Source organism: Dendrobates tinctorius, unplaced genomic scaffold, assembly GCF_039654945.1.
Source record: "Dendrobates tinctorius isolate UK_male_01 unplaced genomic scaffold, ASM3965494v1 ptg000163l, whole genome shotgun sequence".
NCBI lineage: Eukaryota > Metazoa > Chordata > Amphibia > Anura > Dendrobatidae > Dendrobates > Dendrobates tinctorius.
In genome coordinates this window covers 14,685,502-14,973,859 of record NW_027361830.1, presented here as the reverse complement: position 1 = coordinate 14,973,859, position 288,358 = coordinate 14,685,502, and the positions used below count along the sequence as shown (strand labels likewise).

Genomic DNA, 288,358 nt, shown 5'->3' with positions numbered 1-288,358 from the left:
GAAAAATGAACACACCAGCAGACCTGGATACAGTTGCCAACCACTAATTTAGTCTGTAAGAGGAATGGCAAAGTCTTTGGAGATCCAGGCCTTGTTCATTTTCAGAAAAGTCAGCCGGTCAACATTATCGGAAGATAGTCGCGTGCGACGGTCTGTTAGTACACCACCTGCGGCACTAAAGACACGTTCCGATAATACACTGGCAGCAGGGCAAGCCAGCACCTCCAATGCATACTGGCTAAGCTCTGGCCATGTATCCAGCTTAGAGACCCAAAACTTGAAGGGGGAAGAGCCATCTGGGAGTACAGCGACAGGGCAAGACATGTAGTCTGACACCATCTGACGGAAGCGTTGCCTCCTGCTGACTCGAGGCGTCGCTGATGGTGTAGACAATTGTGGTGGACACACAAAACTTTGCCACATTTGGGCCATAGTGGTCTTGCCTTGTGCTGCGGCACTGCCTCTGCTCCCTCTTTGTGCAGAGTTTCCTCCACTGCCTCGACGCACAGAGCTGCTTTGTAAAGCACTAGCAACAATGCTGTCGGGTGGAATGGAAAACATTATGGACTGCACCAGTGACTCTTCGTACTCCCGCATTTTACGCTCCCGGTTCAACGTTGGTATGAGCCTTTGTACGCTGTCCCGGTAGCGAGGATCTAGGAGGGTGTACACCCAATAATCAGCCGAGACGAGAATGTGGGCGATGCGGCGGTCGTTTCTCAGGCACTGCAGCATGAAATCAACCATGTGCTGCAGACTCCCAACTGCCAAAGAACCGCTGTCCCCTGTTTGAGGCGTGACCTCGACCTGCTCTGCATCACCCCACCCTCGCTGTACATACTGAGTAGAGGTTTGTGTACCTCCCTCCTCTGGAGAGATGTCTTCCTCCTCCATCGACTCCTCCTCATCCTCCTCACAAAGTGTCCCCTGCCTAGGCCTTTGTGAGGAAACACGTAGCGCAGACTGTCCAGAAGCAGATGGCATTTGGGACTCCTCATCCTCCACCTCTTCTGAAACCTCATCCCTTAGTGCTTGCAGTGTTTGTTGAAGCAGGCAGATAAGGGGGACAGTCATGCTGACTAGTGCATCATCTGCACTCGCCATCCGCGTGGATTCATCGAAGGCACGCAAAACGAGGCAGATGTCCTTCATAGAGGCCCACTCAATGGTGCTGAAGTGTGAACGGCGCACAGTGCGACTTGTTTGCGCCTGATGCAGCTGGTACTCCATGACTGCTGCCTGCTGCTCACACAACCGCTCCAACATATGTAACGTTGAATTCCACCGGGTGGGTAGGTCACATATGATGCGATGTTCCGGAAGGCCAAATCGTCGCTGCAGAGCAGCGAGGCGCGATCTTGCCGTGCTGGAACGTCGCAAGTGAGCGCACTCTATGCGGACCTTGTGTAACAGTGCATCAAGATCCGGATAGTCCCTCAGAAAGCTCTGCACGACCAAGTTAAGAACATGTGCCAGACATGGGATGTGTGTGAGGTTGCCTAGGCCAAGAGCTGCCACCAGATTTCGGCCATTGTCACACACTACCAAGCCCGGCTGGAGATTCGCTGGCCCAAACCACACATCGCTCTCCAGCTTGATAGCATTCCAGAGCTCCTGCGCTGTGTGGCTTCGATTCCCCAAAGAAATTAATTTGAGTACAGCCTGTTGACGTTTGGCCACGGCTGTGCTCATATCGGTCGTAACAGGCTCCTGCTCTGCTGTTTCTGAGGAACTTGAGTAGGAGGAGGAGTCTATGTGTACAGACTGGAGTCCTGCAATCCGTGGCGTTGGAAGAACACGTACAGCGCCACTCTCCAGATCCGTACCCGGCTCCACAACATTGACCCAGTGGGCAGTGAGGGAAAGGTATCGTCCCTGTCCATGGTTACTGGTCCACGCATCGGTGGTCAGGTGGACCTTGCTACTAACGGCGTTTAGTAGCGCATGTTTTATTTTGCCCTCAACATGTTTCTGCAGGGCAGGGACGGCTCGCCTGCTGAAATAAAAGCGGCTGGGCACGTTGTATTGGGGGACTGCCAATGCCATTAAGTCCCGGAAGGTGTCAGTGTCCACCAGCCTGAATGACAGCATTTCAACTGCCAGAAGTTTGGCAATGCCAGCATTCAGAGACTGTGCTCGGGGATGGTTTGCCGAGTAAGGGCGCCTTTTATCCCATGCCTGTGCTACCGATGGCTGTGATGGATGGGAACGTGCTGTTATGGGTGGAATCTGACAGGGTCTCCGGACAACAGTGGCAGAGGTTCTTCCTTGGCGATCCTGTGAGGAAGCCGAACCAGCAGTGTGTGAGCTGGAGGAAGAGGGCCCAACACGAACTGAAGAGGTGGTAGGTGGTGCTGTACGTTGGCCTACGTCTTCAGGGTGTCTCTGCAACTCCAACTCGTGCTTGGTGCGCACATGTTTCCACATATTTGTGGTATTGAGGTTGCTGACATTTCTCCCTCTTTTGACTCTCTGATGACACAGCTTGCATTTGACAAAGCAAATGTCATCTGCAACTGTGTCAAAAAAGGACCACGCACTGCAACTCTTGTGAGCGCCCGGTTTGCCTTTGGAAGGAGGAATGCTCCTAACGGGTGCCGAAGTGGAGGGTACAGGCAACCAAGTCTTCCCCCTCCCTCTGCCTCCTGTTTTGGCCGGTAGGGGAATCTCTTCCTCAGAGCTGCTACCACCACCTTCCTGTTGCTCACGCCATGATGGGTCAAGGACCTCATCATCTTCCCTCCCCTCTTCAAACAGCTGCTTCTCCGGGGTTGTCTCGCCAGCACCGTACGCACCAGAAAGTGGCAACTGAGTCTCGTCATCATCTGATGCGTACTGAGGTGTGCTGACCATAGGCACTGGCCCACTCGCCTCTTCAGATTCAGAGGGACAAAGAAGTTGCGCATCACTGCATACTCCCTCTTCTTCACATTCAGGAATGCTGCTTGGCTGGCCCCCTCTTTCCAAGCCAACAGATTCCGAGAACAGAAGTAGAGACTGTGATGGCTCCTGTCCATGTCTCTCTGACTGCCTGGGCACTTTGGCAGGTGGTGAAGAGACAGATGGTTGCTCTTCGGTGCTCTGACCCTGAGAGGATGCGGAAGTAATTGAAGTCGATGCGTTAGCTGCCATCCATCCGACAACGGCTTCAATTTGTTCCTCCCGCAGCAGTGGGGTACGTTGAGGTCCTACAAAGCTGCGCATAAAGGACTGTTGCCTGCTAAAACTGGGGGATGCTGATCCACTGGTGCCCGCAGCAGGCCCAGAATCCCCACGTCCTCTACCTGTAGAATCCCCACGTCCTCTCCCTGCAGAATCCCCACGTCCTCTCCCTGCTGAAACTCCATGCCCATGCCCACGCCCCCGCGCCTTACTCCCTGCCTTCTTCATCTTGCAAGACTGCTTAAGATAGGCAAAAAAGTACAAAGGGGGGCCTTAGTGTGCTTATTCCTGAACAGCTGGTTACAGGTACAAGAAACACTAATTTTATGAAGTGTGTGTGTGTGGACTAGACTTTAATAGGAGCTGATGTGGCCTACACAAGTTCAAAATGTAGTGTTTGGTGAACTTTTTATGTGGTTTCTTTGTTTGAAACAAACTCAAAGTATGAGAACAAAGAATTGAAACTGATAGTATCACCAACTTTTTGGAGCTATTACAATGCAGGCAGGTAACCTACAATGCAAAAGATGAGGCTCCCAAAAAATTGGGTAATACTAATCTGGCTGCGCCGGCAGGGCACAAGCCAGAAAAAAAGGCTCCTCTATCTACTCCTATATAGTGTTTGCAACCAACCAATGTTGATGGATACGGATGGATGCACACTAATAGGAGAAGAAAAAATGAGCTGCACTCAAAGACAAATATGTGTGAGGCAGTGACGCACGTTGAGCGTCCTACAACCAGACGTAGCTGCAGGACACTCTACTCAGCGTGAGCTGCACTCACACACAGTCAGAGACCTCTCAGACAGCCGTCAACAGTGCAGCTAAGTGGGCACTGGCACTGACAGGCTGCAGAAAGGCTCCGCTGTGTACTCCTATATAGTGTTTGCAACCACCGTAGATGGAGACGGATGGATGCACACTAATAGAAGAAAAAATGAGCTGCACTCAAATAAAAATATGTGTGAGGCAGTGACGCACGCTGAGCGTCCTACAGCCAGACGTAGCTGCAGGACACACTACTCAGCGTGAGCTGCACTCACACACAGTCAGAGACCTCTCAGACAGCCGTGAACAGTGCAGCAAAGTGGACACTAGCACTGAAAGGCTGCAGAAAGGCTCCGCTGTCTACTACTAGTGTTTGCAACCAACGTATATGGATACGGATGGAAGCACACTAGATTGAAATTATTTAAAAAATGCAGCTCAAAAAATAAAAGATGTATGAGGCAGCAGTGATCACACTGGGTGGCCTACAGCCTGACGTGGCTGCAGGACCCACTCCACAGCGTGAGCTGCACTCACACAGCCCTTGCAGACAGCTGTGAACACTGCTGCTAGGGCAAAGAACGCTACAGTGGTGGTTTATGTAGCCTGGGTAAAGCACTAGATGTTTGGTGGAATCGCTATTTCTAACTGTCCCTCACAGTCTTCAACAGCAGCCTGTCCCTAACTGAATTCACAGCAGAGTGACCAGAAATGGCGGCTGCGGTGGCTTTTATAGTGCATCATGACATCATTTCGGCAGCCAATCACAGCCATGCCAATAGTTAACATGCCTACATGCCTAACAGGATGTGCCCACACTTCGGAGGATTCCCATTGGCTTAATCAAAGCAAGCAGGCTCATAGCATGATGGTAACTTCCTATTCCGATTCCGATCCCGGAATCCGATATGAAAAAAGTATCGGAATTAAGTATCGGAATTCCGATACCGCTAATATCGGCCGATACCCGATACTTGCGGTATCGGAATGCTCAACACGACCCAAGACGACTTTTTGAAACCTTAAACTCCCTCCTGAAACCTAAAGTACAGGCCCCCATCACCAACTTCAGCGGTGAGGATCTGGCCACTTATTTCCTAGAAAAAATCAACCACATACATCAGGATATCTCAGCCCTATCTCCTCAGTGCCTGGATCCCCTTCCCTGCCGCACCTCAAGCTCACTAGACATCTTTGAGCCTGTTTCAGAAGAAGAAGTTTCCAAGCTCCTCGCTTCTGCTCGGGCCTACAACCTGCAAGAGTGACCCTATTCCTTCACAGCTCCTGCAGTCTCTCTCACCAGTGGTCACCACTCACCTGACTAAAATATTTAACCTCTCTCTTTCTTCAGGTATATTTCCCTCCTCATTTAAACATGCCATCATAACCCCTTTACTTAAAAAGCCATCCCTGGACCAGAACTGCACTGCTAACTACAGACCTGTCTCTAACCTTCCCTTCATCTCTAAACTCCTGGAACGCCTGGTCCACTCCCGTCTAATCCGCTATCTCTCGGATAACTCTCTTCTCGACCCCTTACAATCTGGTTTCCGCTCTTTACACTCTACTGAAACTGCCCTCACTAAAGTCTCTAATGATTTAATAACAGCTAAATCGAAAGGTCATTGCTCCCTGCTGATTCTACTGGATCTCTCTGCCGCATTTGACACTGTGGATCACCAGCTCCTCCTCACTATGCTCCGCTCTATAGGCCTCAAGGACACAGCCCTCTCCTGGTTCTCCTCCTACCTCTCTGACCACTCCTTCACTGTATCTTTTTCCGGCTCCTCTTCCTCTTCTTGTCCCCTTACTATCGGGGTCCCGCAGGGCTCAGTCCTAGGCCCCCTCCTCTTCTCTTTATACACTGCCCCTATTGGACAAACAATCAGCAGATTTGGGTTCCAGTATCATCTCTATGCTGATGACACCCAATTATACACTTCTTCCCCTGACATCACCCCTACCCTAATTCAAAATACCAAGGATTGTCTGTCTGCTGTCTCTAGCATCATGTCCTCCCTCTATCTGAAACTAAATCTCTCTAAAACTGAACTTCTTGTGTTTCTCCCCTCTACTAACCTCACTCTACCTAACATCGAAATAACCCTGGAGGGTTCAACCATAACTCCCAAGCAGCATGCCCGCTGTCTTGGGGTCATATTCGACACTGAACTTTCCTTTACTCCGTACATCCGATCACTCAGTCGCTCTTGTCACCTGCATCTTAAAAACATCTCCATAATCCGACCTTTTCTCACCTTTGAAACTGCTAAGACTCTTACTGTCGCTCTTATTCATTCTCGTCTGGACTACTGCAACTCTCTTCTGATCGATCTCCCTCTTACCAAACTTTCTCCTCTCCAATCCATCTTGAATGCGGCAGGCAGGGTCATATTTCTGTCCAGCCGCTTCACCGATGCCTCCATCTTGTGCCAGTCATTACACTGGCTACCTATTCGCTACAGGGTCCAGTATAAACTCATCTCTCTCACCCACAAAGCTCTCCACTGTTCTGCACCGCCTTATATCTCCTCTCTCGTCTCTGTCTATCGCCCTACACGTGCCCTCCGTTCTACAAATGACCTAAGACTAACATCCCCCGTAATCCGAACCTCGCACCTCCATCTCCAAGACTTCTCTCGTGCTGCTCCAGCTCTCTGGAATGCACTTCCCCAGACGATCAGACTGATACCTAGCCCTGACCTATTCAAGCGCGCTTTGAAAACCCATCTCTTCAAACAAGCCTACCACATCAACTACTCAGCAAGCTAACTTTGCCCTGTTCCCTCCTTCCAAATATTATTCTGAATCTGCACCCTACTATTCATCTGTCTCCACACCCTTCATGCACATGATAACTGCATTTGATACTTGTCTATTGCACTTAAACACACGGGCTGATGACCGGATCATGCAGCTTTATATGAAAATCCCTATTATAATTGCCAGACCTGAATTAACAAGCATTTCTCACCTACTGTGTCCCCCCATTTCCTTGTAGATTGTAAGCTTGCGAGCAGGGACCTCACTCCTAATGTCACTGTTTGAATTGTCTTAACTTGTATTGAATTTATTGTCTGTACATGTCCCCGCTTAATTGTAAAGTGCTGCGGAATATGTTGGCGCTATATAAATAAAAATTATTATTATTATTATTGTTCTTGTCACAGTCCTTGGTACAAACAGTTCATTGGAGAGATCTCTGTATTTCCCTCTGATATACTTGTACATATATATTAAGTCTCCCCTAAGTCTTCTCTTTTCTAGAGTAAATAGACCTAATTTTGATAACCTTTCTGGGTATTGTAGTGAACCAACTCCATTTATCATTTTAGTAGCCCGCCTTTGAACCCTTTCAAGTTCAGTAATGTCTTTCTTGATCACCGGCATCCAAAATGGCACACAATACTCTTGTGTGGTCTGACGAGTGATTTGTACAGAGGGAGAATTATGTTTTCATCTCGTGTCCCCAGACCTCAAAAAAGGACAATATATAACTCCATATAGTATTATGCTCCATATATAATCAGGCCCATTTATAATGCTACGGTATATGTTGGGCTCCATGGATGCTGCTCCAGTGTATGCTGTGCTGTTGTGAATTCATTTTCCCCTTCGTCACTGAGGTCTGGTGAACTCCCTATTCTGGTAAAGGAAGGTAATGAGCCTGATTATCAGGCACCTGAGCCTAATGATGATGACTGGCTGAGTGGAGTCACGGACTGGATATAAGGCTGCCGACGCCCTTCTGCCCTGCGGGTGATTTCTCTGTGGACTTCTAGGAGACCAGTCTGATTCCTGCTCCTCTAAAGCTAAGTTTTCTGCTTTGCCCTTTAGCATTTGTGTTTTGTTTTTGTTTGCCTTGCTTTTCTGGATTCTGCCATTCCTTGCTGGGGTGAGCTGAATCTCCTTTTGCCTGTTGCTCTGTCTTCAGAATATTCCTGAGTACTGACATAGTCTTTTTGAAGCCTAGCGTCTTCAGGGCCTTTTTCACTGTCAGTCTGATGGCTCTTATTTTCATAGGGTTTTTCATGGATTGCAGACAGCAGCCTTCCTGTCCTTTCCTACCTAGTTAGCTTGGGCCCCGTCTTTGCTCAGTCTATCTTTCTGTCTGTGTTGGTGTTCTTTCCTCTTGCTTCACCGCCAATATATGTTGGGGGCTGCCTTTTGCTTTGGGGTCTGCTCTGGGGCAGTTTAGATTTCCCTTTCTGTCTTTAGGCTATATAGTCCTCCGGCTGTGATCGAGGGGTCTAGGGCATCGTAGGAACCCCCCACGGCTACTGCTAGTTGTGTTGATAGGTTCAGGGGTCTGCAATCCGATAGCTGCCAACTTCTCTGGTTTTCTGGACTTAGCTAGCATTTCTGTTTTTGCCTCCTACGGTGACTCATTCATAACAGAATCACCCGCCATACCGCAGATCCTAGGGTACTCAATAGCAGGAAAGAATTGTGTTTAAAAAAAAAAAAGTGTGTATATTATTTCCTCTATATCTCTGAGGCCATAGGGGGAATTTTTTTTTTCTCTCAATGGAGATAAAGCAATTGTCTGATCGTGTGGAGCAGCTCGCTGCGGATGTGCGGGGAATTTCCGCCTACCTTGCTCGTTCGCATGCTATTGAACCAAAGATCCCTACACCTGATGTATTTTTTGGGGTTCGATCTAAATTTTTGAGTTTCAAAAATAATTGTAAATTATTTTTTGCCTTGAAGCCTAACTCGTCAGGGAGCTCCGCGCAGCAGGTTAAAATTGTCATCTCTTTGCTGCGTGGCGATCCCCAGGATTGGGCGTTTTCTTTGAAACCAGATGATCCTATTCTGACTAATGTGAACGCATTCTTTCAAGCCTTGGGGTTCCTGTATGACGAACCTAATGCTATTGATCAGGCTGAAAAGACCCTGTTGGCATTGAACCAGGGTCGAGATTCTGCAGAGTTGTACTGTCAAAAGTTCCAAAAGTGGGCGGTCCTTACTACCTGGAATGACAATGCCTTGGCTGCTCTCTTTCGGAAGGGTTTGTCAGAAGCCGTAAAAGATACTATGGTGGGATTTCCTGTTCCCTCTGGTCTGGACGATTCTATGTCATTAGCCATTCAGGTTGATCGGCGTTTACGTGAACTCAGGATTGCACGAGAGGTGTTGCCACCGGTTGAACAGACGTCTAAACCTATGCAATGTGATAGAGTTTTGTCTAGGGCACAACGTCTGGAGTTCAGAAGGCGTAATAAGCTGTGTTTTTTCTGTGGAGATGCCTCGCATATTATTTCTGTTTGTCCTAAACGAGAGAAACGCTTTGCACACATGTTTTCTGTTGGTGGTGTTCAACCTAAGTTTCTTCTGGCAATTACTCTGATCTGCTCCCTGTCCACATTTTCCGCCAAGGCTTTTGTGGATTCGGGAGCAGCGCTAAAACTAATGGACTTGGATTTTGCTAAACGTTGTGGATTTCCGATGACACCTCTGCAGACGCCTATCCCTTTGAGGGGGATTGATGCTACTCCTTTGGCGAAAAATAAACCTCAGTGTTGGACCCAGGTGGTCATGCGGGTCGCCCCAGACTATCAAGAAAATTGCAGATTTTTGGTGTTGCATGGTCTGCATGATGCCGTTGTTCTGGGGTTTCCCTGGTTGCAAATTCATAATCCAGTTTTGGATTGGAAATCTGTGTCTGTGGTGAGTTGGGGCTGTCGGTGTGCGTTTAGTGAGGCTCCGTTTTTTTCCACCTCTCCTCAGTCGCATGATGTTCCTGACTATTTGGCGGACTTTTATGATGTATTTAGTGAGAATGAGGCTGCATCTTTGCCTCCTCATAGGAGTTATGACTGTGCAATTGAACTGAGCCCGGGGTGTAAATTTCCCAAGGGTCGGCTCTTCAATTTATCTGTACCCGAGCACGAGGCTATGCGATCCTATATTAAGGAGGCGTTGGAGAAGGGTCATATTAGACCATCCTCTTCACCCTTAGGTGCCGGGTTTTTTTTTGTGGCCAAAAAGGATGGTTCTTTAAGGCCTTGTATTGATTATCGTGCCCTCAACAAAATTAGTATTAAATATCAGTATCCGTTACCCCTGATTTCGGATCTATTCTCTAGAGTTAGAGGTGCTTGCTGGTTTACCAAGCTTGACCTCAGGGGGGCGTATAATCTTATCCGCATTAAGCATGGGGATGAATGGAAGACGGCGTTTAATACTCCAGAGGGACATTTTGAGTACCTAGTGATGCCTTTTGGGCTCACTAATGCCCCTTCTGTCTTCCAGTGCTTCATGAACGATATTTTCCGAGACTTTGTCGATAAATTTTTGATTATCTATCTGGATGATATTTTGATCTTCTCCAAGGATTGGGATTCTCATGTGGAGCATATTCGGACTGTGTTCCGGATCTTGAGGGAGAATTCCCTGTATGTCAAAGGATCGAAATGCCTTTTTGGAGTACAGAGGATTTCATTTTTGGGATTTATTTTGTCTCCGTCAACTATTGAAATGGACCCGGCCAAGGTACAGGCCATTTATGATTGGGTTCAGCCCACTTCTTTGAAGGCCCTCCAGAAGTTTTTGGGTTTTGCTAATTTTTATCGGAAATTTATATCAAAATTTTCTAGTATTGCCAAGCCATTGACTGATCTGACTAAGAAGGGTGCTGATGTGTTGAATTGGTCTCCGGAGGCTGTTGCTTCCTTTCAGGAGCTGAAGCGAAGATTTACCTCCGCCCCGGTTTTGCGGCAACCTGATGTCTCACTCCCGTTCCAGGTAGAGGTGGATGCTTCTGAGATTGGTGCAGGAGCTGTTTTGTCCCAAAAGGATCCTGTAACATCTAAAATGAATCCCTGTGCTTTCTTTTCCCGAAAGTTCTCTCCATCTGAACGTAACTATGATGTGGGGAATCGGGAACTGTTGGCCATGAAATGGGCATTTGAGGAGTGGAGACATTGGTTGGAGGGAGCTAAACATCAAGTTGTGGTCCTCACTGACCACAAGAATTTGATTTACCTAGAGTCGGCTAAACGCTTGAACCCTAGACAGGCTAGGTGGGCCTTGTTTTTTACACGTTTTGATTTTGTGGTCTCTTTTCTTCCTGGAACTAAGAATGTCAAGGCAGACGCCCTCTCTAGGAGCTTCTTTGCTGATTCTCCTGTGGTGACTAAGCCTGCTACCATCTTAGGCGAAGGGGTAGTTCTTTCTGCCATCTCGCCCGATTTGAGACTTGCTCTGCAAGAGTTCCAGGAGGACAAACCTGAGCGTTGTCCCAGTGGAAAGTTGTATGTTCCTGGCCAGTGGAAGAAGAGAGTGATGTCTGAAGTTCATTGCTCTGCATTGGCTGGTCATCCAGGTATTTTTGGTACTAGAGATCTGGTGAGTCGCTCTTTTTGGTGGCCCACCTTGTCTCATGATGTCAGGAATTTTGTGCAGTCCTGTGGGACTTGCTCCCGGTCTAAATCTTGTTCTCGCTCTAGTGGGTTGTTGATGCCTTTGCCGGTCCCCAGGAGGCCATGGACCCATATTTCAATGGATTTCATCTCTGATATGCCGGTCTCTCAAAGAATGACTGTTATTTGGGTGATTTGTTATAGGTTCTCTAAGATGGTTCATCTTCCTCTGCCGTCTTCCTCTGAGTTGTGCCCCTGTTTTTGCAACAGGTGGTTCGCTTGCACGGGATTCCTGAGAACATTGTATCTGACAGAGGAGTTCAGTTTGTGTCTAGATTTTGGAGGACTTTCTGTTCCAAGCTGGGAATTCAGTTGTCCTTCTCCTCTGCTTTTCACCCTCAGACAAATGGACAGACAGAGAGAACAAACCAGACCTTGGAGTCGTATTTGAGATGTTTTATTTCCGCTGATCAGGATGATTGGGTTTCATTTTTGCCCTTGGCCGAATTTGCTTTAAATAATAGAGCTAGTTCTGCCACTTTGATGTCACCTTTTTTTTTGTAACTTTGGGTTTCATCCTCGATTTTCTTCAGGGCAGGTGGAGCCTTCTGCCTGCCCAGGTGTTGACACTGTGGTGGAGAGAATGCACCAGATCTGGGACCAAGTGGTGGATAAGTTATCTCTCTCCCAGGAAAAGGCCCAGCGGTTTTCCAATCGACATAGGACCATTGGTCTCCAGTTTAAGATTGGTGATATGGTGTGGTTATCATCAAAAAATATTGCTATGAAGGTGGCTTCTCCTAAGTTTAAGCCTAGATTTATTGGACCTTACAAGATTTTGGAGATTATTAATCCGGTCTCTTTTCGTTTGGCTCTTCCAGTCACATTTAAAATCCATAATGTGTTCCATAAGTCCTTGTTGAAGAGGTTTGTTGAATCAGTTGTTCCTGGGGTGGCACCTCCGGACCCTGTATTGGTTGAAGGTAACATGGAATATGAGGTAGAGAAAATACTGGATTCCCGTCTGGCTAGACGGAGACTCCAGTATTTGGTTAAGTGGAAGGGTTATGGTCAGGAGGATAATTACTGGGTCTCTGCCTCTGATATTCATGCCAAAAGATTGGTGCGTGCCTTTCATCGGGCTCACCCTGATCGCCCTGGTGGCGTGGTTGAGGGTTCGGTGACCCCTCCTCAAGGGGGAGGTGCTGTTGTGAGTTCATTTTCCCCTTCGTCACTGAGGTCTGGTGAACTCCCTATTCTGGTAAAGGAAGGTAATGAGCCTGATTATCAGGCACCTGAGCCTAATGAAGATGACTGGCTGAGTGGAGTCACGGACTGGATATAAGGCTGCCGACGCCCTTCTGCCCTGCGGGTGATTTCTCTGTGGACTTCTAGGAGACCAGTCTGATTCCTGCTCCTCTAAAGCTAAGTTTTCTGCTTTGCCCTTCAGCATTTGTGTTTTGTTTTTGTTTGCCTTGCTTTTCTGGATTCTGCCATTCCCTGCTGGGGTGAGCTGAATCTCCTTTTGCCTGTTGCTCTGTCTTCAGAATATTCCTGAGTACTGACATAGTCTTTTTGAAGCCTAGCGTCTTCAGGGCCTTTTTCACTGTCAGTCTGTTGGCTCTTATTTTCATAGGGTTTTTCACGGATTGCAGACAGCAGCCTTCCTGTCCTTTCCTATCTAGTTAGCTTGGGCCCCGTCTTTGCTCAGTCTATCTTTCTGTCTGTGTTGGTGTTCTTTCCTCTTGCTTCACTGTCATTATATGTTGGGGGCTGCCTTTTGCTTTGGGGTCTGCTCTGTGGCAGTTTAGATTTCCCTTTCTGTCTTTAGGCTATATAGTCCTCCGGCTGTGATCGAGGGGTCTAGGGCATCGTAGGAACCCCCCACGGCTACTGCTAGTTGTGTTGATAGGTTCAGGGGTCTGCAATCCGATAGCTGCCAACTTCTCTGGTTTTCTGGACTTAGCTAGCATTTCTGTTTTTGCCTCCTACGGTGACTCATTCAAAACAATGTGCCCAAATAATACTCCATATATAATAAGGCCCATTTACAATGCTACGGTATATGATGTGCTCCATGGATGCTTCTCCAGTGTATGATGTGCCCAAATAATGCTCCATACATAATAAGGCCCATTAATTATGCTATGGTATATGTTGGACTCCATGGATGCAGCTCCAGTGTATGATGTTCCCAAATAATGCTCCATATACCGTATATACTCGAATATAAGTCGAGATTTTCAGCCCAAAAAATTGGGCTGAAAGTCCCCCTCTCGTCTTATATTCGAGTCATATACAAAGGGGGTCGGAGGGGGCGGATGTGTCAGGTCATACTTACCCGTCCTGACGCTGTGTCTTGAGCCCCCAGCTTCTCCCCGTGCTCTCTCTTCCTGCCTTCAGCGGTCACGTGGTGCCGCTCATTAAAACTCATGAATATGAATAGCGATACTCACCTGTCCTGCGTCCATGGCTGCTTGCTGCTGTCTGTCATCGGTCAGTGACTTCAGAAAGCAGAGGGTGCGGTGACGTGGTTAGTGCGTGCCGCGCCCCCTGCAGTCTGAACGTCACTGACTGATGACGTGGCAGATAGCGGTGAGCAGCCATGGACGCAGGACAGGTGAGAATCTGACACCCAGCGACGGAGAGGTGAGTATGTCATTTTTTTTATTTTTACATGCAGCAGCAACAGCATGGGGGCAGCATATGGGGGAACAATCTATGGAGCTTCTTATGGGGGCAGCATATGGGGGAACAATCTATGGAGCTTCTTATGGGGTCAGCATATGAGGGAACAATCTATGGAGCTTCTTATGGGGGCAGCATATGGGGGAACAATCTATGGAGCTTCTTATGGGGGCAGCATATGGGGGAATAATCTATGGAGCTTCTTATGGGGGAAGCATATGGGGGAATAATCTATGGAGCATTTCCCACCCTAGACTTATACTCGAGTCAATAAGTTCTCCCAGTTTTTTGTGGCAAAATTAGGGAGGTCAACTTATACTCGGGTCGACTTATACTCGAGTATATACGGTACTTTATAATGAGGCCCATTTACAATGCTACGGTATATAATGTGCTCCATGGATGCTGCTCCAGTGTATGATGTGCCCAAATAATGCTCCATATATAATAAGGCCCATTTATTATGCTACGGTACATGATGGGCTCCATGGATGCTGCTTTTTTTTTTTTTTTTACATTATTCCTTTGTTGAATTATTCATTACTACATTGCACAGGGTGGGGGGGAGGGGTATAACACTCACCACGATGGGATGCGCTTTGTGAGCGTACGCTTGCAAGGCGGTCACGAGACCTGTACCGCAGATCTGCCAATTTTTTTCTTATCTGGGTGGTGGATCGATGAATCCTAAACCGTGTTGCCAGCCTCGCTTTATCCTGCACAGCACAGCTTGTTTGTGCAAGAGCGGGTGCTCATATTGTTCGGCGAGGACCCCAGCTATTAGAGAATGCTAATGCATTGACTAAAGACTCACCTTCTTTCTTATGACGCAATTGCATCCTGAAATTGATGCTTCTTCAATTATTCGTCAGAGGTAATAAAATTAACTATATATGTATGCATACCTGTATGTAAAAGTTTGAATGTGTATATGGGGGTTTGTGTATATATGTTCGTTTCTATATATTTGTTTGTATTGGAATTTGTATGCTAATATGTATGTATGTATTTTTCAGTATACTATTGTGCCTAAATTGGTTTTTGAAACAAAAAAAAAGGAAACATTGAGAAACCAAGGTTTTGAAATAGAAAAAAAACAAGTTCATTATCCAAAGCATAAGAAAACTGTTAAAATTCTGAATACAAACAAAATTATCCATAACCGTTAAAAACACATAATATTATAAAAAAAAATGGTGAAAATTGAAAGAAATGTGAACTTTATCATGAGTAGTCCGCTATAAGTTCTGGTTCTGCCAATTAACAGCACCGGGACCATTAAAATAGGCACAGTAATTGTCTCTGCAGGTCTTTGCATCCTGTGTGTTTCTTCCGGGTCCCAAAGGTCGAAGGCCAGCAATTGCATGTTCGGTTGCCCGCCATTCGCCTAGCTGAACTTCTTCGCTCTGGTTCACAGAGTCCACAAAGCCAGGAGGACAGTATGAAATTGAATCCCGGTGGCAAAGGAAATTGTGAAGCACACAGCAGGTTAAAACAACAGAGTCAATAGAGCCGAGTTTTAGGTTAATGGGTGTGTGCAAAACCCGAAAGCGATTTGCCATTATTCCAAAGGCATTCTCCACAACACGACGTGCCTTTGATAAACGGTAATTATAAATTCTCCATTCCGGTGTGAGAGTTTTTTGAGGGAAAGGCTTTATAAGATTGGGATGAAGCGGGAAGGCCTCATCGCCAATGAAAACAAAGTTCATGTTTCCTCTTGTGTTTGCGTTGGATGGCAGGTGAAGTTCGGAGTTATACAAACGCTCTCCAAAATATGTGTTCTCCAAAACCCCACCATCAGAAACCCTTCTATTCATTCCAACATCAACATAAATAAACTCGTTGTTGGCGCTTACAAGGGCCATCAGTATGATGCTGAAATAGCCCTTGTAGTTGTAGAAATATGACCCACTGTTAGGTGGTTGAGTTATACGGACATGTTTTCTGTCCAAAGCCCCACCACAGTTTGGGAACTGCCACAACTGATCAAAATCGTTGGCGATCTTGCTCCATTCCGCCTCCGTTGTGGGAAACTCCATGTAGGTCCGAAGACAACTGTCATGGTATGCCTAGGTTACTTTAGGCTAAAACCCCGGGACCCCTGCGGTGTCCCTCAGACTAGGGAAAACCCTGTCTGTCCCTCAACCCAGGGTTTACACTGAAGGTGTGCCTGCCTGGGCCTCCACCCTGTCCCTGTCTCCTGTCCAGCCCTAAGCTGAACCCACCACCCTCCACCCAGTGAGGGGACCAGACACCAGACCCACAAATAAGTATGGACAGGGGTAAAAGAAACACCACACCGTTAATACACAAGGGAATACAATAATGTGCAAGGGCAACCAAATATATATATATATATATATATATATATATATATATAACAGATAGGAGAAAGAACAACTGAGAGATATACTGCACCAGATATCAGACGCTCCAAAACCACCACTGCTGACCGGTATTGCTGGCACTAGGCAAAAGCTATAGTCGGCGATGCCCATAGTCAGGACAGACTATTTAAAGACCAAGGGCGTGGCCCAGCCCTCAGCCAGCATGACAACCTGGTTAACCCTATCCCGACTGGAACAGAATACCCAACAAAGTCCCTGAGCATACTGTAGTGGAATAGGGTATTACAGCTGTCTGCCGGACACCCTGGTGTGAACAGTGTCCGACATGACAATACTGTAGTGGAATAGGGTATTACCGCTGTCTGCCGGACACCCTGGTGTGAACAGTGTCCGACATGACAACAACTAAAAATCACCTTACACGTTTCTGGAATCAGTACGCTCAGCAGTGGCCTTGAAATGGCAGAAGAAAAATGCAAATCTTGTAAGGAGCATCCGGTGGCCAGGTAGCATAGCGTGACTGCCAATCTCTCATCTGCTGGGATGGCAGCACGCATCACTGTATCCTTGCGTTCGATAAGTGGTGTAATTTTGTCCAGTAAAAATGAGAATGAATCCTCAGACATCTGCAGATAATTTCTGAAATTGTGCAGATTTTTTTTCCTGAAGCTCTTTCACCAACTGCATGTGGGACAATTCGGACCTCCTCTGCAGCCAATCTCTTGTCCACATGCAACGCTTTCTTTTGGAACGCCTCTCCTGCATCCAAGATTCTTCTTGCCGCCGATGTTCCTCAACAAGTAATGCAGCAACCACGACAGCACACTCTGTATTATTCATGATGGTGCAAACTGAAACAAACAAAAAAAAAATACATTAGATGTTGTGTTGGGGGTTGGGTGTGCGCATACAAGACCACCTAAAATGGCTGACCAGGTATTAAACATATGCACAGACAAAGAAACCACACCCTCCCTCCAAAAAGAGCTATGACAGCAGATAATTGGTAACTTTTCTATAAATTTGTTAAAATGGAAACGCAGTTGAGACCACAAATGATACCTACTGTGATCAGGAGAACCGTTGATGAATTCGAAATTAGTGTTGTTTCACAGCAAGAGAACGCTAGTTCTGTGACTAGCAAGAAGGTGCAAACTGTAAAAAACAAAAAAGGTACAAAAGTTGTTTTGTTGGGGGTTGGGTGCGTGCACACAAGACCACCTAAAATGGCAGACAAGACATATTAAACATACGCACAGACAAAGAAACCACACCCTCCCTCCGACAAAATCAATGAAAGCAGACAATTGGTAAATGTTCTATAAAGTTGTAAAAAAGGAAACGCTCTTGAGACCCCAAATGATACCTACTAAGATCAGGAGATCCGTTGATGAATTGATATAGCAGTGTGGAATTGCAGCCAGAGAAACGCTATTTCGATGTGTGACCAGCAAGAAGGGACAAAGAACACAAACGCTGCTATGCTGCATTCTTCACGGGGTCAGGAACAAAAAAGGAAAGCGCCACTGTGCTACATTCTTTAAGGGCAAGGGCGCCAATCAGAATGCAGTAGTGGCCACCAATCAGAGCTGAGTGGCGCGGAAAAGGCACCGCTTAAACACGCCTATTCTTTCTCGTTTCAAGTCGCTATCGAGGTCGTTGGTTTGGTGTCAAACAGAACGATGCATGCTACTCAGCAGGGCCTCAAGGATCAAAAAAATGTCCAGACTTTTCTGAAACGACCAGCGATCACACAGCGGGGGCCTGGTCTACATGTCACACGTAGCGATATCGCTTGTAAGGTCGCTGTTGCGTCACAAAACTTGTGACTCAGCAGCGATCTCGCTGTGTGTGACGGAGCCTTTACAGATTTTACAATTACATCTATGACATATATGTTTACAATTATCTGATTGTCCCCTCTTTTAACATTTCATTCTTCAACTCACTTCACCCTCCAGCAGGTACGCTGGTGGGAAAACCACTACAGGTACATGGGTGAATGGGTAAACACCAGGGAGCTCTTTGAACCTGTTTGTGCCCTGACTGTCCATGGTAGATGTTCTGAGATCACAGATACATAAGAAGTGACCATTAGCTTTGATACCCATTTGTCAAGTTATTACATAGTACTGTATTTATTTATTTATTTTACTCATTTATATAGCGCCGTTAATTCCACAGCGCTCTACAGACATTATCATCACTGTCCCTGATGGGACAGCAGCACCCTCCAGCAGGTACGCTGGTGGGAAACCCACTACAGGTAAATGGGTGAATGGGTAAACACCAGGGAGCGCTTTGAACCTGTTTGTGCCCTGACTGTCCATCGTAGATGTTCTGAGATCACAGATACATAAGAAGTGACCTTTAGCTTTGATACCCATTTGTCAATTTATTACATAGTATTTATTTATTTTTTTACTCATTTATATGGTGCCATTAATTCCACAGCGCTCTACAGACATTATCATCACTGTCCCGATGGGGCTCACAATCTAAATTCCCTATCAGTATGTCTTTGGAATGTGGGAGGAAACCAGAGAACCCAGAGGAAACCTACGCAAAAACAGGGAGAACATACAAACTCCTTGCAGATGTTGTCCTTGGTGGGATTTGAACCCAGGACCCCAGCGCTGCAGTGCTAACCACCGAGCCACCATATCATAAAGGCTCCCTAATCTCATGGAGAATTTTGATGACTTTTTATTATTATCCAGTAAGCAATTGTTAAATAAAGGTTATACAGTAGCTCCAAAAAGGTCACAGTTTAATTTTATCTCACCAACTTATAAAAAATCTGAATTAAAACAACTTGTTTTACACTTTGGTAAAAAGTGTACATAAGTTCATTCAAAAGGAATCTCTTTTGGGGTTTTATTATTTTGACAATCACCCTTGATTACAAGTGGTAAAATAAGCAACCTACAACATGTCAGAGAGTGCAACACGTACTAAGAACATGCGCAAAATATAGTCAAAAAGCTCCAATATTAGCAATGATGTATTGCTACTTGTCACTTGTATCATAGACTATATATATGTTAAGTTTCTGGGGTTTTTTTATAATATCGCTCATGGAGTGAATGTATGTGCATAGAATTTCCATTTGATTTATGACTCATTTCTCTGGTTGCTAAGATGTGAACTATATTTCTACATACAGTTTTTGAGATTTAAGACACATGAATCTATCACAGCATTTTTCTTAAATGTGTCATATCTTCCTATATGTAAAATATTTAAAGGAAAGATAAAAGTTAAAAAAAATACAAAATAATTAAAAATTTTTAGAAATAACTGGGTCATTTATCATCTAGGCAGGTGATAATAAACTGGTTGATCATAGTGAAAATTAAAAGGGAACTCCATAAATATTTTTTATTAAAAGGCTGCAGCAATATTGCTGATTATTATACCTCATACCACTCATCATGCACGTAAAGTGAAGAATATAAATGCCTGAAAATCTAACATACTAGAATACATATCTTGTACATATAGATCTTAATTATAGTCATGGGCAAGTGGTTGTGCACTATATTCTCCTCCCTTTTCATTACAGTAATGTTAACTGGGCGTAATGCAGATAATATTGTTTAAAAAGGTCTAAGCGATTATAGAGTAGAGGGGATTTATGAGCTTGTAGTGTAATCTACATGATGGTCACATTCTGCCTCGGGCTTTATTATTCAGGAAGAAAGGATTACAAGATATTTGCCAAAAGCATCCATGTAGGTAACATCACTAGTATTCTTGCCTCAGGCGTTCTTCCTTCTTTCCAGGTCATTGCTAGCATGTTGAAGAAAAACCAATTCATAATCAAGCCCAAATCACTTTTTCCACTCCACTGTGATTACCAGCCAGTAGAAAGGCTTCAGGATATTTTGGTAAGCCTATCAAGCAGCTCATTACCTCTCGTTCTACTGCACCATGAGATCATTTTACCACAAACAAACTATATTCCCAAGCAGAATTTCCATTTTAACAAATGTGACCCCTAATCTTCTACAGAAGGAAGCCAAGATTGGTCGTTTCATGCTAATGGATTCTATAGAAAAATTAGGGCGAGCCCCAAAGCTAAATTTTCTGTTAGTATTGCCTTTGTTAGAATTCAGTCGATATCTACGAACTCTGTACATTGTACAAAGAACATAAGTGTACATATAAAACAAAGTACATTGAGTGCACATTGATGGAATGTTGTAAATGGGTTCTGGATCTTATTTTCTAACTAACCAACACATCTCCAAATTGCATAAAACACAAGAATATTGAATTCATGTAACAGGTATTTGCTTCATGTGTTAAAGAGATTTTCCATGAATAGGTTTCTTCAAGAAGCACACCTCCCATCAAAGTTTTATCCTCTTAATATATTGCAGTCATCATATATATATTATACCCAGCTATTTTTTCACTTTTCTCTACTCCATGTAGAAACAGAATGTCTGTTGTCTCTGCATTTGTCATTCCCATCTTCAACTCCTGTCCCAGCTGCTCCCTCCTCCCCCTGCCAGAGACTTTTGCAGGGACTGACAAGTCATGCAGGGAAAATTGACCTCCTGTTTCTACATAGAGCTTAGAAAGATTCACTTTGTCTATTTTTAACCGCGTGATGGTAGAAAAACTGTAGGGGACAAAAAGGGCATAAGACCATCTGGTGATACCCTTTTGGGTGAAATGGAAAGTAAAAGGAAGGTGCTCACCTGAGCAGGGTGTGTGTATGCACAACTTCTATGAATACCTGAAAATTTCAGCTGTTGATACCTCGTGACTGGGGGATGATCTCCACCAGGATAGTTGACCAATTTGAATGATTATATCAATATAAGGCTGCGCTGCTATAATGAAGAATTCTTAGACTGAAAATAAAATTAATAAATGAAGAAAATCACCGCGCTATACTGAGATATAAAGGAATCCGGTTACCGGATACTCACTTAGAGGTGTGAGAAGGATCTCGTTGTCAGAGATGTTTCTCGATGTCAGAGATTTTTGACGCTGTTTGGGAATCCATTTACATAAAAAAGCTGCTGGATACATAATATAGGATTAGGTTTGAATTAACCTATGAATATAATTGCAAGCAACTAGGTTGAACTTATAGGACTCACTTGAGTTTGCCTAGTCCAATTAAGGGTCCTGCTGTAAATATAACCGGTGCCGAAGCGGCCAGACTTGATGTGCATGCAACAGGACCCTTATATTCCTTTATATCTCTGTATAGCGCAGTGATTTTCTTTATTTTTCAGCTTAACCCTTTTTTAGCAGGCACCGACACAGAGCCTGTTTATCACCAGCCTCATCTGGGATTATCCGTCCCTTTCCTTCTCCAAGTGGACTAGCGCCACTGTGTTAATTACAAATAATGAAAATAAAATTAAAAAGTAGCACTGAAAACAGAGAGGCTTCAATTAGAGCTAATTCTAGCTGTTTCTTCTGCCTGAAGCAATAATTGAAATGGTGGAACTCTCTGCAGTGCAATGCAAACCAGCAGTGAATAAACGCTATTCTGGCATTTCTTTTTTATTTTTACTGTTACCGCATTTATTTATGGTAAAAATGGACTGTAATCATAATTCTCCAGGTCAATGTGATTACAGAAAAAACAAAAATGTAAAAGCAAAAGAAAAAAAGAAAAAATTTGGGAGTTTGTGTCACCATTTTTTGAGACCAGTAACATCTTTATCTATTCACGGAGCTGTGTGAGCTTTTGTTTTTTTCATATGGTGATGTTTTTATTTAAACCAATTTGAAGTACCTACAACATTCTGATCACTTTCTATTGCACTTATTTTAGGGAGGTTTGTGGCATTTCAGTTTCTTTCTTTTTACTACATGGGTTAATAGAGTTTAATAATTTTAATGGGCCAGACTTTTAAAGATGCAGGAATACCAAATTATTATTATTTATTATTATTATAGCACCATTTTTTCCATGGCACTTTACCTGAGAAAAAGGGTATACATAACAAAAAACAAGTATAATAATCATGAACAAAATGAGTCATCAACTGCTACAGGAGGAGAGATGGCCCTACCCGCGAGGGCTCACAATCTACAAGGTATGGGTGAGGAAACTGTAAGTAATGTTAGAGCTGGTTGTGCAACGGTTAGGTGGAAAGAGGGATACTGCAGGTTGTAGGCTTGTCAAAATAGGTAGGTCTTCAGGTTCCTTTTGAAGGTTTCCATGGTAGGTGATAGTCTGATAGGTTGGGATAGAGAGTTCCAGAGTAGGGGGGATATGCAGGAAAAATCTTGTATGCGATTGTGGAAAGAGATGAGAGGGGAGTAGAGAAGGAGATCTTATGAGGCTGCATGCAGGTAAATGCCTGGATACTAGGTCACAGATGTATGGAGGAGACAGGTTGAGGATTGCCCTGTATGCCAAAGTTAGGGTTTTGAACTGAATCTCTGGGAAATGGGGAGCCAGTGACGGGATTGACAGAGAGGAGAGGCTGGGAAATAGCAAGGGGATTGGTGGATTAGTCGAGCATCAAAGTTTAGGAAAGATTGGAGCGGTGCGACAGATGTTAGAGCAGGAGATGATGAAGGCATGCACTAGTGTTTTTGCAGAGTCATGGTTGAGGAGTGTGCAGATCTGGGAGATATTTTTGAGTTGGAGTCAGCAGAAAGTGGAAAGGTCTTGGATATGTTGTTTGAAGGAGAAATCCGCTTCAAAGGTTACCCGAGGCAGCGAGCCTGCAGGACTGGGGAATGTAGGCAGCCATTGACTTTGATGAATAGGTCTGTTGGGTCGTTGATTGAGATGGTGGAAAGATGATGAATTCTGTTTAATCTTTGTTAAGTTTTAGAACTCTAGCACAGAAGAAAGATGAAAGATTTTACAGACACTGTGGTATTCTGGTTAGTAAGGAGGTGATGTCGGGTCCAGAGAGGTCGATCTGTGTGTCATCAGCATAGAGGAGATACTGAAAGATGTGGGACTCTATGAACTATTCCAAGCCGAAGGTGTAGATGGAGAACAGAGTTGCAAGAACTGAACCTTGGGGGACAATAACAGATAGGGGGCGAGGTGAAAAGGTGGTGTGTGTGAGTAGGAGATGCTGAATATCCGGTCTCTTAGGTATGAGGAGATCCAAGATAGGGCCATGTCTGTGATGCCCAAAGATGACAGAATTTGTAGTAAGAGGGAATGGTCCACTGTGTCAAAGGCAGACTACAGGTCCAGAACAGGAGGACAGAGTGGTGTCGCTTGGATTTGGCAGTTAGTAGGTTGTTGGTGACATTAGTCAGGGCAGTTTCAGTGGAATGGTGTGTTCAGAAGCCAGGTTGTATGCAGTCAAAAAGGGAGTGGGAGAAGAGGTGGGAGGACAGTTCAAAATGGATGTGTTGTTCCAGTAGATATGAGGCATAAGGTAGAAGTGATATCGGGCGATAGCCAAACAGAAAGGATCAGTCAAGGGAGGTCTTTTTGAGGATGGGTGTGATTGAGACATGTTTGAAGCATGAGGGGAAGACACCAGTTGTTAATGATTGTTAGTGATAGGTTGAAGAGATGGGGTAGGGTTGGGATGAAGGCCGTGGTGAGGTTTGGACAGGATTGGGTTAAGTTTACAGGTGGTGAGATGTGATTTGGAGAGTAAAGAGGAAAGTTTATTTTTTGTAATAGTGGAAAAGCTGGTTTTGGAGGAGGAGGGCTGTGTAGTTATGAGGAGGGAAAGTAGGCCAAAGCTTCCTCTGATATTATTGATCTGCTTGAAAATGAGGCAAAGTCTTCAGCTTAGATGAGAGTGAGCAGGCTCTGGGGGACAGAGGAGAGAATTGAATTGAAAGTGTTGAATAGCTGTTTAGGATTGTGAGACAGGGATGATATGAGAAATAAGAAGTATGTGTGTTTTGCTGCAGTAAGTTTGGACTTGAAAGTAATGAGGGAATGTTTGAATGTGATGAAGTGCTCATTGGAGCAGGATCTTTTTCACCTCTGCTCAGCAATCTGGATGCCAGACTCAGTTTTTCAGTCAGGCTGGTGTGCCAAGCTTTCCTGTTGAATGTGAAAGCTTTGGTTTGTGTGAGTGGGGCTACCGATTTGAGTGCTGCAGCTGTTGTGGTGTTATTTAAAGCGACAGCAGCATCTGCATTGTGTTAGGAACTTATGTCTGTAAGAGGGAGAAGGAATGCAAAAGTGAGTGTAGGTCAAAGTGTTTGAGATTTCTGTGAGGGTGTGCAAGTTTGTGAAGTGGGTATTGTGCACCTGGAGAGGAGAGGGAAGAGAATGTAAATAGGTTGTGGTCAGAAAGAGGGAGAGATGAGCTTAGATAGGGAACAGTGGGGGATGAATATGAGGTCCAGTCTTTGGCATATTTGTGAGTGGATGTGGAAGACCATTGAGCAATGCTAAAGGAGGAAGTGAGATATAGAAGCTTAGAGACAGCTGAGTGGGATGTGTGAATGGGGATGTTGAAGTCACCCATGATGATAGTGGGGACGTCAGCAGAAATGATAGCCAGGTAGTGAAGTGGTCAAAGAAGATGATGGCTGACCCTGCGGGGCGGTAAATGACAGCCAGTTGGAGGTTGGAGGGGTACACACACAGAGCACCTTAAAAAGGGGAGAGTATCAGAGGGTGGCAGGGGGATTTGGGTGAAGGAGCAGCAATCTGACAGGAGAAAAACAACTCCCCCGCCATGCATGCTGCTGGGGCAGGGGGTATGGGATAGGTGGAATCCACCATACAAAAGTGCAGGTGGAGAAGCAGCAGACTTGTTGCTCACAATATATATGCTAACAAAAGCAGTCAGGTGTGAAACATGGGGAGGAGGCCTTAACTCATCTTCTTGTTCAGTTAATCAAGCTGAGCCCAATGAAGGATATTGCAGTCAGAGTAAACAAATGGGTCATAAGGAAAAGTGGGACGGGGTAGCATCATACCAGGGGTGAGTAGCAAAGACAAAATAATATCAGGGTTTGCAAAAGCTGGATTGTTGCAGAGTCACACATACCTGTAGGAAGAGGAGATAAATGGTCATGTTGTTTAGAGAGCAATGGTGGAAGATAACCAGGTGCATTCCATATACATCACATTAAATTCTGGTCTAATACAGGGCTGCACACTTAAGTGATACAGTTATGTCATGCACTGTGCAGACTACATCATGCAGACTTGTGGCTCACAATATATTTGCTAGCAAATGCATTCAAGTGTGAAACATGGGGAGGAGGCCTGGACTCATCTTTTTGATCAGTTAATGAAGCTGGGCCAGATGTAGGATATTGCAGCCAGCGTAAACAAATGGGTTGTGAAAAAAAGCGAGGAGGGGTAGCAACATACCAAGGGTCAGCAGCAAAGACAAAATAATATCAGGGTGTAACAATTATATGGGTGCTACGGAAACTGATTGCGTGGGATAATATGACACTGAGACCAAAGTTGATGCAGATAAGTATATTTAACAAGTGTAACAAAACTAACAGGGCACTCCCTGCAATTGTAACGAAAACACAGCTCAATATAGAAATGTCCAGAGGAACTGAAGAGTGGGGCACGACCACTAATGTAACCAGTCCAACAGTAACATAAAGTTTTCTGTGGATAACCACACAGAGTCCCCTACCTTGAACACAAGTGCAGGCCTCCAAAACCAGCAGATCTTTTATATCTCTCCTGTGCAGTAGATATTGATTCCTTCAAGGTTTCCAGATTCCTTCTCATTGCCGCCAACCTTTCATGAACTGCAGGCACCGGTGCATCGATCGGGGATCTGGGAAAAATACTGGGATGATAATCAAGGTTGGCAAAGAAGGATGTTACCTTAGTAGATGAACTCTGAGAGTTGTTGTAACAAAATTCTGCTAGCGAAAACAACTCCAACCAATCATCCTGCGAATGGCTGATATAGCATCAAAGATACTATTCCAGAGTCTGATTAGTCCGCTTTGTCTGCCCATTAGTCTGAGGATGATATACAGAAGATAGACAAACATTAGCACTAAGCGCAGAACAGAATCCCTTCCAGAACCTGGACATAAACTGCACTCCCTGATCGGAGATGATTTTGTCTGGATCTCCATGCAGCGAAAACACATTCTGAGCCACCAGATCTACCGTCTCCTTGGCAGAGGGTAGACCAGAACAAGGGATGAAGTGGGCAGCTATAGTAAGGTGATCTATTACCACTAGATAGAATTCTTTCCCCCAAAGGTGGGCAATTCTACAATAAAGTCCATCAAAATAGACCTCCAATGGCGAGAGGGGATGGGTAGTGGTTGTAGCAATCCAGTAGGTGATACACATGGTCTTGGATGGGGTCCCAGGTACAGAATCCATCCTCTTTTCGATTATGTGACCCTGGGTGATATGAAATGACAAAATTAGATTGGTTCAAAAATAGACTCCAACGAGCCTGCCGTGGAGAAAGACATCTAGCAGATCTAAGAAATTCCAGATTGCGATGATCCGTGAGCACAATAACTTGTTGTGCTGCCCCCTGCAGATGGTGCCTCCATTCCTTAAATCAGTGATAATGGCTTAGAAGCTCTATATCTCCTACATCATCCCACATCATAGTTCTTCTCTGCAGCGGAAAGTCTACAAAAAAAAAGCACATGGATGTAACAGACCCTTGTCTCCCATTCTTCGTGAGAGAGGATGAGAGGATGGCCCCCAGAGCACGATCTGAAGCGTCCACTTCCATGATGAAAGGATGTGCTGGGTTAGGGTGAATCAGTACAGATGTAGAAGTAAACCAGGACTTAAGACAATCAAAGGCTTCCTGAGCCTGTGAGGACCACAAGAAAGTATTTTCCTTCTTGGTTAGCTGTGCAATGGGTCGAACAATCTCAAAGAAATTACAAATAAATCGTCTATAAAAATTTGTGAATCCAATGAAATGCTGTACCTCCTTGACATTTTTAAGCGCAGGCCAATCAAGAATAGCCTGGATCTTACTTGCCTCCATGTTAAGCCCCTGTGGCGAGATGGCATACCCCAGAAATTGAATCTCTGTGTGATGGAATTCACATTTCTCAGGCTTAATGTAGAGATGATTCTCTTTCAGACGTCTCTGGTCAGTTTTAACATACTACTGATGTTCCTGCAATGAATCAGAAAAAATCAAAATATGGTCTAGATAGATCACGACAAAATGGTCTAAAGGATCTCTAAAAATATCATTAGCCAGATGTTGGAAGGTTGCCGGAACATTGCAAAGACAGAAAGGCATCACCAAGTATTCAAAATGTCCATACCGACATTTAAATGCAGTCTCCAGAGCGGTTCCAAATCAAATTATACGCTCCTCGAAGATCCAACTTAGAGAAGACTTTAGCATGTCATACTCTTTCCAGCAGTTCAGGAATCAATGGTAAAGGATAGCGATTCTGGGTGGTTACCTTATTGAGCTCCCGATAATCAATACAAGGTCTAAGGCTACTTTCACACATCAGGTTTTCGGCGTCAGTCGCGATCCGGCGTCGTGCCGGAACGCCGGATCCGGCAAATGTTTCGTAAAACCGGATGTGACGGATCCGGTTTTCTGGCGGATCCGTCTTTTTCTGGACAGACAAAACCGGATCCGTCTCATCCGGTTCATCCGTTTTTCTATCCGTTTTTCGACGGATTACGCCGGATCCGGTTTTTAAAATTGACCCTTGTGGCCTTCCGAACGGGATTGGCTACTGGAAAACTATATATAGCATGTTCCTACAGCCCTTCTTTGACAGGTTGTAGAGGAGAAAGTGCAGGTTGGAGAGAAGAGCAAGTTACTGGCGAAGATGGATGTTGTCATTGGAAATATTTTGAAGAATTTGGCGGATTTTACAGCGGAGGCAAATCGTTTGAGGGTGATTGTTCTGGAGAAGGAGAGAGCGAGACAGCAGCGCATCAGGCATCGTAGACGACGTTTGTGGATCCACCCCATCACAGCCAAGAGAATGACGCGTGGGGTCTATTCTACACTATGCATGGACCTTCGACGAAACCCGGATAAATTTTTTGGATATGTTAGGATGAAAATGGAGAATTTTGATTACTTGGTGGAGCGCATTGCACACCTCATAAGAAAAGCGGACACCTATTGCCGCTTCTCTGTTTCACCCGCAGAGCGTCTGATGGTGACTTTAAGGTAAGCCACATTTATTGGATATGATCGCATCAGAGCACACTTTCACTGCAATCTTGTTGGTGGTAATTTGTATCTCCAAGTGTTATAGGTCAGTTTTGGTATGTAATGCTGTGATTTAAAACTAATTTATTGTTTTTTAATTCCCCACAGATTTCTTGCAACTGGAGAATCCCTTTCGTCACTGCATTTCCAGTACAGACTCGGGATTTCCACCATATCTGGAATTGTGAAGTACACATGCCGTGCACTGTGGGACTCCTTAGCTGAAGAGTTTTTACCAGAGCCCACAACAGAGAGGTGGATTGAAATTGCTGACAAGTTTCAACAGATATGTCAGTTTCCAAACTGCTTGGGCGCTGTGGACGGGAAACATATCCGCATTGTAAAGCCAGCTGGATCGGGATCGGAATATTTCAATTACAAGAAATATTTTTTAATTGTCCTCATGGCCATCGCTGACGCGGAATACAAATTTATTGCGGTTGATATTGGGGCCTATGGCCGCTCCAATGACTCTCAAGTTTTCAAACTGTCTGCCATGGGGCGTAAACTGTATGGAAACACCTTCCAGTTCCCACCACCTAGACCGCTGCCGCAAACATCTGGTCCACCTATGCCATTTGTCTGTGTAGGGGATGAAGCCTTCCAGCTGTCAGAACACCTTTTGAAACCGTACTCTAGCAGAGGATTGACAAGACCAAAACGCATTTTTAATTACCGCCTCACAAGAGCAAGAAGAATGGTTGAATGTACCTTTGGTATTCTGACAGCCAAATGGCGGGTCCTATTGACTGCGATCAACCTCAAGACAGAAACTGTGGACGAGGTGATCAAAGCGTGCGTGGTACTCCACAATTTTGTTATCTGCAAGGAACCCATTTCCATTGAGGACACCTCTGAAGAAACCACCTTGCAAGATTACCATGACATTACCACTAGAAGTTCTGTGACGGTTTCAGTAATGAGGGACAATTTTGCACTATACTTTATGTCACCTCAAGGCAGAGTACACTGGCAGGATGACAGAGTGTGAAAGATTTGTGCCCTAACCAAACTTGTGTACCTTCTGTACCAACAGTATATACCTTTGCCAACCAAAGTTGGCTATCTTGTCATGGTCTCTATTTTTAGCTTTAGCCCACAGGTGTGTACCTGGTTGTGTTTTATGCAAAGTATTTCACCTTTTAACAAAAGTTGTGTACATTGTTAGGAAATCACCAACAATAAACACAACTTTTTAGGTGAAATACTTTGCTTCAAACACAACCAGGAACACAACTGTGGCAAAAAGCTAAAATTTACCCACAGTTATATACCTAGTTTTGAATACCATTTCACCTTTTAAATACCCTGTATTTAACCTTTTTCGCCGCAGAAAGAAATGACAGACAACCAGTGTAAAATAATTTAACTTTTATTGAAAAATGTTTTTTTTAGTAAACTTTTTTAAAATTTTAATAAACTTGTTTAATAAAACTTTGAAACTATAAAACTGAAACCATAAAACTGGTCATTTTTATTTAAATACACACATTATAATTCTGTGTAGTGTGTGGTGGAAATACTGCTGTAGGGGCTGCGGGACACTTCGACACTGGGAGTGTGGAGAGAGGACTGGGATCGTGGTGGGGAAGGAACAGTTAGAGGTGAAGGTGTGGAAAAAACTACAGAATGGGTGGACATGTGGGAAGCAGAAGAGGTGGTGGGTGGTGGAGTGGAGGGTTGGGCAGGGACTGTAGGAGCAGATGATGTTGATGGCAAGTTGTATGGGGAAGGAGTTTGGTACGGGGCAGGTTGCTGGAAGTGGGGAGATGTCTGGTACGGCGCAGGTTGCTGGAAGTGGGGAGATGTCTGGTACGGGGCAGGTTGCTGGAAGTGGGGAGATGTCTGGTACTGGGGAGGTTGCTGGTACTGGGGAGTTTGCAGGTACTGTGGAGTTTGCTGGTACTGGTGAGGTTGCTGGTGCTGGGGAGGTTGCTGGTGCTGGGGAGGTGGATGGTGCTGGGGAGGTGGATGGTGCTGGGGAGGTGGATGGTGCTGGGGAGGTGGATGGTGCTGGGGAGGTGGATGGTATGTAATAGGAGGGGGAGGATGGAAAGTGGCTGGAGGTGGATGGTATGTAATAGGAGGGGGAGGATGGAAAGTGGCTGGAGGGGGTGTAGATGTAATAGGAGGGGGAGGATGGAAAGTGGCTGGAGGGGGTGTAGATGTAATAGGAGGGGGAGGATGGAAAGTGGCTGGAGGGGGTGCAGGTGGAGGAACTACTGTGGTGGGAGGAGGAGGAGGTTGGGAGGTAACTTGCTGGAGAGCAGCGTGGCATGAATGCATTACATGCATCTGCTGGGCAGGAGAGAGCGTTTCCATGCGCTCCACAACAGACCTGAAAAAGGTGTGGTTTGGCGAAGATCTTGCTTCTGAATGCATGGTTTGCAGAAGTGTCTTCACCTCCAGAATGCTGGAGTTGATCTGCTGATAGCCTGCGGAGATTTGCTCTGACAAGACTTTTAGACAGTTCTGGAAAGATGCATTCAGATGCAAGAACTCTGGCGCATAAGTCTTTTCCTGACCCCTCTGCCGCTGCCGCCCAGTACCCGCAGGTGTACTAGAGGTGGCAGGGGCAGAAGGGTGGGGTAAAGGGAAAGCGATCTCCTCACCAGCAGCTTCATGTAATGTAGGCGGCCACGATGCTCCTGTGCTGGTGGATGGGACAGATGGGTCGAATGTGTGGGAAGGCTGGGAAGGTGCAGATGTACCGGGGCGGTCGAAGTGTCCCTCGGTGCCGGTCTCCTCAGGGATCGCCTCAGAAGGGTCCAATCGTGCCAGCTCCCGAGTGCTGCTCACCGTGCTGTGGAATAAAGAGAAAAAAAAACAATTAAAATACTGACATGGTATGGCCCTGGCTGAAAAAAAAATTTACATATAACATTTTTTTTCACATGTGGTGTGTAATATTTACCTTCTGGTGACCATTGTTTCCCGGAGGAACGACAGGGCTTCTGCGTACTTGTACTTGCTCCTGCGTCCTCCAGATCCACTCGGGGCCCACATCTCTTTATTGAACTCCTTCTTGAAACGATCTCTCACAGACCGCCACCGATTCACAATTCTGTTCCCTGAAACGAGAAAGGAGTGGTTAGTATACAACATCAGTGTTTCCCAAACTCCAGTCCTCATGGTCCCCAGGGGTCATGTTTTCAGGATTTCCATAGTAAATAGAAATCCTGAACACATGATCCGTGGGGACCACGAGGACTGGAGTTCGGGAAACACTGGTTTACATCAAGTAACCGGTACTGTATATACTTACGCTCTTTAATCTGGGCCCGAGCTTCGAGGTCCTCCCAGCGGCCCACAAGGAGCGAACAGATTTCCTCCCAGAGTCGTCGGGTAACGATCAGGTCAGCGTGGCGGCGGTCAGCCATATTCCAGAGCGGCTCCCTTTCTCTGACGAGATCGATGAGGCGGTCCACATCAATCCCTCCATCCTCACCGTCAGAGTCGGGAGCACGCTGTGAAGGCTGTTAAAGAAAAAGACAAAAATAACATAATTAGGCTGGTTTCACATTTGCGTTTTTTAGCGCTGGAAAAAAACGCTAACCTGCGCATGCGTTTTTTCCCCTATCTTTAACATGGGTGCGCATACTTGCGCGCTTGTAAGCGCATGTATGCGATTTTCATGCGCTGCGTTTTTTTGGGGTGTGCGATTGGATTTTCCAGACGCATCATGTTGCATTTTTTGGCCCTGCAAAAAAGCGCATGCGCACATATGCGCAAGTTTTGCGCTAAAAAGGGCCATTATAGCCTATGGATGCACATATGTGCGCACTGGCATGCTCATGTAAGCGTTTTTTTGCATATGCGTTTTTTTTTTTTAACCATGGAATTTAGGGGTTTGAGTTAGAGTTAGGGTTAGTTAAGGGGGTTTAGGGTTAGGGTTAGGGTCAGGGTCAGGGTTAGGGTTGGGTTTTGGGTCAGGGTTAGGGTTTAGTATGGTTTGGTTAAGGGTTAGGGTCAGGGTTAGGGTCAGGATTAGGGTTAAGTATGGTTTTGTTAAGGGTTAGGGTCAGGGTTAGGGTTAGGGTTAGGGTTAGGGTCAGGGTTAGGGTTAGGGTTAGGGTCAGGGTTAGGGTTAGGGTCAGGGTTAGGGTTAAGTATGGTTTTGTTAAGGATTAGGGTCAGGGTTAGGGTCAGGATTAGGGTTAAGTATGGTTTTGTTAAGGGTTAGGGTCAGGGTTAGGGTTAGGGTTAGGGTTAGGGTCAGGGTTAGGGTTAGGGTTAGGGTCAGGGTTAGGGTTAGGGTCAGGGTTAGGGTTAAGTATGGTTTTGTTAAGGATTAGGGTCAGGGTTAGGGTCAGGATTAGGGTTAAGTATGGTTTTGTTAAGGGTTAGGGTCAGGGTTAGGGTTAGGGTTAGGGTTAGGGTTAGGGTCAGGGTTAGGGTTAGGGTTAGGGTTAGGGTTAGGGTCAGGGTCAGGGTTAAGTATGGTTTTGTTAAGGGTTAGGGTCAGGGTTAGGGTTAGGGTTAGGGTCAGGGTTAGGGTTAGGGTTAGGGTTAGGGTCAGGGTTAGGGTCAGGGTTAGGGTTAGGGTCAGGGTTAGGGTTAGGGTTAGGGTTAGTTAGGGTTTAGGGTTTGGGTTAGGGTTAAGTATGATTTGGTTAAGGGTTAGGGTCAGGGTTAGGGTTAGGGTTAGGGTCAGGGTTAGGGTTAGGGTTAGGGTCAGGGTTAAAGTCATGGTTTGGGTAGTGTGAGGGGCCACCTAAAAATGTTGGAAAAAAACGCAAACGCGGTAAAAACGCGCTAAAAACGCATACAAACGCATAAAAACGCTGCGTTTTTTTCATGCATGCTCATAAAAATGCTTGAAAAAAACGCAGCAGTTGTATGCTTATGTATGCGTTTTTTCAATGCGTTTTTTTGCGGGAAAAACGCGCTGCAAAAAAAAGCAAGTGTGAAACTAGCCTTAGCCTCCACAAAAGAAATGAAATAAAAAGTGCAAAAAAACAAAGCAAAAATATTTATACTTACACGCTGGTGACCGCCGCGTTGCTGTCGCCGACGACCCTGGGAGGCACTGCGAGGACCTCTTGGCCAAGCACCAGATTGGGAAGACTAGAGAAGAAAACAAAAAATGTTATGTCTTTGGATGTAGGCATTTGTTTGCTGTGTGTGGTCTGCAGAACATTGTTTTCTATGTGTTGTGTGTAGTGTGATGTTGTGTTTCTGCGTTTGATGCAAAAAACTTACCAATTGTGAGCCCACTCCAGGTGTCTGTCCACCCCTTCCTTCTTCTTCTGGGAGCTCCTCTTCATCTTGTGATTCCTGTTTTGAAATAAAAGGCAATGAATAGACATATATTACAGAGAAGATGGATTTTGGAAATAAAAACTTACCGTCAAACGCTGACGATGCTAGGGAGGGATCCCAGAAGATGATGTGCTGTCTTCCTGGTGGCCACACTCCATGCCTGTGGGTGGTGTTCCAGCTGCTGCCATTGCTGCTGCTGCTGCTGCATCTATTGGGCGGCTGTTGAATAAAGAGAAACAAAGGGCCAATGAATATCTTGATATTCAATAGCCCTAGTTTGGAGGAATGGGTTATTTGATAATTACCGTCTCTCATCTGCTGCTGGCCTCCCCTCCTCAGCATGTTCTATTTGCTGCTCCATTTGGGGTGGTGGTGGTGCGGATGGTGCTGCAGTGGTCTCCTGCATTCTCCTGCGCCTGGTTGCTGTCTTGGGTGGCATGTTGGGTGTGGCTGTGGGTCCCACTGTCTTGCTTTTATATATGTCTTGTGGGCAGAGCTACTGAGCATGCTCAGACCAAAAAACCGGATCCGGCCGCCGGATCCGGCTTTCGCCGGATACGGCGCATTGCGGCGCTCATAGGCTTTCATTGTGTAAAAAAGCCGGACGCGCCAGATCCGGCGTGTCCGGCTTTTTCGCCGGAGACAAAAAACGTTACAGTCACCGTTTTTTCCAGACGCCGGATCGCGACACGTTGCCGGATCCGGCAAAAACCGGATGAAACGCATGGCCATCCAGCGCGATCAGGCGCAAATGCAAGTCAATGGGGGGGAAACCGGATCCGGCATTGCATTTCGCCGGATCCGGTTTCTGTCAAAAGCGCCGGATCGTGCCTGACGGCGAAAACCTGATGTGTGAAAGAGGCCTAAGAGTTCCATCCTTCTTTTTAGCAAAAAAGATGGGTGCTCCTGCCGGTGATGAGGAGGGGCGAATGAAACCCTTAGCCAAATTCTCATTAATATATTCCTTCAAAGCCTGCAGCTCAAGAGCTGCAAGTGGGTAGACATTCTTGAATGGAATAGCTGCCTGAGGAAACAGTTGAATGGGACAATCATAAGGTCTGCGAGGAGGAACCTGGTCTGCCATTTTCTTCTCATAAATATCCAAAAATTCATTATTAGTGATGAGCGTTACTCGCCCGAGTATCACGGTGCTGGGTGTACTCGGTGAGCACCGAGCATTTCCGGGATTACTTGGCGGGAACTCAGGTCTCCACCCAGCATTTTTGGCAGTCTTTAGAGACCCAATCACCATGCAGGGATTGTTTGCCAGGCACTGATATGCCGCATCCATCAGGGGTATAAGAGACCGGACGCTGCCCTGCTCGACGCATTCAGCTCTGTATATAAATAGTGTAGGGAAAGCTGCTGCCGAGATAGGGTCAGATTTGGGGATGTATTAGTTAGTGTGGGGTATACCACCATAAAGTACTCAAATCCAGCTAAACCAACAGTCCTTCTAAGGACTAATTCCGGAGTATATAAGTTGCAGTGTTAGGTAGGCAGGGGATTGTACGTCACTCAGTGCAAGGCCTGCAGGCACTGTATATGTATATATAGATATCATTGCATACATCACCAGGGTCCAGTCCCTTACTGTCTGCTGCGGCTGCTACCTATAGGATATATTGACTGTATATACCTAGGCTTAAATTCAATTTTTTTTGCTGTCTGTCACTCTAGTTATATACAGCACTATTTTGCCTTTTTTTAAAAAAACAGGCCACATATTTGTCAGTGTGGTATCTCCATGACAGCTCATATACAGTATCTGCGTGCTCCAAGTTTGGCCATTTTAAGCCGGTATTCCAGTGTTTTCCTGTGTGTCACTCTAGTTATATACAGCAGCACTATTTAGCATAATAAAGAAAAAAATATAGGCCACATATTTGTCAGTGTGGTATCTCCGAGCCAGCTCATATATCTGCGTCCTCTAAGTTTGGGCATTTTTAGGCCGGTATTCCGTTTTTTTGCTGTCTGTCATTCTAATTACATACAGCATAATTTTGTATTTTCTAAAAAAAACAGGTCACATATTTGTCAGTGTGGTATCTCTGTGCCAGGCCTCATATATCTGCTTTGTCCAAGTTTGATCATTTTAGGCCGGTATTCCAGTGTTTTCCTGTGTGTCACTGTAGTTATATACAGAACTATTCAGCATAAAAAAATACAGGCCACATATTTGTCAGTGTGGTATCTCCGTGACAGCTCATATACAGTATCTGCGTGCTACAAGTTTGGTCATTTAGGCTGGTATTCCAGTGTTTTCCTGTGTGTCACTGTAGTTATATACAGCACTATTTAGCATAAAAAAGAAAAAAATACAGGCCACATATTTGGCAGTGTGGTATCTCCATAACAGGCCTCATTTATCTGTGCAAAAATTTGTCCATTTTAGGCCTACATATTCTAGTGTTTTTACAATCTATTACCGTACTTATTGACACAAATTTGATAAGCAAAATAACATTATTATCAACAGTCCAGATAGGTTAAAGTGTGGTCTTCCCGCACACGTATCACATACAAGTTCGATCCCAATTCAGCCATTTGTAGTGAACGTGTATAATATTCTAGTCCATTTACAATGGGCAAGGCATGTGGCAAGGGATGGGGCAGTGGGCGTGATGGTGATGGTGCATGCCGAGGCCATGGGCAAGCTGAAATTGGGCCATCAAAAACACCCATATCTTCCCGCTGGACCTTAGTGTCCGAAATCCTAGGGGACTGCAGCAAGACAGCACTATTGAAGCCTGAGCAGTGTGAAAAGGTTGTTGGTTTGATAGCGGATAATACTTCCAGTTACCTATCCATCACCACCAGCACCCTGTCTTCCACACGGTTAAGTCAGAGTAGCCATGAATCTGGACCATATATTCCTCACCCTGATCCTCCTTCCTCCCACCTCACACCATGCAGAGTGCCCTGAGACAACTGATCCCGCATTCGGACACTCCGAAGAGCTGTTCAGTTTTCCATTTGAAGATTCGTGCATCTCGCCTGGTCCACTTGAAGCGGGCCAAGATGAGATTCCATGTAGCGATGCACAAATATTTGAGCAGCCATGGTCACAAGAGGTGGACGATGATGAGACACAATTGCCGGAAAGTCAGGAGGAGGACCAGGGTGCGGATGTGGAAGATGAGGTGGTGGATGATATAGTAACTGACCCAACCTGGCAGGAGGACATGCAGAGCAAGGACAGCAGCACACAGGGGGAGGGAGGCGTAGCACCCCTTCAGGCAGGAAGCAGTGTGGTGGCTGCAGACGGAAGGCGGGCAACCGTTCCCCATAACACCAACATGACGGAAGTTGCCAGTTCAACTGGTAGGTCTTTCCGAGGCTGGTTATTTTTTAAAGACGCTGCCGGTAGTCCCAAACGGGCCATTTTCAACACCTGTCATGCCAGCATCAGCAGGGCTATCAAAACTACCAGCTGTCATGATCCATCCTTGGATCTGTGACAGATCTTCATTCTCACATATAAACATTTCCTTTCAGGCCATCGGGGGTTAATATCAGTTTTTCCCCCAGTGGCCGCTGGTGTAATTACATTGCTAGTGAGTTTGCTGATGCAGGTGGTGACCACTCCCACCTTCCTTTAAAAGGACACCTGATGCATCAGCTGACTGTTGGTTTTACAGGTTCTTTTGGATACCATCCGTGCTGAAGACAGGAGGTTGCCCTTGCAGTGGTACTTCAGCTGAATGCTGTTATCTGGTGCCTTACTCTGCTGTGCGGTGCATTGCAGCAGAGAAAGCTAGGTGTGGTTCTAGTTACCCTGTTCCTTTTTGCTGTCTGTCTATCCTTACCTTGTGTTGTATTAGTGCAGCGGTGGGACCAGTGTCCGCACTTGCCAATTCCCTACTTAGAAATAGGTGCAGGGCAAGGAAGGGCTAAGATATCCTGCTAAGCGACGGTTTGAAAGAAGCCATATAATGATGTAAGGATAGACCAGGTCACATCCTCAGGAGAGTGCAGGAGGTGTCCATTTCCCTGTTCCCTATTGCAGGGCCCACCATTGTAATTGTGTTCCCGGTGTTTCAAGCCAATCCTCTTTCCATGGTGCGTGCAAAGATACCTCCTGCCCTGCACCTGCCATTGCCCACAGTCAAATAGCACCATCATCAAGCATGTCCACGTCCATGTCTCAGTGCAACCTTCAGTTGTCCCTACCCCAGTCATTGGAACGTAAGTGGAAATATGCAGCCAACGCCCCACACCACAGTACTAAATTCTCACATTTCTCATCTGCTTGCGCTTGAAATGTTGCCTTTTAGGCTCATGGAGACGGAAGCTTTCCGCAACCTGATGGTGGCGGCCGTCTAAAGGTACTCGGTCCCCAGTCGCCACTATTTCTCCCACTGTGCTGTCCCGGCATTACACAAGCACATGTCCCACGACATTACCTGTGTCCTCAACAATTCAGTTACTGGGAAAGTACACCTAACCATGGACACGTGCACAAGTGCTCGTGGCCAGAGATGGTACATCTCGCTGACGGCACACTGCGTTAACATAGTTTAAGCCGGGACCCAGTCAGACCTTGGGATGGAACACGTCCTCCCGACGCCAAGGATTGCGGGCCCTGCGTCAATCACAATTGCCCCCACTGTGTACAGCTCCTGCACCTCCTCCTCTTCAGCCTCCATCTCCGAAATAAGCACATCAGTCACAAGCTGGAAGCACTGCAGCACTGCCAAAGCTAAGCGGCAACAGGCTGTGCTGAAGCTAATTTGCTTAGGTGACAAACCGCACGATGCTGAAGAGTTGTTGACAGCTCTGAAAGAGCAGGCAGATGTGTGGCTGACACCGCTGAATCTCCAGCCAGGCATGGTTGTGTTTGACAATGGCAGGAACCTGGTGGTGGCTCTGAGGCGAGGCAAACTGACACACATACCATCCCTGGCCCATGTGCTTAACCTCGTTGTTCAACGTTTTCTAAAAAGCAACCCGGAGCTGCCAGATCTGCTGGTGAAAGTACGTCGCCTATGTGCCCATTTTAGAAAGTCAGCTACAGCGTCAGCCGCCCTTGCCATGCTTCAGCAGCGATTGCAGATTCCAGCTCACAGACTGGTGTGCGATGTCCCCACACATTGGAACTCTACACTGCATGTGTTGGAAAGGATTTGTGAGCAGAATAGGGCAGTTGTTGAATACCAGCATCAACAAGGCCATCGTTATTCATGTTTGACTACACACATAAGACCTCAGGAGTGGACATGGATGTCAGCTATATGTAACATCCTCCAAAACTTTGAGGAGTCCACCAAGATGGTGAGCAGCGATGATGCCATAGTTAGCATCACCATCCCGCTCATCTGCATTCTGAAAAGTTCTCTGCTCACAATGAAAGAGGATGCATTGCAGGTGGAGCACGAGGACATGGAGTAAGGAACCATACAGGGTGATTACATACAACCCAGCCTCATGTCATCCCAACGTGGATTGGTTGACAATGAGGAAGAGGAGGAGGAGAAAGAACAGGAGCTACTTTCATGCGCTATAGACGGTACTACAGCTACAACTGTTATACCGTCTGTTCAGTGTGGATGGCCTGAGGAAAAGAGGAAGAAGAAGAGGAGGACACCTTGGTCAGTCATCCTGTTGGAGAGGACACGGAAGGCTTGCCTGTTACCAGTCTGGCACGCATGGCTGACTTTATGTTGTGCTGCCATTCCTGTGACCCTCGTTGTTGCGAATTCCCTGGCTCAGACTTCTGAGCCAAAGCTCCCCCCTGCTCCCTCCGGTGGTTACTGGAGATAGTGGAGCTAGCCAGATTGACAGAGGCCTGCCACCTGATGATGATGATGATGATTGGAGATCTGGGGTTACTGATTGGAGTATTTAAGTTTGCAGACTTCCTGCAATCTCTGCTGGTGATTGCTTAACTGTGCATTCAGAGGTCTGATGTCTCCTGCCCTGATCCTGCATTTGTTCAGCTAAGTGGTTCATTTGCTAATCCTTTGCATCTGATCTGGTTTTTGTCTCTTTCTGTTTGTTGTGCGGGTTCAGCTTGCTCCTTTGGTGGTTGTGTTGGACCACCGCTCCATATGTTACAGCCTGTGTCAGTTTGTTCAGCCCCCTGTTATATTAGTCTCTTTTGCTTTGCTCCCAGTTTATACCGGAGTGCTCAAATAGTGGGGGCGAAGTCGTGTGACTTCAGTGTTTTTTTGTACATCAGATGTGTTGGATTTTTCAGGGTTTTTGCGTGATTGCAGACAGTGTCTTTCCTTTCCTGTCCTGTCTAGTCAGTTTGGGCCCCATCGTTTGCTCAGTATATTTTTCTGCCTGCGTTTGTGTTTCATCTTGTCTCAACGGCAATATATGTTTGGGGGCTATCTATTCCTTTTGGGGTCTGCTCCGGGGCAGTTTAGATTTCACCTTTCTTGCTTTAGGCTTAGTTAGCTCTCCGGCTGTGCCGAGGCCTCTAGGGCATCGTGGGTACCCTCCATGGCTACTGCTAGTTGTGTGGATAGGATCTGGGGTCTGCAATCCGCTTAGTTACCAGCCTCTATGGTTTTCCGGTGGCTTAGCCTGTTTTTGTCATCCTCCTCAGTGACCCATTCATAACAGAATCACCAGCCCTACTGTAGACTCTAGGGTACTCAAAGAAGGAGAGAATTGTAAAAAGTAAAAAAAGTCAGAATTTTTTTGTGTGTGTTTTTTCCTCTTTTTCTCTGGGGCCGTAGGAGGATTTTTTGTCTAAATGGAGACTAAGCAATTGTCCGATTGTGTTGAGCTGCTCGCTGCTGAATTTCTGCCTATCTCGCTCAATCATCTTCTGTTGAACCAAAAATCCCTACTTCTGATGTGTTTTCTGGGGATCGGTCTAAATGTTTGAATTATAAGAATAACTGTAAACTATTTTTTGCTTTGAAACCTAACTCATCGGGGAGCTCTGTGCCAGGATTGGGCTTTTTCTTTGACACCCGGAGATCCTATTCTGGCTAGTGTGGATGCGTTTTTTCAAGTCCTGGGGTTGTTGTATGATGAACCTAATGCTATTGATCAAGCTGAGAAAACCTTATTGGCATAGAACCAGGGTCAGGATTCTGCAGAGTTATATTGTCAAAAATTCAGAAAGTGGGCGGTCCTTACTAAATGGAATGATGATGCCCTAGCAGCTCTCTTTCGGAAGGGTCTGGCAGAAACCGTAAAAGATGTTATGGTGGGATTTCCTGTCCCCTCTGGTCTTGACGACTATGTCATTGGCCATTCAAATTGATCAGCGTTTACGTGAACTTAAAACTACATGAGAAGCGGTGCCGCCTTTCGAACGAACTTCTGAACCCATGCGATGTGATTGGGTTTTGTCTAGGGCACAACGTTGGGAGTTTAGCAGGCGTAATAAGTTGTGATTTTTTTTGTGGGGATGCCTCTCATACTATTTCTGTCTGCCCTAAATGAGAAAAATGTTTTGCTCACGCACTTGTGGTGGGCAGTGTACAGCCTAAGTTCCTTTTGGCGATTACCTTGATCTGCTCCTTGTCTACATTTTCCGCTAAGGCTTTTGTTGATTCAGGAGCAGCTCTGAATCTGATGGATTTTGACTTTGCCAAGCGTTGTGGTTTTCCCATGATACCCTTTCGGCCGCCTATCCCTTTGAGGGGTATTGATGCTACTCCTTTGGCGGAGAATAAACCCCAGTTTTGGACCCAGGTGATAATGCGGGTCGCTCCGGACCACCAAGAGAATTGTACATTTTTGGTATTGCACAATTTGCATGATACTATTGTTTTGGCTTTTTCTTGGTTGCAAACCCATAATCCTGTTTTGGATTGGAAATCTGTGTCTGTGATGAGTTGGGGTTGTCAGTGTGTTCTTAGTGACACTCCTGTTTTCTCCACCTCTCTCCAGTCTCATGATAGTCCTGACTATTTGGCTGATTTTTCTGATGTCTTTAGTGAGAGTAAGTCTGCGTCTTTGCCTCCTCATAGGAGTTATGACTATGCAATTGAGTTAATGCCCGGGTGTAAATTTCCCAATGGTCGGCTTTTCAACTTATCGGTACCTGAACATGATGCTATGCGATCTTATATCAAGGAGTCGTTGGAGAAGGGTCAAATCAGACCATTCTCTTCACCTTTAGGCGCTGGGTATTTTTTTTGTGGCCAAGAAAGATCGTTCATTAAGGCCATGTGTTGACTATCGTTCCCTTAACAAAATCACTGTTAAATATCAGTACCCGTTACCCCTGATTTCTGATTTATTTTCCAGAGTTAAAAGTGCTTGTTGGTTTACCAAACTTGACCTCAGGGGGCGAATAATCTTATTCGCATCAGGCATGGGGATGAATGGAAGACGGCGTTTAAAACCCCGGAGGGACATTTTGAGTACCTGGTGATGCCTTTTGGGCTCACTAATGCCCCTTCCGTCTTCCAATCTTTTATGAACGATATTTTCTGTGGATAAGTTTTTGATCATTTATCTGGATGATATTTTGATTTTTTCTAGTGATTGGGATTCACATGTGGAACCTGTCCGGACTGGGTTCCGGATTTTGAGGGAAAATACTCTGTATGTTAAGGGATCGAAGTGCCTCTTTGGTGTACAGAGGATTTCGTTTTTGGGATTCATTTTGTCCCCGCCTGCTATTGAAATGGACCCAGCCAAGGTACAGGCCATTTATGATTGGGTTCAGCCAACTTCTTTGAAGGCTCTCCAGAAGTTTTTGGGTTTTGCTAATTTTTACCGTAAATGTATAAGTAATTTTTCTGGTATTGTTAAACCACTGTGTAACGATCAACGTGTGACTGGACACAGCGCCTCCAGCAGAGCGAATTTATGGCACACGTGACCCTGGATACATCGCCTCCAGCCAGGCGAATTTAAATAATAATGGGATGTGCAGCCGGATACACCGCCTCCAGCTGGCGAATTTAAGAAGTACACGTAAAACTGGATACCCCGCCTCCAGCTGGCGAATTTAAATAATAAGGGTAAACACCAGGGAACAATTACAGTGGTGGGCCCTGCACTAGGGAATGGGGACGTGGAGACCTCCTGCACTCCGCTGAGCCAGTGATCCTGCACTCCTCAAAAGTCCCTATGCCGGTCCCGCACCGGGCGCCGATCGGGAATCTAGAAACCCTGACTCGCTCTGCACCTAGTCCCTCACTAGGGAATTGCTCGGTGCGGAAACTAATCCCACCACTGTACTAGAACACACATAAGGAAAGTCACAAACAGGGATAAAGAAACACTTAGCTCTCTCTGTGCTAATGCTCCAGCACAGAGTCCAGCAACCGAATGGAGCCTTCCAACTGAATAGCTGCCACCAAGCTCTGACAGAGCAGCAAGGAAATCCCTTCTGTGACTCCTTCCACAACAGTGTAAAGAACTTTCTCCATCTCCTTCCTCCACCAAGGTTGGTTGCAAAAGAACAACTATCACCAACACTGATTGCAACACCTGACACTCTTTTATAGCGGAGCCAGAGCAATCACACCTGCTTTATTAATCATGTGCACTTTAACTAAAGTGTAATACCACTAACCACCACCGGGGTAACTTAGACCAAACGACACCACGTGTAATGACCCTAATGGCCACCGGGGGCAAAAACTCCCTTTGGCACACAGCCAAGGAAAAAAAAGTTCACTATATACATTAACTCTGTCAGATCAAACTCAAATCATGACAGTATCCTCCCCTTAATGAGGGGCCTCTGGACCCTCAAGACCGCTCCTCATAAGGAAACACCCTACAGCGGGGATGCCCAGATCCAGAGTTTAACACCCCCACTACCTGAACCTCAGGTTTATGACAAACGAGTACCGTTGGTATTGGCAATGTATGTTCTGGAGATACCACACATCTCCGAAGCGCCGACCTGGGGAATGTGTTGTGTATGTGTATGTTTGGTATGAGCTGGTAAGACTCCACAATACACTTCCACTGGATGTTTTTTGGTGGCCACCCATACATGCTCATTCACACACAGGTCCGGACCTGAACGTTTATTGCCACTCGTTCATTTGTCACCACTTGGAGAGCTCTTTCTGGAATTGACAACAGAGGCATCCCCCTGTGTCACCACACTCACACCCCCGCACTTCACCATGGGGTACACCACCCTCCAACTCTTTCCACCACGAGGTCTGTGCCTCACAGGGTTGGCTAGCGGCGAGGGCTGAGACTTGCCCCTACTCTCCTGCAGCACATCCGCTGCTCTCACTGAAGAGGAAGGGGTCCGTTGAAGAGAGACGGCAGAGACAGTAGTCCCTAGGCAGCAGCCCTCACACGACTGCCCCCAGTTGACTACTTCCCTCGCTCGCCAATCTATCACCGGGTTGTGTTTTTTCAGCCAAGGGAGGCCTAAAACGATAGGTACTGACATTCCCTCCAAGACGTAGCATGACAAGGACTCCTCATGATATCCTATACGCAGATGGATGTTTTCTACGACTTGGCTCCCCTGGCTCAGTGGAACAGAGTTAATGTCCTGGACGCTTATAGGTTGGGCCAGCGTTCTACACTTCAGGCCATGAGTCAGGACAAAGCGAGCATCCACCAGACTGACTCCTGCTCCGCTGTCCAGAAGCACCGGTACCACCTCCGGTACCCCGCCAGCCAACACTTCTGCTGACATGATACCTTGGGAGGGCAAAATGGAGGAAATGTACACTCCCTGGTCGTCTCCCTCCAAACGACCAGGGGTATGCGGCTTCTGAGATGAGACAGATAATTTAGCGCGCAATGGGCAAGCCTTAAGGACATGACCAGACTGCCCACAGAAAAAACATGCCGACATCACTCCCGGAACCGTAGGCAGGCCTGAACACAACGCCACACCTCCTACTTGCATAGGTTCGTCCGGAGACTTGGCACTCACTGGGCAGGATCCCATGAAATGGCCCGGCTTCCCACAGGAAAAGCATACCCCCCACCACGGCGAACTGCAGGCAACCCCATTTTTGTACCAACAACACCGGGCTGCTTGGGTTCCACCAACCGCACTGGTGGGTCCTCCCCCCTGGAGAGGACTACAGGGGGCACATTTTGTGTATGTCTTTCCCTAAGGTGTCTATCCACCCGGATGGCAAGGGACATGGCGGCCTCCAGCGACCTGGGGGTGGCGTACTGCGCCAGAGTGTCCTGCAACTTTGGAGACAGACCCTGCACAAATTGACTCCTAAGCGCAGGGTCATTCCACTGAGTGTCAGTGGCCCACCTCCTAAACTCTGAGCAGTACTCCTCAGCAACCCGGGCTCCCTGTTTACACCTACGGAGTCGGGATTCCGCCAGAGAGACGCCATCAGGATCCCCATACACAAGCGCCAAAGCCGCAAAAAACTCGTCCACGGACTCTAAAGATGGTGAATCGTCTGACAGGGAGAAGGCCCAGAATTGGGGATACCCCTTCAGAAGGGACATAATGATTCCCACCCGTTGCTCTTCACTCCCTGATGAATGGGGACGCAACCTGAAATATAATTTGCAGGCTTGCTGAAATACCAAGAATTGATCTCTCCCTCCAGAAAACCGGTCCGGGAGAGATATCTTGGGTTCTGGCTGAGCCTGTGCTTGAATCAAACCACCAAAGCCCACCAACAGCTGCAGTTGCTGCACCATCTCACCACGCACGCAGCCCCCTAATCTCTTCAGTAAAGGTCTGCAGTACCTGGGTAAAGGTTTGCATTAGGTCCATGGCTCAGCAGAAAAAAAAGTTTTATGGTCGGTGATAATGTAACGATCAAGGTGTGACTGGACACAGCGCCTCCAGCAGGGTGAATTTATGGCACACGTGACCCTGGATACACCACCTCCAGCCAGGCGAATTTAGATAATAATGGGATGTGCAGCCGGATACACCGCCTCCAGCTGGCGAATTTAAGAAGTACACGTAAAACTGGATACCCTGCCTCCAGCTGGCGAATTTAAATAATAAAGGTAAACACCAGGGAACAATTACAGTGGTGGGCCCTGCACTAGGGAATGGGGACGTGAAGACCTACTGCACTCCCCTGAGCCAGTGACCCTGCACTCCTCAACAGTCCCTATGCCGGTCCCGCACCGGGCGCCGATCGGGAACCTAGAAACCCTGACTCGCCCTGCACCTAGTCCCTCACCAGGGAATTGGTCAGTGCGGAAACTAATCCCACCACTGTACTAGAACACACATAAGGAAAGTCACAAACAGGGATAAAGAAACACTTAGCTCTCTCTGTGCTAATGCTCCAGCACAGAGTCCAGCAACCGAATGGAGCCTTCCACCTGAATAGCTGCCACCAAGCTCTGACAGAGCAGCAAGGAAATCCCTTCTGTGACTCCTTCCACAACAGTGTAAAGAACTTTCTCCAGCTCCTTCCTCCACCAAGGTTGGTTGCAAAAGAACAACTATCACCAACACTAATTGCAACACCTGACACTCTTTTATAGCAGAGCCAGAGCAATCACACCTGCTTTATTAATCATGTGCACTTTAGCTAAAGTGTAATACCACTAACCACCACCGGGGTAACTTAGACCAAACGACACCACGTGTAATGACCCTAATGGCCACCGGGGGCAAAAACTCCCTTTGGCACACAGCCAAGGAAAAAAAAGTTCACTATATACATTAACTCTGTCAGATCAAACTCAAATCATGACAGTACCCTCCCCTTAATGAGGGGCCTCTGGACCCTCAAGACCGCTCCTCATTAGGGAACACCGTACAGCGGGGGTCAGATCAAACTCAGATCGTGACAGTACCTTCCCCTTAATGAGGGGCCTCTGGACCCTCAAGACCGCTCCTCATTAGGGAACACCCTACAGCGGGGATGCCCAGATCCAGAGTTTAACACCCCCACTACCTGAACCTCAGGTTTATGACAAACGAGTACCGTTGGTATTGGCAATGTATGTTCTGGAGATACCACACATCTCCGAAGCGCTGACCTGGGGAATGTGTTGTGTATGTGTATGTTTGGTATGAGCTGGTAAGACTCCACAATACACTTCCACTGGATGTTTTTTGGTGGCCACCCATACATGCTCGTTCACACACAGGTCCGGACCTGAACGTTTATTGCCACTCGTTCATTTGTCACCACTTGGAGAGCTCTTTCTGGAATTGACAACAGAGGCATCCCCCTGTGTCACCACACTCACACCCCCGCACTTCACCATGGGGTACACCACCCTCCAACTCTTTCCACCATGAGGTCTGTGCCTCACAGGGTTGGCTAGCGGCGAGGGCTGAGACTTGCCCCTTCTCTCCTGCAGCACATCCGCTGCTCTCACTGAAGAGGAAGGGGTCCGTTGAAGAGAGACGGCAGAGACAGTAGTCCCTAGGCAGCGGCCCTCACACGACTGCCCCCAGTTGACTACTTCCCTCGCTCGCCAATCTATCACCGGGTTGTGTTTTTTCAGCCAAGGGAAGCCTAAAACGATAGGTACTGACATTCCCTCCAAGACGTAGCATGACAAGGACTCCTCATGATGTCCTATACGCAAATGGATGTTTTCTACGACTTGGCTCCCCTGGCTCAGTGGAACAGAGTTAATGGCCTGGACGCTTATAGGTTGGGCCAGCGTTCTACACTTCAGGCCATGAGTCAGGACAAAGCGAGCATCCACCAGACTGACTCCTGCTCCGCTGTCCAGAAGCACCGGTACCACCTCCGGTACCCCGCCAGCCAACACTTCTGCTGACATGATACCTTGGGAGGGCAAAATGGAGGAAATGTACACTCCCTGGTTGTCTCCCTCCAAACGACCAGGGGTATGCGGCTTCTGAGATGAGACAGATAATTTGGCGTGCAATGGGCAAGCCTTAAGGACATGACCAGTCTGCCCACAGAAAAAACATGCCGACACCACTCCCTGAACCGTAGGCAGGCCTGAACACAACGCCACACCTCCTACTTGCATAGGTTCGTCCGGAGACTTGGCACGCACTGGGCAGGCTCCCATGAAATGGCCCGGCTTCCCACAGGAAAAGCATACCCCCCACCACGGCGAACTGCAGGCAACCCCATTTTTGTACCAACAACACCGGGCTGCTTGGGTTCCACCAACTGCACTGGTGGGTCCTCCCCCCTGGAGAGGACTACAGGGGGCACATTTTGTGTATGTCTTTCCCTAAGGTGTCTATCCACCCAGATGGCAAGGGACATGGCGGCCTCCAGCGACCTGGGGGTGGCGTACTGCACCAGAGTGTCCTGCAACTTTGGAGACAGACCCTGCACAAATTGACTCCTAAGCGCAGGGTCATTCCACTGAGTGTCAGTGGCCCACCTCCTAAACTCTGAGCAGTACTCCTCAGCAACCCGGGCTCCCTGTTTACACCTACGGAGTCGGGATTCCGCCAGAGAGACGCCATCAGGATCCCCATACACAAGCGCCAAAGCCGCAAAAAACTCGTCCACGGACTCTAAAGATGGTGAATCGTCTGACAGGGTGAAGCCCCAGAATTGGGGATCCCCCTTCAGAAGGGACATAATGATTCCCACCCGTTGCTCTTCACTCCCTGATGAATGGGGACGCAACCTGAAATATAATTTGCAGGCTTGCTGAAATACCAAGAATTGATCTCTCCCTCCAGAAAACCGGTCCGGGAGAGATATCTTGGGTTCTGGCTGAGCCTGTGCTTGAATCAAACCACCAAAGCCCACCAACAGCTGCAGTTGCTGCACCATCTCACCACGCACGCAGCCCCCTAATCTCTTCAGTAAAGGTCTGCAGTACCTGGGTAAAGGTTTGCATTAGGTCCATGGCTCAGCAGAAAAAAAAGTTTTATGGTTGGTGATAATGTAACGATCAAGGTGTGACTGGACACAGCGCCTCCAGCAGGGTGAATTTATGGCACACGTGACCCTGGATACACCGCCTCCAGCCAGGCAAATTTAAATAATAATGGGATGTGCAGCCGGATACACCGCCTCCAGCTGGCGAATTTAAGAAGTACACGTAAAACTGGATACCCTGCCTCCAGCTGGCGAATTTAAATAATAAAGGTAAACACCAGGGAACAATTACAGTGGTGGGCCCTGCACTAGGGAATGGGGACGTGAAGACCTACTGCACTCCCCTGAGCCAGTGACCCTGCACTCCTCAACAGTCCCTATGCCGGTCCCGCACCGGGCGCCGATCGGGAACCTAGAAACCCTGACTCGCCCTGCACCTAGTCCCTCACTAGGGAATTGGTCAGTGCGGAAACTAATCCCACCACTGTACTAGAACACACATAAGGAAAGTCACAAACAGGGATAAAGAAACACTTAGCTCTCTCTGTGCTAATGCTCCAGCACAGAGTCCAGCAACCGAATGGAGCCTTCCACCTGAATAGCTGCCACCAAGCTCTGACAGAGCAGCAAGGAAATCCCTTCTGTGACTCCTTCCACAACAGTGTAAAGAACTCTCTCCAGCTCCTTCCTCCACCAAGGTTGGTTGCAAAAGAACAACTATCACCAACACTAATTGCAACACCTGACACTCTTTTATAGCAGAGCCAGAGCAATCACACCTGCTTTATTAATCATGTGCACTTTAACTAAAGTGTAATACCAATAACCACCACCGGGTAACTTAGACCAAACGACACCACGTGTAATTACCCTAAAGGCCACCGGGGGCAAAAACTCCCTTTGGCACACAGCCAAGGAAAAAAAGTTCACTATATACATTAACTCTGTCAGATCAAACTCAGATCATGACACACTGACGGATTTGACCAAAAAGGGCGCCGATGTAGCGAATTGGCTTGGCATTTCAGGAGCTTAAACGGAGATTCACTTGTGCTTCGGTTCTACAGCAACCTGATGTCTCACTCCTATTTCAGGTGGAGATTGGAGTTGAGCGAAACGGGTCGAAAAATTTCAAAAGTCGCCGACTTTTGGCAAAGTCGGGTTTCATGAAACGAAACCCGACCCTAGGATGAGGTCGGCCACGAGGTCGGCGACTTACGCGCCAAAGTCGCGTTTCAAAAGTTTGTTTTGCGCTCTTTTTCAGCCAATCAGGATCCACGGACACTGTGGGCAATGTGATGACATAGGCAGGGGTCACCACCATCTTTCAGAAGGGCATGCAAGTGATTGGCTTGCTTTGGTGGGCGTCACAGGGGGTATAAAAGGGCGTGCACGCCGACCGCCATCTTACTTCTGCCGATCTCAGTATAGGGAGAGGTTGCTGCTGATTCTGTAGGGAGAGCATTAGGCAGGGAAGAAGACAAAAAAACTGCTTCTGCTGCTAGCGATTTGGCCTGCACAACACACCAGTCACTGTGTGTGCAGTGCAAGGGGAGGCTATATAGTGGTGTATCAGTGGTGTTGGTTGTTGGGCTGCCTTCTAAGGCTTCCTGACATTCCTGCATTGCTGTTTACCCACTGCTCCACAAACTGCTTTTTTAAAAGCAATCCCAATTTTTTTTTTTTGTCCTGCTGAGAAGAAAAAAAAAACTGCTTCTGCTGCTAGCGATTTGGCCTGTACAACACACCAGTCACTGTGTGTGCAGTGCAAGGGGAGGCTATATAGTGGTGTATCAGTGGTGTTGGTTGTTGGGCTGCCTTCTAAGGCTTCCTGACATTCCTGCATTGCTGTTTACCCACTGCTCTGCAAACTGCTTTTTTAAAAGCATTCCCATTTTTTTTTTTGTCCTGCTGAGAAGAAAAAAAAACTGCTTCTGCTGCTAGCGATTTGGCCTGCACAACACACCAGTCACTGTGTGTGCAGTGCAATGGGAGGCTATATTGTGGTGTATCAGTGCTGTTGGTTGTTGGGCTGCCTTTTAAGGCTTCCTGACAGGCTGGCATTGCTGTTTACCCACTGCTCTGCAAACTGCTTTTTTAAAAGCAATCCAATCTCCCTTATCCTCTAGTCACTTTTGTCACAGCTGTGCCATCGAGCCTGTGACATAGCGCTCAGATATCAGTGGGCCTCACACAATCCAACAGTGTCCAGTGTCCACAAGTGTGTGCAGAAATTCAAAATCTCCTTTATCCTCTAGTCACTTTTGTCACAGCTGTGCCATCGAGCCTGTCACATAGCGCTCAGATATTCATTGGGCCTCACACAATCCAAAAGTGTCCAGTGTCCACAAGTGTGTGCAGAAATTCAAAATCTCCCTTATCCTCTCGTCACTTTTGTCACAGCTGTGCCATCGAGCCTGTCACATAGCGCTCAGATATCAGTGGGCCTCACACAATCCCAAAGTGTCCAGTGTCCACAAGTGTGTGCAGAAATTCAAAATCTCCCTTATCCTCTCGTCACTTTTGTCACAGCTGTGCCATCGAGCCTGTGACATAGCGCTCAGATATCAGTGGGCCTCACACAATCCAAAAGTGTCCAGTGTCCACAAGTGTGTGCAGAAATTCAAAATCTCCCTTATCCTCTAGTCACTTTGGTCACAGCTGTGCCATCGAGCCTGTCACATAGCGCTCAGATATCAGTGGGCCTCACACAATCCAAAAGTGTCCAGTGTCCACAAGTGTCTGCAGAAATTCAAAATCTCCCTTATCCTCTAGTCACTTTGGTCACAGCTGTGCCATCGAGCCTGTCACATAGCGCTCAGATATTCATTGGGCCTCACACAATCCAAAAGTGTCCAGTGTCCAAAAGTGTGTGCAGAAATTCAAAATCTCCCTTATCCTCTCGTCACTTTTGTCACAGCTGTACCATCGAGCCTGTGACATAGCGCTCAGATATCAGTGGGCCTCACACAATCCAAAAGTGTCCAGTGTCCACAAGTGTGTGCAGAAATTCAAAATCTCCCTTATCCTCTAGTCACTTTGGTCACAGCTGTGCCATCGAGCCTGTCACATAGCGCTCAGATATCAGTGGGCCTCACACAATCCAAAAGTGTCCAGTGTCCACAAGTGTCTGCAGAAATTCAAAATCTCCCTTATCCTCTCGTCACTTTTGTCACAGCTGTGCCATCGAGCCTGTCACATAGCGCTCAGATATTCATTGGGCTTCACACAATCCAAAAGTGTCCAGTGTCCACAAGTGTGTGCAGAAATTCAAAATCTCCTTTATCCTCTAGTCACTTTGGTCACAGCTGTGCCATCGAGCCTGTCACATAGCGCTCAGATATTCATTGGGCCTCACACAATCCAAAAGTGTCCAGTGTCCACAAGTGTGTGCAGAAATTCAAAATCTCCCTTATCCTCTCGTCACTTTTGTCACAGCTGTGCCATCGAGCCTGTGACATAGCGCTCAGATATCAGTGGGCCTCACACAATCCAAAAGTGTCCAGTGTCCACAAGTGTCTGCAGAAATTCAAAATCTCCCTTATCCTCTCGTCACTTTTGTCACAGCTGTGCCATCGAGCCTGTCACATAGCGCTCAGATATCAGTGGGCCTCACACAATCCAAAAGTGTCCAGTGTCCACAAGTGTCTGCAGAAATTCAAAATCTCCCTTATCCTCTCGTCACTTTTGTCACAGCTGTGCCATCGAGCCTGTGACATAGCGCTCAGATATCAGTGGGCCTCACACAATCCAAAAGTGTCCAGTGTCCACAAGTGTCTGCAGAAATTCAAAATCTCCCCTGTCCTATAGACACCTTGTACCTTGTTTTACATTACTATATAGTTTGTTGGATTTTGTCTACATTTCTACCAAAAATGAGGAAGGCTGGTGGAAGAGGCCGTGGAATTGGGCGGGGGTTGGCAGCTGGTAATGATGGTGTTGGTGGTGGATCTGATGGTAGTGGCAAGAGCAAAATAGGACCGAATGCAGGAGGTGTTGAGCCTGCGTCATCATCTGGCTACATAAGGCCTCGAACGCTTAGTTTTCTAGGAGTTGGCAAACCGCTTTTAAAGCCAGAGCATCAGGAAAAAGTTTTGTCTTACGTTGCTGACTCAGCCTCCAGCTCTATCGCCTCCTCTTCTTCAGTTGTAAAAAGTAAAAGCACTGAGTCGTCACTGGAGGCTCATGTTCATGAACCACACCTTTCCTTGTGTCCTTCACCCCAACCAAGATTGAAGGATGACGCAGGCCATACTACTGATTACTCCATGGAGCTGTTTTCACATACCATGCCTGGATTATCAAGTCAAATGGTGAATTACCCAGGCCAAGATGAATCTGACATGGAGTGCACTGATGCACAGCCGCTGATGGATGATTCTGCTGGTACATTCACTCAGAGCACTACATTGTCCTCGCAGTGTACAGAGCCAGATTCTGACCCTGATGAGACTCAGGTGCCCCTTCCCGCACACTATACCACCATACACGGTGACACAGAGGAAGGTGCACATGACATAGAAGAGGAGGTGATGGATGACCCAGTTGTTGACCCAGATTGGCATCCATTGGGGGAAGAGGGTGCTGCTTCCAATAGCTCAGATGAGGAGCATTAACAGCAGACATCGACATCGCAACAGCTGTTATCTGGCAGGCCCGGAGCACTCCAAAGACAGGTTCCAAACATCAAAAGAGTTGCTGGACAGCTTGTCCAGAGGGTCAAAAGATCACAGCGTGCTAGGCCGCAAAATGTCTGCCAAAGTAGGAAGAGTGCAGTGTGGCACTTTTTTGACCAAAATCCTCATGATCAGGCCAAGGTTATCTGTAAGAAGTGCGCAAAGACCTTTAGCCGAGGGAAAAATCTGAAAATTTGAATACCAGTTGCATGCTTAGACATTTAACCAGCATGCACTTGCAAGCGTGGACACAACACCAAACCTCAAGTGCCACATGTGCAACTGATCACAACGAAGGTAGTCAGCAACGCTACATTGTTTCCCCCACTGTAAGCCCACCGGTTAGCACAGCAGCAAATGTTGAGGTGTCGTTGCAAGGCCACAGCAGTCAGGGAATCCCACTGTTATATCAACGAAAGACTGATTCTAGGCCATCAGAAAGAACACCAACTCCATCACCATCATCAACCCTCTCTCAGTCCGCCCTGTCCACCGCTACTTCCACCATATGCAGCTCTCAAGTCCAGCTCACCCTCCCAGACACTATGAGTAGGTCAAGAAAGTACTCAGTCTCTCATCCGCGTACACTGGGTTTGAACGCCCACATTGCCAAACTAATCTCGTTTGAGATGATGCCCTTTCGGTTGGTGGAAAGCACAGCTTTCCGCGAACTCATGGCCTATGCAGTACCACGCTATGACCTACCCAGTCGCCACTTCTTCTCTCGCAAAGCCATCCCAGCCCTCCACCATCATGTGAAAGACCGCATTGTCCATGCACTCAAGCAGTCAGTGAGCGGAAAGGTGCACCTCACAACTGATGCATGGTCCAGTCGGCATGGCCAGGGCCGTTACGTGTCCATCACTGCGCACTGGGTTAATGTGGTGGATGCAGGGTCCACAGGGGACAGCGGTGGTGGGACAGTGCTGCCTAGCCCACGGTATAGGAAACAGTTGGCTGTAGGCGTTCGACCCTCCTCCTCCTCCTCCTCCAGAAGCGAAAGCTCGTCCACAGAGCGCAGTCGTACGAGCACTCCATCTGCAGCTGCCACTGTTGCACACGATGTGTCCCCCTATCGAGCAGCTAGTGGAAAGCGTCAGCAGGCTGTGTTGCAGATGATGTGTTTGGGCAACAGACACACCGCCGAGGTGCTGGCCGAATACTTGAAGCGACAAACTGAGTCATGGCTGGGCAGTGTACATCTTGAGGCAGGCAAGATAGTTAGTGATAACTGCCGTAATTTTGTGGCAGCCATAGCCCTTTCAAAACTCAGCCATATACCTTGCTTGGCTCACACCTTGAACCTGGTGGTGCAGTGCTTCCTCAAAAATTATCCGGAGTTAACAGCCCTGCTCCAGAAGGTGCGAAGACTGTGCGCGCACATCCGCCGGTCGCCTGTACACTCCGTTCGTATGCAGAAGCTGCAGCGATTGCTCCACCTTCCCAACCACCGCCTCATTATCGACATTGCAACAAGGTGGAACTCCACCCTGCACATGGTGGAGCAGCTGTGCGAGCAGAGGCAGGCCATAATGCATTTGTGGGAGGATACACGGCCAGGCACTTTGAGAGCAGACATGGAGTTGACAGGTGTGCAGTGGTCGAAGCTGAAAGACCTCTGTAAAGTCCTTCAGTGTTTTGAGGAATGCACACGGCTGGTAAGCGCAGACGACGCCATCCTAAGCATGAGCATCCCACTTATGCATCTGCTCATGCAAACTCTGACGCACCTTAAGGAGCAGGCGTCTGCAGCCAATGTTGATGAGGAGGAAGAGGAGGAGGGAATCCTTGATGACATTCAGCCATTGTCTGCTCAGGGACCTCTCCTGGACGAGGTGGAGGAAGAAGAGGAGGAGGATGATGATGGGGATGATTACTTAGGGGAGGAGGATGCATCTCGTGGGGCAAGTGAAAATGTTGGCGTGGCAAGGTCTGGTACAGGGTTTGTGCGTGACTGGAGGGATGTGGATTTGCCAGAAAGTGCTCCTCCACCCAGCACTCGCAGTGCATCATTGACACCGGGAACATTGGCCCACATGTCAGATTATGCCTTGCAGATCCTAAAAAGGGACCCACGCATTGCCAAAATGATGAATGATGACGACTACTGGTTGGCCAGCATCCTGGATCCACGCTATAAAGGCAAATTACAAAACATCATGCCACAGGAGAACCTTGACCTAATATTGGCTAATAAACAAGCAACTCTGGTAAATCGGTTGCTTGAGGCATTCCCAGCACACAGCAGCGGTGATGGTTCTCACACGAGCCGTACGGGCCGGGGGCAGCTTGGCAGAGGTGTTTGTGGTGCACACAGCAGAAGTGGCGTTGGAGACAGGGGTTTCATGACAATGTTGTGGACTGATTTTTCAAATACCGCTCACACAACTGGTAATACTGCATCGATGGAAAGTGACAGGAGACAGCAGTTGTCAACTATGGTTACAAACTACTTTTCCTCCCATATCGATGTTCTCCCACACAGGTCATTCCCCTTTGACTATTGGGCCGCTAAACTGGACACCTGGCCTGAATTGGCCCAATATGGCTTACAGGAGCCCGCTTGCCCAGCTGCAAGTGTGCTATCGGAAAGAGTCTTCAGTGCAGCTGGATCAATCCTGACAGAAAAAAGGACCCGTCTGTCAACCCAAAATGTGGATGATCTAACATTCATTAAAATGAACCATGCATGGGTTTCCAAGGATTTTGTCCCACCTTCCTCTGATGACACATAGGGTGACAGAAAAATGGCTTGCTTTGGTCCACCTCTTCCTGGGACTTCACCTATTTCGCCTTTTGCATCAGCTGAATGTCCAACATCAACATATGCCACTTTCTAAAACTCCCTAACTGTGCTGCCTCCCCCCCCATGGCCGGGGTCACCACCTAGCGCACGACACCGTGCGAGTGCCGTTGCCCTGGACAGGTGGGTAGGCCGACTCTTGGGTGCGGGCACTGGCACAGGGTCCCTCATAGTGCAATCAAGTGTCTCTGACGGTGGTGGTGCACACCCGCCATCAGACACACCGCCGTACTATGAGGGGCCCAGTGCCAGTACCGACGCCCACGAGTGGGCCCCCCTTGCTTGGGCAGGGCCCCAGCATTTACAATCTTTACCTCTCCCTGCTCCTCCGCTGTGTAATCTGGGCCGTCAAATCCATACTGGGCCTGACACCGTCTGAGCCTGCCTCCTGATGTACAGACATATATTTTGAATGTTTACGTTATCCATACATGTTATCCGGGGATACGGTACCCTTTCTAACCTTTGTGCAATCACGTGCAATCCATACTGGGCCTAACACCGTCTGAGCCTGCCTCCTGATGTATAGACATATATTTTGAATGTGTACGCTATCCATACATGTTATCCAGGGATACGGTACCCTTTCTAACCTTTGTGCAATCACGTGCAATCCATACTGGGCCTAACACCGTCTGAGCCTGCCTCCTGATGTACAGACATATATTTTGAATGTGTACGCTATCCATACATGTTATCTGGGGATACGGTACCCTTTCTAACCTTTGTGCAATCACGTGCAATCCATACTGGTCCTCACACCGTCTGAGCCTGCCTCCTGATGTATAGACATATATTTTGAATGTGTACGCTATCCATACATGTTATCCGGGGATACGGTACCCTTTCTAACCTTTGTGCAATCACGTGCAATCCATACTGGGCCTAACACCATCTGAGCCTGCCTCCTGATGTACAGACATATATTTTGAATGTGTACGCTATCCATACATGTTATCCGAGGATACGGTACCCTTTCTAACCTTTGTGCAATCACGTGCAATCCATACTGGGCCTAACACCGTCTGAGCCTGCCTCCTGATGTACAGACATATATTTTGAATGTGTACGCTATCCATACATGTTATCCGGGGATACGGTACCCTTTCTAACCTTTGTGCAATCACGTGCAATCCATACTGGGCCTAACACCGTCTGAGCCTGCCTCCTGATGTATAGACATATATTTTGAATGTGTACGCTATCCATACATGTTATCCGGGGATACGGTACCCTTTCTAACCTTTGTGCAATCACGTGCAATCCATACTGGGCCTAACACCGTCTGAGCCTGCCTCCTGATGTACAGACATATATTTTGAATGTGTACGCTATCCATACATGTTATCCGGGGATATGGTACCCTTTCTAACCTTTGTGCAATCACGTGCAATCCATACTGGGCGTGAGAATGGCTTGCGAGCTGTTAAGCAAGCTACAGCACCTGTGGTTTGCACACGTAAGTTTTTCATTTTTTCAGGAATGACGGTTAGGCCTAATTCCGGAACTGCGGTTGACCTGCACTTACTGGGAAATCATTGTTCGCGGGTAATAATTGTCATCAGTGATCCCCATCACTAACGTTGTTCAGCGGGTTATCTGCACCTGTAAGCGACAAACGCTGGCCTTTTCAGTTTAGCGCACATGCAGCCACGGACATGTAATGGCATGACACACCAGTTATTGGCCAATCTCATGTGCCAGAGCCTCACGTGTCCCTCTAGTAAGCCGGACTCGGACCGCGGGGCATGACGGAGTCTTGTTCGTTAACGGAATTAAGCTTGCAATGTGTGCATCTGTTCTGTAGCTGGCATGGTTGAGGTTTCCCAGGTGGAGTCGAATTTAACCGTAGGCTCCACTCCTGGTGGTGCCCTTCTGGACATTCCTTTAAGGTTCAGCTTTGCAACCATACTGCCCACGTAAAACAAACACTTTGCCTTCATGAACGCTGTTTGGAGGGTCATGACTCGTGGGAATAACGCCGCCCAATCAGTTAACCTGCTAGAGAGATCCTTCGTTGCTCCCAAGCATGACATCACACTCCCTAGGAAGAAGGTAATGCCACTGTGGCGACCGTACTCCTGGGGGCGACACAAGTGCACTGATGCCCAGCCACTGCTCGATGAATCTGCTGGTACATTGACCCAGACCACTACATTCCCCTCGCACGCTACTCGGCCTGAATCTGACCCTGATGAAACTCAGGTTACCCTTCCCATATACAGTTCCATCTTACACGGTGACAAAGAGGAAGCTGCAGATGAAAGTGCAGTTTCGTCCCACCCGCCATCAGACACACCACCGTACTATCAGGGGCCCTGTGCCAGTGCCGTCGCCAACGAGTGGGCCCCCCCCTGCTTGCTCAGGATCACAGCACTTGCAAAGTTGAAATACTGTGCAGTGAGATGGAAGATGGGGACGACGAGGAGTCCAGACAAGTACAGGGATTCCCTAGCGAGGAGACTTATTTGATTGTTTTCAATGTTGGGACAGCAATTTTTGGGGAGCACTATACTCTGGAGAATGATAGATGGTGCCCACCATACACTGGAACATTCCAAAGGTGGACATCAGACACTGGAGCAGCATTTACAGGGCCCATTATACACTAGAGCAGTAGAAATGGGGCCCATTATGTTTGGAGCATTATTTGGGCCCATAAGACAGTGGTGCTTCATCCATGGGGACCAACATATACTGTAGCATTATGTGGAGCTCATCATATACTGTTTCAAACATTATATGGGACCAATGATTCTGTATGGAGAAATAGATGGGCCTCGTCATGAGATGTAAAAAGTGAAGTATTTTTCATTGTACTATACCGCTATTTCTCTGCCGTATCGGAGCATGATGAGTTGTGGTATGTGTTAAAGGGGCGCTCTTTCGCCCAGGGCACATGAAAACCTGGAGCCAGCCCTACCCCCCCACAACTTTAGCCAAATAACCCCCATTTTTCAGTGCGTAACTTGTATTATGAAGTTAATTAAGGTTGACAAGCTTAAGTAAGAAGAATTGATGCTTTTGGCATTCAAATGGGCACTGTAGGTGTGTTTCCTGTCCTCCTCTCACTGCCGACTTTTATTCCCCATTGACTTACATTGGGTTTCGTGTTTCGGGACGACCCCGACTTTTCCCTATAATCGGACGATCTTGCTCGACCCGACTTTTGGAAAAGTCGGGTTTCACGAAACGAAACTCGACCCTAAAAAACCAAAAGTCGCTCAACTCTAGTGGAGATAGATGCTTCTGAGATTGGTGTAGGAGCCGTTTTGTCCCAAAGAGATCCGGTAACTTCTAAGATCAATCCCTGTGCCTTCTTTTCTCGAAAATTTTCCCCATCTGAACATAACTATGACGTGGGGAATTGGGAATTGTTGGCCATGAAATGGGCATTTGAAGAGTGTAGACATTGGTTGGAGGGAGCTAGACATCAAGTTGTGGTCCTCACCGACCACAAGAATTTGATTTATCTTGAATCAGCCAAACGCTTGAATCCTAGACAGGCTAGGTGGGCCTTGTTTTTCACACGTTTTGATTTTGTGGTCTCCTTTCTTCTGGGAACTAAGAATGTTAAGGCGGTCGCCCTTTCCAGGAGTTTCTTTGCGGATTCTCTTGATATGACTGAGCCTACTACCATTCTAAATGAGGGTGTAGTTCTTTCCGCCATCTCTCCTGATTTGAGACATGCCCTGGAGGAATTTCAGGAGGATAAACCTGAATGATGCCCTATGGGAAAATTGTATGTTCCTGACCAGTGGAGGAAAAGAGTAATGTCTGAAATTCATTGCTCCACGTTGGCTGGTCATCCAGGTATCTTTGGTACCAGAGATTTGGTGAGTCGGTCTTTTTGGTGGCCTGCCTTATCTCGTGATGTCAGGAATTTTGTGCAGTCCTGTGGGACTTGTTCTCGGTCCAAGCCCTGTTCTCGTGCTAGTGGTTTGTTGATGCCCCTGCCAGTGTCCAGGAGGCCGTGGACCCATATCTCAATGGATTTTATCTCTGATCTCCCTGTCTGTCAGAGAATGACTGTTATTTGGGTGATCTGTGATAGATTTTCTAAGATGGTCCATCTTGTACCACTCCCAAAGTTGCCATCTTCTTCTGAGTTGGTGCTCGTGTTTTTACAACAGGTGGTTCGGTTGCATGGGATTCCTGAGAACATTGTGTCGGACAGAGGAGTCAAGTTTGTTTCCAGATTTTGGTGAGCTTTTTGTTCCAAACTGGCAATTCAGTTGTCTTTCTCCTCTGCATTTCATCCTCAGACCAATGGGCAGACTGAGAGAACAATCCAGACTTTGGAGTCCTATTTGAGATGTTTCATATCTGCTGATTAGGATGATTGGGTCTCATTTTTGCCAATGGCCAAATTCGCTCTAAACAATAGGGCTAGTTTTGCCACTTTGATGTCTCCTTTCTTTTGTAACTTTGGGTTTCATCCTCGATTTTCTTCGGGGCAGGTGGAAGCTTCTGCCTGCCCAGGTGTGCATTCTGTGGTAGAGAGAATGCAGCAGATTTGGGACCAAGTAGTGGATAAGTTGTCCCACTCTCAGGAAAAGGCCCAATGGTTTTCCAATCGGCATAGGACCATTGGTCCCTGGTTTAAAGTGGGTGATATGGGTTGGTTGTCCTCAAAAAATATTCCCATGAGGGTTGCATCTCCAAAATTCAAGCCAAGGTTTATTGGACCTTATAAGATTCTGGAAATCCTTAACCCCGTTTCTTTCCGTTTGGCTCTTCCAGTTACATTTAAGATTCGTAACGTTTTTCATAAATCTTTGTTGAAAAGATTTGTAGAGCCAGTGGTTCCCATGGGGGCGCCCCCTGACCCTGTACTGGTTGAGGGTAATTTGGAGTATGAGGTAGAGAAGATATTGGATTCTCATCTGGCTAGACAGAGACTTCAGTACTTGGTCAAGTGCAAGGGTTATGGCCAGGAGGATAATTCTTGGGTCTCTGCTGCTGACATCCATGCCAAGAGATTGATTTGTGCCTTTCACCGGGCCCATCCTGATCGGCCTGGTGGCCTGGATGAGGGTTCGGTGACCCCTCCTCAAAGGGGGGGGTACTGTTGTGAATTCCCTGCCTAAGCTCCCCCTGCTCCCTCCAGTGGTTACTGGAGGTAATGAAGCTGGCCAGATTGACACCTGATGATGATGATGATGATGATGATGATTGGAGATCTGGGGTTACTGATTGGAGTATTTAAGTTTGCAGACTTCCTGCAATCCCTGCTGGTGATTGCTTTCCTGTGCATTCAGAGGTCTGATGTCTCCTGCCCTGATCCTGCATTTGTTCAGCTAAGTGGTTCATTTGCTAATCCTTTGCATCTGATCTGGTTTTTGTCGCTCTCTGCTTGTTGTGCAGGTTCAGCTTGCTCCTTTAGGGGCTGTGCTGGACCACCGCTCCATATGTTACAGCCTGTGTCAGTTTGTTCAATTCCCTGTTATATTGGTCTCTTTTGCTTTGCTCCCAGTTCATACTGGAGTGCTGATATAGTGGGGGCGAAGTCGTGTGACTTAAGTGTTTTTTTGTACATCAGACGTGTTGGATTTTTCAGGGTTTTTGCGTGATTGCAGACAGTGTCTTTCCTTTCCTGTCCTGTCTAGTCAGTTTGGGCCCCATCGTTTGCTCAGTATATTTTTCTGCCTGCGTTTGTGTTTCATCTTGTCTCACCGACAATATATGTTTGGGGGCTATCTATTCCTTTTGGGGTCTGCTCCAGGGTAGTTTAGATTTCACCTTTCTTGCTTTAGGCTTAGTTAGCTCTCCAGCTGTGCCGAGGCGTCTAGGGCATCGTAGGTATGCTCCACGGCTACTATTGGTTGTGTGGATAGGATCGGGGGTCTGCAATCCGCTTAGTTACCAGCCTCTCTGGTTTTCTTGTGGCTTAGCCTGTTTTTGCCATCCTCCTCGGTGACCCAATCATAACACCTCGTATTGTAAAAATATTGGGTAACAGTCATTACTGGGCAGTGACTTTTAGACCCACGCTACAAGGAGAATTTTTAATCTCTTGTTCCAGAGGCAGACAGGTCTACTAAAATGGTTCAGTACCAGAGGGCCATTGTTGCAGAATAATTAAAAAAATTCCAATCCCAAAACACTGGTGGCAGACACAACAGTTCGCTGGACAACCGAGGAGGACAGGCGAGAGAAACACAACTCCAATCCAGCAGGGGAAAACTGGCAAAGTTCTGGGACAGTTTTCTCAGACCCTCCAATCGCCCTGGCCCTGAGGTGCGGGGTAATGACACAGGGAATGCAATGTTTTAGAAGATGCTGAGGGAGTACCTTGCTGACTGTACCAATGTCCTCCGTGATACCTCTGTGCCTTTTAATTATTGGGTATCCAAGCTGGACACGTGGCATGAACTGGCTCTCTATGCCTTGGAGGTCCTGGCCTGCCCTGCCGCTAGTGTTTTGTCAGAGCGTGATTTTAGTGCCGCTGGTGGAATTATCACAGATAAGCACATTCGCCTGTCATCAGAAAATACAGAAAGTACACTCAAACTCCCAATACAACTATGGGCATTTAGTAACTAATAAGTATACAAATCAATACTCCAAGTGGACTTATACCCTTTCATTTACCGATAAAGTCTCAAAGACTGTAATGTATACTCCAAAACAAAACCAATTAAAAAGAAAAAATGGAGTTCCATACACAAAAATAAATTTTAAAAAGTAATTTTTATTACATCAAAAAAGTTTCATAAATATGAAAAACACACAGTGGTATGTCACATATAACCCTAGTATTTTTAACATGGTATGGTGCTTGAGTGCCCGGGATCCATGTACCACCCCTGACGCGCGTTTTGCTTTAGCTTTCTCAAGCACCATACTAATTGGTAAGCACTAGAGCACTTTGTTTCTGAGCACTTATTTTTTTTCTTTTCATTGGCGTTCATGGTCATAATTTAGGGCAGGTCCATTTGTATGAAAAGTGCCAATATAATTACACTAATATATGGTCATATTGATGGCAAGAGGGATTTAATAATAAAAATTTATATGATGCTGGATATGTGATTTTATGCAGTTCACTTGATTTTTTGTGCATTTTTACAATACTTGCTTGGTGTGTGCCCCGGATCCATTTTAAAAATACTAGGGTTATATGTGACATACCATTGTGTGTTTTTCATATTTATGAAACTTTTCTGATGTATTAAAAATTACTTTTTAAAATTTATTTTTGTGTATAGAACTCAATTTTTTTCTTTTTAATTGGAAAATACAGACACTGTGTAAAAATGAACAAGGGATGGATTGGGCCAGACTTCTCGACACCACCAAATGAGGACAGCGAAAACATAACCTCCAATGTAGTGTCTTTTTGAGAGATGTATTCCCATGCACCTCTTCACACCCATTCCTGATTTTGGCTATTTGGTGTCCTCCTCCTCCTTCTCCTCATCCTCACCATCCACCACCACTCGAACACCAAGGTGAACTTATTCCGTCGTGCTCCAGCCACTTTATTTTTTGGCAAGGTTGTTACGATGCCCATCACCAAATTTAAAAAATATGAACCCCCCCCCAACGGGAAATGTTTTTCAGCCCATACACTTAGTGTATAAGTGTATGGGCATTACAAGTATAGGAGACCCGTTCCTTTACATTGGGCCTATTTATTAATGAAGCCTTCCTCCACATCTCATCATCCACTGCCACTACATTACTAGGGTTAACGTGTTCCGTGCTGCTACAGCCAGTGTTGATTTCTTAACAAGGGTGGGTGGTTATGCTGGGCGTAAAATTCTTGTTCTGAAAAAGGTTGAGGTGTACCTCACAGGGGAAAATGTTTGCCAGCAAATACACTTAGTGTATGGACATTACAAGTCTAGGAGACCCGATCCTTTGTAATGGGACATTTTTTTATGAGGCCCTCCTCCATGTTTATTCCAGGGGGGGATTGGGGTTATTGGGGTGCATATGACTTGTTAGCAGGGCAGGCCTTGCAGTCAATGAATAAGAAAAGAGTATGGGAGTGCAAAATGAATAATGTGAAGTGGATTTTCCTGTGCCCATCCAGTACCTGGGTTCAAAGGCTTATTGGGGTGCATATGACTTGGTATCAGAGCAGGCCTTGCAGTCAATGAATAAGAAAAGAGTTTGGGAGTACAACATGAATAATGTGAATTTAGGAGAAAAAAGGGAGCAAACGAATCCAAGTAGTATAAAAATATCAAAATCCTTTATTAAATGCGAGCACAGACAATATATATATATATATACACTCACTGGCCACTTTATTAGGTACACCTGTCCAACTGTGTGTTAAGACTTAATTTCTAATCAGCCAATCACATGGCGGCAACTCAGTGCATTTAGGCATGTAGACATGGTCAAGACAATCTCCTGCAGTTCAAACCGAGCATCAGTATGGGGAAGAAAGGTGATTTGAGTGCCTTTGAACGTGGCATGATTGTTGGTGCCAGAAGGGCTGGTCTGAGTATTTCAGAAACTGCTGATCTACTGGGATTTTCACGCACAACCATCTCTAGGGTTTACAGAGAATGGTCCGAAAAAGAAAAAAAATCCAGTGAGCGGCAGTTCTGTGGCCGGAAATGCCTTGTTGATGCCAGAGGTCAGAGGAGAATGGGCATACTGGTTCGAGCTGATAGAAAGGCAACAGTGACTCAAATTGCCACCCGTTACAACCAAGGTAGGCAGAAGAGCATCTCTGAACGCACAGTGCGTCGAACTTTGAGGCAGATGGGCTACAGCAGCAGAAGACCACACTGGGTACCACTCCTCTCAGCTAAGAACAGGAAACTGAGGCTACAATTTGCACAAGCTCATCGAAATTGGACAGTAGAAGATTGGAAAAACGTTGCCTGGTCTGATGAGTCTCGATTTCTGCTGCGACATTCGGATGGTAGGGTCAGAATTTGGCGTAAACAACATGAAAGCATGGATCCATCCTGCCTTGTATCAACGGTTCAGGCTGGTGGTGGTGGTGTCATGGTGTGGGGAATTTTTTCTTGGCACTCTTTGGGCCCCTTGGTACCAATTGAGCATCGTTGCAACGCCACAGCCTACCTGAGTATTGTTGCTGACCATGTCCATCCCTTTATGACCACAATGTACCCAACATCTGATGGCTACTTTCAGCAGGATAATGCGCCATGTCATAAAGCTCGAATCATCTCAGATTGGTTTCTTGAACATGACAATGAGTTCACTGTACTCAAATGGCCTCCTCAGTCACCAGATCTCAATCCAATAGAGCATCTTTGGGATGTGGTGGAACGGGAGATTCGCATCAGGGATGTGCAGCCGACAAATCTGCGCCAACTGTGTGATGCCATCATGTCAATATGGTCCAAAATCTCTGAGGAATGCTTCCAGCACCTTGTTGAATCTCTGCCACGAAGAATTGAGGCAGTTCTGAAGGCAAAAGGGGGTCCAACCCGTTACTAGCATGGTGTACCTAATAAAGTGGCCAGTGAGTGTATATATATATATATATAAATAACCAGCAAAGTTGCAGATAAAAAATAGACACCAATATTAAGAAGGCAGGTAAAAAAAAAAAAAAGACTGCACCTGTATATAACATTAGCCAGGATAGTTTGTAAAATATGCTGACACAAGAGCTGTTACAAATGCCAAATAATCGCCATATAGGCTGGACAAAATATCCTCAGGGCAAGCAGCCGATGTGTAATCAGGGTTAACGTGTTCCGTGCTGGATCTCCTTGAGAAAGCGCCTCAATAATTAATAATTTTGACTTAGATAAAAGTCATTAACCCGGAAAGGATGTTCCTTAACATATTTCCCAGCAACATCCATTTTGGTTTCGTTTTTGTAGGTTTTTGGGTGCACCTGTAAAAAGGGCATGAAACTCTGACAACATTGTTTTGAACTGTGACCTAGAAGTGAGAAATGCTTCCAGGTGCGGTTGCCAAGATATTCCCTTGTCATTTTAGCAGTGTTTCCATCAATTTCTGATGTTTTTAGACCTTGAAAGGACCCCCGGGGGGATCGGGGTAAAAATGCTCGGGTCTCACATAGACTTACATTGGGCTCGTTGTTCTGTCCGAGTACCCGAGTATTCCAATTTCCTCGACCCGAGCAATGAAAACCCAAGCATTTTAGTGCTTGCTCATCACTATTCATTATAAATAGATGGTAATAAAGATACCTTAATGGTACTTTCCGTGTCCTGAGGAGTTGTCTGGGCTTGTTACTGGTGTTTCTTTTGATGGGAAAGTGATCTCCTTAGTCTCCCAGTTGATGACAGGACTTTGCAACTGCAGCCATAGAATTCCTAAAATTAAAGGGAAATGTGGTGAGGAGATCAACATAAAAGGATAGCATTTCCTGATGATCGGGTTCAATGGAGACTTCCAGAGGTACAGTTTTCTGATCTACTGGTCCAGAAACTAGAGAGGAACCATCCACCATTTCCAAAGTTACCGGGTTGGCTTTCTGCTGAGTCTGAATGCCATGTTCCTTGGCAAAGGTTCAATCCATAAAATTACATTCTGCCCCTGAATCCACCATAGCTGCACAGGGAATCCATTGTCCCGACAACCGGATCTTAATGGGAAGGGAGCATTGTGTCTCTTTATCCCTCTGTGTTTAGAAGAGGCAGTCACAGAAAGAGAATGAAAGATGGCATTCACAGAAAAACTAGACTCCGATGTAACAGATTCAGCATCCTGATTCTCAAATACCCCTACCGTGGCCAGTATCTTGTGAGGCCACTTGGGACAGTTGATAAGGTAGTGATTTGACTAACCGAAGTAAAAACACAGACTTTCCCGAAAATGATGCCCTCTGCACTCGTTACTGTCTCGCCACTGAAAAGCATCCACCTAAATGGGAACTGGTTCAGCCTCCCAAGAGGATTTTTCTGTATGCTTTTTAGGAGACAAGGAAGAGTTACAGACATGATTAGAGGCTGCAAATCTCAACAGTCTACGGTCAGTAATTTGTACATCAATGTATACACAATTTTGTATAAAAGCGTCTAACTCTTGTGGAGCATTTGCATGAGCTAACTCGTCTTTCATTGCATTAGAGAATCCCTTCTTAAAAATGGGTAATTGGGTGTAACAGTCCCAAATCGTATCCACAGCCAGCCGTCTAAACTCAGTAGCGCATTCAATGGCAGAACGCTTACCCTGACGTAAAGATAGCAAGGCAGTCTCAGCTGTAGTGCGACGATTAGGGTCATCAAACATCACAGACATTGCAGCAAGAAAATTGTCAAGGTTATTCAAATGAGGGTCATGAGTCTCCATAAGCAGATTTGCTCAGGAATTAAGTAGCATGATTATACATGAAACCTTGGATCGATCGGTAAGAAAGAGGACAGCATGCACATCAAAATACAAAAGGTATTGATTAACAAACCCACAAAACTTGCAGCGATCTCTACTGAGCCTAAATGATGGTAAATTGGGAGGACTAGTTGGCAGTAGTTGCCCCGGGGGTGGAGGCACCCATGCTGTTATCTGATTGCTTAAATCCTGAAGCGCCTGTCCAAAATAGGCCTCCCAGTTAGCAACCTTGTTTTGCAGAGCCTCTATATCCCCCTGTAAAGAGAGGATCATTAAGAACAACTTATCCAACTTTATCTCAGTTGACATTATCCCAGCAGATTCCTTACTAGCCTGAGTATCCTGTAACAATTATATGGGCACTGCGAAATCTTATTGCGTGGGATAATATGACACCGAGACCAAAGTTGAGGCAAATAAGTATATTTAAGAAGTGTAACAAAACTAACAGGGCACTTCTTGCAATAGTAAAGAAAGAAAACACAGCACAATATGGAATGATGCAAGTAAAGCAAAACTAACAGAGCACTTTCTGCAATTGTAAAGAAAACACAGTTCAATGTCGAAATGTCCAGAGTAACTGAAAAGCGGGGCGTGACTGCTAATATAACCAGTCCAACTGTAATATAATGCAGGTGTGTACAAGGCACTAAACGTAGGAGTCCAGCAAAAAGGATGTTAGTAAACACATCACATGTAATGAGGCAGTCCAGCAATATTAAGAATGAGCATGCACATGGCACTAAAGTCTCGAAGTCCAGCAATCATAAAGGTGAGAATGCACTCGGCACTTAAACATGGAAGTCCAGCTTAATACACGAGTGGCCTTAACAAGAGAAGGTCACTATGTGTACCTTTTGGGCTATAAGTCCCGCACAAGTCCCACACAGAAGCCCACGCAAACACAGACAGGCCACAGCACTTCCAGGGATGAATAGCTCCAACCAGAAGTTCAGACAGTATTTAAGCACAGAGAAAAAACAAATATCCTAAAATAAAAAAGTAAAAAATAAATTGCAAAAATTGCATGAAGGTAGTAATAATAATAAGGGTATTTAGTAAACATAATTTTGATCAAAAGAATGTACAAGCCATCCCGCCATGTCAAGGCAACCCTCTTTTTTATTTTAGGATATTTGTTTTTTGTTTTTGGTTTTCTCTGTGTAAAGGTCATGTGCTTATATGCATTTACATTTTGCATACACATTAATTTACTTTTTCAGCTCAGATCTAGTTTCTCAAGTAGTTAAGCACAGACCGCATCAAGAAGATGCCCAGAGGACTGTAGGCAGCAGAATGAGGAGAGGCAGCGCACCGAGTAATGAGCAGCAGCAGCAGGAAGTCCACAGCAGAACAGCAGGAGCTCAGGAGCCAACAGCAACAAAATACTCAGGCAAAGAGGAGCACACAACCTGGACTTAAATAATCAGGACAGACAGGAAGCTCCATGGCAGGGCGAGATACAAGACTTAATCTTGGATCAGGACAAGCAGGCAAAAAGCAAAGTCCGGAATCATTACACAGGGTTTGGAAAAGCTGGATTGTTGCAGAGTCACACATTCCAGGGGTTAAGAGCAAAGACAAAATAATATCAGGATTTGTAAAAACTAGGTTGGTGAAGAGTTACACATACCAGGGTCGAGTAGCAGAGACAAAATAATATCAAGGTTTGGAAAAGCTGGATTATTGCAAACATACCTCCGGCAAGAGGAGATAAATAGGGACATTATTTGGCCAAATTTTGTGCTAAGCGTCTCGTGTATTTTTCATGTGTTTTTCGCAATATTCAAAAGCCATTTTTGCTATTCACATTTCATAGATTTTACATTGACATGCTTTAACACGATTGAATGCAACCATTTTTGTTTATTTTACATGTAAGTAGCTGTTTTTTGGTATCCACCTATTCAGATTAGTTCTTGATGTGTAAGTCAGCTTTCTGTTATTTATATACTGTATATATACATACAGTAAAGGAAATAATTATTTGATTCTTTGCTGATTTTGTAAGTTTGCCACTGACAAGGATATGAACAGTCTAGAATTTTTAAGGGTAGGTTAATTTTCGTAGCTGAGTCTTCCAGCAAGACAATGACACAAAACATACAGCTAAGGCAACAAAGGAGTGGCTTAAAAAGAAGCATATTAAGGTCATGGAATGGCCTAGCCAGTGGGAGTTGAAGCTCCGAGTTGTCCAGCGACAGCCTCAAAATCTTAATGATTTAGAGATGATCTGCAGAGAGGAGAGGACCAAAATTCCTCCTGACATGTGCACAAACCTCATCATCAACTACAAAAAACGTTTGACTACTGTGCTTGCCAACAAGGGTTTTGCCACTAAGTATTAAGTCTTGTTTGCCCGAAGGATCAAATACTTATTTCTCACTGCAAAATGTAAATAAATGTATATAATTTATACAATGGGATTTTCTGGATTTTATTTTTGATATTCTATCTCTAAATGTTAAAATTAACCTACCCTTAAAATTATAGACTGTTCATGTCTTTGTCCGTGGGCAAAACCAGCAAGGGATCAAATAATTATTTCCTTCACTGTATATAAATAAATATAAAGTTGTGTGAAAAAGAGTTTGCTCCCTTCCTGATTTCCTATTCTTTTGCATGTTTTTCATACTTAAATGTTTCAAGTCATCCAAAAAAATTAAATATTAGGCAAGAGTAAGCACAAAATGCAGTTTTGAAAAGAAGGTCTTTATTATTAAAGGAAACAGATATCCAAACCTATAGGGCCTTGTGTGAAAAAGTGATTGCATTAATAAAAATAATTTAGACATGGAAAAAGTGATTGTCCCCCACACACTCCCTTAACCCCTTCAAGACCCAGCCCTTTTTCGTTTTTGCGTTTCTGTTTTTGCTCCCCTTCTTCCCAGAGCCATAACTTTGTTGTTTTTCCATCAATATGGCTGCGTGAGGGCTTGTTTTTTGCATAACAAGTAGTACTTTTGAACGATACCATTGGTTTTACCATATCGTGTACTCAAAAATGGGAAAAAAATTCCAAGTGCTGTGAAATTGCAAAAAAGTGCAATTACACAATGGTTTTGGGGATTTTCTTTTAACCATGTTCGCCAATTGCTAAAACTGAGCTGCCATTATGATTCTCCAGGTCATTACGAGGTCATAGACACCAATCATGTCTAGGTTCTTTTTTATCTAAGTGGTGAAAAAAAAATCCAAAGTTTGTTAAAAAAAAAAAATTTTGCCATTTTCCGAGACCCGTAGTGTCTCCATTTTTTGTGATCTCGGGTTGGGTGAGTACTTATTTTTTGCATGCCAAGCTGACGCTTAGTGATACCATTTTAGTGCAGATACAATCTTTTGATCACCCGTTCTGAACTGGTGATACTGAATGCGGCAATACCAAATATGTGTATGTTTGAGAGCCTGTTTGTTGAAATTTGTTTGTTGTGATTGTTACACAGCCGTGACACATGCAGTTGCGACGCCGAACAGCTGATTATCGGGAGTGCTCCAGGTATCCAGGCTCTGGATGCAGCTTCTTCGGTAAGCGCTGTACCTTGCCAAATAAGGAGGGAGCCGACGATGTTCGCTCATCTCTAAATATAACACTTTCTTCTTCTTCTTCAGTTGCTTCTTTCCAAACAACAATAAGGAGGGAGCCCACGATGTTTGCTCATCTATAGTTATATTCTGTTGTCTAGATTATAGACAATAAGTGGTGCATTCGGCGACAAAAGATCTAAGATTGGCAAGTTTTGCAGCAAATTATTACTTACATGGCCAGAGTGCAGACATTGGAGGAGTAATAATAAGGTTCCTTTTCATCTGCAGTAAGTACAGCCATAGCATAACAGAGCTGAGGGAGGTAGAATTCCGCTAGACAGCTAGAAGGAGTGGACTACAAGAATGCACTGGGTTAATCAGCTGTGGAAATTTAGAGAACTGATATTCTGACCTGGAGGGGACACGTGGTACTATTGAAGTGGAGGAAAAAGAGGTGAAAGCCAGAGCTAGGAAGATTTAAAAGTACTCTATCGTGCATGAATAGTACCAATACCATTGAAATGCTGTGTGTATCATGCTTAAGAAGAGAATCTCTGTATAATACAGAAGAAATGTACCAAAAGTATTTTGCCTGCTATCATTTGTTACAGTTCTACTTAAAGAAGCACTCCTCCCATCAAAGTTTTTATCCTCTTAATACACATCATATTATATAGCACTGTGTTCTTGAAAATGCACATTTTGTCCTTCTACCCAGCTAACTCTTCAATTTTCTCTACATTGCCTCCCTCACAGGGGGTGATGTCATGCCTCAAAGCAAGGAGGGTTTCCCTTGCCAAATAACACCAGCATAAAACACCTTTCCTGACTCCAGAGCAGAAGAGGGAGCCCAAAACCTGGTTTCAGGAAAGCTTCCTTATTAGTTTTGGCCTGGAGGCGGGGTTAGGGAGTTTGTGAGAGTCTGTACAGGGGACAGGGCTGTGAGGAGCTCGTCCCAAGAGCAGAGGGAAAAGAGAGGAAAGTGGAACTTTAGGAAAGCCTGGGGATTGGAGCTGTGACCAAGCTCACCCCAGGGAAGAGCACTTGACACCAGACGCCGGAGTCCATGGTTGCACTGGTACAACAGTCCCAGCAACCAAATCCGGAGGGCAGGAGACTGCAGGCCTCCTGGCCCCATCACACACCTGAAGGCGCAGCAGCATACCTGAGCCGGAGCCACCATGAAGGAGTGACACCTGTAAAAGGCTCAAGCTGGCTGCCATACAGTCAAGGACTAAAGAACAGTAAGGGACAGAGGACTGAGCTTAGCTTTAGGCAGCAAGGATCTCATAGGACAATGCAGAAATGAGGCCTCCAACCCATCTGGCTTAGTGGATCCTAAGTTGCTTCCAGGCTGGCTGGATCTAAATTACTATCTGTACTCAGTGCCCTGTTCTGAACCTCAAACTGTGAGTAAAAGTGTAAAGACTGCACCCGCTATGTCCTCCTGTTTATTTGCTGCGTCGCCTCAGTTCCTCAATTACATTCATCATCAACATCTTTTATAATATAATTGCCCTGGGACTTAGCTCTACCTGCGGAGAGCTGTACCAACCTTGCTGCATCACCATCAGCCCCAGTGGTCTCTTCAAGCAGCGCCGGCGAACACCTAATTGCCGAGTACCACAGGTGGCGTCACTAATTAACCCCTTATAAACTTTATTTCCCCTTTTATAATCATTTTCATTGGACGCCCAGGGCCACGGACCGGGTCACTGCTGCCGTGATACATCCCCTTAAGAACCAGCCCGGTACCGATTATCCCCACGGCCCTGGCGGGCGCTCCATATGTAGAATCAGGAAGTATCTTGTTTCTGTAGAAATAATTCCTCTTTTAAACTCCTGATCCAGCTGCTCCCTCATCCTCCTGCCAGGGACTTTAGCAGTAACTCAGGAGTCATACAGTCAAAATTGACCTCCTCTTTCAACATAGAGCTTAGAAGGGTTATAATTATTATTATTTATTATTATAGCGCCATTTATTCCATGGTGCTTTACATGTGAGGAGGGGTATACATAATAAATACAAGTACAGAATTCATCTAGTCAGTTTATAATCACGTGATGTCATAGACCTAATGGAAATTTAGAGAACTGATATTCTGACCTGGAGGGGACACGTGGTACTATTGAAGTGGAGGAAAAAGAGGTGAAAGCCAGAGCTAGGAAGATTTAAAAGTACTCTATCGTGCATGAATAGTACCAATACCATTGAAATGCTGTGTGTATCATGCTTAAGAAGAGAATCTCTGTATAATACAGAAGAAATGTACCAAAAGTATTTTGCCTGCTATCATTTGTTACAGTTCTACTTAAAGAAGCACTCCTCCCATCAAAGTTTTTATCCTCTTAATACACATCATATTATATAGCACTGTGTTCTTGAAAATGCACATTTTGTCCTTCTACCCAGCTAACTCTTCAATTTTCTCTACATTGCTTCCCTCACAGGGGGTGATGTCATGCCTCAAAGCAAGGAGGGTTTCCCTTGCCAAATAACACCAGCATAAAACACCTTTCCTGACTCCAGAGCAGAAGAGGGAGCCCAAAACCTGGTTTCAGGAAAGCTTCCTTATTAGTTTTGGCCTGGAGGCGGGGTTAGGGAGTTTGTGAGAGTCTGTACAGGGGACAGGGCTGTGAGGAGCTCGTCCCAAGAGCAGAGGGAAAAGAGAGGAAAGTGGAACTTTAGGAAAGCCTGGGGATTGGAGCTGTGACCAAGCTCACCCCAGGGAAGAGCACTTGACACCAGATGCCGGAGTCCATGGTTGCACTGGTACAACAGTCCCAGCAACCAAATCCGGAGGGCAGGAGACTGCAGGCCTCCTGGCCCCATCACACACCTGAAGGCGCAGCAGCATACCTGAGCCGGAGCCACCATGAAGGAGTGACACCTGTAAAAGGCTCAAGCTGGCTGCCATACAGTCAAGGACTAAAGAACAGTAAGGGACAGAGGACTGAGCTTAGCTTTAGGCAGCAAGGATCTCATAGGACAATGCAGAAATGAGGCCTCCAACCCATCTGGCTTAGTGGATCCTAAGTTGCTTCCAGGCTGGCTGGATCTAAATTACTATCTGTACTCAGTGCCCTGTTCTGAACCTCAAACTGTGAGTAAAAGTGTAAAGACTGCACCCGCTATGTCCTCCTGTTTATTTGCTGCGTCGCCTCAGTTCCTCAATTACATTCATCATCAACATCTTTTATAATATAATTGCCCTGGGACTTAGCTCTACCTGCGGAGAGCTGTACCAACCTTGCTGCATCACCATCAGCCCCAGTGGTCTCTTCAAGCAGCGCCGGCGAACACCTAATTGCCGAGTACCACAGGTGGCGTCACTAATTAACCCCTTATAAACTTTATTTCCCCTTTTATAATCATTTTCATTGGACGCCCAGGGCCACGGACCGGGTCACTGCTGCCGTGATACATCCCCTTAAGAACCAGCCCGGTACCGATTATCCCCACGGCCCTGGCGGGCGCTCCATATGTAGAATCAGGAAGTATCTTGTTTCTGTAGAAATAATTCCTCTTTTAAACTCCTGATCCAGCTGCTCCCTCATCCTCCTGCCAGGGACTTTAGCAGTAACTCAGGAGTCATACAGTCAAAATTGACCTCCTCTTTCAACATAGAGCTTAGAAGGGTTATAATTATTATTATTTATTATTATAGCGCCATTTATTCCATGGTGCTTTACATGTGAGGAGGGGTATACATAATAAATACAAGTACAGAATTCATCTAGTCAGTTTATAATCACGTGATGTCATAGACCTAATGGAAAACAGAAGAATTTTCTGGGTAGAAAGACAGAACGACCAATTGTAAGTATACAGTACTATATAATATGATGACTGCAATATATTAAGAGGACAAAAATTTTGATGGGAGTGGTGCTTTAAGGAATTACAGTAAAAATGTTTTTATCTTTTTACAGCGTCTTCTGGTTTAATTTATTCGTTGCATATTTTCAATATCCCAGTACCATCAAATCACTTGTGGCCTGAATATGGTTAATTAGCAAACCTCCAGATCACACGCACACACTCAGAGGTAAGGTAAACGGGTGATTTAGAACCGTGAAACAATCCTCACGGTGAGAGGCTCCTTACATCAAAACGGTGCTCTTTATAATCACATTGTCATTATTTTGTCAACTGTACAATAATATCTGAACATGTTGAATAAATGATTGCCCCTTACTTTCCTCAACGTACAAAATATGACCACGCACTCTTAATGTACATTGCTTCCACACCATCTGCTCTTATGAACTAAAACCATAAACTATCGCCACCATACTGTCTGCACTTCCCGCTCTCCCCTCTCTATTGTTTCCTCTCTAATTGTTCCCATCTCCACACTGCCGCTCATGTTGCCTCATCAATCATGTTCCCATCTTCAGTGTCTTCCCCACATTGCCTTCTTTCTACACTGTCCCCCCACACTTTCCACTCATGCTGGACTCTCTTTACTCTTTGAACCCACACTGTATCCCCCTATGATGCTACCTCTTCATTTTATGTCTCCACGCTGTATTCCACGCACATTGCCATATCCCTATATTGTGTCCCTATTTCACGATGCCCCTGCACATTATCTCCCATCATGCTGTCCCTATCACTACACTATGGCCCATGCTGTTCCTCTCCATATTGTTTCCTCTTTTCATGCTGCATCCTCCACACTGCCCCCCACGCTGCTCTTGTACTGCATCCCTTCTGATTTTTCTCCACCCTCTGTATAAAGTAGCCATCATGCTTTGACCTTACACAACCAACCCATTCATCTCTTTTCTCCCTCCAGTGTGACAGGATCACTGGCATGGTATATGAGGGGAGATACGTGTCATTGTGCATAATGGTGTCAGTCATGTGAAACCAGAGTATTTTCCTCCAGCACACTATGTGTTGTGAAGGTTTAATTAAAGTTGCATACATGGGCTGGTTTTAGGTGGACATTTATAGAGTGGGTGGGAAGATATCCACTATATCTCCACTTGCAGAGCTGGCACCGCCCTGTGCTGACAGGACCTGTGTGATCTCACAGTCATGTGATCAATCACATGGTCTGGGTTTAAATAGCTGGACTTGAGAGACAGTCGGTGTGTTGTATTTGGAGAGGAAAGACTCCAAACTGTAGCTCCAGTTGGAGCTTAAGACACATGGTGGTCTGAGCGTGTGAAACCCCTCAGACATATGGACTTTGTTAAAAGTTATCTTTTTGTTTTGTCGTTATGCCAGAAAGACCTTGTTCATAGAATCAATCATAGAATCATAGAGTTGGAAGGGACCTCCTGGGCCATCTGGTCCAACCCCCTGCTCAAAGCAGGATTCACTAAATCATCCCAGACAGATATCTGTCCAGCCTCTGTTTGAAGACTTCTATTGAAGGAGAACTCACCAGCTCTCGTGGTAGCCTGTTCCATTCATTGATCACTCTAACTGTCAAAAAGTTTTTTATAATATCTAATCTGTGTCTCCTCCCGTTCAGTTTCATCCCATTGCTTCTAGTCTTTCCTTGTGCAAATGAGAATAAAGATGATCCATCTGCAATGTGACAGCCCTTGAGATATTTGTAGACAGTTATTAAGTCTCCTCTTAGTCTTCTCTTTTGCAGGCTAAACATTCCCAAATCCTGCAACCTTTCCTCATAAGACAGGGTTTGCAGACCGGTCACCATTCTGGTCGCTCTTTTCTGAACTTGCTCCTGTTTGTTGATGTCTTTTTTAAAATGTGGCTCCCAAAACTGGACACAGTATTCCAGATGAGGTCTGACCAAAGAGGAGTAGAGGGCAATAATGACTTCATGTGATCTAGACTGTATGCTTCTGTTAATACATCCTAGAATTGCATTTGCCTTTTTTGCTGCTGCATCACACTGTTGACTCATATTCAGTCTGTAATCTATTAGTATACCCAAGTCTTTTGTTTATGTTGCTGAACCCTGCTATGGTTTATGCTATTCCACAATAAACCAGTAGGTGTTTTACCACAAGAAGCGTTGCTGTGTCTACCTTGGGAAGCAGCTGAGTGAGTCAACCCCTCACACCGGCTATAATAAAAGCTCCTTGTTTCATTGGTTCCACTATGGAGTGCTTACATTCTGTAACTTTGGGGCACAATAGTGATGCGAACAGTGAAATAATGTGACAACATCAAGATCTGCATGTCGCTTTAACCCTGGAAGTACCAGTGTGCCTCTCATATCTTCAACTGTATTTGTGTTAATGAGACACAAAAACAATTGAATGCAGAGAGCAGGGTGATATACCTGTTCTTCGAGTAAGCCATTAGTTTACAACCGGATTATAGAACCAGACAAATTCCACTCCAAGAGGAGGCAAAATGTCACCCTCTGAAGGATATATTGGAATGTCACCTGAGGAGAGATGCTTATCTTGAATTATGGCAGTAGCGGACCTAATCCCTGGAGACATCTTCCCCAGCTCCTTCCATCTCTGTTTTGACTGCCAATCTGTAAACTGCAGGATGAAGTTCTCACTTTAGCTAATATGCAGAATTAACCTCTTTAGGTAGAGAGAAGCAGAGTGGGACAATTAAAAGATCAAACATAGTTTAAATAGAAGGTCATTTTGCAGTTACTAATTGGCAAATTTTCAGCTAGTAGTTTTCGATAGTGCCACTACCTGCTACGTAAGGCCATATAATCTCATTAGCCAAATGGTAGGTGCAACCCTGGGTCTGATGCATGTATACACATCACAAAACTTCAAGACTTTTAATATTAGTAATATTCTTCATGATTTATAGGTGGAGTATTTCATACTTGATTTACACTGAATGATTGATATGAAAATCCTTCAACCTTTTCAAACATAAGGTCTACAGCAGCTGTGATACTAATTATGTTGTTTTTGAGCAGCCTATTATTCTCAATACTATGAATTACAACTGCTAAATGACCTCTTCAGGGTTTAACACAATACAAGGAACCTTCTGTGGATGTTTTATAGTTTTAAGGTTGAAAGAAGACACAAGTTCATTGAGTTCAACATATAACCTAACTAGATTGATCCATATACAGAAGAACCCAAAAAACCATTAGACAGATGATAATTGGCTCATATTAGGGGAAAAATTTCTTCCCAACTTCACATATAGCATCAAAATACTTCTCTGGATCATTGTCCCATCGTAGAATCTAATTCCTATAACATCTAATATTATCTTTATCAAGATAGGCATCCAGTCCCTTCTTGAGCTTTTTTAGTGAATCAGCCATGAAAATATAATGTGACAAAGAGTTTCATAATCTCACTGCTAGCACATTATAAAACCACCATCTGTGATGATGAATAAACCTTCATTCCTCCAGATGTAGAGGATGCCCCCTTATCACTGTTACAGGCTTAGGTGTAAAAAGATCATTGCAAATACAGTCATGGCCAAAAGTATTGACACCCCTGCAATTCTGTCAGATAATATTCAGTTTCTTCCTGAAAATGATTGCAAACACAAATTCTTTGGTATTATTATCTTCAATTAATTTGTCTTAAATGAAAAAACACAAAAGAGAATGAAGCAAAAAGCAAAACATTGATCATTTCACACAAAACTCCAAAAATGGGCCGGACAAAAGTATTGGCACCCTCAGCCTAATACTTGGTTGCACAACCTTTAGCCAAAATAACTGCGACCAACCGCTTCCGGTAACCATCAATGAGTTTCTTACAATGCTCTGCTGGAATTTTAGACCATTCTTCTTTGGCAAACTACTCCAGGTCCCTGATATTTGAAGGGTGCCTTCTCCAAACTGCCATTTTTAGATCTCTCCACAGGTGTTCTATGGGATTCAGGTCTGGACTCATTGCTGGCCACCTTAGAAGTCTCCAGTGCTTTCTCTCAAACCATTTTCTAGTGCTTTTTGAAGTGTGTTTTGGGTTATTGTCCTGCTGGAAGACCCATGACCTCTGAGGTAGACCCAGCTTTCTCACACTGGGCCCTAAATTATGCTGCAAAATTTGTTGGTAGTCTTCTGACTTCATAATGCCATGCACACGGTCAAGCAGTCCAGTGCCAGAGGCAGCAAAGCAACCCCAAAACATCAGGGAACCTCCGCCATGTTTGACTGTAGGGACCGTGTACTTTTCTTTGAATGCCTCTTTTTTCTCCTGTAAACTCTGTTGATGCTTTTGCCCTAAAAGCTCTACTTTTGTCTCATCTGACCAGAGAACATTCTTCCAAAATGTTTTAGGCTTTTTCAGGTAAGTTTTGGCAAACTCCAGCCTGGCTTTTTTATGTCTCGGGGTAAGAAGTGAAGTCTTCCTGGGTCTCCTACCATACAGTCCCTTTTCATTCAGATGCCGACGGATAGTACGGGTTGACATCGTTGTACTCTCGGACTGCAGGGCAGCTTGAACTTGTTTGGATGTTAGTGGAGGTTCTTTATCCAACATCCGCACAATCTTGTGTTGAAATCTCTTGTCAATTTTTCTTTTCCGTCCACATCTAGGGAGGTTAGCCACAGTGCCATGGGCTTTAAACTTCTTGATGACACTGCGCACGGTAGACACAGGAACATTCTGGTCTTTGGAGATGGACTTGTAGCCTTGAGATTGCTCATGCTTCCTCACAATTTGGTTTCTCAAGTCCTCAGACAGTTCTTTGGTCTTCTTTCTTTTCTCCATGCTCAATGTGGTACACACAAGGACACAGGACAGAGGTTGAGTCAACTTTAATCCATGTCAACTGGCTGCAAGTGTGATTTAGTTATTGCCAACACCTGTTAGGTGCCACAGGTAAGTTACAGGTGCTGTTAATTACACAAATTAGAGAAGCATCACATGATTTTTTGAACAGTGCCAATACTTTTGTCCACCCTCTTTGTTATGTTTGGTGTGGAATTATGTCCAATTTGGCTTTAGGACAATTCTTTTTGTGTTTTTTCATTTAAGAAAAATTAAATGAAGATAATAATACCAAAGGATTTGTGTTTGCAATCATTTTCAGGAAGAAACTGAGTATTATCTGACAGAATTGCAGGGGTGTCAATACATTTGGCCATGACTGTACATCTGTACTGTCCCTTCATATATTTGTGCATTGTAATAAGATCACCCGTAAGCTATTGTCTTTCTAAACTGAATAACCCTAAACTTCTTAATTCACTGGAGCCAAAAATTTGTACACAGTATTCCAAGTGTGTTCTAACTAGTTACATGTATAGAGGCAAAACAATGCTCTTGTCATGAGCATCTTGTAGCGCTATGGCCGTCGCCCCTGCCTGGTATTCCCTTCTCCCTCCATGCAGGGACGCCAGCTTACTCACTGCCCAGTCCCTCTGACGTGGTCCAAACCTATTCCCTGTCTGTTCCTGTGCACGCCGCACTGTGTCTCAGCAGCGAACCTTGTTCTCCAGTGCTCTTAAAAGGGCAGCGCGCCCATTGTAAATGCCCTTTGTTAACAGATGGGAGACATTTAGTAAAGTGTTCACCTGCATGGTGTCTCCCAGCCAATTGCTGGGAGGCATCTTATATAAAAGGTACCCTCACCAATAGGAAAGTGCCTGAGCAGCCCCTATAGTTTCGGTTAGCTGGTTTGGTGTGTGCAACTGCATGTTGCCAAGTTCCCCGTCCCTAGTCTGTTACAGCTATTCCCATGCACTGTGTCCTGTTAGTCTGTAGTGACCCGGTCCAGGCTGGGTATGTCCCTTTAAGTAACCCTGGACCATGAGTAGCTTTTGTACACCTCAACTCACCCCTAAGTTATCCTTTTACTGTTATATGGTTTAAATGAATCCATTACTCACTAATCTCATATATTCATGATTTATATATTAATCTCACAATGTGAAGTCTGACACAAGGATTGAGAGTTATCCTATTGGTCGGTGGCCCCGTTGAAGCGATGGCCGGGGGACCACCACAATGCAGGGAGAATACGGTACACAAGATGAGGTGCAAGCAACAAAGGGTTAATTTATTTACAGGCAAGGAATGCAGTGTCAGGAAAGTGTAAACAGGGGCATGCAATGACATAAAACAATTTACAAAAGTGATATTCTCTAGCTGGGCTGTACAAATGGCACGGAGCACCAATTATTACAGTTCAGTGTATTTTGCAAAAGGCAAAGCAATACAATAAAGTACAGTATGCTGCTACTCTAACTATAATCTATCTGGCCGCTGCTACTCTGGCCGCACGGCTACCGTGCTCTGTCTATTGCAGCCTATTCTAAGCCCTAAACATGTGCGCCCACGGGGTTAACACTTACAGTAGTTGAAATCTCAGTCCATTCCCGGGGGCCCCTGAAGCTTTGCAAGATGGTGCGCACTTCTTCCTGGAAGCTCTGTTTTCCTTGTGTGCAAGTTCAATGATGCTCCTAGGAATGATGGATTCATCATCTGGGTTCCTTTCTTGTCCTTTCTTTGTGGCTTCTCACGGCAAGACAGGAAAGCCACCTTTTAATCCCCAGAATAGTTTACAAAGTCACAGTCTCAGACTAAACGTTCTTTTCCTCACAGCTCACGCAGGCACACCTGCTTCTTGCAGAAATCACGGGTCTCTTCTCACACAGAAAAGCAACCCCTCCCCTCTGTAGTCTGCAGATGAAACCTAATAGCCTTTACAGCAGGGAAGCACAGAATGTCCCATTGCTCTAACCAAGGGGGTGCTGTCTCTTAAGGGGGCAGCTTGTCACTACTGTCCATAGCACTCCCACCCCCTTACATGCCTCCCTACTTAAAGATGGTCGCCCTTGACCATCACAGCATCAAGTGTTGTGAGTTCATTTTCCCCTTCACCGTTGATGTCTGATGAACTCCCTCTGCTGGTGAAGAGAGGTAGTGAAATTGATTGGGTTGGGAAGAACCTGTCATCTGAACAGGTGGAGCCTGATTGGACACCCAGAATCACTGAGTGGATATAAGGCAGCCGACGCCCTACAGGGGTGCTGGTGATCCTTTCTGCTCTGAACTCTTGCAAACCAGTTCAGTACCTGTCTTCTGAAAGCTAAGTATTTGCTCTCTTATTTTTCCATGAGATATTGTCTGTTTACTTAGTGTTTGTGTTCTGCCTGCCCTTGTTGGTACTGGCTGAGCTCCATTTTTTGTCTCTGGTCAAGTTGATCTTTTGCTCAGTCTTCAGAATATACCTGAGTGCTGATATAGTGTTTTTGAAGTCTAGTGACTTCAGGGCCTTTTTTCTATCAGACGTGTTGGACATTATTTTGGCAGAATTTTTGTGGATTGCAGCCAGCATCTTTTCTGTCCTTTCCTATTTAGTTAGTTGGGCCCCATCGCTTGCTCAACCTGTCTTTGTGTCTGTGTTTGTGTTTTCATCTGCTTTTCACTGACAATACATGTTGGGGGCTGTCTATTGCTTTGGGGTCTGCTCTGGGGCGGTTTAGATTTCCTCTTCTTTCTTTAGGCTTATTTAGTTATCCGGCTGTGAACGAGGGGTCTAGGGCACCGTAGGAACCCCCCCCACGGCTACTGTTAGTTGTGTGAATAGGATCAGGGGTCTGCAATCTGATAGCTACCAACCTCTCCGGTTTTCTGGACTTAGCTTGTATTTTTGTTTTTTCCTCCTTCGGTGACTCATTCATAACAATCAAGGTTCCAGTGGAATAGAGACACTTGCAATGCGGAACAGCACCTATAGGGGAGAAAACACAAAAACACAAGCGGAGAAACAGACAGAGAACACTGTTCTATGTATCGGGCTGGTGGAACTCCTGCCGTAGACCTCTGGGATCTCTGGATGTCTTGACTATCCTCCAGAGGAATACTTGCTGCAGGAGTTGTAGTAGTCTCTTGTCTGAACTCATCGACACGTGGCGGCAGTGGTATCTCCAGAAGATTGCTATCTCTGTCCGACTGAGGGCCCCCCACGGTATCAGGGCTGATCCACCATCATTGATTTCACCAGCAGGCAAGACAGGTTCAGGATGTGGAGCATCACCCTCAAGCGGCACTCGACGGGCCTCGGACTGGCATGGCCATAGCATATTTCTGTGGAGCACTCTAGGGGTGGATGCCCCATTCTCAACCTGCACCTTGTAGACCGGACCCTCAGCATACACTCGCTCGATGACTTTGTAAGGCAGTACTTTCCATCTCTCGCTTAGTTTACCTTTGGGGCGTTTCTCTCTGACTAATACTCAGTCCCCGGGCCGGAGCAGTATCTCTTGAATCGGTTTAAGGCCCATATGTTCTTTCTCCTGTAGCTGCTGACCCACCAACCGCCGTATTGTTTGCAGTCGTTTCTGATGTTCTTTCACCCATGAAGTGACGTTTCGCTCCATCAGCTCCTCTGGCTGTTCCAACTTCAATTCGATGATCTCTCTTCTAGCTCTTCCAAACAGCAGCAGATAGGGGGTGTATCCCATGATGGAATGGACCCGATTGTTGTAGGTCCAGACCAACTCTGGCAAGAAATCTGGCCAGCATGCCTTCTTGTCCTCTTCCAACATCCTCAGCATTTGAAGTAAGGTCCGGTTGAAGCATTTACATGCTCCGTTGCCTTGAGGATGGCAAGGGGTGGTCCGGGACCGCTCGATGCCATACAAGCGGTACAGTTCTTCCATCACCTTGCCTTGGAAACATGCACCTTGGTCAGAGTGGATGCGCTTTGGCACCCATACACTCGGATGAAGACTTGACAGATGGTCCGTACCGCTGACTCGGCAGTCTGATCCCTAGTTGGGGTGACTACCGCGAACTTGGAGAAATGGTCGGTCATCACCAAACAGTACTGTGGCCCCCGGGCTGAGTGTCCCACGAGGAGATAGTCAATCATCAGGACTTCTAGCGGTTCCTTAGTATGTATGGTCTGGATGGGTGCCCTTTGTACTCTTAATGAGGTCGCATACCCGACATTGCCGGCAAACCTCTTCAACCACAGACTCCAACTGGGGGCAGTACATCTGCCGCTGTAACCACTGGTAGATAACCAAAAGAAAACCAAAAAATTGGGATGAAAATTATGCATGACAATTAGTTAATATAAATAAATAATATTCAAACACACTTTTATTTACAATGCATAAGTGACTAGTCACTGAGAAATATTAGAATATTCAAAAAATCCCAAAATAAGACAATAGAGGGTTGTAATGTGTCAAAAAATATATAGTGAAGTTTATTAATCACAAAATATACAAGTGACAACAGTGTACATGGGCATACAGATACAATGGGGCTTCAAAATGAAAAAAGAGAGAGAGAGATGGTGCAAGAATAATACTATCCAATTGATCAAAATGCACTATAGATACAGAGTCAGTGTCTCAGCAATGCCAGATGATTGTCACATTAATTAATAGATTCACTCTATGTATAGTCTTGTTATTTATGAGACACAAAAAAGCCCACAAGTGCAGTGATCATATAAAAAAATCTTATACACCTAGACAGAGAAAAAAGAAAAATGTCCCACTGAGTGACCTACATGTGCAAAACCGCAATGAGTATAAGCTGATGGTGACGGCACAATGAATGCCTCTTTATAAAAAGCATATAGTCTCATAGTAAAGCAGAGGCTCAAATCTGTTGTATGTCAGTATGTTAGGTAAGGACAGGGTTAGTTGCCTTCAGATATAGTGCTGTAGAGAAGAGTCTCAAACAGTACAAGAGTATACGGTCTCATAATAAAACGGAGGCTCTAATCTGTTAAATGACATAAGAGCATATCAGCCTTACAAGTGAGGGTGGGGTTAATTACCTTCGGACATGATGGATTTGGATGCAGGAGACAGGTGTGGCACGCTAAGCTTCGACGCGCATTTCACCACTTCCCTGTGGTTTCATCAGGAGGCATGGTCAAGTACAGGAAATCATGGGCCATTTATGTGAAGAGAGGGAATCCTCGGCAAATCGGCGTGCAGCCAGCGTGATGTGCCCATCTATGAAGGGGGAGGAGCGCACGTCCGCCTAAGGCAATGAGAAGGTGGACCATAGGTCATCACTAGAGTTGAGTGAAACGGGTCGGTCAAATTCATATGTCGTCGACTTTCGCTGAAGTCGGGTTTCATGAAACGAAACCCGACCATAGCGTGAGGTCGGCCACGAGGTCGGCGACCAGAGCACCAAAGTCGCGTTTCAAATGATGCTTCCAGAGCCCTTTTTCAACCAATGATGGAGGACGCACACTGTGGGCAACGCGATGACATGGGCATCGGTCACCACCATCTTTGAGAAGGGCATGCAAGTGATTGGCTTGCATTGTGTGGCATCACAGGGGCTATAAAAGGGCGTGCACGCCGACCGCCATCCTACTTCTGCCGATCTTAGCATTAGGGAGAGGTTGCAGCTGCTGATTCTGAATAAGGGATAGCGTCAGGCAGGGAAGAAGAACAAAAAAACTGCTTCTGCTGGTAGCGATTTCCACTGTACAACACAACAGTTTGTGTGCAGTGACAGGGGAGGCTATATTTTTGTGCATCAGCTCTGTTGGTTATTAGGCTGCCTTATAAGGCTACCTGATAGCTGCATTGCTGTTTGCACACTGCTGTGCAAACTGCTTTTTTAAAAGCAAAAATACTTTCCTCTTTTCTGCAGTTACCAAGCGTTCATTTTTCCACACTTTTGTGTGCAGCAGTCCTGCTTATTAGGCTGCCTGCTGCTATACTTGGACTGAGAGCATCATTGTCAGCCTCCTAAAATCTCTAGGGAGCTTCCAATTCTCCCCAATACTAGAAACACCTTGTACCTGGTCATACACCAACCAATTTCAGCCTACTAAATTGAGGTGTAATCTATAGTGGGCCTGAGATAATAGATCAGCCACCTAAAATCTCAAGGGAGCTTCCAATTCTCCCCAATACTATAAACACACCTTGTGCCTGGTCATACACCTGCCTATTTCAGCCTGTTAAATTGAGGTGTAATCTATAGTGGGCCTGAGATAATAGTTCAGCCTCCTAAAATCTCTAGGGAGCTTCCAATTCTCCCCAATACTATATACACCTTGTACCTTGTTTTACAGTAAGATATATCGCTGGTGGTATTTTGGGTACATTTTTCCAAAAATGAGGAAGTATGGTGGAAGAGGCCGTGGAAGTGGGTGGGGGTTGCCAGCTGGTACTGATGGTGGTGGGGGTGGTGGTGCATCTGCTGGTAGTGGCAAAAGCACAATAGCACCTAAGGCAGGAGGTGTTGAGCCTGCATCATCGTCTGGCTCCACAAGGCCTCGAAGGCTCCCTTTTCTGGGAGTAGGTAAACCGCTTTTAAAGCCGGAGCTTCAGGAATAAGTTTTGGCTTACATTGCTGACCCAGCCTCCAGCTCTATAGCCTACTCTGAGTCGTCAGTGGAGGCTCCTGGTCAGGAACAACACCTTTCCTTGTGTCCTTCACCCCTACCAAAAGTGAAGGATGCGGCAGGCCACACTACAGATTACTCCATGGAGCTCTTTTCACATACCATGCCTGGGTTATCAAGTCAAATCGTGAATTCCCCAGTCCAAGATGAATCGGACATGGAGTGCACTGATGCACAGTCACTGCTAGATTTTTCTGCTGGTACATTCACTTAGAGCACTACATTGTCCTCGCAGTGTACTGAGCCAGAATCTGAAACAGATGAAACTCAGGTGCCCCTTCCCGCATACTATACCACCTTACACGGTGACACAGAGGAAGGTGCACATGAAATTGAAGAGGAAGTGATGGATGACCCAGTTGTTGACCCAGATTGGCATCCTTTGGGGGAAGAGGATGCCGCTGCCAATAACTCAGAAGAGGAGGAGGATCCGCAGCAGGCATCGACATCGCAACAGCTGTTATCTGGCAGGCCTGTAGCAGTCCAAAAACGGTTTACAAAAACCCAAAGGGTTGCAGGACAGCTTGGCCAGACAGTCAAATTAGCACAGCGTGCAAGGCTTCAAAATGTCTTCCATAGTAGGAAGAGTGCAGTGTGGCACTTTTTTGAACAAAATCCTAATGATCAAGCAAAGGTTATCTGTAAGAAGTGCGCAAAGACCTTTAGCCGAGGGAAAAATCTGAGAAATTTGAATACTAGTTGCATGCTTAGACATTTAACCACCATGCACTTGCAAGCGTGGATGGACTACCAAACCTCACGTACCACATGTGCACCTGCTCCGAATGAAGGTAGTCAGCAATGCTACATCGCTTCCCCCACTGGTAGCCCACCAGTTAGCACACCACCAGCAGCAAATGTCGACGTGTCGTCGCAAGGCCAAAACAGTCAGGAAATCACAATGTTATTGCTACGAAAGACTGAATCTAGGCCATCAGCAAGACCACCAACACCATCACCATCACCAACCCTCTCTCAGTCCGTCATGTCCACCGCTAGTTCCACCATATGTAGCTGTCAAGTCCAGCTCACCCTACCAGAGACTCTGAGTAGGACAAGAAAGTATTCATCCTCTCATCCGTTTACACTGTGTTTGAACGCCCACATTGCCAAACTAATCTCGTTAGAGATGATGCCTTACCGGTTGGTTGAAAGCGAAGCTTTCTGCGAGCTCATGGCCTACGCAGTACCATGCTATGACCTACCCAGTCGGCACTTCTTTTCTCAAAAAGCCATCCCAGCCCTCCACCTGCATGTGAAAGACCGCTTTGTCCATGCACTCAAGCAATCAGTGAGTGGAAAGGTGCACCTCACAACAGATGCATGGTCCAGTAGGTATGGCCAGGGCCGTTACGTGTCCAACACTGCGCACTGGGTTAATGTGGTGGATGTAGGGTCCACAGTGGACAGCGGCGGTGGGACAGTGCTGCCTAGCCCACGGTATAGGAAACAGTTGGCTGTAGGTGTTCGACCCTCCTCCTCCTCCAGAAGCGAAAGCTCATCCACGTGACCGGTTATACTGATCCACGGTAGCTATAAAAATTGCAGGAACACCCTTACCTGTCAGAACGCCCCGGGAAGAAGCAACTTATGCGAAACAGTGCTGTCGGGCGGCGGTGGGGGAACTAGGTTCACCAGCATACAGCCTTTCCATTGGCCTCATTTCACAGTGGTCAGTGACAGGTAACTTCTTACCCCTCATATTGTACTAACCGCATTTTTGTTATTTCCATGCTGTGCCTCCCTATTCCAGATATAACTTCTGTATATTATTTCCCTCCCCAGCCAATTGGCATACTAGGCCATTTTTTCCTTTTGTAGTACTCATAGTACCCACTGTTGCAAGTTCTTTGTAATTGCTGTTGGAACACAGGCCTTAACATTTTGGTGGGATTATTTCCGATTCATTTTGAATTTCGAATATACTCTAAATAGCTAATTGGCACCCTCTGGAGATACTATATATCTTTTGCTGGTTTTTTCCTACCCCCCATGTTGGAGACCTCAGTCCTGTCTTTTTAATACAATTTATGTCATTTTTAATTTGTAATTAATAAACATTTATAATTTTATTAATCTCATTGTTTTTCACTTCTTTGATCCTCACGGTACCTTACGTGATGATTTTTGTTGGGAGTATAAAAAAGATGCAACATGAAATAATAATAATAATAAAATAATAACAATAATAATAATAAATGACACAATTTTTTTTTTTTTTTTTTTAAATAGAAATGCCTTTATTAAAATATTGGCACAACAATTAAGTGCATTAAAAATATATATATAATAGAATATACAACCACGTTAGCAATGTGTTTATGGATAATGGAAAAACCAATCCATAACAAAAAAGGCTTAATTAATGAACCAGGTACAAAAATACATATATATAGTGACACAAGGATAATTACATAAAAAGAAAAATAAATATATATATAATAAATGTGCCCAAAGTGCAAAGGTGCAGCTGTGCAAAGAATTCAAATCGCGCTGAGGCGTGTACAACAAAATACAAAGTGTAAAATACCTGTAAGCCAATTGACGCTATGTGAGTTGTATAAGAAGGATTAACTCCGAAATGCGCGTCGGGGCCTGTTTCTCTGTGATCGGCATGCTGTGCTTCAGGTATATACTCTTCTCAATTTCCCTCTTATTATATTGTTCCTATGTATATGCACATTGGCACTATTTAAAAGCCACACTATTTGGTTGTTTACATTCTGCACCTGACACTTTTTTAAAAGCCATATTCTACAATAACATAGCGCTTTAACTGCATTTTTTTACACTTATTTATTTATCATTTTGTTTGCAGTATGTAATGGTCACACTATTTATGCACCTTGCACTTTGCATTAAAATCACAGTTGATTATTTGATTATGTACACTGTATGATTAGACTGTTATTTCCCCTTTTTCCCCCATTATTCACACATTTTTATGAGAAGGTTTTTTATAATTGTATACCAATTTATTCCTATATATATATCTTGGATTAATCAATTGCCAGCATGCTATATATATTTTTTATTATATATATAATTATTTTTATTATTTCTACACAGAGGACACGTGTTTTGTGTTACTATTGTTACCCTATTTAAATAAAGGTATTTTTATAAGATAGAGAATGTCTCTTTTATCATTATCTGTATTTTTATATTTTGGTACTTCTTCATTGACCTCAAATTCGAATAATGCTTTGTTGGTTTTTCTGAATGTTTTCGAATGGTCTACCATTCTTTCTAGCTGCTGTATATTATCTATTGTATGGGAAATAACTATTAGGATACTTATAGATTATATTTGAATCTACCAGAAAGGTATATACAGATATTGCTAAATTCAGGCTATTTTGGTATTATTGTTAATTTCTGTGTTTCGCACAGGTTTTTCTGCCTGACAATGGACTTCAAAGCCAGGGAATTGACCTGGCAAGGAAGAGTTAAAGGAGTCTTTGGTAACAGTGGTACCACATCAATGGTTACTGGCAGTTCACAATTTGAATCCACATTTAATACTATTAAAAATTTGACACATAAAAGGATACGTTATTGGTGGAATAAGGCCTTTTTGGAAAATTATATTGACAAACAACTTATTCCGAGAGGTTTAAGAGTTCAAGTTCCCCGTCATTTGTGGTTAGTGATAAGGATTTCATTCAGAGCTGGGAGAAAACATGTAATGAAACGTCTAGGAAATTAATGGAACTGTTAATTAAATTAAATGAAAATTCCTTGCTTGAGATAGACAAAAATTTGGAGGAAGCGTATAATAACGCCAAGTCTAATCTCTCAGTTGAACAACTACAAGCAATGAGTTTACAACTAGATAAATATATTGATCAGTGGATAAAGGATATACAAGTCAATGAGAGTAACAAACTCAGCAGAGATCAAAGGGACTTCAATTCAGGAAGAATATATAAATGGCGGAAAAGTCCATCACATGATGGTATTGGGAATAATCAATGGGATCGGCATTTATCAGTATCATCGAATCCACCAATGAGTGACATGTCTGGCGCCTCTACTTCCGCTTCTGTATCTATATCTAATATCTCTACACCCAAACGTAAAAGGGAATTACGAAATTATTCTACAAAACGTTTCAACAGATATTCCCCTGAGAATCATGGGAACAATTTTAAGGTAATTAATTTGAGTAACCATCATTTTTCTCCCATTGATAATTATTTATTAAATAGAGATCTTATGTTCTGTCCAACATCTTATTTTGATCATTTTACTGCAATTAAAGATTTAAATCTTTTTGCAAGAAAATTATTATTTAAATGTCATTTTCACGATGAAACTATATCTAAATTGTTTCCTACAGAAGCGGAACAAGAGGCGCTGACTATTCTTGATGATTTGGCCTATGAACACAATACTGTACACTAGAGGAAGGTAAGATCCCTCTATCAATTCGGCCGAGATCCCGTAGATTTCCACCATTATCTACTTTTCCTGTGATTGATGTTTTCGTAAAGACTGTGAGTAAGGAGTTTGAAAAAATCCCACGATATTCTGGTAAGAGTAATCTGAGTAAGGAAGAGAGGGTTGGTCTTCAAAAACTTCAAAAATTGAGTAATGTTGTTTTTAAACCAGCGGATAAGGGTGGGAATGTTGTGGTTTGGCCCAAGACCCTTTATGAGACGGAGGCATTTCGTCAGTTAAAAAATGGTACTTGTTATAAGAAGTTAACATTCAATCCATTGAGTAAATTTCAAGCAGACTGTGACGACTCCTGGAGTGGACCCTCTGGGTCGTGACACCAACCCTCCCAGGGCGAGCTGACCTAGTGAAGACCACCCCCTATACAGGGAGTGTCAGGGGCAAGCCCCAGGGGGTGAGGCACCACGACTGCTGGCACCAGGCGGCCGGCTCACAGGAGACACGAGTGGGTGAGGGTGTCTGCAGGAACGTGTAAAGTGTGGACACGGGAACACGTGGTATACAGAGACTTCGTTCGTCCGGGTGTGAGTGAAGCAGGAGGCGTGCAAGGAGCACGTCAGAGCACTGAGTCAGGCAGCAGGTGTGCCAGGAGGTGTAACAGAGTAAGAGACTGAGTACAGGATCAGAGTGTGTGCCCGGAGGCACAACTGAGTATAAGACAGAGCACGGAATCGGAGTGTGTGCCAGGAGGCACGACTGAGTATAAGACAGAGTACAGGGTCAGAGCATGTGCCAGGAGGCACAACCGAGTACGAGACAGAACACAGGGTCAGAGCGTGTGCCAGGAGGCACAACCAAGTACAAAGCAGAGTGCAGATTCAGAGCGTGTGCCAAGAGGCACAACAGAGTGCAAGGCAGAGGACCTGAGTACAGCGCACAGCCAGGCAGGGACACAGCAGACCAAGCCAGGAAGCACAACAATAATCAGGCGCCTCCCCTAGGGGGAGGTCGTCTGATATAGCACATGACTACTACTGGTTCCGGGTCAGAACCTAGCCAGAAAGCACATGACCACTACAGGTTCCGGGTCAGGTCCTCCATTACCATAGAGAGGACCGAGCCCTATACAGCACTGACAGGAGCGCGCAAGCGCAAACGTGACATGTAGGAGGAGGCCCGGGGACGAGAGCTGCGCGTGCGCACCCTACGGGACCCCCGGAGTGACCGCAGCTCCGGAAGAGATGACGTCGGGACCGAGGTCCCGCCCCCAGGTGAGCACGGCGTGACAGTACCCCCCCTGTACGCCCCCTCTTTCTAAAACTGGAGAGGAACTTAGACAAAATCTGGGGTGCGTGGATATTCTCCCTGGGTTCCCATGACCTCTCCTCGGGGCCAAAACCCTTCCAATCGACCAGGAACATGGTTCTCCCTCTTACCTTCTTCATGGCCAAAATGTCATTCACCTCAAACTCATCCCCCAAGCCAACAGGCTGGGGTGTGTGGCCTGGAGAAGGATGAAATCGGTTAAGAACCACAGGTTTTAGGAGAGACACATGGAAGGAATTGGGAATACGGAGTGAAGGAGGCAGCTTCAATTTGTAAGCAACATCATTAATCCGCCTGAGGACCTCAAAAGGACCAATGTAACGGGGACCCAGTTTGTAAGATGGTACCTTAAGGCGGACGTATTTGGTGGAGAGCCACACCTTGTCACCAGGGAGGAATGGAGGAACGTCCAGGCGCCTCTTGTCAGCGTGTAATTTCATTCTGTCCCGTGCTTTCTCGAGAGCGGTTTTGGTCTCCTGCCATACCCTGGAGAACTCCACAGACTGAGAATCGGCAGCAGGTACCCCCGAGACAGGAAGTACCGGTAGAGGCACATTGAGATGCTGTCCAAAGACGATGAAGAAAGGAGACTTGGTAGACGATTCACTGGAGTGATTATTGTAGGCGAACTCAGCCCAAGGAAGTAGACCGACCCAGTCATTCTGATGAGCATTAGAAAAATGCCGGAGATAGGATGTAAGGATCTGGTTGGTACGTTCCACCTGCCCATTGGTTTGGGGGTGATAGGCGGAAGAGAAATCCAATGACACTTTCATGAGTCCGCATAGAGCTCTCCAGAACCGGGAGGTGAATTGGACCCCTCTATCCGACACGATGTGCTGGGGGAAGCCGTGAATCCTGAAGATATGGGAAATGAAGATCTTTGCCAAGTCAGGAGCAGAGGGTAGTCCGGAAAGAGGAATGAAGTGAGCCATCTTTGAAAATCGGTCTACAACCACCAAGACCACAGTACAACCGGAAGAACAAGGCAGATCAGTAATGAAATCCATGGCTATGTGCTGCCATGGAGCCGACGGAATGGGAAGCGGGAACAGAAGACCGGAGGGTGGTTGTCTGGGTATCTTGTTCTGGGCACAGGACGGGCAAGATGCTACAAAGTCTTTAACATCCTGGGAGAGTGAAGGCCACCAATAATGGCGAGAGATTAAGTCCAAAGTCTTTTTGACACCAACGTGGCCGGCAATCTTGGACGAATGTCCCCAATTTAGCACTCGTTTTCGGTTATTCTCAGCCACAAAGGTTCTTCCCGGAGGTAACGTGGTTAACTTGACAGGAGCCACAGTAATTACTTTGGATAAATCAATGATATGAGAGGGTTCTTCCTCTGCATCAGACGACAGGAATGATCTTGACAACGCATCCGCTCTAACGTTCTTATCGCCGGGCCGAAAATGTAGCTCAAAGTCAAAGCGGGCGAAGAATAGGGACCACCTGGCTTGCCGAGGATTGAGCCTCTGTGCGGACTGGATGTACGCCAGGTTCTTATGGTCTGTGAAGATCTTGAATGGATGTATGGCACCCTCCAGTAAGTACCTCCACTCCTCCAAGGCCAACTTAATGGCCAATAGCTCTTTGTCGCCAATGGAGTAGTTCTGCTCAGTGGAGGAAAATACTTTAGAAAAGAAGCCACAGGTGACAAAACGTCCAGAAGAGGATTTCTGCAGAAGGACTGCGCCAGCCCCAGTAGAGGATGCGTCTACCTCGAGAGTGAAAGGTCTACTAACCTCAGGTCGGTGAAGCGCCGGAGCAGCGGCGAAGGCTTGTTTCAATGACTGGAAGGCCTCTTCAGCCTCAGAGGGCCAAGCCTTTGGGTTAGCTCCCTTGCAGATAAGGGACGAGATGGGGCGAACCAAAGAGGAAAAATGAGGAACAAACTGTCGGTAGTAGTTCGCAAAACCAAGGAAGCGTTGGATTGCCTTCACCCCATGGGGCTGTGGCCAATCGAGGACGGCGGACACTTTTGCCGGATCCATGCATAGACCTGATTCTGAGATAATGTACCCCAAGAATGGCAGGGACGTTTGCTCGAAGGCACATTTCTCGAGCTTGGCATAAAGGCGGTTCTCCCTCAGGCGCTGGAGGACTTGACGCACGTTCTTTCTGTGGGCGGAGAGGTCTGGAGAAAAAACGAGGATGTCATCCAGATAGACTACCACGCAGGAGTACAGCATATCCCGGAAGACGTCATTCACGAACTCCTGGAAAACCGCTGGGGCATTGCAGAGGCCGAAGGGCATGACCAAGTACTCGTAGTGACCGTCTCTGGTGTTAAAGGCGGTCTTCCACTCATCCCCGGAACGAATGCGGATCAAGTTGTAGGCCCCACGAAGATCCAGTTTGGTGAAAATTCGAGCTCCTCTAAGTCGGTCAAAGAGCTCCGGGATCAATGGCAATGGGTACTTGTTCTTGACCGTGATATTGTTCAGGCCTCGGTAGTCTATGCAAGGACGGAGGGAGCCGTCCTTCTTTTTTACAAAGAAAAATCCCGCTCCCGCGGGCGAGGAGGACTTACGGATGAAACCTCTATCAAGGTTCTCCTGGATATAGTCAGACATAGCTTGGGTCTCAGCAGGGGATAGCGGGTATATCCTACCCCTGGGTGGCGTAGAACCAGGAATGAGGTCAATCGGACAGTCATATGGCCGATGGGGGCGCAGAGTCTCGGCCTCCTTCTTGTCGAAAACATCTGCAAAGGACCAGTAAGCCGACGGCAGACCTGTAGGTGCCGGGGATGGACCGGCAGAGTTCATCAGACGGACGGGCAACAGGCACTTCTCCTGACAGAACGGTCCCCACCAGAGTATCTCGCCTGACCGCCAGTCCAGGGTTGGCTCATGAGTCCGTAGCCAAGGGAGGCCTAGAAGAAGTGCGTGAGACATGGTGGACAAGACGAGGAAGGAGATCTTCTCCAGGTGCAGGGCTCCGATCTGCAGCTCGATCTCTTCGGTGGCCTGGGTAACGGACTCCAGCACGGACGTACCATTGACCGAAACAATCGACCGAGGAGTCTCCAGGGATCTGACAGGAATCCGGTATTTTTTAACCGCCTCGAGTGTGATAAAATTCCCCTCCGCGCCAGAATCCAGGAAAGCCTCCTCAGAATAACGCTTGGCACCGAGATTCAATAATACGGACACGAGCAGGGGAGGAGAGGAATCACGTACACCTAGGGAGGCCTCTCCTATCAACCCTAGGCGGAGAAGTTTCCCGGCTTCTTGGAGCAGGAACGGAGGAGGTGAGAGGAGCTCCTCTCTCTGGCTAATTCACGGGCACGTTCCTGAAACCGCAGGTCGATGCGTGTCGCCAGTGAGATCAGATCCTCTAAAGAGGTGGGAGTATCCCAACCTGCCAGTACGTCTTTGATCCGACTGGACAGGCCACGCCAAAAGATCCCTACGAGAGCCTCGTTGTTCCAACCGAGTTCGGAGGCCAAGGTACGAAAACGGATGGCATACTGTCCTACCGGTAGCGTACCCTGATGGAGGTTAAAGAGGGACTCGGTGATAGAGGCCAGCCGACCCGGCTCATCGAACACCTTGCGGAAGGTGTCCAAAAAGGTGGAAAGCCGAGAGACGAGTGGGTCATTGCGCTCCCAGAGGGGGTTCACCCATGCTAATGCCTCCCCCTCTAAGTGTGAAACAATAAAGGCAATTTGGGCGCGCTCAGTGGGATAGTGCTGCGGCAAAAGCTCAAAATGTAATCGGCATTGGTTCAGAAATCCTCGACAAAACTTAGGGTCCCCGCTATATCGGGGTGGCTTGCCGAGGCGCGGCATAGGGTGCGGGGCCAAGGACTGGGCAGAAACGGATTGTATGGCTGACTAACGAGACTCCATGGATTTCAAAAAGACCATAATCCTGGTCTGACTCTCCCGTAGGACCACCAGTTCCTTTTGGATGGAGGTGGTGGCACCAGCGGGGTCCATGGCCTGATTATACTGTGACGACTCCTGGAGTGGACCCTCTGGGTCGTGACACCAACCCTCCCAGGGCGAGCTGACCTAGTGAAGACCATCCCCTATACAGGGAGTGTCAGGGGCAAGCCCCAGGGGGTGAGACACCACGACTGCTGGCACCAGGCGGCCGGCTCACAGGAGACACGAGTGGGTGAGGGTGTCTGCAGGAACGTGTAAAGTGTGGACACGGGAACACGTGGTATACAGAGACTTCGTTCGTCCGGGTGTGAGTGAAGCAGGAGGCGTGCAAGGAGCACGTCAGAGCACTGAGTCAGGCAGCAGGTGTGCCAGGAGGTGTAACAGAGTAAGAGACTGAGTACAGGATCAGAGTGTGTGCCCGGAGGCACAACTGAGTATAAGACAGAGCACGGAATCGGAGTGTGTGCCAGGAGGCACGACTGAGTATAAGACAGAGTACAGGGTCAGAGCATGTGCCAGGAGGCACAACCGAGTACGAGACAGAACACAGGGTCAGAGCGTGTGCCAGGAGGCACAACCAAGTACAAAGCAGAGTGCAGATTCAGAGCGTGTGCCAAGAGGCACAACAGAGTGCAAGGCAGAGGACCTGAGTACAGCGCACAGCCAGACAGGGACACGGCAGACCAAGCCAGGAAGCACAACAATAATCAGGCGCCTCCCCTAGGGGGAGGTCGTCTGATATAGCACATGACTACTACTGGTTCCGGGTCAGAACCTAGCCAGAAAGCACATGACCACTACAGGTTCCGGGTCAGGTCCTCCATTACCATAGAGAGGACCGAGCCCTATACAGCACTGACAGGAGCGCGCAAGCGCAAACGTGACATGTAGGAGGAGGCCCGGGGACGAGAGCTGCGCGTGCGCACCCTACGGGACCCCCGGAGTGACCGCAGCTCCGGAAGAGATGACGTCGGGACCGAGGTCCCGCCCCCAGGTGAGCACGGCGTGACAGTACCCCCCCTTTACGCCCCCTCTTTCTAAAACTGGAGAGGAACTTAGACAAAATCTGGGGTGCGTGGATATTCTCCCTGGGTTCCCATGACCTCTCCTCGGGGCCAAAACCCTTCCAATCGACCAGGAACATGGTTCTCCCTCTTACCTTCTTCATGGCCAAAATGTCATTCACCTCAAACTCATCCCCCAAGCCAACAGGCTGGGGTGTGTGGCCTGGAGAAGGATGAAATCGGTTAAGAACCACAGGTTTTAGGAGAGACACATGGAAGGAATTGGGAATACGGAGTGAAGGAGGCAGCTTCAATTTGTAAGCAACATCATTAATCCGCCTGAGGACCTCAAAAGGACCAATGTAACGGGGACCCAGTTTGTAAGATGGTACCTTAAGTGACTTGTGACGTTGAGTCACTATATACAAATTTACGTCACTCAGATGGCATTAAAGCCACCAAGTTTTATTTGAGTTCCTCAACAATGTCTATGTCCATGAATCGGTTTGTAGAACAATTATTGTCCTTCACACTGTCACATAATTTTTTCCTTTTTAAGGGGTCCTTCTACCTGCAGCTCCAGGGCACAGCTATGGGTGCATCTTTCGTGCCAGCTTACGCAAATTTATTCCTGGGGCTGTGGGAGAGGGACCTCTTTCTGTCGGATCATCTGTCATCAATGGACCGCGTTCTCTTTTGGGCGCGGTACATTGATGACTTTTTTGATCTGGCAGGGATCAATGGAAACACTTAAAGAATTTGTATTCAATCTTAATTCCAATTCTTTAAATATACATCTTACATACCAAGCCAATAAAGATGTAGTTGATTTTTTGGATGTCAGTGTTCGAAGAGACAAAGAAAATTGTGTGCAGACCGATTTATTCCGTAAATCTACTGCAGTAAATTCGTATCTTCATGCAACTTCATCACATCCCCCAGCTTTAATAAGATCGATTCCTATCGGCCAATTTTTACGATTATGGAGGATCTGCTCCAGTGAAGAAGATTTTAAGAGACAGGCGGAGGACCTTAAACTCAGATTTTTGCAACGTGGTTATAGTAATAGATCTATTAAGAGGGCTTTTAATCGGGCGAAAAAAACCTCACGTCATGAAGCACTTTATTCAGTAAAGTCGCCTAAAACAGAGAAAACAGTGAGGTTTATTACCCAATATCATGGTCAGACAGATGCCATGGTTAACTGTTTAAAGAAAGCCTGGCCTATATTACATACTGATTCTATACTATCCAAATATATTGGACTTGGACCAAGTATGACATATAGAAGATCAGTGAATTTGGGAGATAAATTGGTTAAAAGCCACTATGTCTCTGATCAGGTCCAGCCAACGTTTTTATCAATGTCAAAACCACTTTGGGGCTGTAAACCATGCGGTAGATGTGTGGCGTGTCCAAATATTGATCGGGCAGATACATTCTCTAATTCTGATGGGTCTAAGACATATAAAATCACACATACAATAACATGAACATCTAAAGCGGTAGTATATTATGCTACTTGTCCGTGCTCTCTAATTTATGTTGGATTGACAACACGGCAGTTAAAAGTAAGAGTTTGTGAACATGTCTTGGGAATTACCGCTGCAAAAGAAATAGAGGACTTGGATATGTTAAAAACCATCCCAAAACATTTTAAGGTGTATCATAATTGTAATGCAGATCTTTTACGAATAATTGGCATTGATATGATAAAACCTAATATTAGGGGCGGTAAAATTAGTGCTCCACTGGCTCGCTTGGAAGCGAAATGGATTTGGAATCTTAACACAGTATCGCCCTTAGGACTTAATGAGAATCTGAGTTTTGCTCCTTTTTTATAATTATATATTTTATAATTATATGTTGTGAACTGCTTTCTTTCTGAACCTTATTATTATTATTTTTATATTTTTTAATTATTTTAACATTTTATATTCTTTTAACTTTATTAAATCTACTCTTAAATTGTGTGAGCTGATTGAGTGAGATTCTTCATTTTGAGGACTTATGGATTGACACGTCAATATTTCTTATGTATATATACCTGGAATGGAACAAGAAAAGAAGATGGAGACTTTGCTGTCTTATATATTCGTATTTATTATTTATTATTATTATTATTATATTTAATTTAATTTATTATAATTATTTTTTATTTTTATTATTATTTTTATTTTATTTCATTTATTTTTTTATTATTTATTCATTTATATATTTGTAATTATTATTTCTTTTTATTATTATTTTTGTTTTCTATTAATTATTATTTATTATTTTTTATTATTATTTTCTATTATATTACTGTTTTCTAATTTATCTTTAATATTACTTATTTATTTATATATTATATCTATATTGATTATTTGTATAATGTATACATATACATATATAGTATGGGGAGATTATTTTTGTATTTATCATTACTACTTTTTATTTATTTTTATTATATTTATTTTCATTTTTGTGGCCATTGTATAGTGCCAATTATTTCCCCCTTCTCTTGTTCTAGTCTCCATATGTTATTATTCTAATATTCTACCCATGTGTCTGGGTTTAGGAGGTGAACATGCGCTCCTGGTGGTATAGATGTGTGTCTGCATTACGTGTCCATGGCAACATACTGCGGACTACGCACGCACATTCACACTCTTCTCCTTGCCGTCAGCGCATGTGCCGATGAATCCTCTCCCTCTCACATTGGATCTGCTGAGTATAGATGTGGGTGGGCCTGTGCGCGTGCACAGCCAGGTTCTTGGACTCCTCGCTCTCGCGTCTGTGTCCTGGCAACGTCGGTTAGTTCCGGGTTGCTGATCATGTGACGGGGTGCGGGTTGTATGTCCGGGTTACCATGGCTGCGCGCGCGCCGCAATAGGCTCGATCTCGATCAATAATCAGCAGATGTATATTTAAGGCACCCGGTTCAGATCAGAGACCACCCCCTGACGAAGGATTAACTCCGAAACGCACGTCGGGGCTCTGTTTCTCTGTGACCTGCAGGCTGTGCTTCAGGTATATACCCTTCTCAATTTCCCTCTTATTATATTGTTCCAATGTATATGCACATTGGCACTATTTAAAAGCCACACTATTTGGTTGTTTACATTCTGCACCTGACACTTTTTTAAAAGCCATATTCTACAATAACATAGCGCTTTAACTGCATTTTTTTACACTTATTTATTTATCATTTTGTTTGCAGTATGTAATGGTCACACTATTTATGTACCTTGCACTTTGCATTAAAATCACAGTTGATTGTTTGATTATGTACACTGTGTGATTAGACTGTTAATTCCCCTTTTTTCCCCATTATTCACACATTTTTATGAGAAGGTTTTTATAATTGTATACCAATTTATTCCTATATATATATCTTGGATTGATCAATTGCCAGCCTGCTATATATATATTTTTTATTATATATATAATTATTTTTATTATTTCTTACACAGAGGACACGTGTTTTGTGTTACTATTGTTACCCTATTTAAATAAAGGTATTTTTATAAGATAGAGATTGTCTCTTTTATCATTATCTGTATTTTTATGTTTTGGAACTTCTTCATTGACCTCAAATTCGAATAATGCTTTGTTGGTTTTTCTGAATGTTTTCGAATGGTCTACCATTCTTTCTAGCTGCTGTATATTATCTATTGTATGGGAAACAACTATAGGGATAATTATAGATTATATTTGAATCTACCAGAAAGGTATATACAGATATTGCTAAATTCAGGCTATTTTGGTATTACTAAACAGTCCAAGTGCAGAGAGATGGAAGATGGGGACGACGAGGAGTCCAGACTAGTACAGGGATTCCCTAGCGAGGAGACTAATTTAATTGTTTTAAAGGTTGGGAGCAATTTTTGGGGAGCATTATACTCTGGAGAATGATATATGAGGCCCACCATACACTGGAGCATTCCAAAGGTGGACATCAGACACTGGAGCAGCATTTACAGGGCCCATTATACACTGGAGCATTAGAAATGGGGCTCATTATATATGGAGCATTATTTGTGCCCATAACACAGTGGAGCTTCATCCATGGGGACCAACATATACTGTAGCAATATGTGGAGCTCATCATATACTGTATCAAACATTATATGAGACCAATGATTCTGTATGGAGAAATAGATGGGCCTCATTACTCTGTATAGCGCACTATGTGGTAGCCATAATACTGTATGGAGTAATATACTCTCCGTTCTTGGAGCTATTGGAGAAATTAAAATGGATATCAGTCATGAGATGTAAAAAGTGGCCCTGGGCCCACGAAAATCTGGAGCCAGCCCTACCCCCCCACACAACTTTAGCCAAATAACCCCCAGTTTTCAATGCCTAACTATTATTATAAAGTAAATTAAGGTTGACAAGCTTAAGTAATAAGAATTGATGTTTTTGGCATTAAAATGGGCACTGTAGGTGTGTTTCCTGTCCTCCACTCACTGCCGACTTTTCTTCCCCATTGACTTGCATTGGGTTTCGTGTTTCAGTCGGCCTTCGACTTTTCACGATAATCGGCCGATTTCGTTCAACCCGACTTTCGAGAAAGTCGGGTTTCATGAAACCCGACTCGACCCGAAAAAAGGCAAAGTCACTCATCTCTAGTCATCACTAATCATTGCCCAGGCAACGCGCACGTCATCCCAATGCCACGGCAGGATCACAGCGCACGCGTCAAGCGCGTCTGTGCCTGGAGTATTATCCAATGGAAAACTGATATATTAATCAAATAGTGCTAAACATAGTCATTAAGCCCTAGAAAGGTGGATAAAGGGAATGACAACATGAGGAGTTGAAAGATCAGGGGCAAAAGAGAACAGAGGCAGTACTACTATAGATGGGATTTGGATGTTTTGCCCTCAGCAGTTCGCCCCCAGCAGTTCGTCCCCAGCAGTTCGCCCCGGGTACATTTTGCCCCCGCACATTTCGTCCCCAGCATTTGGCCCCCAGGAGGTTTCGCCCCTGCACATTTCATCCCCGCACACTTCGCCCCCAGCAGTTCGCCTCCAGCAGTTCGCCCCCGGATGTTTTGCCCCCAGTAGTTCGCCCCCGGCAGTTTGCCCCCGGATGTTTCGGCCCCAGCAGTTCGCCCCCGTATGTTTCACCCCCAGCAGTTCGCCCCCGGATGTTTCGCCTCCAGTAGTTCACCCCCGACAGTTTGCCCCCGGATGTTTTGCCCCCAGCAGTTCACCCCCGGATGTTTCACCCCCAGCAGTTCGCCCCCGGATGTTTCACCCCCAGCAGTTCGCCCCCTGATTTTTCGCCCCTGGATGTTTCGCCCCCAGCAGTTCGCCCCCGGATGTATTGCCCCCAGCAGTTCGCAGTTCACCCCCGGATGTTTCGCCCTGAGCAGTTCGCCCCCGGATGTTTTGCCCCGAGCAGTTTGCCCCTGGATGTTTCGCCCCGAGCAGTTCGCCCCCGGATGTTTCGCCCCGAGCAGTTCGCCCCCGGATGTTTCGCCCCAGCAGTTTGCCCCCGGATGTTTCGCCCCCAGCAGTTTGCCCCCGGATATTTCACCCCCAGCAGTTCACCCCCAGCAGTTTGCCCCCAGATGTTTCGCCCCCAGCAATTCGCCCCCAGATGTTTCACCCCCAGCAGTTCGCCCCCGGATGTTTCGCCCCCAGCAGTTTGACACCGGATGCTTCGCCCCTGGATTTTTCGCCCCCTGATGTTTCGCCCCCAGCAGTTTGCCCCCAGATGTTTCGCCCCCGGCAGTTTACCCCCGGATGTTTCGCCCCCAGCAGTTCACCCCAAGATGTTTCACCCCCAGCAGTTTTCCCCCGGATGTTTCGCCCCCAGCTGTTTGACACCGGATGTTTCGCCTCTGGATTTTTCACCCCCAGATGTTTCGCCCCCAGATGTTTCACGCCTGGATTTTTCACCCCCAGCAGTTTGCCCCCGGATGTTTCACATTTTGTCCCTGTTAGTGTCACCATCTAGTCTTTTGCCCCTAGCATTTTGACCCCAGATGTTTCACCCTCAGCTTTTGGGGTCAACATACAGGGAACAAAGCATCTAGGACTGAACATACCTGGGGGTAAATTTTCAGGACCCCAATTGCTGGGGATTCTTGTGGCTGCCTTTTCAACAGCTCTATTGGCTGGCCTTAAAGGAGTATTATCACCATAGAACACAAAAAAACTGACATACTTACCTGTCGCAGCTACAGCTCTTGGTCCAGGAGTGCAGTCTAGCGGTTCCCCGTGACATCTTCTCCTGCTTCTGGCTGCCTTTTCATCTTGCCTGGATCACTGATCCGTGAAGCATGAAGAATGCTGTGGCAGTGAGTCCAAATGTCTCCTGGCTGCTCACTGACATGTCGTCACTCCTGCCCCATTCATCAGTCAATCCAGGGGGCAGGATGCCTCTCCTGTCACCAAAACACTGCTGCACATGCACAGTGCCGCGATGAGATCAAGCAGAAGAAGAGGACGCTGGGAAGAAGGAGAGGACTCGTGGTGGCCTCCGGATCCAGCATAGCGATTGCCAGCCCACACAATCAGGAGAAGATCAGGCAAAGATGAGCAGAAGACCTCTAGGTAAGTACCAGGAGGGGAAGATCGGCAGCATGCTTGCCACAACATGATTGCTGAAAGCATGCTGCCTTATTTTGCTGTTCGGCATGAGATTACCCCTTTAATGCCGGCTATGTACGGAAGCAGGGGGACTGTTGACTGACTACAGGGTTAATCCCACCAACCATCTCTGCAGAACTGAGATACTGGCTTTGCTGAACTAAAGTGGTGGTTAACCAGCTTCTACAGAACCTCTATCAGGTCTTCAGAAGGGGGGTTTGGGGATTAGCCCTCACAGAACACTCTGCCAGTACACCAAAGAATGGGGCAGCAGATAAAAGTGGTATTCTCACTTCAGGATCCCTTTTTCTGTTGATGCCCATTCCTCAGATTAGGCCAAGAATAGGGTCCAGTTGTATTCTGCGTTGAACCAGCTGTTTATCAGCAGCTTTCAGCACCAACGACAAGGACAAGTGACTGGAAGCTGCAGCCATAGCTCTCCATGATTTCAGTGAGATCCGGGGACGATGTGACAGCGCTTGGTAAAGAGCTGATCCACCGTGACATGCCTTATACAGGGGCATGCACTGCTCTGTGCAGAGAAATGTATGTTCTGGATGGGACTCGATTGTGTGCATCTGGTCTTTCCGTAACAAACGGCGAGGGCAACCATTAAATTGGTGTGGCCCTTGGTGAATATGAGTTTGACACCCCTGATCTAAGACAAGTGACTATCATTTTACTGTCATGTACTAGTGGTGTTACACTTAATGGCTTCTTTTTGTCATCCATTACATATCATACTATATCTAGTGATGAGCAAACCTGATATGGAAAGTTAAGGTTTCGTATCAAACATTGCCTGCTCGGGTTCAACCACACCGACCCAAAACAGGCAATGTTTGGAGTTTGCTCATCAGAAAATAAAAATCGCTTCTCTCCCCTTTGCCGAGGTCCCTACGTGTGTGGAGAGTCTTCTTGATCAAGGGAATCCCTAGCTAGGAATAATGAAAGGGATTCCCTCGGGAACGATGACATATTCACAATGTGGAAGTGCATGGAAGAGGACTGAAGAGGACCCTCCGCGTCTGTTGGTACCTCATAGAACCATAGGAAAAAGGATGATCACAAGGCAATTATTTGTGTGTATAAAAATATAATTTTTATTGAAACAAATTCATTAAAACCATACTGCCAAAACTGGGGAAGTAGGAGAGTACAGATACACTCATTGCTCACAGTCACTCATTAAACGCGCAAATCCAGGAAGAGACAGCTATCACGAAAACGGATAGACATAGGGACTGCCAGCAATATATTGCAGCTACAAGGGGCAGAACTGAAAAAGCCCTAATAATAAAATACTACAAATATTAATATAGCCATAATTATATCGCAAGCTGTATAGGCCACATCACAGATTATGATCTAGATGTCAACCATAAAACAATGCCGCTTGCCTGGCAATAACCCTCATACCCATAATTACAATAATACTCCACAAATATAATCAGATAACCGTGGTCACTTGTGGTCCACGCGACTGGAAGTAACGCTCACCACCCGGATGTGACGTGTCACATCCGGGTGGTGAGCATCACTTCTGGTCGCGCGGTATACCATGCTGCAGCTGGGAGATATAAATAATGGAGACACATTGTTGGTAGCAGGCCCCTTGAGAAAGGAGCCGAAATGCGCGTCGGGGCGGACACGCTAGTCCAGGAGGTAGTGACACCCTGTATAAAAGATACCCAAAGGTAATTTTACCTGATTATATTAAAAAACACACTCCCCTTGAAAAAGCAAATGCGAAATGCGCGATGGGGTACCGCCACTACTTAAGGTAATGTAGCAGCACTGTTTCTTTTATACATCTTCCTTATACCTTAGCTTTCAAATCTCTAATATGTACTCTGGTCATTTCTGCCACATGGATTAACTTTTCTCTACCTGGAGTTGCATATTTTTTCTTGGACACTTAGGCTAGTTTCACACTAGCGTTACTGGGCGCAGCGCAGGGCCGCCGCTAAGCTCCGCCCCCGGCCGGGCCTCCTCTGGTCAGCTCCTCCGATCGCATGGCGCTGCATGCGATCAGCATACCCTATACTTAGCGTTGGGTACGCTGGCCGTGCGCTGGTACACTTTTGCCCACGCATCCGCCCTATTTGCGCTGCGTCGACGTGCGCCAAACACACTGTGTTGCATTTTTGTGCACTCGGTGCAGCGCAAAAAGGGCGGATGCGCGACAGAGAATTTTGGGATGAATTCACAATAAATTTTCCTAATCAGAAGCATCCGTTGTTCATATATCACATTAAAAACTCACAGAAATGTTAAATTGAAGCAAAATCTGGTGTGAAGATGCTAAACAATAGTTTTTTCTACGACATGTATTGTCCCAGTGGAAATTGATATATTCCTCTTTAAAAATGCTTCCAAGCTTCAAAAATGTCACATTTTCAAAGTCGTGAAAGGAATAATGGCAGCAGAAACTAGCAAAATGCAGAATTCCATGATAATAAAAGGTTTACATCAGGAAAAACGAGCAAACATGTAAGAAGTATTTGTTAAAAAAAGCATGCTAACGCAATGGTTCATTAGGTCGGGGTCATATGCAGCGTAAATGTCTAAATCCCATCCACATACTCATGAAAAAATGCACAGTTTAAAAAAATGACATTCAGTGCAGTAGTGGCGTACCTACCATGTAGGCAGGGGATGCCACTGCCCCCAGGCCGTCAGGGGCCTGCCGCCAAGGGGTGTACTGTACCCATGAACAGCGGGCCCCCTGGATCTATCATGCTCTAGTAGGTGCCTGTCTCCTCCTGGAGCATGGCAAGGATAAACTAATACTCACCGCCTGCTGCTGCTCTGCTTTCCTCACTCTGCTTCGATGCAGATCCTGAGACGTGAGCGATCACATGATTGCATACATCATTCCAGGTCCTGTATCAAAGCAGCGTGTGGCAGCAGGTGGTGAATATTAATTAACCCCCTGCCATGCTCCGGTAAGTGACCGGCACCTACTGGGGCAGGGTGTACCCTCTTCCCAGCACTAATTCAGCATTGGAACTTCATTTCAGGCTGTTGGCAGGGGGCATGGCTAAAGGGGCAGGGCAGAGGTTAGGTGACATGTTAATGAATCCTTAAGGTCCATTCACATGCACTACGTAGTTGCAGCAGACGATCTGCAGCTAATTTTTAGCATAAAATTCTACATTAAAATTGACATCTAGTGATGCGGGTTTGATGTGACAACCTTGTCCTCTGGCTGTGATTGACAATGGCTGGATACCTGCAAATCATGGTTGGTGGACAAGGTTACCTCTCTGCTTATGAACATGGCAGGCCACTGTATCTCAAAGGCAGGACAGAGCAGAGAATCAGACTGCAACTAAACAAGTGAAGCATAGTTGGAATCAGTAGGCCTCACCCTACATTATACTATCCTCAAAGTTTCCCTTTAAGGTAAAATAATCACATAGTATTCTATATCAGCACTTTGTAATAGATTATGTTGCACAAATGTGAAAAATTAACTTTGCAATAATTCTATGTAATGGAAATGTTAAATGCTCACCAGAGTCATGCAGAAGGAACTGCTGCTGGATACCATCAATATTGATCCCCTGGAACTACTGGGGAATAACAAGTTGATCAAGGGTTTGGGGCAACCTTTGAATATTGCCAAGGTGCCTTGATAATCGTATTGTTCTCTTCAGTGTTGCTTTCCTTGGGAGAAGTGCTACAACATTAGAATGGATTCCTGAAATGACTTCTGTGAGAATCTGTTTTGGTGTCTCCTGTGTTGTCTTGCCCTGGTGACCGCCTCATTGACAAGTCAGATTGCTTCAGGTCTTGCTGCTTGTGCTACGTGGTTGTGGGGATTGGTTACTTTCACCACTTCACCAGATGCTTCATTTGTCCATACACGTCCCTTGCAAGGCGACCGTTTTTCACACACCCAGATGGAATGGACATCAGCTGTTTGTTTGGAAAATACGTAAATGTGATTCTCATAGACCAACTTCTTCTTCCCACGTTTGGATAGAAGTGAATTCATACTTGTAGAAAGTGAATTGCTGTGGAAGCTGACTGATTTTTTTGTGCTAGTACACCTCTCTCTTTGTAGAGATTTTAGACACTGTTATATTCTGATGTAAAGATGGAATAAGAGCTAGTCTAATGTAACTTGCAGGACACCTGACATGAAAATTGTTACATCTGCAACAAAACTTGCAAGAAAGCAGCTCAGTGCTGGGTCAGGTAAAAGTTCACAAAATGTTTTGATTTTAGAGTGGTTTACATTCCCCACCTAAATCAGGCCTCATTCACACTGCATTTTTTGAATCCATTTATTTTTTCGTGGTATGTTTTTGTAACACAAAAACGTTTTAGAAACGTTTTGGAAAATGTCTTGTTAAAATTGCGGGCAAAATGCTCTGACACTATACCAAGACAGGTTATTACACTTGGGGTTATTTAGTTTGGAGAATCGAAGGCTTAGGGGTGATCTTATTACAATGTATAAATATATGTGGGGACAATACAAAGACCTTTCTAATGATCTTTTTACTCTTAGACCTGTGACGGGGACAAGGGGGCATCCTCTACGTCTGGAGGAAAGAAGGTTTAAGCATTCTCACAGACGCGGATTCTTTACTGTAAGAGCAGTGAGACTATGGAACTCTCTGCCATATGATGTTGTAATGAGTGATTCCCTGCTAAAATTTAAGAAGGGACTGGATGCCTTTCTTGAAAGAGTATAATATTACAGGGTATATACACTAGTTTCCTTAATATTGCGTTGATCCAGGGAGCTAGTCTGATTACCATATGTGGAGTCGGGAAGGAATTTTTTTCCCCAATGTGAAGCTTACTGTTTGACACATGGGGTTTTTTTGCCTTCCTCTGGATCAACATGTTAGGGCAGGTTAGGACAGGATATGGGTTGAACTAGATGGACTTAAAGTCTCCCTTCAACCTTTATTAACATAGTTATTACTATGTTACTATGTTACTATAATGCAATCAGTTGTGAGGTTTACAGATGGAAACAGTTGATTTAAAATGTCACAAAAGTGCAGCACTCTGTACAGTACTTTTGTGACATGTGAATTGATGACGGACGGGAATTCATGAACCACAAGGACAAACTGGCGAAACATCCAAACACAAAATTCTGGGGGCAAAACAGGGTACACACATCCGGGGGCAAACTACCGGGGGTGAACTGCCGGGGGTGAAAAATCTGGGGGCGAAAAATCTGGGGGCGAAAAATCCGGGGGCGAACTGCTGGGGCAAAACATCCGGGGGCGAACTGCTGGGGGCGAAACATCCGGGGGTGAACTGCTGGGGGCAAAAAATCCAGGGGCGAACTACTGGGGGTGAAAAATCCGGGGGCGAAACATCTGGGGGCGAAAAATCCAGGGGCGAAACATCCGGGGGCGAACTGCTGGGGGCGAAAAATCCAGGGGCGAAATATCCGGGGGCGAACTGCTGGGGGCAAAACATCCAGGGGCGAACTGCTGGGGGCGAAACATCCGGGGGTGAGCTGCTGGGGGTGAAAAATCCAGGGGCGAAACATCCGGGGCGAACTGCTGGGGCAAAACATCCGGGGGCGAACTGCTGGGGGCAAAATGCTGGGGGCGAAATGTACAAGGGTGAAATTTGCGGGGGCGAATCCTCCTGGGGGCGAAATGATAGGGGCGAAATGTACCTGGGGGCGAACTGCTGGGGGCAAATTGTGGGGGCGAACTGCTGGGGGCGAAACTTCCTAAAACCACTATAGATTTATAACACCAAGAGGTATTGTCAACAACAATAATGTAGATTTATAGCTTTATAGCTCCAGAGAACAAGTGTAACCACTGGTAGGTCTTTGTGGACCCGAAGTGGGCTCCAAATTCGTGGGCATCTTTAGCCACTTCTTATGCCATTTCTCCTGGGATGACCACCTGCCACCTTACTTCAGTATCTTTCGGCTGTTGCCTCTTGCGATATAGCACCGACTCTCGCACCTCCAGCCTATCCCACTGGTGTAAGACACTCTTCATCTCAGCGTCCAGACTATCTCTGTCTTGATTGCCTGGCTTCCGCTTCTGTGCTACCCAGCATTTCATCTGTCTCAGCCCTCCGTCTTCATCTTGAACATTTCCCCACTCTTCATTGGTTCTCACCAGAGATTGGAGTAGTGCGCAGGCCTCCCTACTCGACTGTACCGCAACCACTGGGGTCTTGAACTTACTGAAGACTGGGGTTTCTTCCTCTTTGAGTTGTTCATCGAGATCCCCCACTGGAGTTTCCACTGTCACTCGTGACAGGCCATCGGCATTTGCATTTTCAGTAGAAAAGCGATAACGGATGGTAAAGTCAAACTTGGCCAGGCGAGCCGTTGTTCTAACACCCCCAATTTAGCATTCTCAAGGTGGGCCAGGGGATAATTGTCCATTCAAACTTGAATCTTGGTCCCTGTCAGGAAGCCCGCAAACTTCTCTGTCACGGCCCACACGAGGGCCAAGAGCTCTAACCGGAAGAGCTGTAATTTTGGGGGTTTCTTTCACTGACTCGCAGGGACCTACAGGCATACCCAATGACTCTCTCATGTCCATCCTGTTTTTGGGAAAGTACTGCACTGAGTCCATGAAGGCTACCGTCTGTGTACAACAGGAATGGTTGGTCAAAATCTGCGTAGGCCAAAATCGGGGCTGAAGTAAGAGCATTCTTTATAGCCTGGAAGGCCTCATCTCGCCTCTGGTCCCAGGGGATGCATTGGGTCTTCAACACTCCGGCAGTCCCCCTCAGCAGTTCATTCAGAGGACCCGCCATCTTTGCGAAATCTTTGACATACCGTCGGTAGTACCCAGCAAGTCCAAGGAAGGCCTGGAGTTCCCACATGGTTCTGGCCACTTCTAGATAGCAGCCACTTTTTATGGTGAAGGCAGAACTCCGTCTTGTGACATTATGTGGCCCAGGTACTCGATCTCTCTCTTGAAGAGTTGGCACGTCTTTGGCTTCACCTTCAGGTTATGAGCCCGCAGTCTTCTGAGTACCTGTCCAAGCCGGGCAAGATGGTCTTCGAACGAGGCAGAGAACACAATGATGTCGTCCAGGTAGATCAGGGTAGCCTCAAAGTTTAAGTCTCCCAAACACTTTTCCATCAGCCATTGAAACGTGCCCGGAGCATTGGAGAGCCCGAAGGGCATCCGGTTAAACTCGAACAATCCCATAGGGAGAATGAAGGCAGTTTTTTCCATGTCTTTCTCAGCCACGGCCACTTGCCAGTATCCGCTTGCTAGGTCCAAGGTGGAGAAGTACTTGGCTTTCCCCAATGCTGTCAAGGATTCCTCGATGTGGGGTAATGGATATGAGTCTCGCACAGTGCAGGCATTGAGTTTCCTGTAATCTACACAGAACCGGATGGTCCCATCCTTCTTCTTGATGAGCACCACCGGTGCTGCCCAAGGGGTCTGACTACTCTGCACTACTCCTGAATCCTGCCTCTGCCTCAGTAATGTCTTCACCTCTTGGTACATCTTTGGTGGAATTTGCTGGTATCGTTCTCGAATTGGGCGAGCGTTCCCGGTTGGTATCTCGTGTGTGATTGCTTCGGTACAGCCAAAATCTTCATCGTGACGGGCGAATGTGGGCTGATTTTCCCACAGCATAGCTTCTATCACCCGCACACGCTCAGGGCCAAGAGTCTTCACATCCACTTCCATTTGGTCAAGGAAGATTCGCCCACTCCACTCCGGGGATGGCTTCTCTTCAGGCCCCGCAGCGCCTGCCAGGGTCCACTCCGCACCTTCGATTGGCAATAAAGACATCTCTTTCTGACTCACCACTTTGCCCTTGTGTAAGTACACCTGGGCCAGATCCGTGGCAAGGTGACTTCCCTGGGGCACACGTTCAAAGCTCTTATGGGGACGTGTCCTCGCTGCACCACAGCTATCGTACGAGCTATCATGACTTCTTGGTCCGCTCCTCTGCCTACCAAAGGCTGAACTATCACCTCCAGCCCATCAAGGTTGCGATGAGTCCCCACTGGAAGGTGTAATATACTTTCTCTCTCAAGAGGCAGGATTACAGACTCCTTCCCAGGGGTCCTGATGACCCCTATCCACTGATAAGATGGCACACTCTTCTGCATCCCACAGACGCGGATCAATCGCTGAAGGGCTTCTTGAGTAGGCTTGTGTGTGGCAACCTTCTTCCAATAACTGGATCCTCGTTTGGTGAACATTATCTGGTCGAGTTCTTGTAGGATATTCATTCCCAGTACTACAGGCACATCTTCTTTGATGGGCTCAGGGACTAGCAGGATCCCTTTCTTTCCTACTTCTTGCCCACAGATTCGAATATTCATCCACACAACCCCTGTGACCGGGATCCGCTGTTGATTGGCAGCAAACAAAAGAATCAATGTCTCCTTCTCTGGCTTAGCCAGGGCCTGAAAATGCTGTTTGAAATATGATTCTGGCATTGTTCTCACTTGTGAACTGGTATCTATCAAGCAATCCACTGGAACGCCCTCAAATTCAGCACGCAGGATGGGACTCCCAGCAATCAAGTGTTCATTATGATAAGGAGCATCCTCTCTTCTTGATTCCCCCACAGAGTGCCGCGTTACTGTGGGGGTTGGTAGTTTAAAGGCGGCTGTTGCTGGCTTTGAGCATAATTCCGGCAGTCCCTGGCAAGGTGCCCTTGTCCTCCACATTCAGAGCATTGGATGCTTCCTCTTCGCCGAGGTGCACCCCGAGCCTGTCTTCGTGCTTCTGATGCCTGGTGGGGGGAGCTTGCACCCACTGACCCCTTAAAGGTCGGGCCAAAGGATGGCTATATTAGTGCGCTGAGTCAGACTGTTGTTCTCCCTTTCTTTGCTCCATCCAGGTTAATTTATCTTACATACTGACAAGCTGCAAGTCATGCACTACCTGGACCTGCGCCTCCTGATGATTTGGGTCCTCTCTGGTATTGGCATCCTGGACACACATCACACCAGATGCGTAACTGTCTTTCTTGCTTCGGGCCACTGCTTCTGCCAGGATTTGATGGAATAAAAGAGCCAGATCTGCACGGACCCGTTCTGACAGTGCTCGCCTCAAGGATGTGCTATGCAGTCCAAGAATGAATTGATCCCAGAGTATCCAGTCTTTGGAACCCATGCCACCAAGCCCATCTGTCTCTTTCCTGTGCACTTCTGTCAACACTTCTGGCAGTGCTCTCGCATATGGAGAGATCCCTTCTTCTTCCTGCTGCAGTCTAGAGAAAAATTTGGCGCGAAGGTGTCCTGTGCTAGCAGTCTCACTGTAGATCTCTTCCAGGAATTTCATTAACTCCTTCAGGATACTATTTCCGGCTGTAAACAGACATTTTTATGGGCCTCTCCTGCCAAGGCAGTCAAAGCAATGTCCACTTCAAGGTCTGTGCTGATGTTATAAATCTTCAGGGTGCTTTGCAGGCGGGACACCCAATCAGACAGGGGCATATTGCCATCAAATTTTGGAAGCACACTAAATATGGTGCCCATAGGGAGTGTCCTTGCAGGGGTTCCAGCAATGCACACAGCATCCCCATTAACACTAGCATTCTCGCCATTGCTGCCAGCTGCCTGCATCTTGGTGACCGTAGCCCTGCTCACAGCGCCACTTGAAGCGATGGCCGGGGGACCACCACAATGCAGGGAGACTACGGTACACAAGATGAGGTGCAAGCAACAAAGGGTTAATTTATTTACAGGCAAGGAATGCAGTGTTAGGAAAGTGTAAACAGGAGTATGCAATGACATAAAACAATTTACAAAAGTGATATTCTCTAGCTGGGCCGTACAAATGGCATGGAGCACCAATTGTTACAGTTCAGTGTAGTTTGCAAAAGGCAAAACAATACAATAAAGTACAGTATGCTGCTACTCTAACTATAATCTATCTGGTCGCTGCTACTCCGGCCACACGGCTACCATGCTCTGTCTATTGCAGCCTATCCTAAGCCCTAAACATGTGCGCACACGGGGTTAACACTCACAGTAGTTGGAATCTCAGTCCATTCCCGGGGGCCCCTGAAACTTTGCAAGATGGTGCGCACTTCTTCCTGGATGCTCTGTTTTCCTTGTGTGCAAGTTCAATGATGCTCCTAGGAATGATGGATTCCTCTTCTGGGTTCCTTTCTTGTCTTTTCTTCGTGGCTTCTCACGGCAAGACAGGAAAGACACCTTTTAATCCCTAGAATAGTTTGCAGAAATCTCGGGTCTCTTCTCACACAGAAAAGCAGCCCCTCCCCTTTGTAGCCTGGCAGAGGAAACCAACCAGCCTTTACAGCAGGGAAGCGCAGAATGTCCCACTGCAGTTGGGACGCCCTCACACCCAGGGCTGTGAGGTACTTGGTACCGGGCCCGGTGGATCTCAATGGGAGTTGTCACGGTAGCTGTGACCCGGCTCGTGGCCCTGGGCGCCCATGGTAAATGTTCAGTGTGAATGAATAAGTCGTGACGCCACCTGTGGTGTTCGGCAATGTAGATGTTAGGCCTACGCTGCAGACAGATCCTCTGGGACAGATGGTGTGGTGCAGCAGTGATGGTATAGCCCTCCACAGGCAGGGCTGTTGTCCCAGGGCAGAGTAGATATGGTGACACTTAGGTGGTGTAGTGTCAGGCGCAGGGGATGTAGCGGTGCCGGGCAGGTCAACGCTGGAATAAGTGGAGGACACCAGGGCATGTAGTTCCAAAGCTTTAATCACAGTCTGTTGCACAAACAGGTGCCTGCTTCTGTGCCGTGTCCTCCGGGTCTGGGACTCAGTCAACCCCCCAGGCCAGATGGAATACTCCTTTCCAACACTCCGCCAACTTGTGCCTTTCTGAACGTCTCCTCTAATAGCGCCTTTACATGAAGTACTCCTAGTACTGAGTTACACTGGAGTTCCTCCTGTCTGATGTTCCTATGAACTCTACTTGTACGGCAGACAGCTGTAGCCTGCTTCGGGGACTCCTTGCTACTAAGTCCCGGCTCACTATCCAGTTGCTGTTGTGCCCCCAAGTCTTGTGTGGGAATAAAGTAGTCACTACTTCTATTCCTCCAGTGTCTGCTGCAGGACCATTAGTATCCGTACAACCTCGGGGACCGGGCCCCGGCCTTGCGCTTAGAACTTCTAGGAAGGGTTCTCTTCTCACCCACGTCCTCTGTTCTCTTTTACTCCTCACGTTCCGTACTAATCCTTCCTTTCTATGGAGAATCAGGCTTTCAGTCTATGTTGCTTTCTCTTCTTTCCCGTGCCAGCAGACACAGATCACTGGGATCTGCTTCAGCACTTCCATCCATCTATCCCTCTCTCTAGGGATCTTCTCCTCTCTCTAGCTCTCCAACCAACTACTGACTGTTAATCCTAAACTCTTCCCGCACCTTGTAATGTAATCTAACTCCACCCACCTCCCAGCATGTTTCGTGTTCCAAGCAGGGAGCCACCAATGGGTGCTTTGCTATACTCCAAGCAGGGAGCCGCCGAAGGTGCTTTGCTACACTACTTTGTCGTGTGGGGTGCAGGTGTTGGAGCGTGGTCAGGAGCTTCCACCTTACCTGGATGGTGGGGCACCACACCTCAGGAGGAGGTGCAGTACCTCTGTGGCGAATGAGCTTCAGGGGCACCACACTCTAACCAAGGGGGTGCTGTCTCTTAAAGGGGCAGCTTGTCTCTATTGTCCATAGCACTGTCACCTCCTTACACTGTCACCAAGGCTCAATGGGAGGAGCTACCTCCAGTCTCTGTGGAGACAAGACAGGGTTCTGGAAAGTTCCCTGAGAAGTCTGGTTTAAGATGTGACCCAGAGCAGACCTCATGTGAGGGGTCTCCCGACCCCCTCCAGGCTCCAAGTCTGGAGGTAATCCTTCTCTTCATCTCAAGACTTACAGCCAGGCCTAATGCCTTGGATCTTCCCCTGACTTCTACGGCCAAGATGGCTGAAGACATTTAACCTTTATTCTAACCCTAGATCCATGCTGTCTGGTTTAAGGCATGTTTCTACATCATTAGGTCACACTAAATGTGTACAGAACAATCTATTGCTCTGCGTGTTGAGGAAATCCGTTATTTACTTCAAGTATATTTCTGCACGTACCGTGACCAGCTGAGAAAATGAATACGGGTTTTCAGGTCTGTAAATATTGCCATATATTCCCTCTTCTGCCTTTATGCTACTAAGGCTGGTTTCACATTTGCGTTAAAACAACGCTGCGCCCTGCGTCGTTAAGCCCCACCCCGAGCCGGCTCCCTGCCCGCCCCATCCGGGATCACCGCCTACTTTCGCATTTGCACGCATGCGATCGGCGCACCCTATCTTTAGCATAGGGTGCGCAGATCATGCGCTGCCAGTGTGAAAGTAGCGTGCTGTGCACTTTTGACGGTGCGCCGTGCGCGCCGAAATGCAGCATGTTGCATTTCGGCGCGCACGGCGCACCGTCAAAAGTGCGCAGCACGCTACTTTCACACTGGCAGCGCATGATCTGCGCACCCTATGCTAAAGATAGGGTGCGCCGATCGCATGCGTGCAAATGCGAAAGTAGGCGGTGATCCCGGATGGGGCGGGCAGGGAGCCGGCTCGGGGCGGGGCTTAACGACGCAGGGCGCAGCATTGTTTTAACGCAGATGTGAAACCAGCCTAAGAGACTTTGAACGCTCTTATAATTACCTGCAAGTACTGCTCCTAACTAATACAGGTTCTTAAAGCTCCAGAACCTCAATTCTGTGTCAGAATCCAATCCTGAACTGTATTAGCCATGGATTCCCACGTGAACTATTACTATAACTCCATGTTATTTCTCCCCATTAAGGGATATTAAGGGAAACAAGCTTTATGGCAATCTTGAGAAATGTGTTTTTGCTGTCCTGGAGGTGCAGTTTTTGGGGTAGCTGTTGTAATCTTCGGGTTTTTGGATGTTTCTGGACAAGGTTTGTGCCGTACTTGATTGGAACCGTCCTGAGAACCTGAAGGCATTACAGCATTTTCTGGGTTTTACTCTTTTTTACTGGAAGTTTATTCAAAATTATTCGGTAATGGTGAAACCCCTTACTGACATGACAAGGAAAGATTCTGATTTTTCTAAATGGTTGGATGCTGCGCAGCAGGCCTTTTCCTCCTTAAAGGGAATCTGTCACCCCATTTTAGTCCTATAAGCTGCGGCCACCACCACCAGGGGTTTACCTACAGCTAAATAATATTCCTGCGTACCAGCATATACTAAACCGCACATATGCTAGATAAAAATTAGTGATTATAGCAATAGGAGTGGAATATAATTTAGCAATTAGCTTTTAAAAAAGATGTTTAGTATATGCTGGCAGTTTGGAATATTATTTAGCTGTTAAAAAGCGGTTTAGTATATGCTGGTACGCAGGAATATTATTTAGCTCCAAAAAAATTTGTTTGATATATGCTAGTACTGAGTAATATTATTTAGCTCTAAAAAGAGCTGTTTAATTTATTGTGTTACTGGATGTAACCCTGCCATCTATAATGCTGTAGATAAGCCCCCGATGTAACCTGAAAGATAAGAAAAAGAGTTAGATTACAGTATACTCACCCGGGGGGTCCGGTCTGGTCCGATGGGTGTCGCCGTCCCGTCCGGCGCCTCCCATCTTCATACGATGATGTCCTCCTCCTTGCTTCTCCCTCGGCTCCTGCGCAGGCATACTTTATCTGCCCTGTTGAGGGCAGAGTAAAGTACTGCAGTGCGCAGGCATCGGGAAAGGTCAGAGAGGGCGCCGACCTGCGCCAAACGCAACCTGCTGCAGTTTGGTTGCGCTCGGCGCACCGTGAAAAAGGCGCATGCGCCGCCAAACGCATACTGCGCACGCCCTGCGCCCCCAGTGATAAAGATAGGGGACGCAGGACGCATGCAGCGTCATGCGCCGGTAGGCGGAGCTACCGGCGGAGGCGTGGCAGGGGCGGGGCTTAGCGGTGGCCGTCGCTGCGCTCAAAAGCGCTAGTGTGAAACTAGCCTTAAAGGTGATTTAAAAAAAATAGAATGATTGATTCTTTGTACTCTGTAACATATGACACAGTTCATGTCCGAAGACACTCACGTGAAAGACATTTTGTCCAACATGAAATACTGGCTGTGCACCTTTCTTGACCCATGGTAAAAGGAGAAATTTCCTTCTCTCATGTCGGAGGCAGATGTGCCATTTTCAGTGCATGCATGCCAGAGGCCTTTTGCATGAAGATTACCCTCAGACAACGCTGCTGGCAGAGGTACCGGCTCTTTTCACCCACAAGGACTATAGGGGAGGGCCACACACACCTGGTGCAACTCAGGAAGGAATGTCCACCAACTGGGCCTTTTTAATGAAACTGTCACATCAAGAAGGACTATCTGTGGGTGTAACTATGACAAGAAGGGAGAAGTTGACCAAGATGGTGAAGGAGTACTTTGACCATACCAGTGTCCTTCCTGATTCTTCAGTGCCCTTTAACTATTGTTTGTCCAAGCTGCACACTTGGCCTAACCTCTCCATGTACGCCTTGGAGGTGCTGCCATGCCATGCCACAAGTGTATTGTCTGAGTGGGTTTTTAGTTTGGCTGGTGTAATCATAACGTATATGCACACATAGCTGTCAATGGAAAATGCAGACAGGCTGACTTTTCTAAAAGTGAAAAAGGGCTGGATTTACTCCGACTTTGTATGCCCTACGGATGACAGAAACCCAACTGTTCTTTTTTGGAAGTTGTCTTAACGTCCATTCCTTACCACCCAAACCCATTTTGTTCTGTAAATCAGTCCTACTCCTCCTGCTTCTGCTACAGGTATTTAGTGGTCATATAAGTATGCCCCACATGGGTAATGTTTTTAAATTTGTGAACCTTTGTACACTGTGCAATGGTGAAACTTCTACTCCCTATGTCTAGCAATTATAAAAACTGCAACATATATTGTGAGGTCCCCATAACGGTCTCTTTCAGCATCTATGATACAGACCCCTTGGATAATTTTTAGAAACCTTTGTACATTGTGCAATGGTGAAACTTGTACTCCCTATGTCTAGCAATTATAATAACTGCAAAATTTATTATGAGAGCACCATCACAGTCTCTTCCAGCGTCTTTGATATCGACCCCTTGGGTAATTTTTGGAAACCTTTCTACATTGTGCAATGGTGAAACTTGTACTGCCTATCTCTATCAATTATAATAACTACGACATTTATTGTGAGGTCCTCATCATGGTCTTTTTCAGCGTGTATGATACAGACCCCTAGGTTAATTTTTGGAAACCTTTGTACTTTGTACAATGGTCAAATTTCTACTATCAATCTCTATATATTCTATTTTTGTAAATTATATTTTGTTGCACCTCTCATGGTCTTTTTAAGCATGTATCTGGGAACCTGATGTAGATTTTTGGGTCTGCACTTGGACATTGTGGAACATCAATACATTAACAGGCTCCACACACTTCTTCAGGCTTCAGCCATACACAGAATAATAATATAACTAATGAAGCATACTTTAAATATATGCTGCTAGTTCGAAAATCTTACCCACATGTCCCTTTATAAAGGGAAATTCGATATAATACCTCTGTTAGCATACGCCATATACTGCTGACATACGTAGCACCCCAGTAGGTGGGGGGAACGCTTGGGTATAAAATTTTGTCTGACATTGACACCACTGGCCCTTCCCCTGTGTTTTGTCCTTCCCAATCTGCTGTCCAGGACAGAGGCGCTGATACCTCTTGCCCACAACCTGCAGTTGCACAGACACAACAGTCAGCAACCACATACAATTTGTTGTGACAGCGCAGCATTCAGTTGTCCCTTGTCAGCATGTGTGTCTCTTCCCAAATTGTTACTTAGATAGGGCATACATATTTGTCAGTACTTTACATTGTTCGATGCTGGATAAAGACCATTGCTGGCTTTTTCAGGCTCCTAAATGAGAATTGTGTCTCTTTATTAAACTGTCGCTTCCCTTAAATTTTATACATTTTGGTAAAAAACAATGGTGGTGGGGTATTGGCCAGTTTCTGTACATTTTAAGCAGGTTGAAGAGACTGGGTTAATTTGCTCCACAGACCTATTCAGGCTGCAGCCTTACACATATTACCAGTCCTTTACTTGGGCTCTGTAGCACTGCCTGTCACCTGAGAAATACACTCCACAGCCCTCGCCACTCTCTGGGACATATCCTGTAATTACCGTATATACTCGAGTATAAGTCAAGATTTTCAGCCCATTTTTTTGGGCTGAAAGTCCCCCTCTCGGCTTATACTCGAGTCATATACGCCAGAGGGTCGGAGGGGGAGGGGGAGCGGATTTATCAGATCATACTTACCCCCTCCTGGCATGTCTCTGCAGCCCCCTGCTTCTCCCACTGTCTCAGGTCATGAATATGTGCATATTAATTACTTTAATGAGCAGTACCACGTGACCACTGAAGAAGGGAAGAGCTGCTGGAAACCATGGGAGAAGCAGGGGGGCTGCAGAGAGAGCGCTAGGAGTGGGTAAGTATATGCAATATTCACCTGTCCCCATTCCACCACCACGCATCTGCTGCATCCTCTGTCTATGACGTTCAGGTCAGAGGGAGCAGTGACCTGGTTAGTGCATGCCGCGTCCTCTGCCTGAACAGTCACTGACAGAAGGACCCAGAAGACAGAGCGGCGCGCAGCGGTGGAACGGGGACAGGTGAATGTCTCAGGTGCCGGGGCTCTGAGCCAGCGGCGACATCGGCACCTATCCCCCATAGCGCTCCGGTGTCCCAGCCTGCTCAGGACACTGGCACCTCGCCCCCAGCAATGAGAGGTGAGTATGTCATTTTTCTATCGCAGCAGCAGCATGTGGGGCATAACCTTTATGGAGCAGCATATGGGGCATAAACTTTATGGAGCAGCATATGGGGCATAACCTTTAAGGAGCAGCATATGGGGCAGCATATGGGGCATAACCTTTTTGGAGCAGCATATGGGGCATAACCTTTATGGAGCAGCATATGGGGCATAATCTATGGAGCATCTTATGGGGCAGCATATGGGACATAATCTATGGAGCATCTTATGGGGCAGCATATGGGGCATAATCTATGTCACATTTTATGGGGCCATAACCTTAATGGAGCAGCATATGGTGCATATTATTCTATGGAGCATCTTATGGGGCCATTATTAACCTTTGTGCAGCATTATATGGGGTATATTTTGTATGGAGCATCTTATGGGGCCATCATGAACTGTATGGACCATTATATGGGGCTCCTGATTCAATATGGATATTCAAAAACTTTTAACCTACTGATGGATCAATTCATTTTACTTTTATTGGTATCTATTTTTATTTTTGAATTTTACCAGTAGCTGCTGCATTTTCCACCCTAGGCTTATATGCGAGTCAATAAGTTTTCCCAGTTTTTTGTGGCAAAATTAGGGGGATCGGCTTATACACGGGTCGGCTTATACTCGAGTATATACAGTATATACAGTACTCTATTGTTGCTCAAAACCATGCAAAAGATAAATTCTGCCTGGTTGTGTCGTTTCCAGAAGAAGTGAGTAGGCTTGAGCAGATTGGTCAATGGCACTCCTGGCTCTTTCCCTTGAGGAGGTTTCTTCCCAGAAAATGAGGCTTGAACATGTTCCTGACGTGGTTTTCAGGCCTGACAGACTAACCAGAATACAGGCCCTCGCTTGCATATTCTGTATTCAGAATTTAATTCTAATGGTTTTGGTGTCTAGTAGAATCCAATTTACTGACATTGATGAAACAGCTCCCCCAACTCCTGTATTATATTCACCTTATAGCATCTTCACCTGCTATGACAGTGGCTCTATTGGATCCGGTAGCCAAAATTAACTGTGGAGCTCACAAAACTCAGGTTTCACAGCACTATCTAGCTAACAATTTTGAGTGAGGGAGGGACCTCCCAAATATAGGATTGAGCGCTCTCCCAAATGTATTATACAGGTCAACCTGAGGGTCCTTACCACACTCAGGTTTGACGGCACCTGCTGGCCCTCTGAAAATATCAAGCAAGGGCCGCATAATGACAAGGCAGTGGACTTGGTGGTGGTGGCGAGCGAAGCCCAAAATTCAAATAGGCATGTTTTAGCTGGCATTGTAAAGTGATGGGGAATATGTATTCCACTATCTAGCTAACAATTTTGAATGAGGGAGGTAGCTCCCAAATGTAGGAGTGAGAGCCCTCACAAATGTGAAAGAAAAAACTAAAGCCAAACTCTCTGTGTGAACAAATTCTAAAGGGGAGGTATATATATTTTTTTAATTTTGCGTTGTATAGAAGTAATTATGAAGGAAAAAGTGTTTCTTAGCATTTTTCCCTTTAAAAAAAGTTTGGCTTGGTAGGTGTTCTGTCTCAGACATAATTAATGACTCCTGAATTGTCTATTTTGATAACATACAATGATTGCTGTATGTAGAGAATGTTCAGATCTCTATAGTTTAATGTTTACTGATTTTGGCTCCATCTAGTGGCCAATGTCATAACTGCATGTTATTATACATTGTACTTCCTGATTCATTTTCCCTCCAATCCACAATGTATCCTGGGGAAGTTTGCAAAGTACCATGGTCTATTCCAGCCCCCTTTTCTCTTCAGTCTGCCATTTTCTATCAAGTCTGCATACTGGAAGCACCTCATCCCTCTTCTCCCTCTGCGTTAGCATCGCTGGTGCGTGACATGTTCCCTCTACACATCCCTATCTCTCATATTGGTCAGCTTAGTTAGTTCTCCCCGTTCAGCTAGTAGTGCAGATTGTGTATGCCTATGTATATTGTGTATTCCTATGGACACAGCACTGATTCTATTTATCTGCATTGTATTGTAGTTTCACCATCTATATACCTACGTTCAATAAATCGCAGATTCAACTACAGTCTCCCTTATTGGACCCCGGTATAGCGGTTTAGCTGCTTGTTAAGCTATATGAATCATAGAATCATAGAATCATAGAATCGTAGAGTTGGAAGGGACCTCCTGGGCCATCTGGTCCAACCCCCTGCTCAAAGCAGGATTCGCTAAATCATCCCAGTCAGATGTCTGTCCAGCCTCTGTTTGAAGACTTCCATTGAAGGAGAACTCACCACTTCTCGTGGCAGCCTGTTCCACTCATTGATCACTCTAACTGTCAAAAAGTTTTTTCTAATATCTAATCTGTGTCTCCTCCCATTCAGTTTCATCCCATTGCTTCTAGTCTTTCATTGTGCAAATGAGAATAAAGTTGATCCTTCTACAATGTGACAGCCCTTTAGATATTTGTAGACAGCAATTAAGTCTCCTCTCAGTCTTCTCTTTTGCAAACTAAACATTCCCAAATCCTGCAACCTTTCCTCATAAGACAGGGTTTGCAGACCGGTCACCATTCTGGTCGCTCTTTTCTGAACTTGCTCCAGTTTGTTGATGTCTTTTTTAAAATGTGGTGCCCAAAACTGGACACAATATTCCAGATGAGGTCTGACCAAAGAGGAGTAGAGGGAAATAATGACTTCACGTGATCTAGACTGTATGCTTCTGTTAATACATCCTAGAACTGCATTTGCCTTTTTTGCTGCTGCATCACACTGTTGACTCATATTCAGTCTGTGATCTATTAGTATACCCAAGTATACCGTTCATTTAGCTGAAGACAGGACAGTGAAACAGCGGCTCTCCAGCTAGTGGGAATACAGAGAGAAGAGCCTTCCATCTCGCAGGACCGCAGTAAAACAACAGCTAGCCAACTTTTGGGAACTCAGAGATAGAAGAGTCTCCCATCCTGCAGAGGCCAGTTACACAGCACTATCCAGCTAGTGCAATTCAGGGAAAAGACAGCCCTTCATCCAGCTTGAAGGAGCTAGTGAAATTGCAGGAATCTATCCAGTGAGAGTCAAGTCACCGGCTACACAGAGACTAATATTGCAAAATTGCAAAATCTCGAAGAGAGGTTAGCTATGTTGAAGATCATTAAGGAAGGTGAAGAGTTCTTAGACAGAGCAGAATTATCTCTTCATGTTACAGAAAGAGAAGAAATTCGAAGTGCACCTGAAGAAACAGAGGAATGGAGACATGTGACCCAGAGAAGCAGGAGGATCAGGAGGCAGTCAGCACCCATACTTCTCAGGAACCAGTACCAAGCTCTCACACAGGAAAACGATGAAGAAATACATCAGGATAAGACATTGCCCACAAACAGCAACCTTGTACGCCTTCAGAGTCCTCCAGGATGGAGAAAGAAAAATGTTGTGAAGAAGAAACGGAGAGTGGTGGTCATGGGGGATTCCCTGTTGAGAGGAACAGAGGCCGCTATCTGCAGACCGGATATAACTTCAAGAGAAATGTGCTGTCTTCCAGGTGCAAAAATTAAAGATGTGTCTGACGGGATATCTGGACTCTTCAGACCTACAGATGACTACCCATTCCTGCTACTACGTGTGGGGACAAATGACACCGCAAGAAACGACCTGGAAACCATCTGCAGAGACTTTGAAGACTTAGGCAAGAGAGTGAAAGAACTGGGAGCGCAGGTGGTCTTCTCTTCCATCCTCCCAGTGGATGGCCATGGAACAAGGAGGTGGAATAAGATTTTGAAGGTGAACAACTGGCTACGTCGATGGTGCCGCAGCAACGATTTGGATTTATGGATCACAGAGTGAATTACCTTTACGATGGACTACTTGCTAGAGATGGGGTGCACCTTACGAAGACTGGAAAACATGTATTTGGAAGTCGCCTTGCTACACTTGTAACGAGAGCATTAAACTAGAACAACATGGGAAGGGAAGCAAAAGACCAGAAAAAGCGATACACCTGACAAATGCTATTGAGAACTCTGCTATTAGAAGTGGAAAAGCAGAACAAAGACAAAAGAATCTAATTAATAAAAATATTGGAGAAAGAGAAACCAATCACAAACTAAAATGTTTCTATACTAATGCACAAAGCATGGGCAACAAACAAGGAGAATTGGAACTACTAACACAGGAAAAGAAATTTGATGTCATTGGAATCACTGAAACTTGGTGGGACAATACACATGATTGGAATACAAGACTAGAAGGATACAACTTATTTGCAAGAAACAGACTTGATAAACGAGGAGGAGGTGTCGCATTGTATGTTAGAAACACGTATATCTGCACAGAGATTGAAGCTTCAGAGACTGGGAGTTCTGTGGAAACTGTTTGGGTAAGAATACAAGGACAGAACAATGGAAAGGACACCATTGTAGGCATTTACTACAGGCCGCCTGTGCAAGCTGAAGATATCTTTATGCATCAAATGGCCAAGTTCTCCAAAAAATATGACATAGTTGTCATGGGAGATTTCAACTATCCAGACATTTGTTGGGAATCTCTCACAGGCAAAACTAACAGGTCAAGGAAATTCTTATCCTCTCTTGCTGACAACTTTATCTTCCAAAAGGAAGGGGAGAAAACAATGGGAACTGCTACCTTGGATCTAATCCTTATAAACAGGGAGGAAATGGTTGAGGAGGCAAAAGTGGCTGGGACCCTAGGAGGTAGCGACCATGCTATTTTAAAATTTTGGATAACTAGAGGAGGAAGACCTGTGAAGACTCAGAGGCCAAGGTTAGATTTCAGAAAGGCAGATTTTAAGGGATTCAGAAAGAGAATTGGAGGGATTCAATGGCTGGATATCCTTAAAGACAAAATTGTCCAGGAAGGATGGGAAATCTTGAAAAATGAAATTCTCAAAGCACAATTGTTAATTCCGAAAAGAGGGAAGAATAGGAAGCATTTAAGGAAGCCAGGATGGATGAACACAGAACTTAAGCACATGCTAAAAAGGAAGAAAAAAATGTTTATAAAATGGAAAGAGGGAGGCATATCTAAAGAAGAATATAATGCTGTCTGCAGAACCTGCAGGGCACAAATCAGATTATCTAAAGCTGACAATGAATTGAGACTTGCAAGAGATGTCAAAAGCAATAATAAAGGATTTTGGGGATATGTCAAAAGTAAAAGAAAAGTCAAAGATGCTATAGGATTTTTACAGGATGAAAATGATGAAATGGTAAGACAGGATGTTGAGAAGGCCGAGCTTTTAAATTCCTATTTTGCATCTGTTTTCTCTCAGAAAGGAAATGTAACATCAACTGTTCTTCACTGTCCTTTTAAGGGAATAGAAGAATCCAGGATATCTATAAACAGAAAGATAGTGAGGAAACACTTAGCTAACCTAAATGAATTGAAGTCTCCAGGTCCAGATGAATTACACCCCAGAGTACTGAAGGAGATAGCAGAAGAAGTTGCTGAACCCCTCTCCATAATCTTTGAAAATTCTTGGAGAACAGGAGAAGTCCCAGAAGACTGGAGAAGAGCGAATGTTGTTCCTATCTTCAAAAAGGGGAAGAAGGTGGACCCAGGCAACTATAGGCCGGTGAGTCTGACTTCTATACCAGGAAAGATCTTTGAACAAATTAATAAACAACATGTATGTCAGTACCTGGATAAGAATGAAGTGATTAAACAGAGTCAGCATGGGTTTGTAACTAATAAGTCATGTCAGACTAACTCAATTTCCTTCTATGACAGAATCACTGATTGGGTGGATCATGGAAATGCTGTAGATATAGTATATCTTGACTTCAGCAAAGCATTTGACAAAGTATCTCATACAATCCTTATTGAAAAAATGACTAAGTATGGAATGGACAAGGCAACTGTTAGGTGGATTCATAACTGGCTTAGTGATCGGACCCAAAGAGTGGTCGTAAATGGCTGCACATCCAGTTGGAAGAAGGTCTCAAGTGAGGTACCACAGGGCTCTGTCCTGGGCCCTGTATTGTTCAACATCTTTATCAACGATTTAGATGAAGGAATTGAGGGTAAACTGATTACATTTGCTGATGACACAAAGCTAGGAGGGATAGCTAATACTAGAGAAGAGAGAGCGAGGATTCAAAAAGATATAAATAAACTGGAGAAGTGGGCAGCAACTAGCAGAATGGTTTTTAACAGGGAAAAATGCAAAGTACTACATCTGGGCAATAAAAATGAAAAAAGCATATACAGAATGGGAGAAATAGGGCTAAGCAGCAGCACATGTGAAAAAGACTTGGGTATACTAATAGATCATAGACTGAATATGAGTCAACAGTGTGATGCAGCAGCAAAAAAGGCAAATGCAATTCTAGGATGTATTAACAGAAGCATACAGTCTAGATCACGTGAAGTCATTATTTCCCTCTACTCCTCTTTGGTCAGACCTCATCTGGAATATTGTGTCCAGTTTTGGGCACCACATTTTAAAAAAGACATCAACAAACTGGAGCAAGTTCAGAAAAGAGCGACCAGAATGGTGACCGGTCTGCAAACCCTGTCTTATGAGGAAAGGTTGCAGGATTTGGGAAGGTTTAGTTTGCAAAAGAGAAGATTGAGAGGAGACTTAATAGCTGTCTACAAATATCTAAAGGGCTGTCACATTGTAGAAGGATCAACTTTATTCTCATTTGCACAATGAAAGACTAGAAGCAATGGGATGAAACTGAATGGGAGGAGACACAGATTAGATATTAGAAAAAACTTTTTGACAGTTAGTGCGATCAATGAGTGGAACAAGCTGCCACGAGAAGTGGTGAGTTCTTCTTCAATGGAAGTCTTCAAACAGAGGCTGGACAGACATCTGACTGTGATGATTTAGCAAATCCTGCTTAGAGCAGGGGGTTGGACCAGATGGCCAAGGAGGTCCCTTCCAACTCTACGATTCTATGATTCTATAATACAGCTACAGCAATCTCTGCACAGCCAAGCATCCCTCTAAGATACCATGTCCCACAAATCACACAGGGCAAAATCTGCTACATCTGTCTCCTCAAAGACTGTATCTATCAGCAGCACGGTCGCCATTGCCCGCGCAAATGCGGAAGCCGCCAAAATGCGAGCACGCTATGCTGAAGAAGAGATGCAACTTAAATTAGAGAAAACACGTCTAGAAGATCAAGAGAGAAAGTCACGCATAGAAAGAGAGAAGTCACACTTAGAAAGAGAGGAGCAAGAGAGAAAGACGCAGTTAGAGAAGGCACGTGTGGATGCCGCCTTAGAGAGCCTAGCAGTAAAAAGAGAGGCTGCTGCAGCACTAGCCGAGGCAGAATCACTAGAAGCCGCGCACAACCCTGAGCTGCATAGCCGTGGCAGTACGTCAAGTCTGAAGTTGCCACTGCAAGATTCACCACAACGCACATCTTAATATGTTAATGAACTTCCTGATCCAAACTATAACCAAGATCACGACATATCCAGTGAAACGAGTGAGAGTCATCGTGAGGCTCAGCTCCAGGAAAACGTGGAGCAAAACAACTCTGCTAATGTCTGCCCCTCGCCAGGTAACCAATGTGAATCACCTTCCTGACACACCACACATCAGACCAAAGCAATATGACACTGGCTGGTGCCACCCTGAGAATACTAACAGGTATGAATGCACCTCACATCACTATCAGGGTGACCCATCACCAGTATACTCTGCTGAAAACCGGTTCACAACAGAACTTGCTAAGATCTTCACACGACGTGATCTGGTTACCAAGAGACTCATGAAATTCACTGACCATGCTGAAGGTTACAGAGCTTGGAAAGCTTCCTTCCAAAATGTCACTAAAGACTTGGGGCTAGAACACATGGAAGAGATAGACCTCTTAGTCAAATACCTGGGAGAAGAGTCAGTCAAACACGCAGTAAGGATCAGAGACATTAATATAAACCACCCTCAAATAGGCCTTAAAGAGATCTGGAAGAGGCTAGATGAGTGTTACGGCTCTGCAGAGGTAATAGAGAGAGCCTTGTTCAAAATAATTGATTTTCCTAAAATATCTAACAAAGGTCTCCCAAAACTTAGAGAGCTAGTGTTAGGAGTGGCGGAAGACACTAAAAAAATAAATAATTAAAGTGCCTTCGCCACTCGGGGTCCACCGTGCGGTGGATGGTAAAACCGCTGCTGAGAGAGGCAGAGCACTAATATGCACAGGGTTCTAACTCATCCAGGTGCAATAAGGCAAGCTCTGTTAAGAGACACAGAGCTGCAGGGAGAAACAATGCAAAAATAGTATTGCTGAGCCTGTTAACAGCACAGGATCTCAGCAGCACACGTGCGGTAGCCAGAAACTGGAGTAGTTAAGTATAATCACTACAACCGAGCGGACTTACCGTGTACACGTGTGCTCGGCGTCGCATCTGCGCACACCTGGACAGGCTGCAACCGCAAGTATCGCAAGCGCGATGCAGGACGCTAAGCTGCTGGAAGATGGAGCTAGTGCGCACTGGTGCTAGCGCAGGTGCTGACTGAATTCCACTCACTCACACAGGCGTATTATCAGAGTGAAGGGGTTTCTTAATGAGTCAGTCACCAGACCAAGCATCCGTCACCATACACACAGCAGCAGTATAAAAATACTAGCGCATGACATAACGGCCATGCGCACTTTTTATAGCATACGGGACCTGCCGGAAATCTCCAGAGCCCTGACCTAAGCCAATGGAATCAGGAGCAGGACCTGAGCACCTGACTCCTGAACTCCAATGGGAGCTCGAGACCCGTGGGCATGCTCAGAAGCTGGAAAAAGGACTTAGCCTCTGGAGACAAATGTGAGAATCTGGATATAGGCATCATAGAAACCAGATTCCTAACATTACCCCCCCTCCTAGGGCCCCCTCCTCCCTGAACCCTCCAATCCACCCGCCTGTGCCCGACAGCGGTACAGGTCTCAGACTCATCAAATGGCGAGCCTGATGTCCCGGTAGGTGAAACGGAAAACTGGGACACACGGACGGTATCATGGGAGGCCAGATCGCCAGGTCTCAGGAGAGGCACCCGGGAGACAATGGGAGTGGGAGTTTTAGGAGAAGGCCGCCTTGTATTGGCGGGCGTAACCACACTCCGTTCGGGAAGACTATCCCGTGCACATAAGGTGCATGCCCGAATGAACTTTTTTACGTCCCGAGCCCTGTGCGGCCACCAATACGTTCCGGCCAGAGACTTCGTGGTCTGCATATAGCCACGATGGCCATCCGCATTGGGCGCGTGTGCCCACGCGAGGACTTTAGGCCGCTGGCAAGGAGGGACAAAAGTCTCGCCTACCGGCTCACAGTCAGAGCATTGCGAAGAACTGTCTTCCTGGGAAGCAGCAAAAAGATGGTGACAACCGCTTATGGACTCTTGAGCCGGACATGTCTCAGAAATGGCGTGAGACACCTCCATGGGTTCAGGAGTTAGAACCTCTGGCTCGGGCAGGTCCAGGGGCTCAAAAAATTTGGGAGTCGGAGTACCTCTCCATTTTGAGTGAGCTCGCTCCAAACCACGCTCAGAAAAACAGAGGTCAATTCCGTGAGGAGATAGATATTAACTCCTCTAAGGTGGTAGGAATCTCTCTCATGGAGAGAGCGTCCTTGACATGCTCCGCTAATCCCTTCCAAAATACAGGAATTGGAGCCTTGTCAGACCACTCCAACTCGGACGCCAGTGTCCGAAAATGAACGGCGTATTGGCTGACCGAAAGTGATCCTTGAGACAAGGTGAGCAGTTGGAGAGAGGTGTCGTGTGTAACCCGTGGACTGAGAAACACCTGCCTGATAGCAGTTAGCAGATTAGCTGCGGTCCTGATCTCCGGGTCACCACGCTCCCATAGTGGTGTAGCCCATTCCAGTGCCTTGCCCGACAGTAGGAATGTAATAAAGGCCACCTTGGCCCGCTCTGTAGGGAATTGCGCAGCCAGCAGCTCCAGGTGAATCGAGCATTGGCTGATAAAACCTCTACAGGAGGCGCCATCCCCAGAATATTTTTCGGGTAACGGGAGGCAGGTAACTGTCGGCGCAAGGGCGGACATGGACATACGCCCAACCGCGTTCGTGAGTGCTTGGACAGCAGCATCTGTGGCCTGCGAAGCTGCGAGAGCTCTGTCAAGGGTAGCCAAGCGAGTCTCGAGCTGTCGCACGCACTGCAACAGTTGCTGCTGATCTGCCATCTCAAGCCAGACCCTGGTGCTAGTATTATGTTAGGAGTGGCGGAAGACACTAAAAAAAATAAGTAATTAAAGTGCCTTCGCCACTCGGGGTCCACCGTGAGGTGGATGGTAAAACCGCTGCTGAGAGAGGCAGAGCACTAATATGCACAGGGTTCTAACTCACCCAGGTGCAATAAGGCAAGCTCTGTTAAGAGACACAGAGCTGCAGGGAGAAACAATACAAAAATAGTATTGCTGAGCCTGTTAACAGCACAGGATCTCAGCAGCACATGTGCGGTAGCCGGAAACTGGAGTAGTTAAGTATAATCACTACAACCGAGCGGACTTACCGTGTACACGTGTGCTCGGCATCGCAACTGCGCACACCTGGACAGGCTGCAACCGCAAGTATCGCAAGCGCGATGCAGGACGCTAAGCTGCTGGAAGATGGAGCTTGTGCGCGCTGGCGCTAGCGCAGGTGCTGACTGAATTCCACTCACTCACACAGGCATATTATCAGAGGGAAGGGATTTCTTATTGAGTCAGTCACCAGACCAAGCATCCGTCACCATACACACAGCAGCAGTATAAAAAATACTAGCGCATGGCATAACGGCCATGTGCACTTTTTATAGCGTACGGGACCTGCCGGAAATCTCCAGAGCCCTGACCTAAGCCAATGGAATCAGGAGCAGGACCTGAGCACCTGACTCCTGAACTCCAATGGGAGCTCAACCCCTTCGGCATGCTCAGAAGCTGGAAAAAAGGACTTAGCCTCTGGAGACAAATGTGAGAATCTGGATATAGGCATCATAGAAACCAGATTCCTAACAGCTAGGTGACCTGCTACAAGAGGTCCTAGTTGCCAAATGAGAAGGTGACCTACCAGGACTTGCATACCTCGACACAGCCAAAGGTGTTAACCCTATAGTCCAAAAGTTGCCCTACAATCTACAGGAGAGGTGGCTCACACGTGGTTCCACGTACAAATACAAACACAGTGTTTCATTCCCTCCCTTCTCCGTTTTTGTAGACTTTATACACGAACAAGCGACAATCAGAAATGATCCCAGCTTTGACTTTGCAATGTCATATGCCGCACCACCACCTGCTGCAAACTCACGCAGAACATCTGTGGCAGTGAACAAGATGAATGTTTAGTCTCCAAGTTCCAATTACAGGTCTGCTGGCCACTCTCAATCATAGTCAAAGGTGCAAGAACCTGACAAGCAGTGCCCGCTTCATCAGAAGCCTCATCCTCTCCTGAAATGCAGAGTCTTCACAGGAAAATCTATGCTGGAACGCAGAAGCTTCCTGAAAGAGAACGGTATCTGCTACAAGTGCTGCTCATCCACCACTTATCTCGCCAAGGATTGTAAGGTCAGTGTAAAATGCACAGAATGTGGCACCACAGATCATAACACTGCCTTACACCCTGGCCCAGCTCCATGGAGTGCACAAAACACGCTAGCTGACAGTAAGCATGGCAGGGAGGAAAAGAGCACTGATGCAGCTACACCAGAGATCACTTCACAATGTACTGAAGTCTGTAAAGGGACAATCGACAGTAGGTGTTGTTCAAAAATATGCCTCGTCAGAGTGTACCCAAAGGGCCATAGAGACAAAGCTGTGAGACTGTATGCTATCTTGGATGATCAAAGTAATCGATCCCTGGCTAGATCAACCTTCTTTGACCTATTCAACATTAAAGGACCAAGCACTCCTTACTCATTAAAGACATGTTCAGGTACTGTGACAACAGCGGGCAGGAAAGCCACTGACTGCCAAATTGAGTCCTTAGACGAAAAATTCTACCTGCCACTACCTACAATCATCGAGTGTAACCAGATCCCAGACAATAGATCTGAAATCCCTACACCAGATGTGGCAATCCATCATGCTCACTTAAAATGCATAGTGTCACGTCGCCGTCAGACTCGGGGCCTGCTGTCCCGGCCTCGGCAACTAGGAGGCGCCGGACCGTCACATCACCGTCAGACTCAGGGCCTGCTGTCCCAACCTCGGCCACCAGGAGGCCCCGGACTGTCATGTCACCCTCTGACTTGGGGCCTGCTGTTCCTACCTCGGCCACTGGGAGGCGCCGTGGTTCGCCCCCGAGTGATGGCGGTGACAGAGAAGGGGCTCCTGCGCAGGCATCTGGTGGACGCAGGCTCCGCTCCTCGGTCCGTCATGAAGGGGTTGGTGCATCACCATCTGGCCTGGTCCTAGGGGCGGTCCTGATGACATCATCTGTCCGGGAACCTGTGAGGGATGACCTGATCCCTCAAATACCTTGAGACTGGCCTTGCAAGCCGCCGGATATATTCTTGGTTCCCCTGTGTGCTACGGTGTGATTTGCTATTGTTTGACTCTGACCTCAGCCTGGATTTCTGACCCCTCTACTGCCTGATAATTTTGTACCTCTGCTACTCTTCTGGTTTGTGACCTTGGCCTGGATATTCAACTCTGCTACTGCCAGCTGTTTTTGTACCGTTGCCACTCTCCCGTTTTTGTGACCTTGGCCTGGACTGTTTACTCTGCCACTGCCTGCCGATTCGGTACCTCCGCTGCTCTCCCGATTTCTGTCTACGTTTTTGATTCCCTGCCTTTTTCCTTGGCGACCGTCCTGCTCTGGCCCACTGCTCCGCTAGACAGCCACCCCCTGGGCCTTGCTACAATTCCAGATCCCTGTATAGGGATTAAGGGTCTCAGGGTTTTTCATGGTGCTGTCCCTATTGCAGCCCAGATTCGCAGACGGACGTCACATTATATCCAGCCACACGCACAAAAAAACTGCTTCTTGTGTATATATCCAACATATACAAAAGCAGCCTCCCTGAACTTTTTTTTTCCCTTCTTCTCCTGCCTGAGCTGATTGTTGGCCTAAACACCTGTTACTTGCTTCAGTGCACAGCTTGGAGGATCACTCCCATCTTCCTGCACAAGCATGCTGCAGTCTGGAGACTTCAGGAAGAAAGCTGAACATCAGAGATCCACACTCCTGGGACATCGGCCCCTGGGCGGCTCTGGCCAGGGTTGCCCAGGGGCTCAGGTACTGCCCGCAGATGCAGCCAAAGTTTTATTGCCCATCTCTCTTTCATTTGGTCAGAAATCTCTGTGTTTAAAAGCGTTTGTGGATCTGAAGGAAATTTTATGGATTCTTTGGCTGCTAGGAATCTTGGTGTACCGCTGCTAAGGCTAAATGCCCCTATTAAAACCACAGCTATCAATGGCACATCTATTATTCAGGAGGGGGTTAAATTTGTTACGGCCAAAATTGCTATGTCTGTGGGAACATTACATACCAAATTTATGTCATTTTTTGTGATGGATATTTTATCTGCTGCAGTTATTTTGGGGATGCCGTAGTTATGCCAGCACAATTCTGTCATTGACTGGCACTTGGGTGATGTTGTGCGCTGGAGTTCGCAGTGTCAGGATAACTGCATATCATTAGCACTACATCAAGTTAAAGTTAAAAACCCCCTCATACCATTTGCTTTCAGAGACTATGAGGATGTTTTTTCTATTGTAGAATATGAGAAGTTACGCCCACATAGAAAGTATGATTGCCCTATAGACCTGATTCCGAATGCCTGTCTCCCAAAAGGGAGAATATGTAATCTCTCTGGTCCAGAGCGTCAGGCCATGAATGACTATATAGCGGACAGTTTAAAAAAAGGGTTTATTAGACCATCCATTTCACCAGTTGGGGCTGGGTTCTTCTTTGTGGGGAAGAAAGATGAGTCTCAGACCTTGCATTGATTACCGGGAATTAAACGCAATCACTATAAAGAACCAGTATCCGCTTCCACTCATCCCTGATCTTTTTAATCAGCTAATGGGAGCCCGTTGGTTTACTAAACTTGACCTCCGGGGGGCATATAATCTGGTCCGCATAAGAGAGGGGGATGAGTGGAAAACCACATTTAATACACCCCTTGGCCACTTTGAGCACCTTGTAATGCCGATCGGACTCAGTAACGCACCTGCCGTGTTTCAAAACTTCGTTAATGATATTTTCAGAGACATTTGTGGGGTGTATGTCGTCATGTATTTGGATGACATTCTGATTTACTCTGCTGACCCTGTGACACAAGCTCAACATGTCTGTTCTGTGCTGCAGAGACTGCAACAATACTCCTTGTTTGCTAAACTAGAGAAATGTGGTTTTTTTGCTGAGGAGGTACAGTTTTTAGGGTACATGGTCTCAGGCAAAGGGTTCCGCATGGATCCTGCCAAGATCCAACCTATTAAAGCTTGGGTACAACCCAAATCGCTATAAGCGCTGCAGTGATTTTTAGGGTTTGCTAATTACTACCGCAAGTTCATCAGGGGTTTCTCAGAAATTGCCAAACCACTCACGGATTTGACCCGGAAAGGGGCAGACGTGGCCAATTGGAACCCTGAGGCAATTCAGGCATTTTCTACGCTAAAGGAGTTCTTTGTGGCCAACTCGGTTTTGGTTCAGCCTGATCTGGACCGCCCATTTACTGTAGAAGTAGATGCCTCTGAAGTCGGAGTGGGAGCAGTGCTATCGCAAGGCACTGCATCCCTCACTCAGCTTTGTCCATGTGCTTTTTTTTCCCGCAAATTCTCTTCCACTGAGAAAAACTATGATATAGGTAATCGGGAACTATTGGCAATTAAATGGGCCTCGAGAAATGGCACCACTTCCTCGAGGGCGCCAAACATAAGATCACTGTAATTACTGATCACAAGAACCTGACCTACCTGGAGTCAGCTAAAAGACTAAATCCTAGACAAGCAAGGTGGGCCTTGTTCTTCTCTAGGTTTGATTTCATAAGCACCTTCCGCCCTGGTACTAAAAATGTGAGGGCCGATGACCTCTCTCGCAGTTTTTGCCCCTCACAAGCTGAGGACTGTGAACCAGTCCCGATATTGGCCAATGGGATCGTTGTGTCGGCAGTGTCTTTGGACCTTCTGGAGGAGATCCCTAGGTCCCCAGAACAAGCTCCTGACACTACTCCCCCCAAAAAATTATTCGTTCCGGCTACGTTTTGCCTACAAATTCTTAAAAAATCACATGACTCTGTTCTGGCAGGCCATCCTGATCTCAATAATTCCACCAGACTGGTAACTAGGAATTTTTGTTGACCGACGGTGGTTGAGGACTGTAAAGACTATGTTTTAGCGTGTAAAGTCTGTGCCCGCGCCAAGTCCTCCCATAATCGCCCTGCCGGCTGGCTCCAGTCCTTGCCCACCCCCTGAGGGTCCATGGACCCTCATCTCCATGGACTTCATTACGGGCCTGCCATCCTCAGATGGGAAAAAGTGTATCTGGGTGGTGGTGGACAGGTTTAGCAAACAGTGTCATTTTGTCCCCCTGTCGGGGTTACCTAACTCCGAAACTTTGAGTAAACTGTTCATTGTGCATGTTGGACGTCTGCACTGTGCTCTGGTCAATATTGTGTCCGACAGGGGTACCCAGTTCATTTCAAAGTTCTGGAGGGCGTTCTGCAAATGCATTGGTATTGAGTTGTCCTTCTCCTCAGCCTACCACCCCGAAACCAATGGTCAAACTGAACGTACCAACCAGGCTCGGGAGCAATACCTTCGCTGTTATGTGTCAGAACATCAGTCCGATTGGGTGGAACATCTGCCATCAGCTGAGTTTGCCCTAAATAATCGGTACCAGGACTCCATTAAGACTACCCCCTTTTTCTGCAACCATAGACTGCATCCGCGCTTTGGTTCCTTCTCGGCCAGGATGTCGGAGCTCCCTGGGGTAGGGAAAAATATACATCGCTTAAAAACGATTTGGTCTGAGGTAAACTCGAACATGAAACGGGCCCAGGTTAGACAGGCTTCGGCTGCGAACAGACGGCGATCTAAGGGGCCGCACCTGAGAGTTGGAGACAAGGTCTGGCTCTCCACCAAAAGCATCAAGCTTAACCCCTTAACCCCCAAGGGGGGTTTGCACATTCATGACCGGGCCAATTTTTACAATTCTGACCACTGTCCCTTTATGAGGTAATAACTCTGGAACGCTTCCATGGATCCTTGTGATTCTGACACCGTTTTCTCGTGACATATTGCACTTCATGTTAGTGGTAAAATTTCATTCATATAACTTGCGCTTATTTGTGAAAAAATGGAAATTTGGCAAAAATGTTGAAAATTTTGCAATTTTCCAACTTTGAATTTTTATGCCCTTAAATCACAGAGAAACGGCACACAAAAAACTTAATAAGTAACATTTCCCACATGTTTACTTTACAGCAGCACAATTTTGGAACCCAAATTTTTTTTTCTTAGGAAGTTATAAAGGTTAAATGTTGACCAGCGATTTCTCATTTTTGCAACACCATTTTATTTTTACAGACCACATTACATTTGAAGCCACTTTGAGGGGTCTATATGATAGAAAATACCCAAAAGTGACACCATTCTAAAAACTGCACCCCTTAAGGTGCTCAAAACCACATTCAAGAAGTTTATTAACCCTTCAGGTGCTTCACAGGAATTTTTTGAATATTTAAAAAAAATGAACATTTAAATTTTTTTCACAAAAAAATTACTTCAGGTTCAATTTTTTTTTTTTACCAAGGGTAACAGAAGAAGTTGGACTGCAAAAGTTATTGTGCAGATTGTCCTGAGTACGCTGATACCTGATATGTGGGGGGGGACCACTGTTTCGGCGCATGGCAGAGCTCAGAAGGGAAGGAGCGCCGTTTGACTTTTTCAATGCAAAATTAGCTAGAATTCAGATCGGATGCCATGTCACGTTTGGAGAGCCCCTGATGTACCTAAACAGTGGAAACCCCCCACAAGTGGCCCCATTTTGGAAACTAGACCCCCCAAGGAACTTATCTAGATGTGTGGTGAGCACTATGAACCCCCCAGTGCTTCACAGAAGTTTATAACGACGGGCGTGAAAGTAAAAAAAATCGTATTTTTTCAACAAACATGATCTTTTAGTCCACATTTTTTTTATTTTCCCAAGGGTGACAGGAGAAATTGGACCCCAAAAGTTGTTGTCCAATTTGTCCTGAGTATGCTGATACCCGAAATGTGGGAGAAATCTACTGTATGGGCACACGTCGGGGCTCGGAAGGGAAGTAGTGACGTTTTGGAATGCAGACTTTGATGGAATGCTCTGCGGGTGTCATGTTGCCTTTGGAGAGCCCCGAATGTACCTAAACAGTGGAAACCCCCCATAAGTGACACCATTTTGGAAACTAGACCCCCTAAGGAACTTATCTAAATGTGTGGTGAGCGCTTTGAACCCCCAAGGGCTTCACAGAAGTTTATAATGCCCGGGCATGAAAATAAAAAAATCGTATTTTTCCACAAACATGATAATTTAGTCCCTAATTTTTTTATTTTCCCAAGGGTAACAGGAGAAATTGGACCCCAAATGTTGTCCAATTTGTCCTGAGTACACTGATACCTCATATGTGGGAGAAAACTACTGTATGGGCACACGTCGGGGCTCGGAAGGGAAGTAGTGACGTTTTGGAATGCAGAATTTGATGGAATGTTCTGCAGGTGTCATGTGCGTTTGGAGAGCCTCTGATGTACCTAAACTATTGAAACTCCCCACAAGTGACCCCATTTTGGAAACTAGACCTCCCACGGAACTTATCTAGATGTGCGGTGAGCACTTTGAACCCCCAAGTGCTTCACAGAAGTTTATAACGCCCGGGCGTGAAAATAAAAAAATCATTTTTTTCCACAAAAATATTTTTGCCCCCATTTTTTTATTTTCCTAAGGGTAACAGGAGAAATTGGACCCCAAAAGTAGTTTTGCAATTTGTCCTGAGTACGCTGATACCCTATATGTGGGGGTTAAACACTGTTTGGGCGCATGGTAGAGCTTGGAAGGGAAGGAGCACCATTTTACTTTTTCAACACAGAATTGGCTGGAATTGAAATCAGATGCCATGTTGAATTTGGAGAGCACCTGATGTGCCCAAACAGTGGAAACCCCCCAATTCTAACTCCAACCCTAACCCCAACACCCCCCAAACCCTAATCTCAGCCCTAACCCTAGCCCTAACCCTAGCCCTAACCCTAGCCCTAGCCCTAGCCCTAGCCCTAACCCTAGCCCAAGCCCTAGCCCTAACCCTAACCCTAATGGGAAAATGGAAATAAATACTTTTTTTATTTTATTATTTTTCCCTAACTAAGGGGGTGATAACGGGGGTTTGATTTACTGTTTATGGCGGTTTTTATATTTGGCAGCTGTCTCACGCTAAAAGACGCTTTTTATTGTAAAAATAGTTTTTACATCACCACATATTGAGAGCTATAATTTTTCCATATTTTGACCCACTGAGTCATGTGAGGTCTTATTTTTTATGGGACGAGTTGACGCTTTTATTGGTATCATGTTCGGACACATGACATCTTTTGATCGCTTTTTATTCCGATTTTTGGGACGCAGAATGAACAAAAACCAGCGTTTCATGAATTTCTTTTGGGGGGTGCGTTTACACCGTTCCGCCTGCGGTAAAATTGATAAAGTGGTTCTATTCTTCGGGTCAGTATGGTTACAGCATTGCCTCATTTAGGTCTTTTTTTATGTTTTGGCGCTTTTATGCAATGAAAACAATTTTATATTAAAAATAACTATTTTTGCATCGCTTTATTCTGTGAGCTATAACTTTTTTATTTTTTCACTGATGATGCTGTATGGCAGCTCGTTTTTTGCGGGACAAGATGACGTTTTCAGTGGTACCATGCATATTTATATGCGTCTTTTTGAACGCGCGTTATTGCACTTTTTGTTTGGCAGTATGATAATAAATCATTATTTATTGCTTCGTTTTTTATTTTTATTTTTTAAGGGGTTCGCTAAAGGGGTTAACTAATGGGACAGTTTTATAGGGTGGGTCGTTACGGACACTGCGATACCAAATATGTGTACTTTTATTGTTTTTTTTTATTTCCAAAAAATGAATTTATTAGGGAATATTTTTTTTTTTAATTTATTTAGCGATTTTTGTAAAAATTATTTTTACACTTTTTTTTTTTTTCACTTTATTACATTGTCCCAGGTGGGACATCACTGTCCTGTGACAGATCGCTGATCTGTCACGACATATCAGCAATCTGTCACAGGCAGTGTGCAGGTTTCCTCCTTGCCTGCGCTTTGCAGGCACTGAGGAAGCCAGCTCCCTGCAGGCCCCCCGAAGGTCCCCGTCGCCATCTTGGATCCGGGGACCTGCAGGGAAAGAGCCCCCCGCAGCAGCGCTGCACATTGCGCTGCCGTGGGGGGCTCAGGGAAGCACGGAGGGAGCCCCCTCCCTGCCGATGCTTCCCTTTAACCCCCGGTACACCGCGATCGTGTTTGATCGCGGTGTGCAAGGGGTTAACATGTCGGGGGCAGTCCATGACCGCCCCTGACACATTGTGCCCGGTGTCAGCTGTGATAATCAGCTGACACCCGGCCGCGAACAGTGGTGCTCACCAAGTGTGCGCCACTGATCGCTGTGACGTACTATCCCGTCCCTGGGAATTAAGTCCCAGGGCACATGGACGGGATAGTATGTCACATGACAGAAAGGGGTTAAAGTGCCGTCTGCCAAACTGGGTTCCAGATTTATTGGTCCATACGAAATTATAGAGGTGATTAACCTGGTAGCCTTCCTTTTAAAACTCCCTCAGTCATTCAAATTGCCCAACGTGTTCCATAAATCTCTCCTCAAGCTGTATCGCTCCCCAATTCATCCTGTCCAGTCCCCTCCTCCTCCTGTTTCGGTCAGGGGTACCTTGGAGTATGAAGTCCAGGGTGTCCTTGACTCCCGCCTTGTGAGAGGGTCCGTACAGTATCTTGTACACTGGAAGGGCTCGGCCCGGAGGAGAGGTCCTGGGTCCCCGCGGTTAACATTCCAAAGCATTAATTAGGAGATTTCATCTCCTTCACCCTGACAAACCAGGTGGCGGTAGGGGGGCGGTACTGTCACGTCGCCATCAGACTCGGGGTCTGCTGTCCCGCCTCGGCCACTAGGAGGCGCCGGACCGTCACATCGTCGTCAGATTCGGGGCCTGCTGTCCCAACCTCGGCCACCAGGAGGCCCCGGACTGTCACATCGCCGTCTGACTCCGGGCCTGCTGTTCCTACCTCAGCCACTGGGAGGCGCCGTGGTTCGCCCTGAGTGATGGCGGTTACAGAGAAGGGACTCCTGCGCAGGCATCTGGTGGACGCAGTCATCGCTCCTCGGTCAGTCATGAAGGGGTTGGTGCATCACCATCTGGCCTGGTCCTGGGGGCGGTCCTGATGACATCATCAGTCCGGGAATCTGTGAGGGATGACCTGATCCCTCAAATACCTTGGGACTGGTCTTGCAAGCCGCCGGATATATTCTTGGTTTCCCTGTGTGCTACGGTGTGATTTGCTGTTGTTTGACTCTGATCTCAGCCTGGATTTCTGACCCCTCTACAGCCTGACGATTTTGTACCTCTGCTACTCTCCTGGTTTGTGACCTTGGCCTAGATATTCAACTCTGCTACTGCCTTCCGTTTTTGTACCGTTGCCACTCTCCCGTTTTTGTGACCTTGGCCTGGACTGTTTACTCTGCCACTGCCTGCCGATTCGGTACCTCCGCTGCTCTCCCGATTTCTGTCTACGTTTTTGATTCCCTTCCCTTTTCCTTGGCGACCATCCTGCTCTGGCCCACTGCTCCTCTAGACAGCCACCCCCTGGGTCTTGCTACAATTCCAGATCCCTGTATAGGGGTTAAGGGTCTCGGGGTTTCTCGGGGTGCTGTCCCTATTGCAGCCCAGATTCGCGGACGGACATCACACATAGCACACCTTATACCGGAACTCGACCCTCAGGCACAGATAATACTGCTGTTGGGAAGAGATATCCTGCAAGTTCATAAAGTGAGAATTCATATCAATGGACTCAACAATGCTCCCTATGCCCAAAAGCTAGACCTAGGATGCGTCATAATAGGAAATGTATGCTTGGGGCATATGCACACCCCCATCTTCTGTGACAGGTATGCTAACAAATACATTGGAGAAAGGGCGCCCATCTCTGTTTCAACCTTCTAACAACGAGTTCCATGCCAAGGAACTGCCAAACAGCATCCAACTACCCAATCATTTAATAGACTTTACTCATGACAACAGTATGGTGTCAGGAAGCTATGAGGATCAGTTGGGATGCACAGTCTTCCAGAGAATTAAGCAAGACAACCAAGTGGCAATGTCGGTAGAGGATAAGTTGTTCCTAGAGGTAATGGACAAGGGTCTTGTAAAAGATGAGACCAACAGCTGGGTCACACCTCTTCCCTTCAGAACCCACAGACCACGTCTACCAAACAACAGAGATCAGGCATTCAAACGTTTCTCCTCTCTCAAACATAATCTGCAAAGGAAGCCAGAGATGAGAGATCATTTTTGAGAACTACCATGCAGAACTAGCTCCCACTCTCAAAGACTCTGAAGAATGCTGGATCCTACCCATGTTTGGAGTATACCACCCTAAGAAACCGGGCCAGATTAGAGTGATGTTCGACTCCAGTGCTAAGTTTGATGATGTCTCCCTGAATGATGTTCTATTGACAGGACCAGACCTCAATAACAAACTGCTGGGAGTACTTCTGATTGGGATGCACCTCTGCCACCTGATAAGAGAACCCAGTGGGAAGCATGGAAGAACTCTTTAGCAGCCCTCTCCAACCTGAATGTGTCAAGGCCATGCCGTCTACAGAGATACAGAGCCAAAGACTGTACGTATTTGCAGATGCTTCTGTCAAAGCAATGGATGCTGTTACCTATCTCAAAACTGTGGACTCCAAATGTCAGAGCCACATTGGATTCGTTATGGGGAAAGCCAAACTTGCTCCACAACCAGAGCACACGATACCAAGGTTAGAACTCTGTGCTGCAGTCTTAGCCGTCGAGTTAGCAGAGTTCATCGCATCCAAGATGGATATCGACCTGATACAAGCCAAGTTCTACTCATACAGCAAAGTAGTCCTGGGATACATCCACAATGAAACCAGACGATTCTATGTTTATGTCAACAACAGAGTGCTACGAATTAGGAGATCAGTTCATCCAAAACAGTGGCATTACATTCCCATGGACCAAAACCCTGCAGATCATGCAACTAGAGTAGTTGACGCAAGTCGACTAGAGAGCACAACATGGCTCTCAGGACCAAAACTATTGTACACTGAGGAACGTTGTCCAGACACCTTTGAACTGATAGGAGAGGACTCAGATGCCAAAATCCACCCTCGGATGTCCACACTTCATACAATGACTTTTGTTATCCAGCTTGGATCCTACAGATTTGACAAATTTTCAAGTTGGAAGTCACTTACTCGAGCCATTACCTGCCTGACTCATATAGCTCGCTCATTCAAGATCAGCAGAGCTTGTGACACAGAAAAATTTTAAGGTTGGCATCTCTGCAAAAACACTTATGTTGCCTCCGACTTGGAATCTTCCAGAATCCACATCATCTCCACAGTTCAGAGAGAAGCCTACTCTGTGGAAATCCAATGTCTCATTAACAAAGCTTCAATACCCGCGAGCAGCTCATTGAGAAAACTCGACCCATTCATCGACAACAACGGCCTGCTGAGAGTAAGAGGTCGCCTCAAAGAAGCTAAAATGGAGTTTGGGGAGAAATTCCCTCTTTTCATTCCTGGAAAATGTCATGTTGCTTAGCTAATCGTACAACACTACCACAATCTTGTCAAACACCAAGGAAGACTATTCACAGAAGGAGCCATCAGAACTGCTGGCCTGTGGATTGTTGGTGCAAAGAAACTCATCTGTAGTGTCATCTACAAATGTATTACCTGCCGTAAGCTTCGTGGTTCCACTCAAACCCAAAAGATGGCTGACCTACCAGCAGATAGATTGAGCCCAGACCCTCCTTTTACCAACATTGGTCTTGATGTGTTTGGACCTTGGTCAGTTGTTACTCGTCACGCGAGAAGCCGTCCACATAGAGCTCATTGAGTCACTTGAAACCTCAAGCTTCATCAATGCCTTTAGACGTTTCATTGCCATCCGTGGTCCTATCAAACATATACGTTCAGACAGAAGTACCAACTTCATTGGTGCAGCAAAGGAATTGGGCATACCTTCAAATCTAGACCATATGACTCTCGAGAGGTTCCTCAGTGACCAAAGTTGCACATGGTCATTCAACCTACCTCACTACTCACACATGGGTGGATATTGGGAAAGAATGATTGGTCTAGTACGAAGAATTCTTGACTCTACTCTTCTTCAGGTAGTATCAGCGAGACTTACCCACGAAAGCCTAACCACCTTCATGGCAGAAGCCGCAGCTATAATCAATGCAAGGCCCTTGGTTCCAGTTCCTAATGACCCTGAGAAGCCCTTGTTTTTGACTCCAGGCACTCTCCTCACCCAGAAAACAGGACTATCCAGTGCCCCTCCAGGAGGATTCCATGCTAAGGACCTCTACAAGGGCCAATGGAGACAGGTACAAAGTCTTGCCAATACATTCTGGGACAGGTGGCACAAACAGTATTTGTCTACCCTGCAGCCACGGATGAAGTGGCAATCTACCAGACCTAATCTGAGGATGGGTAACCTCGTCCTTGTTAAAGACTGTCAGGCCCATCGAAACCAGTGGCCACTTGGTCTGGTGACTGCTACATTCCCGAGTAAAGATGGTAATGTCCGCAAAGCCGAGCTCAGGATGGCCAAAGGAGATGGACCTAAGACATTCTCCAGACCAGTGACTGAGCTGGTCCTATTGTTTTCTTCAGAGGGTAGGAATAGTGGCATCCGTTCAATGCTAGACGGGGAGTGTTCTGTCTCCGACATAATTAATGACTCCTGAACTGTCTATTTTGATAACATACAATGATTGCTGTATGTATAGAATGTTCAGATTTCTATAGTTTAATGTTTAGTGTTTTTGGCTCCATTTAGTGGCTAAAGTCATAACTGCATGTTATTATACATTGTACTTCCTGATTCATTTTCCCTCCAATCCACAATGTATCCTGGGGAAGTTTGCAAAGTACCATGGTCTATTCCAGCCCCCTTTTCTCTTCAGTCTGCCATTTTCTGCCCAGTCTGCATATTGGAAGCACCTCATCGCTCTTCTCCCCCTGCGTTAGCATCGCTGGTATGATGACATGTTCCCTCTATACATCCTGATCTCTCATATTGGTCAGCTTAGTTAGTTCTCCCCGTTCAGCTAGTAATGCAGATTGTGTATGCCTATGTATATTGTGTATTGCTATGGACACAGCACTGATTCTATGTATTTGTCTTGAATAGTAGTTTGAACATTTATATACCTACGTTCAATAAACCACAGATTCAACTACAGTCTCCCTTATTGGACCCCGGTATAGCGGTTTAGCTGCTTGTTAAGCTATATGAATCCCGTTCATTTAGCTGAAGACAGGACAGTAGGTCTTCTTATAAATCTGTAAAACTGGAGGAATAGTCTGACAACAATATTCCCAGATACCATATGTGAGTCAGAAAGGCATGCAGGCATCTTCTACATGCTGTTCCCATTTAGTTTTACCTGTTAGGTGTTGGATTTCTGCATTTACTCCGCAGGGATCCAGACCCTCACATTCTGCAGTCTCGAGCTGTTTATCTACTGCAGAGGAGATTGCAGAGGAGATTTGTCATGATCCCAGTGCAGGTTTTTGAGCTGCATGTCAGGGGTTAATGTCTGGAGCTCAGTGCAGGTTTTGACCTGCACACCTGGGGTTAATGATTGTGGCCTCTCTTTGGTTCTGGGAGAGCTTCTTAAACCCCTGGGAAGCTCCAATCCCTGTCAGTTATACTATTGCCTTTGGCCGAGTGTGGTGACCTCTGTGTGCCTGTTCGTTGTTATAGCTTGATTATATGGTTCTGACCCGGTTCTGTTCCCCGTTGTGAGTTTGCCTGTTGATTCTGTACTGCGCTACCCTCTCTGTGTATGACTCGCTGCCTGTTATCTGACTACTCTCTGCTCGCCCCTCTTGTACCTTGCAGCTATCTCTGTGTATGACTCATTGGCTACGTCCTGACTATCCTCCATGTCTATGCCCCTTGGTAACTTTGTCTCGCAGTTACCCTGCTAGGAGTTCTCTTGCCGCTCCTAGCTCTCTGGAGTTTAGGCCACGCCCCCAGCAGTCACGTGCTTCAGGTCCTGCTGTTCTGTAGTATGCACCTACTCGGCTGCTTCCCGCTCCACAAGTATCTTTGAGCACAGTTCGCTTTAATCAGGACACGAGCACTGGCTCAGTGAGCAAGTTCAGTGCGGTGTTCCTGACAAGATTGCCTTGCAGCAAATCTCTCCTGAGGCTAAGTCCTTCTGTCCTCCTACTGAGCATGCTCATGGGACGATCTCCCATTGGAGATCGGGAGTCATGTGCTCAGGTCCCGCTCCAGATCTCATTGGTCCATCTCAGAGATCTGGAGGCCTGCGGAAGGTCCCGGCCGCTATAAAAGGCGCGCATGGCTGTTCCACCATGCGCTAGTATAGACTTACTTGCTGCTGTGTGTATGAGGACGGATGTATGATTCTGGTGAATGACTCATTATAAAACCCCTTCCCTCTGATATTAAGTATGTGGTTAGGGACTGAGTTAGAATCAGCGCCAGCGCTCCTCTGCTGCAACATCCACAGCTGCTAGCGTCCGACATTGCGCTTGCACCTTAGCCTTGTCGTTTAGCGGCAGTGCCCACGCCGAGCTGCAGTAGCAGCCCATTTGCGTCCGCAGTTGCGACGCTCCGCATACGGTAGGTCTAGACAAACGTAGTGCTGCCGTCTTGGGCTACTCCTGTGACCTGATACTATGTGTGCGTTTTTACTGAGTACTGTGACCTCAACAGGCTCAGTCTTTTGTGTTTGTACTTATTTTGCATCTCTGTGAATTAACTGAGATTGCTCTGCGCACCTGGGTGGAGTTTAACCCTGTGTGCATTTCCGCCATATTGCTCCTGCCACCACTTAACAGCGGTTATATCACCTACTGCACAGTGGACCCCGAGCGGCGAACGCACTTTATTATTATTTTTATTTAGTACGTTCCAACATTCCTAACATTATACTGGCACCAGGGTCTGGCTAGTGATGGCAGAACAACAGCAACTGTTACAGTGTATTCGGCAGCTTGAGGGCCGGTTGGCCACTCTTGAGAGGGCTCTCTCAGCTGCACAATCCACCGAAGCTGCTGTAAAGGCAATCACAGACGCGGTTTCCCGTATGTCCACGTCCTCCCTCGCGCCGACAGTTACCTGCCTCCCGTTGCCGGATAAATTTTCTGGCGATGGCACCTCCTGTAGGGGTTTCATCAGCCAGTGCTCTATTCAGCTGGAGCTACTGGCTGCGCGATTCCCTACAGAGCGGGCCAAGGTGGAGTTTATTGTTTCCCTTCTGTCGGGCAAGGCGTTGGAGTGGGCTACGCCATTATGGGAGCGTGGTGACCCAGAGGTTCGGACTGCTGCTCAGTTTCTAACAGCTATTAAAGCAGGTCTTCCTCGGTCCATGGGTCACGCATGGCACCTCTCTTCAGCTTCTTGCTTTGTCTCAGGGTTCTCTCTCGGTTAGTCAATATGCCGTCCGTTTTCGGACACTGGCTTCCGAGCTGGAGTGGTCTGATAAAGCCCTCATCCCTGTGTTTTGGAGAGGTTTGGCGGAGCATGTTAAAAATGCCCTCTCTACCAGAGAGGTTCCTGCAAGTTTGGAAGAGCTGATTGCCATTTCCACCCGCATAGACCTCCATTTTTCGGAGCACGGTATGGAGGCTGCTCAATCCAAATGGAAGGTTACCTCGGCTCCCAATTTTTTTGAGCCTCTGGAACTACCCGAGCCAGAGGTTCCAGCCCCAGAGCCAATGGAGGTGTCTCCCGCCGTTCTCCAGGCGCATCCGGCACAAGACTCCAGTTGCGGTTATATTTGTCAACACGCTGTTTCTCAGAACAGTGCCCCGCAACGGCCAAATTCTGTGCCGCCGGGCAAGACCCTTGTTCCTCCCCGCCGTCGGCCGAAGGTTCTCACGTGGGCACACGCGTCCAGGAGGGGTGGTCACTGTGGCTATATGCAGACCACAAAACTCCTGGCAGGGTCTTACTGGTGGCTGCACAGGGCTCGGGATGTTAAAAAATATATTCGGGCCTGCGCCTTTTGTGCTCAGAATAGCCTCCTTAAACGAAGGGTGGAGACGCTTGCCGACACACAGTGGCATTCCACTTTAACTTCTGCTCCCGTTGTCTCCCACGGGTCCCTTCTCAAACCTGGCAATCTTGCCGCCCCTGATGCCTTCCATTTGTCCCGGGTCTCCCTGTCACCTACCGGGGCATCAGACTTGCCTTCGGACGAGTCTGAGGCCTATATCTCTGATGGGCACAAGTTGGTGGATCAGAAGGCTCAGGGAGGAGGGGGCCCTAGGAGGGGGGGTAATGTTAGGCATTGGATTTCTGTGTTTACTCTGCAGGGATCCAGACCCTCATATTCTGCAGTCTCCTGCTGTTTATCTACTGCAGAGGAGATTGCAGAGGAGATTGCCTTGCAGCAAATCTCTCCTGAGGCTAAGTCCTTCTGTCCTCCTACTGAGCATGCTCATGGGACGCTCAGGTCCCGCTCCAGATCTCAATGGTCCATCTCAGACATCTGGAGGCCTGCGGAAGGTCCCGGCCGCTATAAAAGGCGCGCATGGCTGCTCCGCCAAGCGCTAGTATAGACTTACTTGCTGCTGTGTGTATGAGGACGGATGTATGATTCTGGTGAATGACTCATTATAAAACCCCTTCCCTCTGATATTAAGTATGTGGTTAGGGACTGAGTTAGAATCAGCGCCAGCGCTCCTCTGCTGCAACATCCACAGCTGCTAGCGTCCGACATTGCGCTTGCGCCTTAGCCTTGTCGTTTAGCGGCAGTGTCCACGCCGTGCTGCAGTAGCAGCCCCTTTGCATCCGCAGTTGCGACGCTCCGCACACGGTAGGTCTAGACGGACGTAGTGCCGCCGTCTTGGGCTACTCCTGTGACCTGATACCGTGTGTGCGTTTTTACTGAGTACTGTGACCTCAACAGGCTTAGTCTTTTGTGTTTGTACTTATTTGGCATCTCTTTGAATTAACTGAGATTGCTCTGGGCACCTGGGTGGAGTTTAACCCTGTGCGCATTTCCGCCATATTGCTCCTGCCACCACTTAGCAGTGGTTATATCACCTACTGCACAGTGGACCCTGGGCGACGAACGCACTTTAATATTATTTTTATTTAGTGCGTTCCACGGCTCCTCTTTCCCATCCAATTCTGCTTTTTTCTCATGCCGCCAGACTTGTTTGCTGGGTCCACCAGAAAAATTTTCGGCTTTCGCCTTGACTTGTATTGGATTCATTATTTGGTACAAATACATGGATATTAGGAATTATTTGTGCTGATTTTTCCGAATCCAAATATTTCACTATTTACTCATCATCACTAATTAAGGGCATATCTATATTAATAAGATTATAGGTATGCATGGTAGAAACACAATAGACCAGGATGTGTGCCATCCTAGAATTAAAGTGGTTGTCCTGTTTTTAGCAACAGATTGGCAATGCTTGAAAATAACAAATAAGCACTACTTTTCTATTCTCGCTCCTGTCGTGCTTGTGCCACCTTTCCGCTATTGTCGACTGGTTTTAGTTTTTACAAGGCTCCAGAAGCGACTTCCAGTCTTCAACGTGTGACCAATTATTGTACTTGGTGGTCTTGTCGAGATAGGCAGCACTTAAAGTATCTGGCTAAGGCCCAAATTATTCCTTTTTTTTTTAAATGGAAAACTAATTGTATCTTATCTTTATACTGGATAATAAACATTATTCATCAACATTAATTCATTTTAGATAAGTATTAAGCAACTTAAAATTGTCAAACTTCTGCTATCTAATTATTGTCCAGTCTATAAGAAATACCCAGAGCACAGGCCTGTAGCATAGACAGGCTCCGACGTACCTAAGCATACTGTTAGCTGTATATTATGTGAACTAAGATCATTAGAAAAGCCAGCGTCAAGGTCGGCTGCTTTAGTTGATATTCTCATTGTAAAGTCTCACTGGGGCACATGTTTATATTTTATATGATCAGTTCATGCTAATGCTTTCCTTCCATTAGAGGTTGAGAACTGGTCAGGGCCATCTCCGAACTGCCTGGATATTTGTATATCCGCTAGGCAAGCTGTCCAGTGAAAAATTGAACTTTTCTTTTTCTCAAATTAGCACTTTTAAATAGGCCTTAAGTCTATTTCACAACATTTTATGCATTGGTGTAAAGATGTCAGGCTTCATTACTCTGGCGAGCAAACTATGCAGGAACGAGAAAAAAACTAGGCGCTGGATATGTATGGAAATTCTCCTATGAATATGAAATAGGTGAATTTTCCCATTTTACTGCTGATGAATATTTCATGACTTCAAAAAAGAAGTAGCTAATAGTTGCCCAAAAATTGCTCTGAGACATTTTCTCTATCTCCATATGTGTATCGGATTCTCCATGAACATCTGTTGTAAAGCGCCGGACCGCCTGTGAGGTCAACGTTAGCAAAGATTCCTTTATTGTGCCATTATTATACGATTTCTAAGTGTATTGCTTGCAACCGTAGATTAAAATATAATAATTCTATTATACTGTGCATAACAAAAACCTACACATTTAAATGGCTGGTAAAATGACATAGTCACTACAGATGTTCCAGTTCTTACAACAGAATTAATTCCAGGGATGTACGTAGTCTATTGACTAGCCATGAGCCAAGTTTTCTGTATCTGAGGATACGACGCCGGTATGTGTGAAAGCAAACACCGATAGCTGGGAGGAAGTCATAGAAAAACGATACCCAAGAGCTCTAAAAAAATTCTACATTTCCAATTCTACATGCCATAAAGTGCTTAAAAATGACAAATGTTCCTATCTCTGGCATAGAGAGGCAGAGGTGGCATTTACCGCTTGAATCGGCAACCATCATAATTGTCTTCTACACATCATGTAATGTTTGTGGCCTCTGATATTCATTGTGCACAGACAGTGGCGCTAATAGTGTGCTATTATCCCATCCCCTGAGCAAACTTTTGACATCCCCTTACACCATACATTCCACCAGAGCACGGCTGCCATACTTTTACATATTACCCCCCCTATCCAAATGGAGCCCTATTAACATACATTAAAACAATGCCCAACTGGCATACATTATTAAAATACTTCTCAATCCTCAGTCAAGGCAGTTCCCCCAAGATGCACACACAAAATATACAAGTAGACCAATATAAGTCATTATTTTGTCCCTAGCGGGGCATGATGTGGAGACAATGTATACTGTTGGATGTATACTGGGATTGGAGAAGCAGGAAGCTCATCTGCATATTTCCGGTGCATTCTGGGAAGAGAAGAGTCGCCTTAAGCTGATCGATCTCTGGGACTTGCCGGGTCTCGCTGTTGAGGACATTGCAAAACCACCCATCATAGACTGCATCAGCAATAGCAATATGGAAGAGAAGAAAATCCACATGGTCACCTGCAACACATGCTACATGTTTACGGATCTTCCGGCCCAAAAACTCAACTTTACCTGTCAGAAGTGCAAACTTGTTGCCCTCTTAGAGGAAAAGGTGCAGGGACTGGAAGAAAAAATTGCAACATTGAAGGTAATTAAAGAACATGAGGACTTCTTGGATGAAGCATAAGCAACCATTCAGTATACAGAAAGTGAGAAAAGCTTCAGAGCACAAACAGAGGCTGAAAAGTGGAGCCATGTGACAAAAAGAAGCAAACAGATCAAGTGGTCATCACCACCCACAAAGCTTAGTAACCAATATGCTGGAGAACGAAAATGGCACAGCTCAGGATGATACCGTATCTACAAGAGAAGACACACTATCAACAAAAGAAGTTACTCTGTCAACAAAATCGGAAACAAATGACACTCAAAAACACTCACGAGCAACAAGCAGTGCGTCCGGAAAGAAGAGTGGTAGTTATGGGCGACTCACTACTAAGAGGCACGGAGGCAACTATCTGCAGGCCGGACATAACCGCACGAGAAGTATGCTGCCTCCCAGGAGCAAAAATCAAGGATGTGGCCAACAGGATACCAACTATTCTCAAATCCAAGGACGACTACCCTTTCCTACTGATACATGTAGGCACAAACGACACGGCAAGAAATGACCTACCAACTATCTGCGAAGACTTTGAAATTCTGGGGAAGAAAATAAAGGAACGGAACGTACAGGTTGTTTTCTCATCAATCCTCCCAGTCGATGGTCATGGCATCAGAAGATGGAATAGGATACTGTCGAGGTAGCTATTTTGGGAGGGCTAAATTAACCCTTCACGGTTGATCCAGTGATTTCCAAATTATTCCAGTGTTGCTAGCAACTCAAATGACCACATGGAGACTGGGGTCTCTGTACGGGAGGATCGAGGCAGATCACTAAGCCCCTTTATTTTAGTCACATCTTTTATAATCTTTTGCTTAATTATGCAAGGTTCTCAAGTACCAATAGCATCATTTCACTTTATAAGCCAATAATATTGCAAGAAAACCAGAAACTACATATATGTCCGTACCTAGATAGCGTAGAAAGTAGTATAATGGCATATTCAGAGCAATGCACCCCCCCGAGCCCCTTATCTTTGTACTTGATGAGAACAGTCTGGTTTCATGACAGCCCATGCCAATTATAAAAATTTATCTTACAACAACAAAAACGGAGAAATGAAACCTTACAGAGAATGGATAAAACGAAACTTAAACTCTGATTTTAGTATTAACCCTTCACATTCCCCCTAGATAAATTTTTTTTAACACATATGCAGCATCAGAGGTGCTATCCCAAGCTAACAGCTTGAGGGGTACTGGTCTTCACATGACTGATGCCGTGTTACCAGTCATGGCTGTCGCGGCGCACCCGTCCCCCCTGTATACTGCAGTTCACAAATAACAATTTTTGATGATGGTGGTTGGGGAACTTTTGTAGGTAGCCATGTGCTTGGCTTCAACATCTTCATCAAGTAGCCTTTTGAGATCGGTGCAGAGAAGAGCAGGGGCAACGACACCTTTGGTATCATCATTAGCTGTCTTAGTGCAGAATTTCCTAATACATACAGAAATACACCAAAGAACAAGTTTTAGTATGACATATACAACAAGGATACAGGCAGCAATGTGTAACAAGCTCTGTAAGATCCCAGCTATCCAGCCCCCAATACTCTTAAACCAATTGGCTGGATTGAGAAAGGAGAAGGTGTCTGACCACCAACTGTCCTTATTACAATCATTGTCTTTATCATATTGATCTCTGAGTCTTTGAATATCTTCTAACTTTAACTTTTAACTTCTACCAATAATAATATGGAAAATGGGAAAAAACAGAACATTATGTCCCTTCATTTGCTATTGGCTTGTTGGGTGATGAGGAGAACTTGATAGGGACCGTCATACAAGGGTTCTATCTGTGCTTTCTGACATGCCTCTTCAAGACTACCAAATCACCAGGCTTCAGGTTGTGACAGGTGCCAGTTTCTGCTGAATCTGGAAAAGAAAAGAAAACTAGAGCATGGGTGTTAGCAAGATTTTTACTAAGCTGAATAACACATTGAACAGCACGGTCAGTTTCTTCTGATAACTGCTGGGGCTGGAAATTTACAACTGGGGGCCTAGCACCAAACAATATCTCATATGGGGACAGGCCATGTTTTACAATAGGGGTAGTACGGATATGGTATAGTACAGTGGGTAGGAGCTCTGGCCATGGAGCCGTAGTCTCCTGCATCATTTTTGGTCAATTGTCCCCTCAGCGTGCCATTCAGCCTCTCAACTTCACCACTGGATTGTGGGTGGTATGGAGTATGGAGGGCTACAGTGGATCCAAGCATTGTCAGAACTTCTTAGTACACATGAGAAGAAAAGGCCGGACCTTGGTCACTTTCAACCACTTCTGGAACCCCATATCTGCATATAACTTCCATCACCAGTTTCTTCGCTGTAGTTTTTGCAGTAATGTTGGTAACAGGGAATGCTTCCAACTGGAGAACCGGGGCCCAGTAGAATTTTTGCACCAGTGCGAGGGCCTGATTCTTTCTTTGATATATAGGTCCATGTGCCCATATGGCAATAGCAGGGTACATCCGCTTAGGGAGACACACGAGTTGGTCCTTTTTCCAGAGACCATTATCCATACGTGCCCCATCAGTCTTCCATTGCTTCATCTCTTCCTTTGGAGACATTCTCTGCATCGTCATTAAGCGTTCTCGCGGGGTCCAACAGAAAACTTCAGTCTGTTGTAGATCATCAGGTTCTTGTAGGGTCAATGCTTCTTGTAACTGTTTACGCTGAGAGCGTGTGGTCACCATAGCTGGTATGGTTGGTTCAACGGGTAAGAGAGCGGCGGCTTTTGCTTGCATATCCGCAAATGTGTTGCCAACAGTCTGTGGACTGTTCCTAGGACCGTGCGCCTTAACTTTGATAATAGCCACCTGAGTAGGTAATTTGATCGAGTCCATGAGGGTTTTAACAGGTTCAGCATTTTTCACTGGGGTTCCGGCAGTAGTAATAAACCCTCGATTGGCCCATAGAGCCCCAAAATCGTGAGCAATACCAAATGCATACCGTGAGTCCATGTATATATTAGCCAGTCTGTTCTTGGCCAAAGTACATGCAGTAGACAGAGCCTGGAGTTCTGCTTCTTGTGCTGACTGTGATGGCGGGAATACAGCTGCGTGCACTACAGTGTCCTCTGTGGTAACAGCGTATCCCGGGTGGAATCTACCAAACTCGTCAGCATATCTTGGACCATCCGTGTATAACACCAGATCGGGATTTGGGAGTGGATTCTCACTGACATTTGGTGGAGTAGCTGTTTCTTCTGTCAGAAGTTGGGAACAATCATGTTGGAGGTAATCCTCATCACTGCCATCTTCCCTTATAGTTCATTATACATCTTTCAAGGCATTGTAAAGGGGTTACATTATGCGGGATGCATCCGGTATCCACTGACAACAATAAGTGCATAAGAAAACGCTGGAGTTCAGATTCATCTTTCGGGAAAGGAAGGGAGCTGACAGCTATTATTCTTCTGCGAGGTGTCTTAACACCCTGAAGGAGACAGTGACCCAAGAATATCACTTGACCAAGGCAGAACTGAAGTCCCGAGGCCGAAACCCGACAGTTCAGTGCTGCCAGATGCTTTAAGGAGGCTAACAGTGGCAGCAATGGCAAAAGACACCTGCTCATATTTTTTTTGCAAACTGGTTGGGACTGTTTTGGGCCCCTTGTGACATAACTGTCCATATTAACTGTCGTTCCTGCTAAGTGAATGCAAATAGAAACTGGCAGTCTGGGTGTAACGGAATGCTAAAGAAGGCATTGGCAAGATCAATAACTGTAAACCAAGCAGCATCCTGGGGTATTTGGGACAAAAGAGTATGTGGATTAGGCCCCAGGTTTGAGAAACACTTTTACTGGTTCTACAGGCATTTTCCCTATATCATTTAGCCCTTTTTACCAGAATTTAGATGGTATCTCTGAGAGGTATGGGGTGAGTCATTGATCCTCAAGCAATATTGGGGGTGGATCTGAGCCTATCAGGGCCATCATAACTGTAGGAAGGGCATGCAAAATACAAATTTCCTCACTGTCTTCATCTACATAGGGATTTTATAACAAAAAAAAAACCATCTGACCATCATCTTGGAATTGTATTCCGGAGCGGAACTGTGATAATTAATCTACCCCTAGTAAATTTACAGGACATGTGGGAGAGATCACGAACTGAGCAGTAACGAGAATTAGCAGGGAGGGGCTGAGGAGCAAGATTCTGAAGGGCACACTGTGTGCTCGCAGCTGCGGTGGGGGCTAGAGGCTGCTGTTTGCTCTTTTTTTTTTCTCTCTCTCCTGAACAGAGAAGGTTAAAGTCTGAAAACTTTTTTTACTTTCAATGCATCATCCGGGGTGGAATTCTCAACGTCAAGTCTAACTGAAATTATTGCCTCTTGCAATTCGGGTCTGAGGCCGGACATGAAAGCTGCCACAAAAAGATGTGTATGGGCTTCATTATACAGTGAGAATCCCAGATCTCTAAATACTACCATGAGACGCCCATAGAACTTCTCGGCGTTCTCCCCCTTGGCCTGTGTAACATCTGTGAGAGAGGTAACTTGGTCCGCTAATTTATCTTGTGCCCAAACCTTCAAAGCATTGCAGAAATCAACACCACTTTCATAGGTTTCCCCATCCAGATTCATATTATATATTATGCCACCCTCAATAACTGGAAATTACCCCTCCCCAACTTTTACTCGAAGTATGTGTAATAGATCTCTTCGGGAAGTGGAATAAATGTCTCGATTTGATGCCATTTGCCTGTAGAAAGCCATGGGGGAAGTCTCTGGATCGGGTAATTGATTGTGAACAGTGTCTATTTGTGATGGAGTGAAGGGAGTATACTCATAACCACTAGCAATATTAGACATAGCGGGGACTGAGGCTAGCGGCGGATGATAATAGGTAACGTCAGAGTTTAACAAAGGAAAGGTGGGGGTGGGGGCTGCATCTCCCGATCTCCTTGTGCCACAATTATAACAGACCTCTCTCCACTGAGGATTAGTAACTCCACATACAGCACAGATCCACCCGGCAGGATCATAGGGTGGGGGCATACTGAGTTTCGGTAGTCCAGGATACATCGGTGCCTTAGGGTTAAGGTAATTCCTGGGGAGGGACCTTATCATCTAGCAGGGAAACTTCTTGTTTCAAATCATCACTTTTAACTATTCGTCTGCCTGACACATTCTCTCATTAATCTCAGTTCCTTCTTTAATCAATCACATTGCCAAACCACAGTCACCACAAAACATCCGTCCCTTTCATAATAGACAATTTTCCTTTTTTCCACATAGCAATAAAAACAATCAGAATTCACTTGCTGTTCAATTTCCACATAACCTTCATTATACAATTCATGTGCCAAGCCACGGAATTCCTCAGCGCCTTTAAGTAATCCATCATCAGTCAACCTTTTAACTCCTTCATCCCATAGCGTAGGCTGCAACCTCCCGCCCTTAGGAAATCCCAGAATCAAAAATATTTTTCCTGCATTCCTGACAGATTTCTTTCCTCGTCTTTGAATCATAAGACTAACAGTATCTGATCCTTCACACAATTCCAAACTTTCCTTTTTCTTCCACAGAAACATAATTCTCTCCTTTAGAGCTAAATATCCTTGACAAATTGTGCACAATACTGGAGCAGCCGTCTCCGTTTGTTCCACAGGGTCAACCCCCTCTGGGAAGCCCAAAATTTGCGGTACTCAGTGAAAGGAGGAGGGCGTCTCAGACTATCCCTCTGGACACCTCTGGTTATATATATCTATATATACCTGAGTTACGTATCCTACCCATCTTCGATCACATGACCACGCCCAATTACTAATAATGATCGGGAATTCAGGATATTTTGACTATAAAGAGAGTCACAATCACTGGTCAATCCGGGGTGTCCGTCCCTTATGAGGTACGGTTCAAGCACTGGGCCCCCAACGTGACTACACCTCTATATGATTCCACCCATGAATCACCCCACCAGGGGACAAACCTCAGATCCTCTTTGCAGCAACAAGCACAGGAAAACCACACCAACGGTCAGTCTGAACAGTATAACTGCCAACTTACCGTGGTTGTGGGGGGTGATCAGTCCCAATTTTCCAGCACCCGTGTCCGCTCCGAGGGTCCTTTGTCTTGTTGTCCTCTGGGGCAGAGGCGTCCCTATTCAGGGGCCCCACGTTGCGCGCCACTGTCGAGGTAGCTATTTTGGGAGGGCTAAATTAACCCTTCACGGTTGATCCAGTGATTTCCAAATTATTCCAGTGTTGCTAGCAACTCAAATGACCACACGGAGACTTGGGTCTCTGTACGGGAGGATCGAGGCAGATCACTAAGCCCCTTTATTTTAGTCACATCTTTTATAATCTTTTGCTTAATTATGCAAGGTTCTCAAGTACCAATAGCATCATTTCACTTTATAAGCCAATAATATTGCAAGAAAACCGGAAACTACATATATGTCCGTACCTAGATAGCGTAGAAAGTAGTATAATGGCATATTCAGAGCAATGCACCCCCCCCCCGAGCCCCTTATCTTTGTACTTGATGAGAACAGACTGGTTTCATGACAGCCCATGCCAATTATAAAAATTTATCTTACAACAACAAAAACGGAGAAACGAAACCTTACAGAGACTGGATAAAACGAAACTTAAACTCTGATTTTAGTATTAACCCATCACAATACTAGAGGTGAACAACTGGCTACGAAGGTGGTGCAGGCAGCAAGGATTTGGATTCTTGGACCATGGCGTGAATTACCTCTATGATGGACTTCTCGCAAGAGATGGGATACACCTCACAAAACCTGGGAAACACACATTCGCCAGAAGACTTGCCACACTCATCAGGAGGGCTTTAAACTAGAAGAAGAGGGGATGGGAGGAAAAACTGCAGACAAAAACATGCAGCAGATGGACAAAATAATCAAGGATACTAGATGTGGTAAAAGGACCCAAGACAGGGTACTCAGAAGGAAGCTAAGAAAAAGGAAGCAAAACTTCTTTCCTGCATGCTGACCAACGCAAGAAGCCTGACCAATAAGATTGCAGATCAGGAGTTGGTAATGTATGAGGAAAAATACGACATAGTAGGAATAACTGAGACATGGTTAGACGACAGCTATGACTGGGCGGCTAACTTGCAAGGATATGATTTGTTTAGGAGGGATCGTAAAAAAAGGAAAGGGGGTGGAGTATGTCTATATATAAAGTCCACTTTAAAGCCCACACTAAGAGAAGATATACAAGAGGGAAATGAAGAGGTGGAGTCTCTTTGGGTGGAGATACAAGGAGGGAAAAGTAATAAAATCCTCATAGGGGTTTGTTATAAGCCACCAAATATAACAGAAACCACTGAAAATGTATTATTGAAACAAATAGACAAAGAAGCAAATCACAATGAGGTGATTATTATGGGGGACTTCAACAACCCCAACATAGACTAGGAAACTGAAACCTGCGTATCTCAGAAAGGAAACCAATTTCTGTCAGTGACCAAGGATAATTATCTGTCACAACTTGTGCAGGGCCCAACTAGAGGTACAGCCCTTCTGGACTTAATTTTAAGCAACAGGCCAGATAGAATAACAGAAGTACGAGTCGATGGGCACCTAGGGAACAGTGACCACAATATAATACAATTCCACTTGTCCTTCAGTAAGGTGCCCTGGAAGGGGGTTACAAAAATGCTGAATTTCAGGAAAGCAAATTTGATCAGCTTATAGAGGACCTTCGCCGAATTGATTGGGACAATGTCCTCAAAAATAGGCGCACAGAAAATAAATGGGAAATATTTAAATCAGTTTTACACACCCACTGCGAGCTAGCCATACCGTACAGAAATAAAAGGGCTAGGAACAGGAGAACACCAATGTGGCTAAATAAGGATGTAAAAGGGGCAATAAATAACAAGAACAAGGCATTTAGGAAGCTAAAACAAGAAGGCAATGAAGAAGCATTAAAAAGTTATAGAGAAAAAAATAAAATGTGTAAAAAACAAATACATTTAGCAAACGTGGAAACTGAGAGACTCATTGCTAAGGAAAGTAAAACAAACCCCAAACTATTCTTTAATTATATAAACAGTAAAAAGATTAAAATTGATGGTGTCGGCCCTTTAAAGAACAATGAGGGTGAAATCATAGAGAGCGATGTGGGAAAAGCAAATGTTTTAAATACTTTTTTCTCAACAGTGTTCACACAGGAAAACGATTTGCCAGGGGAAATGCAGAGTGATAATGTAAACTCCCCATTAAGTATTACCTGCCTAACCCAGGAAGAAGTGCAGAACCGCCTTAGTAAGATTAAAATTGACAAATCACCAGGCCCTGATGGCATTCACCCTCAGGTATTAAGGGAGTTAAGTAATGTGATAGACAGGCCTCTATTCCTTATATTTAAAGACTCTATAGAAACAGGGTCTGTTCCTTTTGATTGGCGGAAAGCAAATGTGGTAACAATATTCAAAAAGGGGTGTAAAAGGGAACCTGGAAACTATAGGCCGGTAAGCTTAACATCTGTTGTGAGTAACATTTTTGAAGGGTTTCTAAGGGATACTATTATGGAATATCTCAATGTTAATAAATGTTTAACTCCATATCAACATGGATTTATGATGGATCGCTCCTGTCAAACTAACCTGATCAGCTTCTATGAGGATGTAAGCACCTCAAATGGACCAAGGAGAATCATTGGATGTCATTTATCTCGACTTCTCTAAAGCATTTGACACTGTCACATATAAAAGATTGGTAAGTAAGATGAGAAAGCTTGGGCTAGGGGAAAATGTGTGTAGATGGGTAGGTAGCTGGCTTAGTGATAGGATAGAAAAAGAGTGGTTATTAATGGCGCATACTCAGATTGGGCCAGGGTTACTAGTGGGGTACCACAGGGTTCTGTATTGGGCCCCATACTATTTAATATATTTATTAATGATCTAGTGGATGGCTTACACAGTAAAATATCAGTATTTGCAGATGATACAAAACTATGTAAGGTAGTTAACACAAAGGAGGACAGTTTGCAACTACAGACAGATTTGAGTAAATTGGAGAATTGGGCTGAAAAATGGCAAATGAGGTTTGACACAGATAAGTGTAAGGTTATGCACATGGGAAGGAGAAACAGATGCTATAATTACTTACTAAATGGGAAACTGCTGGGGAAATCAGACATGGAAAAAGACTTAGGCATCTTAGTCAATAAGAAGCTAAATTGGAGTGCCCAGTGTCAGGCAGCTGCCACCAAAGCAAATAGGGTCATGGGATGCATTAGAAGAGGTCTGGGGACACAAGATGAAAATATAATTCTCCCTCTGTACAAATCACTCGTCAGACCACACTTGGAGTATTGTGAGCTATTTTGGACGCCGGTGCTCAAGAAAGACATTACTGAACTTGAAAGGGTTCAAAGGCGGGCTACTAAAATGATAAATGGGGTTGGTTCACTACAATACCCAGAAAGGTTATCAAAATTAGGTCTATTTACTCTAGAAAAGAGAAGACTTAGGGGAGACTTAATATATATGTACAAGTATATCAGAGGGCAATACAGAGATCTCTCCAATGAACTGTTTGTACCAAGGACTGTGACAAGAACAAGGGGGCATTCTCTTCGTTTGGAGGAAAGACAGTTTCTGCACCAGCATAGAAGAGGGTTCTTCATGGTAAGAGCAGTGAGGCTCTGGAATTCTCATCCTGAGGAAGTGGTGATGGCCAACTCACTGAATGAATTTAAGAAAGGAATGGATGCTTTTCTTGTGAGTAACAGTATAGAAGGTTACGAATAACATAATATTATAGGTAGATGGTTGACCCAGCTTAGTGGAAGGAATTTTTTTCCCTATGGAGAAAATTGGCTTCTACTCTGTGGGTTTTTTGCCTTCCCCAGGATCAACAATGCAGAACAGCTGCACTAAAAATAGGCTGAACTAGATGGACATAAGGTCTTCCTTCAGCCTTCAAAACTATGTTACTATGTTACTCTGTTGTCTGGTAAAAATTATGAAGACGTGCTGTGAGGCAGCAGTGGGTAGGCAGGCTCCACTATTTTAATGGAATTTAGTCACCAGGTTTTTTCTACTCCATCTAAAAGCAGCATAATGTAGAGGCAGAGATCCTGATTCCAGGCATGTATTACTTACTTTTAGAGATGAGTGAATACATTTGAATTATGCTCAATTTTTTGTTATACTCTTCTACGCGCATTCATCAAAATGGCGACTGCTAGCCGCCATTTACCGGAGCCAAGATGCACCATCCAAATCTAGTTATCCTCACCTCATCACTGACTTATTTGGCCATTCTCTGCTAACCTCCAGCCATCTGGTCTTCACCACATCTTCGGATCTTCCACACCTTCCCGGAATCCCCAAGAGTCATAGTAGGGTTCTCTGCAAGCACACTGGATGTCACAGTGTAGGTTGTGATGTCATGGCGTGCTGTGCACAAAGAAACCTCCCGGGCCCCAAACACCGGATTTCCAGGTATAGTGTGGGCGATACAAAGTTTCCATTACAGATCTAAAGATGTGACAAGGATCGAACACGTGGCAGTGAGCAGCCCAGTAAGTGACACATCACTGGAATCAGGATGTCTGCCCCTACTTGATGCTGCTCTCTAACCTGGTAGCAAAAACCTGGTAGCAGATTATCTTTAAGCACCCCTTACAAACTGATCGCAGTCACAATGCAACTCTGACTGTTCATACTACCTCAGACAGATGTTTGGATCAGGTTGTGGTTACATAGAAGTGTATCGTGTTTAAGCAGTATAAAGCTAATTCTCTGTGATTATCCATTGGTGTATCTATGTACACATGTGGCAGAATTATTACTGAAATTTGTGTAACTGTCCAATATACTTAGTTAATAGAGCCAACCAAAAGTTTCCACTCATGCTGCAGAAATAGCGCCATTAAAATGTATATTTGGTGTTCGTTTTTCATTTGCAAAAATGTCTGCAAAATATCTGTCACATGTGAAGATTCCTTTAAACAAAAATATGTCATTATAATAAAAAAAAAGAAATTAAAGTATTTTTCCCTTTCAATTAAATGTTTCCTCTTGTTACAGTCTGCTATAAAAAAAAGAAACTTTCTGTACTCAACTTTCCCAGGTCCACTGTTCCTGGTGTCTGGCATTGACATCACCTTGATGGCGTGGCAGCCAATCAGTGAGTTCATCAGCTTTAGCGGGGTATTATCATGTAAACAGAATGCTCTGATCAGAGCTGCTGAGTTCAGATTGTCAGCTGTGCTGTAAACGTGACGTCAACACCAGGGCCACCATTAGGGCATTACTGCCCTTATTGGCATATGGGGCCCGGTGAGCAGAGAGGGCCAAGACTGGAGGACCCCAAGCCCACACGGTAATAGAAAAAAAGCCACCAGTAGGCTGGCAGGTGACTACAGCGCGTACGTCGCCGGCGTATGACATCTCTGTCATGCGCAGTCAACTCCGCGCTTCAAATGGATGGAGGAGACGATGACGTTGGTCCACGGCCAGGTAAGGAGAAAGGTAATTTTTTTTTAATTAAGACGGCAAGCTGCAATATGTACAAGGATTGAGCAGCATCATGGGACACATGGGGCAGGATGGAGACACATAGTTCAGAATCATGGGGGCAGAATGGAGAAACATGGGGAGGGATCATGGGGCAGCATGGAAACACATTGGGCAGGATCATGGGATACATGGGGCAAGATCATGCAACACATGAGGCAGAATCATAGGACATATGGGGCAGGATCATATGATACATGAGGTAGAATCATGAGACATATGAGGCAGGATGGGAGATCGTATGGGGTCAGAATGGGAGAACATATGAATGAAGCTAGGAATGAGACACAAGGGGCTAGAAATGAGACACAAGGGGGCCAGGATGAAGGATATTACTACTGTAGGGGCTAACTAAGGAATAGTTGTCATGATCCATTTTTGGATCTGGGGCAGATCTGGTTCTCAGATTATAATTTTTATCCTTTCAGGCCATCAGGGGTTAATGTCAGTTTTTCCCCCGCTGGCCTGCTGATGTAATTGCATTGCTGCTGGGTCAGCTGATGTGGGTGGTGACCACTCCCACATCCTTTAAAAGGTCACCTGATGTATCAGCTAACTGTCAGTGTTAGTTCATTCTACAGTGAGCAAGCTGCAGGAAGGAGCTCTCTGGGTGCAGTGGTGCTTTGCTGAGTTCACTTGTCATGTGTCTTACTCTGCTGTGCAGTGCTTTGCAGCAGAGGGAGCTAAGTGTTGCATTTTTTGTTTACCCTGTCCCTTTTGGTGACTGTCTGTCCTTACCTTTTGTTGTATTAGTGCAGCGGTGGGACCAGTGCTCTCAACTGCTAGTTCCCTACTTAGGGATAGGAGCAGGGCAAGTGAGGAATTAGGTATCCTACTCAGCGATGGGGTGAATGAACCCATATACGGACGCTAGTAATATCAGGGCACTTCCTCAGGTGAGTGCAGGAGGTATCCATAACCCCCTATCGACAGGGCCCACCGTTGTTAAAGTTTCCCTGGTGTTCCCTTGTATGTTGTGCCATCCGTTGACAGACCTTTTGTTGGGTCATGTCACACAGCTCCAGTCACATAGTGATAATATTATTACTGCATTGATATTTTGTATTTTTGAGGATACTGTTTTCAATGGGGGTGATGGTACTCTGCAGGGTGGCACTATGTCACCTTTATTTTTTAATCTGGTGTCATGTAGAAGTTGGGAAAAAAATAAGTAATGTGCTCTGTAAGTGATCATAGAATCATAGAATGGTAGAGTTGGAAGGGACCTCCTGGGCCATCTGGTCCAACCCCCTGCTCAAAGCAGGATTCGCTAAATCATCCCAGTCAGATGTCTGTCCAGCCTCTGTTTGAAGACTTCCATTGAAGGAGAACTCACCACTTCTCGTGGCAGCTTGTTCCACTCATTGATCACTCTAACTGTCAAAAAGTTTTTTCTAATATCTAATCTGTGTCTCCTCCCATTCAGTTTCATCCCATTGCTTCTAGTCTTTCCTTGTGCAAATGAGAATAAAGTTGATCCTTCTACAATGTGACAGCCCTTTAGATATTTGTAGACAGCTATTAAGTCTCCTCTCAGTCTTCTCTTTTGCAAACTAAACATTCCCAAATCCTGCAACCTTTCCTCATAAGACAGGGTTTGCAGACCGGTCACCATTCTGGTCGCTCTTTTCTGAACTTGCTCCAGTTTGTTGATGTCTTTTTTAAAATGTGGTGCCCAAAACTGGACACAATATTCCAGATGAGGTCTGACCAAAGAGGAGTAGAGGGAAATAATGACTTCACGTGATCTAGACTGTATGCTTCTGTTAATACATCCTAGAATTGCATTTGCCTTTTTTACTGCTGCATCACACTGTTGACTCATATTCAGTCTGTGATCTATTAGTATACCCAAGTCTTTTTCACATGTGCTGTCACTTAGCCCTATTCCTCCCATTCTATATATGCTTTTTTCATTTTTATTGCCCAGATGTAGTACTTTGCATTTCTCCCTGTTAAAAACCATTCTGTTAGTTGCTGCCCACTTCTCCAGTTTATTTATATCTTTTTGAATCCTCTCTCTCTCTTCTCTAGTATTAGCTATCCTTCCTAGCTTTGTGTCATCAGAAAATTTAATCAGTTTACCCTCAATTCCTTCATCTAAATCGTTGATAAAGATGTTGAACAATACAGGGCCCAGGACAGAGCCCTGTGGTACCCCACTTGAGACATTCTTCCAACTGGATGTGCAGCCATTTACGACCACTCTTTGGGTCCGATCACTAAGCCAGTTATGAATCCACCTAACAGTTGCCTTGTCCATTCCATACTTAGTCATTTTTTCAATAAGGATTGTATGAGAGACTTTGTCAAATGCTTTGCTGAAGTCAAGATATACTATATCTACAGCATTTCCTTGATCCACCCAATCAGTGATACCGTCATAGAAGGAAATTAAGTTAGTCTGACATGACTTATTAGCTACAAACCCATGCTGACTCTGTTTAATCACTTCATTCTTATCCAGGCATTGACATACATGTTGTTTAATAATTTGTTCAAAGATCTTTCCTGGTATAGAAGTCAGACTCACCGGCCTATAGTTGCCTGGGTCCACCTTCTTCCCCTTTTTGAAGATAGGAACAACATTTGCTCTTCTCCAGTCTTCTGGCACTTCTCCTGTTCTCCAAGAATTTTCAAAGATTATGGAGAGGGGTTCAAAAATTTCTTCTGCTATCTCCTTCAGTACTCTGGGGTGTAATTCATCTGGACCTGGAGACTTGAATTCATTTAGGTTAGCTAAGTGTTTCCTCACTATCTTTCTGTTTATAGATATCCTGGATTCTTCTACTCCCTTAATAGGACAGTGAATAACAGTTGATGTTACATTTCCTTTCTGAGAGAAAACAGATGCAAAATAGGAATTTAAAAGTTCAGCCTTCTCAACATCCTGTCTTACCATTTCATCATTTTCATCCTGTAAAAATCCTATAGCATCTTTGACTTTTCTTTTACTTTTGACATATCCCCAAAATCCTTTATTATTGCTTTTGACATCTCTTGCAAGCCTCAATTCATTTTCAGCTTTAGCTAATCTGATTTGTGCCCTGCAGGTTCTACAGACAGCATTATATTCTTCTTTAGATATGCCTCCCTCTTTCCATTTTATAAACATTTTTTTCTTCCTTTTTACCATGTGCTTAAGTTCTGTGTTCATCCATCCTGGTTTCCTTAAATGCTTCCTATTCTTCCCTCTTTTCGGAATTGTTAACAACTGTGCTTTGAGAATTTCATTTTTCAAGATTTCCCATCCTTCCTGGACATTTTTGTCTTTAAGGATATCCAGCCATTGGATCCCTCCAATTCTCTTTCTGAATCCCTTAAAATCTGCCTTTCTGAAATCTAACCTTGACGTCTGAGTCTTCACAGGTCTTCCGCCTCTAGTTATCCAAAATTCTAAAATAGCATGGTCGCTACCTCCTAGGGTCCCAGCCACTTTTACCTCCTCAACCATTTCCTCCCTGTTTATAAGGATTAGATCCAAGGTAGCAGTTCCCCTTGTTTTCTCCCTTACCTTTTGGAAGATAAAGTTGTCAGCAAGAGAGGATAAGAATTTCCTTGACCTGTTAGTTTTGCCTGAGAGAGATTCCCAACAAATGTCTGGATAGTTGAAATCTCCCATGACAACTATGTCATATTTTTTGGAGAACTTGGCCATTTGATGCATAAAGAGTTCATCCATATCTTCAGCTTGCACAGGCGGCCTGTAGTAAATGCCTACAATGGTGTCCTTTCCATTGTTCTGTCCTTGTATTCTTACCCAAACAGTTTCCACAGAACTCCCAGTCTCTGAAGCTTCAATCTCTGTGCAGATATATGCGTTTCTAACATACAATGCGACACCCCCTCCTCGTTTATCAAGTCTGTTTCTTGCAAATAAGTTGTATCCTTCTAATCTTGTATTCCAATCATGTGTATTGTCCCACCAAGTTTCAATGATTCCAATGACATCATATTTCTTTTCCTGTGTTAGTAGTTCCAATTCTCCTTGTTTGTTGCCCATGCTTTGTGCATTAGTATAGAAACATTTTAGTTTGTGATTGGTTTCTTTTTCTCCAATATTTGTATTAATTAGATTCTTTCGTCTTTGTTCTTCCTTTCCACTTCTAATAGCAGAGTTCTCAATAGCATTTGTCAGGTGTATGGCTTTTTCTGGCCTTTTGCTTCCCTTCCCATGTTGTTCTAGTTTAAAGCTCTCCTAACAAGTGTAGCAAGGCGACTTCCAAATACATGCTTTCCAGTCTTCGTAAGGTGCACCCCATCTCTAGCAAGTAGTCCATCGTATAAGTAGTTCATTCCGTGATCCAGAAATCCAAATCGTTGCTGACGGCACCATCGTCGTAGCCAGTTGTTCACCTGCAGAATCTTATTCCACCTCCTTGTTCCATGGCCATCCACTGGGAGGATGGAAGAGAAGACCACCTGCGCTCCCAGTTCTTTCACTTTCTTGCCTAAGTCTTCAAAGTCTCTGCAGATGGTTTCCAGGTCGTTTCTTGCGGTGTCTTGATGCTCTAGATAACTGTGTTATTTTCTGCAGGGACGAGTTCTGGCTGGAAGAAGTGTTGGCGGTGTGTTCTGGATGATGAAGAAAGGCAAACATGAAGGACTTCAACTAGAGATGTCACTAGTGAGTCAGTGTATTACCTGTACACTTACACTATACACTATATACTTTATACAGAGCTCTTGTGTATAATGTCAACGATGATCCCTGTATTACCTGTACACTGACATTATTCGGTCACTATGTGGTGGTGATATATGGTCCGGCCATGGTGTGATGGTATTTCTCTTTTGTATGTGGTATTATTGATCATTTTAAAAATGTTAAAATAAATTAAAATATACCTAAAAAGAGTATTGGATATTTTAACAAATGTTTAATAGGTTAAAGTAGAGGAGGACTGGGCCAAATGAGTCTACCTTGTCTTGGTGACAGATTAAAAAATCTTTTGGCCAAAAACAAAAGCTGATGGCTACTTAAGTGATATGGTGATGGGAACTGGTAATGTGTGATTGGTGAGGATGTGGGGCAGAAGTGGAATTTTTTCAAGAGTTGGAAGTGGAACTGTGGAAGGTTTGAGGGGTGGAGGCGGGGTTGGGGTGAATCCTTGATGGAGTCTCAAGGGGGCCCGAAAAGTTTGCCAGTATGGGGCCCTGAAACTCCTGGTGGCAGCCCTGACCAGCACCGCAGAGTAGTCAGTGGACCTGGGAAAGCTTAACACAGCTCAGTTTGTTAGCTTTTTATAACACACACCAGCTAAGGAAAAAATGTAATTGAAATAGAACAACCCCTTTAATTCTGTTAGTCATTAGTTTAATTGACTGTACTATAGACACAGCCACATTGTGGATAATTAACCGAAATGGTAAATCTAAAAATTATAACACAATGAAATGTACAATTTAACTAATTCTCTGGTTTGTGTGCTCAGGATCACCTATTAGATTTTCTAGGTCTGCATGTGCATTAGCTCTTGAATTGTACTGGGGAACTGCTATATATCTCCTCTACATTTACCAGCGGCACTTGTTTCACTTCAATGCTGCAGACCATTCCCCTCTCTCTTGCGTGCTACTAGAAAGCCCCACCTTTTGATGAAGTTATCATCAAACTAAGCTAAGCATAGAATTCACCTTATTCCTCTGTGCATATTCTGGTCCTGCATAGTACCATCTCTCTACTTTATATTCTTACATCTAAACCAGTATAGCTATCTGTGTGGTTTTACATTATCTGTTTCTAGCAGAGCTCAACTATTCTGTAATCCTCCACCACACTGCTTATAGTTACTAGGCAGTACAGAGCTGTGTTTGTTGCTTGCTGCTGAGAGATTAGTTTTGTGAAACTGCAAAAGTTGCTCTAGTGATGCTTATTGCAGAAGATAAACCTCTGCCATATGCATCTACAAAGCTGAATTAATTTCAATCGCTGTATATAGCCGCATCCTGTCATATATCTCTCCTTTCAGCCCCTCTATACACAGCCCCATTCTGAAGTACATCTCTTCTTCAGATTCTCTATACAAAGCCCCATCCTGCAGTATATCAGCCCTCTCTATGTACAACCCCCATCCTGCAGTACATTTTTCTTCTTAGTTACTAGCACATATAGTCTGCTGCTTCCTTAGTGTGATCTCTGCACTATAGTAAAGGAGGTTCTGCTCCTGTACTGACATCAGCATCAGCATTCACAGTATAATACCTATTTTAGACAAGTCCTAGAACGGAGCTAGACAGGCATGAAGCCAGCTGAGGGAGTCTGCACTGCATATAATCGACCATGAGCACTGGGACTATGACAGTATGGTTCCAATGACAACTAGAGGTCAACTAGAGCTTGTGGGGCATCTTTAAGGGAGTGATATGTACAAAATGGGGCAGATTTACAGTAAACATGAGTTTTTCTGGCACAAATGAATAAATATATGTGTACATTATTATAAGACCAGATTGTGGTTTTGGGGACTAACTCTCTAAGTTCTGTGAATGCCAAATACCAGGATAAAAACTTTCATACAATGGTGTAAGATCTTTGCTAGAAATGAGTAAGAAATGAAGGAAACATTATTGAAATCAACGCGGCTTACTGTAGGAGCAAATAACTTTAGCTTTAAATGATTCATAATTACTGATATGTAATTAGTCCTGAAAAGACAAATAAAGTGAAAATGGCAGAAATTAAGTGCATTATGCTTAAAGTGTTTGACATTTTCCAGTATATTTACCAGGTGTCAACATGTAGGTCCATGACATATGGCACATTGATTTCACACATTATAAATGAATCCTGGTGTCATGTTTGTTACTAAGGTAGCGTCATGTTGCCAAGTGTCATAGAATGTGATTCCCCATAATGACTTTGCTGGCAGGCGGTGTCAGTGCGCTTCAGAGCACTTGTGGCATTAGGTTACTATGGCAGCACGGCACAGTACATGCCCCCAGGCAGCAAGGTAATCCGTCCAGGGCTCTGTTTGTGCCACTGTCACTTGGACATTTGATAGCTATACTAAAAGCCTGCTAGGTGCACCTAATAGCAGATGGGTGGGTGATAGACCGGTAAAGGCAGACGCATTTCACCGACATTGACTGAAAATGAAAATCACATGTTTTGGAAATAAAAACACAATATTTACAAATAAACAGTTTTCTAAATTGTTAGTTATGAAATTCGTGGGAAGGAAGAGCGGAGAAATGAGTGAAATGAAAAAAATAGAAAATGCAAAGTTATCAGCGATACCTGTTATTATTACTCAGAGAAAAACATTGCTCTGGAAATACTGAGAGGCTGAGGACAGACGTACGGCATAATGATGAAGACACTGATTTGTTTACACAAATTTACAAGTTCCTGAGCTACGTTCTGTATTTCACAGACGTTCCTGTGCTTATTAATACTATACAAGATTCTTTTCTGTTTTCTACATCTTTCAAAGGGGCACCTATCGGTGCTCACAGGCAGCCAGCCCCCATCCCTGTTCCAGCATGACTGTGCCCTGGTGGACAGCAAATGGTTAAAGGCATATGGATGAGTTTAGGGTGGAGGAACTTGGCTACACAGAGCGCATACCTCCACAGTCAACACCATTGAATAGGGATAGAGATTGGGAGTCAAACCCTCTTGTCCAACATCAATGTCTGATCTCACAAATCTTCTTCTGATTAAATGGGTGGAAATTCCCTCAGACACACTCCAAAATCTTGCAGAAATCCTTCTTAGACAAGAAGAAGCTGTTTTAGCTGCAAAGGGGAAACTAACTCATTATTAATGCCTGTGGATTTAGAATCATAAAAGATCCTGTAAGTTTTATGTGTCTGTGGCCAAATACTTTGGCCTATGTAGTGTATATAGTACTGACATAGAGTGTTTACAGCAAAGTACAGAGAATGCTCTTTTTGTTCCCTGACGCTCCTCATGGGGTGCACAATATTTTCTTTTTCAAGCATGCACATACAATACATTAAGTTCATACAAATCTATGGTAGTCGGGTTGCGACTAGAGTTGAGCGACTTTTGGTTTTTTAGGGTCAAGTTTCGTTTCGTGAAACCCGACTTTTCCAAAAGTCGGGTCGAGCAAGATCGGCCGATTATACGGAAAAGTCGGGGTCGTCCCGAAACACGAAACCCAATGTAAGTCAATGGGGAATAAAAGTCGGCAGTGAGAGGAGGACAGGAAACACACCTACAGTGCCCATTTGAATGCCAAAAGCATCAATTCTTCTTACTTAAGCTTGTCAACCTTAAATAACTTCATAATACAAGTTACGCACTGAAAAATGGTTATTTTGCTAAAGTTGTGGGGGGGTAGGGCTGGCTCCAGGTTTTCATGTGCCCTGGGCGAAAGAGCGCCCCTTTAACACATACCACAACTCATCATGCTCCGATACGGCAGAGAAATAGCGGTATAGTACAATGAAAAATACTTCACTTTTTACATCTCATGACGAGGCCCATCTATTTCTCCATACAGAATCATTGGTCCCATATAATGTTTGAAACAGTATATGATGAGCTCCACATAATGCTACAGTATATGTTGGTCCCCATGGATGAAGCTCCACTGTCTTATGGGCCCAAATAATGCTCCAAACATAATGGGCCCCATTTCTAATGCTCTAGTGTATAATGGGCCCTGTAAATGCTGCTCCAGTGTCTGATGTCCACCTTTGGAATGTTCCAGTGTATGGTGGGCCCCATCTATCATTCTCCAGAGTATAGTGCTCCCCAAAAATTGCTGTCCCAACATTGAAAACAATCAAATAAGTCTCCTCGCTAGGGAATCCCTGTACTAGTCTGGACTCCTCGTCGTCCCCATCTTCCATCTCACTGCACAGTATTTCAACCTTGCAAGTGCTGTGATCCTGAGCAAGCAGGGGGGGCCCACTCGTTGGCGACGGCACTGGCACAGGGCCCCTGATAGTACGGTGGTGTGTCTGATGGCGGGTGGGCCGAACCTGCACTTTCATCTGCAGCTTCCTCTTTGTCACCGTGTAAGATGGAACTGTATATGGGAAGGGTAACCTGAGTTTCATCAGGGTCAGATACAGGCCGTGTCGCATGCGAGGGGAATGTAGTGGTCTGGGTCAATGTACCAGCAGATTCATCGAGCAGTGGCTGGGCATCAGTGCACTTGTGTCGCCCCCAGGAGTACGGTCGCCACAGTGGCATTACCTTCCTCCTAGGGAGTGTGATGTCATTCTTGGGAGCAACGAAGGATCTCTCTAGCAGGTTAACTGATTGGGCGGCGTTATTCCCACGAGTCATGACCCTCCAAACAGCGTTCATGAAGGCAAAGTGAATGTTTTAGGTGGGCAGTATGGTTGCAAAGCTGAACCTTATAGGAATGTCCAGAAGGGCACCACCAGGAGTGGAGCCTACGGTTAAATTCGACTCCACCTGGGAAACCTCAACCATGCCAGCTACAGAACAGATGCACACATTGCAAGCTTAATTCCGTTAACGAACGAGACTCCGTCATGCCCCGCGGTCCGAGTCCGGCTTACTAGAGGGACACGTGAGGCTCTGGCACATGAGATTGGCCAATAACTGGTGTGTCATGCCCTTACATGTCCGTGGCTGCATGTGCGCTACACTGAAAAGGCCAGCGTTTGTCGCTTACAGGTGCAGATAACCCGCTGAACAACGTTAGTGATGGGGATCACTGATTATTACAATTATTACCCGCGAACGATGATTTCCCAGTAAGTGCAGGTCAACCGCAGTTCCGGAATTAGGCCTAACCATCATTCCTGAAAAAATGAAAAACTTACGTGTGCAAACCACAGGTGCTGCAGCTTGCTTAACAGCTCGCCAGCCGTTCTCACGCCCAGTATGGATTACACGTGATTGCACAAAGGTGAGAAAGGGTACCGTATCCCCGGATAACATGTATGGATAGCGTACACATTCAAAATATATGTCTATATACATCAGGAGGCAGGCTCAGATGGTGTTAGGCCCAGTATGGCTTGCACGTGATTGCACAAAGGTGAGAAAGGGTACCGTATCCCCGGATAACATGTATGGATAGCGTACACATTCAAAATATATGTCTATACATCAGGAGGCAGGCTCAGACGGTGTTAGGCCCAGTATGGCTTGCAGGTGATTGCACAAAGGTGAGAAAGGGTACCGTATCCCCGGATAACATGTATGGATAGCATACACATTCAAAATATATGTCTATATACATCAGGAGGCAGGCTAAGACGGTGTTAGGCCCAGTATGGCTTCCACGTGATTGCACAAAGGTGAGAAAGGGTACCGTATCCCCGGATAACATGTATGGATAGGGTACACATTCAAAATATATGTCTATATACATCAGGAGGCAGGCTCAGACGGTGTTAGGCCCAGTATGGCTTGCACGTGATTGCACAAAGGTGAGAAAGGGTACCGTATCCCCGGATAACATGTATGGATAGCGTACACATTCAAAATATATGTCTATACATCAGGAGGCAGGCTCAGATGGTGTTAGGCCCAGTATGGCTTGCACATGATTGCACAAAGGTGAGAAAGGGTACCGTATCCCCGGATAACATGTATGGATAGCGTACACATTCAAAATATATGTCTATACATCAGGAGGCAGGCTCAGACGGTGTTAGGCCCAGTATGGCTTGCACGTGAATGCACAAAGGAGAGAAAGGGTACCGTATCCCCGGATAACATGTATGGATAGCGTACACATTCAAAATATATGTCTATACATCAGGAGGTAGGCTCAGACGGTGTCAGGCCCAGTATGGATTTGACGGCCCAGACTACACAGCGGAGGAGCAGGGAGAGGTAAAGATTGCAAATGCTGGGGCCCTGCCCAAGCAAGGGGGGCCCACTCATGGGCGTCGGTATTGGCACTGGGCCCCTCAGTACGGCGGTGTGTCTGACGGCGGGTGTGCACCACCACCGTCAGAGACACTTGATTGCACTATGAGGGACCCTGTGCCAGTGCCCGCGCCCAAGAGTCGGCCTACCCACCTGTCCAGGGCAACGGCACTCGCACGGTGTCGTGCACTAGGTGGTGACCCCGGCCATGGGGGGGAGGCAGCACAGTTAGGGAGTTTTAGAAAGTGGCATATGTTGATGTTGGACATTCAGCTGATGCAAAAGGCGAAATAGGTCAAGTCCCAGGAAGAGGTGGACCAAAGCAAGCCATTTTTCTGTCACCCTATGCGTCATCAGGGGAAGGTGGGACAAAATCCTTGGAAACCCATGCATGGTTCATTTTAATGAAGGTTAGATCATCCACATTTTGGGTTGACAGACGGGTCCTTTTTTCTGTCAGGATTGATCCAGCTGCACTGAAGACTCTTTCCGATAGCACACTTGCAGCTGGGCAAGCGAGCTCCTGTAAGGCATATTGTGCAAATTCAGGCCAGGTGTCCAGTTTAGCGGCCCAATAGTCAAAGGGGAATGACCTGTGTGGGAGAACATCGATATGGGAGGAAAAGTAGTTTGTAACCATAGTTGACAACTGCTGTCTCCTGTCACTTTCCATCGATGCAGTATTACCAGTTGTGTGAGCGGTACTTGAAAAATCAGTCCACAGCATTGTCATGAAACCCCTGTCTCCAACGCCACTTCTGCTGTGTGCACCATGAACACCTCTGCCAAGCTGCCCCCGGCCCGTACAGCTCGTGTGAGAACCATCACCGCTGCTGTGTGCTGGGAATGCCTCAAGCAACCGATTTACCAGAGTTGCTTGTTTATTAGCCAATATTAGGTCAAGGTTCTCCTGTGGCATGATGTTTTGTAATTTGCCTTTATAGCGTGGATCCAGGATGCTGGCCAACCAGTAGTCATCATCGTTCATCATTTTGGCAATGCGGGGTCCCTTTTTAGGATCTGCAAGGCATAATCTGACAAGTGGGCCAATGTTCCCGGTGTCAATGATGCACTGCGAGTGCTGGGTGGAGGAGCACTTTCTGGCAAATCCACATCCCTCCAGTCACGCAAAAACCCTGTACCAGACCTTGCCACGCCAACATTTTCACTTGCCCCACGAGATGCATCCTCCTCCCCTAAGTAATCATCCCCATCATCATCCTCCTCCTCCTCTTCTTCCTCCACCTCGTCCAGGAGAGGTCCCTGAGCAGACAATGGCTGAATGTCATCAAGGATTCCCTCCTCCTCTTCCTCCTCATCAACATTGGCTGCAGACGCCTGCTCCTTAAGGTGCGTCAAAGTTTGCATGAGCAGACGCATAAGTGGGATGCTCATGCTTAGGATGGCGTCGTCTGCGCTTACCAGCCGTGTGCATTCCTCAAAACACTGAAGGACTTTACAGAGGTCTTTCAGCTTCGACCACTGCACACCTGTCAACTCCATGTCTGCTCTCAAAGTGCCTGGCCGTGTATCCTCCCACAAATGCATTATGGCCTGCCTCTGCTCGCACAGCCGCTCCACCATGTGCAGGGTGGAGTTCCACCTTGTTGCAATGTCCATAATGAGGCGGTGGTTGGGAAGGTTGAGCAATCGCTGCAGCTTCTGCATACGAACGGAGTGTACAGGCGACCGGCGGATGTGCGCGCACAGTCTTCGCACCTTCTGGAGCAGGGCTGTTAACTCCGGATAATTTTTGAGGAAGCACTGCACCACCAGGTTCAAGGTGTGAGCCAAGCAAGGTATGTGGCTGAGTTTTGAAAGGGCTATGGCTGCCACAAAATTACGGCCGTTATCACTAACTACCTTGCCTGCCTCAAGATGTACACTGCCCAGCCATGACTCAGTTTGTCGCTTCAAGTACTCGGCCAGCACCTCGGCGGTGTGTCTGTCGCCCAAACACATCATCTGCAACACATCCTGCTGACGCTTTCCACTAGCTGCTCGATAGGGGGACACCTCGTGTGCAACAGTGGCAGCTGCAGATGGAGTGCTCGTACAACTGCGCTCTGTGGACGAGCTTTCGCTTCTGGAGGAGGAGGAGGGTCGAACGCCTACAGCCAACTGTTTCCTATACCGTGGGCTAGGCAGCACTGTCCCACCACCGCTGTCCCCTGTGGACCCTGCATCCACCACATTAACCCAGTGCGCAGTGATGGACACGTAACGGCCCTGGCCATGCCGACTGGACCATGCATCAGTTGTGAGGTGCACCTTTCCACTCACTGACTGCTTGAGTGCATGGACAATGCGGTCTTTTACATGATGGTGGAGGGCTGGGATGGCTTTGCGAGAGAAGAAGTGGCGACTGGGTAGGTCATAGCGTGGTACTGCATAGGCCATGAGTTCGCGGAAAGCTGCTCTTTCCACCAACCGATAGGGCATCATCTCAAACGAGATTAGTTTGGCAATGTGGGCGTTCAAACCCAGTGTACGCGGATGAGAGACTGAGTACTTTCTTGACCTACTCATAGTGTCTGGGAGGGTGAGCTGGACTTGAGAGCTGCATATGGTAGAAGTAGCGGTGGACAGGGCGGACTGAGAGAGGGTTGATGATGGTGATGAAGTTGGTGTTCTTTCTGATGGCCTAGATTCAGTATTTCTTTGATATAACAGTGGGATTCCCTGACTGCTGTGGCCTTGCAACGACACCTCAACATTTGCTGCTGTGCTAACCGGTGGGCTTACAGTGGGGGAAACAATGTAGCGTTGATGACTACCTTCTTTGTGATCAGTTGCACATGTGGCACTTGAGGTTTGGTGTTGTGTCCACGCTTGCAATTGCATGCTGGTTAAATGTCTAAGCATGCAACTGGTATTCAAATTTTTCAGATTTTTCCCTCGGCTAAAGGTCTTTGCGCACTTCTTACAGATAACCTTGGCCTGATCATGAGGATTTTGTTCAAAAAAGTGCCACACTGCACTCTTCCTACTTTGGCAGACATTTTGCGGCCTAGCACGCTGTGATCTTTTGACCGTCTGGACAAGCTGTCCAGCAACTCTTTTGATTTTTGGAACCTATCTTTGGAGTGCTCCGGGCCTGCCAGATAACAGCTGTTGCGATGTCGATGTCTGCTGTGGATGCTCCTCCTCATCTGAGTTATTGGAAGCAGCACCCTCTTCCCCCAATGGATGCCAATCTGGGTCAACAACTGGGTCATCCATCACCTCCTCTTCAATGTCATGTGCACCTTCCTCTGTGTCACCGTGTATGGTGGTATAGTGTGCGGGAAGGGGCACCTGAGTCTCATCAGGGTCAGAATCTGGCTCTGTACACTGCGAGGACAATGTAGTGCTCTGAGTGAATGTACCAGCAGAATCATCTATCAGCGGCTGTGCATCAGTGCACTCCATGTCAGATTCATCTTGGCCTGGGTAATTCACCATTTCACTTGATAATCCAGGCATGGTATGTGAAAACAGCTCCATGGAGTAATCAGTAGTATGGCCTGCGTCATCCTTCAATCTTGGTTGGGGTGAAGGACACAAGGAAAGGTGTGGTTCATGAACATGAGCCTCCAATGACGACTCATTGCTTTTACGTTTTACAACTTCAGAAGAGGAGGCGATAGAGCTGGAGGCTGAGTCAGCAATGTAAGACAAAACTTTTTCCTGATGCTCTGGCTTTAAAAGCGGTTTGCCAACTCCTAGAAAACTAAGCCTTCGAAGCCTTATGGAGCCAGACGATGACGCAGGCTCAACACCTCCTGCATTCGGTCCTATTTTGCTCTTGCCACTACCATCAGATCCACCACCAACACCATCATTACCAGCTGCCAACCCCAGCCCAATTCCACGGCCTCTTCCACCAGCCTTCCTCATTTTTTGTAGAAATGTAGACAAAATCCAACAAACTATATAGTAATGTAAAACAAGGTACAAGGTGTCTATAGCACAGGGGAGATTTTGAATTTCTGCAGACACTAGTGGACACTGGACACTTTTGGATTGTGTGAGGCCCACTGAATATCAGAGCGCTATGTCACAGGCTCGATGGCACAGGTGTGAAGACAGTGACTACAGGATAAGGGAGATTTTGAATTTCTGCAGACACTAGTGGACACTGGACACTTTTGGATTGTGTGAGGCCCACTGAATATCAGAGCGCTATGTCACAGGCTCGATGGCACAGGTGTGAAAAAAGGGACTACAGGATAAGGGAGATTTTGAATTTCTGCAGACACTAGTGGACACTGGACACTTTTGGATTGTGTGAGGCCCACTGAATATCAGAGCGCTATGTCACAGGCTCGATGGCACAGGTGTGAAAAAAGGGACTACAGGATAAGGGAGATTTTGAATTTCTGCAGACACTAGTGGACACTGGACACTTTTGGATTGTGTGAGGCCCACTGAATATCAGAGTGCTATGTCACAGGCTCGATGGCACAGGTGTGAAAACAGTGACTACAGGATAAGGGAGATTTTGAATTTCTGCAGACACTAGTGGACACTGGACACTTTTGGATTGTGTGAGGCCCACTGAATATCAGAGCGCTATGTCACAGGCTCGATGGCACAGGTGTGAAAAAAGGGACTACAGGATAAGGGAGATTTTGAATTTCTGCAGACACTAGTGGACACTGGACACTTTTGGATTGTGTGAGGCCCACTGAATATCAGAGTGCTATGTCACAGGCTCGATGGCACAGGTGTGAAAAAAGGGACTACAGGATAAGGGAGATTTTGAATTTCTGCAGACACTAGTGGACACTGGACACTTTTGGATTGTGTGAGGCCCACTGACGCTGTATGGTGTGAAAAAATGCACGCTCAGTACCTCAGCAGGACAAAAAAAAAATTGGGATTGCTTTTAAAAAAGCAGTTTGCAGAGCAGTGGGTAAACAGCAATGCAGCTGTCAGGAAGCCTTAGAAGGCAGCCTGACAACCAACACCGCTGATCCACCACAATATAGCCTCCCCTTGCACTGCACACACAGTGACTGGTGTGTTGTACAGGCAAAATCGCTAGCAGCAGAAGCAATTTTTTTTTCTTCTTCCCTGCCTAACGCTCTCCCTACAGAATCAGTAACCTCTCCCTATGCTAAGATCGGCAGAAGTAAGATGGCGGTCGGCGTGCATGCCCTTTTATAACCCCTGTGACGCCCACCAAAGCAAGTCAATCACTTGCATGCCCTTCTGAAAGATGGTGGTGACCCCTGCCTATGTCATCACGTTGCCCACAGTGTCCGTGGATCCTGATTGGCTGAAAAAGAGCGCAAAACAAACTTTTGAAACGCGACTTTGGTGCGTAAGTCGCCGACCTCGTGGCCGACCTCATCCTAGGGTCGGGTTTCGTTTCATGAAACCCGACTTTGCCAAAAGTCGGCGACTTTTGAAATTTTTCGACCCGTTTCGCCGTTTCGCTCAACTCTAGTTGCGACTTTAAAGGGGTTGTAGTAAGTTTAGTAATTTTCCCCTACCATAGGATAATGAATAACTTCATGATGACTGGAGATCTGACTGCTGAGACCACCACCAATCTCAAGAATCAGAGCTCTGAAGAGCCTTGTTTGAATACAAAGGTGGTAAATCATGTGCATTTCCACTCCATTCATTTTTAACAGGATTTCAGAAGACCAGACAAATCTTGTCGTGGTGATCCTTTGGCGGTCCCATAAAGAGTGAATGGAATGGAGGTGCACTTGATCAACTACCACAGAGAAGTCAGTGCATTCTCCATTGGTTTTGTCAGGAACTCCACACTACACTTGCTCACTGAACCAGTGCGCGTGTCCTGAGTAAGAGAAACTGTGCCCTAAGATACCTGTGGAGCGGGGCAGCAGCAGTGAAGATGAGTGCTAGACCAACAGGACCTGAAGCACGTGACTGCTGGGGTCTTGGCCTAAACTCCAGAGAGCTAGGAGCAGCAGGAAAACTCCTAGAAGGGTAACTATGAGCATAGACAGAGATGTAAACAGATCAGGTCGGGGTCAAAGCACAAGATAGTGTAAGGAGGAGGACCCCCGCAGAGTGTCTGGGCTGGAACCAAGGGGACCGCCATCTGAGTTCCTAAGGAAACAGTACCCGGGGAGCATAGGAGGAGAGTGGACTGCTGAGAGTGACAGGGCAACAAGGGGAGGGGCGAGTATAAAAGGGACAGGGAGCATGAAGGGGTGTTATGAACGAGTCACCGTAGGAGGCAAAAACAGAAATGCTAGCTAAGTCCAGAAAATCAGAGAAGTTGGCAGCTATCGGATTGCAGACCCCTGAACCTATCAACAACAACTAGCAGTAGCCGTGGGGGGTTCCTACGGTGCCCTAGACCCCTCGATCACAGCCGGAGAACTACATAGCCTAAAGACAGAAAGGGAAATCTAAACTGCCCCAGAGCAGACCCCAAAGCAATAGGCAGCCCCCAACAAATAATGACGGTGAAGCAAGAAGAAAAAACACTAACACAGATAGAAAGATAGACTGAGCAAATGATGGGGCCCAAGCTAACTAGATAGGACAGGATAGAAAAGCTGCTGCCTGCAATCCGCCAAAAACCCTATCAAAACAAGAGCCAACAGACTGACAAGGAAAAAGGCCCTGAAGACGCTAGGCTTCAAAAAGACTATGCCAGTACTCAGGTATTTTCTGAAGACAGAGCAAAAAGACACAAAGGAATTCAGCTCACCCCAGCAGGGAATGGCAGAATCCAGAAAAATAAAACCAAAACACAAATGCAAAAAGCAAGGCAGAAAACTTAGCTTTTGAGGAGCAGGAATCAGACTGGTCTCCTAGAATCCCTCAGAGAAATCACCAGCGAGGCAGAAGGGCGTTGGCTGCCTTATATCCAGTCAGCAACTCCCGTCACCCAGTCATCCTCCACCAGCTCAGGTGTTTGGCAATCAGCCTCACTACCTTCCTTCACCAGAAGAGGGAGTTCATCAGACCTCAATGGTGATGGGGAAAATGAACTCACAACACAGGGGAGTCAGTTGGCAGTGAGGCAGTCACGGAGCATGAAACCATGGGAGGTTGAGAGAGCCAGGGTGACAGACGTTGACCAGCAGGGAGACTTTCAGTGGCCTGCGGAGGCTGCAAACTCTTCAGCGAATCGTACATACCAAACTTCAAGACTTAGAACACTCAGGAAAGAATTCATCTCCACCTCCCAACTCCAAAGCGGAGACCGAGTACTCATACTAGACCAACGTCCCCAGAACAAATTAGAGCCGCGCTGGGAAGAGAGTCCCAATCGGGTCCTACGCCGTATAAACCCTAAGGAACCTGTGTACGAGATACGACCTGAGAAAGATGAAATGCTGCCTACTCGCATTGTGCACCGTAATATGTTACGCCTCTGTATTTCCATCGACCCAAAACAACCTGAACCTGCTCCTTAGGTCTCTGAACCATTGCCCGTGTTCTCGGACCCGGACGACGAAGAAGACTTCCCCACAAAAACCACGGGCTCTCTACTCAATGACGAACCAGCTGATATAATTAGCCTGCCCAAACCAGCTAGCCCACCACCGGCTACCACCCCAGAAGACTCCACCCTAGTTGAACTAAGACGCTCCGAGCGGTCAACAGCTGGCAAATCCCCAAACGATGCGAACAGGACCAGTTCATATGGCAACAAAAACTGTTATGAATGAGTCACCGAGGAGGAAAAACAAAAGCAAGCTAAGCCACAGAAAACCAGAGAGGTTGGTAACTAAGCGGATTGCAGACCCCTGATCCTATCCACACAACTAGCAGGAGCCGTGGAGCGTAACTACGATGATCCTAGACGCCTCGTCACAGCCGGAAAACTAAATAAGCCTAAAGCAAGAAAAGGGGAAATCTAAACTGCCCCAGAGCAGACCCCAAAGCAATAGACAGCCCCCAAACATGTATTATCAGTGAGACAAGATGAAAACACAAACACAGATAGAAAAATAGGCTGAGCAAACGATGGGGCCCACACTAACTAGAAAGGACAGGAAAGGAAAGATGCTGTCTGCAATCATGCACAAAACCCTGCCAAAAAATGTCCAACACTTTCTGATAACAAAAACCTGAAGTCGCTAGACATCAATTCCCTATATCAGCACTCTGGTATATTCTGAAGACAGAGCAAAAAGAGACCAATCTGATCAGGGACAAAAAGCAAACTAGCATAAACAGAGACATAAGAATGGAAATTCAGTACAGCCCCAGCAGGGGCTGGCTGACCTCATAAACTGAGTAAACCAGACCAAATCTCATGTGAAAAAATAGCAGAGCACACTTAGCTTGAAAGGCAGGAACAGAACTGGAAACCAGAACCTCAGGGCAGGAAAAATCACCAGCACAAAATTAGGGAGTCGGCTGTCTTAAATCCAGTCAGAGACTCCTGATGTCCACTCACAGTCCTCCTCCTCAGGTGGCAGGTCTCTGCCATTTAGATCAGCTTCATTACCTAATGTCATCACTAGAGGGAGCCCGGATGGAGAACTCACGACTCCTCTGTCAACACAGCCAGCTCCACCACCCTCACCAGAAGCCAGAGGTAAACCAGAAAATGAGTTCACAACAGTACCCCCCCCTTGAGAAGGGGTCACCGAACCCTCATCCATGCCACCAGGCCGATCAGGATGGGCCTGGTGAAAAGCACGAACCAATCTATCAGCATGAATGTCAGAGGCAGAGACCCAAGAATTGTCCTCCTGGCCATAACCCTTCCACTTGACCAAATACTGGAGTCTCCTTCTAGCCAGACGAGAATCCAGTATTTTCTCTACCTCATATTCCACATTACCTTCAACCAACACAGGGTCAGGAGGTGCCGCCATAGGAACCACTGGCTCAACAAACCTCTTCAACAGAGACTTATGAAACACGTTATGGATCTTAAACGTAACTGGAAGAGCCAATCGAAAAGAAACCGGGTTAAGAATCTCCAAAATCCTATAAGGTCCAATAAATCTTGGCTTGAACTTTGGAGACGCAACCTTCATAAAGATATTTTTTTACGACAACAAAACCATATCACCCACTTTAAACTGGGGACCAATGGTCCTATGCCGGTTGGAAAACCACTGGGCCTTTTCTTGAGAGAGGGACAACTTATCAACCACTTGGTCCCAAATCTGCTGCATTCTCTCTACCACAGTGTCAACACCTGGGCTGGCTGAAGATTCCACTTGCCCTGAAAAAAATCGAGGATGAAACCCAAAGTTACAGGAAAAGGGCGACATCAATGTGGCAGAATTAGCTCTATTATTTAGGGTGAATTCGGCCAAGGGCAAAAATGAGACCGAATCACCCTGATCAGCAGATATAAAACATCTCAAATAGGACTCCAAAGTCTGTTTGGTCTCTCAGTCTGCCCATTGGTCTGTGGGTGAAACACAGAGGAGAAGGATAACTGAATTCCCAGCTTGGAACAAAAAGCTTTCCAAAATCTGGAGACAAACTGGACTCCTCTGTCCGACACAATGTTCTCAGGAATCCCATGCAACCGAACCACCTGTTGTAAAAACAAGGGCAACAACTCTGAGGAAGATGGCAGCTTTGGGAGTGGTACAAGATGGACCATCTTAGAAAATCTATCACAAATCACCCAGATAACAGTCATTCTCTGAGAGACAGGAAGATCAGAAATAAAATCCATTGAGATATGGGTCCATGGCCTCTTGGGCACCAGCAAGGGCATCAACAACCCACTAGAACGAGAACAGGGTTTAGACCGGGAACAAGTCCCACAAGACTGCACAAAATTCCTGACATCACGAGAACCAGAAAACTAAATAAGCCTAAAGCAAGAAAAGGGGAAATCTAAACTGCCCCAGAGCAGACCCCAAAGAAATAGACAGCCCCCAAACATGTATTGTCGGTGAGACAAGATGAGACAAGATGAAAACACAAACACAGATAGAAAAATAGGCTGAGCAAACGATGGGGCCCACACTAACTAGAAAGGACAGGAAAGGAAAGATGCTGTCTGCAATCACACACAAAACCCTGCCAAAAAATGTCCAACACTTTCTGATAGCAAAAACCCTGAAGTCGCTAGACTTCAATTCCCTATATCAGCACCCTGATATATTCTGAAGACAGAGCAAAAAGAGACCAATCTGATCAGGGGCAAAAAGCAAACTAGCATAAACAGAGACATAAGAATGGAAATTCAGCACAGCCCCAGCAGGGGCTGGCTGACCACAAAAACTGAGTAAACCAGACCAAATCTCATGTGAAAAAATAGCAGAGCACACTTAGCTTGAAAGGCAGGAACAGAACTGGAAACCAGAACCTCAGTGCAGGAAAAATCACCAGCACAAAATTAGGGAGTCGGCTGTCACAGTCCTCCTCCTCAGGTGGCAGGTCTCTGCCATTTAGATCAGCTTCATTCCCTACTGTCACCACTAGAGGGAGCCCGGATGGAGAACTCATGACTCCTCTGTCAACAAAGCCAGCTCCATCACCCTCACCAGAAGCCAGAGGTAAACCAGAAAATGGGTTCACAACAAAAAACTGATACCTCCGCAGACCAACCCATATACATATCCCATATATATATAGGACTGGCGAGCTTACAGGATGAGGGAGTGTAAGGAGGAGGACCCCCGCAGAGTGTCCGGCCGGAACCAAGGGGACCGCCATCTGAGTTCCTATGGAAACAGTACCCGGGGAGCAGAGGAGGAGAGTGGACTGCTGAGAGTGACATGGCAACAAGGGGAGGGGCGAGTATAAAAGGGACAGGGAGCGTGCAGGGGAGTCAGTTGGCAGTGAGGCAGACACGGAGCGAGAAACCGTGGGAGGTTGAGAGAGCCAGGGTGACAGACGTTGACCAGCAGGGAGACCTTCAGTGGCCTGCGGAGGGTAAGCGACGAACCTGCCGGCAAGAGACTTGTGCTTTACTTCAATCCGGGGCCACTCCCCACCCACGGACGCCCGCAGCCGTTACCACTGTGCTCCTGTCGATTGCGGCTGGTCCACCGCCCCTCGCAGCCGCTGCCACTTCACTCCAGCCCGCTGCAGAGGCCTGCAAGCTGCCGCCCCACCTCAGTCCGCAGCTGCGGCCTCTTCATCATCGGCCACAGTGGACGTCACCTCGCCACAGTCGGCAGTTGGGGCCTACTCCCCGCCTACAGGGGAACTCTTCTCATAGGTTCAAGCTGTGCACATGGCCTGCCAACTGCCACTCCTGGGAACTGCGACATAACCCAGCTTGGAGACGAGAGTCTCATTAAACTTGCGGATAAGCCAAACCCCACTGTGTTTACAGGGGGTTACCTCATCAAGAGACTCCTTCAGGGCCTGTTGTGCCCCAACGTCAAGACTCCTCCAGGGACTGTTGCGCTCAGCTCCAGGATTCCTTTAGGGCCTGTTGTACCCAACTCCAGGATTCCTTCAGGGCCTGTTGTGCCCCAACTCCAAGACTCCTTCAGGGCCTGTTGTGCCCCAACTCCTCCTGGGTGCTGGGGCGCCCGAAGATTACGACAGATCTTCAGCAGCTGGGCCCAGCTGCTGCGACGCCAAGGCAGCTCATCAGCGACATCGAGGGACGTCAGGACGGATAAGTGACATTTTAGAAATAAGGACCCGTAGTCGGCCATATCGCGGCCCTATAGCAACTGGCTGTTGCCGGATTAGTCGTGTTGTCAATTAAAGTGCTTGTTGGTGCATAGTCCCTGTGAGGACAGTATCTTCTATTGTTACTTTTGGTTGCTTAGCATAGCCCTAGTGGCTCAAAGTTATAAAAGTTTTTTTAGCCAAAGTTCACCCAGTCTCGCGTCTCATCACTGCATCTTGCATACCCGCTGTTGCCTACAATAGCACGACAGTACCAAAGGATTAGACAGATCAAGACGTAACCAAAGAGGGAGAAACAGATACACAGTACAGAATCAACAGGCAACCTCACAACGGGGGACAGAACCGGGTCAGAACCATATAAGCAAGCTAGAAGACAATCAACAGGCACAGGCACACAGGGGTCACCAAAGGCCAAAGTATAACTGACGGGGATTGGAGTTTCCCAGGGCTATAAGAAGCTCTCCCCAAACCAAAGAGAGGCCGCAATAATTAACTCCAGGCATGCAGGTCAAAGCCTGCACTGGGCTGAAGACATTAACCCCTGAAGTGCAGGTCAAAACCTGCACTGGGATCATGACAGGTTTCTACCATAGGCGAACCTCTGAAGACCATTGTTGGTTCACTACTGTACCTGGAAACATTGGATGGTTAAAGAGCAAGGCTAACCCTGAGAATGTGAACCTCAATGCATTTTACCATGTTTATTGAACATTTCATAAAATCCAAGGTTAAATAAGAATACAATGCACCCCTGATGGACATGTAGCCTATGTTACATTTAAGCCCAATCACTGTAGGCAACATTACTAAACAAAAAAATTGCATCAAGTTTGAAATCAAGCCATAGAAGCAGCTATTTCACTATATTCAACCTCATATCTCAGCAGACAGCATTCTGCATGCACCCAGTACAACAGTATTCAATTGCCACCTGAATAAATAAAAGGTAGCAAAGGAACACACTACATGTGTGTCATCTGTATCTGTAACATGCAGAAGATTCAATGGGGCGCTTTTTATGGTTGTAATTCTCAGAATGATATCACTATTGTCCATACATGTAACAGAACTGACAGCTCAAAATTGGTTTACATAGCCAGATTTAGCGCAGGATGCTGTGTTTAGCAGAATTCAACGGGCTCCCTAGTTTGTACATTTAACCCCAATATGGGGATCTGGATTGGTAAAGCGAGCTGAATAATCAAAAAAGGTGGGCTCAGAACCTGAGAAGTCTATGGCAAAATCACAGTGAAAGCAATGTTAGGCTACTTTCACACATCAGGTTTTCGGCGTCAGGCGCGATCCGGCGTCGTGCCGGAACGCCGGATCCGGCAAATGTTTTGTAAAACCGGATGTGACGGATCCGGTTTTCTGCCGGATCCGTCTTTTTCTTGACAGACAAAACCGGATCCGTCTCATCCGGTTCATCGTTTTTCTATCCGTTTTTCGACGGATTACGCCGGATCCGGTTTTTAAAATTGACCCTTGTGGCTACTGAGCATGCTCAGACCAAAAAAACCGGATCCGGCCACCGGATCCGGCTTTCGCCGGATCCGGCGCATTGCGGCGCTCATAGGCTTCCATTGTGTGAAAAAGCCGGACGCGCCGGATCCGGCGTGTCCGGCTTTTTCGCCGGAGACAAAAAACGTTACAGTAGACGTTTTTTCCAGACGCCGGGTCCGGACACATTGCCGGATCCGGCGAAAACCGGATGAAACGCATGGCCATCCGGCGCGATCCGGCGCAAATGCAAGTCAATGGGGGGGAAACCGGATCCGGCATTGCATTTCGCCGGATCCGGTTTCTGTCAAAAGCGCCGGATCGCGCCTGAAGGCGAAAACCTGATGTGTGAAAGAGGCCTTAGGGAGAACCTTTACACAGCAATATCACAATGCTGCTGTATATAGTCAAAATCATGGTTTCCTATAAACACAATCGAGAAGCTGGCATTTTACAGGAGTACTCTCATGACAGCAATGGAGGTCTTTAGTTGACCCCGGAAGTCATGGTAACTAGAGATGAGCGACTTTGCCTTTTTTCGGGTCGAGTCGGGTTTCATGAAACCCGACTTTCGCAAAAGTCGGGTCGAACGAAATCGGCCGATTATCGTGAAAAGTCAAAGGCCAACTGAAACACGAAACCCAATGCAAATCAATGGGGAAGAAAAGTCGGCAGTGAGTGGAGGACAGGAAACACACCTACAGTGCCCATTTTAATGCCAAAAACATCAATTCTTATTACTTAAGCTTGTCAACCTTAATTTACTTTATAATAATAGTTAGGCATTGAAAACTGGGGGTTATTTGGCTAAAGTTTAGGGGGGTAGGGCTGGCTTCAGATTTTCGTGGGCCCTGGGCCAAAGAGTGTCAGTGGGCTCCTTTAACACATGCCACAATTCATGATCCTCTGATACGGCAGAGAAATAGCGGTATAGTACAATGAAAAATACTTCACTTCTTATATCACATGACTGATATCCATTTTAAATTCTCCAATAGCTCCAAAAACGGACAGTATATTACTCCATACAGTATTATGGCCACTGCATAGTGCGCTATACAGAGTAATGAGGCCCATATATTTCTCCATACAGAATCATTGGTCCCATATAATGTTCCATACAGTATATGATGAGCTCCACATATTGCTACAGTATATGTTGGTCCCCATGGATGAAGCTCCACTGTCTTATGGGCCCAAATAATGCTCCATATATAATGGGCCCCATTTTTAATGCTCCAGTGTATAATGGGCCCTGTAAATGCTGCTCCAGTGTCTGATGTCCACCTTTGGAATGCTCCAGTGTATGGTGGGCCTCATATATCATTCTCCAGAGTATAGTGCTCCCCAGAAATTGCTCCCGACCTTTAAAACAATTAAATAAGTTTCCTCGCTAGGGAATCCCTGTACTAGTCTGGACTCCTCGTTGTCCCCATCTTCCATCTCTCTGCACTTGGACTGTTTAGGCAGAGGGCATACAGACGTGATGTCATCGCGCGTTCTGACCATAATGTCACTGTCAGGAAACGCGGAAGACGTCACGGTGGTGGAGCAGGGAGAGGTAAGTATTTCAACTTTGCAAGTGCTGATTCTGAGCAAGCAGGGGGGCCCACTCGTGAGCGGCGGTACTGGCAAAGGGCCCCTCATAGTACGCCGGTGTGTCTGACGGTGGGTGTGCACCCCCACTGTCAGAGACACTTAATTGTACTATGAGGGACCCTGTGCAAGTGCCATCACCCAAGAGTGTCCACCTGTCCAGGGCAACGGCACTCGCACGGGTGCATGCGCCAGGTGGTGATCCCGGCCCTGGGGGGGAGGCAGCTCAGTTACGGAGGATGAAAAATGGCATATGTTGATGTTGGACATTCAGCAGCTGAAAATGGAGGACCTGGAAAAGTCAGAGGAAGAGGAGGACAAAAGCGAGCCATTTTTCTAGCAACCTACGTGTCAGCAGGGGAAGGTGGGATAAAATCCTTTGAAACCCATGCATGGTTCATTTTAATGAAGGTTAGATCATCAACATTTTGGGTCCACAGACGGGTCCTTTTTTCTGTCAGGATTTATCAAGCAGCACTGAAGACTCTTTCGGATAGCACACCAGCAGCAGGGCAAGCGAGCTCCTGTAAGGCATATTGTGCCAATTCAGGCCAGGTGTCCAGTTTACAGGCCCAATAGTCAAAGGGGAATTACCTGTGAGGGAAAACATTGATATGGGAGGAGAAGTAATTTGTAAACATAGTTGACAATGGCTGTCTCCTGTCACTTTCAATCAATGCAGTATTACCAGTCGTGTGAGCGGTTCTTGAAAAATCAGTCCACAACATGGTCATGAAACCCCAGTGTCCAACGCCACTTCGGCTGTGTTCACCATGAACACATCTTCCATGCTGCCCCCTACGGCTCGTGGGAGAACCATCACCGCCGCTGTGTGCTGGGAATGCCTCAAACAAACGGTTTACCAGAGTTGCTTGTTTGTTAGCCAATATTAGCTCTAGGTTCTCCTGTGGCATGATGTTTTGGAATTTGCCTTCATAGCATGGATCCAGGATGCTGGCCAACCAGTAGTTGTCATCGTTCATCATTTTGGCAATGCGGGGGGTCCCTTTTTAGGATCTGCAAGGCATAATAACACATGTGGGCCAATGTTCCAGGTATCAATGATGCACTGCGAGTGCTGGGTGGAGGAGCACTTTCTGGCAAATCAACATCCCTCCAGTCACACACAAACCCTGTACCTGACCTTGCTATGCCAACATTTTCTTTTGCCCCCTGAGAAGCATCCTCCTCCCCTAAATGATCATCCCCATGATCCTCCTCCTCCTCTTCCTCTTCTTCCTCCACCTCATCCAGGAGAGATCCCTGAGCAGACAATGGCTGACTGTCATCAAGGCTTCCCTCCTCCTCTTCCTCCTCGGCTGCAGACACCTGCTCCTTAATGTGCGTCAAAGTTTGCATGAGCAGACGCATAAGTGGGATGCTCATGCTTACGATGGCGTCGTCTGCGCTTACCAGCCGTGTGCATTCCTCAAAACACTGAAGGACTTTACAGAGGTCTTTCAGCTTCGACCACTGCACACCAGACAACTCCATGTCTGCACTCAAACTGCCTGCACGTGTATCCTCCCACAAATGCATTACAGCCTGCCTCTGTTCGCACAGCCTCTGAACTATGTGCAGGGTGGAGTTCCACCTTGTTGCAACGTCGATAATTAGGCGGTGCTTGGGAAGGTGGAGCAATCGCTGCAGCTTCTGCATACAACTGGAGTGTACGGGCGACCGGCGGATGTGCGAGCACAGTCTTCGCACCTTATGGAGCAGGGCTGTTAACTCCGGATCATTATTGAGGAAGCACTGCACCACCAGGTTCAAGGTGTGAGCCAGGCAAGGTATGTGTCTGAGTTTTGAAAGGGCTATGACTGCCACAAAATTCCAGCCGTTATCACTAACTACCTTGCCTGCCTCAAGATGTACACTGCCCTGCCATGACTCAGTTTGTTGCTGCAAGTAGCCTGCCAGTTCCTCCGTGGTGTGTCTGTTGTCGCCCAAACACATCATCTTCAACACAGCCTGCTGACGCTTACCACTAGCTGTTCGATAGTGGGACACCTCGTGTGCAACACTGGCAGCTGCAGATGGAGTGCTCATGCGACTGCGCTCTGTGGACGAGCTTTCGCTTCTGGAGGAGGAGGAGGGTCGAACGCCTACAGCCAACTGTTTCCTATACCGTGGGCTAGGCAGCACTGTCCCACCACCGCTGTCCCCTGTGGACCCTGCATCCACCACATTAACCCAGTGCGCAGTGATGGACACGTAATGGCCCTGGCCATGCCTACTGGACCATGCATCTGTTGTGAGGTGCACCTTTCCACTCACTGATTGCTTGAGTGCATGGCCAATGCGGTCTTTCACATGCAGGTGGGGGGCTGGGATGGCTTTTCGAGAAAAGACGTGCTGACTGGGTAGGTCATAGCATGGTACTGCGTAGGCCATGAGCTCGCAGAAAGCTTCGCTTTCAACCAACCGGTAGGGCATCATCTCTAACGAGATTAGTTTGGCAATGTGGGGGTTCAAACACTGTGAACGCAGATGAGAGGATGAGTACTTTCTTGTCCTACTGAGAGTCTCTGGTAGGGTGAGCTGGACTTGAGAGCTGCATATGGTGGAACTAGCGGTGGACATGGCGGACTGAGAGAGAGTCGGTGATGGTGTTGGTGGTCTTGCTGATGGCCGGGATTCAGTCTTTTGTAGCAATAACATTGTGATTCCTTGACTGCTTTGGCCTTGCGATGACACCTCAACATTTGCTGCTGGTGGTGTGCTAACCGGTGGGCTTCCAGTAGGGGAAGCGATGTAGCGTTGCTGACTACCTTCATTCGGAGCAGTTGCACATGCGGTACATGAGATTTGGTAGACCATCCACGCTTGCAAGTGCATGGTGGTTAAATGTCTAAGCATGCAACTGGTATTCAAATTTCTCAGATTTTTCCCTCAGCTAAAGGTCTTTGCACACTGCTTACAGATAACCTTTGCCTGATCTTTAGGATTTTGTTCAAAAAAGTGCCACACTGCACTCTTCCTACTATGGAAGACATTTTGAGGCCTTGTACGCTGTGTTAATTTGACCGTCTGGCCAAGCTGTCCTGCAACTCTTTGGGTTTTTGTAAACTGTATTTGGACTGCTACGGGCCTGCCAGATAACAGCTGTTGCGATGTCGATGCCTGCTGCGGATCCTCCTCCTCTTCTGAGCTATTGGTAGCGGCACCCTCTTCCCCCAATGGATGCCAATCTGGGTCATCCATCACTTCCTCTTCAATTTCATGTGCACCTTCCTCTGTGTCACCGTGTAAGGTGGTATAGTATACGGGAAGGGGCATCTGAGTTCCATCAGGGTCAGATTCTGGCTCAGTACACTGCGAGGGCAATGTAGTGCTCTGAGTGAATGTACCAGCAGAAAAATCTAGCAGTGGCTGTGCATCAGTGCACTCCATGTCCGATTCATCTTGGACTGGGGAATTCACGATTTGACTTGATAACCCAGGCATGGTACAGTCATATGTAAAAGTTTGGGCACCCCTATTAATGTTAACCTTTTTTCTTTATAACAATTTTGGTTTTTGCAACAGCTATTTCAGTTTCATATATCTAATAACTGATGGACTCAGTTATATTTCTGGAGTCAAATGAGGTTTATTGTACTAACAGAAAATGTGCAATCTGCATTTAAACAAAATTTGACCGGTGCAAAAGTATGAGCACCTCAACATAAAAGTGACATTAATATTTCATAGATCCTCCTTTTGCAAAAATAACAGCCTCTAGTTGCTTCCTGTAGCTATTAATGAGTTCCTGGATCCTGGATGAAGGTATTTGTGACCATTCCTGTTTACAAAACAATTCCAGTTCAGTTAAGTTTGATGGTTGCCGAGCATGGACAGCCCGCTTCAAATCATCCCACAGATGTTCAGTGATATTCAGGTCTGGGGACTGGGATGGCCATTCCAGAACATTGTAATTGTTCCTCTGCATGAATGCCTGAGTAGATTTGGAGCGGTGTTTTGGATCATTGTCTTGCTGAAATATCCATCCCCTGCGTATATAGTGTATATAGTATTGGGGAGAATTGGAAGCTCCCTAGAGACTTTAGGAGGCTGAACTATTATCTCAGACCCACCATAGATTACACCTCAATTTAACAGGCTGAAATTGGCTGGTGTATGACAAAGTACAAGGTGTATATAGTATTGGGGAGAATTGGAAGCTCCCTAGAGATTTTAGGAGGCTGAACTATTATCTCAGGCCCAATATAGATTACACCTCAATTTAACAGGCTGAAATTGGCTGGTGTATGACAAAGTACAAGGTGTATATAGTATTGGGGAGAATTGGAAGCTCCCTAGAGATTTTAGGAGGCTGAACTATTATCTCAGGCCCACTATAGATTACACCTCAATTTAACAGGCTGAAATTGGCTGGTGTATGGCAAAGTACAAGGTGTATATAGTATTGGCGAGAATTGGAAGCTCCCTAGAGATTTGAGGATGCTGAAAATGATGCTCTCCGTCCAAGTATGGCAGCAGGCAGCCTAATAAGCAGGACTGCTGCACACAAAAGTGTGGAAAAATGAACGTTTGGTAACTGTGCAGAAAAGAGGAAGAAAAGTATTTTTGCTTTTAATAAAGCAGTTTGCACAGCAGTGTGCAAACAGAAATGCAGCTATCAGGGAGCCTTATAAGGCAGCCTAATAACCAACAGAGCTGATGCACAAAAATATAGCCTCCCCTGTCACTGCACACAAACTGTTGTGTTGTAAGTGGAAATCGCTAATAGCAGAAGCAGTTTTTTTGTTCTTCTTCCCTGCCTAACGCTCTCCCTTATTCAGAATCAGCAGCTGCAACCTCTCCCTAATGCTAATATCGGCAGAGGTAAGATGGCGGTCGGCGTGCACGCCCTTTTATAGCCCCTGTGACGCCACACATAGCAAGCCAATTACTTGCATGCCCTTCTCAAAGATGGTGGTGACCGATGCCCATGTCATCGCGTTGCCCACAGTGTGCGTCCTCCATCATTGGCTGAAAAAGGGCGCTGGAAGCAACATTTGAAAAGCGACTTTGGCGCTCTGGCTGCCGACCTCGTTTCATGAAACCCGACTTCAGCGAAAGTCGGCGACATGAATTTGACCGACCTGTTTCGCTCAACTCTAATGGTAACTCATCGGTGCCGCACGATTGTGTCATGGAGGTGCCAATGGGAACGTGGAAAGATGCACCCCATGCCAACACCCTGTAAATGCTGCTGTCAGAGATTAAAAAATTAAACAGACTAACAGGCATAGGGGGAGCTCCACCCTCAGCTGTTAGAGGCAAACAATGGCTTTACATTAGGAATGAGCAATCGTGTTCATTGATATTCGGAAATCATTCGAATATATAGGTGCTCAGATATGCTCGTTACTCAGCGAGCATTGGGCAGTCCTTCATTTAAAACTTAAATCCCAGCCTCGCATGTTTTGCACCTGTTACAAAGCTACTAAGCATGCAGCGATTGCCTGCCAGTAATGGTATCTTGGTAGTGGCATTACTGTGATTGGCTGGCAGTATTACATCATCAGAGATGTAAAAGGACAGGTGATTCCAAACTTGGGTCACTGATGCCATTGCACAGCTCAGGGACAATTCGTATTTGAGGGAGAGAGTGCTTGTCCTGCCGTGTGTGCACATTTTAACTAATCTGAGTCCTAACTCTAGCGTTGATATTGGCGCTGATGCTGAACCACCATACTAACAGCCCATCTAAGGGCAAACATTGTGCTTTTGCTGTTTGCATCAGATATATTGTGTATTTAGCCTAGGGACAGTTGCAGGAGCAGGGAGAGTGGTAGAATAAAGGCTCAAAATAGGGATGAGTGCTTCAAAGTCTGTTGCTAAATATATAGGTACCGCATGTGACCAGATTTTATTTGAGGGGATGCAAAAATTGACTAAGTTGCCATCAATCGAGTATTATGTGCTTTGTGCCACATTTCTGTGATATATAACAGTCAAAAAAGTATAGAATATTTTTTCTGGATTCAATAACTCACGCAAATAGTAATAAATGCTCTGTGGTACATTTTGGTGTTATAAAACACTTCCAAAAAGCTTTGAAAAAAATTCTTGATTCAATTACTCACCCACATTTAATTACATGCTCTGTGGTACATTTTGGTGATATAAAACACTTCCAAAAAGCATTTCCATTTTTTCTGGATTTAATTACTCATCAATGTATTATCATGTAAAGCATTTCCATTTTTTTCTGGATTTAATTACTCATCAATGTATTATCATGTGATCTGTATTACATTTAGGTGTTATAAAACACTTCCAAAAAGCATTTAAAATTTTTTCAGAGTTAAATTATTCATCCGTACAGCATTCCATTGTGTGGGGTACATTTCTGTGATATCTATCACTACAAAAAAAACATGTAAAAATGTTTCTGGGTTAAATTACTCACCCATACAGTATTCCATGGTGTGGGGTGCATTTCTGTGATATCTAACACTAAAAAAAGCTTTTACATTTTTCCATGGTCTGCGGTACATTTTTGTGATACATAACACTCCAGAAATGAGTCACAAACTTTTTGCATTCAGTAAGTCATCCATACAGTGTAACATACTTAGTTGGCAACAAAGATGGCAAAATTATGTGGGATTATTGAGGGAGTGACTGAAAGAAGATTGGAGCTAGAGGAAGCTGGAATGACAGCAGAGGTGGCAGGAGCCTGTGGACCAGATCCGGATGCTTTCCCGGAACCACCAAGTCCTGAACCCAGACTGCAACCTTCACTGCTAGGGTCCTTGCGGACTGCAGACGGGAGAGCCAAGATCCACAAACTGGTGAGCCGACTGCAGGGCCTAGGCTGGTCAGAAGAGACAATGAGGAGAGTAAGGACCGGGACTGGAGAAATGCTATCGGGCCCGCTAGCTGCAAGGTACCGACAATTGGCATTCAAGGGGCAGTTGTTACCTATAACTGTCAGCAGAGAAGGGACTCCTTTGAAGAGTTTTGGACCTGTCATCACATTTCATTCAACCATCAGGCAGTACAGACAGAACACTTGCCTCAAAGCTGCAAGAGCTGATGGCTGTAACCAGGGTCACATTCCTCAAAATGGAGGCTCAACATTGCTGGTATGAGGTAGGTGTGATCTCAACAGGGAAAGGAGCACGATGAACTCTTCTTGAGGAGTGAGTGGGCCTGTGAGCAGCTCCTTGAGGCAGTTCAAGACAGGTCTATAACCACTCCCAAGATATCGTACTGTCCTTGGGGTTCCCCACCTCCTATGTGGGAGCAGGTGATGATGTAGGTGAAACAGGGGTCAGGTCACCCATCTCTATATGTCAGGGGCTCCTGCACTACCAGAAGCTGGGTCACTTAAAGCCCAAGCACCTGGGATTTGGTCTCCAGGAAGGAGGTGGTGGCAGTCCTCTCAGCTTCCTGAGGAAGGAAAAGAAGACGCAGACACGTGAATTGGATTACTGTATTACTCTAGTTATAATTTTTTCCTGGCTTACCAGTTGTGGCCTTGCAGGTGTCTATGGATGACCGTCTGTATAATTTTTTCCTGGCTTTGTACTTTGTGCAAAACCTTTGTGAGTGTAGAAGTACATCATCTACACTTTCCAAATATTTACAGTAAATACATTTTTTTGGATTCAATTAGTCATCCATACAGTTGAACATGGCTATTGTTACTTTACGGTGGTATGTAAAATTACAAATAAGAGTATTATGTTTTCTTGGGTACATTTTGGTGATATCTAACCCTCCAAAAAGTTCTTCAAAAATGTATCTGTATTCAATCATCCATAGAGTATTACATCTTCTTCGGTACATTTCTGTGATATCTAACCCTCCAAAAAATTGTTACAAAATGTATTGGTATTGTATTGCTCATCCATAGAGTATTACATGTTCTTGGGTACATTTTGGTGGTATCTAACCCTCAACAAAATTATTAAAAAAAATTGGTATTATATTGTCCATCCAATGAGTATTACATATTCTTGAGAACATTACTGTGATATCTAACCCTCAAAAAAATTCTACAAAAATGTATCTGTATTATATTGATCATCTATAGAGTATTGCATGTTCTTGAGTACATTTTGGTGAATTCTAACCCTCCAAAAAAATATTCAGAAATGTTTTGGCATTATATTATTCATCCATAGTGTAGTGTGCTACATCTTCTTGGGTACATTTCTGTGACATCTAACCCTCCAAAAAGTTGTTCAAAAATGTATTTGTGTTATAATGCTCATCCATAGAGTATTACATGTTCTTGGGTACATTTCAATGGTATCTAACCCTCAACAAAATTGTACAAAAATGTTTTGGTATAATATTGCTCATCCATAGAGTATTATATCTTATTGGATACATTTTGAAGGTATCTAATCCTCAAAAAATGTTAAAAAATTTAGTATTATATTGCTCATCTATAGAATATTTCATGTTCTTCAGTACACTTTGGTGATATCTAAACCTCCAAAAAATTTGATTTTGATTTAGGTGTTACATAACCGTCAAAAGAAGTTGTCAATTTGTTTCGGTATTACATTGCTCATCCAAACAGTATTACATGTTCTTGGGTACATTTTGGTGGTATATATATTACACTGCAAAAAAGCAGTGAGAAATTTGTCTGGATTAAATTATTCATCAATACAGTTTTACGTACTTTCTGTTACATTTCAGTGTTATATAAAAATTTTAAAAAATCCTTGAAAAAAGGTTTATGGATTCAATGATTCATCCATGAACCGTAATGTGGCTCTTGCTACATTTCACTGGTACATTAAACTAACAAAAACCCTTCAAAAACTTTTTAGGGTTTCAATGATTTATCCAAACATTGTAATTGGTTCTTGTTACATTTCGCTGGTATATTAAACTCACTAAAACTCTTCCAAAACTTTTTATGGATTCAATAATTCATCATGCTCTGTGCTTATTTGTAACATGGCTCTTGTCACATTTTGCTGGTATGTTAAACTCTAAAAAACCTTTCAAAACTTTTTATGGATTCAAGGATTCATCTACAGTCATATGTAAAAGTTTGGGCACCCCTATTAATGTTAACCATTTTTCTTTATAACAATTTTGGTTTTTGCAACAGCTATTTCAGTTTCATATATCTAATAACTGATGGACTCAGTTATATTTCTGGATTCAAATGAGGTTTATTGTACTAACAGAAAATGTGCAATCTGCATTTAAACAAAATTTGACCGGTGCAAAGGTATGGGCACCCTTATCATTTTCTTGATTTGAACACTCCTAACTACTTTTTACTGACTTCCTGAAGCACTAAATTGGTTTTGTAACCTCATTGAGCTTTGAACTTCATAGCCAGGTGTATCAAATCATGAGAAAAGGTATTTAAAGTGGCCACTTGCAAGTAGTTCTCCTATTTGATTCTCCTATGAAGAGTGGCATCATGGGCTCCTCAAAACAACTCTCAAATGATCTGAAAACAAAGATTATTCAACATAGCTTTTCAGTGGAAGGATACAAAAAGTTGTCTCAGAGATTTAACCTGTCAGTTTCCACTGTGAGGAACATAGTAAGGAAATGGAAGAACACAGGTACAGTTCTTGTTAAGCCCAGAAGTGGCAGGCCAAGAAAAATATCAGAAAGGCAGAGAAGAAGAATGGTGAGAACAGTCAAGGACAATCCACAGACCACCTCCAAAGACCTGCAGCATCATCTTGCTGCAGATGGTGTCACTGTGCATCGGTCAACAATACAGCGCATGCATAACGCCTTTTTGTATGACCAAACAACTCAATCTTTGTTTCATCAGTCCACAGGACCTTCTTCCAAAATGTAACTGGCTTGTTCTAATGTGCTTTTGCATACCTCAGGTGACTCTGTTTGTGGCGTGCTTGCAGAAACGGCTTCTTTCGCATCACTCTCCCATACAGCTTCTCCTTGTGCAAAGTGCGCTGTATTGTTGACCAATGCACAGTGACACCATCTGCAGCAAGATGATGCTGCAGGTCTTTGGAGGTGGTCTGTGGATTGTCCTTGACTGTTCTCAGCATTCTTCTTCTCTGCCTTTCTGATATTTTTCTTGGCCTGCCACTTCTGGGCTTAACAAGAACTGTACCTGTGTTCTTCCATTTCCTTACTATGTTCCTCACAGTGGAAACTGACAGGTTAAATCTCTGAGACAACTTTTTGTATCCTTCCCCTGAAAAGCTATGTTGAATAATCTTTGTTTTCAGATCATTTGAGAGTTGTTTTGAGGAGCCCATGATGCCACTCTTCATAGGAGAATCAAATAGGAGAACTACTTGCAAGTGGCCACTTTAAATACCTTTTCTCATGATTTGATACACCTGGCTATGAAGTTCAAAGCTCAATGAGGTTACAAAACCAATTTAGTGCTTCAGGAAGTCAGTAAAAAGTAGTTAGGAGTGTTCAAATCAAGAAAATGATAAGGGTGCCCATACTTTTGCACCGGTCAAATTTTGTTTAAATGCAGATTGCACATTTTCTGTTAGTACAATAAACCTCATTTGAATCCAGAAATATAACTGAGTCCATCAGTTATTAGATATATGAAACTGAAATACCTGTTGCAAAAACCAAAATTGCTATTAAGAAAAAAGGTTAACATTAATAGGGGTGCCCAAACTTTTACATATGACTGTATATGCTGTAACGTGGCTCTTGTTACATTTTGCTGGTATATTAAACTTAAAAAAAACTTCAAAAACTTTTTATGGATTCAAAGATTCATCCATACACTGTAATGTAGTTCTTGCGACATTTTGCTGTTATATTGAACTCACAAAAACCTTCCAAAACTCTTTAGGGATTCAATGATTCATCCTTACACTGTAACCCGATTCTTTCTACATTTTGCTGGTATTTTAACCTCTAAAAACCTTCCAAAACTTTTTAGAGATTCAACGATTCATCCATACATTGTAACGTGGTTCTTGTTATGTTTCGCTGGTATATTAAACTGTAAAAAAAGCTTCAGAAAAATTATATAGATTCAATGATTCATGCATACAGTTTAACGTGCTTTGTGTAAAATTACAGTGGGCTAAAATGTTTAAAATCCATTTGGCCTGGTACCGCTCACAAAATATTTCCGGTCAAAAAATTGTCTATTGCCATACAGTCATATGTTAAAGTTTGGGCACCCCTATTAATGTTAACCTTTTTTCTTTATAACAATTTTGGTTTTTGCCACAGCTATTTCAGTTTCATATATCTAATAACTGAAGGACTTAGTTATATTTCTGGATTCAAATGAGGTTTATTGTACTAACAGAAAATGTGCAATCTGCATTTAAACAAAATTTGACAGGTGCAAAAGTATGGGCACCCTTATCATTTTCTTGATTTGAACACTCCTAACCACTTTTTACTGACTTCCTGAAGCACTAAATTGGTTTTGTAACCTCATTGAGCTTTGAACTTCATAACCAGGTGTATCAAATCATGAGAAAAGGTATTTAAGGTGGCCACTTGCAAGTAGTTCTCCTATTTGATTCTCCTATGAAGAGTGGCATCATGGGCTCCTCAAAACAACTCTCAATTGATCTGAAAACAAAGATTATTCAACATAGCTTTTCAGGGGAAGGATACAAAAAGTTGTCTCAGAGATTTAACCTGTCAGTTTCCACTGTGAGGAACATAGTAAGGAAATGGAAGAACACAGGTACAGTTCTTGTTAAGCCAGAAGTGGCAGGCCAAGAAAAATATCAGAAAGGCAGAGAAGAAGAATGGTGAGAACAGTCAAGGACAATCCACAGACAACCTCCAAAGAACTGCAGCATCTTCTTGCTGCAGATGGTGTCACTGTGCATCGGTCAACAATACAGCGCACTTTGCACAAGGAGAAGCTGTATGGGAGAGTGATGCGAAAGAAGCCGTTTCTGCAAGCACGCCACAAACAGAGTCGCCTGAGGTATGCAAAAGCACATTTGGACAAGCCAGTTACATTTTGGAAGAAGGTCCTGTGGACTGATGAAACAAAGATTGAGTTGTTTGGTCATACAAAAAGGCGTTATGCATGGAGGCTAAAAGACACAGCATTCCAAGAAAAACACTTGCTACTAGTGTTGAGCATTCCGATACCGCAAGTATCGGGTATCGGCCGATACTTGCTGTATCGGAATTCCGATACCGACTTCCGATATTTTTTCAATATCGGAATTCGGCATCGGAATCGGAAGTTCAAAGTTGATTGACAGCCTGACGTCATCATGATGCGCGGTGTGTGCGCATCATGATGCGCCGTCATTTCAGGCCTTCCGGGGGTCTCTGCCGGCCTGCCGGGGGGCTGTGTGGACTGCCCGGGGTCTGTACCGGCCTGCCGGGGGGCTGTGCCGGCCTGCCGGTGGTCTGTGCACCCTGTGGGGGTCTGTACCGGCCTGCCGGGGGGCTGTGCCGGCCTGCCGGTGGTCTGTGCACCCTGTGGGGGTCTGTACCGGCCTGCTGGGGGGCTGTGCCGGCCTGCCGGTGGTCTGTGCACCCTGTGGGGGTCTGTACCGGCCTGCCGGGGGGCTGTGCCGGCCTGCCGGTGGTCTGTGCACCCTGTGGGGGTCTGTACCGGCCTGCCGGGGGGCTGTGCCGGCCTGCAGGGGGGCTGTGCTGATGTCCGGGGGTCTGTGCAAGCATCGTCCGATGGGACTACAAGTCCCATCTGGCGATGCCTGCTACCATGACAGTGATTGACACATTAGCCAATGATGGGACAGTAGTAGTCCCATCATCCGGCTAATGTGTTAAATGTTAAAAAAAAAAAAAAAAAAAATACTACATACATACTACATACATACTACATGCATGCTACATACATACTACATGCTACATACATACTACATACATACTACATATATACTACATATATACTACATGCATGCTACATACATACTACATGCTACATACATACTACATACATACTACATACATACTACATACATACTACATGCTACATACATACTACATATATACTACATGCATGCTACATACATACTACATGCTACATACATACTACATGCTACATACATACTACATATATACTACATACATACTACATACATGCTACATACTGCATGCTACATACATACTACATACATACTACATACATACTACATGCATGCTACATACATACTACATACATACTACATACATACTACATGCTACATACATACTACATATATACTACATACATGCTACATGCTACATACATACTACATATATACTACATGCATGCTACATACATACTACATATATACTACATGCATGCTACATACATACTGCATGCTACATGCATACTACATACATACTACATACATACTACATGCTACATACATACCACATATATACTACATACATGCTACATGCTACATACATACTACATACATACTACATACATGCTACATGCTACATACATACTACATATATACTACATGCATGCTACATACATACTACATATATACTACATGCATGCTACATACATACTGCATGCTACATGCATGCTACATACATACTACATACATACTACATGCTACATACATACCACATATATACTACATACATACAATACATTCATACAATACATACATAGACATACAGTACATATAACATAGAGTAACATACTTACCAATACTTGTCACATTGTTCCCTGAAGCCATTGTCTTTTCCGGAATAAATATTAACATAACAAACCACAAAAATACTCACCCACGATCCGAAGCAGTCCACGAGTGTGTCCCACGACGATCTTGGGTAGAGAACTGCAGCATCAGATGATGCTGCCGTTCTCTACGGGCTGCAGGAATCCAATGACGGAAGGTAGGTATCCTTCCGCACTGTATTCCTCCGCCACTTAAAAAAAAAAAAGTCCCTAGTCTCACTTTATGCCATTGCTGTGTGGGAAATTCCCACACAGCAATGGCATAAAGTGAGACTAGGGACTTTTTTTTTTTTTAAGTGGCGGAGGAATACAGTGCGGAAGGATACCTACCTTCCGTCATTGGATTCCTACAGCCCATAGAGAACGGCAGCATCAGCTGATGCTGCAGTTCTCTACCCAAGATCGTCGTGGGACACACTCGTGGACTGCTTCGGATCGTGGGTGAGTATTTTTGTGGTTTGTTATGTTAATATTTATTCCGGAAAAGACAATGGCTTCGGGGAACAATGTGACAAGTATTGGTAAGTATGTTACTCTATGTTATATGTACTGTATGTCTATGTATGTATTGTATGAATGTATTGTATGTATGTAGTATATATGTGGTATGTATATAGCATGTAGTATGTATGTAGTAGGTATGTAGCATGCATGTAGCATGCAGTATGTATGTAGCATGCATGTAGTATATATGTAGTATGTATGTGGTATGTATGTAGCATGTAGTATGTATGTAGTATGTATGTAGCATGCATGTAGTATATATGTAGTATGTATGTAGCATGTAGTATGTATGTAGCATGCATGTAGTATATATGTAGTATGTATGTAGCATGTAGTATGTATGTAGCATGCATGTAGTATATATGTAGTATGTAGCATGTAGTATGTATGTAGCATGCATGTAGTATGTATGTAGCATGCATGTAGTATGTATGTGGTATGTATGTAGCATGTAGTATGTATGTAGCATGCATGTAGTATATATGTGTTATGTATGTAGCATGTAGCATGCATGTAGCATGCATGTAGTATGTATGTATGTAGTATGTATGTGGTATGTATGTAGCATGCATGTAGTATGTATGTAGTATATATGTGGTATGTATGTAGCATGTAGTATGTATGTAGCATGCAGTATGTATGTAGCATGCATGTAGTATGTATGTAGTATATATGTAGTATGTATGTTGCATGTAGTATTTATGTAGTATGAATGTAGCATGTATGTAGTATGTAGTATGAATGTAGCATGTATGTAGTATGCATGTTGTATGTATGTAGCATGTATGTAGCATGTAATTTTTTTTTTTTTTTTTTTTTTACATTCAACACAATAGCCGGATGATGGGACTACTACTGTCCCATCATTGGCTAATGTGTCAATCACTGTCATGGTAGCAGGCATCGCCCGATGGGACTTGTAGTCCCATCGGACGATGCCTGCACAGACCCCCGAAGCCTGCACAGACCACCGGCAGGCCGGCACAGCCCCCCGGCAGGCCGGCACAGCCCCCCGGCAGGCCGGCACAGCCCCCCGGATCCTGCACAGCCCCCCGGCAGGCCGGCACAGCCCCCCGGCAGGCCGGCACAGCCCACCGGAGCCTGCACAGACCACCGGCAGGCCGGCACAGACCACCGGAGCCTGCACAGACCCCCTGGCAGGCCGGCACAGCCCCCCGAAAGGCCCGTACAGACCCCAGAGAGGCTGTACAAGGCAAAAACAGGGTTTTTCTTATTCCGATACCGGAAGTCCCATAGACTTGAATGGGACTTCTGGTATCGGAATCGGCGATACCGATACTTTTTTTAAAGATCGGCCGATCCATTCCGATCCGATACTTTGAAGTATCGGACGGTATCGCTCAACTCTACTTGCTACCCACAGTAAAATTTGGTGGAGGTTCCATCATACTTTTTGGCTGTGTGGCCAATGCCGGCACCAGGAATCTTGTTAAAGTTGAGGGTCGCATGGATTCAACTCAGTATCAGCAGATTCTTGACAATAATGTGCAAAAATCAGTGACAAAGTTGAAGTTACGCTGGGGATGGATATTTCAGCAAGACAATGATCCAAAACACCGCTCCAAATCTACTCAGGCATTCATGCAGAGGAACAATTGCAATGTTTTGGAATGGCCATCCCAGTCCCTGGACCTGAATATCATTGAACATCTGTGGGATGATTTGAAGCGGGCTGTCCATGCTCGGCGACCATCAAACTTAACTGAGCTGGAATTGTTTTGTAAACAGGAAAGGTCACAAATACCTTCATCCAGGATCCAGGAACTCATTAATAGCTACAGGAAGCGACTAGAGGCTGTTATTTTTGCAAAAGGAGGATCTACGAAATATTAATGTCACTTTTATGTTGAGGTGCCCATACTTTTGCACCGGTCAAATTTTGTTTAAATGCAGATTGCACGTTTTCTGTTAGTACAATAAACCTCATTTGAATGCAGAAATATAACTGAGTCCATCAGTTATTAGATATATGAAACTGAAATAGCTGTTGCAAAAACCAAAATTGTTATAAATAAAAAAGGTTAACATTAATAGGGGTGCCCAAACTTTAACATATGACTGTATATACTGAAAACCTGCTTTGTGTGAAATTTCATTGGTTTGAAATAAAAACCCAAATTGGCCTGCTACAGGTGTACACTTTCTTAATATATTAAAGAGGCCATCCAGTTGTTGCCTTCAACGGTCTATTGATGACCCTGCTTATAATTTTTGTAAGGCTTTGCACTCTGCATAACTTTATGGAGTATAAGAGTACCACAACTATACTTTGCTCACTTAATGCATAGCCTTTATGAGTCTATGAGTACCACTGCATGACAATTTGAACAGAATATGTATGAGGCCCTCCTTCATGTCTAATACAGGGTGTATCTCACTCCCTCTTCCAACACTTTTTTAATCAGTTATTGCTTCCTTCATAAATTACACTGAAATGTCAATTTTTTTGCTAAAAAATTCAATTTTGATTTACATAAATTGTTTTTTAAAAAATACTTTTTAACTTTTGCTTTATATAAAAGTCATTGCAGAGGAAAGAATGTTTCTTAACTTTTTTCCTGTAAACTCCAATTTTTTGTTGATTTTTTTATTGTCAGTCCTTAAGGTGTAGTGAAAGTGTGACATAATTGTTCTCAGCAGTGATCTGGGAGTCAGAGATGCTTCTAGGGGTCTTTCCCATGCTGTCCTTCGATTAAGCACTTTTTCCATCCAAGTAATCATTTTTGCTGCCCCCAGACCTCTTTGTAAGGTCTGCAGGCAAAATGATCAGATTTGCCATTGACTCCCATTATACGTGTTACTCTAAATGAGCATTAGGAATTGCTCGGTTCGAGTAATGAGCATTCCAGAATTTTAGTGCTCATTCATCTCTACTGAACATCATAGGCATCATCTGCCAGGAAAGATGTGAGCTCAGTTTCTGTGGCAGGTAGCCGGTATATGATGTAACTGTATGTTACATGATGTTAAGAAAGCTCATTCCCAATAATCTGTCAGTGTAAGAGAAGGTTTATGCAAGCAAAGCATCGAAGTTCTTCAGGTCAAAATCACAGCAGGAACAATAGGGTTAATCAAAATTCACATGATGAATTTGATTTGAGGAGCACTACTGTATGTGGTAATTTATGTGTCACATGGCTTTATCTAAGGCAGCTTTAAATAGGATGCTAGGGATGCAGTAGCGTCGCCCTAATCGGTCCACGGATTTATCCTCAGTTTCCATTGGCCAGACAGTTGAGATCTATGAGTAGCTGGATGGCCAAGCACATTATACACTCACTGCCCATCATCTCCAAGACCGGTAGAGACCAACATTGTGAGATTGCAATTAGGCAAGTGTGAGAAAATAAAGTTGAATTATTCCCCTACTCCTACACTAAATAGATACTTCTTAGATCCATTACCATACATCCTAAAGATGCTCCATGTATTATGTTGAGGGCATTATCACCAGCACATGGAGAGAGACAAGCTTTAGAAATACAGTGGGGAAAAAAAGTATTTAGTCAGTCAGCAATAGTGCAAGTTCCACCACTTAAAAAGATGAGAGGCGTCTGTAATTTACATCATAGGTAGACCTCAACTATGGGAGACAAACTGAGAAAAAAAAATCCAGAAAATCACATTGTCTGTTTTTTTTTCATTTTATTTGCATATTATGGTGGAAAATAAGTATTTGGTCAGAAACAAAATTTCATCTCAATACTTTGTGATATATCCTTTGTTGGAAATGACAGAGGTCAAACGTTTTCTGTAAGTCTTCACAAGGTTGCCACACACTGTTGTTGGTATGTTGGCCCATTCCTCCATGCAGATCTCCTCTAGAGCAGTGATGTTTTTGGCTTTTCGCTTGGCAACACAGACTTTCAACTCCCTCCAAAGGTTTTCTATAGGGTTGAGATCTGGAGACTGGCTAGGCCACTCCAGGACCTTGAAATGCTTCTTACGAAGCCACTCCTTCGTTGCCCTGGCGGTGTGCTTTGGATCATTGTCATGTTGAAAGACCCAGCCACGTTTCATCTTCAATGCCCTTGCTGATGGAAGGAGGTTTGCACTCAAAATCTCACGATACATGGCCCCATTCATTCTTTCATGTACCCGGATCAGTCATCCTGGCCCCTTTGCAGAGAAACAGCCCCAAAGCATGATGTTTCCACCACCATGCTTTACAGTAGGTATGGTGTTTGATGGATGCAACTCAGTATTCTTTTTCCTCCAAACACGACAAGTTGTGTTTCTACCAAACAGTTCCAGTTTGGTTTCATCAGACCATAGGACATTCTCCCAAAACTCCTCTGGATCATCCAAATGCTCTCTCGCAAACTTCAGACGGGCCTGGACATGTACAGGCTTAAGCAGTGGGACACGTCTGGCACTGCAGGATCTGAGTCCATGGTGGCGTAGTGTGTTACTTATGGTAGGCCTTGTTACATTGGTCCCAGCTCTCTGCAGTTCATTCACTAGGTCCCCACGCGTGGTTCTGGGATTTTTGCTCACCGTTCTTGTGATCATTCTGACCCCACGGGGTGGGATTTTGCGTGGAGCACCAGATCGAGGGAGATTATCAGTGGTCTTGTATGTCTTCCATTTTCTAATTATTGCTCCCACAGTTGATTTCTTCACTCCAAGCTGGTTGGCTATTGCAGATTCAGTCTTCCCAGCCTGGTGCAGGGCTACAATTTTGTTTCTGGTGTCCTTTGACAGCTCTTTGGTCTTCACCATAGTGGAGTTTGGAGTCAGACTGTTTGAGGGTGTGCACAGGTGTCTTTTTATACTGATAACAAGTTTAAACAGGTGCCATTACTACAGGTAATGAGTGGAGGAAAGAGGAGACTCTTAAAGAAGAAGTTACAGGTCTGTGAGAGCCAGAAATCTTGATTGCTTGTTTCTGACCAAATACTTATTTTCCACCATAATATGCAAATAAAATGAAAAAAAACAGACAATGTGATTTTCTGGATTTTTTTTTCTCAGTTTGTCTCCCATAGTTGAGGTCTACCTATGATGTAAATTACAGACGCCTCTCATCTTTTTAAGTGGTGGAACTTGCACTATTGCTGACTGACTAAATACTTTTTTTCCCCACTGTACAACACAGTTTAGAAATGATACTCAAGCAACAATCATTCTTTCCAGTTGATTGAGTCTGTGATTTTGTGCTGATGTGTACTATGGTCTAGTCTGTGTCTGCAAACTGATGACTGGGAGGCCATTATACGACACAGAGACTATAAGAGTGTGTTACTAAAATACATTTAGTCTATTAGGGTCATTGATTCTTCTACCAGGAAATGGTATTGGAAAAATATTTTACTTATTAATAGAGATGGCAGAATCTACTTGTAAAAAATATTAAAGCAAACTTTCCATGCATGTTTTACAATGATATAAAGATAGAATATTGGGATTTTATAGTTCCACATTTTAATATTACAAGGGAATCACAATGCTACGGGTGTCCAGTGAATGCAGTAACCTTTAAGTCTCACTAATAGGATGCAAAGAAGTGTAAAGTATCCTGGAGCATTAGCTAAGCAGCACAGTATTGCTTTATTGGACATATTTGACATCTTGTACATTTCCATAATCTTCTACGGGTTGTGTTTGGAAAGGCCCATGTACACATTAATCTTGCTAAAACCCGCTGATTTCAGCAAGGCTTATGGACCATCTAATGTGTATGGTGCCACCCAACTCTCCCGTGACACATAATGTTTGGAGAGAGAAAGATAAGGCATCTTGAGAAATAGACTGGCAGTGGTTTATTCTCCTTTCCCAAGGAAAAAACAGAAGACTTAATGTGTATTGGGGAACTGAAAGAGGCAACTGGTTGACCTTCCAGCTTTCATGCTACAGCCAGGCTTAGACCGGCCCACATGGTTACAGATGAATCTCATGATGGGCACCTGTGCAGGAGTAAGCCCCCAACATGTTCAGCAGTTAGCCCAATACATTTGATTCACTACGTACAGACAGCGTCTGATCAATGTTCCCCAAAAAAAACCTAGTTTATTAACATATAGAAGCAGAGGTAAATTTGTGAGGTATATACAGGATTGCCAACTGTCCAGGAATTTCAGGACAGTCAATAAAAATATGGCAGTTTTTTGCCTTCTCTGTAAAAAAAAAAAAATGTTAGGCCACGCTTTTTTTCAAGCTAAAAAAATGTATGCAGGTTATTTTGATTGTGATTATCATCATTTTACAGATTACCGTGAATGTGATGTCTGCATATCAGAATTATGATTAAGAATGTAGACATATATTGCTTATAATCATAATTATTATTTATGGTTTTCCAATGTGGGTGTAAAAATTTTTGTCTGAATGTGATTTTATTGGTAAGTAGTGTTGAGCATTCCGATACTGCAAATATCGGGTATCGGCCGATATTCGCAGTATCGGAATTCCGATACCGAGTACCGATATTTTTTCAATATGGGATATCGGAATCGGAAGTTCCCATAATGCAATGAGCCACTGTTGTGGCTCTGATTGGCTGCCGAAATGACGTCATCATGAAGAGCGGTCTGTGCGCATCATGATGCGCCGTCAGTTCGGGCCTTCCGGGGGGTCTGCGCCGACTGCCCGGGGGTCTGTACCGGCCTGCCGGGGGTCTGTGCCGACTGCCCGGGGGTCTGTACCGGCCTGCTGGGGGGCTGTGCTGGCCTGCCGGTGGTCTGTGCCGACTGTCCGGGGCTCTGTGCCGACTGCCCGGGGGTCTGTGCGGACTGCCGGGGATCTGTACCGGCCTGCCGGGGGGCTGTGCCGGCCTGCCGGTGGTCTGTGCCGACTGTCCGGGGGTCTGTGCAGGCTGCGGGGGTCTGTGCAGGCATCGTCTGATGGGACTACAAGTCCCATCGGGCGATGCCTGCTACCATGACGGTGATTGACACATTAGCCAATGATGGGACAGTAGTAGTCCCATCATCCGGCTAATGTGTTGAATGTAAAAAAAAAAAAAAAAAAAAAAACATACTACATGCTACATACATACTACATACATGCTACATACATACTACATACATACTACATGCTACATACATACTGCATATATGCTACATGCTACATATATACTACATGCATACCACATATATACCACATGCATGCAACATACATACTACATATATACCACATGCATGCAACATGCATACTACATATATACCACATATATACTACATGCATGCAACATATATACTACATATATACTACATGCAACAGGCATACTACATATATACTACATATATACTACATGCATGCAACATGCATTCTACATATATATCTCATATATACTACATGCATGCAGCATACATACATACAACATATATACTACATACATGCAACATACATAGATACTACATGCAACATGCATACTACATATACACCACATGCATGCAACATGCATACTACATATATACTACATGCATGCAACATACATATTACATATATACCACATATATACTACATGCATACTACATATATACTACATGCATGCAACATACATATATACAACATATATACTACATGCAATACACATACTACATATATACTACATGCATGCAACATACATATATGCTACATATACACTACATGCAACATACATACTACATATACACTACATGCATGCAACATACATACTACATACATACTACATATATACTACATGTATACTACATATATACCACATGCATACAACATACATATATACAACATATATACTACATGCAATGCATGCAACATGCATACTACATATATACCACATATATACTACATGCATGCAACATACATACAACATATATACTACATGCATGCAACATGCATACTACATATATACAACATATATACTACATGCATGCAACATACATATATACAACATATATACTACATGCAACATACATACTACATATATACCACATGCATGCAACATGCATACTACATATATACTACATATATACTACATGCATGCAACATACATACATACTACATATATACCACATGCATGCAACATGCATACTATATATATACAACATATATACTACATGCATGCAACATACATATATACTACATATATACTACATGCAACATACATACTACATACATACTACATATATACCACATGCATGCAACATGCATACTACATATATACTACATATATACTACATGCATGCAACATACATATATAATACATGCATACATACTACATATATACCACCTGCATGCAACATGCATACTACATATATACTACATATATACCACATGCATTCTACATATATACCACATATATACTACATGCATGCAACATACATATATACTACATGCAACATGCATACTATATATACACAACATATATACTACATGCATGCAACATACATATATACTACATATATACTACAGGCAACATACATACTACATACATACTACATATATACCACATGCATGCAACATGCATACTACATATATACTACATATATACTACATGCATGCAACATACATACTACATATATACCACATGCATACTACATATATACTACATATATACCACATGCATACTACATATATACCACATATATACTACATGCATGCAACATACAACATATATACTACATGCATGCAACATGCATGTTACATGCATGCAACATACATATATACTGCATGCAACATACATACTACATACATACTACATATATATACCACATGCATGCAACATGCATACTACATATATACTACATATATACTACATGCATGCAACATACATATATACTACATGCATGCAACATACATACTACATATATACCACATGCATGCAACATGCATACTTCATATATACCACATGCATGCAACATGCATACTACATATATACAACATATATACTACATGCTTGCAACATACATATATACTACATATATACTACATGCAACATGCATACTACATATACACAACATATATACTACATGCATGCAACATACATATATACTACATATAAACTACATGCAACATGCATACTACATATATGCAACATATATACTACATGCATGCAACATACATACTACATATATACCACATGCATGCAACATGCATACTACATATATACTACATATATACCACATGCATGCAACATGCATACTACATATATACCACATATATACTACATGCATGCAACATACAACATATATACTACATGCATGCAACATGCATACTACATATATATACTACATGCATGCAACATACATATATACTACATGCAACATACATACTACATACATCCTACATATATACCACATGCATGCAACATGCATAGTACATATATACTACATATATACTACATGCATGCAACATACATATATACTACATGCATGCAACATACATACTACATATATACCACATATATACTACATGCATGCAACATACATATATACTACATGCAACATGCATACTTCATATATACCACATGCATGCAACATGCATACTACATATATACCACATATATACTACATGCATGCAACATACATATATACTACATATATACTACATGCAACATGCATACTACATATATACTACATGCATGCAACATACATACATACTACATATATACCACATGCATGCAACATGCATACTACATATATACCACATATATACTACATGCATGCAACATACATACATACAACATATATACTACATGCATGCAACATGCATACTACATATATACCACATATATACTACATGCATGCAACATACATATATACTACATGCAACATACATACTACATATATACCACATGCATGCAACATGCATACTACATATATACTACATGCATGCAATATACATATATACTACATGCATGCAACATACATGCTACATATATACCACATGCATGCAACATGCATACTACATATATACTACATGCATGCAACATACATATATACTACATACAATATATTCATACAATACATACATATAGACATACAGTACATATAACATAGAGTACATACTCACCATCACTTGTCACTTTGATCCCTGAAGCCATTGTCGTCTGTGGAATAAATATTAAAATAGCAAACCACCAATATACTTACCCCTGATCTGCAGAAGTCCACGAGTGTCCCACGACGATCTTGCGTGGAGAACAGCAGCATCAGCTGATGCTACCGTTCTCTATGGGCACCAGGAAACCAATGACGGGATGTAGGTATCCTTCCGCACTGTATTCCTCCGCCACTGTAAAAAAAAAAAGTCCCTAGTCTCACTTTAGGGCAAAAGCTGCGTGGGAAATTTCTCACACAGCAATGCCATAAAATGAGACTAGGGACTTTTTTTTTCAAAGTGACAAGTAATGGTGAGTATGTACTCTATGTTATATGTACTGTATGTCTATATGTATGTATTGTATGAATGTATTGTATGTAGTATATATGTATGTTGCATGCATGTAGTATATATGTAGTATGGGAGCTTCAAACAAGCCATAGAGACCCTGAAAGACAAGGCATGCAAAACCTTCTATGCCATCCGAAGGAAACTCTACCATCTAAAGCCACCAGTGAGGGTCTGGTTAAAAATCTTCGATTCTATCATCGCCCCAATCCTCCTGTATGGCAGCGAAGTCTGGGGTCCTCACACCTACCCAGACTGGTCAAGGTGGGATTCAAGCCCAACAGAAATATTCCACCTGGAATTCTGCAAGCACCTTCTCCAAGTCCATCAGAGCACCTCCAACAGTGCTTGCCGGGCCGAGCTGGGCAGATTCCCTCTACACCTAACGGTTCTAAAGAGGGCACTGTCATTCCGGGCTCACCTACGTAGGAGCAATCCAAGCTCCCATCCCCATAAAGCCCTGACACATGTAGGGGAAACAGAAAAACCAGGACCCTCGGAACAGCTCACCCAAACCCAACCTGACCAGAAAAGCAATCACAACAACCTGACAAAAGCCGGAATCAGGAAGATGGTAGACGAAGGCCAGGAGAGGTACGTAAGTGACTGGAAGAACGACATCATCAGCTCACAGAAACTGACCATGTACCGGAGTCTACAGAGAGACTACAGACTGGCCCCATACCTGGAGAAACTCCCGGACCCCAAAGACCGCAAGATCCTGAGCCGGTATAGACTCAGTGCCCACAGTCTGGCCATCGAATCCTACAGACACAGGCAGAGCTACAAGCCCAGGGAGGAAAGACTGTGCCAACACTGTGACCAGGAGGCCCTGGAGGATGAGACCCACTTCCTGCTACACTGCTCCAAGTACTCAGCAGTGAGGGACACTCACTTCAGGAGACTCTCACATCTCTTCCCGGATTTCACCACCATGAAGGAGGAAGAGAAAACATACATCCTGCTGGGGGAAGAAGAGAGAGCAGTGGAGATAGCAGCGCAATATGTGAGCGAATGCCATAGACTGCGAGAAAGAGAACTATGATATGCCATGGACTTCTATGGCACCCACCCTGGATATGCCCCAATCCCCCATCCACCTTCCCTATGCCATGGACTTCTATAGCCTCATCCTGGATCTGCCCCCATGCCCCCATCCACCTTCCCTATGCCATGGACTTCTATAGCCCCATCCTGGATCTGCCCCATCCACCTTTCCTACAGGCCCTTCCCAACATCCCTACAGTCCCTATCCCCTTCTGTACACCTGCTTTGGCAAAACTAATGTGTATTTAGTCCTGCCAATAAAGCTACTTTGAATCTTTGAATCTTTGTATGCATGTTGCATGCATGTGGTATATATGTAGTATGTATGTTGCATGCATGTAGTATATATGTATATTGCATGCATGTAGTATATATGTAGTATATATGTAGTACGCATGTTGCATGCATGTGGTATATATGTAGTATGTATATTGCATGTAGTATATATGTAGTATATATGTATGTTGCATGCTTGTGGTATATATGTAGTATGCATGTTGCATGCATGTAGTATATATGTTGTATGTATGTATGTTGCATGCATGTGGTATATGTAGCATACAGTGGGGAAAAAAAGTATTTAGTCAGTCAGCAATAGTGCAAGTTCCACCACTTAAAAAGATGAGAGGCGTCTGTAATTTACATCATAGGTAGACCTCAACTATGGGAGACAAACTGAGAAAAAAAAATCCAGAAAATCACATTGTCTGTTTTTTTTTCATTTTATTTGCATATTATGGTGGAAAATAAGTATTTGGTCAGAAACAAAATTTCATCTCAATACTTTGTGATATATCCTTTGTTGGCAATGACAGAGGACAAACGTTTTCCGTAAGTCTTCACAAGGTTGCCACACACTGTTGTTGGTATGTTGGCCCATTCCTCCATGCAGATCTCCTCTAGAGCAGTGATGTTTTTGGCTTTTCGCTTGGCAACACAGACTTTCAACTCCCTCCAAAGGTTTTCTATAGGGTTGAGATCTGGAGACTGGCTAGGCCACTCAAGGACCTTGAAATGCTTCTTACGAAGCCACTCCTTCGTTGCCCTGGCGGTGTGCTTTGGATCATTGTCATGTTGAAAGACCCAGCCACGTTTCATCTTCAATGCCCTTGCTGATGGAAGGAGGCTTGCACTCAAAATCTCACGATACATGGCCCCATTCATTCTTTCATGTACCCGGATCAGTCATCCTGGCCCCTTTGCAGAGAAACAGCCCCAAAGCATGATGTTTCCACCACCATGCTTTACAGTAGGTATGGTGTTTGATGGATGCAACTCAGTATTCTTTTTCCTCCAAACACGACAAGTTGTGTTTCTACCAAACAGTTCCAGTTTGGTTTCATCAGACCATAGGACATTCTCCCAAAACTCCTCTGGATCATCCAAATGCTCTCTAGCAAACTTCAGACGGGCCCGGACACGTACAGGCTTAAGCAGTGGGACACGTCTGGCACTGCAGGATCTGAGTCCATGGTGGCATAGTGTGTTACTTATGGTAGGCCTTGTTACATTGGTCCCAGCTCTCTGCAGCTCATTCACTACGTCCCCCCGCGTGGTTCTGGGATTTTTGCTCACCGTTCTTGTGATCATTCTGACCCCACGGGGTGGGATTTTGCGTGGAGCACCAGATCGAGGGAGATTATCAGTGGTCTTGTATGTCTTCCATTTTCTAATTATTGCTCCCACAGTTGATTTCTTCACTCCGAGCTGGTTGGCTATTGCAGATTCAGTCTTCCCAGCCTGGTGCAGGGCTACAATTTTGTTTCTGGTGTCCTTTGACAGCTCTTTGGTCTTCACCATAGTGGAGTTTGGAGTCAGACTGTTTGAGGGTGTGCACAGGTGTCTTTTTATACTGATAACAAGTTTAAACAGGTGCCATTACTACAGGTAATGAGTGGAGGAAAGAGGAGACTCTTAAAGAAGAAGTTACAGGTCTGTGAGAGCCAGAAATCTTGATTGCTTGTTTCTGACCAAATACTTATTTTCCACCATAATATGCAAATAAAATGAAAAAAAAACAGACAATGTGATTTTCTGGATTTTTTTTTCTCAGTTTGTCTCCCATAGTTGAGGTCTACCTATGATGTAAATTACAGACGCCTCTCATCTTTTTAAGTGGTGGAACTTGCACTATTGCTGACTGACTAAATACTTTTTTTCCCCACTGTATATTTAGTATGTATGTAGTATGTATGTTGCATGCATGTAGTATATAAGTAGTATGTATGTTGCATGTAGTATACATGTATGTTGCATGCATGTAGTATATATGTGGTATATATGTAGTATGCATGTAGTATATATGTAGTATATATGTATGTTGCATGCATGTGGTATATATGTAGTATGCATGTAGTATATATGTAGTATGTATGTTGCATGCATGTAGTATATGTTGTATGTATGTATGTTGCATGCATGTGGTATATATGTAGTATGCATGTTGCATGTATGTGGTATATATGTAGTATGTATGTTGCATGCATGTAGTATATATGTAGTATGCATGTTGCATGTAGTATATATGTATGTTGCATGCATGTAGTATATATGTGGTATATATGTAGTATGCATGTTGCATGCATGTAGTATATATGTTGTATGTATGTATGTTGCATGCACGTAGTATATATGTTGTATGTATGAATGTTGCATGTATGTGGTATATGTAGTATATATGTAGTATGTATGTTGCATGCATGTAGTATATATGTAGTATGTATGTTGCATGTAGTATATATGTAGTATATATGTATGTTGCATGCATGTAGTATATATGTAGTATGTATGTTGCATGTAGTATATATGTAGTATATATGTATGTTGCATGCATGTAGTATATATGTGGTATATATGTAGTATGCATGTAGTATATATGTAGTATATATGTATGTTGCATGCATGTGGTATATATGTAGTATGCATGTAGTATATATGTAGTATATATGTATGTTGCAAGCATGTGGTATATATGTAGTATGCATGTTGCATGTATGTGGTATATATGTAGTATGTATGTTGCATGCATGTAGTATATATGTAGTATGCATGCTGCATGTAGTATATATGTAGTATATATGTATGTTGCATGCATGTAGTATATATGTGGTATATATGTAGTATGCATGTTGCATGCATGTAGTATATATGTTGTATGTATGTATGTTGCATGCATGTAGTATATATGGGGTATATATGTAGTATGCATGTTGCATGCATGTAGTATATATGTTGTATGTATGTTGCATGCATGTGGTATATGTAGTATATATGTAGTATGTATGTAGTATGTATGTTGCATGCATGTAGTATATATGTAGTATGTATGTTGCATGTAGTATATATGTAGCATATATGTATGTTGCATGCATGTGGTATATATGTAGTATGCATGTAGTATATATGTAGTATGTATGTTGCATGCATGTTATATATATGTTGTATGTATGTTGCATGCATGTGGTATATATGTAGTATGTATTTTGCATGTATGTGGTATATATGTAGTATGTATGTTGCATGCATGTAGTATATAGGTAGTATGCATGTTGCATGTAGTATATATGTAGTATATATGTATGTTGCATGCATGTAGTATATGCACAGACCCCGGACAGTCGGTACAGACCACCGGCAGGCCGGCACAGCCCCCCGGCAGGCCGGTACAGACCCCCGTCAGTCCGCACAAACCCCCGGGCAGTCGGCACAGACCCCCGGAAGGTCCGTGCACCCCCTCGAGAGGCTGTACAAGGACAGAAAAGGGTTTTTCTTATTCCGATACCGGAAGTCCCATAGAATTGAATGGGACTTCCGGTATCAGAATCGGTGATACCCGATACTTTTTTCGTATCGGGCCGATACCATCCGATCCGATATTTTAGAGTATCGGATGGTATCGCTCAACACTATTGGTAATCTGTCCGGGAATAATAAAAAGTCAATTTGGCAACCTTGGGTATATAGTACCCCACTCTAAGGTCAGGGACTAGTGAAAAAGCTTACAGATAGTGGTGTCTGGCAAAAGCTTGCACTGATTAAAGCTTTGGAATGAATGAAACGGACTGGGGAGGAGTACCAGACACAGAAATGAATGAAGCTGTTAGTTTCAAGTCCTTTTTATAAGTAAGAAAGTGTAAATTTTATTTTTCACTTTTTTTATTAACTTTTAGACGTTTTTGTAGTGTTTTAATTTTGCTTGATCTTTTTTCTTTAGATTTACCATTTGTGAGAATCCATATAAACAGAGAAGGGTCTGAGAAGATATGAAACGTAGGGATGAGCGAGTGGTGAAATACTCGGACTCGCGGTACTCGTTACGAGTAGCTCCTAATACTCGGGTACTCATAACGAGTAGTGAGTCCAATGTAAGTCTATAGGAAATGCGAGTAATGGGCTGTGTGTGTGCTGAGCTGTGTGGGTACTGTGCTGGCCTTTGCGGGTACTGTGCTGGGCTGTGTGGGGACTGGCCGGGCTGAGCGGGGACTGTGTGGGACTGTGCTGGGCTGTGCGGGGACTGGCCGGGCTGTGCGGGGGCTGTGTGGGGACTGTGCAGGTACTGTGCCAGGCTGTGCTGGGCTGTGCGGGGATTAGCCAGGCTGTGCGGGGACTGTGCCAGGCTGTGCGGGACTGTGCTGGGCTGTGTGGGGACTGTGCGGGGACTGTTCCGAGCTGTATGGGACTGTGCTGGGCTGTTCAGGGACTGGCCGGGCTGTGCGGGGACTGAGCGGGGACTGTGCCGGGCTGTGCGGGACTGTGCTGGGCTGTGCGGGGACTGGCCGGGCTGTGCGGGGACTGTGCGGGAACTGGACGTGCTGTGCGGGGACTGTGCCAGGCTGTGCGGGATTATGCCGGGCTGTGTGGGACTATGCTGGGCTGTGCGGGGACTGGCCGGGCTGTGCAGGGACTGGCCGGGATGTGCGGGACTGTGCTGGGCTGTGCAGGGACTGGCCGGGCTGAGTGGGGGCTGTGCGGGGAATGTGTGGGGACTGTGCCGGGCTGTGCGGGACTGTGCTGGGCTGTGCAGGGACTAGCCAGGCTGTGCGGGGACTGTGCCAGGCTGTGCAGGACTGTGCCAGGCTGTGTAGGACGGTGCTGGGCTGTGCGGGGACTGACCGGGCTGTGCGGGGACTGTGCCGGACTGTGCGGGACTGTGCTGGGCTGTGCAAGGACTGTGCGGGCTGTGCCAAATATTGCGAGGCGAGTAGTGAAATTTACTCGCCAGGATTCAAGTACCACATTACTCACCGAGTACCGAATCCTAAGGAATATACGCGCTCATCCCTAGTGAAACGTCTACATTACAGCACTAATTTTAATTAATAATAAATTATTATAATGGTCACTCTTAGAGTTGAGCGACTTTTGTTTTTTTAGGGTCGCATTTCGTTTCGTGAAACCCGACTTTTCCAAAAGTCGGGTCGAGCAAGATCGTCCGATTATAGGGAAAAGTCGGGGTCGTCCCGAAACACGAAACCCAATGTAAGTCAATGGAGAATAAAAGTCGGCAGTGAGAGGAGGACAGGAAACACACCTACAGTGCCCATTTGAATGCCAAAAGCATCAATTCTTCTTACTTAAGCTTGTCAACCTTAATTAACTTCATAATACAAGTTACGCACTGAAAAATGGGGGTTATTTGGCTAAAGTTGTGGGGGGGGGCTGGCTCCAGGTTTTCATGTGCCCTGGGCGAAAGAGCGCCCCTTTAACACATACCACAACTCATCATGCTCCGATACGGCAGAGAAATAGCGGTATAGTACAATGAAAAATACTTCACTTTTTACATCTCATGACAAGGCCCATCTATTTCTCCATACAGAATCATTGGTCCCATATAATGTTTGAAACAGTATATGATGAGCACCACATAATGCTACAGTATATGTTGGTCCCCATGGATGAAGCTCCACTGTCTTATGGGCCCAAATAATGCTCCAAACATAATGGGCCCCATTTCTAATGCTCTAGTGTATAATGGGCCCTGTAAATGCTGCTCCAGTGTCTGATGTCCACCTTTGGAATGTTCCAGTGTATGGTGGGCCCCATCTATCATTCTCCAGAGTATAGTGCTCCCCAAAAATTGCTGTCCCAACATTGAAAACAATCAAATAAGTCTCCTCGCTAGGGAATCCCTGTACTAGTCTGGACTCCTCGTCATCCCCATCTTCCATCTCACTGCACAGTATTTCAACCTTGCAAGTGCTGTGATCCTGAGCAAGCAGGGGGGGCACACTCATTGGGGACGGCACTGGCACAGGGCCTCTGATAGTACGGTGGTGTGTCTGATGGCCGGTGGGCTGAACCTGCACTTTCATCTGAAGCTTCCTCTTTGTCACCGTGTAAGATGGAACTGTATATGGGAAGGGTAACCTGAGTTTCATCAGGGTCAGATTCAGGCCGTGTAGCGTGCGAGGGGAATGTAGTGGTCTGGGTCAATGTACCAGCAGATTCATCGAGCAGTGGCTGGGCATCATTGCACTTGTGTCGCCCCCAGGAGTACGGTCGCCACAGTGGCATTACCTTCTTCCTAGGGAGTGTGATGTCATGCTTGGGAGCAACGAACGATCTCTCTAGCAGGTTAACTGATTGGGCGGCGTTATTCCCACGAGTCATGACCCTCCAAACAGCGTTCATGAAGGCAAAGTGTTTGTTTTACGTGGGCAGTATGGTTGCAAAGCTGAACCTTAAAGGAATGTCCAGAAGGGCACCACCAGGAGTGGAGCCTACGGTTAAATTCGACTCCACCTGGGAAACCTCAACCATGCCAGCTACAGAACAGATGCACACATTGCAAGCATAATTCCGTTAACGAACGAGACTCCGTCATGCCCCGCGGTCCGAGTCCGGCTTACTAGAGGGACACGTGAGGCTCTGGAACATGAGATTGGCCAATAACTGGTGTGTCATGCCCTTACATGTCCGTGGCTGCATGTGCGCTACACTGAAAAGGCCAGCGTTTGTCGCTTACAGGTGCAGATAACCCGCTGAACAACGTTAGTGATGGGGATCACTGATTACCATTATTACCCGCGAACAATGATTTCCCAGTAAGTGCAGGTCAACTGCAGTTCCGGAATTAGGCCTAACCGTCATTCCTGAAAGAATGAAAAACTTACGTGTGCAAACCACAGGTGCTATAGATTGCTTAACAGCTCGCCAGCCGTTCTCACGCCCAGTATGGATTACACGTGATTGCACAAAGGTTAGAAAGGGTACCGTATCCCCAGATAACATGTATGGATAGCGTACACATTCAAAATATATGTCTCAGGAGGCAGGCTCAGACGGTGTTAGGCCCAGTATGGATTGCACGTGATTGCACAAAGGTTAGAAAGGGTACCGTTTCCCCGGATAACATGTATGGATAGCGTACACATTCAAAATATATGTCTATACAGCATGAGGCAGGCTCAGACGGTGTTAGGCCCAGTATGGATTGCACGTGATTGCACAAAGGTTAGAAAGGGTACCGTATCCCCGGATAACATGTATGGATAGCGTACACATTCAAAATATATGTCTCAGGAGGCAGGCTCAGACGGTGTTAGGCCCAGTATGGATTGCACGTGATTGCACAAAGGTTAGAAAGGGTACCGTATCCCCGGATAACATGTATGGATAGAGTACACATTCAAAATATATGTCTCAGGAGGCAGGCTCAGACGGTGTTAGGCCCAGTATGGATTGCACGTGATTGCACAAAGGTTAGAAAGGGTACCGTATCCCCGGATAACATGTATGGATAGTGTACACATTCAAAATATATGTCTCAGGAGGCAGGCTCAGACGGTGTTAGGCCCAGTATGGATTGCACGTGATTGCACAAAGGTTAGAAAGGGTACCGTATCCCCGGATAACATGTATGCATAGCGTACACATTCAAAATATATGTCTCAGGAGGCAGGCTCAGACGGTGTTAGGCCCAGTATGGATTGCACGTGATTGCACAAAGGTTAGAAAGGGTACCGTATCCCCGGATAACATGTATGGATAGCGTACACATTCAAAATATATGTCTCAGGAGGCAGGCTCAGACGGTGTTAGGCCCAGTATGGATTGCACGTGATTGCACAAAGGTTAGAAAGGGTACCGTATCCCCGGATAACATGTATGGATAGCATACACATTCAAAATATATGTCTCAGGAGGCAGGCTCAGACGGTGTTAGGCCCAGTATGGATTGCACGTGATTGCACAAAGGTTAGAAAGGGTACCGTATCCCCGGATAACATGTATGGATAGCGTACACATTCAAAATATATGTCTCAGGAGGCAGGCTTAGACGGTGTTAGGCCCAGTATGGATTGCACGTGATTGCACAAAGGTTAGAAAGGGTACCATATCCCCGGATAACATGTATGGATAGCGTACACATTCAAAATATATGTCTCAGGAGGCAGGCTCAGACGGTGTTAGGCCCAGTATGGATTGCACGTGATTGCACAAAGGTTAGAAAGGGTACTGTATCCCCGGATAACATGTATGGATAGCGTACACATTCAAAATATATGTCTCAGGAGGCAGGCTCAAACGGTGTCAGGCACAGTATGGATTTGACGGCCCAGATTACACAGCGGAGGAGCAGGGAGAGGTAAAGATTGCAAATGCTGGGGCCCTGCCCAAGCAAGGGGGGCCCACTCGTGGGCGTCGGTACTGGCACTGGGCCCCTCATAGTACAGCTGTGTGTCTGACGGCGGGTGTGCACCACCACCGTCAGAGACACTTGATTGCACTATGAGGGACCCTGTGCCAGTGCCCGCGCCCAAGAGTCGGCCTACCCACCTGTCCAGGGCAACGGCACTCGCACGGTGTCGTGCGCTAGGTGGTGACCCCGGCCATGGGGGGGGAGGCAGCACAGTTAGGGAGTTTTAGAAAGTGGCATATGTTGATGTTGGACATTCAGCTGATGCAAAAGGCGAAATAGGTCAAGTCCCAGGAAGAGGTGGACCAAAGCAAGCCATTTTTCTGTCACCCTATGTGTCATCAGGGGAAAGTGGGACAAAATCCTTGGAAACCCATGCATGGTTCATTTTAATGAAGGTTAGATCATCCACATTTTGGGTTGACAGACGTGTCCTTTTTTCTGTCAGGATTGATCCAGCTGCACTGAAGACTCTTTCCGATAGCACACTTGCAGCTGGGCAAGCGAGCTCCTGTAAGACATATTGTGCCAATTCAGGCCAGGTGTCCAGTTTAGCGGCCCAATAGTCAAAGGGGAATGAACTGTGTGGGAGAACATCGATATGGGAGGAAAAGTAGTTTGTAACCATGGTTGACAACTGCTGTCTCCTGTCACTTTCCATCGATGCAGTATTACCAGTTGTGTGAGCAGTATTTGAAAAATCAGTCCACAACATTGTCATGAAACCCCTGTCTCCAACGCCACTTCTGCTGTGTGCACCACGAACACCTCTGCCAAGCTGCCCCCGGCCCGTATGGCTCGTGTGAGAACCATCACCGCTGCTGTGTGCTGGGAATGCCTCAAGCAACCGATTTACCAGAGTTGCTTGTTTATTAGCCAATATTAGGTCAAGGTTCTCCTGTGGCATGATGTTTTGTAATTTGCCTTTATAGCGTGGATCCAGGATGCTGGCCAACCAGTAGTCGTCATCGTTCATCATTTTGGCAAAGCGGGGGTCCCTTTTTAGGATCCGCAAGGCATTATCTGACATGTGGGCCAATGTTCCCGGTGTCAATGATGCACTGCGAGTGCTGGTTGGAGGAGCACTTTCTGGCAAATCCACATCCCTCCAGTCACGCACAAACCCTGTACCAGACCTTGCCACGCCAACATTTTCACTTGCCCCACGAGATGCATCCTCCTCCCCTAAGTAATCATCCCCATCATCATCCTCCTCCTCCTCTTCTTCCTCCACCTCGTCCAGGAGAGGTCCCTGAGCAGACAATGGCTGAATGTCATCAAGGATTCCCTCCTCCTCTTCCTCCTCATCAACATTGGCTGCAGACGCCTGCTCCTTAAGGTGCGTCAAAGTTTGCATGAGCAGACGCATAAGTGGGATGCTCATGCTTAGGATGGCGTCATCTGCGCTTACCAGCCGTGTGCATTCCTCAAAACACTGAAGGACTTTACAGAGGTCTTTCAGCTTCGACCACTGCACACCTGTCAACTCCATGTCTGCTCTCAAAGTGCCCGGCCGTGTATCCTCCCACAAATGCATTATGGCCTGCCTCTGCTCGCACAGCCGCTCCACCATGTGCAGGGTGGAGTTCCACCTTGTTGCAATGTCGATAATGAGGCGGTGGTTGGGAAGGTGGAGCAATCGCTGCAGCTTCTGCATACGAACGGAGTGTACAGGCGACCGGCGGATTTTGCTCGCACAGTCTTCGCACCTTCTGGAGCAGGGCTGTTAACTCCGGATAATTTTTGAGGAAGCACTGCACCACCAGGTTCAAGGTGTGAGCCAAGCAAGGTATGTGGCTGAGTTTTGAAAGGGCTATGGCTGCCACAAAATTACGGCCGTTATCACTAACTACCTTGCCTGCCTCAAGATGTACACTGCCCAGCCATGACTCAGTTTGTCGCTTCAAGTACTCGGCCAGCACCTCGGCGGTATGTCTGTCGCCCAAACACATCATCTGCAACACAGCCTGCTGACGCTTTCCACTAGCTGCTCGATAGGGGGACACATCGTGTGCAACAGTGGCAGCTGCAGATGGAGTGCTCGTACGACTGCGCTCTGTGGACGAGCTTTCGCTTCTGGAGGAGGAGGAGGAGGGTGGAACGCCTACAGCCAACTGTTTCCTATACCGTGGGCTAGGCAGCACTGTCCCACCACCGCTGTCCCCTGTGGACCCTGCATCCACCACATTAACCCAGTGCGCAGTGATGGACACGTAACGGCCCTGGCCATGCCGACTGGACCATGCATCAGTTGTGAGGTGCACCTTTCCGCTCACTGACTGCTTGAGTGCATGGACAATGCGGTCTTTCACATGATTGTGGAGGGCTGGGATGGCTTTGCGAGAGAAGAAGTGGCGACTGGGTAGGTCATAGCGTGGTACTGCATAGGCCATGAGTTCGCGGAAAGCTGTGCTTTCCACCAACCGAAAGGGCATCACCTCAAACGAGATTAGTTTGGCAATGTGGGCGTTCAAACCCAGTGTACGCGGATGAGAGACTGAGTACTTTCTTGACCTACTCATAGTGTCTGTGAGGGTGAGCTGGACTTGAGAGCTTCATATGGTGGAAGTAGCGGTGGACAGGGCGGACTGAGAGAGGGATGATGATGGTGATGGAGTTGGTGTTCTTTCTGATGGCCTAGAATCAGTCTTTCGTTGATATAACTATTCCCTGACTGCTGTGGCCTTGCAACGACACCTCAACATTTGCTGCTGTGCTAACCGGTGGGCTTACAGTGGGGGAAACAATGTAGCGTTGATGACTACCTTCGTTGTGATCAGTTGCACATGTGGCACTTGAGGTTTGGTGTTGTGTCCACGCTTGCAAGTGCATGCTGGTTAAATGTCTAAGCATGCAACTGGTATTCAAATTTTTCAGATTTTTCCCTCGGCTAAAGGTCTTTGCGCACTTCTTACAGATAACCTTGGCCTGATCATGAGGATTTTGTTCAAAAAAGGGCCACACTGCACTCTTCCTACTTTGGCAGACATTTTGCGGCCTAGCACGCTGTGATCTTTTGACCCTCTGGACAAGCTGTCCAGCAACTCTTTTGATGTTTGGAACCTTTCTTTGGAGTGCTCCGGACCTGCCAGATAACAACTGTTGCGATGTCGATGTCTGCTGTGGATGCTCCTCATCTGAGCTATTGGAAGCAACACCCTCTTCCCCCAATGGATGCCAATCTGGGTCAACAACTGGGTCATGCATCACCTCCTCTTCTATGTCATGTGCACCTTCCTCTGTGTCACCGTGTATGGTGGTATAGTGTGCGGGAAGGGGCACCTGAGTCTCATCAGGGTCAGAATCTGGCTCTGTACACTGCGAGGACAATGTAGTGCTCTGAGTGAATGTACCAGCAGAATCATCCATCAGCGGCTGTGCATCAGTGCACTCCATGTCAGATTCATCTTGGCCTGGGTAATTCACCATTTCACTTGATAATCCAGGCATGGTATGTGAAAACAGCTCCATGTAGTAATCAGTAGTATGGCCTGCGTCATCCTTCAATCTTGGTTGGGGTGAAGGACACAAGGAAAGGTGTGGTTCATGAACATGAGCCTCCAATGACGACTCAGTGCTTTTACTTTTTACAACTGAAGAAGAGGAGGCGATAGAGCTGGAGGCTGAGTCAGCAATGTAAGACAAAACTTTTTCCTGAAGCTCTGGCTTTAAAAGCGGTTTGCCAACTCCTAGAAAACTAAGCGTTCGAGGCCTTATGTAGCCAGACGATGACGCAGGCTCAACACCTCCTGCATTCGGTCCTATTTTGCTCTTGCCACTACCATCAGATCCACCACCAACACCATCATTACCAGCTGCCAACCCCCGCCCAATTCCACGGCCTCTTCCACCAGCCTTCCTCATTTTTGGTAGAAATGTAGACAAAATCCAACAAACAATATAGTATGTAAAACAAGGTACAAGGTGTCTATAGGACAGGGGAGATTTTGAATTTCTGCACACTTTTGGACACTGGACACTTTTGGATTGTGTGAGGCCCACTGATATCTGAGCGCTATGTGACAGGCTCGATGGCACAGCTGTGACCTAAGTGACTAGAGGTTAAGTGAGATTTTGAATCTCTGCACACACTTTTGGACACTGGACACTTTTGGATTGTGTGAGGCCCACTGATATCTGAGCGCTATGTGACAGGCTTGATGGCACAGCTGTGACCTAAGTGACTAGAGGATAAGTGAGATTTTGAATCTCTGCACACACTTTTGGACACTGGACACTTTTGGATTGTGTGAGGCCCAATGAATATCTGAGCGCTATGTGACAGGCTCGATGGCACAGCTGTGACCTAAGTGACTAGAGGATAAGTGAGATTTTGAATCTCTGCACACACTTTTGGACACTGGACACTTTTGGATTGTGTGAGGCCCAATGAATATCTAAGCGCTATGTGACAGGCTCGATGGCACAGCTGTGACCTAAGTGACTAGAGGATAAGTGAGATTTTGAATCTCTGCACACACTTTTGGACACTGGACACTTTTGGATTGTGTGAGGACCACTGATATCTGAGCGCTATGTGACAGGCTCGATGGCACAGCTGTGACCTAAGTGACTAGAGGATAAGTGAGATTTTGAATCTCTGCACACACTTTTGGACACTGGACACTTTTGGATTGCGTGAGGCCCACTGATATCTGAGCGCTATGTGACAGGCTTGATGGCACAGCTGTGACCTAAGTGACTAGAGGATAAGTGAGATTTTGAATCTCTGCACACACTTTTGGACACTGGACACTTTTGGATTGTGTGAGGCCCAATGAATATCTGAGAGCTATGTAACAGGCTCGATGGCACAGCTGTGACCTAAGTGACTAGAGGATAAGTGAGATTTTGAATCTCTGCACACACTTTTGGACACTGGACACTTTTGGATTGTGTGAGGCCCACTGATATCTGAGCGCTATGTGACAGGCTCGATGGCACAGCTGTGACCTAAGTGACTAGAGGATAAGTGAGATTTTGAATCTCTGCACACACTTTTGGACACTGGACACTTTTGGATTGTGTGAGGCCCAATGAATATCTGAGCGCTATGTGACAGGCTTGATGGCACAGCTGTGACCTAAGTGACTAGAGGATAAGTGAGATTTTGAATCTCTGCACACACTTTTGGACACTGGACACTTTTGGATTGTGTGAGGCCCAATGAATATCTGAGCGCTATGTGACAGGCTCGATGGCACAGCTGTGACCTAAGTGACTAGAGGATAAGTGAGATTTTGAATCTCTGCACACACTTTTGGACACTGGACACTTTTGGATTGTGTGAGGCCCAATGAATATCTGAGCACTATGTGACAGGCTCGATGGCACAGCTGTGACCTAAGTGACTAGAGGATAAGTGAGATTTTGAATCTCTGCACACACTTTTGGACACTGGACACTTTTGGATTGTGTGAGGACCACTGATATCTGAGCGCTATGTGACAGGCTCGATGGCACAGCTGTGACCTAAGTGACTAGAGGATAAGTGAGATTTTGAATCTCTGCACACGCTTTTGGACACTGGACACTTTTGGATTGTGTGAGGACCACTGATATCTGAGCGCTATGTGACAGGCTTGATGGCACAGCTGTGACCTAAGTGACTAGAGGATAAGTGAGATTTTGAATCTCTGCACACACTTTTGGACACTGGACACTTTTGGATTGTGTGAGGCCCAATGAATATCTGAGCGCTATGTGACAGGCTCGATGGCACAGCTGTGACCTAAGTGACTAGAGGATAAGTGAGATTTTGAATCTCTGCACACACTTTTGGACACTGGACACTTTTGGATTGTGTGAGGCCCACTGATATCTGAGCGCTTTGTGACAGGCTTGATGGCACAGCTGTGACCTAAGTGACTAGAGGATAAGTGAGATTTTGAATCTCTGCACACACTTTTGGACACTGGACACTTTTGGATTGTGTGAGGCCCAATGAATATCTGAGCGCTATGTGACAGGCTCGATGGCACAGCTGTGACCTAAGTGACTAGAGGATAAGTGAGATTTTGAATCTCTGCACACACTTTTGGACACTGGACACTTTTGGATTGTGTGAGGCCCACTGATATCTGAGCGCTATGTGACAGGCTCGATGGCACAGCTGTGACCTAAGTGACTAGAGGATAAGTGAGATTTTGAATCTCTGCACACACTTTTGGACACTGGACACTTTTGGATTGTGTGAGGACCACTGATATCTGAGCGCTATGTGACAGGCTCGATGGCACAGCTGTGACCTAAGTGACTAGAGGATAAGTGAGATTTTGAATCTCTGCACACACTTTTGGACACTGGACACTTTTGGATTGCGTGAGGCCCACTGATATCTGAGCGCTATGTGACAGGCTTGATGGCACAGCTGTGACCTAAGTGACTAGAGGATAAGTGAGATTTTGAATCTCTGCACACACTTTTGGACACTGGACACTTTTGGATTGTGTGAGGCCCAATGAATATCTGAGAGCTATGTAACAGGCTCGATGGCACAGCTGTGACCTAAGTGACTAGAGGATAAGTGAGATTTTGAATCTCTGCACACACTTTTGGACACTGGACACTTTTGGATTGTGTGAGGCCCACTGATATCTGAGCGCTATGTGACAGGCTCGATGGCACAGCTGTGACCTAAGTGACTAGAGGATAAGTGAGATTTTGAATCTCTGCACACACTTTTGGACACTGGACACTTTTGGATTGTGTGAGGCCCAATGAATATCTGAGCGCTATGTGACAGGCTTGATGGCACAGCTGTGACCTAAGTGACTAGAGGATAAGTGAGATTTTGAATCTCTGCACACACTTTTGGACACTGGACACTTTTGGATTGTGTGAGGCCCAATGAATATCTGAGCGCTATGTGACAGGCTCGATGGCACAGCTGTGACCTAAGTGACTAGAGGATAAGTGAGATTTTGAATCTCTGCACACACTTTTGGACACTGGACACTTTTGGATTGTGTGAGGCCCAATGAATATCTGAGCACTATGTGACAGGCTCGATGGCACAGCTGTGACCTAAGTGACTAGAGGATAAGTGAGATTTTGAATCTCTGCACACACTTTTGGACACTGGACACTTTTGGATTGTGTGAGGACCACTGATATCTGAGCGCTATGTGACAGGCTCGATGGCACAGCTGTGACCTAAGTGACTAGAGGATAAGTGAGATTTTGAATCTCTGCACACGCTTTTGGACACTGGACACTTTTGGATTGTGTGAGGACCACTGATATCTGAGCGCTATGTGACAGGCTTGATGGCACAGCTGTGACCTAAGTGACTAGAGGATAAGTGAGATTTTGAATCTCTGCACACACTTTTGGACACTGGACACTTTTGGATTGTGTGAGGCCCAATGAATATCTGAGCGCTATGTGACAGGCTCGATGGCACAGCTGTGACCTAAGTGACTAGAGGATAAGTGAGATTTTGAATCTCTGCACACACTTTTGGACACTGGACACTTTTGGATTGTGTGAGGCCCACTGATATCTGAGCGCTTTGTGACAGGCTTGATGGCACAGCTGTGACCTAAGTGACTAGAGGATAAGTGAGATTTTGAATCTCTGCACACACTTTTGGACACTGGACACTTTTGGATTGTGTGAGGCCCAATGAATATCTGAGCGCTATGTGACAGGCTCGATGGCACAGCTGTGACCTAAGTGACTAGAGGATAAGTGAGATTTTGAATCTCTGCACACACTTTTGGACACTGGACACTTTTGGATTGTGTGAGGCCCACTGATATCTGAGCGCTATGTGACAGGCTCGATGGCACAGCTGTGACCTAAGTGACTAGAGGATAAGTGAGATTTTGAATTTCTGCACACACTTTTGAACACTGGACACTTTTGGATTGTGTGAGGCCCAATGAATATCTAAGCGCTATGTGACAGGCTCGATGGCACAGCTGTGACCTAAGTGACTAGAGGATAAGTGAGATTTTGAATCTCTGCACACACTTTTGGACTCTGGACACTTTTGGATTGTGTGAGGCCCACTGATATCTGAGCGCTATGTGACAGGCTCGATGGCACAGCTGTGACCTAAGTGACTAGAGGATAAGTGAGATTTTGAATCTCTGCACACACTTTTGGACACTGGACACTTTTGGATTGTGTGAGGCCCACTGATATCTGAGCGCTATGTGACAGGCTTGATGGCACAGCTGTGACCTAAGTGACTAGAGGATAAGTGAGATTTTGAATCTCTGCACACACTTTTGGACACTGGACACTTTTGGATTGTGTGAGGCCCAATGAATATCTGAGCGCTATGTGACAGGCTCGATGGCACAGCTGTGACCTAAGTGACTAGAGGATAAGTGAGATTTTGAATCTCTGCACACACTTTTGGACACTGGACACTTTTGGATTGTGTGAGGCCCACTGATATCTGAGCGCTATGTGACAGGCTTGATGGCACAGCTGTGACCTAAGTGACTAGAGGATAAGTGAGATTTTGAATCTCTGCACACACTTTTGGACACTGGACACTTTTGGATTGTGTGAGGCCCACTGATATCTGAGTGCTATGTGACAGGCTCGATGGCACAGCTGTGACCTAAGTGACTAGAGGATAAGTGAGATTTTGAATCTCTGCACACACTTTTGGACACTGGACACTTTTGGATTGTGGGAGGCCCACTGATATCTGAGCGCTATGTGACAGGCTTGATGGCACAGCTGTGACCTAAGTGACTAGAGGATAAGTGAGATTTTGAATCTCTGCACACACTTTTGGACACTGGACACTTTTGGATTGTGTGAGGCCCAATGAATATCTGAGCGCTATGTGACAGGCTCGATGGCACAGCTGTGACCTAAGTGACTAGAGGATAAGTGAGATTTTGAATCTCTGCACACACTTTTGGACACTGGACACTTTTGGATTGTGTGAGGCCCACTGATATCTGAGCGCTATGTGACAGGCTCGATGGCACAGCTGTGACCTAAGTGACTAGAGGATAAGGGAGATTGGATTGCTTTTAAAAAAGCAGTTTGCGGAGCAGTGGGTAAACAGCAATGCCAGCCTGTCAGGAAGCCTTAAAAGGCAGCCCAACAACCAACACCACTGATACACTACAATATAGCCTCCCCTTGCACTGCACACACAGTGACTGGTGTGTTGTGCAGGCCAAATTGCTATCAGCAGCAGAAGCAGTTTTTTTTACTTCTCAGCAGGACAAAAAAAAGAAATTGGGATTGCTTTTAAAAAAGCAGTTTGAGGCCCAATGAATATCTGAGCGCTATGTGACAGGCTCGATGGCACAGCTGTGACCAAAGTGACTAGAGGATAAGGGAGATTGGATTGCTTTTAAAAAAGCAGTTTGCGGAGCAGTGGGTAAACAGCAATGCCAGCCTGTCAGGAAGCCTTAGAAGGCAGCCCAGCAACCAACACCACTGATACACCACTATATAGCCTCCCCTTGCACTGCACACACAGTGACTGGTGTGTTGTGCAGGCCAAATCGCTAGCAGCAGAAGCAGTTTTTTGGTCTTCTTCCCTGCCTAACGCTCTCCCTACAGAATCAGCAGCAACCTCTCCCTATACTGAGATCGGCAGAAGTAAGATGGCGGTCGGCGTGCACGCCCTTTTATACCCCCTGTGACGCCCACCAAAGCAAGCCAATCACTTGCATGCCCTTCTGAAAGATGGTGGTGACCCGTGCCTATGTCATCACGTTGCCCACAGTGTCCGTGGATCCTGATTGGCTGAAAAAGAGCGCAAAACAAACTTTTGAAACGCGACTTTGGCGCGTAAGTCGCCGACCTCGTGGCCGACCTCATCCTAGGGTCGGGTTTCGTTTCATGAAACCCGACTTTGCCAAAAGTCGGCGACTTTTGAATTTTTTCGACCCGTTTCGCTCAACTCTAGTCACTCTTCTTATTTTTTCAATTGTTTTATTTTTTCTTGTTATTTGCTTAGATAAATTATTTATTGTTATATGAATGCAATATTATCTAAGGATGCACTATTCATATAGTTTATTGTTGGAACTTCTCATCTAATCTCATCCACTTGATAGGCATATGTAGCACTTGTTGGTTTCATTGTCTATTTACCACACATATTTTACCTTAGCATGATTTTAAAACTTACCTTGCCTTAGATGCAGGTTTCCCTCGGGTGGTGCGCTGAGAGATGGCTGGGTGAGGGCGCTCTCATTGTGTATACGTTACCATGGAGTTGATCTGCACTGTTATGCCAGCGTTGGCTCATTTTCTGACGTGTACTCTGATCGCTACTTCAAGACCTGGATCTCCACACCATTCTTATGCACAAGATGTTGCATCGCTGACATGGTATGGAGCCCATCTAATACAGTTGTGGCGAAAAGTATTGACACCCCTGCAATTCTGTCACATAATACTCAGTTTCTTCCTGAAAATGATTGCAAACACAAATTCTTTGGTATTATTATCTTCATTTAATTTGTCTTAAATGAAAAAACACAAAAAGAATTGTCCTAAAGCCAAATTGGATATAATTCCACACCAAACATAAAAAACAGGGTGGACAAAAGTATTGGCACTGTTCGAAAAATCATGTGATGCTTCTCTAATTTGTGTAATTAACAGCACCTGTAACTTACCTGTGGCACCTAACAGGTGTTGGCAATAACTAAATCACACTTGCAGCCAGTTGACATGGATTAAAGTTGACTCAACCTCTGTCCTGTGTCCTTGTGTGTACCACATTGAGCATGGAGAAAAGAAAGAAGACCAAAGAACTGTATGAGGACTTGAGAAACCAAATTGTGAGGAAGCATGAGCAATCTCAAGGCTGCAAGTCCATCTCCAAAGACCTGAATGCTCCTGTGTCTACCGTGCGCAGTGTCATCAAGAAGTTTAAAGCCCATGGCACTGTGGCTAACCTCCCTAGATGTGGATGGAAAAGAAAAATTGACAAGAGATTTCAACGCAAGATTGTGCGAATGATGGATAGAGAAGATCAACTAACATCCAAACAAGTTCAAGCTGCCCTGCAGTCCGAGGGTACAACAGTGTCAACCCGTACTATCCGTCGGCGTCTGAATGAAAAGGGACTGTATGGTAGGAGACCCAGGAAAACCCCACTTCTTACCCCGAGACATAAAAAAGCCAGGCTGGAGTTTGCCAAAAATTACCTGAAAAAGCCTAAAACGTTTTGGAAGAATGTTCTCTGGTCAGATGAGACAAAAGTAGAGCTTTTTGGGCAAAGGCATCAACATAGAGTTTACAGGAGAAAAAAGAGGCATTCAAAGAAAAGAACACGGTCCCTACAGTTAAACATAGCGGAGGTTCCCTGATGTTTTGGGGTTGCTTTGCTGCCTCTGGCACTGGACTGCTTGACCGTGTGCATGGCATTATGGAGTCTGAAGACTACCAACAAATTTTGCAGCATAATGTAGGGCCCAGTGTGAGAAAGCTGGGTCTCCCTCAGAGGTCATGGGTCTTCCAGCAGGACAATGACCCAAAACACACTTCAAAAAGCACTAGAAAATGGTTTGAGAGAAAGCACTGGAGACTTCTAAGGTGCCCAGCAATGAGTCCAGACCTGAATCCCATAGAACACCTGTGGAGAGATCTAAAAATGGCAGTTTGGAGAAGGCACCCTTCAAATATCAGGGACCTGGATCAGTTTGCCAAAGAAGAATGGTCTAAAATTCCAGCAGAGCATTGTAAGAAACTCATTGATGGTTACCGGAAGCGGTTGGTCGCAGTTATTTTGGCTAAAGGTTGTGCAACCAAGTATTAGGCTGATGGTGCCAATACTTTTGTCTGGCCCATTTTTGGAGTTTTGTGTGAAATCATCAATGTTTTGCTTTTTGCTTCATTCTCTTTTGTGTTTTTTCATTTAAGACAAATTAAATGAAGATTATACCAAAGAATTTGTGTTTGCAATCATTTTCAGGAGGAAACTGAGTATTACCTGACAGAATTGCGGGGGTGTCAATACTTTTGGCCACAACTGTATATAAAGCTCAATGTGGGTGTGTGTGTGTGTGTGTGTATGTATGTATGTATGTATGTCCGGGATTGGTATCTGCACTGTTGCAGCTACAGCCACAAAATTTTGCACAGTCACACGTCTGGACCCCGAGAGCGTCATAGGCTATGTTGTGAGGCGAAATTTTAACCCTGCGCGTTCCAATTCACCAAACAATTTTGCCCCTATCTACATAATGGGGAAAATGTGAAAGGAAAAGTGTTGGAGGCAAATTGACAGCTGTCAGATGTGAACAAAGGGGACTTAAAGAATGAGAGCGATGGCGCCAAACAGTATATACCATACAGTTGCTAAGGTGGGGCCCTGATATAGGATACTCACCACACATGGGGATATGAACACACACACAAAATGCGCCACACACTACCACGTGCTTCAACACATATACTACCCTCAGCACACATTTCACCACACATACACCAACCTCGTCACATAAAAGTCAAAACACAAAAGTCGCCACTCAAAACTCGCCATGCCGTCCCAGAGCTGTTTAAAAGATGAAAAATGAGCTGTGATTGGTTGCTATCAGCAACAGTTTTCTTTGTAGACAGTTGTGGTAACTGAGGCCTATTATTCTTATCATTTCTATGGTATTATCGTCCTTCTGTAAAGCTGGAAATAACACAATTTATTACCGTGCCAACACAGACCACCCTCTGACACAGACTACAGGGGGAGCCCAGTATCACACAGGATAGGATTAGATACACAGCTCAGCAGTCAGTATCACACAGGATAGGATTAGATACGCAGCTCAGCACACAGTATCACTCAGAATAGGATTAGATACACGCCTCAGCAGTCAGTATCACACAGGATAGGATTAGATGCACGGTTTTTATGTGCAATATAATCATTATAATTTGTTATAACTATCCACAGTTGGTTACTATGCCCAGGCAACGCCGGGCTCTTCAGCTAGTACTCTATAAAATACCAGTTTGAGCATCCAATCTAGTGCCTCATGACAAACGTGCAGTAGCATCGAAACACGTGTCGTGGTTAGTGTTGAGCTTTCCGAAACCGCAAGTATCGGGTATCGGCCGATATTAGCTGTATCGGAATTCTGACACTGACTTCCGCTACTTTTTTCGTATCGGATACCGGAATCGGAAGTTCCCATAAAGCTATCAGCCTGCTCGATTTGATTCAGCCAATGGGAATCCTCAAAAGTGTGGGCACATCCTGTTAGGCATGTTAACTATTGGCATGACTGTGATTGGCTGCTGAAATGACGTCATCATGATGCGCGGTCTGTGCGCATCATGATGCGTGGTCTGTGCCGACTGCGGGGGGTCTGTGCCGACTGCCGGTGGTCTGTATGGGCCTCTCGGGGGCCTGTGCCGGCTGCCGGTGGTCTGTACGGGCCTGCAGGGGGCCTGTGCTGGCTGCTGGTGGTCTGTACGGGCCTGCCGGGGGCCTGTGCCGGCTGCCGGTGGTCTGTGCCAGCCTGTCGGGGGTCTTGTGTGTGTGCAGGCATCGTCCGATGGGACTACAAGTCCCATCGGGCAATGCCTGCTACACTGACAGTGACTGACACATTAGCCAATGATGGGACAGTAGTAGTCCCATCATCCGGCTAATGTGTTGAATGTAAAAAAAAAAAAAAACATACTACATACATACTACATATATACTACATTCATACAGCATACATACATACTACGTACAAGCTACATATATACTACATTCATACAACATACATACATCTATACTACATACATGCTACATATATGCTACATTCATACATACATACTACATACATGCTACATATATACTACACTCATACAACATACATGCATACATACTACATACATTCTACATATATACTACATACATACTACATAAATACTACATATATACTACATTCATACAGCATACATGCATATATACTACATACATGCTACATATTTACTATTCATACAACATACATACATGCTACATATATACTACATACATACTACATACATACTACATATATACTACATTCATACAATATACTTACATATATACTACATACATGCTACATATATACTACATTCATACAACATGCATACTACATACATACTACATATATACTACATACATACTACATACTACATTCATACAGCATACATACATACTACATACATGCTACATATATACTACACTCATACAACATACATACATATATACTACATACATGCTACATATATACGACATTCATACAACATACATAGATACTACATACATGCTACATATACACTACATTCATACAACATACATATATACTACATACATGCTACATACATACTACATACATACAACATGCTGCAGACATACAACATACATACATACTACATACTGCATACATACTACATACAACATACATACATTCATACAATACATACATACTACATACAATACATTCATACAATACATACATAGACATACAGTACATGCCAGTGTCATCTAAGGAAAAATATGAAAATAACAAACAAGCCATATACTCCCTGATCCGCAGAAATCCACGCGTGTCCCACGCTGATCTCCTGTGGAGAGCAGCAGCATCAACTGATGCGACCGCTCTCTAGGGACTCAAGGAATCCAGTGTCGGGAGGTAGGTATCCTTCCGCACTGTATTCCTCCACCACTGTAAAAAAATAGTCTCTAGTCTCACTTTTGGCGTTGCTGTGTGAAAAAGATCCCACGCAGCATTTGCCATAAAGTGAGACCAGGGACTATTTTTTTTACAGTGGCGGAGGAATACAGTGCGGAAGGATACCTACCTCCCGACACTGGATTCCTGAACCCCGCAGAGAGCGGTCGCATCAGCTGATGCTGCTGCTCTCCACGGGAGATCGGCGTGGGACACTCACTCGTGGATTTCTGCAGATCAGGGAGTATATTGGTTGTTTGTTATTTTCAGATTTTTCCTTAGATGACACTGGCTTTGGGGATCAAAGTGACAAGTATTGGTGAGTATGTACTCTGTGTTATATGTACTGTATGTCTATATGTATGTATTGTATGAATGTATTGTATGTAGTATATATGTATGTTGTATGAATGTAGCATATATGTAGCATGTATGTAGTATGTATGTACTATGTACAGTTGTGGCCAAAAGTATTGACACCCCTGCAATTCTGTCAGATAATACTCAGTTTCTTCCTGAAAATGATTGCAAACACAAATACTTTGGTATTATTATCTTCATTTAATTTGTCTTAAAAGAAAAAACACAAAAAGAATTGTCCTAAAGCCAAATTGGATATAATTCCACACCAAACATAAAAAAGAGGGTGGACAAAAGTATTGGCACTGTTCGAAAAATCATGTGATGCTTCTCTAATTTGTGTAATTAACAGCACCTATAACTTACCTGTGGCACCTAACAGGTGTTGGCAATAACTAAATCACACTTGCAGCCAGTTGACATGGATTAAAGTTGACTCAACCTCTGTCCTGTGTCCTTGTGTGTACCACATTGAGCATGGAGAAAAGAAAGAAGACCAAAGAACTGTCTGAGGACTTGAGAAACCAAATTGTGAGGAAGCATGAGCAATCTCAAGGCTACAAGTCCATCTCCAAAAACCTGAATGTTCCTGTGTCTACCGTGCGCAGTGTCATCAAGAAGTTTAAAGCCCATGGCACTGTGGCTAACCTCCCTAGATGTGGACGGAAAAGAAAAATTGACAAGATATTTCAACGCAAGATTGTGCGGATGTTGGATAAAGAACCTCGACTAACATCCAAACAAGTTCAAGCTGCCCTGCAGTCCGAGGGTACAACAGTGTCAACCCATACTATCCGTCGGCATCTGAATGAAAAGGGACTGTATGGTAGGAGATCCAGGAAAACCCCACTTCTTACCCCGAGACATAAAAAAGCCAGGCTGGAGTTTGCCAAAACCTACCTGAAAAAGCCTAAAACGTTTTGGAAGAATGTTCTCTGGTCAGATGAGACAAAAGTAGAGCTTTTTGGGCAAAGGCATCAACATAATGGGCATAATGTAGGGCACAGTGTGAGAAAGCTGGGTCTCCCTTAGAGGCCATGGGTCTTCCAGCAGGACAATGACCCAAAACACACTTCAAAAAGCACAAGAAAATGGTTTGAGATAAAGCACTGGAGACTTCTAAGGTGGCTAGCAATGAGTCCAGACCTGAATCCCATAGAACACCTGTGGAGAGATCTAAAAATGGCAGTTTGGAGAAGGCACCCTTCAAATATCAGGGACCTGGATCAGTTTGCCAAAGAAGAATGGTCTAAAATTCCAGCAGAGCATTGTAAGAAACTCATTGATGGTTACCGGAAGCGGTTGGTCGCAGTTATTTTGGCTAAAGGTTGTGCCACCAAGTATTATGCTGAGGGTGTCAATACTTTTGTCTGGCCCATTTTTGGAGTTTTGTGTGAAATGATCAATGTTTTGCTTTTTGCTTCATTCTCTTTTGTGTTTTTTCATTTAAGACAAATTAAATGAAGATAATAATACCAAAGAATTTGTGTTTGCAATCATTTTCAGGAAGAAACTGAGTATTATCTGACAGAATTGGAGGGGTGTCAATACTTTTGGCCACAACTGTATGTGTGTTGTATGTCGTATGTATGTTGTTTGAATGTAGTATATATGAAGCATGTATGTAGTATGTAGTATGTATGTATGTTGTATGAATGTAGTATATATGCATGTATGTTGTATATATGTATGTTGTATGAATGTAGTATATATGTAGCATGTATGTAGTATGTAGTATATATGTATGTTGTATGAATGTAGTAAATATGAAGTATGTATGTATGTTGTATGTAGTATATATAGTATGTAGTATATATGTATGTTGTATGAATGTAGTATATATGTAGCATGTATGTAGTATGTAGTATATATGTACAGTATGTTGTTTATATGTAGCATGTATGTATGTATGTTGTATGAATGTTGTATATATGTAGTATGTATGTAGCATGTATGTAGTATGTATACTGTCCCATCATTGGCTAATGTGTCAATCACTGTCAGTGTAGCAGGCATCGCCCGATGGGACTTGTAGTCCCATCGGACGATGCCTACACACACACAAGACCCCCGGCAGGCCCGTACAGACCACCGACAGCCGGCACATGCCCCCGGCAGGCCGGCACAGGTCCCCGAGAGGCCCATACAGACCACCGGCAGCCGGTACAGGGCCCCGGCAGGCCCATACAGACCACCGACAACCGGCACAGGCCCCCGGCAGGCCGGCACAGGCCCCCGAGAGGCCCATACAGACCACCGACAGCCGGCACAGGCCCCCGGCAGGCCGGCACAGGCCCCAGAGAGGCCCATACAGACCACCGGCAGCCGATACAGGCCCCCGGCAGGCCCATACAGCCCCCGGCAGGCCGACACAGGCCCCTGGCAGGCCCATACAGGCCCCCGGCAGGCCGGCACAGGAACTGAGAGGCCCATACAGACCACCGACAGCCGGCACAGGCCCTCGGCAGGCCCATACAGGCCCCCGAGAGGCCCATACAGACCACAGACAGCCGAACAGGCCCCCGACAGGCCAGCACAGGCCCCCGAGAGGCCCGTACAGACCACTGAGATGCCCGTACAGATCCCACCCGCACACACAGACACGCACAGTGTCTGCCCACGCACCGCCCACACTCTTCCCCCCCCCCCGAACAGGCTGTACAAGGCAAGAAAGGGTTTTTTTCAATTCCGATATTTATGTCCTTGAATGGGACTTCCGGGATCGGAATCGGCGATACCCGATACTTTTAGATCGGCCGATCCATTCCGATACAATATTTTTCAGTATCGGGTGGTATCGCTCAACACTAGTCGTGGTACCTCATTAGGTTTATTAACACATCAAACGATCTTGTAAGCATGCCTGATTATTGTTATTTAGTGACTACTATCTGCTAAGTTAGTTACAACTGTGGCTCACCATTCAAGTGAATATCTGGCGGCCTGGTGCATCCCGCAGTTTATTGTCATATGATATTCTGAATCCTTTTGTGGTAGGGCTAAGTATCCATGTGGATTTTATTTTGTAATTTGTTATTTTTTTCTATTTTTTTACATGTAATAAATGACATTTGTTATACTTATATATCACTTCCTTAGTTCCTGTGTAGGTACAGAAATGAAAAAAACACAGGAAGCCTTTTTATCTCATTTCTGTTGTCAAGTCTCTGATAAACCCTTTTCAGACTAAGTCCACACTAGGTGTTTTTGCTGCATTTTTAGGGTGTGTGCACACGTTGCGGATTCTGCTGCGGTGTAGAATACCTTTATTTTCAATGGAAAATGAAAAACGCAGTACACATGCTGCGGATTTTTCAGTGCGGATTTGCTCCGATTTCAAATCCGCAGCATGTCACTTCTTTGTGCGGAATCTGCAGCAGTTTCACACCTGCTCCATTGTACAGGTGTCAAACCGCAGGGGAAACCCGCAGGCTAATCCACAGATAAACCACAGGTCCTTTGACCTGCGGATTTTGCGAAATCCGCATGGAAAATTTTGCAGCAGAATCTGCAACGTGTGCACACACACTTAAAGGCTTTTTTATGCTAAATCTCATGCACACACAGTGTTTTTTTGTCATCAGTATTTTGGGCTTTGCATGGTTTTTTTGGACATAGAGCATGTCACTACTTTCAGCATTTTTTCAGCGTTTTTTACCCATTGAATGCAAGCATAGCAGTATATGAAACCCATTTATTTTTGTGATTTTTCTAGGTGTACCATCTTGTCTTGATCACCTAAGATGGCAGTTGGGATTAGTACAGTTTAATTAAATTAGTGTTGCATACATGTGGGGAGGTGGACCTGACAGAGGGATCTGCCTTTAGTGAGAGCCAGAGGGATAGCTCAGTGTAGGAATGGAAGCGCTGAGATGAAGAAAAAAGGGTGTCGTTCTGAATGTGACCATTAGAGGGCTGTGGGGAGCTTAGGAGAGAGTGGTTACGTAACTGCCAGGGGTCAAGGTCACTGTCATTGGCTAAAGAATAACTGTCAGGTGATAGTGGGCGGAGCTACCGAGACTGGTAGTATATAGGCTGAGGGAAGATTCCAGAAGGTCCAGTCAGCCAGGGGAGCTCACTAGATAGGCGGGTCTGCTGTGAAGAGAAAGGCAGTAGAGAGCCCTCAGAGAGGATCTGACAGTAGAGACGGTCACTGGGGGTGACCCAAAAGGACAGTGGCGGCAGACAGAGACGGTCTGAGAGCAACAGATAACGGTGTACTTTGAATGGCGAACCACTGAGGTGAAAGTGCCTAGGGCAGCCACAGTGGAAGAAGTCACAAAGGACGCCACGACGGTGAAACAGAGAAAGTTAAGGTACCCGGGTCTGTGTAAAAAGGAGTTGTGAAAGTCCTGTCGTGAAGTGTGCAAGTCATCAAAAGGCAGTGAATAAACACGGACCTGTTGAATTCAATTTCTGTCTCAGTCTCCAGTCTGTCGGCGTCAAGAAGTGGGTCACCCCCCCTAGTTCGGTTGGATCAGCACACCTTTCCCGCCTATCAGCAGCACCACCTAAGCACCTCAGCACGCCCTCCCCTCGCCTACCCTACATACACAGTATACATTGATCAACCAGAAAATTGAAGACTTCCTGTGGCTGACCAAGGTGTGAGATTGAACAATGCCTGAGCAACTCAATGGCAGACCAAAGTGTGAAAATTAAACAGTGTCCTACAAATTCAATGAACTGCCACTGTCTTATTATTCCAGACCAATTCACCTCCTTCGGCTGTTACATTTGTATGTCCATTTTTCATGCACATATGTCTTGTATTGGTGACGTGCTTCTTGTGGTGGAAGCAAAACTGAGCTTTGGGATCCTGAAAAATGCATCAAAAAATGAACCAGAAATGCACCAAAACATGCATTTTTGGCGTTGCTTCTTCTCTGCCAAGAGTGCAGGTTTTGCTTCAGAAAAAAAACACCTAGGGTGAACTTAGCCTAAGACTCTGGAGTTCTTCTACACCAAGTATGTGGCTTTTTCATGAACAATCGAAGTTGAGTTGCAGAAATCCTGCAATTATATTACAGTTCCTGTTCAAAGGCGTGACAATGTGAAATCCTATCTGTAAGCGAACTATGAAATTTCTATGACATTTCAGAGCAATCAGGTATTACACTGGCTTATATTTTGGGCAACCTAGCCTGACAGTTTTTGTTCTAGTCATGTGCACTCCCAACTAAAGTAAATCCTATTATTTTATTACTGTTACAGCTCTTTGAGATATCCGTGATCACCAGTCCAATGTCAGATCACAATGCAGGAACTAGCCGCATCTCTCCCGACCCCGAGTATGATTGCTCCATATATTTCAATGAGACTGCCTTGCTTGGGGGTTGCAAAACACATGGCCAGTCCATGTGTAGGGTTGAGCAGGTTCACAGGATGCAGTGACGAGACACTAGACGACTGATGGTTTGCAAAATAACTTTTATCTAGTTTTAGCCACTGGGCTTGTTTGAAGAAACATACAATTGTGAACCAAACAAACAGTCCACGCAGGGACTCAACAATCTTATTCAAATTCTAAAGCCACTTAGCCTTCCAGGGACTGCTGGTTTCGTGAGCGGGGCTGCATTGAGGTCTCTGAGGCAGCTGTCCTGAAGTCTCGCTTCCCCAGGAAGGAATGGGGCTCAACAGGCCCTGGAGAAAGTGATGACGGTGGGGCGCAACAGGCCCTGAAGAAAGCAATACCGTTGGGGCGCAACAGGCCCTGAAGAAAGCGATGCCGTTGGGGCGCAACAGGCCCTGAAGAAAGTGCTGCCGCTGGGGCGCACCAGGCCCTGAAGGAAACGCTGCCGCTGGGGCGCAACAGGCCCTGAAGAAAGCGCTGCCACTGGGGCGCAACAGGCCCTGAAGGAAACGCTGCTGCTGGGGCGCAACAGGCCCTGAAGAAAGCGATGCCGTTGGGGCGCAACAGGCCCTGAAGAAAATGATGGAGGTGGTGCACGGTGATGACGCAGTTCCCCAGATGACCTGTAGCCGTCCTTTATCAAGGAGTCTCTCCCAAAGCCAGGGTAGCGAGCCTTTTATCTCGCCTGTGATGAAGTGGCGTATCTTCAGGCCGGTGACGGCCGGGTCGGCGTGATGGGGGTAGGCTGGGGGGAAGTGCCCAGGCCTCTGTGACCTGGTTTTGGGTACTCACAGCCACAACCTGAGGTAAAGTTCCTCTCTCGCCAAAGCGGGGGGTAGCGGGGATGCTTCTCTCAGAACGGGAGCGGGGAGCAGTCTCTGGGAACAGTCTCTCATGTCTCTTGTCAGTAAATGTCCAGCTTTTTCCTCGCAGGCTCCTCTCGGTGCCCTTGCAAGGCACCCTGCGTCCTGCCTTCACTCGCTCTCTTCTCCAACTGCCACTTCAGCGCGTCCCCTGCTCCTTTTACCCTAGCCCCGCCCCCTGTTGCCCTGACAACCTCAGTCACATGTCTCCCTTTGTAATCCCCCTGATGTGATTCCTTCAATAACTCTGATGGCGGTCCCCTTGGTTCCGGCCCAAACACTATATGGGGGTCCTCCTCCCCACACATGGATAGCAATGTGAAACCGTATGATGATCACGGACATCTGAAAGAGCCCTTAAGGAAGTATCTGTTGAAATTTAAGCTTTAAAGTTTTTTTTCTACAATAAATAGATGATATGAACAGGCAAAATAACTTAAGAATATACAAAATGTGATAAAAAAAACTTCTTGCATTGTTCTTCTGACTGCATTCGGAATGAAAAAAAGTAGTATTTTAACATTAGACATCATATTTGAGCAATCAAACACAAACTGCAAATGATTTCATTAATTTCTACAAAGTATGGAAAGATCCAAGGTACAGAGCTCTCTCTACTCACGGTAGATGTCAGCTATAACATACAGTCAACACCTGTGTCTACCAGCAATGGCAGAGGGTGTCCTTTGATTGCTGCTGTTAACCCTTTAGTTTCTGCTGCTTATCTCTGACAGCAGAATTAAAATGGAGAGGTTATCAGTGTGTGCATGCATTGACTCCCATCAAGCCCCATGTGTTGCACTAAATTATAGGTTACGAGACAGCCATGGACCTTCTGAAGGCCCCCATTACCGCCATCTTGTATTTCTGTGAAACTCAGGGATATTTACAGTATATACAGTATATATGTGTGTGTCACTGACATCTATATATATATATATATATATATATATATATACAGTGGGGCAAAAAAGTATTTAGTCAGTCAGCAATAGTGCAAGTTCCACCACTTAAAAAGATGAGAGGCGTCTGTAATTTACATCATAGGTAGACCTCAACTATGGGAGACAAACTGAGAAAAAAAAATCCAGAAAATCACATTGTCTGTTTTTTTTTCCTTTTATTTGCATATTATGGTGGAAAATAAGTATTTGGTCAGAAACAAGCAATCAAGATTTCTGGCTCTCACAGACCTGTAACTTCTTCTTTAAGAGTCTCCTCTTTCCTCCACTCATTACCTGTAGTAATGGCACATGTTTAAACTTGTTATCAGTATAAAAAGACACCTGTGCACACCCTCAAACAGTCTGACTCCAAACTCCACTATGGTGAAGACCAAAGAGCTGTCAAAGGACACCAGAAACAAAATTGTAGCCCTGCACCAGGCTGGGAAGACTGAATCTGCAATAGCCAACCAGCTTGGAGTGAAGAAATCAACTGTGGGAGCAATAATTAGAAAATGGAAGACATACAAGACCACTGATAATCTCCCTCGATCTGGTGCTCCACGCAAAATCCCACCCCGTGGGGTCAGAATGATCACAAGAACGGTGAGCAAAAATCCCAGAACCACGCGGGGGGACCTAGTGAATGAACTGCAGAGAGCTGGGACCAATGTAACAAGGCCTACCATAAGTAACACACTATGCCACCATGGACTCAGATCCTGCAGTGCCAGACGTGTCCCACTGCTTAAGCCTGTACATGTCCGGGCCCGTCTGAAGTTTGCTAGAGAGCATTTGGATGATCCAGAGGAGTTTTGGGAGAATGTCCTATGGTCTGATGAAACCAAACTGGAACTGTTTGGTAGAAACACAACTTGTCGTGTTTGGAGGAAAAAGAATACTGAGTTGCATCCATCAAACACCATACCTACTGTAAAGCATGGTGGTGGAAACATCATGCTTTGGGGCTGTTTCTCTGCAAAGGGGCCAGGACGTCTGATCCGGGTACATGAAAGAATGAATGGGGCCATGTATCGTGAGATTTTGAGTGCAAACCTCCTTCCATCAGCAAGGGCATTGAATATGAAACGTGGCTGGGTCTTTCAACATGACAATGATCCAAAGCACACCGCCAGGGCAACGAAGGAGTGGCTTCGTAAGAAGCATTTCAAGGTCCTTGAGTGGCCTAGCCAGTCTCCAGATCTCAACCCTATAGAAAACCTTTGGAGGGAGTTGAAAGTCCGTGTTGCCAAGCGAAAAGCCAAAAACATCACTGCTCTAGAGGAGATTTGCATGGATGAATGGGCCAACATACCAACAACAGTGTGTGGCAACCTTGTGAAGACTTACAGAAAATGTTTGACCTCTGTCATTGCCAACAAAGGATATATCACAAAGTATTGAGATGAAATTTTGTTTCTGACCAAATACTTATTTTCCACCATAATATGCAAATAAAAGGAAAAAAAAACAGACAATGTGATTTTCTGGATTTTTTTTTCTCAGTTTGTCTCCCATAGTTGAGGTCTACCTATGATGTAAATTACAGACGCCTCTCATCTTTTTAAGTGGTGGAACTTGCACTATTGCTGACTGACTAAATACTTTTTTGCCCAACTGTGTATATATATACAGTCATATGTTAAAGTTTGGGCATCCCTATTAATGTTAACCTTTTTTCTTTATAACAATTTGGGTTTTTGCAACAGCTATTTCAGTTTCATATATCTAATAACTGATGGACTCAGTTATATTTCTGGATTCAAATGAGGTTTATTGTACTAACACAAAATGTGCAATCTGCATTTTAACAAAATTTGACCGGTGCAAAAGTATGGGGACCTCAACATAAAAGTGACATTAATATTTCGTAGATCTTCCTTTTGCAAAAATAGCAGCCTCTAGTCGCTTCCTGTAGCTATTAATTAGTTCCTGGATCCTGGATGAAGGTATTTGTGACCATTCCTGTTTACAAAACAATTCCAGTTCAGTTAAGTTTGATGGTCACCGAGCATGGAGAGCCCGCTTCAAATCATCCCACAGATGTTCAATGATATTCAGGTCTGGGGACTGGGATGGCCATTCCAGAACATTTGTAATTGTTCCTCTGCATGAATGCCTGAGTAGATTTGGAGCGGTGTTTTGGATCATTGTCTTGCTGAAATATCCATCCCCTGCGTAACTTCAACTTCGTCACTGATTCTTGCACATTATTGTCAAGAATCTGCTGATACTGAGTTGAATCCATGCGACCCTCAACTTTAACAAGATTCCCGGTGCCGGCATTGGCCACACAGCCCCAAAGCATGATGGAACCTCCACCAAATTTTACTGTGGGTAGCAAGTATTTTTCTTGGAATGCTGTGTTTTTTAGCCTCCATGCATAACGCCTTTTTGTATGACCAAACAACTCAATCTTTGTTTCATCAGTCCACAGGACCTTCTTCCAAAATGTAACTGGCTTGTCCAAATGTGCTTTTGCATACCTCAGGCGACTCTGTTTGTGGCGTGCTTGCAGAAACGGCTTCTTTCGCATCACTCTCCCATACAGTTTCTCCTTGTGCAAAGTGCGCTGTATTGTTGACCGATGCACAGTGACACCATCTGCAGCAAGATGATGCTGCAGGTCTTTGGAGGTGGTCTGTGGATTGTCCTTGACTGTTCTCACCATTCTTCTTCTCTGCCTTTCTGATATTTTTCTTGGCCTGACACTTCTGGGCTTAACAAGAACTGTACCTGTGTTCTTCCATTTCCTTACTATGTTCTTCACAGTGGAAACTGACAGGTTAAATCTCTGAGACAACTTTTTGTATCCTTCCCCTGAAAAGCTATGTTGCATAATCTTTGTTTTCAGATCATTTGAGAGTTGTTTTGAGGAGCCCATGATGCCACTCTTCATAGGAGAATCAAATAGGAGAACTACTTGCAAGTGGCCACCTTAAATACCTTTTCTCATGATTTGATACACCTGGCTATGAAGTTCAAAGCTCAATGAGGTTACAAAACCAATTTAGTGCTTCAGGAAGTCAGTAAAAAGTAGTTAGGAGTGTTCAAATCAAGAAAATGAAAGGGTGCCCATACTTTTGCACCGGTCAAATTTTGTTTAAATGCAGATTGCACATTTTCTGTTAGTACAATAAACCTCATTTGAATCCAGAAATATAACTGAGTCCATCAGTTATTAGATATATGAAACTGAAATAGCTGTTGCAAAAACCAAAATTGTTATAAAGAAAAAAGGTTAACATTAATAGGGGTGCCCAAACTTTTACATATGACTGTATATATGTATTTAAAAGCTCATGTTAAAATCGCATTGCAATCAGATAGCAATCGCACTGCATTCTGATGTAAATTGGATACTAGGTGTGAAACATCGGATTGTACTCGCATAAAAAACACATGACACTTGCATTACACTCATCCGACTCTCCTGCATCAAAATCGGACCGATTTTTAAATCGCTAGTGTGTCTCCAGCCTTAGGCCGGGATCACACTACCGTGTGTGATGCGAGAAACTCGCACAAGTCTCTTGCATCAACAACTGGCGCTGCTACCAGCACTCAGGATCGGAGCTGCGGCTGCATAGAAATACATGCAGCTGCAGCTCCGGTTCTAAGTGACGGCTGCAGCACCCGGTGTTGATGTGAGAGAATTGTGCGAGTTTCTCGCATTACACACAGTGGTGTGATCCCGGCCTTATTCTGCTTATATACTACTTACAGATTCTGAAATAAGTTATCCAGAAGCTGAGCACCACAATAGCTGGCGATCGGGTGCAAAAAAACTGTGGTAGCAGTGCCAATGTTGTTCTTTTCTTTTTTGTACTTTACAAAGTAACTAATCTTTTGAGAGATTTTTTACTTTTTTTTTTACATATTTTTAACTCTTTAATTCTGAGCAATTAGTGGGGATCTGGATTCTAAGACCCCCACCGATTGCTTATAAAACATCTTAAGTGCAAGGCTCAGTAGACAGCAACGCGCAAGCAGCACAGAGTGGATGCAGTAGTCAGTCATAGACTCCTATCTCCTGAGCTGCACACTTTTAATAAATCTATTGATTGATTGGTGGGGGGGTCTCAGGAGCTCCAATAATCTGCTCAAAATAAAAGAACCTATAAAATGTAAAAAAAAAATCTATCAAAAGTTACGTTACTCTTTAAAGGGAACGTGGCAGCAGGATTTACCTCATTAACTAATTACTGTGCTGTATTTATCATTACTGATTTCTAGCAACCCCAATATTAACAGAAAGTTGGTAGTATAATCATAAAATCAGCATTTCAACCTTTTGTTTAATTAGCTTGAATAGTCAGACTGGCGTGCACTAAGCCCAGCCCTTAACATTGAGTTTGCTAGAAATCTGTATTTTATGACAAATTCAGCACTATAATTAGTTAATATGGGTAAATCCTGCTGTCAGGTTTCCTTTATGTGGCACCCCTGAGTGTTCAGTCGCCACAGAGGTACTGCACCTCCTCCTGAGGTGTGGTGCCCCACCATTCAGGTAAGGTGGAGACACCTGACCACACTCCAACACCTGCATCCCACACAACATAGTAGTGTAGCAAAGCACCCTTTGGTGGCTCCCTGCTTGGAACACGAAGAGTGCTGGGAGGTGGGTGGAGCTTAGTCTGCACCAAAAGATTGGGAAGAGTTTAGGATTTAGTCAGTCTGACTCAGTGACTCTGACGGGGTCAGAAGGAGAGAGAAGATCCCCGGAGAGGGATGGACGAGGGAAGTGCTGCAGCGGACCTCAGTGACCTGGGTCTGCTGGCACAGGAAAGAGACATTGATGGAAAGCCTGACTCTTTATAAGAAAGATAGATTTGAACGGAACGTAAGGAGAAGAGGAGGACTGAGGATTAGGGTTAGAGCAGAACCCTTCCCAAGTTCACAGCGCAAGGCCGGGGTCCGGTCCCCGAGGTTGTATGGATACTAATGGTCCTGCAGCAGACACCGGAGGAATAGAAGCTGTCACCACTTTATTCCCACACAAGACTTGGGGGCACAACCGCAACGTGAGTGAGCCGGGACTTAGTAGCAAGGAGTCCCCGAAGCAGGCTACAGCTGTCTGCCGTACAAGTAGAGTTCATAGGAACATCTGACAGGAGGAACTTCAGTGTAACTCAGTACTGAGAGTACTTCACTATAGGCGCAAAAGGGAGACTTTCAGAAAAGGCACATATGTTGGCAGAGTGTTGGAACGGAGTGCTTCATCTTGCCTGGAGGTTGACTGATCTCCTGACCTGGAGGACACGGCACGGATGCGGGCACCTGTATGCACAACAGACTGTGAGTAAAGCTTTGGAACTACATGCCCTGGTGTCCTCCGCTTATTCCTGTGCCAACACCCTCAGCACTGCTACATCTCTGTGCCTGATACTGCACCATCTACGTCTCTCCCCTATCTCTTCACCTACACTGCCCTGGGACTACTGCCCTACCTGTGGAGGGCCACAACATCATTGCTGCACTACACCATCTGTCCCAGAGGATCTGCTCGCAGCGTCGGCTTAACACCTTTCTTGCCGAACACCACAGGTGGCGTCACGAATCATTCAATGAACATTTCTGCTATTTACAATGGGCGCCCAGGGCCACGGACCGGGTCAGAGCTGCCGTGACAACAACCCCACTCATGGAGATCTGTGGGCCCGGTACCGAGTACCCCGCCGCCCTAGGTGTGAGGGCGACCCATTTACATTTTTCGCATTGCTACAGTCTGTGTCTAATCAGTACTATGGTTCCTATATTGTCTATAGTCAGATAGTGCCTGGTAGCATCAAATCCCATCATCTCCTTACTATTGTTAAGGACATACTGGGAGTTGTAGGTTCATGTGATACAATTGTAAATGGGAAAGACCTGACATTGCAATTGATCGCTGTCCTAAACGTAGTTATGTATTCACACACTGATGATGGTTCTGATCCTGTACCAATAATACTTCACAATAGATCAATATTGGGTCAGTGCATTGTCCATTCTAGATGGACAACGCAAAGACTAAAAATACAACCATCTGAATGAACCCATATACAGTATGTCAGCCAAACAACACTTTAGAAAACTTTGCTGAATGATTGTTCAGTCAATGAATCAGCCGGCAGCTACCTCATCCTAGTGATCGCTCCTCCACGCTCTTCTGTTTTCATAGTGATGAGCTTATGTGCTGGGATAATGTGTTATCTGAGAATGCTCGCGAGTTATCCTAGTGACTTCGGGGTGCTCGACAAATATTTTCAAGTCCCTGCGCCTGCATGTCTCGTGGCTCTCAAACTAATGCTAAATAACAAGCAATCCCTGCATGTATTGTGGCTGCCGAACAGACAGATTAGGCTAGTTTCCATGGTGAGTATTTGATGTGTATAAGTTCATAGAAATCTCATGCCCACTGTGCTTTTTACATTGCGGAAGCAAACCTATGGTCCGACTTTGAAATCTGCAACATGTAAATTTCTCTTGCAGTAAATATGCATTATAGTTGAATTTACCCTTAGTGAATGAGATCAGAAAATTCCGCAGATAAACAAAAATTTATATCCGTTTTTAGGGCGTTTCAGCAGTGGAAGCACAATAAAAGTGCGTGTAAACTACACATTATTTTATTAATTAAGTTATATCAATGCTAAGTAATAGGAGTTATCCAAAACAAAGTCGTTTTATTTAAAGTATGACATATCAAAAAAGGCAAAAAGGTATAAAAAGTTGCGATAAAAACACGTGAAAAAAACAACTTAATTTAGCGAACAGGGTTTTGAAATGCTGCAGAAAATATGCAATATCAAGAACTCAACAAATTCTCATTGTGGAAACTTCGCTCTACTCAACATTCAAACATCTGTGTGACACCTCAGAGTGCTGTCCAATTTTTTTCCCTTGGGCAGCATTTTGTCCCATAGAGGAAAATGGATGTATTCACATATCTGTTAAAATAATGGATCTGAGAGTGAGATCTTTGTGACTCAGAGCAGATCCTATTCTCATCCGATTTGCAGATCAGACTCATCTATTCAAGTCTATGGGGATTCGTGAGAAACGGATGCAGATCAGAAGGCTTCCCACTTTCTACCATCATGGATTTGTGTCTCACGGGTTTGTCACTTAATGCAAACTTGATTAAAAATGTGACCTTCCAAAGAGTTTTTTGTTATCTTGGAAGCCAGGACCACTTCAGTAAAAAAAAAACAGAAGAGAAAAAGCAGAAGCAACTAGGATGACACACAATAAAAAATTGGTCTGTTTCTCTTGAATTGCTTTTACCAGTATGGGGCATAACTACTTAAAGTGCCTAGGGCAGCATGAAGGCCAGATACAGCCCTGGGGTGATGAATATTAAAAATTGGCCCCAGAATGGTATAAAAGTAATATTAAAAATATTTCCCTACAGGACCCTCATCTGTCATCAGTATAGTTGTAGGTGTCTCCCCGCTAGTCTCCTGTCTTCCAATTTGTGCAAAGGACATCAGACGACCACGGCAGCCAATCAGCATTTGGAATCAGTGAGTGATCACTTTCCTTTTAAACTAGAAGAAAAAATCCTCTAACCCTTTCTTCCAGCTCAAACAAAAATAATTTTTATTCTTATTTGTTGTGTTATGATGAAATAAAATAGCAATTTGGCTTTTGCTTTATATTTTTTTACAGCATTAATACTATGTTTTAAATATTACAATGGGGTGTTAGCCTCACAAGCTGATATCAATTATGTCTCCTTTTTTATTTTAATTTAATTTTTTTAATTTAGTAAAGCAATTATAACATAAATGTTCTTGCTATGTTTTTCTTTTTTAAATATTTGTAAACATTTCTTAAACAGATTTTTACTCTCATTACTAATAACTCATGCAATAAAATTCTGTAATGCCTTGTATTATGTCAATGAGCAAAACCCTCTGATAAGGTTTATTAGCTATGCTAAGAAGGCGGCCATGGGAGTTATTTCTAGGCCCTGTCTGCTATAGCAACCTATCAGGACCCTGTGATTGCCTCAAAGGGAAGCAGTAAAGGGTAACAGGGAAAGCCCATTTTGTCTTTGTCTAACTACTTAGATGCCATGATTGTTATTGACAGAGGCATCTCTTGAGTTGCATTATTCAACTGCAGCAATTAGGCTTTGTATTAGGCTGGTGTCCCACTTGCAACTGCAATGCGAGAAACTTGTGCGAGTCTCTCGCCTCAATACCGGGCACTGCCGCTGGTGGTTCGGACAGGAGCGTTCAGCTGCATAGAAATACATGAAGCTGCACACTCTGGTCCCAAGTGCCGGCGGCAGTGCCAGGTATTGAGGCGAGAGACTCACATGAGTTTCTCACATTGCAGTTGCAAGAGGGACACCAGCCTTACAGTTCTGCTCCTACCATGGTTTTCATGGGGCACTCGCAGCACTCACAACATTACTCCGACTAAAATGTATCTCATTATGAGAGAACCAACATCCAACATTTTTATCATATGTTGCGAAGAGGTAAATGCAATTACACAAGACCTTTAACTTCCCTTGTTCTCTTTACACAAAAAGTAGTTATATCATGATATTCTGTCTGCAGATGAGGGTCAGGGATAGAGCTAAAAGTAATCACTATGAGGATGACCATAATGTGACCTGGCAAAAGATGTGGAAAAAGATGGTAATGAGGTACGTTTGCAGCCTGGGGTCCACAGTGCAGAGATGGTAACCTGCTGCTCGGTAATGGCAGAAGTTATATGGCGGTATACAAGAAGAACACATGCGGGTTAACGTCACCCAGTATGTACAGAGGTGGTGTCACGGGGCGACTGGCCCTGCGTGAAGCAACCCGACGATCGGTCGGTCACCAAACAAGACAAAACAAGGGGACACCGGGGACACAATTACAACGGTGGGCCCTTCAATAGGGAACGGGGTAGTGGACACCACCTGCACTCTTCCAAGGAAGTGCCCTGAACTCTCTTCATGTTCCCTATACAGGTTCTTTCAACCTGTCGCCACCAGGATACCTAGGTCGCTCACTCTGCACCTATCCCTTATTAGGGAACTGGCAAGTGCGGACACTGGTCCCACCGCTGTACTAATAAGACACCAGGGAAAATAACAGACAGGGAAAAACAACAACACTTAGCTTGCTCTGCAGTCATGCACCGGACCACAGATTAAGGCACCCGAACACCACTTCCAGCAGGATAACCACTGCTCCAGATCAGCTGAAAACAGCACTGCTAAAGATAGCTTCTCTCTTCAGCACGATTGGCTTCCAAATGACCAGTATTACCAACAGTGATCTGCAGCACCAGGTGGCCTTATAAAGGGAAGGGGGAGAGGTCACCCCCTGCTGACTAACTAAACATGTAGTAACACCAGCGGCCACCAGGGGAGGGAAAAACCCAGAAGCAGACCAACTACTATTGTAGTAACATCAGCGGCCACCGGGAGCAAAAACTGACATTAATGCCCGATGGCCTGAAAGGAATAAAGTTTATAAAAGAGAATCCAGACTTTGACACAAATCCAAGGATGGATCGTGACAGTACCCCTCCTTCAATGAGGGGCCTCCGGACCCTCAACACTGCACCTCACCAGAAAAACACCTATGGTGAGGATGCCTAGATCCACCAGAGTTCACCTCAGCAACCACCTGACTCTCAGGTTCATGGCAAACATGGACTGATGGAGGTGACAATGTATGCTCCGGAGGCACCACAAATCTCTAGAGCGCCGACCTGGGGAATGAGTTGTGTATGGGCATTACTGGGGGTAACTCCAGCTGGTAAGTCCCCGGGCCAAGAATGGCCGACACCCGATACGGCCCGATCACCTGAGAAATCCAGACCCCTGCAGCACACTTCCACCGGATGTTTTTGTGGACACCCATACATACTCGTTCACACACAGGTCAGGACCTGAACGTTTATTGCCATGCACACGTTTGCCACAAGACGGTGAACTTTTCCAGGAACTGACAACAGAGGCGTCCCCCTGTGTCACCACACTCACACCCCCGCAATTCACAGAGGGAACCACTACCCTCCTCCGACCCCTTCTCCTACGAGGACTCCGCCTCTCAGGGTTGGCTCATGGCGAAGGTTGAGACTTGCCCCTACTCGCTGGCATGACCTCTGCTGCCCCCACTGAAGAAGAAGGGGATGGTTGTAGAAAGACGGCAGAGACAGTAGCGCCCAGGCAGCAGCCCTCACACGACTGATCCCAGCTGACTACTTCCCTAGACCACCAATCTATGACCGGGTTGTGTTTTTCCAAACAAGGGAGGCCTAAAACGATAGGTGATGGCATTCCCCCCAAGATGTAGCATGACAGGGACTCTACATGATGAGTCCCTATATGCAGATGTATATTTTCCACGACTTGGGTCAACCTCTCCTGGCTCAGTGGGACAGAGTCAATGGCCTGGACGCTTAGGGGTTTGGCCAGCATCTTACACCTCAGGCCATGGGTCTGGACAAAGTGAGCGTCCACCAGAGTGACTCACGCTCCACTGTCCATAAACACTGGTATGCCCTCAGGTACCCTGCCAACCACCACTTCTGCTGACATAGTACACTGAGAGGGCAAAATGGAGGAAATATACAATCCTTGGCCGCCTCCCTCCAAATGACCAGGGGGACCCGGCTTCTTGGGTGTCACAGAAGTTTTGTCATGAGCCGGGCAGACCCTGATAAAATGACCAGTCTGCCCACAGCTAAAACATGCCCCCAAACCATGACGAACCGCAGGCAACACCATTGGGGAAGCAACTCCTCCCACCTGCCTGGGCTCGTCCGACTGCACCAGTGAGACCTTCTCCCTAGCAAGGACTACAGGGGGCATATTCGCCAAAGCTGCAAAAAACTCGTCCACCGACCATAGAGATGGTGTGGCCAGCAGGGAGACGGCCCAGGATTGGGGATCACCATTAAGTAGGGATATGATGAATCCCACCCGCTGTTCCTCACTCCCTAATGAACGAGGGCGGAGCCTGAAGTGTAGCTTGCAGGCCTCCTGCACTCTTCTAAGGAAGAGCCCTGAACTCTCTTCATGTTTCCTATACAAGTTCTTTCAACCTGTCGCCACCAGGATACCTAGGTCGCTCACCCTGCACCTATCCCTTACTAGGAAACTGGCAAGTGCGGACACTGGTCCCACCATTGAACTAATGAGACACCAGGGGAAAAAAACAGACAGGGAAAAACAACAACACTTAGCTTGCTCTGCAGTCATGCACCGGACCGCAGCGTAAGGCACATGAACACCGCTTCCAGCAAGATAACCACTGCTCCAGATCAGCTGCAAACAGCACTGCTCAAGATAGCTTCTCTCTTCAGCACGATTGGCTTCCAAATGACCAGTATTACCAACAGTGATCTGCAGCACCAGGTGGCCTTATTGTTATGAATGAGTCACCGGAGGAGGAGAAAACAAAAATACAAGCTAAGTCCAGAAAACCGGAGAGGTTGGTAGCTATCGGATTGCAGACCCCTGATCCTATACACCACAACTAACAGTAGCCGTGGGGGGTTCCTACGGTGCCCTAGGCCCCTCGTCACAGCTGGAGAACTACATAAGCCTAAAGAAGGAAAGGGGAAATCTAAACTGCCCCAGAGCAGACCCCAAAGCAATAGACAGCCCCCAACATGTATTGTCGGTGAAAAACAGATGAAAACACAAACACAGACAGAAAGACAGGCTGAGCAAACAATGGGGCCCAACTAACTAGATAGGACAGGACAGAAAAGATGCTGGCTGCAATCCGCAAAAAACCCTACCAAAAATGTCCCAACCGTCTGATAGGGAAAAAGACCCTGAAGTCGCTAGACTTCAAAATCACTATATCAGCACTCAGGTATATTCTGAAAACAGAGCAAAGAGATCAACTGATCAGAGACAAAAATGGAATTCAGCCAGTCCCAACCAGGACTGGCTGAATACAAACACTAAGGAAACCAGACAAAATCTCATGGAATAATAGCAGGGCAAAAACTTAGCTTTTAGTAGACAGGAACTAAGCTGGATGCAAGAGCTCAGAGCAGAAAGGATCACCAGCAGCCCTGCAGGGAGTCGGCTGCCTTATATCCACTCAGAAATTCCAGATGTCCAATCACACTCCGCCAGTTCAGATGACAGGTTCTTCCCATCCCAATCAATTTCACTACCTCTCTTCACCAGCAGAGGGAGTTCATCAGACATCAAAGGTGAAGGGGAGAATGAACTCACAACAGTACCTCTCCCTTGAGGAGGGGTCACCGAACCCTCATCCACGCCACCAGGGCGATCAGGATGGACCCGATGAAAAGCACAAACCAATCTTTCGGCATGAATATCGGATGCAGGGACCCAAGAATTATCCTCCTGGCCATAACCTTTCCATTTAACCAAATACTGGAGTCTCCGTCTAGCCCGACGAGAATCCAGTATCTTCTCAATCTCATATTCCACATTACCTTCAACCAATACAGGGTCAGGAGGTGCCACCACAGGAACTACTGGCTCAACAAACCTCTTTAACAGAGACTTATGAAACACGTTATGGATCTTGAATGTAACAGGAAGAGCCAATCGAAAAGAGACCAGATTAAGAATCTCCAAAATCTTGTAAGGTCCAATAAATCTAGGTTTAAACTTTGGAGAAGCCACCTTCATAGAGATATTTTTTGATGACAACCAAACCATATCACCCACCTTAAACCGGGGACCAATGGTCCTATGCCGGTTAGAAAACCGCTGGGCCTTTTCCAGGGAGAGAGACAACTTATCCACCACTTGGTCCCAAATCTGGTGCATTCTCTCCACCACAGTGTCAACACCTGGGCAGGCAGAAGACTCCACCTGCCCTGAAGAGAATCGAGGATGAAACCCAAAGTTACAAAAAAAAGGTGACATCTAGAGTTGAGCGAAACGGGTCGAAAAATTTCAAAAGTCGCCGACTTTTGGCAAAGTCGGGTTTCATGAAACGAAACCCGACCCTAGGATGAGGTCGGCCACGAGGTCGGCGACTTACGCGCCAAAGTCGCGTTTCAAAAGTTTGTTTTGCGCTCTTTTTCAGCCAATCAGGATCCACAGACACTGTGGGCAACGTGATGACATAGGCACGGGTCACCACCATCTTTCAGAAGGGCATGCAAGTGATTGGCTTGCTTTGGGGGGCGTCACAGGGGGTATAAAAGGGCGTGCACGCCGACCGCCATGTTACTCATGCTGATCTCAGAATAGAGAGAGCTGCTCCAGCTGATGATTTTGTAGGGAGAGCGTTAGGCAGGGAAGAAGACACCAAAAACTGCTTCTGCTGCTAGCGATTTTGCCTGTACAACACACCAGTCACTGTGTGTGCAGTGCAAGGGGAGGCTATATAGTGGTGTATCAGTGGTGTTGGTTGTTGGGCTGCCTTCTAAGGCTTCCTGACATTCCTGCATTGCTGTTTACCCACTGCTCCGCAAACTGCTTTTTTAAAAGCAATCCCAATTTTTTTTTTTTGTCCTGGTGAGAAGAAAAAAAAACTGCTTCTGCTGCTAGCGATTTTGCCTGTACAACACACCAGTCACTGTGTGTGCAGTGCAAGGGGAGGCTATATAGTGGTGTATCAGTGGTGTTGGTTGTTGGGCTGCCTTCTAAGGCTTCCTGACATTCCTGCATTGCTGTTTACCCACTGCTCCGCAAACTGCTTTTTTAAAAGCAATCCCAATTTTTTTTTTTGTCCTGCTGAGGTACTGAGCGTGCATTTTTTCACACCATACAGCGGTGTACGCTCCTCACACAGTACCGTGTAACGGCTGTTATCACAGCCACAGTGAAGCTATTAGTGTGTCACTCTGTGAGAATAAAACGAGGACATGTTCCGTTCTTACAGACGTGCACTCTAGGGAGATTCCTATTCTGCCCAATTCTACATACACCTTGTAGTTTGTGATACACTAGCCAATTTCTGCCTGTGACATAGCGCTGTGATATTCAGTGGGCCTCACACAATCCATAAGTGTCCAGTGTCCACAAGTGTGTGCAGAAATTCAAAATCTCCCTTATCCTCTAGTCACTTTGGTCACAGCTGTGCCATCGAGCCTGTGACAGAGCGCTCAGATATTCAGTGGGCCTCACACAATCCAAAAGTGTCCAGTGTCCACAAGTGTGTGCAGAAATTCAAAATCTCCCTTATCCTCTAGTCACTTTGGTCACAGCTGTGCCATCGAGCCTGTGACAGAGCGCTCAGATATTCAGTGGGCCTCACACAATCCATAAGTGTCCAGTGTCCACAAGTGTGTGCAGAAATTCAAAATCTCCCTTATCCTCTAGTCACTTTGGTCACAGCTGTGCCATCGAGCCTGTGACAGAGCGCTCAGATATTCAGTGGGCCTCACACAATCCAAAAGTGTCCAGTGTCCACAAGTGTGTGCAGAAATTCAAAATCTCCCTTATCCTCTAGTCATTTTGGTCACAGCTGTGCCATCGAGCCTGTGACAGAGCGTTCAGATATTCAGTGGGCCTCACACAATCCAAAAGTGTCCAGTGTCCACAAGTGTCTGCAGAAATTCAAAATCTCCCCTGTCCTATAGACACCTTGTACCTTGTTTTACATTACTATATAGTTTGTTGGATTTTGTCTACATTTCTACCAAAAATGAGGAAGGCTGGTGGAAGAGGCCGTGGAATTGGGCGGGGGTTGGCAGCTGGTAATGATGGTGTTGGTGGTGGATCTGATGGTAGTGGCAAGAGCAAAATAGGACCGAATGCAGTAGGTGTTGAGCCTGCGTCATCGTCTGGCTACATAAGACCTCGAACGCTTAGTTTTCTAGGAGTTGGCAAACCGCTTTTAAAGCCAGAGCATCAGGAAAAAGTTTTGTCTTACATTGCTGACTCAGCCTCCAGCTCTATCGCCTCCTCTTCTTCAGTTGTAAAAAGTAAAAGCACTGAGTCGTCATTGGAGGCTCATGTTCATGAACCACACCTTTCCTTGTGTCCTTCACCCCAACCAAGATTGAAGGATGACGCAGGCCATACTACTGATTACTACATGGAGCTGTTTTCACATACCATGCCTGGATTATCAAGTGAAATGGTGAATTACCCAGGCCAAGATGAATCTGACATGGAGTGCACTGATGCACAGCCGCTGATGGATGATTCTGCTGGTACATTCACTCAGAGCACTACATTGTCCTCGCAGTGTACAGAGCCAGATTCTGACCCTGATGAGACTCAGGTGCCCCTTCCCGCACACTATACCACCATACACGGTGACACAGAGGAAGGTGCACATGACATAGAAGAGGAGGTGATGGATGACCCAGTTGTTGACCCAGATTGGCATCCATTGGGGGAAGAGGGTGCTGCTTCCAATAGCTCAGATGAGGAGCATCCACAGCAGACATCGACATCGCAACAGCTGTTATCTGGCAGGCCCGGAGCACTCCAAAGACAGGTTCCAAACATCAAAAGAGTTGCTGGACAGCTTGTCCAGAGGGTCAAAAGATCACAGTGTGCTAGGCCGCAAAATGTCTGCCAAAGTAGGAAGAGTGCAGTGTGGCACTTTTTTGAACAAAATCCTCATGATCAGGCCAAGGTTATCTGTAAGAAGTGCGCAAAGACCTTTAGCCGAGGGAAAAATCTGAAAAGTTTGAATACCAGTTGCATGCTTAAACATTTAACCAGCATGCACTTGCAAGCTTGGACACAACACCAAACCTCAAGTGCCACATGTGCAACTGATCACAGCGAAGGTAGTCAGCAACGCTACATTGTTTCCCCCACTGTAAGCCCACCGGTTAGCACAGCAGCAAATGTTGAGGTGTCGTTGCAAGGCCACAGCAGTCAGGGAATCCCACTGTTATATCAACGAAAGACTGATTCTAGGCCATCAGAAAGAACAACAACTCCATCACCATCATCAACCCTCTCTCAGTCCGCCCTGTCCACCGCTACTTCCACCATATGCAGCTCTCAAGTCCAGCTCACCCTCCCAGACACTATGATTAGGTCAAAAAAGTACTCAGTCTCTCATCCGCGTACACTGGGTTTGAACGCCCACATTGCCAAACTAATCTCGTTTGAGATGATGCCCTTTCGGTTGGTGGAAAGCACAGCTTTCCGCGAACTCATGGCCTATGCAGTACCATGCTATGACCTACCCAGTCGCCACTTCTTCTCTCGCAAAGCCATCCCAGCCCTCCACCATCATGTGAAAGACCGCATTGTCCATGCACTCAAGCAGTCAGTGAGCGGAAAGGTGCACCTCACAACTGATGCATGGTCCAGTCGGCATGGCCAGGGCCGTTACGTGTCCATCACTGCACACTGGGTTAATGTGGTGGATGCAGGGTCCACAGGGGACAGCGGTGGTGGGACAGTGCTGCCTAGCCCACGGTATAGGAAACAGTTGGCTGTAGGCGTTCGACCCTCCTCCTCCTCCTCCTCCTCCAGAAGCGAAAGCTCGTCCACAGAGCGCAGTCGTACGAGCACTCCATCTGCAGCTGCCACTGTTGCACACGAGGTGTCCCCCTATCGAGCAGCTAGTGGAAAGCGTCAGCAGGCTGTGTTGCAGATGATGTGTTTGGGCGACAGACACACCGCCGAGGTGCTGGCCGAGTACTTGAAGCGACAAACTGAGTCATGGCTGGGCAGTGTACATCTTGAGGCAGGCAAGGTAGTTAGTGATAACGGCCGTAATTTTGTGGCAGCCATAGCCCTTTCAGAACTCAGCCACATACCTTGCTTGGCTCACACCTTGAACCTGGTGGTGCAGTGCTTCCTCAAAAATTATCCGGAGTTAACAGCCCTGCTCCAGAAGGTGCGAAGACTGTGCGCGCACATCCGCCGGTCGCCTGTACACTCCGTTCGTATGCAGAAGCTGCAGCGATTGCTCCACCTTCCCAACCACCGCCTCATTATTGACATTGCAACAAGGTGGAACTCCACCCTGCACATGGTGGAGCGGCTGTGCGAGCAGAGGCAGGCCATAATGCATTTGTGGGAGGATACACGACCAGGCACTTTGAGAGCAGACATGGAGTTGACAGGTGTGCAGTGGTCGAAGCTGAAAGACCTATGTAAAGTCCTTCAGTGTTTTGAGGAATGCACACGGCTGGTAAGCGCAGATGACGCCATCCTAAGCATGAGCATCCCACTTATGCGTCTGCTCATGCAAACTTTGACGCACCTTAAGGAGCAGGCTTCTGCAGCCAATGTTGATGAGGAGGAAGAGGAGGAGGGAATCCTTGATGACATTCAGCCATTGTCTGCTCAGGGACCTCACCTGGACGAGGTGGAGGAAGAGGAGGAGGAGGAGGATGATGGGGATGATTACTTAGGGGAGGAGGATGCATCTCATGGGGCAAGTGAAAATGTTGGCGTGGCAAGGTCTGGTACAGGGTTTGTGCGTGACTGGAGGGATGTGGATTTGCCAGAAAGTGCTCCTCCAACCAGCACTCGCAGTGCATCATTGACACCGGGAACATTGGCCCACATGTCAGATTATGTCTTGCAGATCCTAAAAAGGGACCCCCGCATTGCCAAAATGATGAACGATGACGACTACTGGTTGGCCAGCATCCTGGATCCACGCTATAAAGGCAAATTACAAAACATCATGCCACAGGAGAACCTTGACCTAATATTGGCTAATAAACAAGCAACTCTGGTAAATCGGTTGCTTGAGGCATTCCCAGCACACAGCAGCGGTGATGGTTCTCACACGAGCCGTACGGGCCGGGGTCAGCTTGGCAGAGGTGTTCGTGGTGCACACAGCAGAAGTGGCGTTGGAGACAGGGGTTTCATGACAATGTTGTGGACTGATTTTTCAAGTACCGCTCACACAACTGGTAATACTGCATCGATGGAAAGTGACAGGAGACAGCAGTTGTCAACTATGGTTACAAACTACTTTTCCTCCCATATCGATGTTCTCCCACACAGGTCATTCCCCTTTGACTATTGGGCCGCTAAACTGGACACCTGGCCTGAATTGGCACAATATGCCTTACAGGAGCTCGCTTGCCCAGCTGCAAGTGTGCTATCGGAAAGAGTCTTCAGTGCAGCTGGATCAATCCTGACAGAAAAAAGGATCCGTCTGTCAACCCAAAATGTGGATGATCTAACCTTCATTAAAATGAACCACGCATGGGTTTCCAAGGATTTTGTCCCACCTTCCCCTGATGACACATAGGGTGACAGAAAAATGGCTTGCTTTGGTCCACCTCTTCCTGGGACTTGACCTATTTCACCTTTTGCATCAGCTGAATGTCCAACATCAACATATGCCACTTTCTAAAACTCCCTAACTGTGCTGCCTCCCCCCCCATGGCCGGGGTCACCACCTAGTGCACGACACCGTGCGAGTGCCGTTGCCCTGGACAGGTGGGTAGGCCGACTCTTGGGCGCGGGCACTGGCACAGGGTCCCTCATAGTGCAATCAAGTGTCTCTGACGGTGGTGGTGCACACCCGCCGTCAGACACACCGCCGTACTATGAGGGGCCCAGTGCCAGTACCGACGCCCACGAGTGGGCCCCCCTTGCTTGGGCAGGGCCCCAGCATTTGCAATCTTTACCTCTCCCTGCTCCTCCGCTGTGTAGTCTGGGCCGTCAAATCCATACTGTGCCTGACACCGTTTGAGCCTGCCTCCTGATGTATAGACATATATTTTGAATGTGTACGCTATCCATACATGTTATCTGGGGATACGGTTCCCTTTCTAACCTTTGTGCAATCACGTGCAATCCATACTGGGCCTAACACCGTCTGAGCCTGCCTCCTGATGTATAGACATATATTTTGAATGTGTACGCTATCCATACATGTTATCTGGGGATACGGTACCCTTTCTAACCTTTGTGCAATCACGTGCAATCCATACTGGGCCTAACACCGTCTGAGCCTGCCTCCTGATGTATATAGACATATATTTTGAATGTGTACGCTATCCATACATGTTATCTGGGGATACGGTTCCCTTTCTAACCTTTGTGCAAACACATGCAATCCATACTGGGCATAACACCGTCTGAGCCTGCCTCCTGATGTATAGACATATATTTTGAATGTGTACGCTATCCATACATGTTATCTGGGGATACGGTACCCTTTCTAACCTTTGTGCAATCACGTGCAATCCATACTGGGCCTAACACCGTCTGAGCCTGCCTCCTGATGTATAGACATATATTTTGAATGTGTACGCTATCCATACATGTTATCTGGGGATACGGTACCCTTTCTCACCTTTGTGCAATCTCGTGCAATCCATACTGGGCCTAACACCGTCTGAGCCTGCCTCCTGATGTATAGACATATATTTTGAATGTGTACGCTATCCATACATGTTATCTGGGGATACGGTACCCTTTCTCACCTTTGTGCAATCACGTGTAATCCATACTGGGCGTGAGAACGGCTGGCGAGCTGTTAAGCAAGCTACAGCACCTGTGGTTTGCACACGTAAGTTTTTCATTTTTTCAGGAATGACGGTTAGGCCTTATTCCGGAACTGCGGTTGACCTGCACTTACTGGGAAATCATTGTTCGCGGGTAATAATTGTAATCAGTGATCCCCATCACTAACGTTGTTCAGCGGGTTATCTGCACCTGTAAGCGACAAACGCTGGCCTTTTCAATGTAGCGCACATGCAGCCACGGACATGTAAGGGCATGACACACCAGTTATTGGCCAATCTCATGTGCCAGAGCCTCACGTGTCCCTCTAGTAAGCCGGACTCAGACCGCGGGGCATGACGTAGTCTCGTTCGTTAACGGAATTAAGCTTGCAATGTGTGCATCTGTTCTGTAGCTGGCATGGTTGAGGTTTCCCAGGTGGAGTCGAATTTAACCGTAGGCTCCACTCCTGGTGGTGCCCTTCTGGACATTCCTTTAAGGTTCAGCTTTGCAACCATACTGCCCACGTAAAACAAACACTTTGCCTTCATGAACGCTGTTTGGAGGGTCATGACTCGTGGGAATAACGCCGCCCAATCAGTTAACCTGCTAGAGAGATCGTTCGTTGCTCCCAAGCATGACATCACACTCCCTAGGAAGAAGGTAATGCCACTGTGGCGACCGTACTCCTGGGGGCGACACAAGTGCACTGATGCCCAGCCACTGCTCGATGAATCTGCTGGTACATTGACCCAGGCCACTACATTCCCCTCGCACGCTACACGGCCTGAATCTGACCCTGATGAAGCTCAGGTTACCCTTCCCATATACAGTTCCATCTTACACGGTGACAAAGAGGAAGCTGCAGATGAAAGTGCAGGTTCGGCCCACCAGCCATCAGACACACCACCGTACTATTAGGGGCCCTGTGCCAGTGCCGTCGCCAATGAGTGGGCCCCCCCTGCTTGCTCAGGATCACAGCACTTGCAAAGTTGAAATACTGTGCAGTGAGATGGAAGATGGGGACGACGAGGAGTCCAGACAAGTACAGGGATTCCCTAGCGAGGAGACTTATTTGATTGTTTTCAATGTTGGGACAGCAATTTTTGGGGAGCACTATACTCTGGAGAATGATAGATGGGGCCCACCATACACTGGAACATTCCAAAGGTGGACATCAGACACTGGAGCAGCATTTACAGGGCCCATTATACACTAGAGCATTAGAAATGGGGCCCATTATGTTTGGAGCATTATTTGGGCCCATAAGACAGTGGAGCTTCATCCATGGGGACCAACATATACTGTAGCATTATGTGGAGCTCATCATATACTGTTTCAAACATTATATGGGAACAATGATTCTGTATGGAGAAATAGATGGGCCTCGTCATGAGATGTAAAAAGTGAAGTATTTTTCATTGTACTATACCGCTATTTCTCTGCCGTATCGGAGCATGATGAGTTGTGGTATGTGTTAAAGGGGCGCTCTTTCGCCCAGGGCACATGAAAACCTGGAGCCAGCCCTCCCCCCCCACAGTCTGTAGCCAAATAACCCCCATTTTTCAGTGCGTAACTTGTATTATGAAGTTAATTAAGGTTGACAAGCTTAAGTAAGAAGAATTGATGCTTTTGGCATTCAAATGGGCACTGTAGGTGTGTTTCCTGTCCTCCTCTCACTGCCGACTTTTATTCCCCATTGACTTACATTGGGTTTCGTGTTTCGGGACGACCCCGACTTTTCCCTATAATCGGACGATCTTGCTCGACCCGACTTTTGGAAAAGTCGGGTTTCACGAAACGAAACTCGACCCTAAAAAAACAAAAGTCGCTCAACTCTAGTGACATCAAAGTGGCAGAACTAGCTCTATAATTTAAAGCAAATTCAGCCAAGGGCAAAAATGAAACCCAATCATCCTGATCAGCAAAAATAAAACATCTCAAATACGACTCCAAAGTCTGGTTTGTTCTCTCCGTCTGCCCATTGGTCTGAGGGTGAAACGCAGAGGAGAAGGACAACTGAATTCCCAGCTTGGAACAGAAAGTCCTCCAAAATCTAGAAACAAACTGAACTCCTCTGTCAGATACAATGTTCTCAGGAATCCCGTGCAAGCGAACCACCTGTCGCAAAAACAAGGGCACCAACTCTGAGGAAGATGGCAACTTAGGGAGTGGTACAAGATGGACCATCTTAGAGAATCTATCACAAATCACCCAAATAACAGTCATTCTCTGAGAGACAGGCATATCAGAGATAAAATCCATTGAAATATGGGTCCATGGCCTCCTGGGCACCGGCAAAGGCATCAACAACCCACTAGAGCGAGAACAAGGTTTAGACCGGGAGCAAGTCCCACAGGACTGCACAAAATTCCTGACATCACGAGACAAGGCGGGCCACCAAAAAGACTGACTCACCAAATCTCTAGTACCAAAAATACCTGGATGACCAGCCAATGCGGAGCAATGAACCTCAGACATCACTCTCTTCCTCCACTGGTCAGGAACATACAATTTTCCAATGGGACAACGCTCAGGTTTGTCCTCCTGAAACTCTTCCAGAACACGTCTCAAATCGGGCGAGATGGCAGAAAGAACTACCCCCTCACCTAAGATGGTAGCAGGCTTGGTCACAATAGGAGAATCAGCAAAGAAACTCCTAGAGAGGGCATCTGCCTTGACATTCTTAGTGCCCGGAAGAAAAGAGAACACAAAATCAAAACATGTGAAAAACAAGGCCCACCTAGCCTGTATAGGATTCAAGCGTTTGGCCGACTCCAGGTAAATCAAATTCTTGTGGTCAGTAAGGACCACGACTTGATGTTTAGCTCCCTCCAATGAATGTCTCCACTCCTCAAATGCCCATTTCATGGCTAACAGTTCCCGATTCCCCACATCATAGTTACGTTCGGATGGGGAGAACTTTCGGGAAAAGAAAGCACAGGGATTCATTTTAGATGTTACAGGATCTTTTTGGGACAAAACAGCTCCTGCACCGATCTCAGAAGCATCCACCTCTACCTGAAACGGGAGTGAGACATCAGGTTGCCGCAAAACCGGAGCAGAAGTGAACCTTCGCTTCAGCTCCTGAAAAGAAGAAACAGCCTCCGGAGACCAATTCAGCACATCAGCCCCCTTCTCAGTCAAATCTGTCAATGGTTTGGCAATACCAGAAAAATTAGCTATAAATTTCCGATAAAAATTAGCAAAACCCAAAAACTTCTGGAGGGCCTTCAAAGAAGTGGGCTGAACCCAATCATAAATGGCCTGTACCTTGGCCGGGTCCATTTTCAATAGTTGACGGAGACAAAATAAATCCCAAAAATGAAATCCTCTGTACACCAAAAAGGCATTTCGATCCCTTGACATACAGGGAATTCTCCCTCAAAATCCGGAACACAGTCCGAACATGTTCCACATGAGAGTCCCAATCCTTGGAGAAGATCAAAATATCATCCAGATAGATGATCAAAAATTTATCCACAAAGTCTCGGAAAATATCATTCATGAAGCACTGGAAGACAGAAAAGTATTAAACGCCGTCTTCCATTCATCCCCTTGCTTAATGCGAATTAGATTATACGCCCCCTGAGGTCAAGCTTGGTAAACCAGCAAGCACCTTTAACTCTGGAGAATAGATCAGAAATCAGGGGTAACGGATGCTGATATTTAACAGTAATTTTGTTGAGGGAACGATAGTCAATACAAGGCCTTAATGAACTATCTTTTTTAGCCACAAAAAAAAAACAGCACCTAAGGGTGAAGAGGATGGTCTAATATGACCCTTCTCCAACGACTCCTTTATATAGGATTGCATAGCCTCGTGCTCGGGTACAGATAAATTGAAAAGTCGACCCTTGGGAAATTTACACCCAGGGCTCAGTTCAATTGCACAGTCATAACTCCTATGAGGAGGCAAAGACGCAGACTTATTCTCACTAAATACATCATAAAAATCAGCCAAATAGTCAGGAACATCATGCGACTGGGGAGAGGTGGAGAAAATAGGAGCGTCACTAAGGGCACACCGACAACCCCAACTCACCACAGACACAGATTTCCAATCCAAAACTGGATTATGGATTTGCAACCAGGGAAACCCCAGAACGATGGTATCATGCAAATTATGCAACACTAAAAATCTGCAATTTTCTTGATGGTCTGGGGCGAACCGCATTACCACCTGGGTCCAAAACTGAGGTTTATTCTTCGCCAAAGGAGTAGCATCAATACCCCTCAAAGGGATAGGCGTCCGCAGAGGTGTCATAGGAAATCCACAACGTTTAGCAAAATCCAAGTCCATCAGGTTCAGAGCTGCTCCAGAATCCACAAAAGCCTTAGCGGAAAATGTGGACAGGGAGCAGATCAGAGTAATTGCCAGAAGAAACTTAGGTTGAACACCACCCACAGCAAATGTGTGTTCAAAACGTTTCTCTCGTTTAGGGCAGACAGAAATAATATGAGAGGCATCTCCACAGAAAAAACACAGCTTATTACGCCTTCTGAACTCCTGACGTTGCGCCCTAGACAAAACTCTATCACATTGCATAGGATCAGACATTTGTTCAACAGGTGGCAACATTTCTCGTGTAATTTTACATTCACGTAAACGCCGATCAACCTGAATGGCTAATGACATAGAATTGTCAAGACCAGAGGGAACAGGAAATCCCACCATATAGTATCTTTTACAGTTTCTGACAAACCCTTCCGAAAGAGAGCTGCCAAGGCACCATCATTCCAGGTCGTAAGGACCGCCCACTTTCGGAATTTTTGACAGTACAACTCTACAGAATCCTGACCCTGGCTCAATGCCAACAGGGCCTTTTCAGCCTGATCAATAGCATTAGGTTCATCATACAACAACCCCAAGGCCAGAAAAAATGCGTTCACATCAGTCAGAATAGGATCATCAGGTTTCAAAGAAAACGCCCAATCCTGGGGATCACCGCGCAGCAAAGAGATGACAATTTTAACCTGCTGCGCGGAGCTCCCCGATGAGTTGGGCTTCAAGGCAAAAAATAATTTACAATTATTCGTAAAATTCAGAAATTTAGACCGATCCCCAAAAAACACATCAGGAGTAGGAATCTTTGGTTCAGCAGCATGTGAATGAGCAAGATAGGCGGAAATTCCCCGCACTTCAGCAGTAAGCTGCTCCACACGATCAGACAATTGCTTAATCTCCATTGAGAAAAAATTCCCCCTACGGCCTCAGAGAAATAGAGGAAAAAAATATACACACAAAAAAAAAAAATTATGACACTTTTTTTTTTTTTTTTTTACAATTCCTTCCTGCTATTGAGCACCCTAGAATCTGCGGCATGGCTGGTGATTCTGTTATGAATGAGTCACCGGAGGAGGAGAAAACAAAAATACAAGCTAAGTCCAGAAAACCGGAGAGGTTGGTAGCTATCGGATTGCAGACCCCTGATCCTGTACACCACAACTAACAGTAGCCGTGGGGGGTTCCTACGGTGCCCTAGACCCCTCGTCACAGCTGGAGAACTACATAAGCCTAAAGAAGGAAAGGAGAAATCTAAACTGCCCCAGAGCAGACCCCAAAGCAATAGACAGCCCCCAACATGTATTGTCGGTGAAAAACAGATGAAAACACAAACACAGACAGAAAGACAGGCTGAGCAAATGATGGGGCCCAACTAACTAGATAGGACAGGACAGAAAAGATGCTGGCTGCAATCCGCAAAAAACCCTACCAAAAATGTCCCAACCGTCTGATAGGGAAAAAGACCCTGAAGTCGCTAGACTTCAAAATCACTATATCAGCACTCATGTATATTCTGAAAACAGAGCAAAGAGATCAACTGATCAGAGACAAAAATGGAATTCAGCCAGTCCCAACCAGGACTGGCTGAATACAAACACTAAGGAAACCAGACAAAATCTTATGGAATAATAGCAGGGCAAAAACTTAGCTTTTAGTAGACAGGAACTAAGCTGGATGCAAGAGCTCAGAGCAGAAAGGATCACCAGCAGCCCTGCAGGGCGTCGGCTGCCTTATATCGACTCAGAAATTCCAGATGTCCAATCACACTCCGCCAGTTCAGATGACAGGTTCTTCCCATCCCAATCAATTTCACTACCTCTCATCACCAGCAGAGGGAGTTCATCAGACATCAAAGGTGAAGGGGAGAATGAACTCACAACATCTTATAAAGGTATGTGGGAGAGGTCACCCCCTGCTGACTAACTAAACATGTAGTAACACCATCAGCCACCGGAGGGAGGGAAAAACCCAGAAGCAGACAAACTACAGTTGTAGTAACACCAGCGGCCACCGGGGGCAAAAACTGGCATTAACCCCCAATGGCCTGAAAGGAAAAAAATTTATAAAAGAGAATCCAGACTCTGACACAGATCCAAGGATGGATCATGACAGTCAGACTCTGTTTCCTCACAGAGCCGCACTACTGCAGAACATAAATACCGGAGCCTGTTCAAGCTCACAGAGCTTGACAAAGGGAGCACTCAGTATACGGTCACAGAACTCTGCCCCAAGGACACTGGGTCAGAGTCCCTCTAGACCTACTAAGCGAGTGGCGTTGCACCTGCGGATGCCTCTAATTGATGCTGGCTACTGTGGAATGCCAACCAAGTGCACTGTGGCGTACAGACAAAGCCACCACTTGGCACTGATGCCGGTCTCTGACTCTGCCTCCTACCTACGCCTCAGCCTGGGTGCTGACAGGCAAGGCTACGCAACACATGCGTACCAAGGATAGGGGTTTCATAATGAATCATTCACCAGAGACATTCATACGTGCATACAACTCTGAATCCACATGGTCTATACTAGCGTGCGGCCGTGTGATCCTTTTATAGGCGCAGCCTTCCGGGACCTTTCTGACGGGCCAATCTGGGCTGCTTGAGGGCCTGAGCATGTGGCCTCCGATCACCAATGAGCAGTCATCTCATGGGCATCCTAAGATGGGGAAAAGCAGGACTTAGTCCCAGGAGTTAAATATATATAAACTTGGCACACACCAAAGGTTTCTGATGCAGAAAGGTGATTTTTAATTATACAACAGTACATACATACACAGACGTTTCGGTCTAGGACCTTCATCAATGTACTGTGAAATATAAATGAAAATAATACAATTAAAAAAGAAAGTATATACAACAATATATGGGTTTTCTAGGTAAATACTTTTGAAAAAATGCTGAGACATCGGTCACATTATCGCACATAATATATATTGGCAGAGAGTAATAAATAATCATGAAGAACAAGATCAACGTAGAAAAGAACACACATACCGATATATTGTACTGTGAGATTCTTAGTGACTGGGCTTTGTGAGATAGACCTGGGAGAGGATAAAGGTGCTATAATAGCCAATATAACTTAGTAAGTGATGAGATGGTTTGTGTTACCTAAGTTACATACCAATCCTGTGAGGAGGCACATGAAGCCGTCCCACTGCTGAAGGTAAAGAATAGTACTATAGTAATACTGCAGTGACGTGACATGAAGTCACAAAATCTGTCTATAAGAGGCATAAAACTCTTACCGTGGTGATTTGTGGAGTGTGGACGCAGTATCCACCACGAATCCCAAGTGCTGCAAAGTGTGAGAGTGGCAGGGTTATATAACCCTGTGAATTATGAGCCCTGGTTGGGGGCGCGCCACCGGAAGTCAGTGGGCGTGTATTAGACACGTCACCATAAGCTCCGGACACCGAGAGAGACATGGAGGGGGCGTGTCAGCAGGGAGCACTGGGAGTGTACTACTGCCTGTCAGGCTGGCTTGCAGGGCAGAGCGGTGGACATTAGTGAACTATCCTGAGTTAACTACTGCAGCGCCGACATCATAGGTGCCAGTGGTGAAGATAGTGGCTATTCAGTGCTTTGAGGGTGACGATTCAAACAATCACAGTTGTTGGTTCTGTAAATGAGACACAATTAGATTAGTATCCATGACATTCAATGTACAGTGGCATTCAAGAGTACATTATTTATAGCATTAACCCAGTAGTGACATTGTAGAGGAAAAAAGGGGGGGGGGGAGGGGGTAAATGTATCAGATGGTGTCAGACATTATACTTGTAAGAAGGCCTGTGAGTCATAGTCTTTATTTAACCCCTTGGGTGTCAGGGTATTGAGTTCGTGAATCCAAAAAGCCTCTCTCCTTTTTAATATGTTAATGCGGTTGCCTCCTCTGCGTGAGGTGTGAACCTGCTCAATGACTTGAAATTTTAATTGAGCAATGGTGTGGCCCGCAGTGATGAAATGATATGGGATGGGGAGAAGCATATTCTTGCACCTAATCGTAGACTTATGCTTGGATATGCGGTCTCTGATGTGTTGTGTGGTTTCCCCTACATAGAGTAAACCACACGGACATTTGATAATGTATACTACAAACGAGCTGTCGCAGGTGTAATATTCACGGATATTAAATTTTTTACCGTTATGGGGATGGTAGAAAAAATTACCTTTCTGTACGTTATTACATTGTGTGCATTGCAGGCAGGGGAAAGTGCCGAATTTAGGATTTGATAGAAAACGTTGTTGCTTTTTTAGAGGGCCAGGGGAGCCAATATCTGCTTTAATCAGAGTGTCACGGACATTCCGTGGTCTCCTAAAACACGGTAAAAAGGGTACTCTAAATGCCTCTACGTTCGGGTGAGCCGTAGATAGGAGATGCCAATGACGTCTAATGCTGGAATGAATACGATAAGCAAAGGGATGGTAGTCATGAACGAAAGAAATGTGATTGGCGGTCTTAGATTCCCTTGGGGGGGAAAAGTCCACATCATTTAACACACTCGTTGGATATCCCCTTTCAAGGAATTTTGTGCGCATTTCATCCATGAGTATTTTTTGAACCCCTGTGTTAGACACAATCCTCTGAACCCTTTTGAATTGTGACTTGGGGATCGCGTTTTTCATTTTAGTGGGATGGAAGCTTTCGTAATGAAGCAAACTATTGCGATCAGTGGGTTTCCTATAGAGGTCAGTGGATAGGTGTCCCGAATCATCCTTCATGACTACCGTATCAAGGAAATTAATTTGTTCATGGTGATAGGTCATGGTGAAGCTCAGTCCAGGCCAGGCTGTTTGTAACATGGAGAAGAAGGATTGTAGTGTATCTAGTGATCCCCCCCAGATACAGAAGATATCGTCGATATATCTCTTCCACACTAACGCATGAGTGCGGAAGAGACAGTCACGATATATGATGTGATCCTCCAAATGGGCCACATAGCAATTTGCATATGGAGGTGCGGTGTTCGAGCCCATCGCAGTCCCCCTCGTCTGCAAATAATATTTGTCTTCAAAAAGAAAAAAATTCCTGGTTAAAATGATGGACAATAATTCACAGCATAGATTGGTTTGTTCAGGATGGAATTTGGATAGTTCCAGAAGTCTCCGCACTGACTGAATACCCTGTATGTGGGGAATGGATGTATATAGATCTTTTACATCAAAAGTGACAAGAATGGCATCTTTAGGGACATGGTCCAGAGTACGGATAACATCCAAAAAGGCCCCTGTATCAAGTAGAAAGGAGGGTGTCTGTTTGATGAGAGGTGTAAGAATTTTCTCTAGATATTTGGAGATGGGAGAAAAAATTGACTCCGTAGAGGCCACGATAGGTCTTCCTGGTGGGTTATCTAAGTTTTTATGTACTTTAGGCAGTATATAAAAAAACGGTGTAATGGGGAATTTTTTGGTTAGAAAATCACAAGTTTTGTTATCTAGGACTCCGCTCAAATTATATTTAGATAAGGTAGTTTGAATAATGTGTTTTATTTCGTTGGTGGGATCCCTCTCAAGTGGTAGATAAACCGAGGTGTCACTCAATTGGCGATAAACCTCACCCAAATACATTGTTTTGTCAAGGACAACAATGGCTCCCCCCTTATCTGCTGGTTTGATAATAATGTCTTTGTCGTCCTGTAAGGTTTTAAGAGCTTGTTGATCAAGTGCAGTAAGGTTGGATGGAAAATGCATGCGCCCTTTATGGATATCATCCCGCAGATTTTGGAAAGTGTTATCAATAAAAGAGATGAATGTCTCTAGGGCATGTGAGCCTGTGGGAGGTCTGAAGTTGCTTTTATTCCTCAGTCCTAGGCTATCTGAGGATAGCAAGAGAGGGTGTGGTGGTATAGTACTATTGTTGGTGCCAATAGCATTGGAGAAGTGTAATTTCAGCCTTAATGATCTATAGAACCTCTGAAGGTCCATGTCAAGATTAAAGGTATTGTACCTATAACTTGGGCAGAAGGAAAGACCTTTTTGTAAAACCCGGTATTCTGCTATACCTAAACTTTTAGAAGAGATATTGATTACCAACGGGTCATTACCTGCGAGCGAGTGATACGACCGGAGTCCATGTTTCTGTGTGGGTCTCTTCCCCCTGCGGGTCCTCTTCTTTTCGTGTATCTGCGTCTCTGGCCTAAAAGACGACTGGATGAGGCCTGTTTGTCGTGATCCGATCCCGAAGACGAGATGTCCGTGGTGGATCTGTAATTGGAGTAGGCATTGAAGTTCCCGGAGTTGTAAGATTCTCGCCATTTGTAGACTCTATTCTGTTCGTAATCTTCTGTGTCACGGGCAAACTTATTCCTCTTTCTGGTCTCGGTGTCTCGTCGGTGTTGATCGATGACACCGTTGATCTTGGTCTTCAAATTATTGAAGTCTTCAGTGCTGATGGAAGATGAGAGCTGGGTTTCTATGTTAGAGATTTCCTCTTTGCACTTTGCAATTCCTAGATGCAGATGCTCTAACGTGAGGGTCATAAGGTCAAAGGAACATTTGTTAATTATTTGTTCAAATTTAGAACAGAAGTCACTTGAATCGCTGAAGAGGGTGGGACATAGGGGAACCCGTAAACCTCTAGGTATCCTCTGAACTTTAAGGTATTCAGTGAGGGTAACACAGTGTAGCTCCAAATTGGTGCACCGCCTGAGTGTCCTCTCCAAGTCACGACCTCTGGTCTCCCTGGGAGGCAGTCTAAGGAAATCGCTGGGAAGGGTGGATTGTGCTATAATGTGAGATGTCTCCTCTGCATTATATGAAAACGTAAGGGATGTCATTGCCCAGAAGGTTGTGCACAGCGTAAAGGGTAGCTATGTAAGAACAAAACCGTTGGCACAACCCTGAGAATTGTAGGTGGTGCCCAAGTAGGATCCCAATCCGTGAACTAAATATATATAAACTTGGCACACACCAAAGGTTTCTGATGCAGAAAGGTGATTTTTAATTATACAACAGTACATACATACACAGACGTTTCGGTCTAGGACCTTCATCAATGTACTGTGAAATATAAATGAAAATAATACAATTAAAAAAGAAAGTATATACAACAATATATGGGTTTTCTAGGTAAATACTTTTGAAAAAATGCTGAGACATCGGTCACATTATCGCACATAATATATATTGGCAGAGAGTAATAAATAATCATGAAGAACAAGATCAACGTAGAAAAGAACACACATACCGATATATTGTACTGTGAGATTCTTAGTGACTGGGCTTTGTAAGATAGACCTGGGAGAGGATAAAGGTGCTATAATAGCCAATATAACTTAGTAAGTGATGAGATGGTTTGTGTTACCTAAGTTACATACCAATCCTGTGAGGAGGCACATGAAGCCGTCCCACTGCTGAAGGTAAAGAATAGTACTATAGTAATACTGCAGTGACGTGACATGAAGTCACAAAATCTGTCTATAAGATGCATAGAACTCTTACCGTGGTGATTTGTGGAGTGTGGACGCAGTATCCACCGCGAATCCCAAGTGCTGCAAAGTGTGAGAGTGGCAGGGTTATATAACCCTGTGAATTATGAGCCCTGGTTGGGGGCGCGCCACCGGAAGTCAGTGGGCGTGTATTAGACACGTCACCATAAGCTCCGGACACCGAGAGAGACATGGAGGGGGCGTGTCAGCAGGGAGCACTGGGAGTGTACTACTGCCTGTCAGGCTGGCTTGCAGGACAGAGCGGTGGACATTAGTGAACTATCCTGAGTTAACTACTGCAGCGCCAACATCATAGGTGCCAGTGGTGAAGATAGTGGCTATTCAGTGCTTTGAGGGTGACGATTCAAACAATCACAGTTGTTGGTTCTGTAAATGAGACACAATTAGATTAGTATCCATGACATTCAATGTATAATTTGAAGACCAAGATCAACGGTGTCATCGATCAACACCGACGAGACACCGAGACCAGAAAGAGGAATAAGTTTGCCCGTGACACAGAAGATTACGAACAGAATAGAGTCTACAAATGGCGAGAATCTTACAACTCCGGGAACTTCAATGCCTACTCCAATTACAGATCCACCACGGACATCTCGTCTTCGGGATCGGATCACGACAAACAGGCCTCATACAGTCGTTTTTTAGGCCAGAGACGCAGATACACGAAAAGAAGAGGACCCGCAGGGGGAAGAGACCCACACAGAAACATGGACTCCGGTCGTATCACTCGCTCGCAGGTAATGACCCGTTGGTAATCAATATCTCTTCTAAAAGTTTAGGTATAGCAGAATACCGGGTTTTACAAAAAGGTCTTTCCTTCTGCCCAAGTTATAGGTACAATACCTTTAATCTTGACATGGACCTTCAGAGGTTCTATAGATCACTAAGGCTGAAATTACACTTCTCCAATGCTATTGGCACCAACAATAGTACTATACCACCACACCCTCTCTTGCTATCCTCAAATAGCCTAGGACTGAGGAATAAAAGCAACTTCAGACCTCCCACAGGCTCACATGCCCTAGAAACATTCATCTCTTTTATTGATAACACTTTCCAAAATCTGCGGGATGATATCCATAAAGGGCGCATGCATTTTCCATCCAACCTTACTGCACTTGATCAACAAGCTCTTAAAACCTTACAGGACGACAAAGACATTATTATCAAACCAGCAGATAAGGGGGGAGCCATTGTTGTCCTTGACAAAACAATGTATTTGGGTGAGGTTTATCGCCAATTGAGTGACACCTCGGTTTATCTACCACTTGAGAGGGATCCCACCAACGAAATAAAACACATTATTCAAACTACCTTATCTAAATATAATTTGAGCGGAGTCCTAGATAACAAAACTTGTGATTTTCTAACCAAAAAATTCCCCATTACACCGTTTTTTTATATACTGCCTAAAGTACATAAAAACTTAGATAACCCACCAGGAAGACCTATCGTGGCCTCTACGGAGTCAATTTTTTCTCCCATCTCCAAATATCTAGAGAAAATTCTTACACCTCTCATCAAACAGACACCCTCCTTTCTACTTGATACAGGGGCCTTTTTGGATGTTATCCGTACTCTGGACCATGTCCCTAAAGATGCCATTCTTGTCACTTTTGATGTAAAAGATCTATATACATCCATTCCCCACATACAGGGTATTCAGTCAGTGCGGAGACTTCTGGAACTATCCAAATTCCATCCTGAACAAACCAATCTATGCTGTGAATTATTGTCCATCATTTTAACCAGGAATTTTTTTCTTTTTGAAGACAAATATTATTTGCAGACGAGGGGGACTGCGATGGGCTCGAACACCGCACCTCTGTATGCAAATTGCTATGTGGCCCATTTGGAGGATCACATCATATATCGTGACTGTCTCTTCCGCACTCATGCGTTAGTGTGGAAGAGATATATCGACGATATCTTCTGTATCTGGGGGGGATCACTAGATACACTACAATCCTTCTTCTCCATGTTACAAACAGCCTGGCCAGGACTGAGCTTCACCATGACCTATCACCATGAACAAATTAATTTCCTTGATATGGTAGTCATGAAGGATGATTCGGGACACCTATCCACTGACCTCTATAGGAAACCCACTGATCGCAATAGTTTGCTTCATTACGAAAGCTTCCATCCCACTAAAATGAAAAACGCGATCCCCAAGTCACAATTCAAAAGGGTTCAGAGGATTGTGTCTAACACAGGGGTTCAAAAAATACGCATGGATGAAATGCGCACAAAATTCCTTGAGAGGGGATATCCAACGAGTGTGTTAAATGATGTGGACTTTTCCCCCCCAAGGGAATCTAAGACCGCCAATCGCATTTCTTTCGTTCATGACTACCATCCCTTTGCTTATCGTATTAATTCCAGCATTAGATGTCATTGGCATCTCCTATCTACGGCTCACCCGAACGTAGAGGCATTTAGAGTACCCTTTTTACCGTGTTTTAGGAGACCACGGAATGTCCGTGACACTCTGATTAAAGCAGATATTGGCTCCCCTGGCCCTCTAAAAAAGCAACAACGTTTTCTATCAAATCCTAAATTCGGCACTTTCCCCTGCCTGCAATGCACACAATGTAATAACGTACAGAAAGGTACCGTAATTTTTTCTACCATCCCCATACCAGTAAAAAATTTAATATCCGTGAATATTACACCTGCGACAGCTCGTTTGTAGTATACATTATCAAATGTCCGTGTGGTTTACTCTATGTAGGGGAAACCACACAACACATCAGAGACCGCATATCCAAGCATAAGTCTACGATTAGGTGCAAGAATATGCTTCTCCCCATCCCATATCATTTCATCACTGCGGGCCACACCATTGCTCAATTAAAATTTCAAGTCATTGAGCAGGTTCACACCTCACGCAGAGGAGGCAACCGCATTAACATATTAAAAAGGAGAGAGGCTTTTTGGATTCACGAACTCAATACCCTGACACCCAAGGGGTTAAATAAAGACTATGACTCACAGGCCTTCTTACAAGTATAATGTCTGACACCATCTGATAAGTTTACCCCCTCCCCCCCCCCCTTTTTTTCCTCTACAATGTCACTACTGGGTTAATGCTATAAATAATGTACTCTTGAATGCCACTGTACATTGAATGTCATGGATACTAATCTAATTGTGTCTCATTTACAGAACCAACAACTGTGATTGTTTGAATCGTCACCCTCAAAGCACTGAATAGCCACTATCTTCACCACTGGCACCTATGATGTCGGCGCTGCAGTAGTTAACTCAGGATAGTTCACTAATGTCCACCGCTCTGCCCTGCAAGCCAGCCTGACAGGCAGTAGTACACTCCCAGTGCTCCCTGCTGACACGCCCCCTCCATGTCTCTCTCGGTGTCCGGAGCTTATGGTGACGTGTCTAATACACGCCCACTGACTTCCGGTGGCGCGCCCCCAACCAGGGCTCATAATTCACAGGGTTATATAACCCTGCCACTCTCACACTTTGCAGCACTTGGGATTCGCGGTGGATACTGCGTCCACACTCCACAAATCACCACGGTAAGAGTTCTATGCATCTTATAGACAGATTTTGTGACTTCATGTCACGTCACTGCAGTATTACTATAGTACTATTCTTTACCTTCAGCAGTGGGACGGCTTCATGTGCCTCCTCACAGGATTGGTATGTAACTTAGGTAACACAAACCATCTCATCACTTACTAAGTTATATTGGCTATTATAGCACCTTTATCCTCTCCCAGGTCTATCTCACAAAGCCCAGTCACTAAGAATCTCACAGTACAATATATCGGTATGTGTGTTCTTTTCTACGTTGATCTTGTTCTTCATGATTATTTATTACTCTCTGCCAATATATATTATGTGCGATAATGTGACCGATGTCTCAGCATTTTTTCAAAAGTATTTACCTAGAAAACCCATATATTGTTGTATATACTTTCTTTTTTAATTGTATTATTTTCATTTATATTTCACAGTACATTGATGAAGGTCCTAGACCGAAACGTCTGTGTATGTATGTACTGTTGTATAATTAAAAATCACCTTTCTGCATCAGAAACCTTTGGTGTGTGCCAAGTTTATATATATTTAGTTCACGGATTGGGATCCTACTTGGGCACCACCTACAATTCTCAGGGTTGTGCCAACGGTTTTGTTCTTACATAGCTACCCTTTACGCTGTGCACACCCTTCTGGGCAATGACATCCCTTACGTTTTCATATAATGCAGAGGAGACATCTCACATTATAGCACAATCCACCCTTCCCAGCGATTTCCTTAGACTGCCTCCCAGGGAGACCAGAGGTCGTGACTTGGAGAGGACACTCAGGCGGTGCACCAATTTGGAGCTACACTGTGTTACCCTCACTGAATACCTTAAAGTTCAGAGGGTACCTAGAGGTTTACGGGTTCCCCTACGTCCCACCCTCTTCAGCGATTCAAGTGACTTCTGTTCTAAATTTGAACAAATAATTAACAAATGTTCCTTTGACCTTATGACCCTCACGTTAGAGCATCTGCATCTAGGAATTGCAAAGTGCAAAGAGGAAATCTCTAACATAGAAACCCAGCTCTCATCTTCCATCAGCACTGAAGACTTCAATAATTTGAAGACCAAGATCAACGGTGTCATCGATCAACACCGACGAGACACCGAGACCAGAAGGAGGAATAAGTTTGCCCGTGACACAGAAGATTACGAACAGAATAGAGTCTACAAATGGCGAGAATCTTACAACTCCGGGAACTTCAATGCCTACTCCAATTACAGATCCACCACGGACATCTCGTCTTCGGGATCGGATCACGACAAACAGGCCTCATCCAGTCGTTTTTTAGGCCAGAGACGCAGATACACGAAAAGAAGAGGACCCGCAGGGGGAAGAGACCCACACAGAAACATGGACTCCGGTCGTATCACTCGCTCGCAGGTAATGACCCGTTGGTAATCAATATCTCTTCTAAAAGTTTAGGTATAGCAGAATACCGGGTTTTACAAAAAGGTCTTTCCTTCTGCCCAAGTTATAGGTACAATACCTTTAATCTTGACATGGACCTTCAGAGGTTCTATAGATCACTAAGGCTGAAATTACACTTCTCCAATGCTATTGGCACCAACAATAGTACTATACCACCACACCCTCTCTTGCTATCCTCAGATAGCCTAGGACTGAGGAATAAAAGCAACTTCAGACCTCCCACAGGCTCACATGCCCTAGAGACATTCATCTCTTTTATTGATAACACTTTCCAAAATCTGCGGGATGATATCCATAAAGGGCGCATGCATTTTCCATCCAACCTTACTGCACTTGATCAACAAGCTCTTAAAACCTTACAGGACGACAAAGACATTATTATCAAACCAGCAGATAAGGGGGGAGCCATTGTTGTCCTTGACAAAACAATGTATTTGGGTGAGGTTTATCGCCAATTGAGTGACACCTCGGTTTATCTACCACTTGAGAGGGATCCCACCAACGAAATAAAACACATTATTCAAACTACCTTATCTAAATATAATTTGAGCGGAGTCCTAGATAACAAAACTTGTGATTTTCTAACCAAAAAATTCCCCATTACACCGTTTTTTTATATACTGCCTAAAGTACATAAAAACTTAGATAACCCACCAGGAAGACCTATCGTGGCCTCTACGGAGTCAATTTTTTCTCCCATCTCCAAATATCTAGAGAAAATTCTTACACCTCTCATCAAACAGACACCCTCCTTTCTACTTGATACAGGGGCCTTTTTGGATGTTATCCGTACTCTGGACCATGTCCATAAAGATGCCATTCTTGTCACTTTTGATGTAAAAGATCTATATACATCCATTCCCCACATACAGGGTATTCAGTCAGTGCGGAGACTTCTGGAACTATCCAAATTCCATCCTGAACAAACCAATCTATGCTGTGAATTATTGTCCATCATTTTAACCAGGAATTTTTTTCTTTTTGAAGACAAATATTATTTGCAGACGAGGGGGACTGCGATGGGCTCGAACACCGCACCTCCGTATGCAAATTGCTATGTGGCCCATTTGGAAGATCACATCATATATCGTGACTGTCTCTTCCGCACTCATGCGTTAGTGTGGAAGAGATATATCGACGATATCTTCTGTATCTGGGGGGATCACTAGATACACTACAATCCTTCTTCTCCATGTTACAAACAGCCTGGCCTGGACTGAGCTTCACCATGACCTATCACCATGAACAAATTAATTTCCTTGATACGGTAGTCATGAAGGATGATTCGGGACACCTATCCACTGACCTCTATAGGAAACCCACTGATCGCAATAGTTTGCTTCATTACGAAAGCTTCCATCCCACTAAAATGAAAAACGCGATCCCCAAGTCACAATTCAAAAGGGTTCAGAGGATTGTGTCTAACACAGGGGTTCAAAAAATACGCATGGATGAAATGCGCACAAAATTCCTTGAGAGGGGATATCCAACGAGTGTGTTAAATGATGTGGACTTTTCCCCCCCAAGGGAATCTAAGACCGCCAATCGCATTTCTTTCGTTCATGACTACCATCCCTTTGCTTATCGTATTCATTCCAGCATTAGACGTCATTGGCATCTCCTATCTACGGCTCACCCGAACGTAGAGGCATTTAGAGTACCCTTTTTACCGTGTTTTAGGAGACCACGGAATGTCCGTGACACTCTGATTAAAGCAGATATTGGCTCCCCTGGCCCTCTAAAAAAGCAACAACGTTTTCTATCAAATCCTAAATTCGGCACTTTCCCCTGCCTGCAATGCACACAATGTAATAACGTACAGAAAGGTAATTTTTTCTACCATCCCCATACCGGTAAAAAATTTAATATCCGTGAATATTACACCTGCGACAGCTCATTTGTAGTATACATTATCAAATGTCCGTGTGGTTTACTCTATGTAGGGGAAACCACACAACACATCAGAGACCGCATATCCAAGCATAAGTCTACGATTAGGTGCAAGAATATGCTTCTCCCCATCCCATATCATTTCATCACTGCGGGCCACACCATTGCTCAATTAAAATTTCAAGTCATTGAGCAGGTTCACACCTCACGCAGAGGAGGCAACCGCATTAACATATTAAAAAGGAGAGAGGCTTTTTGGATTCACGAACTCAATACCCTGACACCCAAGGGGTTAAATAAAGACTATGACTCACAGGCCTTCTTACAAGTATAATGTCTGACACCATCTGATACGTTTACCCCCTCCCCCCCCCCCCCTTTTTTTCCTCTACAATGTCACTACTGGGTTAATGCTATAAATAATGTACTCTTGAATGCCACTGTACATTGAATGTCATGGATACTAATCTAATTGTGTCTCATTTACAGAACCAACAACTGTGATTGTTTGAATCGTCACCCTCAAAGCACTGAATAGCCACTATCTTCACCACTGGCACCTATGATGTCAGTGCTGCAGTAGTTAACTCAGGATAGTTCACTAATGTCCACCGCTCTGCCCTGCAAGCCAGCCTGACAGGCAGTAGTACACTCCCAGTGCTCCCTGCTGATACGCCCCCTCTCTCGGTGTCCGGAGCTTATGGTGACGTGTCTAATACACGCCCACTGACTTCCGGTGGCGCGCCCCCAACCAGGGCTCATAATTCACAGGGCTATATAACCCTGCCACTCTCACACTTTGCAGCACTTGGGATTCGCGGTGGATACTGCGTCCACACTCCACAAATCACCACGGTAAGAGTTCTATGCATCTTATAGACAGATTTTGTGACTTCATGTCACGTCACTGCAGTATTACTATAGTACTATTCTTTACCTTCAGCAGTGGGACGGCTTCATGTGCCTCCTCACAGGATTGGTATGTAACTTAGGTAACACAAACCATCTCATCACTTACTAAGTTATATTGGCTATTATAGCACCTTTATCCTCTCCCAGGTCTATCTCACAAAGCCCAGTCACTAAGAATCTCACAGTACAATATATCGGTATGTGTGTTCTTTTCTACGTTGATCTTGTTCTTCATGATTATTTATTACTCTCTGCCAATATATATTATGTGCGATAATGTGACCGATGTCTCAGCATTTTTTCAAAAGTATTTACCTAGAAAACCCATATATTGTTGTATATACTTTCTTTTTTAATTGTATTATTTTCATTTATATTTCACAGTACATTGATGAAGGTCCTAGACCGAAACGTCTGTGTATGTATGTACTGTTGTATAATTAAAAATCACCTTTCTGCATCAGAAACCTTTGGTGTGTGCCAAGTTTATATATATTTAGTTCACGGATTGGGATCCTACTTGGGCACCACCTACAATTCTCAGGGTTGTGCCAACGGTTTTGTTCTTACTTAGTCCCAGGAGTGTCTGCTCACCGCCGACTAATGTCTGATGCTACAGATGAGCCTGGAGCGGCAGTAGCAACCAGATGCATAGCATTAGCCTGGGCAAGATGCCGGGACCGACGTCTCTGCTGAGCATGTTTCTCTGCGGCTGCAGAAAAATGGGCGACCGCAGAGGACATGGCTTGAGATTCCCCCTGAGCAGTGGGGAAACCTTGGCGCCTAACACACGTAGGACCCAACCATGGGTCAGAACCTGGAGTATGACAATTCCAAGGACAAGACAGAAACAGTATCCAGGAACAAGGTTAAGATCGGGATCATTAACCCCAGCAGTCAAGAAATTAAGGGTCAGATTTCCCTTCAACCAGGTTAACAAGCCGGTCACAATTGAGTGTTGGCTGCCTGACTGAGCATTAGATACAAGGACTTTATTTAATAGCTTTCATTAGAAGTAAAACCAAATTTAAACAACAGAAACAAGGCCAATAACTCTAGCTGAATAGAGCCTCTAACAGTCAGAGATAAGCTCACTTGTTTTTCTTGTTGTCCTTTTTACAGGGACTGAGCAGTGAACAACAGCCCTGATCTCCAGTGTTGAGTTTTACAATATGTGTTCTTTGTTCTCAAATCTCTATACAAACCTTGGAACGAACTGTTGCAAGGAAACAATGGTAACCAATAAACCACCAATCCCTTATGTAGCAGGAAGCCTATGGGTCCATGAGCGACTTACAGCACAAGGGGCTGACTGCTATTGTAACTCATATACTGTAGAAGCGCCATTATCACCTGAGAGAAAGCAGGCTTCAATTTAGAAACAGCTGCGCTGTCACAAGGGATTTTCTGAGCTTTTTCTCTCCACCAGATTGGTCAAAGTATAAGAAAACCTAATTTAATATTTTTTCCACAGCACAAAATGCCATCTTTAGACCCTTCTTAAATGTCTAGATATCTTTTCAGCTTCACGCAGGTTGGATGAATATAATGCCTCCATTTTTTGGATTCACTGCTTACTATGCTATTTGACATTTTAGCATTAGAATAGGTGCCTAAGAAAAAGTGACCTCTGGTCTCCAAAACCACAGGCGAGCGCCCGAAAAATTCCCTCTTCCCTTTCTTTACCAAACGCATGCTCTTACTGTTCTGTTGTTCACTTGGAATATCTGTGTAATACAAACTATATGCTTCCTAATCTAACGGCAATATAAAAATAAGGACAGAGATCCTGATTCACATACGTGTGTCACTAGGTTTTTTGCTTTACTTTTGATAATATCACTTTCTTCGGATGCCGGGCAGCTATGTTTCTCAGCGATGAGCTAACCCCTGCCCATATCTTTGATTAACAGCTTTCTGTCTACGCTGTAGATAGAGAGAATGATGCAATTCAATGGTTTTAAATGAGCTTGGGAATATCGAGTATTACATAGCAGGAGTAAATCATTGAGAAGACTAGCAGAGCTGCAGCAAATAAAACAGTAATTTAATTAAAACTCAAACAAGAAACCCACTACTGGAATGAAGGCCTCTAACCGCAGATTATGCTGCTTTCACATGTAACAGCAAAAACCGTGTGAGTGGGACTGATTTTATTTAAATACATTATCTTAAATAAGTCATAGTAGAAGTAACCTTGGATTTCAATTACTGTTTTAATAAGCCAAATCTCTAACCCTATTTCTTTATGTGGTGAATATCGATTACAGTGAATGCTTAACTAACCTTAATTTTCAGGGGTGTAAATACATAGAAATCAATGGGCCCCATAGTTCTAATTGTGCCCTCATCTTCCTTCAAAAAATTATTCAGCGGAGTATGTGGGCCACTGGGTCATATCTTCCAACAATTATAAAAAAGAAAAGGCACATGTATTGGGGAGCATACAGTTGTGCTCAAAAGTTTACATATCCCGGCAGAATTTTTGCTTCCTTGGCCTTTTTACAGAGAATATGAATGATAACACCAAAACTTTTTCTCCAATCATGGTTAGTGGTTGGGTGAAGCCATTTATTGTCAAACTACTATGTTTTCTCTTTTAAAATTATAATGACAACCCAAAACATCCAAATGACTCTGTTCACATACCCCATTTCTTAATACAGTGTATTGCCCTGCCAGTATGATGGCTCTCACTCAGTATGATGTCCTCCCAAACTCCACTCAATATGATGGACCCCACTTAGTATGACACGACCACAACCCTACAAAACAGAATCAAGTCCCCCAGTGTATGATGGCTCTTCGGTAGGATGCTCTCCCAACCTCCACTTATTATGATAGCTCAGTATAATGGCCCCCACAGCATCTCACTTATTATGATTTCCCCTGATACCCCACACATGCCCTTAATTAGAATGATGCCCTCACAGCCCCTCACTTAGTATGATGATCCCCATAGCCCCTCACTCAACATTATGGCACCCTTGGCTTTCTGTCATAGTGGCGATGATGTGGCTTCAGTCACCACTCAGTACAAAGTGGGTGGTGGCTGTAACCATGCCCTGGCACTGACAGCCAGCTCTGTACTGATGCACTGCTGAGTTGGCTACCAGTAAGTGCTGAGGGGGTGACTACAGCTGCTACTCACTATTGACTGTTGACAGAGCGGTATCTGAATCCACACCACTATGACTGAAAGCCTGAGGCCACCAGGAAAAATATAGCTAATTTCCTCAGTCAGGTAGCTTTAGAACCCTATTATCCTGCAGATTAACCCCATATCTGCATGTTAATAGGTTTTGGGATGTTGCAGGTTCTCATTAAACCTCCAGCAAACAACCCAGTTCCCCGATTCACCATTCTATTCACTGGATGCAAACTAGCAGTCTCAGACACTTTCAAGCAGAGAGAAGGGAAAGCATCTGGCAGGGAAAGGTGAAAATGCATGCCCCCAGAGAAGACTTGGCAGAAACACCCAGTTAACCTGGAAATAGAGATTTCACATACTGTGCTCCAAAGAAACAATTACCGTATTATTATCTGTTTTTACATCATTAGCTTGGTCTAGTAGAGATCAACTCTACTGCACTCCTCCATAATGGTAGTGTGGATCTGTGTTTGCTGCCTGCTACTGACAGTTCTGTGATGTGAAACATCAAATACTATTCTGTTGGAGTAAATGACAGAAGATAATCATCAATCACATGCATCTATATAGTTGCATTTCCATTTTCACATCACTGGTCTCTCAGCAACAGGCAACAAACACAGCACAACTCATCTCAACCCCTCTATACAGCTCCATCCTGTAATATCTCTGTCATTTTAGATCCTCTAAACAAAGTCCCATCCTGCAGTACATATCTCCTCTTATCCCCCTGTATACAGCCTATCCTGCAATTCATTGTTTTCTCATTGTAATTATTATTATTATTATTATTTTTTATTATTATAGCACAATTTATTCCATGGTGCTCTACATGTGAGGAGGAGTATACATAATAAAAACAACTACAGTAATCTTAAACGATACAAGTCAAGACTGGTACAGGAGGCGAGAGGACCCTGCCCTCTACAAGGGATGGGTGAGGATACAGTAGGTGAGGGTAGAGCTGGTCGTGCAGCAGTTTGGTCGATCGGTGGTTACTGCAGGTTATAGGCTTGTCGGAAGAGGTAGGTCTTCAGGTTCTTTTTGAAGGTTTCCATGGTAATCTGATATGTTGGGGTAGAGAGTTCACAGAACTCTTCACTGTAGTCATTATCAATACTCAGGGATATTGCTGTTTTCTAGAATGAGCTCTGCAATGAAGGAGTATTTGCCCCATTCAGCAACATTATCCCTCTATTCTAGACACTGTGTATGATCGACCATGTGTGACAATGTCCTGTCTGTGGTCGCCTGACAGCCCTAAAAATAAATACCCCAGAAAATCTTCATGTTTGCCACTCTGTTTGTCAGATCCTACTAGTTGCCCCTTTAACCCTTGTACAGGCATCTGGACTAACACAAGGACCTCAGGGTTGGGGCAAGAGAGTAGGCTCCTAACCAGGGGTGTGGGCTAGCAGGAATAATCAGATGGATGGGTCATGCCAAGAAAGCAGAAAAGGCACAAAAATTGTCAGACAGTAACATAATCACAAAATGAGCACTGAGACGTGGACCAGCTAAAGAGCACATAACTGCCATTGGGAGTCAATAGTTCAGAAGTTAACATTTAGGACAGCCCACTCAGAGCTCACTGCAGGCAGTAATACTAAACATGCCAGGAATTAACCCAATAGCTACCTGACTGGGTGGCACTACATGTCCCAAGAGTTAAAGAAGACTGCAGCGTTGTTGCCCCACCTGGATTGAAGGTGCAGCACTGTCCAGCAACAAAATAGAGACAGAGGAGACAAGTACCAGTGTGAATTTTGCACCATGATCTGGAACTACAGCAGGATGGCTTCAATGGCATCTGGAAGGACATTCTTAGGAGGAGTGATATGTGCTCAGCAGGCAGATTTAATAATGGAATATTTTGGCACAAAAGAATAAACATGTGTATAATATTATAAGACCACAATTGTGATTTGGGGAATTACCCTTTAAGGCAAATTGAGTCGATTCTTATAATTTTTGTACCTTTTCTGGATTAGCCAGACTTAACTGTGATTTTTTTTCTATTCTCCTGGTTGAGATTGACGGACAGCTGTCTGTTTTTCAGCCGAAGACTGGAACTGTGTATTACCAGGTAGAAGGTGAACATTTGTGCAGCATTCCCCAGTTAGGAGTTATCTCCCTAAATGATTCGTATGTCTGATGTAAAATAACAAATTACGAGGCGGGAGCGCAGCAGGCGGCTGAGTGCATGAGCTCTTATAGGGAAGCAGCAAACACCAAGCGTCAATCCTCTCATGGCCGGAGAAAGAACTATTTCATTATGGCACATACAGCGTGCAGCCAGCTTTCCGACTGA

The 288,358-nt window shown here is 45.3% G+C and overlaps 1 protein-coding gene and 1 long non-coding RNA gene across 5 annotated transcripts; one reads left to right on the top strand and one right to left on the bottom strand.

Annotated features, from left to right (window-relative positions):
• Positions 1-151,440: 151,440 nt before the first annotated feature.
• LOC141052892 (uncharacterized) lies at positions 151,441-275,287 on the bottom strand. Of its 2 annotated transcripts, XM_073550213.1 has the most exons (4): positions 275,098-275,287; positions 273,702-275,009; positions 270,903-271,276; positions 151,441-152,133 (listed from the first exon to the last, which is right to left on the bottom strand). In XM_073550213.1, the coding sequence occupies exons 2-3, from the start codon at positions 274,431-274,433 to the stop codon at positions 271,262-271,264; spliced, it is 747 nt and encodes a 248-aa protein (XP_073406314.1). In that variant the 5' UTR covers positions 274,434-275,009; positions 275,098-275,287; the 3' UTR covers positions 151,441-152,133; positions 270,903-271,261. The 2 variants fall into 2 exon arrangements, with proteins under 2 accessions (XP_073406314.1, XP_073406313.1); XM_073550212.1 differs by having other exon boundaries at positions 273,702-275,287.
• A 168-nt stretch (positions 275,288-275,455) lies between these two features.
• Positions 275,456-283,363, top strand: LOC141052891 (uncharacterized). 3 transcript variants are annotated; one of them, XR_012220921.1, is made up of 4 exons: positions 275,456-275,845; positions 278,277-278,650; positions 278,739-280,046; positions 282,474-283,363. It is a non-coding gene; the product is annotated as an uncharacterized lncRNA (long non-coding RNA). The 3 variants fall into 3 exon arrangements; XR_012220922.1 differs by having other exon boundaries at positions 278,277-280,046; positions 282,474-282,839; positions 282,928-283,363; XR_012220920.1 differs by having other exon boundaries at positions 278,277-280,046.
• The last annotated feature ends 4,995 nt before the right edge of the window (positions 283,364-288,358 follow it).

Excerpts from the sequence above, each read along its gene's own strand:
- LOC141052892 (XM_073550212.1), bottom strand. The coding sequence starts at position 274,433 with ATGACATCCCTTACGTTTTCATATAATGCAGAGGAGACATCTCACATT.